This window comes from Nelumbo lutea, chromosome 7, assembly GCF_056320005.1.
Source record: "Nelumbo lutea isolate HS-2025 chromosome 7, American lotus-T2T, whole genome shotgun sequence".
Lineage (NCBI taxonomy): Eukaryota > Viridiplantae > Streptophyta > Magnoliopsida > Proteales > Nelumbonaceae > Nelumbo > Nelumbo lutea.
In genome coordinates, this window is record NC_142690.1 from 13,714,054 (window position 1) to 13,970,960 (window position 256,907).

The 256,907-nt window shown below is 38.4% G+C and overlaps 9 protein-coding genes, 3 long non-coding RNA genes, 1 other non-coding gene and 1 pseudogene across 27 annotated transcripts; 7 read left to right on the forward strand and 7 right to left on the reverse strand.

Moving 5' to 3' along the window:
• Window positions 1–20,822: 20,822 nt before the first annotated feature.
• Window positions 20,823–26,258, forward strand: LOC148845201 (phosphatidylinositol 4-phosphate 5-kinase 6-like). 2 transcript variants are annotated; one of them, XM_088952869.1, is made up of 8 exons: window positions 20,823–22,340; window positions 23,909–24,076; window positions 24,187–24,352; window positions 24,444–24,560; window positions 24,676–24,869; window positions 24,994–25,139; window positions 25,235–25,310; window positions 25,437–26,258. In XM_088952869.1, exons 1-8 carry the CDS (start codon window positions 21,142–21,144, stop codon window positions 25,723–25,725), a joined length of 2,355 nt encoding a protein of 784 aa, XP_088808995.1. In that variant the 5' UTR covers window positions 20,823–21,141; the 3' UTR covers window positions 25,726–26,258. The 2 variants fall into 2 exon arrangements, with proteins under 2 accessions (XP_088808995.1, XP_088808996.1); XM_088952870.1 differs by having other exon boundaries at window positions 24,994–25,109.
• A 14,200-nt stretch (window positions 26,259–40,458) lies between these two features.
• Window positions 40,459–44,132, forward strand: LOC148845202 (uncharacterized). The gene is made up of 2 exons (XM_088952848.1): window positions 40,459–40,802; window positions 43,199–44,132. The coding sequence occupies exon 2, from the start codon at window positions 43,228–43,230 to the stop codon at window positions 44,023–44,025; it is 798 nt and encodes a 265-aa protein (XP_088808974.1). The 5' UTR covers window positions 40,459–40,802; window positions 43,199–43,227; the 3' UTR covers window positions 44,026–44,132.
• Window positions 44,133–45,762: 1,630 nt separating this feature from the next.
• Window positions 45,763–63,075, reverse strand: LOC148845203 (ankyrin repeat family protein). 2 transcript variants are annotated; one of them, XR_016102485.1, is made up of 7 exons: window positions 61,222–63,075; window positions 60,628–60,715; window positions 48,683–48,747; window positions 46,351–46,419; window positions 46,227–46,276; window positions 45,924–46,126; window positions 45,763–45,820 (listed from the first exon to the last, which is right to left on the reverse strand). XR_016102485.1 is itself a non-coding variant. In XM_088955779.1 (6 exons), the coding sequence occupies exons 1-6, from the start codon at window positions 61,300–61,302 to the stop codon at window positions 46,015–46,017; spliced, it is 465 nt and encodes a 154-aa protein (XP_088811905.1). In that variant the 5' UTR covers window positions 61,303–63,075; the 3' UTR covers window positions 45,763–46,014. The 2 variants fall into 2 exon arrangements, 1 of the variants encoding a protein (XP_088811905.1); XM_088955779.1 differs by having other exon boundaries at window positions 45,763–46,126.
• Window positions 49,480–60,615, reverse strand: LOC148845204 (uncharacterized). The gene is made up of 2 exons (XR_016102486.1): window positions 55,134–60,615; window positions 49,480–54,807 (listed from the first exon to the last, which is right to left on the reverse strand). It is a non-coding gene; the product is annotated as an uncharacterized LOC148845204 (long non-coding RNA).
• A 2,496-nt stretch (window positions 63,076–65,571) lies between the features above and the next one.
• LOC148845205 (uncharacterized) lies at window positions 65,572–68,501 on the forward strand. The gene is made up of 3 exons (XM_088955778.1): window positions 65,572–65,735; window positions 67,577–67,699; window positions 67,809–68,501. Exons 1-3 carry the CDS (start codon window positions 65,728–65,730, stop codon window positions 68,254–68,256), a joined length of 579 nt encoding a protein of 192 aa, XP_088811904.1. The 5' UTR covers window positions 65,572–65,727; the 3' UTR covers window positions 68,257–68,501.
• A 1,826-nt stretch (window positions 68,502–70,327) lies between these two features.
• On the reverse strand, window positions 70,328–77,014 carry LOC148845206 (uncharacterized). Its single transcript, XM_088955780.1, has 4 exons — window positions 76,715–77,014; window positions 76,316–76,455; window positions 71,137–71,253; window positions 70,328–71,027 (listed from the first exon to the last, which is right to left on the reverse strand). The coding sequence occupies exons 1-4, from the start codon at window positions 76,763–76,765 to the stop codon at window positions 70,589–70,591; spliced, it is 747 nt and encodes a 248-aa protein (XP_088811906.1). The 5' UTR covers window positions 76,766–77,014; the 3' UTR covers window positions 70,328–70,588.
• A 7,236-nt stretch (window positions 77,015–84,250) lies between these two features.
• LOC148845207 (uncharacterized) lies at window positions 84,251–84,769 on the reverse strand. The gene has a single exon (XM_088955856.1). The coding sequence runs from the start codon at window positions 84,767–84,769 to the stop codon at window positions 84,251–84,253; it is 519 nt and encodes a 172-aa protein (XP_088811982.1).
• Window positions 84,770–89,472: 4,703 nt separating this feature from the next.
• On the reverse strand, window positions 89,473–182,033 carry ALA2 (aminophospholipid ATPase 2). Of its 3 annotated transcripts, XM_088955151.1 has the most exons (25): window positions 181,895–182,033; window positions 181,545–181,778; window positions 179,113–179,326; window positions 176,540–176,656; window positions 168,739–168,831; window positions 168,445–168,619; window positions 152,454–152,620; window positions 147,536–147,640; window positions 141,528–141,625; window positions 141,285–141,427; window positions 130,927–131,023; window positions 130,667–130,776; window positions 130,384–130,548; window positions 112,180–112,334; window positions 112,010–112,090; window positions 111,709–111,829; window positions 111,171–111,277; window positions 104,228–104,359; window positions 102,827–102,980; window positions 96,132–96,249; window positions 95,796–95,969; window positions 95,587–95,638; window positions 90,556–90,683; window positions 90,271–90,421; window positions 89,473–90,137 (listed from the first exon to the last, which is right to left on the reverse strand). In XM_088955151.1, exons 2-25 carry the CDS (start codon window positions 181,667–181,669, stop codon window positions 89,805–89,807), a joined length of 3,315 nt encoding a protein of 1,104 aa, XP_088811277.1. In that variant the 5' UTR covers window positions 181,670–181,778; window positions 181,895–182,033; the 3' UTR covers window positions 89,473–89,804. The 3 variants fall into 3 exon arrangements, with proteins under 3 accessions (XP_088811277.1, XP_088811279.1, XP_088811278.1); XM_088955153.1 differs by lacking the exon at window positions 130,384–130,548; XM_088955152.1 differs by lacking the exon at window positions 181,545–181,778 and having other exon boundaries at window positions 181,895–182,024.
• A 24,864-nt stretch (window positions 182,034–206,897) lies between these two features.
• Window positions 206,898–224,951, reverse strand: LOC148845209 (pentatricopeptide repeat-containing protein At3g09040, mitochondrial-like). Of its 9 annotated transcripts, none has more exons than XM_088956146.1 (6): window positions 222,030–224,951; window positions 221,871–221,920; window positions 221,028–221,098; window positions 215,037–215,225; window positions 214,877–214,976; window positions 206,898–207,272 (listed from the first exon to the last, which is right to left on the reverse strand). In XM_088956146.1, the coding sequence occupies exon 1, from the start codon at window positions 224,713–224,715 to the stop codon at window positions 222,418–222,420; it is 2,298 nt and encodes a 765-aa protein (XP_088812272.1). In that variant the 5' UTR covers window positions 224,716–224,951; the 3' UTR covers window positions 206,898–207,272; window positions 214,877–214,976; window positions 215,037–215,225; window positions 221,028–221,098; window positions 221,871–221,920; window positions 222,030–222,417. The 9 variants fall into 9 exon arrangements, with proteins under 9 accessions (XP_088812272.1, XP_088812273.1, XP_088812271.1 ...); XM_088956147.1 differs by having other exon boundaries at window positions 214,877–214,968; window positions 222,030–224,887; XM_088956145.1 differs by having other exon boundaries at window positions 206,898–209,616; window positions 214,877–214,968; window positions 222,030–224,887.
• On the forward strand, window positions 207,689–209,413 carry LOC148845210 (Calcium-dependent lipid-binding (CaLB domain) family protein). The gene has a single exon (XM_088956152.1). The coding sequence runs from the start codon at window positions 207,689–207,691 to the stop codon at window positions 209,021–209,023; it is 1,335 nt and encodes a 444-aa protein (XP_088812278.1). The 3' UTR covers window positions 209,024–209,413.
• LOC148845211 (uncharacterized) lies at window positions 219,642–221,828 on the forward strand. Its single transcript, XR_016102558.1, has 3 exons — window positions 219,642–220,909; window positions 221,056–221,125; window positions 221,303–221,828. It is a non-coding gene; the product is annotated as an uncharacterized LOC148845211 (long non-coding RNA).
• On the reverse strand, window positions 224,777–224,879 carry LOC148845212 (U6 spliceosomal RNA). Its single transcript, XR_016102691.1, has one exon. It is a non-coding gene; the product is annotated as a U6 spliceosomal RNA (small nuclear RNA).
• Window positions 224,952–233,197: 8,246 nt separating the features above from the next.
• On the forward strand, window positions 233,198–234,203 carry LOC148845213 (uncharacterized). Its single transcript, XR_016102401.1, has 2 exons — window positions 233,198–233,495; window positions 233,581–234,203. It is a non-coding gene; the product is annotated as an uncharacterized LOC148845213 (long non-coding RNA).
• A 4,680-nt stretch (window positions 234,204–238,883) lies between these two features.
• Window positions 238,884–242,445, forward strand: LOC148845214 (AT-hook motif nuclear-localized protein 28 pseudogene; annotated as a pseudogene). 2 transcript variants are annotated; one of them, XR_016102152.1, is made up of 2 exons: window positions 238,884–240,351; window positions 241,873–242,445. The product of XR_016102152.1 is annotated as an AT-hook motif nuclear-localized protein 28 pseudogene, transcript variant X2 (transcript). The 2 variants fall into 2 exon arrangements; XR_016102151.1 differs by lacking the exon at window positions 241,873–242,445 and having other exon boundaries at window positions 238,884–240,666.
• Window positions 242,446–256,907: the final 14,462 nt, after the last annotated feature.

A 256,907-nucleotide genomic window follows, 5' to 3' on the forward strand; every position in this document is an offset into this window, starting at 1 on the left:
CTATGACTAATAAAGGGGAAATCTGCAGCTTCTCCACCATTTTACCCAGCTTAAGCTTTGTGATGTTCTTTGTATTTTATTCTCGCCTGTGAAATTTGCTCCACTATTGGTTAGGGTTGATTGGTGATTCTATTTTTCATTTTTGTTTTTTCTCATATACTTTATTCTTGTCTGGACAAGCCCCCAACAGTCATATTCTCAGCAGTTCAAACTAGTGTTTGATCTATAATGCTCTCTTAATCGACATTGATTTCTTAAAAGAAATCATCTTGGGCTGTATGCTTTATTTTGTTTCATTGTCATCATCAAGAAGTTAACGTGGAGGTTCTCATTACTATGCAGCTTTTGACACTGGCAGGATAGCTGTTGCAATGTCATTGTCATTTATTGTCAAAGCAAATTGAAGCTTTATATTGATGTCCTTTTCTTTCTACTTTATTGTTATCGTTCCTTCAATGCAGGCAACATTGTAATTGCATGCATGAAAACTGTTTAGTTTAGTGTTTTCTGCATCAGCCTTAGCTGTTGCATGTTAGGTTTCTTCTGAGCTCAGGTTACATACTGATTTTGTTGCTGATGTCTTTTGTCTTCTCACCTCTAATCTCTCCCATTATGTTTCTCCTTTGGATGTTCTATTTCATTGTTTCTACCTTCTGGTGATGCCGTATTTGTTTTTAAGTTCATTCTTTATTGTGTGGCCAATTAAACTATGACATGCTTCTTTGATTGTAATGTTTTTCCTAATTATACACATGGTTGGTCCTTCATTTTCGGCCAAGTATGTTTAATTGGAAAAAAAGCTAGATAGTGGCCAGCAACTTCTAGAAAAAGAAAGGCTTAAAATATGTGAGTTTGATCATTTTGGCTTTTGTGGTTCACTTGGTTGATTTGTTCTTCAAAAGCTGCTGATTTGTGCCCAACTGAATTATAGCTGTCTCGGATACTTTTTTTTTATTGTCTTTATAATAGTTTTAAATGTCCTGAGATGCTGCTGAAATTGGGTCTTATCTTTTCGGACAGAAACATTTGTTCATTGTTGACTTAATGTAAATAAAATAAATGGCATTAGCATCTACCATATAATAATAGATCTTTGACTTTGATGAGTTTCTTCCTCGTCTTTTTCTAGCTATTAGTCTTGTTGAACTTGTGTGACAGGCAATTTCTTTAATTGCCTCAAGCTGTGGGCTTCATTCAACTGCCTGTTAAACATGTATTAGTTATGGATGTGGTGTGAGTCATCAGTCGTGCCTTCTATTAGCAAATGATTTGGAAAGTTTTAGTTTTGTTATAGTTGTTTTTTGATATGCGAGGTGAGGTTGGGAACTTGTAAACATAAAAGATTTGTCAGGTATGTAAAATCTGTAATTTACCTTTTATGGTGCCATTTTATTGAACTAAATTGATAATCATTCTTTGGTGTCCCATGACATGAATTGGTTTTTGAGCATCCATTAGATACTGGCTGAAATGGATGAACTGAATGACTCGTTGTTCGTTTTTTAGTGGGTAAAATAATCAAATAATATGAAGTCAAATTTCAGTTTTAGCCGTTAAAGAGTTTAAATCTCCCTTAGGAAAAAAGCAAAACTAATTTACTAAAAGACAATAATGAGCTATTCAGCTATAAGCTAAGTTGTTATCATATGACCCTAAGTTAAATATATTGTTGTGGAGAAGTTGAGATCGAGGGGAGGAAGCAACATATGATGGTTAACATTCCATGTTGTTCATCTTGAATATCAGAGAAGTGGTATATAAGCCATGTGTCTATTCATGCTTATGTTTTCTCTTCTGACTGATACTTTACCAATTGTGCCATAAATTTATTTTCCATTTGGGCTGATTTGTGGTTGTTGACCTTGATGGTGATTTCTAAGTCACTTAGTTATGACCTTACCGGTGAAGAATGAAGAATTTTGCTTTTTAAAATATCTTGCTCCCACAATCTCTTAAATGTACAACCAAGTGAATATGGGGGTGGAAAAGTTTCTTCAGAAGTCTTTCTCATGCTAGCGACTAGGTCCTATATAGAGTTCAAGAATGTATCACAGGAAATTGAAATCAAAATATAGTTCCAGAGTGACCTCTTTATTCTGTTTTGGTACCCTGTCTTTTGGAGCACTAAATGTAAATCTTCTAACCATTCAATTGCATCTATCTGAGTTTTCCTATTCTTTTGAGCTAGTGGTTTGATAACATTTTAACTTGCAATTCGAACTTAAGCATCTATTCTCTTCAATTTATTTATTTATTTTTAGATATTAAACTTCTAAGGTTTTACTTTACCATGGATTAATGATATGGGGCTGCTGAACATCCTTGTTCATTTCAATTATTTGCAGTTAAAGTCATTTTACTCTTTATGCTTTTCTGATAAGAAAATGATCTTCTTTCTGTTTTTTATTTTCTATGCAATTTTCAAGAATGCATAAAGCTATGGTTCATGAAGTAGCTATGAATAAAAAAATGCTGCTGATTTTCTTCTTATCCTAGTTTCCTCTATGAAAGCTCCATTTATTTTCTTTGCATAGGTTTTCTCGATTTAATACTAATTTGATATAGATGGGGCTCCATGGGAAGTAAAAGATGGTTAGGGACACTTTGACATTTGTGAGGATGTACTAAACTGACGTCCCAAGTGTCTAGTGCAGGAAATTATAATAAATTGTCAGTTGGATGTTATGACATTGAAGTACATTAAAAGGATAAAATAGCTTGCGTATTATTCTTCTCTGTTATCATTACAGACAATATATAATATTGCTAGTTGCAGAGTATGAAGGACAAATAAAGAAATAATAAACAAAATAAAATGTTTATGAAATGGCTAGCAACTCGTTCAGTAGTTATATATAATATTTTTTGAGCTGAATTTCTTTACAGCACATCACACATGTTCTATTTATTTATTTATTTTTAATTTGTTCAGTAGTTATATTTTTTGATCTTGTGTTGTTTCTGCTTTCATATTTATTTTTCTCAGTAAAGCAACCTTCCACTTAAAAAGATTTGGGATACATTTCAATGCTTTTCTCATCACATTTTCATTGTTGTCATCAGTCATCATTCTGTAGGGAGACAACAATTTCACCATGGCTAGTATATTCCTTTTCCTTGCACAAAAATTATATTCCTTTTCTTTGAGGTTTGTTTTATATGGACAACCCCCCCCCCCCCCCCCCCCTCTTGAATGTACTTTCTGATCATCTTCTTACCGGTGGTGCTATATGAAGTTTCATCTGTGTTTGCTCATTTAATTTCTAATTTTTAACCCTCATCCAACCCAACATTTCTCCATTGTTGAACATCTTGGTTTTATTCTACGTATTCTTTCATTTTGTACTTGCTGATGAATTCTTATTTGATGACGATGATGATTATAATTATAATTAAGTATTAAATTTGATTTTTAGACTTTGGTATTGGTTGTTTAGTGTTAGAGTTAAATTGCTGTGATGTGCACGTATATTAGGGGGGTTATTTTGCCGCTATTACAGGCTTCAATATGCAGTGTTCTACCTTGCCATATGCTGTTCTTTGTCCTTTGGTGCTGTCCTGTGCTCGAAGTTCGGAATTCAGATTGGTGATGTCTGATGTATCATGCCCCACATTCCCTGTCTATAATTTTTCTGTTGTCTTCATTTCATGTGTCCTGAGATGCTATAGAGTTAAATTACTGAAAACCAGGGATTTTGTCAGGCAACTAAACTCACAAAATCTGATGGTTATGGACTTGTTTGTATTTTTTCTTGCTGTACAAATTTTCCTTTTCATTTTCATGTACCAGGCCTGTTTTGTTTATGCTTGGCCATGTGGATGACATGGGTTGCAGTTGCACCTCTTGTCCTTGGTTTCTATATGTGTGGAATAATTGATTTCTGGTTGTTTTATATCCATTGCAATATGTTTGTTACTGATGCTTGAAACTCCTTCTTTACTTGGATTTTAGATTTTATGTGATTTGATACTTTACCCTTGCCATGTTATGGTGATTTTGGTGACCATGGGTTTTATATCCATGTTATGATGATTTTCTTGCCATGTTATCAAATCGCATGTATGGGTTGGTTGTTTATCAAAGCTTGGTTTAAGCGTTGCATTCAAGCATCTTTTGGGTTCCTCTCTCCCAAAACATTGTATTTCTGGATATTCTGCAACTGGACTGCTATTCTTTTAGTTTGAACATTGAATTACATTCGAAGGGTGCTTGGGTGAGAGACTACCTCAACCACATTGTGATTTTTCTACTTATTTTAGGCTTTAAGCCTTTTTTACCAAACCCGGAGGCTGTTTGTTATCTCAAACCCTTGTTTGTAACCATTGAAAACTATGATCAATTAACCACTAAATTGAAGGAAAATTGAACCATCTGAAACCCTTTTTCAAAATTTTCAATGATAAACTACTCCAGATGTTTGATGAGAATTTGATATTTTCTTCTTTTTTTTTTTTTTTTTTTTGCATCGGCCTTGGAGCCATTACGCAAGCCTCTTCCTCCCTCCCTTCCCCCCTGTATGGCTGTTTCTTTCATTGTCAAGGTGTTTTTAGCGAGCTAGCGAAGTGGGTGTGTTCCAGATTTAGATGTATTGCCACCGAGCATTTAACTGGGAAAGCCCGCAATCCATGCAAGCGTGATAAAAGGGTTGATGCTTGTCACAGCTATTATTCCTGCTTGTCTTTTCTGCCTTCCCAAGGTAGTCGAGCAGTACAGAAAACCCTTGAGTTCTCTTTTGCTCGTAGACGATATACACTCCCAAGTCCCAACCTTCGGTTTGTTCGTTGGTGTATTTGGTGGCGCTCCTTTATTGTCATCAATGGTTGTAACTTGTAGTGGTAGTAGTTGTGCATGGGATGCCCTTCTCCATCTGTGGATCCATCTGATCCTAGTTACCAAAATGCCCCCATTATCAGCTGCTTGGAATTTACCCCTGAATGGGCATCCCTCTCCGTGTAGTAGTACATCCTGGTGGGGTTCCTGTATTCAAGCTGCAGATTGGGGGTCCCACACTTCAGGGTTCCATCCCTCTGCCGACAGCTGAACTCATTGAATGAACCTCAGTTGCTTTTTGATTGGGTTCTGGCCCTTCTGGGGGTGGTTAAAGCGTAAAGAAAGTTATGGGGCCAGATGGGCAGGGATCCCCAGATGACTGATGCCTATTTGCGGAATAATATTTTGGAGTAGGGGGCCTTTGGTGGGCCCGGATCTTGGGTACGGTATACAAGACAAGCAAGATTGCCAGGGCTGTTGTGGGCCGGCCTGATACGTCTCATCTCAGACTCCCGTGGCAGCCCATGATTTGACTCCAGTGTGCTCTGCCACGTGGTTTTGTATTACCTACTTTTGAGGGGTCGGGTCTGCCTTTTAGTTGGGCCGGACCAAGTTGGCCACTGTCTCTACGGAGGGCTCTCAGTTGGTGGTGGGTTGGTGGTGGGCCCAGAATTGCTCCCATTCTATTGCTTGGGTGAAAAGCTCTTTGCTTACAACACCAGACTTGCTCCAAACTTAAAAACTGATTAATGTACGTAATCGGGCCACAGTCAATGCCACCTTAATTTTGGTCTGTGCCTTTTTCAGAGCCGAATCTACTAGAAGAAGTCTTAGAGTCATCAATGAAGGAAGAGATTTTTTTTTTTTCTTTAAATTTTATATACTCTGGCCTTATCATTTTCTGAGCACTGATACTGATCCCCAACTGATTATATCTCCTCAAGGGTGGGACCCCTTGCTGGCCTGTTCTAGTCTCAATAGTCTGAGTCTATGTTTTGGTGTTAATTGGTCGGTTCGGGCAGGGATGGATTGGTAGAGAACATTCCCTGAAGATGTTTATTGGTTTAACGAGGTTGGCAGAAAGAAGATTGAATATCTGGGTCTGGTCTTGTAGGAAGAGGAAACTGGGCCATCGTGTTGATGTGGATTGGCTCTGGAATAATGTCAAAGGGTTGGTCCTTGCTTGACTTCATTCTAAATTGGACGAAGTACTTCAGCCCTGGTTCATACTAGAGAGAGAGAGAGAGAGAGATCTCCAAACCAAACCAAACTATAGAGTGATGTTTGAATGTTGCTGCAGTAGAGGACGTATGGAAGCAGCATATTCTTGATGTCAGGCTGCCACGAGAGTACTAGTTAGGGCTCAGGATTACTTGCACTGCATCTACATGCATGCAACCTGACTGTCTCTAACTTTCTCTTGGACTTGTTTCTGTTGTCAACAGAACTCTGCTTCTTCAAGTTTGTCTATTGTACAAGCATGGTTTATTTGTTGACTGTTAATAACAGGAGTCGGTCTGGCTAAATTCCTTCATGATTACATTGTTTAATTGGAGTCCTTTTCAAGATTTCAGTGGCCACATAGGATGAGGTTTCGATGACGGTGAACAATTCGGATTGGTGCTAATTGGGTGTTCTGGCATTCATGGGCCAACTTATCACAGTCTTGATTTGTCAAGGGCCCTTCGAGTGATTGTTCGCCGAGCATTTGGCGCTCGAAATGGTCTTCCAACACTGCAGAGGTGATCGGATGAGCTTGTATTTGCTTGGTTTGGTAGTGTGAATCCGTTTCATGGGCAGAGGTACTTTGACTGCATGGTGCAAGGCCGCCATGGCAGAAGAACTGAGAAGTAGGACTGTGTACCTGTTGTTGGATCTTTGGAAGTTAGCGTTGCAGATGGGCTATATGTTGGACCTCAGCTGGATGTGGGCCGTAAGTTACGGTGACTAGTAAGTCACAAGCTTGGTCCCCACATAAATGGACTAGCCAGGTTATGTGCGTATGTATTGTTGGTGATAAATGCAGTTGCAGGAGTCTGGAATTCGAGTAACTTGCCACAAGCTGGATTTTCTTGGTGCTTAAGTCTGGGGGTGGTGGGGGAGCAGAAGCCCAGATCAACCAAGGCTAGAATTTGGTGTCCATTGGGCCCACTGAGCCATGATGGGTCCTACTTTAGTAGCAAACTGAACCCTAACTTTATGATGCATGTTTGGGGAGAAAGGGATTGAGTTGGGCACATCTTAGTTCTGACCTCTGCTGAGAAATGGCACTGACAGCTAATGACCGGTCCAGATGTATTCTTTCTAAAAAGACATAGTAGATATGACACCCATCTGATAATACAGGTGATGTTTGGTGGTGGGGCTGATTCTATTTTGAAACGTTGTCGCATCAGCTCCGCCTAAGTGCTTTGAGTTGGAACAGTCAAAATGTTTCCTCATGAAATATAAACCAGGGGGTGTTTGCCTGTTTGGGTCGATGTTTCCTCCATCTGCCATTGGCTGTCCATTTGGAGAAACAGTCCAATGGCTTGGCTCTTGGTTGGTATCCTACATCGCAGTGTACAGATGAGTATACACCATTGAATACCCATAAATCATACCTCCAAGACAGTTTTTTTTTTGGTTCTATGCTTCTAAAACCATTAGATCTGCATTTAAATGTTAATCTATGTGTAATAATGAATTAATCGTAAACAATTTATTTCCAAATTTGACCATTAGATAGAGTCCAAGATAACGGAATGAAAAGGTTCAAAGGATCAACACACTCCATAATAAGAAAATGAATACCAAGTGACTAAAAGCATCGATACTCACAGTCTAGGACATTACAGAAACACATTGGGAATATCTCCCGTATCATTCCTACGAAGATGTTCCTAATACACAGCGGTGGTAGATTGTGCGTAGGCAAGTGAGAAACAATTTGTGAGTAGCAGACTCGGAGTATCTTAGCGGGTCTCAATTAAATGATGGTTTTCACAAGTTAAACAGGCTAACTGCCCGATTACCATTCCAGTTTTGAGTCCGGTGCAAGTCTTACAACATTGCATAATATGAGACGGTACAATACTTGCAATGTTTTGAAACCTTGGATGCAATAATGTATGATGGGTTCAGATTGGGCATAGATCGGGGCCTGCAGCCCAAGAGACCCTGGTGGGTAACCTCACTGAAAGCATCGCTCTTATTAAATAGGGCCCATATCCATTACAGAGGGCCAGTCCATGACGTTTTAATTAATGGTTCATGTGTTGGTTTGTTCATGTAATAAGCTTGTTAGTTTGTATAGGTTGGTCTAAACTGGCTACAGCTAGAACTGAAAATCAGTTCTCTCAGCCAAACTCAAGAACTTAGCTAAGTCCATTAAAACAAGAGAATTCTTGCAAAAAAAAAAAAAGTAAAAGAAAATTTGCAGGTTAAATGTAAAATTAAGGAATGATGGAAAAATAAAAAAGTGGAGAATTGTTTGGGAGGAGTACAAATATAAATATGTAGAGTGAAAAACTTTGTATTTCGTATGTATTTGCGCATATATATATATATATATATATATATATATAAATATATATATATATATATATTTGTAATATTTCCAAAGTGAGCTCTGAACTTTAGACTTGGATCGGATGAAAAACCAGAAAGCTCACTTGGATCAAAATTTTATAGGTTTTGCTACCTGTTAAATAGTTCGGCCCATAGAAAATAACTGTCAAAAAATTGGGACTCAGAAGGCTCGCTGAGTCACCGGTTCACTGGTTCAACCATTGGATCTATTCCAACTTTGACAACATTGGTCTAGAAATCTCATTCTCTTGCTTGTTCGTTTATTTATTCAAATTAACTCTTTTAGGCTGCATTTGACATTCTTATTTTAAGGACTTAGTAGTAGTAACTAGTAAGTAGTAATGCAGTTAAAAATTCAGGATCTGTTTAGTTTGCAGTCAAAATTGGAATGGTCCATTCCCATAGTCTGTTTGGTTTAGACAGGAAAGGGAGTGGGAATTGCAATCAACAGGAATGGGTTTCATTCACATGGGAGGGGCAGGGAATGGCTGTTCCTTCTAGGGGTGTCAATTGGATTGGATTTGCTCCAATCCGATCCAGTCCAATGTGAGTCCATTACAAATGGACTAGGTCCAATCCAATCCAATGAATATTCCGGACCATTTTGGACCAGCCCAATTCAATGTCTGGATCATCCAATTTGTTCAAATTCCTTTTAACTTAGATTATTTCCAACCCAAAACTGGTCCATTGACACCTATATCATAATCTTCTATGATTCTATCAATACACCCGATATTGACTGAATCCAACTCACCATTGACACTCCTAATTCCCTCAAATGGGGGAATGCCATTCCAGAAGGAATGGGAATATGATTCTGGTTCCTCACAACCAAACAGTTGGAATCGAAATAACCCATTCTAATTCTGATTTCCTGCAAACCAAAAGGGGCCTCAGTATTCATAGAGACATTTTAACTGCAAAAAGGAGATGGGTCCTTAAAATAAAAAATGCCAAATGCAGCCTTAGTGAGCTAGATAACGAAGTTTTGCAAAGGAAAAAAGACACATTAGGCTCTGTTTGTTTGTTTGCAGTGCAAATTCGAACCAGATTGGCATATGATATTTACACCCTGTCCAGAGCTACTTAATGCGAAATTTGCTTTTTCTTTTTTTTTTTTTTTTTTGTCAAATTTGTACCCATTGGCATGAAAATTTTGTATCTATTCAAATGATGGAAATTTTGCTCAAACTTCCTGCTACCATAGCTCTCTCTTTCATTTGACATGGAGGGCTTTGTTTCCCTTCCTATTTTACTCCTCCCAAATATAAAACCTTCCTCCTGTCTTCCTTCTCTTTCATATAAAGTAGGAATCACATCATTCCGCTTCCCCTCTTTATTTGGTTAATGCAAACAGACAAAATAAAGGTCTTATTTGGTGGTCTACCTCAAATGTTTTGGGTTGATCAATACCAATTCATGAGATGTATGTATTGTTACATCATTTATGTAAGTCCGTTAAAATGATTAGATTTTACCCAAAAACCCCTTTTGGCAAATAGTCTCTTTTTACACATGCATAAATATACTCAAATAACACTTCTATGTCGATTTGTATTGATTAACCCAAAAGGCCAAAACGTTTCTAGTAGAAACAGTAATGATACCAAAACCAACCAAAACAAAAGTAAATTGCGCTCAGCCCATTTGCACTGCCATGAATTTACAATCAGAAACCCTCCTTTTCAAATTCCATTTTCCAATTATTTTCGAGTGTTACAAAGTTTCAATTTGAAGAGGTGGAAACTGTGTGGTAGGTTGCTAAGTGCTGCCCATATCATTTATTCTACTCTGCTCCACTCATCCAAGGCAACCAATTCCCAGCCCGGCCAAAATATGTAGGTTGGATTTGGGCCTTGGGCCACAATTAGTTGATTTCACTTCGTAGACTTTTAGTCCAGTTAATGTTTTTGGGCACTTCATTACAGGCTGGGCATGTCTGATTCCATCCAACCCGGCCCAAGCATCAACCCTAGCCTCTGCTAAAGAGTCCATTCCCTATTAACCAATGCCAGCTGTTGGGCCCCTTACCCTAGGGAAGTAAATCTTTGACGAACACTAGATTTGCATCCTGTCGAATCTAGAATTCTAACACAACCATCAAATTCGACCCTAAGGCTTTGTTTGCTTGAAGTTGAAATCTGAACTGGATATTAATTTAGCACTCATTTCACCTTTGCATCCATTTGTTTGTAACTATGATTTATGCTCTTACCTGATGCAAAATTTTTACTTTCTTTCTCATTCACACTCGTTGGCAGTGCAAAATTTTTATCTGAAAAAATGGTGCAATATTCGCACTATCTTCCTCCGACTTAATTCTCTATCATATCAAACGGGATCATTTTGCTTCCTACTTTACTCCTCCCAAACAAATATTATTCCTCATGCCTTCTTTCTCTTTCATATACATGGGAACTACATTATCTTACTTCCTACTTAAAAATAACCAAGAAGTCAAATTTTGAAGCAAACATGAACTAAAATTTACAATCAGCCCAATTGCACTCCCATGCATTTACATGATTTAATTTGTATTTGATAACATTGTTGTTTCTACCTGAAACATTTTGGGTTGATCAAATACAAATCGGTGAGGGATATCTATTGTCACATCAGGTGTATTTCAGTTTTGCATCCATTTGATTGTAATTGTAACTATGATGTATGTTCTTATTTGGTGCAAAATTTATACTTTCTATCTCATTTTCACTCATTGGCAAGGTTCAAAATATGAAAACACCCCAATATGGTGGAAGGGATGTATTGGTACTTTGAACTTTACACAACCCCTTTGTTTTTTTTTTTTTTCAAAAATAGGTCAGTGGTGGGACTTAGGCCTGTCTACCCCATGAAATAGGTCCATTATTTCACATATTGTTGACCTTTTAATATGATAGATAGGTATCGGCCAATATGGGATGATACATGAATAAATTTTGAACCTTGATTGACAGTACAAAATTTTCACCTAAGGCTGTGTTTGGTTGCAATGCAAATAAATTTGCACTGATGCAAAATCATGGTAGTGCAAATGATTTGAGTGTAAATTCTGACCTATTTTTGTTACAAATTTTAGCTTATTTTGTTTGATTACAGTACAAATAAAATAAATTAAGTATGTATTTGGTATAACTTCTATTTATTAAATAAACATTTGTACTTGATTTGCCTTCAAAACCGAGAAAAGTGCTTGGTAAATCGTTTATTGACAACTAGGCATTATTAGGCACCACATCAGCAGAACAATGAATAAATGCTCAATTAGGCATTATTAGGTTCCCCCATTGCTTGGTGTGCACATAAATCAAAGCCCATTTTTGGTTTTGCGATAAATCAAAATAAAATAAAGCCCAAAATAAAATTAAACAAGAATTTACATTTTTTTTTCACATTTGCATTCCCATGCATTTGTATTAGTGCAACCAATCACAACCTAAAGAGTTGGTGCAAAATTTACACCACCTTCCCCCACCTTAATTCTCTCTCATATAAAACAGGGGTCACATCATTTTGTTTCATGCCCTACTCCCAAAATACATTTCTCATGGCTTCATTTCTCTTTCATATGCATGGGAACTACATTATTTTACTTCCTATTTATCAGAAATAAAAAAGTCAGTCAGATTTAAATCAAAAGTGAATCAGTCTATAATCAGCTCAGTTGCACTCCCTTGCCTTTATATGACTTTGGTTGTGTTACCATTGTTGTTTTATACGTAAGACATTTGATTGATCAATACAAATTGGTGAGAGAGATGTATTATACTATCACACATGAGAGTCATTTCACTTAGAATAGAATGATTGGACTCCCCACCACCCACCCCAACCCCAAAGCAAAGACATCAATTTGATGTCTCTAGTTTATATAAACAATCCCCACCACATGCATTTTTAAGGTATTGTCACTTTCAATTATAAAGAGTCAGTATATTATATATATATATATATATATATATATATAGATAGATAGATAGATAGATAGATAGATAGATAGAGAGAGAAAACCTCAAATAACAATTATATGTAGAGATGGTAATTGACCTGTATCTGTAGGACTCCAACCCACTTAAACCCTGTCGGGACAGATTTTTTGACAATTGATCAGGGTTCAGAACAGGGTACGCAAAACCCTGTTGGGAGGAACCAGAAGATGTTGTCCAAATATTGTATAAATTACTAATCCAGTACTAAAAATCAAATGAGAAGGAACCAGAAGATGTTGGGAGGAAATATTGGTGGAATATGGACTCAAACCCCCAACCATTTAGCATATGCAATGACGTCAAACTCTGGACCGGATCAAAAACCGGAGAAACCTTCTTGGGTCACGGTTTTGATGATTTAACTGTCGGTCAGGTCATTCAACCTGTAAAATCTGTCAAAAGAACCAGGACCCGGAAAATGCTAATTGGGTCACTCATCTACTAGTTCGAGCGCTGGATCCAATTTGAGTCTGACATTTGTAAAGAGAAAACTTTTCCAACGGCTGGTAGGAGTATAAAATATAAAATATATAATTTTGTATTATATATATATATATATATATATATATATATATTTGTATTTACACTCCTTCCAAATTGAACCATAATTTCATGTACAAATGCATAATAGTGTAAATGAGAAAAATGTAAATATTTCTGTAGCCTTTATTTATTATTTGTCGTTTACACTTTCTCGTTTGCACTTATTGGCAGTGCAATTTTTTCATCTAAAAAACTGGAACAAAATTGAACATAAAACAGGAGCCATATCATGCATTTGCTTCCTGCCTTACTCCTCCCAAAACAAATATCATTCCTCATGCTTTCATTCTCTTTCATATACACGGGAACTACATTATTTTACTTCTTAAAGCGAAATTGAATCAGAATATACAATCAGCCCAATTACATTCCCATGCATCTAGATTTTACATGACTTAAATTTTGTCTTTGGCACTATTGATTTTACATGACTTAAGTTGTCTTTTGCACCATCGTTGTTTCTACATAAAATAAAACATTTTGGGTTAGTTGATTAATACAAATGCGTTGTCACATCACATATTAGAGTCACTTCAACTAGCAATTATTAGAGATAAGGTTTTTAAAATCGAATCAGACACCAAATCATTCAGGGTCCGGTTCCCGGGTCGAATGGTCTAACCGTTTGTATCAAATGGGCAGTCCATTCCAATAAAAGAAATAAAATAATTAAAAAAATAAAAATAGTCAAAAACCGTTTGACGGTTCAAATGGTTTAACTGCTTGGGTCAATGGTTAGTTGACCAAATCAATAGTATTTTGCCCAAAAAAATGGTTCTGGGGTAAACAGAACCGGTCAAGTGATCGGTTCCTGGTTTTTCTAGCCCAATCATCCGGTCTGGTCCGGTTTTGGAAACCATGATTAAAGCTGTAAATTGAATTGTTTTGAACCGGCACGACATGACTTTGTGGTCCGTCCGCAATTGGGCAAGTCATGTCGAGCTTGCTTGCCTCTTTTGGGATACTTCAGAGGTCAAGCCCGACACAGCCCATGGCATGAGCTCATGTGGGCTCGGTTCAGGCCAGGCCATGGGCTGGGCTAGGCCACAAGAGGCACATTTAAAAAAATAATAAAGATTTTAAAATAAATTCACAAAATAGACAAAAAATTGAGAAAAAATCTTAAAATTTTATTTTATATGAATTTTGATGTATACAATTTATATATCATATATGAAATGTGTATTGATCAACCAAAACCATTTTAGGTAGAAACAGCAATAACACCAAACACAAATACAATCTCTCAAAATCATTTTGGCGCTATTTCTTGAGCCCAATTTTTAATCCCAAAATTTGTGCAATTACTGTACAAATAAGTAAGCTCAGGATTAATTAGGCAGAATTAGAAATCAAATGATAGGGAACCGGAAGATGTTGGCAGAAAATATAAACTGGTAAAATATTGATTCAATCCTCCAACCATTTAGCATCTAAAATTGTTGTCAAGCTTGAACTAGATCAAAAATCATATATAACTTACTGGGTCATGGATGGTTTTATTTTTGAAAACAAAAACAACTGCCATAATAACAAAAAAAAAACAATATAATTTTGCTGATATTAGTTATTATTATTTTTTGTTCAAAAGTAAAACTAACCATGTTGTTGAACATCTTCTTAGGACATGTTTTTCAACGTGAATTGTTTTTCTCGCTACTGGTTTCCAAAACAAATTGGTTTGAAAATATATTACTTTTCGAAACAAAAAAACTAAAAAAAATGTTCTTGGATTTTTTTTTTTTATTTCAAAAATATGTTTTCATCTCTTTGTTGAGTATCTAATTCTATAAATCATATAATTTCTGCACTACAAAATTTGTTTTTGTTTTAGAAAACATTATTTTAAGGAGTGTTCGAGAATATGATTGATTTTATTTTTGAAAACAAAAACAACTGCCACATCAGCAAACTTTTATTGTTTTTGTTTTCAAAAACAAAATCAACCATGTAAGTTCAATAATTTTTGTTTTTGGTTCAGATGTAGTGGTTTCAAAAACATTCATGTTGTAGTAGAAACTTTCAAAAAAACCAGGACCCGGAAATGCTCACTGGGCCACCAATCTGAGCCCAGATTTCTTACTCACTCTCTACCCGCAGTGGATTGCAGTCATACATCTCTCAATTCATAATAGAGATATATGGCTCCAATTCACGGTGAGTAAGGAATTGGTAGAGAAAGTGAATAGGAAATCCCAAGTGCATCAATCTACTCATTTGATCTCTGGATCCAATTTGAGTCTGACATTTGGAAGGATAAACTTTTCCAAGGGTCAGTAGCTGTTTGAATTGTTTATGGTTTGTCCTTTATAGTTTATATAGCTTCATTTGTTCAAATGCAATTTTATTTGAAATAGTACAAATGCATGAGAGTGCAAATGAGAAAAATGTAAATTCTGGTTCACTTTGGATTTGGGGTTCACTTTAAAATTGTGTTAGGTTGTAATGTGAATTTATTTGCACTAATACAAAACTAAGGCAATGCAAATGATTTTGGTGCAAGTTATGATTTATTTTTATTTCAAATTTTATCTTATTTTGTTTGGTTGGAGTACAAGTTAAGTAAAGCAAAAGCAAGACTTCAAGCTAAATAAAATAAAACCCAAACCAACATTAAATTAGAATTTACATTCTTTCAGTTTGCACTAGAGCAAATAAATTGCACTGCAACCAAACACAGCCTAAGGGTTTTATTTCCTTTTATTTGCAATGCAATCAAACAAAATAAGTCATTGAAACAAAAAAAAAAAATAATAATAATTTGAATATGCACTCAAAGCATTACACTCCCATACTTTTGCATCATAGCAAATAAAATTGCACCAGAAGCAAACCAAATCCAACTGATGGTGCAATGAAATATCGACGACTAAAGCAGGCAGAGTTCAGATCTGCACCCCACAAGGGAGTGTACTACAATGTCCCACAATACATCTCCACCGTGTATTAGAAACATTTTCCGATAATAACATCATCAATTCTAGTACTATCATCGAGAGATATTCTCAATACACGACAGGGGTGTGTTGTGGGACATTATGGGGCACAGATGTGAACTCAATCAGACACCTCCACAAGCTTCCTAATTATATTCACTCTCTACTTAATTTGCTTATTCACTAAAGACAAACCAACAAGTAATTCAATTGAGCCAGTTCAGTCACGGTAAAACGGCCCAAAACAGCAAAGCTACGCTACTATTTCCATCAAGGGGTGTATAGTGTAACTATTAGTAGTGCACTCACAAATCACAAATCACAAATCACAAATCACATCTCTGGGCAGACTAGGGCCACAATGGCACCTATTGTCTGTGGTCCAGACTCCAAGAGTACAACACTGATTTTCTCTAATGGGAGGTCATGAACCCAAGGATCCATGAACAATTGGGCCACCCTTGTAGTGTGCAAGAATGACAATGTGTCCTTCTCTGCGTTATCAAGCTACAAACCCAACCATGGTGTCTCCCATACACACATGAATTGTAAGGCCCGGCCTGCTCCCCATAATTATCAGAATATGCCACACCCACAATGTATCTGCCGGTCGGCCCAGTAGACCCAATTAAATCTCAACATTTTTGTACTCGTTTGATCAATTTTCAGTAACCCCATTCTGGGCCGACTGTATCAAAATTCAATGAACCATCCCGTATCATATTAACCAAAGAAGCTGGTAAGTATAAATTTATCCCAAATGTGGAGGGAGGTTTTTTCAGAGGTTAAAGTAATTGTCAGAAAATGCAAACATGGAGAGCCTACGTTTATGCGGGGTTGATCCTGCACCTCTATATATGGAGGGGTGCCGAGAGACCGAATCGACTACTGGGTCATCGGTTTTTTGTTTTTTTGAGGGTCCACCCGTGAGGCTAGAAATGATTTCAGGTTGAAAGAAAGAAAAAAGCCTGAGCATATAAAAGCATATATGGATTGAGTATCAAGAAGTCATGAACAACACAAGAAGAAGAAAGCAAGCCGATAGGGAGAAAGTTTGATTGTTTGAATAAACAAAGCAAAGTAAATGCATTGGTAGAGTAATCACAGATATAACGTGGCAACAGAGAGGACAATTGAGTCACGAGAATTGGCCTCTGAAGGCAATTCTTGTGATACACATGAATATGTGCAAACCAAAGACAAAGAAGCCAGTTCCAATTCCATATTCTTTGTTTCATACCTCATGGTCTTTCCAATCCCTCTCTCTCTCTCTCTCTCTCTTTCGTCTTATTATGTCTTGATTACTGTATGATCAGGTGGCTGAGATCAGCCTGGCCTATGAAACTACTGGCCAAGATTAGGTTCAAGTTCTGCCCCACCCACTTGACCTAAACCTAGCCCAAGCAAGAATTTTTGGATAAATAAATAAATGGATAAACAAAAGTTTCCCCATTTCATAGATTTTTTTGATGTAATCATGTGAACCCTCGGCATGCCTAAAACAGAACGAGGGGTATCAATTAGACTGGATTTAGTTCCAATATGAGTCCATTTCAGATGGACCAGGTCCAATCCATTCAAATTGTTTTTAATTTAGATCGGTTACAATTCAAACCTGGTCCATTGACACCTATATTCTTATTTTCTATCAATGGATTAGATATCCATTCAATCCCACCCAATCCAGTATAAATTCATTACGAATGAATCAGGTTCAATCCAATCTAATAAATACTTTGGACAATTAAGTCTAAACTGATCCAATTTAATATATTTTATCAATCTGTCTAATCTATTCAAATTAATTTTCATTTGGACGGGTCTAACCCAAAACTGATACATTGACACCCCTCCAAACAGAAGGTAGACATTGAACAACTAAGAGTCTTGAAGGAGTAGAAAAGATTTTCCTTTGACCCAAACAAGCATTTTTCCCCTTTATTTCTTTTAAATTTTTACAAAAAAACTAGACAGAAGAAACTATGTATATTTTAGCACTCCTTAATTAATCTACATTCCAATCTATGATAACCTCAACATTTAATTAGTTAGTAGGAATTGATTATAGTTCCATAATACTTGCTATAAGGAATGACAGACTGAATTCATTGCAAAAACCACATATTTTATTATATGATTATTTTATCCAGCAAAAGAAAATTAAGGGAACAAATCAATCAGTCCATTTTCTAACCGGCTCAACTAGGGAGCTTCCCTTTATTGCCTAGTTAGTGTATATCTGCCCCCGTGGGTGGATGATGTGGTAGATCAAAGCCATCCATTGAGTGGCAACTCTCTGGATTTGCCACATGTTTAATCATGTAGCCCACATCAGCCCCATATCATTTTTGAACTAGTTTCAAGGTCTTTTAGCCCAAAATTCCCAAAAGTAATGGTGGGAATAGGAACAATAGGGACCCTTTTGGTTTCCAAACTCATTTGCCACTTGGAAACTCTAAGTGGGTATATATTTGGTACATTGTCATTTATAGGAGAAACACCACCATGTAGGTATGTATTTCTTTGTCATAGAGACTGAATTCTTGTTTGATTGAACCGTTTAAAGTGAAGTGGTTGTGTTTATACTTGTCTCAGCCTATATGAAATCACTTTTTGGAGGAAACGTCAAAATATTTCATCCTTTTATCCTATATGACACCTAATAGCATCTAACTTTCTTAAATAACAACAAAAAAATGTGCATCAGTTTTAGTGCATAACACCTCCCACCTTTACTCTTTACAGGACAAATTGAGTAAAGTGTTTCATGAGAAAATGGCAATGGTACCAACCATAACCTAGAAAATCCCTTTCATATATCATTTAATTAGGTGCTGTTTGGTAAGACCATCCAGGTAGTCTTTCGGTTGCTAATTGAGATTTAGAGACTTGATAGATGGCCATTTGATGGGAAACAGGATCTACCACCGACAATGCTTCTAGCAAACTTCTCGACAAGACACTATAACTGCACATTGAGAATATCTCCCCATGAATGATAAAGAAGATGCTCCTGATGTGGGGAAGTAGAGGATTGTTGGGATAAGATTCCAACTCATTTGATGATACTTTAGATCTGCTGTAAACAAAGGCATGTACAATGGGCTATGTAACCAATTAAAAGTGAATACCCAAAACATAGATTGTGGGTGATAAATGTATGCATCACTATTGTGTTGAATCTTGATTGGTTGTGTAGCCAGTTCTGTTTGTAGCATATTCCAATCCATTTGATGGATGTATGGATCCATCACACCATCCTTCAAGTGCCTAAAATACAAAAATTATCTAAAGATTGGAATATTTTTTTGATGGCCCAATTGAGAAATCCTTTTCCATGATACAGAGTTTATAAGAAAGGGACCATCTGTTTTAGCAACTTGGAGTGCTGCTTCATCCATGGCAACCTCATGCCCTACCATACATTGGGTTGTTTCCATGTAGACAACAGCCCTCCAATTTTTATAGAACAAAGAAATCCCTTCTATAGAGTACATCTTGGGTCTGGTTGGGTCGGAAATTTGTCAAATTTTCAATGAGTTCGAGGGCCTAGTCAAAGCTCAATGTAGTTCAACCTTGTGCCATAACATACATTGGGTTGTTTTCATGTGGACAACAGCCCTCCAATTTTGAACAAAGAAAACCCTTTTATAGAGTGTAACTTGGTCCAGTTGGGTTGGGAATTTGTCAAGTTTCCAATGAATTGGAGCCTTAATCAAAGCTCGATGTAGTTGAAGTTCTTCAAATTGGATAACCCAACTTGGAGCACTACTTTCTATAGGATACTTAGTGGGTGAAGAGAGTAGTATCTCCTACCCACACTCACCCTTCCATTCTGTTTAATGTCAAATGTTATATATAATTGACAAAATGAACTAAAGATGACTGTGGTATTGTATACCATGAATAAAAACACAACTTCTATGAGACTTAAACCTATAATTTTTTTAGAAATGCAACTCAGGCAGGCTTGAGTTGGGATTTTGGCAAAATTTGAACATGATACAGTATAAAATCTTCAAATCGGATACCTGGAGCGGGAGATTCAATTAACCGAGATTCAGAAGTTGAAATTTCACCCCTACCATCAATAGGTTTAGCCAGAGCATTTATAACACGACCCAAATAAGCCTCGCTTACAGGTATCTGAGCAATTCTTCCTGTTGCTTTTACAGAACTTCCCTCTTGTATCATCAAACCATCACCCATTAATACAACACCAACATTATTTGATTCCAAATTCAGAGCAATGCCTATTGTACCCTCTTCAAATTCTACTAATTCACCTGCCAGAACCAATTAACTAAGGAACCCTATTGATGAGGGGCTCCTAATTTGAAGAACCATCCATTACATTTCAGGGTCCATTCCCATTTGTATGATATGGAAGTGGGACCCATGAGTAATTTTGAAAGGTTGAGATTCAATTTCCATATCAGATCCGTGTTGTAGGGCTCTGGCCCAATACAATCCACAGATGGGTCTCAAGTGGGTCCCACCTTTTGGTGTTAAGTGGGTCCCACTTCAACAAAAAATATAAAATAAAAAAAAAAAGGTAACAAGACCTCACCTCATGGGGTCATGGGGGACTCTCGTGGAATCGGAAAAAAACCCCTCCACCTAAGCCCGACAAGGTCGACAAAGGTGAAATGTCCTCCCCAATCCAACCAAAAACATCTCCCCCCATTTTCTCAGACAAGGTCAAACTGAACCTCCCTGAACCCATGCCCCCTCCTCCCTTCCATAATAGCCAGAAATGGAGAGAGAGAGAGAGAAGCGAGGATGAAGAGACCGTTTGACGTGGTTCTCAGTTAATTCGGAAGCCAGAAAAAACCAGACCTTCTCATTGATTAACCTCCACAAACATTCAATAACAATAATTTAATCCCTTTAATCTAAAAATAACCACTTACACACCCATGTTCGCTTCTCCTTCCAAATGTTAGGCTTATTAGCACTTATCGGAGCTGAAACCAGTAGAAAATTCAGAAAAAATAAAGAAAAGAAAATACCCAGAAAATTTTGGGGAGGAAAACAAAAACCCAGACATGGGATTGTCCCTTGGTTCGAAAAGAAAAGGCCAGTACTTGGTTGCATTGCGCCTTTTGCTTTCCCGTTAATCAAAAACAAAACAAATCTTAACACAGAGAAAGAATACACAAACGAATGCCCAAGGAAAGCAAAGAAGGAAAGAAAGAAACGTTCTGTGGATTCGGGGATTGATATGTTCAATCTCTGTTTCTGGGTTCTGAAACGAATTTCTTTATTTGGGTTTGTAATGGGTGAGGGTATTCGGTAACTGTGAGGTGGTGGAAGAAGTGAAGTGAGGATGAGCAGAGAGTATAGTGGCGCAAAAGCCTGGGAAGCGACTGTCCGTAAGACACAGGCTGCTGCGAAGAAGCGTGTGAGCGGCATTTTCTCGACAATGTCGGTTGCCCATGTCGATGACGAGGAAGGTGGCGGCAGTGCCTCGGAAATGTACTATGCGGAGCGCATGCTCTCTAATGGCGACTTCTACACGGGGCAGTGGGTCGAAAACCTTCCTACCGGCACCGGGAAGTATCTGTGGACCGACGGTTGCATGTACGTCGGCGAGTGGTTTCGCGGGAAGACCATGGGGAAGGGGAAATTCTTCTGGCCTTCTGGGGCTACCTATGACGGAGAATTCAAAAATGGGTACATGGACGGGAAGGGAGTTTACACTGGTCCTTACGGGGATACCTATCGTGGTTCATGGGTTATGAATCTCAAGCATGGCCAAGGTACTAAGCACTACATTAATGGCGACTGTTATGAAGGGGAGTGGCGTCGTGGTGCGCAAGATGGGCATGGCCGGTATCAATGGAAGAATGGGAATAGCTACATTGGGCAATGGAAGAATGGTGTTATCTGCGGCAATGGGACTCTGATGTGGGCAAATGGGAATCGATACGACGGGATGTGGGAAGATGGGATGCCCAAAGGGAATGGTACTTTCAGGTGGGCCGATGGGAGCTTCTATGTGGGTACTTGGAGTATGGACCCCAAGGAGCAGAATGGGACTTATTATCCGTCCGGCACTTCGCCGGCGGCGAATCTTGATTGGGATCCTCAGGTTGTGTTTTCATCTGATTTGAATGATTGCAAGGTTTGTCCTGGTGAGAAAGTCTCTGTTTTCCCGTCGCAGAAGACCCTTACTTGGCCTGGATTTGAAGGAGATGCGCAGAAGGGTGGGTGGAAGCCGTCGAAGCATTCGGATCCTGGTAAGCCGAGGAGATCATCTGTGGATGGGAAGGGGGGTGCAGATAAGTTTGATAGATTTTGCATTTGGGAGAATGATGGGGATGCTAATTGTGACATTATTGATGGAAATACATTGTTGGGGAGAGATGGAGACGATGGGAGTCTGCAGCTTGAAGATACTGATTCTAAGGGAACCCGGCAGCAGTTGAAACTGAATCAGCCAAGGGAGGCGAAGCGGCAGGGGGAGACAATCTCTAAAGGCCATAAGAACTACGAACTCATGCTCAATCTGCAGCTAGGAATCAGGTACTGATCCAAAAATCTTTTTTGTGCTCCTTTTTGGCCTGCTTTTGTTTGTTTGTTGTTGTTGTTCATGTAATCATTTAGTGGTTTGATTTATAGCTTCTATATATTTTTGATTGTTTCCTTTTACCTCCACTTTTATGAGAAAATCCTTTTGGGTATGTTAGAATTTTAAAGAGAATTTTATATTGTAGAAGGTTGACACTTGATAGAATAGCTAGAAGCCATTTCTGATAAGGATTTTATCCATTAACCATTGGTGAAGACCATTCATAATGTTCCCCTGATATGATCATCTCGACTCTGGAGAGCATTGAAACTTGATACTTCTAGTCGGCTCAAAATTTTGAAGAGTTTATGAAACCTGTGGTTGTGGAGCTATATGAATAATAATCAGAAATTAAAGTACTCTTTCCCTGTAAGTAATTTATACAGAGAATCGCTTTTTGTCAAGTTTACATGTGAATTTATCAATCTGATGCCTTTTTTTTCCTTTGAATAATCTATATGGTCATTGGTAAAAAAAAAATATAATCTACATGGTCAACAAATAAACTGATATAAGTTCGTAATCATGTCCCTTCTGTCTTCTCTTTTCTTTTCACTGAAATGAATCTATTCCCTTGTATGGAGGATTTTCTGCTTACTACAATTCTACAATATCAGCTTGTTGAAATGCTCTATGTTTTTATACATAGTTTTTCAATGGCTTTACATGCAGTTGTAGATGAGGGAGATGCAAGAAAGAAACAGTGACCATCTATTTATATGTATTTTTGCATTGCATGTCTTAATCCATTCCCAATTAAAGGAGGCTTCAAAACTAGGAAAAGGAAAAAAGTACAAATAGGGATAAAATATGATTCTTAAAGCATCTGGTACCATATTTAGAATTTTGTCTCCCAGAATTTACTCATGAAATTTTGGTACTCTCCATTCATATGTATTAGCATGCTTTGGTCTTCAAGGATATGGCTTAAGTTAAATAATTAAATCTGAAATTTGGCATTTTATTCTCTTCAATAAGATATATTTGATCTTCATGGTTTTCTCAGGCCCATCCTTTTCTGAGGTTTGGGAAATCTTAAGCTTCTAAATGATGGAATGAAACAGGACAAGGTTTTAGGTTTTTACCCGTAGTATTCAATTCCTAATTCTTAAGCTCCAGCTGAGATATTAAAGAAATAGCAACATGGATTATTATGACTTGTTCTATCTCAGGCTTCATGACATTGTGCAGAGCATGATGGCCCCTTGTAATACTGTTAGAAGGACGAGACAGTTCTGCAGAGAATGAAGAATGATTTACAAGTCAAATTGTTTATTTTAATCTGTTAATCAGTGAACAACTTTCAATTAGGAAAACTAGAAATGGTCTCTCTCCAAGACTTACATTTTTTTGTGTAGATTCTGAATCCAAGACCTTGTTCCTGCCTTGTCATTGACATATTTCAGTAAAACAGTATATGTGTGTCTTATGTATCTCAATTCTCATAGCCTGTACTGTTCATACTTAGCTCTCTGTGAACACTTTGATCACTACCTTCTTAACATGTTACACATTTGAGCAGGCATTCTGTAGGAAGACCTGCTCCAAATGCATCCCTTGATCTGAAGGCTTCAGCTTTTGATCCAAAGGAAAAGGTATGGACAAAATTCCCTCCTGAAGGAAGCAAGCATACTCCACCACATCAATCCTCTGAATTCAAATGGAAGGATTACTGCCCAGTGGTTTTCAGGTTAGTCCTTGAACAACATGTTTTATTGCCATTGCTAAATCCTGTTTCACATGTTGAGTACTTCGATTCAGTTACCTTTTCCTTATCTTTTTATCATTATTTGTACTCAGGACACTCCGGAAATTGTTCAAGGTGGATCCTGCTGATTACATGATCTCCATATGTGGAAATGATGCACTCCGGGAACTTTCTTCTCCAGGGAAAAGTGGAAGCTTCTTTTACCTGACCAATGATGACCGCTACATGATAAAGACAATGAAGAAATCAGAAGTAAAAGTGAGTTCTGTTTTCTGCTATAATTGCCTTGGTAGAATCAAGATGTTTTTTTCCATGACCTAATTTGATTTCTTTCGGTGTCCTTGCACAGGTGCTTATAAGGATGCTTCCAGCCTACTATAACCATGTCCGTGCCTTTGAGAACACATTAGTTACCAAATTTTTTGGTCTGCATTGTGTCAAGTTAACTGGGGCTGCACAAAAAAAGGTAGGAAAACAGGCATCAGAATATCAGATACTAATTTCAGGCCCCAGAGTTTGTCTGAAATTTTAACAGACGAGGTTCTAATATATTGTAAGCTTATGAATGGCTGATGAACCAGGTTCGCTTTGTTATAATGGGAAATCTGTTTTGTACTGAGTACCCAATTCATAGGCGCTTTGATTTGAAAGGATCTTCCCATGGCCGCACAACAGATAAACCAGAGGAAGAGATTGATGAAAATACAACCCTTAAGGACCTTGACCTTAACTTTATATTTCGACTGCAGAGAACATGGTTTCAAGAGCTTCACAGGTGAATTCAACTTAACAACCTAAGCTATATCTTCCAATGAAAATTTTACTTTGTTCATGAAATTTGGTTGCTTTTTGTTTCAATCTTCTTCTTTGTGTTCCAAGCTAAACCTTTCCTCTCACAGGCAAGTGGATAGAGACTGTGAGTTCCTTGAACAGGAGAGGATTATGGACTACAGTCTTTTGGTGGGCCTTCACTTTAGAGAAGCATCATATAACAAGGACTCGGCTACAAATGAGGGTCATCCATCTGGAGCTCGAACTCCCATCGGTTATTTCTTATTATTTATAAAATCACTAATCCTATTTGTAACTTCAGCTTGATCTTCTGCTCAACAGAGTAAATATTATGACCTTTCCATACAGGTAATGGTGACCAAGAGAATGAAGCAGCTCAACTTTCTAGGGTGGAGATGGATCAACTTCTTTTTGATCCTACACGGTATAACTGATTCATATGAAAGCTTTAGTTAGTCTTGTTATCAATTTTTAACGCTAATGTTCCTTGCCAAATGTGCATATCTTTTAGTTTTCCTCTCAAACAATCCCTTTGTATCGAGTATTGCAGGTGGGCAACCATCAGATTGGGTATAAATATGCCAGCACGGGTTGAGCAGACAGTGAGAAGAAGCGATTGTGATACTCAACTGGTTGGAGAGCCCACAGGAGAGTTCCATGATGTGATCCTGTTCTTTGGTATCATTGACATACTCCAAGATTATGATATCAGCAAGAAGCTAGAACATGCATACAAGTCCATCCAATATGATCCAACGTCAATATCAGCTGTTGATCCGAAGCAATACTCAAGACGTTTCCGTGATTTTATATTCAAAGTTTTCACAGAAGACACTTGAATCCCAGCTGAAAGCCACTGCAACCGTTGCATATGGATTTAACAGCATTTGTTGACTTGTGTTGCCAGCTGATATTGGATAATTGTTGCAATTGTTGCTGGCAGCCATCCATGTATAGTGTCAGTCTTAGTTGAAATACGTTCTACTTGCTGCCAAACAGGTAACCAATGTGGCCATAGACATGCCTTTGGAGGATCAGTTGTGGCTGCCAGAATTGCATGTTTGATAAGCATTGCTCTTCTTTCCCTCTATATATTAATTATAGATTATATAATATGGTTGTCAAAGGTATAGATGAAAGCTTTGACCTGGAAATATGCAAAGCTCATTCAAATTGTAAATGAATTTACCTGAGGGTAAACTGTACCAGAAATTATTCTTTATGTACCCAATTTTTTTTTTTTTTTTGTCTCAGAAGATGAAGATGAATCTCTGGGATTTTGGGATTTGAATAAAAGTGTACAGAGAGTAAGGGAACTGAACCAAATTTTGTCATTCCATCTATACTAAAATGCTTTTGATATTCTAGAGTCTACTGATTCTCTAGTGTGTAAAAAATACTCTGTAATGGCATGCTTTTGTATGACGCTCATATCTGAAGGAGTGACGAGGAAGGAAAAGAGGATTAGAAACAGAGGATGAGAATAAGGCTGGAAAGGTTATTACAGGTTGTTATTTCAAGTAATTTGCTGATGCAATTTAGTATACAAACATGCAATCTCATGGGGTAAGAAATTATTTGCTAAATTGGTGTAGCAAGGAATTTATTCTTTCGCAGATTGGCAATTACTTGCAAGGACTTGATGCAATAAAATGGGGTGGGTGGACTGTTTTGAAAAAAAAAAAGGTGCAAGCAAAGATCATGTCAGATAATTAGAGACTTGACTTTATTGACTGTTTATATTCAATTTGTTTTTATCTACTTCAATCTCCTATCAAATTTCATTCATGCAAGTATTCCTGTTTGGAGGCTGGGAGCCTCATGCATTGGGCTACCCTTTAGGTATTCTTGTACATAGAGGCCATTGTGAGAATGTGAAGTGAAAGGGAGTCCAATATATTCAGTTATCACCAATCATATTGAGTTTGATAATGGCTGAAGTAGTTGAATTGAATGACTTATTGCTTTGTCTTTTTCTGGGTAAAATAATTAAATAAAAATAATTTGGTCTACAATAATCAATCCAAATTCAGTTTCTGCCATTAAGGAGCTGATATATTTTCTTATAATCCAAACAGTGGGAGTTATTCTAGGCAGGGAATACGAGTTGAACCCATTGTCAAACGTGGATCCAGTCAGTAACTGATGGGAAAACTATGTAGATCCAGTCCCATTGTCCCAACCAAACCCTACAGGGTCTATAATACTAGACTCAGAACCGAACCAATTCTTAATCAGGCTAATTGGGTCTCACCTTGGAATCTGTAATTACCTACAATATAATAATTTTAAACTCATTTTTAATCTAATCTTAATAAAATGATAGTAAACAGTAAACCTGCTATTTATACATAATCATTTTGAAACAGTATAATTGGTTCTGTCAGGTAAACCTGATCCATTGACAGGGCTAAATTAAACCAATCAAATTTCATTAGCAATGACTACTACTACATAGCATGTGTTTGGATTCTTTGGAACCGTGGGAATTTTTAGCATTTTTCCCATTATGTGAATCTGTATTTATAGGATTTATAAAAGTAGATTTTGGTTTATATACACTACCGTTGGGGAAGCTTTATTTTGGCACTTCTCTAACAAGTAGACATTTATTTACTGTTTTGTAGATATAACACCTAATAACGCCAAAGTGTCAATAAATAGATTCATTATTACTTTCTCAAATTTTCAAATAAATCAAATATAAAATATTTATTTAATAAATGTCCACGGTTTCAAACACATACATAATCTATTTTATAAGGATTCAATCCTATTCCCGGTTCATCTTTTCCATCAACAAATGGGTTGGCGACTTTATTCGTTCCCGGTTCATCCACCACGGGTTCTTTAATTCGTTTTACCCGGGAATCCCACTCGAGCTCGATGGAGATTCCGGTATTCCACCAACGGTATTAACAGATGGATAGTCGCCTCGATTACTGTATACTTTTGCACCAAAACCAAAGTCATTCAAAGGGTTGCTTCGAAGAAATTTTCAGAGAGAAACAACTCCAAGTACGAAAGTTCGGCCGTCGGCGAGCAGAAGATAGAATTTAACCAAAAAAAAAAGCTTACAGCGTTGTAAATGAAGATGCATGAAAAGTAGAGAGAGGAGAGAGAGAGCACGCGGGGTTGAATACTTGGATTACTGCAGAAAAAAAGCTATGATTAAGGGGGGAGTAATGAGATTGAAAGGGAAGTTTGCTTGGAAGAGAAAGTGAGTTGAGACTGACAAGTTAAGCAGAAAGGAGGGAGTTTCCTTCTTTTTTTTTTGTTTTTCTTTATCTTATACTCTTTTGGGATTCAACAGAAGCTACAGAACAGCAGTAATGGTTCAGCGCTGTATAAAGATAAGAGATTTCTAGGGCTCAAAAAGGATCGGAACGATGGTGACTCCCATTCTATGTTTAGCATGTACAATACAGTGCAGTGAGAAAGGAGAGAGAGAGAGGGAGAGTAGTACGTGGCTACGTGCAGGTGCAGCAGCCCTGGCCTTTTTACGTAATAACTTCTTCTGGATTTGGGGTTTAGCTTTTAAAGGCTGAGAGAGAGACGCCTTTACTAGAAGTAGAGGCGTGGAGCTGGAGTTGACTTGAAACAAATAAACATGCACCGCTTCATGCGCTCATTCATCAGAATTTAGGCGGCGGTGTTGCTGCTACTGTCTGCTGCTGCTATCTCGCCGGCCTCCTCTCTCTCTCTCTCTTTCTCTCTCAGTCTCAGAGTTGGATTCCATGTATGTTTACATTAAATTCAAGAAACCCATATGGGTTTGGGGCTTTGGGCCTTCGGAGTGAATGAAACAGGGCAAGCAAAGGAAAAAGAAAAATCAGAAAAAAAAAAAACACCAAAAGGAAGAGAAAAACAAATTAGTCCGAGCCCGATCAATCCGGCTCCACCGCCTGCGCTAGATATCTGGGAAGAGAGCATCGGAGAAAGGGAGAGAAGGCCGGCCAGAATGTCTTCTTTTACAAAGTTTGCCCAACGAGGGCGCCACTGAAAAGTCAGGTTTTTCCCAATACAAAGGGACAGAATGTCTTCTTTCACAAAGAGCAGCTCCGACAAACAGAAATCATCTCCTCTGGTAAAAACAATCGATGAGCCGAGAACAGTCAGATTCCAGACACCAGTTTGGAGCTTCTCAAGAGTTCACAAAAAGGATGGCTTCATACAGAGCTTTGGCTTCAGCAACCAGCGCTGAGGAAGCATTTGTGGGACCTCCTTCAATCATGCAACAAACACCCTCTGAGTCCCTCTCCAAATAACCAAAAGAAGCTTTATTTGGGGATATAAAACCACCATCCACATTGATTTTTAAAGTACCAGCACTAGGTGGTTGCCAAAAAGAGGTTGAGCCAGATTTGCAGTTACCCAGCGAACAGTTTTCCAATCTCGGCAGCAAGATCTGAGATGTCTCCATTATAGAGGATTAGTATTTTCATGATCAAACATAAAAGAATTCTTGTCCTTCCATATTTCCCACACACAAATAGCCACCTTTGCTGCTGCATCCCTGTGACTTTTAACCCAAATCCTTTAGAAGGCTGAAAAACCATTTGGAGAAGGGAGCCAGGGATTCCACAGGTTTGAAGCCTATGTTTGTGGCCATCCAAATACACCTGGCCTTCTCACAGAGACGAAGGGCATGGGCGATGGATTCCGATGCAATTTCACATCTGCCACAAGTGGAAGAACTAGTAAGGTCCCTACCGAAGAGGTTTTCTTTAACAGTCACCCCATTTTTACAGCATTTCCAGAGGAAAGTCTTTATTTTTTGCTCGATTGAGAGTTTCCATAGGAGGGAGAGGGACCAGCACTTGGATTCATCTTCCACGTTGGAGGGCATAGAGGTTTCATTTTCTAGATGCTTTAGGGCAAGGAAATAAGCAGACTTTGCTGAAAATTTCCCATTGCTATGAAGAGCCTTGATAATCTCATCCTCCCATCCATTACTGGCAAGATCAATTTCCAAAATCTTCTCAGATGGAAACGTTTCTAGAGAAACATATTTGACACTTTTTGAACATTCCATCTCCTACACTGCTGGTCAATTCGACCAGCTACAGAAGAATCCTCCACTGGTCTAGGTCTTGGTCCCTGAGGTTTCAAACCTTCAACCTTGGGTATCCAAGGATCATCCCGTAGATATCTATCTATGTTGTTTCCAACATTTGCCTTTCAGAAAATACCCTTGTTTAGGATAAAGTGACAATTCGGGTAATATTTTTTTTTTTTATCATGGATCTTGCCCAAAGGCTGCAAGTGTCTTTACACAATCTCTAGGTTTAAGGATGGACCGGTTTTGGACTGGACCCCGTTCAGTCCAAAATCAATTTGGACGGATTGGACGTGTGAACAAGACATATTGGATTGGACCAATTCAATTCAAAATATTTAGGGAGAATTACTGATCAGTTCAGTTCAGAATTTTGTACTTGACCCAAATATTTATTAGATTTCCATAATAAATTTATACTGGGTTGGGTTGGATTAAGTCAATATATGGTCCATTGATATAAGATAAGATTATAGGTGTCAATGGACCAGACTTGGGTTGAAACCAATCTAAATTAAAATGAATTTGAACAGATTGAACGATCCATACATTGAATTGGACTGATACAAACTGGTTTAAAATATTCATTGGATTGGACTGAACCTGATCCATTTGTAATAGAATCACATTGGACTGAATTGGACCAAATCCAGTCCAATTGACACCCCTACTCTAGCTTTTGCTTTGCCAACAAAGCAAGATTAAAAGAACGGGGTTCCTAATCCCGATCCCACCATTTGACTTATTTTTGCATATTTGGTTCCATCCAATTCATCAAACCCTGTTTTTATCCTAATTGTCACCCCACCAGAACTTTCTCTCGGATTTGGTGAGATTGTTAGAACCCTCGATGAATAATAAGTTAAAACCCTCTTTACACTTTCGTTTTGTTTGATGATAATTGAATCAAATTGGATTTCATATTCAATAATTTGATTGAATCGAAGTGGAATATAAAAATTTGTAGATCCATCGGATTCAGATTGAATTCGAATTTCTTAAATTTCCTAACGATCCATTTGCATCCCTAAACCCTAGCTCAAACGGCATATTTACTTTGCCACTTCAACCCACTTCAGTTCAGTTGCCTGAGAATTGCTACTTAGTGACTTAATGTAATGGCAAAATCAGAGGTTGATAAGCATGAGAATGTGGATTGAGTCATGGAGCATTTAATCTTGAGAGAGAGAGGTATGCCAAAAAGTACGTATTAGCCTTTTGCTTTGCAAGGTAGGCTCCACAAAGACAGCCTATAAACTATGTTTTGTGAGAAACTCAGAAATCCCAACTACACTGTCATACAACCAAAAAAATTGGCTTTTATGGTGAAGCTTGTTTGCCACTCAATCAAAACTTCAGCCCTTCCAAATGGGCTTAGGCCAAGCCCAGACCCGTCCGCACCCAAGATTTTGCCTCTGACCCACATTTCTTTTTATGTCAACTAGAGGTGGATTTGAGCTGAGCCGAATAGTATGAGGCTTGAGCTTGAGCTTGAGCTCCATTCTAGCTAGAATATTGAGATTGAGCTCGGTTTGAGTAAAAAATTCATAAGCTCGAGCTCGATTTGAGGAAAAATATTTTATAAAAATAAAAATTATATATAAAAAATATTTTTTATTTGATATTTAAAAAAAATAAGAATTATAATATTTTTATTATATATATATATATATATATATATATATATATATATATATATATATATATATATATATATATATATATATTCGAGTCCGGCTCGTTTATTAATCAAGCCTATAAATTAGGCTCGAACTTGGCTCAAAGCTCAATTAAAACCGAACTGAACCGAACTTTTCACAAGCCGAGCTCGAGCAACTCGTTAAAAACTCGACTCATTGCCACCCCTACTGCCAAGCACACTGTCTATTCCAATAGAATTCCATATTCTTTTCCAATTTCGCACGAATTCCTTCCTACCTGTGAATTCATGCACATTAATCACGTTTTTTTCAACATAAATATTGATGCCCATGACTTTTTTTTTTATAAGCTAAAAAAAAATTCGAAAAGTGAACTAAATTTGGGTTGGGTTGTGGATTGAGGCCTCAAATAGCCCTAACCAACCAGCAGGCACATGTGGTTGTGCAAAAATAAAATGATTTTACTTTAAAATTGGGCTGTGAATTCCAAAACAAGATGATTGTGCAAAAACATATTCATAAATTCTTTTAAGCTGAAGCAGCTCAAATTGTCTTTGGGTTAAGCTCGGGTTGGGCTATAGTTGACCCAACCCACCTGAATTGCACCCTTATTAATGCATTTGTAGCTTATATCTAACATGTTTTTGGTTTTATGTTTTGAAAACAATACACACAAAAGCAAAAAAGCAAGTGCAAGTAAATTGTAAGTAAGTATTAAAGCTATCAAATTATTCTGGTTTCACTTACAAGTATCAGTATCATCATGGACAACAATAGAATTAAAAAAAAATGGTGCACAAATTATATGGCTGAAAGTTATCTCGTCTTTTTTGAATTTTCAGACAAGTGATCTTTTAGGTGAAACTCATTTGTTGGTGGATTCAGATCGTCTATGCATGGGAGACATGCCAATTGAAGGGGGACAAATGATAATGCATTTATTATGAGGGTGTTCTGTTATACACACAATACATGGTTTTTGAACTGTTGTTGATTTAGAGGATTGAATTATTTGCCCCATAAACAATTCAGACCACCCTCCTAAATTATTCATTTGTCAAAAATTATTGACTTGGTCAGCAACCCACTAAGCCGGGCAGTTGAGTATTGATTCGTTCGGCTCATATAACAAATTTTTGCCTTTTAAATTTTAATTGTGTTTTTTTTTTTAATTGCAATGGACCATTCATTTGGATTGGACAGTCAAACAACTCAAACCTCTGACCTAAAAACCGATGGCCAAAGTAGTTCTAATCCTAGCTAGGCCAGTTTTTAAAACATATTTGGTTATACATAACCTGGTTTAAATCTGTGGAGGGTTGTTAACTAAAAGAAAAAAAAAAAAAAAACCATTACCCAAAATGGAACCCTTAAGACAAATTGGTAAATAATTCGGTTTAGTCAATTTGGCCATTATTATTAAATGGTGGTCCTATTGTCTTAAATAAACTTTTAATATTTATTTTAAGAAAAAATTTCAATTAATATCTTATACTTTGGGTTTAATGTCATTTTGGTCTTTGAACTTTAAAATGCGATAATTCAATATTTAACTTTTAAAATATGTCAATCCAATACCTATCATTAATCAATTATTAAACGACTTATAAAAAAGATAAAAATGCCATTCAAGTATCATCTAAAGTTACCAATCCTGATAAAGGCAGGATTTCAATCCAAATTCTCCAACATTCTTCAAGAAATTTTAAAATAAATAAAAAACGAAAGAAAGAAGGTTAGTTGACATCTCTGGTCAAATTTCCACCTCCAGACGGAGAAATTTAAAATCTCAATCCTGGGTTGGATTCGGAATTCTTTCCCTCTTGGCTTCTTACCAAGGTGAGAGAGTGAGGAAAACGAAAATTCAGCCAATTGGTGCAAGCCGGGTTGCCCCATTTGAAAAAATTCAGCCACATCGTACTCGGGTAGAATCCAAGCTCATGAGTCATGCAAAATTCAATAAATGCTAAACCCAACCTGACCCAAATTATTTGGAGCTCTGATCCACATATACATCAAAGTATTTATAAATCCAATTACCTCCTCATGTGTAAACCCAACAACCGGTCTGATTTCATTTTAAGAAAATTTTAGATCAAACCAGTAAATTATAATGTGAAAATCCTCATACCAAATCTGTTTAATATGGAAACTAAAATCTGTTTCTAATACAGATTAAATCATTCTATTAGACGTCATTCATTGATTATTTATCTAGTCCTGTTCGGGCCGAGCCAGCTTTCGACGGGACAGACCTCTCAGAGGCCACGGTTCGTATGCTTATGGACCGGTTTATGCCTTGTTGAAGTCTTGATTTGTTTTCATGGCTTCTTTCCTCTGTTGGGCACCGGCCGGAACATGAGCCCGCAGAGTAGCTCGGAGGAGTTCAAGTGCTTGATGGGATGCCCAGTGAGCCTCAACCTCAGCCACGGTCACGGCCAGCCTTCTCAACACTACCAACTATCAGAAGGGAAAAGAAATCTATTCCCATAGCTAGCTAGTATAAAGTATAATCATGGTGAATATAATTTTTCTTCTTGTTCATAAAGGTTGATATATTGAACACATATGTAGTTCGGATTTTTATTGATTGAATTTGAACCTAAATTTTGCTTCAACTCAGTTAGTTCTCTGTTTCCAATTTATTGGATTTGATTAAGCAGCACCAGAAAAAACATAGAATATATCAGAAATTTTGGCTTGGTTACAATATTGCAATTTCATTTATATTAGAGAATGCGATTATGCAAATGTGGGTGTTCTTTTTTTACTTTGGATTTTACTTTTTTTTTTACCTCATTCATAATGCAAATAAGCAAAAGCTGAAACAAGAATATATCAGAAATTTTGTAATTAAATCATTTGCACTCCCAGAATTTACACTGGTGCAAATAAGATTGCACTACAAACAAATCAGGACTAATAAGTAATAGCTCATATTGATCAATGTTTGGCAGGACTTAGCAAGTGCAAGGCCATAATCACTCATCAAAGGGTTGGAGTGGTGCTTGCTTGGCGCCAAGACCTACCCTAATCGCCCACAGTTTGGCAACAATAGTGATTTTTATACAAGCGGCGGCCAACCATAACTGATTATACAATTTTTGAAACTGACGAAAGTCTTTGACACCGGAATTTGAGTAAAGAAAATTCCAAATACAAGACAATTTAACTGAACCCGGTTTTGCTTTTGATCCTAACCGGTGTATACCCAGCTTCTCAGACCCATCGGGTTGACCGGTTGGGGATGGAGATCATGTCCAATCGGGGACAAGGACAAGGATGAGAGTGAATTCCCCACCCTAATCTTTTTTTTTTTTTTCGAAAGTAAATTCAATTTAAAAATTTTAGAAATTTGAGTCCCCACCAATAAACCTATTTTCGATGAAAAGTCATTTTTATCATCGACGGGGATTGGTATCAAGAATGGAGAGTATGATCCCCACCCATTGCCATTCCTAGTGAACTATGAATAGACCTACCAACCTAGCTAAAAAGATGTATTGATCCATCTGGCCTTTGATTTGAGGAGATGAAATTTCTTGAGAACAAAATCTGTGCAATACTCAAAGAGCACAACATTCATCTGCATATCAGGAACATCACCTCATAAATTTAACATACATGTATAGGAATATTATATACAATTAGATGCCTATTTGTGTGGAATTTGATTTGAGAATCCCATTTTAGAGAGATGATGATTATATGGTTGAGATGATAGAACTGTCAACTAAAACTAAAGAAAGTGGGCAACACACAATCATTGTAGCAGATGCTGGATAGTGTATGCCCTTAGCTCCAATCAACTTGATATATATTATGACATCTATTGTAAACGAATAAAGTGCATATTTGATTCATGTTATATTGATGTGTTTCTGTGTAATATCCTCAAACTGGATACTAATGAGACTCGTGTTAGTTTAGAATCTTCACAGCCATTGAATAGATTTGGGGAGATTTATCCTGTTAAGACTGGCATTGATGCCAAGTTGGTTGGGGTGGTTTGTCTGAACTGCTAGGGTGAGACCTGAGGTACATGCAGTGTGGGTTTGCTTGAAACCCTGAATTGGAGCAAATTCCATTATTACCTTAGACCTTGGAGATAGATGGGCAAAACTGGAATGTTACACCTAACCCCTAGACTCGATTATGGTATTGCACTAGGTGTTGGATTGGGTTGTTTTTAACATGCCAATCAGTGAGATCCTTAGTGGGGGTCAAAATCTATGTATGTTGGAACAATTTAAGAATTCACCTGAGTGGGTGATCATAGTGACAGGATCAGCCCATTTGTTAGACAAAGTGAATGTTCGGGGAATGCACTCTCTCTGATGAAAACCTAAACTATCGGCAATTGATTTCAAACTTGTTGAAATGTGTTTTGCAAAATATATTTATATAGAGATATACATATATATTATGGTTTCATAAAATGTTTGTAAAATGTTTTAATTCCCGGGATCCACGTGAGTAGAGAGTGCAACACTGTACTTTACAACCAAGGAAGAGGTCCTCTTTTATCGGGCAGTGTATGATCATTAAGGGCCGAGAGGTTTAAGTGTAAGACCATTTAGGGATAATAAACCTGATGGGCTAGTCTCACATCTGCCCACAGTCCTTGGGCCTTCATAAGATGGTTGGACCCAATGACCATTTAGTGTAAATGTTGGGCCCATTAAGAGCCCATATTGATGGACTCAGGGGTTCACTGTATTCAACAGTGAATTCGGCTATGCCTTGTAACAGAGGCTGGGCTGAACTCATGTGGCTTATGTGCAGATCAATGATAGGGTTTCACGCCATACAAAGAGAGCCAACCTATCCAACATTTAAAGGACGTGAGCCTGAAAGCCTAATGGGCCTAAAGCCCATTTCGAACTGTGTTAATTAGATTAATTAAATAGGGAGCGAATCTGGGTATGGATCAACATATAAGAATAAGAGAATAACTCTTATCCATTTAAAGAGTCCAGATCCAAATAGAGATTTGGATCAGGAAACTTCTAAGTTGATTAGGAGTAGCTGATCTTGATCTGTAGATAAGATAAGAGATTATCTTTATCACTTAAAGAGTTCATATCCAAATAAAGATTTGGATAAAAAAACTCCTAACCAAATTAGGAGATTGACTCTTTAAGGTCTATATAAAGGAAGAGGGCGAACTTGAATACATATACACAATTTGACTACTTTCTACTTCTAGTTTTCTCTCTCTGCTCTTGCCACCCTACCCTATTCGATCTCCACCTCTTGGAGTGATCAAGATTCGACCTTGATATTGTTTCTTGGTGGAAGGAACAATTTTGAAGTTGTACTCACTACCTTGTTCGATTATTGTTGAAGAACCACTTGTTGATCCTGCCTCACCCTAAGCTGTGTCATTTTCAGTGGAGGAAGGATTTGGTGTTCTCTTTAGGCGTGAACACCTATGTTGGGAGGAACTTTTTGCGTGGATACTGTATCAGGTATTCCTCTCCTTAATCTTGGTTTCAGATTTGGTCAAATTTGCTTCAAGAATGAACATTAAAAATGCAATTTTCTAAATTATGGAATATGATTCTCAAATGGGAGAAAAAATTTTTGAAATTTCACCCAACCACCCTGCATGGTTTGGCCATCCGTATGATGGATTTTCCATCCCTTCAATAGAGACATCAAGGCAGAAGCTCTCGACATGGCAAAGAACATAGGAGCCCACAAAGTTTAGTTGGAGAGAAACTCACAACTGATCATTTGTAGTCTAAAAATTTTGGGTCTAAACATAGGTTTTGTGCTCACGCTCAACCCAAACTTATTAGGCTCACATCAAATCTGAAGTTTTATGGGCCAGACTTTGGTCCAATATTTTATAGGCTCAGAAGCCACGGCCCATGATTATCCATATTGTCCACTCAAAATTAAATTGAAAATATTCCTGGACATGGTGTATGGCATGGAGCTAGTTAGTCCGAAAACTAGTCCTACTATGCATTCTATTTAATGGATTAAGATGCTCTTAAAGATCCATATTTAAAAATGGGTTCAATTTGAATCCAACAATAGGGTGAGAAATTTAGGCCATGTTTGGTTTAATTCTCATTCTTTTTCATTCTTACCTCAGATGAAATTTTAAAATGGACAAGAATGGATAAAAAATGCTTTTATAAAAGTACATTCACAAAGTGCTTTTATAAATGTATTTTCCTAAAAGTTCTTTTATAAAAGCACTTCCATAAAAGAGCATTCGTAAAAGTACTTCCATAAAAGTTCTTTTGTAAAAGTGCTTTCATAGAAATCCTTTTATAAAAGTATTTTCATAAAAGAACTTTTGTAAAAGTACTTTCCTAAGTGTGTTCGTAAAAGTGCTTTTGCAAAAGTACTATAAAAGTACACAAAAGTGCTTTTGTAAAAGTACTTTCATAGAAGTCAGTTTATAAAAGTATTTTCATAAAAGTACTTTTCTAAAAATACTTTCATAAAAGTGTTTTTGTGAAAGTACTTTTAGTACTTTCATAAAAGTACTTTTGTAAAAGTGCTTTCATTTAGAAGTGTTTTTGCAAAAGTACTTTTGTAAAGGTGTTTTTGCAAAAGTAAACATCTATTGCAATAGTTTTGTAGGAAGAGTTTCTTCAAAGAATAAAATGAGCAAGATGGGACATGATTATTTTTAATGTTGCAAGCTATTCAATTTTTATGTTATAAAGCAAATTTTTCATTCTAAACAGAATGTAGCCCTTGGCAAGAATTTTGTAACCAAATACTCTAATGTTATTCATTCATGTCCATCCATTCTTGCCTAAAATGAGCAAGAATTAAGAGAATAATGCCTAGAGTAGTAAACCAAACATGGCCTTAGTGTATTCGGTTGTTTAGATGAGAAAGGAGAATAAGCCATAAAAAGGAACAATAATGAAAGATATAACAAATAAACATTAAAAAGACAAAAATTAAAAATAAAAAAAAAATTGATATAGAATAAAAAATGTGAAATAAAAAATAGAATAAATAATTGTACTACTTCAATAAAATGAAATAGTATTTGATAAGAAAATAACACAAATAATTGATGAAGTTAAACTCAAAAAATATGAAATATGAAAGTATAAAACAAAATAAAAAATGTAGTTATGGAAGATTCTTGTGTTGGTTTATTCATGATTTGTTTAGCTTTATTGTTTGCTCTTAGTTAATCAAAAAACATTTTATTTATGCTTGTTTGGAATATCATGTTGGTCCCACCTATTGAATCCTTATCTTACCTTGACCAGCGCCTTGGGTTTTGGGGTTATTATTAAAACAAAAGTGTTTTTGAGAATTATTTTCTGAGGTCTCAACACCTCAATCACATAATTTTTCAGAACACAGGCACACAAGAAAGAAAGAAATTCATAGCACCATACAACGAAATCACCAGAATCTGCAATAATTGTTTTAGCCCAGCTTGGGATTTTAGCCTCAAAATCTTCATAAGAGACCTGACCTCTAACAGCGGAACCATGTCTTACCAAAAAAAAAAATAAAATGACAGCAAAACCATGGGCCACTCTGTTTGCGCTCCTAGGGATGAGGGAGATTCACAGATTTAGCTTCTTTAACCATTCCTTTGAATCCTTGATTAGAAAAAGCACCACTGGTGGACAACTTTTCTCCATACCTAGAATGGCATTCACCTACAATCACTTTCAAAAATTATTCCATTGTTTTCAGTTCTATTCTTTAGGCTGCATTTGGCTGCGTTTGGAAACGATGCAAATAGAGTGTAAATTCTTGTTTAGGGTAAATTTGCACTCTGGTTCACTTTTGTCTATATTTAGTAACATTATATTTATGCATCGACAAATAACAAAAAAAATACATTTTCAAATGTATATTTACATTGATAATAAGATGTAAAAGTATATCAATAAAAAAGAAGTAAATTTGCATTCAAGTGGGATAAAAAAAAAAAAAAAAACATATGCTTTATTAGAATTCATGTTTGCATCCATTATAGCTAAAAGTTTGTTTGGTAAGAAGGTATATTTGTCCGTGCAACACTAACCCAATTTTACAATTTATATGAACCGTTTTACACTCTACATATTTGCATCGTTTTCAAACGCAACCTTAGGCTTAATTTGAAAGGAGTACAAATACAAATATATACAATACAAATGCATATAAAATAATATAAAATATAAGAATTTGTATTATATTTATCAAGTTATAAATAAACTAACCCAATGACAAGAGAAACCTATCAAGTTAAATAATACCTTGTGCACATAATTTATCAAGTTATAAATAATCTAACCCAATAACAAGAGAAACCTATCAAGTTATAAAACCCTAAAGGCCCAACAAAGGTTTCAAAGTGTCTTGCGACCTGGATGTAGGTCCACGGGAGTGTCCTCCATCTACCTCGCCATATGTGCAGTGAGTGGTCAATAGTATACCTGTTCATGGGTTGGGTAGCCCGATGGGCCGACCCAACCCGAGCTGATCTAAGTCGGGCTTGAATAAGATTTCAGGCTTGCGGACTCGGGCTTGGACCTAAAATATCGAGCCCAACTTTTTTTGGGCTAGGCTCTAGCTTTATCAAACAAGCCCGGCCCGAGCCCGACTTGATAATGTATTATATTAATAAAAATATATTTTATATAATAAAAAAGTATATATAATATATTTTTCTTTTCTTTTTTCTTTTTTCAAGTAATAATGAGACTTTTCATTATTTTTTTTAGGTTTTGAGGTCTTTTAGTATGAATAAAACAACTTTTAATTGAATTAAAAACGGAAAAAATATTTTTTTCCAAATTTTTTGTCTGACTTAAACTCGGGCTCAGACTTCAGGCTTTATAATTGGGCCAAGCTTGAGCTCTAGACCTAAACCCAATGGTCGAACTGGCCTCGGGCTCGGGCCTAAACATTTTTTTGTTAATGTAACGACACAGGGGATTCCTTTATTAAAAGAACTTGCCACGTGTACATGAGGTCCTTGCACTCAGAACTCAGAATACGCCTCTGGACTGGCCAAAGCCATTCCGCCACGTGGAGATGCCAGGTGCTCGATTCTACATTTCTACTTGTTGAAGTTTGCAATTTAGAAGTTGCGATCGTTCTTTCCCTCTCCTGCTTCACGGGGTGTTGGCTCTTCTTCCCTTCAATATCTGCTGCTTTCTTAGCGTCGAAGAGTTCATCCTCAGTTTTATTCTATCTGTTCCTCGCTCAGGTATTTGTTCTTTGGATTCTAGGTATCTGTTCCTGACTTGGGTTCTGCTATTTTTTTATTATTTTTTTGTTGCTTATTTGTTTAGAGGGTTGAATTGAGGAGCCTTAGCTCTGGGATTTTTTGAAGTTTGAATGACAAGGTCTTGATGTTGGGATCAAATTTTTGTCTTCTTTTGTTTTATTTATCAGCAATTATGGACAATCATTCTGCTCCTTTTTTATATAAACCCCACTTGTTCTAATGCGCCGATTTTGTTTGTTTACTTGTTGCCCCCTAGTTATTTGATCGATTGCTTGTTAAAGATTTATGCCATTAGAACCCTAATTTATGATGTCTAGAATGAATTTCGAGGTATCAAATTTTCTAGGGGAACTGGTTTTGGGCTACAATTTGCGAAGCTGAATAATGATAAAGTAGGATTTAAGCGTCCAGAAGGCGTAAGACTACAACATTTGTATTTATGTCCTTGAAGAGCTTGATGTCCTCACTCTCAAACTTACTTATGTTCTCGTTAAGTTTGATAGTTGGTTCTCGCATAGAACCTGATGAGGATGAATGAATAAACCAGAATTTAGATTTAAAACGATTTGCTGCCTAATACACGATTTTTTTTTTTTCTGGAGAGACCTAAAAAAAAAATATAACAACAAAGTATAAGGCTTGGATTTCGATGTCATTTTTTTGTTGAAAAAGAAGCATCTTTTTTGTGGGCTGTTCTCTCTTTTGATTAAGTGGCCGTTGTTTCTTTAAATCTATACAAGGTTGAAATAGTGAAGCAGTTCTATGCTGTATTGGATATCTGAGAGTCTTAATATGCTATTTATTCAACAAATAAAGTGTTTCTGCTGCACTTAATAAGTGGACAATCTTTGTGCCTATTTTATATTTGTTTTACGGACACAATAGCTCAGTAGGTACTAAATGTTTCTAGGGTTTCATATGGGTGACATACTAGTCTCTTTAATTTTCTGCAAAATCCTAAGGGCTTTACCCATGTTTGTATTCTACTGAAAATAGTTGACTTTTCCCTTTTTGAGAAAAAAAAAAACAAGAATCTAATTCCATTGATGATTTAGACATTCAATAAATACACAAATGTACATGCTTTTTTATTTTTATTTTTAATGGGATACATGAATATGCATGTTAGGCTTAAGGCTTCTTTATTTTCTGAATTTGTTTGCTTTAAAACTTGAGAGACTAAATAAGCGATGGGAGATCGTTTAGGCTATGTTTGGTTTGAAGGAAAATGTAGGGAAAGGAAGGGAAAGGTAGGGAAACCTTTACAAACCTTGTATTGGTTTCCCTGTCTTTCCCTTCCTTTCCCTACCTTTTCCTTCAAACCAAACATAGCCTTAGGGTCTAAGTTGAGAGAAGATCATGGTTTAGTAACTTCAGTTCTTTCATATAGAGGTGTTAAGAGTTATGAATTTAAGATTTTGAAAATGCTTTTGTATGGTGGTTTCTTTCTAGATGGACATGGGGTTTTAGTAGCAAACTTAAGGTGTAACAAAAATAGATGATGGTTGAAGAAATAAACAAATATAAAAGAAATGAAAGGAGCCTAGGAAAAGCCCAAGGTAAATCCACATCTCTTGGATGTTGTCAACTTTTAACATCCTGCAGGATGGTAGGTAATAAATGAATAAAATGTGAGGCAAATGAGTGGAGTTTATTTGTACATTTGTTTGGTTATTGTAAGTGGTGGGGGTGATATCTTGTCACTGCTTAGTTGTGGAGTTCTCTCTTCCTTTTTTTCCAATAAAAATTTTTTTTTTTTAAATAAAGCAGCAGCAGTCATGGAAACGAAAAGTAAGCTACAATTTTCTCAGAATATTTAAATAATGGGGCAAAAGTGCATTCTTAGACGTAACGAGATGGTCTACCAGAAACACAAAAATAAAAATATAAAAGAGCAAGTTACCTGCTTTCCCAGGATAAAAGCTACTAACAACTATTTCAACAGTTCTTGCTTATTGTTCTTATGTTAATTGAGCTTTCCCCTTGTTAAAAATCAATGTTCATGTGCAAATTATTGCTACCAATATTGTTGCAGTCCAGAAAATGATTCTAGAAGAAATTGACATTGAGCATCACTTGAACTACAGTCTTTAGTATATGTTTTGTAACTTATCATGATTTTCTGTAATTTTAGAAGTGCATTTTTATAAATAGTTTCCTTTCAATGACCTGATGATTTTCCCTGTTTTTTAAATGGATTTATACTAGGCATGCTTTGCATGTTCTGCCTGATTATTAGGTGATTCCCATCTATAGAAGGGGCAAATTCTTCTTTCCATTGCCACTTTTGACATAAGCCTTTCTCATTGTTTTCAGTTTGGCAGACTTTTTAACCATTTGGTTGCTTGCTTATTAGTTATTATTGTTTCCAACAGCCATTGTCACTTCCAAGAGTACTGTAGAAATGGCAGTAGAAGGTGATGTTTGGCAAGATTTTGCTTCTTCAATCACTTCCAACTCCAAGGAGCCTAGCCAGACAGGGGATGCGCCATCTCCAGAAGATGTGGCATGGGCAGATTCTTGCCTGATCAAAGATCCTGAACTGTCAGATAGTAATTGGGATTCTCTAAAAGATGCCTTACTTGATATTCTTAGTTCTCAAGCTCACTCATATCATGACAGTTCAGCTAACGAAAGTGATGGGTATCCACAAGAAAATGATTCTGAGATGCTCCCGGTGATTGAGGAGGCAGAATCTGAAAATTCTCCAAGAGAAACTGATAATGATGACCTTTTCCTCATTGGTGAAGAGGCCGAAAGAGAACAAGTTCTGCTTGGCGCTAAAAATGACTTTCTTCCTGACAGTGAAAGGGCTGAAGCTGCATATCGGGACTACTGGCTAAATGAAGTTTTATTTCCCAAAGAAAATGGAGACGGTGGTATTGGGGTTAACGTGAGTTCCTCTGATGATATAGATTCAACACCTAATGACATCTTCAGGGTCTGGAATCTGGATACACAAGTTGAAGAAGATGAGCTTGTCAAAGAATTGAATAAGGCCCTAGCAGAGAATTCGATCCGATCTATGCCACTGAATCTGGATGATGTTGGAACAGGCCCCCTCGGAGACACACCAATCTCCCTGGATGGTACAAGAAGAGATACAACTCTATACGATTTGGGCACTGAAACAAATGAGGAAGCAATTGATAATCTAATTGCTGGCATTGCTGATCTGTCTTTTCATGATTCTTCTACTTGAACTCTAGTTGAACATTACGTTTACAGTTCACTCTGGCACCTTGAATCTGTATATATTTCGTGCTTCTTATATGACGTTTTTATTTATCAAAGTATCAATTTCTCCAATTCTTTTACGTTTGGTAAAGGGCGTTGGCCACATTACAATTTACATGCAGATGCACTGGGTGCATTATAATAGCTGGGCCCAAGAAATCGTCCGGTCTATCGTTTGGACTTGGGATGCCCTTTACAGAGTCCTCGTTTAATTCTGGATTCAAGCAAGAAACAAGAGTACTTGATACCAAATCCTGCCCGAATAAAATCTGCTTGCAAGTTGCAACTTGATTATGGGAATTTGGATAGTGGTCCTAGTGGATTTTGACATACGGATCAATTTATAAAAACCAAATTATATGTGGTTTTAGGGCGATATGTACAGGCAAAAGAGCATTAGTGTTACAGAGCAGAAAGGTACATTAGAAATGGTTAACCTGCTGTAGGCAAGGTTCAAAATATCGTATTGGCAAATCGGTTTTTAGGGTCATGCAATGTTTAGAAGACCATACTAAATTGGCTGATCGGACCAGTTGAACCATGACCCGGGTCCTGACTGGTTTGGTCATCTCCAAAAACTAGAACTAAAAAACTAACTGAAACCAGCTGACTGGCTGGTTTAACCAGAGAACCAGATAACCGGTCCTGGTTTCATAAAATTGGCCGTGTCAGTAAATGCAAGGAAATTTCAAAATGCTAATATCATTGTTAACGTTTGGTAGCTATAGGGCATAATTGAACTGAGCCAAGCCAAACCTGACATGTTTTGGCTTGATTCCACTAAAATATTGCCATGTTCGAGTTCAGGTTTGAGCCATGTTTTTGGTTTCAAGCTCAATTTATTAAATAGTTGATAAGTTCTGAGATCAACTCGAAAGCTCAAACTAATATATTTTTATGTTTTATATATGTTTTATAAATATATGAGCAAGACTGGTGAGCTTTCAAGCTGAACTTTTTAATGAGGTGAACTCAAATTCAAATAGCCAATCACTTACTTGAGATTCAAACTCGAGCCCAAACCATTTGATTAAAACTTGATTCGTTGCACTCATATTTGGCTGTGCTTTTTCACCAAGTTTCATGGACAGTAGAGGTTGTTTAGGAAGGATACAGATTACAGTCAATAAAGTAGTAAAATGGTAAAAGAGTACAATCAGTTAAAGATAAATAGGCTGATTGTCCGAAAATCCAATGACCTACTATATGTTTGACATCAACGCTGATTGTCCGAAAAAACAGCGTCACTTTTTTTATTTGGAAACATTACTGCTAGGTAGAAGTGCTTCATGTCTGTTTTCAACATTAGTACCCATTATCTCTAAACTATAATCTAAAAAAATGCTAAATTCGATATTAGCTCTAAACCCCACCTTTTTTTTTTCCAAGGCGTGATTTGATGCACCATTTTTTTATGGAAAAATGATTCCAAACAAACAAGCTTCCTGGAGCACCGTTTTTTCTGACGCCTAATGCAGCTGGTTAATGTCTAATGACCATGATGGAAAGAGCCGAACTCAAAGTTTTATTCACAGGCCAGTCTAACTATTTCAAACCCCGCTGAACCTCCGACTCGTATCTTTTAACAAATGAAAGACGGCAATGAGTTAACACAGGCTCGATCTATTTCATGATTGCATCCATGAGGATTTTGATTCATTTACCATGCCCTTATGCAAGGTGTCTTAAAATTGCACTAAAATTGAGAAGAGAACCCACAAAGTACCTTTTCTGGCCTTGTAATAGCTCAAAAGTCAAATCTGCAAAAAGAAAGAGAGAGAGAGAGAGAGAGCTCATATCATGCTTTCACTGCATCATGACCTTTAAAACACCATTCAGAACCATAGTTCTCAATGTACTTACATAAGAGTTAGCAATGTCTAGGACTCATCCTAAGATATTCCCAACAATTGCTAACGAGTAGGATATGATAGGAAGGGTACACACGGGATAACTATGAAACTGTAACACCATTAAGTTCAACATGAGCAACTGCTGTATTGATTGCATCAATTATGTCCATCTTCCCCCTGCTAACTGCTTCATCCATCGGTGTCCTCTCGTAACTAGACAATACCAAAACACAAGCATTCATTACAAGGATGGCAGCTTTACATCTCTATTCTACCAAAAGAGAAACTTGTTAACCAAGTACAAAAAACAAACCTATTTAAAGTAGTCACGTCTGCTCCTGCCAGAATCAAACTCTTGACCACCTGATGAAAGAAAACAATTATCACTTGACTTGCAAGATGCATATGATTCCACAAGTTAGAAGCATCATTATTACCTCAATATGCCCATTAAGGCAAGCCCAATGGAGAGGGGTATTCTTCTCCAAATTGGATGCATTGAGATCCTGCATCACATAAAATCTCCAAAATTTATGATAATCGCTTGATGAAAGCAATTAGATAAAGAAAAAAAAGAGAAAATTCATGGACAATCACATCAGCTAACATTATTTATTTTTGGTAATAGGTTAAGTAACTTTTAATAAAAAACACAGATAAGTACAACAAGCCCCCCAAGGAGAACACCTTGGATGAGTACTACCAACAATAGAACTACAAACTACAGCTCCCACAGACTCCTATACCTCAACAGCACCCCCAGTTATACTGCTGAAACCCAAAAACCAGCTTCCCAAAAGAGAAAGAAACTAATTCTTCCACATTCTTGGAGGCCTTCTGGAAAAGTCTGCTATTTCCTCTAGTCCAGATAGTACTAATCACATCAGATAACATTATCTTTGACAAAGGGTTTTAGATAAGTAATTTTTGCGTTATAACTTGGTTACAACAACCAAACAGGTCTCCATGGAGGCATTTGCATCTCCAGACAAGTGGATTATCTGGAAACCCAAAAACTAGCTTCCCAAAAGAGAAAGAAACTAATTCTTCCACATTCTTGGAGGTCTTCTGGAAAAGTCTGCTAATTTCCTCTAGTCCAGATAGTACTAATCACACACAGATAACATTATCTTTGACAAAGGGTTTTAGATAAGTAATTTTTGCGTTATAATTTGGTTACAACAAACAAACAGATCTCGATGGAGGCATTTGCATCTCCAGACAAGTGGATTATCTGGACAGAGCCCCAACTTGCTGTTACGTAGCCTGCTTGCTAATATACCATTAGTTTATTTCCTATGTAATTTAGACCCAGTGAATGGAAAATTCAGCTCAACAGCTCTTGCATTACCTCAATTAGTAAAACATGTTCTTCTAAAGAGGCATAGAGAACATAGAATTTCAATAACAGTGATAAGACACTCACCCACCCTTCTCACCCAAACCAAAATAGAACATTGAGCTCAACTTTGATTGGTCATTGGTGCACCTTGGGAACCATGGTTCAGCAAAGATTTGACTTTTCCACAAAATTAGGGGTGATCTATTATTTCCAGATATGGATATAGATGATATGGACATGCATACAGGAAATGGAGATACAACTCTCCATCCTACCCAGACTTGGATATGGATATGGGTATCCCATATAATATGCAAATATCTTGCTTTTATATCGAGATTTTGAAAATCAGCATCACATCTCAAGACTTGGGCTTGTAGTTAGTCAGTATATGCACTCTTCTAGAACTATTCACCTCCTTGCAGTTGAAAGGATATTAGCATATTTGAAGAGGTCCCCAGGCAGAGAGGCATTTTGTTCAAGAAAAATAACTATATGAAGATAGAAGTCTACACAGATACTGATTGGGCTGGGTGTGTTGATGACCGAAGATCTACCTCTGGATATTGTGCCTTTGTTGGAGGTAATCTGGTCTCCTGGAAGAGTAAGAAACAAAGTGTTGTTTCTCAGTCAAGTGCTGAAGCTGAATATAGGTCCATGGCAAATGGTGTGGCTGAGATTCTATAGTTGAGGTCATTACTAGAGGAATTGGGTATTGTTTATGAGAAACCCCTAATGTTGTACTGTGATAATCAAGCTACCATCAATATAGCCCATAATCCAGTACAGCACGACAGAACTAAGCATATCAAACTGGACCAGCATTTTATCAGGGAAAGGGTTACATCTAAAGAAGTATGCCTTTCCTACATCACCTCTGACATGCAACTTGCAAACCTTGTCACCAAGGCTGTTTCAAGAAAGATGTTAGAAGAAGATCTATGCAAGTTGAGAATGACAAATATCTACTACCCAACTTGAGGGGGAGTGTAGGAAACTATGGACCCCACATTGAGAGTATTCGTGTGACACCCTGAGATGTACTTAGATTTAATTGATTAGGATCAGCTTTCCTAGTAGGATAAGGATAAGTTTTATTTTAATCTTCTTTTATTGCCATGTAAGCATTAAAGTTCTTTTACAATTAGGAAACCATGTATATAAATTAAGGAGTGGGGCGGCTGTTTTAAGCACTCCAGCCATTCTCTTCTTTCAAAGCTTCTCCCACGAGTGCTTCTTCTCTCTCTCTTCTTCTCTTCTTCTCTTCTTTTCCTTTTCTCCTTCTCTTTTATTTTCTGTTCAAAACCTAAAGAGTCTCTGTAGTCTTGTACGACTACTAATGCAAAACTACAAGTTTAAGGAAAGGAGCACATCATAGACAATATTTGAAGGAAATAAGATGAAATTCTCATAAATGGCTTCCTTACCACCCCATTTCTGATAAGGTACTGCACAATGTCAAGATGTCCATTAGCAGCAGCCATATGTAGTGCTGAAATGCAATTACCAGTGAACCAAGTCAAACATAGACCAAATGACAGTCAATTAGCATTGACCAGCATATACATCAAACGAATTCACAGAGTACATGCCAGTACTGAAACACAGATAACATGTCAGACAAATGAAGCTCATTACTAAAAGAACAATAGAATTGGCACCAATATGCATCTAGAGGCAACATTCATGTAATATAACAAGGCAAGTTAAACTCAAAAAAGGAAAAAACTATAGAGACCACTCACCCCCTCCCATGTATTAGGGAAGACAGCCTGGAAAAATGGTGAGGGCCAACCCTGTTGTGTTGTTCTATATTTATTTATTTATGTTTATACAGAACCATGGAAGCAAATGAAGCATTGTGCTACTCCCCAAGTCCCTATCACCTCAATATGCCAAAGACAGAAAGCCCCCTAATCAGTAGAAACTTCAATGAGGTAATAATATCCAAATGTGATTGATTATTTAAGGAAAGCATGACATTTACCATCTAGAATGCACTAGCAAATATTTCTAGATGTTCTAATCATTTTGTTCGATGAATAAAGATGATGATGTTCTAGTCATTATCAGTAATAGAACAGAAACTTCTATACGATGCCTTATAGAAGTGAACTTTAGCTCTTAACTATATATCTAATGTCATATGCAGGTTTCATATTCCATGGAACTTGAATTACTGTTGAATAAAAAGCCACAGTTGTATTTTTTTTGTCTCCATCAACATATTTTTTTTTTTTTTTTTTTTTTGTATAAGGAGATTTCTTGTCTATAACAAAAGTCTTCAATCTTTTGAACTCCAATAATGATTAATTGTTTAACCATAGTTACTTTTTCACCACCCCATAAATTATTTTTTTGATCAATATATAAACAATATTATAAATACCAACTGGCAAATCCTTTTGACCCTTCAACCAGTGTTTTTAAAAGGCATGCCTCATTGAACCCAAGTGTAGGTCCTTTGAGAAGGCATATATCCATGTACCTAGGTATGCACCTTGTGCCTCAGCTCAGGAGTATGCCTTTTGTGTGTGTGTGTGTGTGACTGTTTTTTTTTTTTTTTTTTTTTTTTTTTTGTGGATTCGCATCTTTGTAATGGTTTATGAACTTCGAGATTACCTTTTATTGCTGTCTAGACTAGTAATGGATTATTGACTTAAAATAAACAAAAACTATTCAAATACCAAAAACCTTAGTCCTTGCAAATAGAATTCAAATAATAAAATTTCTACTGAAGTAACAATAATACAGAGAGCACGGATTGGTAGGGAGCTGAACTTTGGGAATTTGCCAAGTAAAGGTGATTCAAAACTGGTAGTTGGGTGGCTAAAGGAGTCAGAGACTGTACCTTGGTCCTTTAGGGGGGCAATGAGAAGATTCAAGTGGCTAAATTCCAACATATTAGTGAGAGTTGGGAGAGGAGATCAGCTAATGGGCCAGCAGACTTTTTAGTAGCAAGGGGTGCATAGGGATCATTTATTTGGGCTCAATTGTAATCTTGTTTTGTTTTTGAGGCTGCAGATAACACCTCTTTATGAAACCATCCTTTGATAGTTCTTTATTTGATCTTTAATAAAATGCTTCTTATTACTTTAATAATGCAGAGGGAGACAAATTTTGCATAGCGTCTAGGTCAGAGATCCTCCCTCAGACCCCAGCCAAGCCCCCAAGATCTTTCTTGATGTGAACCAAGCTGAATTTCATGTGCAAGGGGTTCTGTCTGAGTGGAGGCAAGTGAGTGAATACTAGACATTCATCATCAAATAATATATGATTCTTAATCTTAAAATAGAATGAACTATGACTAAAATCACAAAACCAACCTCTTTATATATACAAGCCAAAAGTTTAGGTTGGGGACACTGCCCTAAACCCTTGCATGGAATTGTTTGGGCTTGTCTCGAAGGAGTTCGGATGGGCTACACATTTTATTGTTGCAATGTGGGCTGAACTTCCATCTACGTTGTAACACATCTCTTTTGGGGAAATGTGTAAAAGTAACAGGAGGTGGGTTAATACTCCCGTTACTCAATTTTTTCCTTTTTTTTCAAACAAAAAAAAAAAACTGAAAAAAGCATTTTTCGGCAAGTCCTCTCTCTATTCTTCGTTCTCTCTGTGTGTATTTCAGGGAGGAAGACCTCGAACAATGAAGAGAGCATCTCAATGGGTAGAGAACTAAATGGAATTTGGAGTGAGCAGTGGAAAAAAACTTGAACAGTGGTAGAAAAGAAGGTTTTCGGCAAGTCCTGTATCCTCTATTTTTTCATATGGAAGACATACACTGATTGTTCTCTCTCTCTTTCTCTCTAGGTTCTTGGATGAAAGGATTTGAACAGGGTGAAACTTATTTTTTGAATGGGTTTTAGACTTTTAGGGTGGAAGGTTTTGAACAGGGGTAAATAGTTGCTTGACCAACTGTTATAGCCCTCTTGCCCGGTTGCCCCTATGGCAATGATATCGAACCCTTGAACATCTTCCTCTCCCCCATCAAGTCCTCTCTCTAGTGTCTCATTCTTTTAAACACTTGATGCATCATATTGGACAGCTAGTTGAAATCTCTCCACTGTGCAACATACCTAACAAAGTATGAAGATTTTTAATAAAAGCTAATACGGTTTGATTAATATCATATAAAAAATCTATGCGATTTCAGAGACCTTCAAAGACAATAAAAGCCTTCATGTATAATTTATTAGAGTATAGGGGCTTGTTTTGAGCAAGAAAGACAATAAACTATCATTGATTATAGTAGATGTTCAAGACTGTTATCAGCCTTGAACCCTAATAGATTTTAGGTTCGAAAATAGGAGAAAAGGTATAGAAGAGAGAGGAGAAAGAGTAGAGAGAGAGCAGTAGAACACAAGAATTGAAAGGAATGACAGAATCTGAATGTTCTGCCGCCACCACTTCTATTTAGTATTTATAGATTATGCTAATTACATGGAAAGGACAGATCTTCCCTTAGTATTTACATAACAAATAGAACAAAATAAAGCTGAAATAAATAACTGAAATAACAGATTGACCACCAGCTAACCCTAGGATGACTAGAAGACATTCTACCCTACGAACACAGTGGGACCATAGCTGTGGGGCCCACATCAGTGTTCTCTACACTCCCCCTCAAGTTGGGAATAAATGTTTATCATTCCCAACTTGGATAGGTCCGTCGCTAACTTCTTCCTTGGTACAGCTTTGGTGAGAATATTTGCGAGCTACATGTTGGATGTGATGTACGGAAGACACTTCTTGTGATGAGACCCTCTTTCATACAAAATGTCGATCAACTTCAATATGTTTAGTTTTGTCATGCTACACCGGGTTGTGTGCTATATTAATAGCCACTTGATTATCACAATACAGCACCAGGGGCTTCTCATACTCAATACCCAACTCCTCAAGTAGTGATCTTAGCCACTCCGTTAGCCATTGACCTGTATTCAGCTTCAGCACTGGATCGGGAGACAACACTCTGTTTTTTACTCCTCCAAGAGACAAGGTTACCTCCCATAAGGGCACAATATCCAAAGGTAGACCTTCTGTCATCAACACTCCCAGCCCAATCTGCATCTGTATAGACCTCCACCTTCATGTGATTATTGTTCTTGAACAGTATACCTCCACCCGGGCATCTCTTCAAGTATGCTAATATTCTTTCTGCTGCAAGAAGGTGTGGTCCTAGGAGAATGCATGTACCACTGGCTGACAACACTAACTGCATAACTGATATCTAGCCGAGTGAGGCAGAGATATAGCAGCTTTCCCACTAATCGTTGGAACATAACCTTGTCTTCAAGAGGCTCCCCACTCTCTGCACTAATCTTGTGGTTCTGTTCAATGGGTGTATCCGTAGGCTTGACTCCTAAATTTCCAGTTTCCGCCAACAGATCTAGGACATATTTCCTCTGAGAGACAAATATCCCTTGTTTAGATCTAGCAACATCAATACCCAAAAAATACCGAAGTGCACCAAGATCTTTCACCTCAAACTCTTGATGAAGGAACTATTTGAGGGACTCGATCTCATGGCTATCATTTCCTGTCACCACAATATCATCAACGTATACTGCAAGTAGTGTCAAAGAAAACTCCACCCTCTTGATGAATAGGGTATGATCTAATTGGGCCTGTACATAACCGAACTTTCCAAGGGCTAGTCTGAATCTATCGAACCAAGCTCTAGGTGACTACTTCAAACCATACAATCCTTATTGAGCCAGCAGACCTTCTTACCTGTCTCTGTATCATAGAATCCAGGAGGCAACCGCATGTTAACCTCTTCCTACAGATCTCCATTCAAAAAAGCATTTTTAACGTCCATTTGGTACAAAGGCCAAGTGTGGCTTGCTGCAAGAGATAATAGAACTCGAATGGTGGTCATCTTGGCTACCAGGGCAAAGGTCTCCAAGTAATCTATACCATAAGTCTGGGTGAACCCTTTTGCAACTAGCCAAGCTTTATACCTCTCAATGGAGCCGTTCGCATTGTGCTTCACAGTAAATACCCATATGCAACCAACTGGTTTCTTTCCTTTGGGCAGATCAACTAGCTCCCATGTGTTATTTTTTTAACAGGGCATCCATTTCAACTTGCATTGCATCTTTCCACTCCGGGATGGATAGGGCTTCATGCACTGTTCTTGGAGTAGGCGATCATAGGATAAAAACTGGGAAATACAGTGGGCTGTAGATGTGGTACAATGTCGTTTCCCCTTACGGACGGTAATGGGAAGGTCAAGGTCATCTGGAGGAGGTGAAGTGGCAATAGTGGAAGAAGCCTCTATGGGCCCTGGGACTATAATACCCGGACTTGGAGCCGCATAAGAGATTGGAGTTGGCCTGGACTGTTGATGACCGGGATCAACCTGCCTGCATCGCATGTGATAGACCCTCAACTCCTGATCCCTCTGACCACCCTCACTATGGTAGCCCTCATCATCCAATGGAATAGGTAAGGGAACAGCCCCAAAAGTATGAACCCTACCCTCACTGCGCTCCCCCTGAAGAAAGTGACCCAAATCCCAACTCGCACTGCTCTCCCCCTGAGGAGAAACCCAAGAATAATAGGGTGTCTCCTCAAAGAAAGTGACATCCATGGAGACAAATCTTTTCCCTGAGACTGGACCATAGCAGCAATAACCCTTTTGAGTTTGTGCATAACCAAGAAAAATGCATTTGGAGACTTTTGGTTTGAACTTGGAGTGATGGGGTCTGAGAAGCTAAACAAAACAGGTACAACCAAATGTTTTAAGGGGAACAGTGAACAACTCCTCATCTAGGTATAGAAGGGAAAAAGGAGATGACATATCAAGAACCCGGGAAGGAACCCGATTAATAAGATATACTGCCGTGAGAATAGCATCACCCCAAAAGCGAATAGGGGCATTGGAGGTAAACATAATACTTCTAGCCACCTCTAAGATGTGCTTGTTCTTCCTTTCTGCAACCCCATTCTGCTGAGGCGTATGAGGGCAAGTGCTCTGGTGGATAACCCCATGATTAAGAAGGTAAGATGCCAATGGCTTAGCAAAGTATTCATTTGCATTATCAGATCTAAGAACTTTGATCTTGGCATCAAACTAGGTTAGGATCATTTGGTGAAAGGTTTGGGTCAGGGCAGGAACCTCATCTCGTGCATAAGATAAATCCAAGAAAACCGAGTATGGTCATTAACAAATAACAAAAAAATATCTGTACCCACCCATAGAAGGGATGTAATATGGCCCCCAAACATCCGTATGCACAAGATCAAAAGGACGATAACTCCTTTTATTCCTCAATGAATAAGAGTTTCTACAATGTTTAGCAAACTCACAGCTTTCACATTGCAACTATGACAACTCAACAGACTCAAACAAATTAGGAAACAGACTCTTTAAGGATCGAAAAGACAAATGACCCAATCGGTTATGCCAAAGCATAACCGAACTCACACTCTGGGAAACAAGTGACTTCTTATCCACTGACTCTTCCCGACAAGAACTCTCCCCGAGCAAATAGATCCCATTCGTCTCACGGCCAGTCCCAATCACCTTCTTCGTCTTCAGGTCCTGAAAAACACACCGGTCAGGGAAGAAAGTTACTGAGCAGTTCATGTGTTTGGTAATACTACTGACTGAAAGAAGGTTAGTATCAAACTTAGGAACATGTAGAACAGAAGACAAGGAGATGGTATCCGATAGCTTGATGTCACCCTTGCCAGAAATGGGGACAAGAGAGCCATCAGCAATAGATACTTTATCCCTACCAGAAGATAAATGATAAGTGGTAAACAATGAAGGCAAGCTAGTCATATGGTCGAATGCACCTGAATCTATTACCCAACAGGGTTCAATAGTACCTAGAGCTGAGGCATGGTAGGCTGAGGCTCGAGTACCTGAATGTGCGAAAGCAGATGTGGCAGGGGCTAATGGTGACTGCGGTGGCTGAGCTGAGTTCCCAACTTCCTTTTCCAATTCTATAAGGGCAGCCCGAACTGCAACTAAGGTCTCTAAGAATGTGCCTCTTGTGCCAGACGAGGATGCTGAATCAGTATTCACGGCCACATGAGCATTACCCTTCTTGCTTCTCAACTTTGTCGGGACCAAATGAGGATGCAGCTTCCAACATGTTTCTTTTGTGTGTATGGGTTTCTTACAATGCTCACATACCACATAACTGTTGTTCCCAAAACTGCCTTCGGCCTGATTTTTAAACTCCATTTCGATCAAAAACCAGTAGTCTCAAAATTAAGGTTACTACAGTCAAAGAACAGCACTTGGACTATCAATCACAACCAAAAATCAGTATAGAACCAATCTGTATTCACGGTATATGTGTATGAAACAGGTATAGCTGATGATCTAAAACCAACTAGCAAGCACAACAACAACAGTCCGTACAGTTCTCACCCCTTAAGAGAGTTCGAAAACCCCCCAAAAAAATATGAAAATAGCTTGGAAGTAGGTTTGATATGCTTAGCAGAATTAGGGTTTTGATCAATCCTTAAAGAAAACATTTCAGTTGCACATTCCAATCAGTACCGTACAAATAGACTTGCAGTAGGGTTAATATGAAACCCTAAAAGCTGATCAATGCTGAAAAAAAAAACTTAAGGAGAGCTCCAGGTAAATCGCAATGTTCAGCCTAACATTAGGGCTTGCCGCAAGGTTATTAGGGTTTGCCTCAAGATCACTTTCAAACCCTAGAGTAGGAGAAAAAAACCCTAAGGCGGTTCGGCCCAATAGTAGGGTTTGCTGTAAAACCCTAGAGAATAGAAGGGAGAAAACCCTAGAATGGTTCGGCCGCCTTTTCCAGATAGGTCCAACCTATCCTCTCTGATAGTACTTCTCTTAGAAAATAAAAAAACTTACAAGAAAAAGTTGTTCGCTGCCTTCCAAGGTTACCCAAACCCTAACCTTCTCTGATTCTTCCTGATCACCAACACTCTGCAACCGTGACAAGTCTTCAACAGCTGCTAAACCCTCTAGCGATCTCCAAGAATCAGTCCACGAACTCCACTTTCTCAGCTTCCAGCCCTAGGAGATTCTCATGTGAGTGTGGTCGGCTGGACTAGACTCATATGAGAAACCCTAACCTTGCTCTGATACCAAGTAGATGTTCAAGACTGCTATCAGCCTTGAACCCTAATAGATTTCAGGTTCGAAAATAAGAGAAAAGGTATAGAAGAGAGAGGAGAAAGAGTAGAGAGAGAGCAGTAGAACACAAGAATTGAAAGGAAGGACAGAATCTGAATGTTCTGCCGCCACCACTTCTATTTAGTATTTATAGATTATGCTAACTACATGGAAAGGACAGATCTGCCCTTAGTATTTACATAACAAATAGAACAAAATAAAGCTGAAATAAATAACTGAAATAACAGATTGACCACCAGCTAACCCTAGGATGACTAGAACACATTCTACCCTATGAACACAGTGGGACCATAGCTGTGGGGCCCACATCAGTGTTCTCTACAATTATGAAATTGGCGTGATATTGTTTAATATGGTCTGGTGAATACTGTATAAGAAATTTGAAGCTTCTATGTGATTTTAGAGATCTTCAAAGACATTTGAAGCCTTTATGCTAAATTATTAAGGCATAAGGGCTTGTTTTAAGAAAGAAGCGTAATAAAAAGATTTATAAAGTTGGTGTCATATTGTTTAATATGGTCTGATTAATACCATATAAGAAATCTATGTGATTTTAGAGACGTCAAAGGCATCCAAAGCCTCCATGCTCAATTATTAAGGTATATGAGTAAGCCATAATAACCATTGTTTGTGGGAACTAGGAATACTCTTTATTTGTCTTTTTTTGTTCGTGTTGCAGGGAGGAAGATTTTGAACAAGAGAGAGGGACCGACTTCTCAATGGGTAGACAAATAATTGGAGAAACAAATACCTGAGCAGTAGAGGACTTCAAGAATGTTGGAAGAGAAGTGTTTCAATAGGTTCTATGTTCTCTCTGTTCATTGAATGGAAGACATGAACCAGTTGTTTTCTCTCTTTGAGCTTTTGGGCATGGGCGGAAGGTTTTGGACAAGGTAAAATTTCATAGATTTATAGGATGGGGGTGAAAGATAAATGCTTTTTTTTCATTTTTATTTGAGAAAAAAAAAAGAAATAACGAGAGTGTTAACCCACCTCCCATTACTTTTACACGTCTTCCCAAAAGAGCAACGTGTTACAACACAGGTGTAAGTTCAGCCCACGTTGTAACGACAAAATGTGTAGCCCATCCGCTCTCATCTCAAAGGGCCTTTAAAGGTAGAGGGCCAATCTCCTGCAAGATGTTTAACATCACAATAGCTACTTGAAGTGATGCAACCAGGAGATAAATAAAATAGATGCAAAGTTTCACATGCTTGAATTGTTGAGTACTTGAATGACTTCAATACAATCCACATCTTTTTTTATCAGTGAAAGAAAAATTCACTAATATGAGGAAAATTATGATTACAGATTCTGAGTAGCCTCGGCTACCCAACTAAACTTGATATATCAATTTTCAAATTTGGTTTTTCACCTTTACAACTGAGCCCACGAACAATGATCCCTATTAGCCCCTTGTTTTGCTAGCTGGTCTGCAAAACCATTAGCCGCTCTTGGATAGATTCTTAAGTTTCTTGATTTCATTTCTGAAGTGCCAGGGTATTCTTTCAACTTGCTTTAACCAGCTTATCACCACTTTGGAATCACCTTCCACAACAAGCTTTCTCACCCCCAGTTCCTTGGCTTTTTTGTAACCCAAAAACCACTGCCTTTAGTTCAGCTGTAGTCTCCTAATCCAATAAGGCCTGAGTACAGTCCCAGAACATACCCCTTATCATTTCTTAATACTCCTCCAATTCCAGCTCTACCCAGATTACCAAAACTGCTTCCATCAAAGTTGTGACCTTTTTCTTTACAACCAAGGAAGAAGCAACTGCTCTCCAATTCCTGATTATATCATCCACAGTGAAGTCTGAGAATAACTTCAGAGATTTTACCCAGGATGTCACCTTCATCATAATCTATTCTATTAATTCTTCCTTGCATCTTTTCTTCTCTTAAAAAATTCTCAGATTTTTCTCCTCCCATAATACCCATAATACTGCTGCCATTGTGCATCTCCACAATTTTCTCCCTCTTCTTTTTGGCCATCTGAATGTAGAAGAGTCAAACAGCCTTTCCAATCTATCTGGAGTATCCCACCTGCACCCAAAAAGATAGAAGAACCAAGCCCAGATAGCACTAGCAACAGGACAAGAGACAAGAATATGAAAAGCAGTCTCACCATTCGACTTGCAAAAATAATTTACACACTGCTACTTGCAAAGAAAAATGGTGGAATCCTAACTGGAGTGCAGCTGATCAACTGTATCCCCCTGGAAATGGTGGGTCACTCTTTCCCAAGAGGTCAAGTACTACTCAGTCCTTTGGATCACCACCTAACACCGCTTGCTCTCTGTTGAGCCATCTGGAAGAAGCATAATGGCTATAGCCCACAACTCTCCAAGCTAAAAGCAATCCATTCGTCTTAAGAAATCATCCATTGTCTCCAAAAGAATTGCAGAAATGAGACCACACTGGACTGCAAAACTGCAGTGAATGAAGATGTGGCTAGGGGACTCCCCTAGTGTCCCACAAAAGCAACGGATATTATTCAGTACTAGCCCTCGGAATAAAAGATTATATGTTGTGAGAATTTTGTTCCAGGATGTAGACCACATGAGAAACATCACTTTAGGTAGGGCTGGTGCTTTACAAATCCAACACCAGCTTACAAAAGAGTTGCCTGATCTATTGCCACACCAAAGTCTAGAATCAGGCAATGATGGCTGAATGTGTGTGCCACTGAGACATCCCAGTAGACTGGTAAAGGACTCCACTTTCCAATCATTTGAAATTCGCCTGAACTGGGGAATCCAAGAGATGCTGACCTTGTTTCCTCGTAAAACTCTTTGACTGTGGCTCCTTATTGGTAGCAATGGAGAAAAGAATTGGAAATGTGTTGCATAAAGTCTACTAAACTCCTTTATGTTCATGATTCCCTTCCAGATAGATCCATAGGTGCTGTGGGGGTAAGGTCTCCCAGTTCAAAACTGTTCTTCCATGTGAACAATCACCTTCCACTACAAATGATCTTTTTTCCTTACAGTGTTTCCATAGCCATTTACAAAGAAGGGACTTGTTCAAGGTTCTAAACCTCCTCAAACCCAGACCACCTGCAGCCTTAGGTTGACAGACAACACCCCATGCCAAGAGAATCTTATTCTCCCTGTTCAGACATCACCACAAGAAATCCCTTTCAAGCTTCTCTAAGATGTTGACAACTGAAGCCAGCATAAAGAATAAGGACAAATAATAGGTGGGTAGGTTTACAACACACAATATAAAAGTGTGAGTTTTCCACCTTATGATAAACAGATCTTCTTCCAACCTGCCAGCATCCACTGGAACCTCTTCACCACTGCACTGGATCCCAGATGGCTTTCAACCTATAATTTATCCACAGTGGATGGCCAAAGAACTTGCTCGGAAATCTGTCCACTCTACTGCCCAAAGTAGCTGCAAGATTATACCTGATCCATTGACATCCCTAGGGACTTTAAGGCCCATAGGTCTTAGGCCTGGGCCTTCTTTTTAGCCCATTTCATCTCTCTATCACCAAGCATCTTTAGAAGGGTGAGAAAAGATAATCCGAGCATATTTCTATGATACCTTGTCACCTGAGATTGTATCTCTCTTCTATTTTCTTCTTACAAATTTTCTATTTAACATACAAAAAAAAAAAAAGAAGTCCTCTTATCCTCTATATTTCCTACAGTAATCCTCTTAAAGCTTAATATAATATACATCTCAAGAGAGAAACACCATTAACTGAATGATTTCTTACTCCAATTGTGCAATTTTCAAAGGCATCATAATTATATATCTTTTTTCAACACTTTTTTAGAGCCAAATCCTTGTCCTAAAAACATTACAATCTTGAAGGAAATAGCGCCATGGCAGAACATCTTGCTATTACTATTATGATGTACCTTAAATTGCCATTAATAATAATCTCAAGTTTATTGTTTCAAAGACAGATTTAAGGTTCTGCATAACTTTCACATTTTGCAGCTCTGTGTAATTATGAACCCTGTAAATTTTTATGTAAGACCACAAAAAAAAAACGGACATGCCTTACCTTTCTAAAATGGGCTTAGAGACAAAGAATACTGACCTACCATTTTAGAGGCATGGATTATAGAAATGTAGACCACAAGAAAAGAATAGAAAATAAATCAGAAAGTCAGCTAAAACACAATGATAACAAGAAAAATAACATGTACATATGACTCTTGAGTTACACCCACAATAATAACAGCCAATTTGATAAATAAATAAATAAGCAACAACCTGTTCGGCCTTGAGAATCCTTAGAATTAAGAGGAACACCAGCAGATGATAAACTTATGATGTCATCAATGTCGTCGTATCTAGCAGCCTGTTAAACAAATAATTACAAGTCCAATAAGAAAAGTAACAACACAATTAATCTGAGCAAGGAAGTGTTGCAGCATGAATCCAAGAAAATAAGAAATGAACAACATACTAACATCTATACTCTGTTCATTCATGTATCATAGGACACAGTTAAATACAATATAATATCGTATACACACCATATGATAAGGTGCTTGCCTTGCCCTTTTCCTTGGCTAAGAAAGTGCCGAAAACAATATACAACAAATTGTTCTTTACCCTTTTCACAAAAGAGGGGAAAAACCCTAACATAAAAACTCCTATGAAACGCTCAAGACTTTGCAAGAAAACAGATTAGGTTTATTCTTGATTTTGCGATCACTTTTCTTACTTTCTACCATTTGAACGCCTGTTCAATATTCTGAAGATGTTCCATCGAATCACATAAATAAATAAAAAAAAACAGAACGAAAGAAGATCTAAGAAGGATGAAATAAGGGCTAAGGAGTGTTTACACATTTGTGGTACCTCAAGCAACGCCTCCACATCTTCTGGTGCCTCCTCGTTAGCAGGTTGTTGCTGCGCTGAGTTGGTCTCCTCCGTTCCCATCTGTTACTACTATTATTGCTGCTGGTCACTACTGACAGAATCCCAATTTCATATAAACGAGGGAGAGACAAGAAATCCAAGGCCTTCACTGAAGCAGCCGGAGATGCGAAGAGTTGCAGGGGGAGAACGAGAAATAGAAGAAAGCAATGTTTTTTAAAAGGGCAAATTTCTTAAACTACCCTTATTAACTCGCCCTTACTGTTTACTACCATTGCCGTTTCTGACAATTAGTTTTCGTTGCACTCCGTCTGTAATATCACGTAATTGATATATTTTTTTAAATTCTTAAAATACCCCTCCTGTAAACTGTTCATCGCCCTCAACCTTGAAACTAAGAGCAAAGTGTAGGGCAATGTGTACCCGACAGGAACGTGAAATAGTAAAACCCACATACAGCCCGGAAACACAAGTGGGAACAGTTCAGATCCGTGGATGCTTTTTATTTCAAATGGAGTGCAACGAGGAAAATTAATATTTTATTAATATAATAAAAAGATTTAATTAATAAAAGGGATAAGATAAATTAAAAACTAATATGAATTTAAAATTAATATAAAACTAATATAGAGTTGTCTAACAATTATTAGTTTTATAATTAATTTGTACTATTTAAAAACCAACTTAAGTTCTACTAAAAAATAAAAATTTAATATACTTAATTAAATTTAACTTTTATTAATTTAAAAAATTAGTATAAAACATTAATCTTAAATATAGTTTAATTATTTTAAAGCCAATTTAAATTCCATTAAAATAAGGAAAATTATAAACCTCCTTAGGTTTTCTAACAATCCTATAAAACTTTCAGGTATTTTGACCTAAACAAAAACCTTTTTTATTGTTTTGAAAAAAAAAAGTGCAAATACCTTTCTTTCATTATCATTTCAAATAAAAAATGTTCATTTAATGCATTAATTTTACTTCACTTCATCCTTTTTTCCTTACTTTGTCTAAAAAGAGTAAGGACAATTGTTCTTGGAAAGTTGTTTAGCAAAATAAATTACTGAAGGGTAAAAGTTGAGATTTTAAATTGTGTATGATAATGCATTAACAAGGGTAAAGTTGAAATTTTATAAAATTTTGGTAACTTATAAATGTCAAAAGCCAAGGGAAATGAGGTATTTGCAATTTTTTTTCAAAACTATAGGGAGGCCATTGTTAGGGTCAAACACACAAAAATGGTTTATAGATTTGTTATTTAGATGCTTTTTATAATTTTAACTAAAAATAATAATAATAAACCAATAAAAATTATTTTTCAAAAAAGCTAATAAAAATTAACATTAAAACACAAAATAATAATAATAATAATAATAATACAACTTTATTTAGCAAATAGGAAATTGGCCACTCTTATTAAAGTGCCACTTAGATTGTGATTGGATAAAGTAGGCATCCAAAAAATAATACTCGAATCAAATTTAGATGGGCACCACTTAATTGGAAATGTCATAAAATTTCATCCTCAATTTTACTTAGGGTTGTTCATAAGAATGCCCAACTCGACTAAACCGACCAACCTAGATCGATCCAACTCGAGTTGGTCGGGTTTTCATCAGTACCGATTGATTTCGGGTTGGGCAAATATATAAATCGATATATCAGGTCGGTTTCGATTTTCTTGTGTGAAAACCGAAACCAACCCGACCTTTCCTAGTTTGATTAGTTTCTTACTTAATTATAGCTAGTCTTCTATTAGAACTAGAAGGCCCATTAGGCAATTACAATTAGAATAGGCAATCTATCATAGTTTCTAACTTTTTATAATCTTTTACACCAAATAGGCAACCCATTAGTCAATTACAATTAGAATTCAATTAGGTGTCCTTTTGTACAGGAGCAAAACCGAAACCGACCCAATCCGACCATGTCGATTTAGCCTATCAATGGGTCGGTTTCAATTTCCACCTTAGGTAACTCGACCAAGTCGGGTCGGTTGGAAAAATCTCAATAAACCGACCCAATCTGACCCGTGAACACCCCTAATTTTACTTGTAAATAAAGTCTGCACAGGTAGTGATTATACATACACACATACATACATATATAAATATCCAAAAAATTATATAAAATTATAAAATTTCATTATTTCATATTATGATTTACTAATTTATATTCAAATATTACATTTCACATTTCACATTTCAGATATTCAAATAAAATAAAAATGATGATTTACCGATTTACCTCTTCAAAAGTATTGCCAAATGCAATTTGAAACTCCATACTCAAATTCGGGCTTCCAACTTTCAGCCTTTCAGGTTGCACGTAGCAGCTTAGGAATCACAGAAAAATTTTTGTCAATTTTTTTTTAAATAAATAACATTGGCCCGATGCATGGCCCAACCTGACCCAAGACTTGATTCACAGGGCCTGGGCTGTGCCAACAGACCTCCAAAATTTTCACCGAAAGGGCAACACGGCCCACTTTACACCTCTAAATATGTCCTAAAGTCGGACTTGGACAAAATTTTAAACCTATAGGCTCCGCTTAGGCTCTAAAACTCTCGGGTGAGAGGAAAACCTCCTTGCCAAAGGTTCGTAGTAGAAAGGTGGTGAACTCTCAGAACCTTGCTCCCTTCTCTTGCCTCCCCTGACTTAGCCAAAGCCCCTGCCATAACTGAAACTTCCGCATCCCTCTGCATCAAATCCCCGTCCGAAGACACCAACATTTCTGTATCTGGGCTGAGAGGAACACCTCCTTGTCCGCTCACCCCCACATTGAGAGCCTCTGTCATTTTTGGGCCCCTGAAGTCCTAAGCTGAGGAAGAAGGGACGGGTTGAGGAGTCGAAGAGCTCAGTTCCATTCGTGCCTCCTGCCTCCGGGTCCCACTTTTGGACCAGCTCTCTAGGTAGGTTGAAACAGAACTATCGCCTTCCTGCGAGAAACGTTCCTCCGAATCGGACTCTTCTGAAGAAGTCGGCGCCACCACCTCTTTCCCCTTCCTTGACCCTTGAACCAAAGGCTTTCCCCTAAATATCGTTCTGAAGGGCTTTTAAAACGAACTGGGCCAGGCCCACTAGGATGGCTGGCCTGACACGGTTCGGCCGAATAATTCTGATCTAGTGATCTGAATCTCACCCCCTTCGACTTGATTTGATCCAATCCAAAACCGCACCTTCCACGCGGTCTATGAAGGACTCTTCGTTCAACCCCTTTCTCAAGTCAGTCCAACCCGCCATTTTTCCTTGACCATTCGATCCAAAGTCCATCGTACGGTTCTGGTGTTTCTTCCTCCTCCTTCCCCTGACTGTCTGCCACCTATCCTCTTCTCCAATTCCGGCACCGTCTTGAGCCCTAAAAACTTCCTAAGTGACCGGACGTTCCTCCGCCTGCTGACCAAACCCTCCAGAATTTTCCAACCGGACGTTCATCGGGAATGGAGAAACCTGCCAGTGCTTTCTGAATTAGATTTTGGTCGACTTGTACCACTTCAGAAAAATCCGTCGGCACAGATATCTGGACAAGGAAGGGGACCCCTGAGTCCTGACCCAGTTCGTTTCCTTGCACTGATTGAAGTACCCACCACTACATTAATTGCCAGTGGAGGGACCCCAGACCAACACGCTTTAACCCAAAAGAATTCCACGTTTCCTTTGCCAGCCTCGGAGTTGTCGGCTTCCAAAAAACCTCCACAGAGGTCCCCTATGCCTCTGGCAAGGTTTGTTCTCCAAAGGTGTAGCGGCAAGCCATAGATCCTTACCCACACAAAACCAGGTAGGTCCTTGGAGGATTGCCAAGTTCTTGACGAATCCGACCATTGTTCAAGGTGCAACAGAGAAGCTTTGAAGCACCTGGAGCCAAAACTCACCACTTTTTTGGTGTCTTCCTAATAAGGGAGGAGGAAAAGCCAATACTCATCACCAAGCCTGGGCAACTCAACTCCTCCCCAGGCTTTAGACACTCACTGAGCTACCTCCTCCACCCTTAAATCTCTCCGGTCAAAACAGCCGACCAGGCATGCCTGAAGAAAATCCTTCCGCCTTTCCACCCCTCCGGCCTCTACTTCCAGGAAAAGGTGCCGATGGTTGGCTTTAATGTTCACCTTGCCTTCCGAGTTCCGACCGCCAAACCCAAAGGAAATCATTCCTTTCAACCTGTCCCCTTTCTCTCTTGGGGAAAACCGTTTCCGCCTCTGATCGAAATACCCTGGTCCCATCTTTTGACCCTGGTGAAAGCCATTCCTTCCAGTAGGCTGCTGCCGGCGAAATCCATTCAAAACATCACGTATATGTAAGCCCAAGTGAACCATGTTTTTCTGTTAGACATGAAAAATTGGCATCTTCAAAAAAGGCAGGACTTCCTGGTTCTGGTCTGGGACAATGGATTGCTGTTCCAGAACCATGAACAATATAGCTGAATGCATGAAATAGGATTTATCATCCTGGAACCAGCTGGAACATGAAAGCAACCACAAAACAAGCATGCTCTGGTACTGCATTCTTTTTGAGTTGCTGTTTCCTGTTTTACCTAACTAATTGTTTATGATATCACCATAAAGGAATGTTACCTTTGAGGAGTTCTATGATCAACCAAATTCAAAGATCCTTCATTCCCCTAATCCCTCTCGCATTTTTTAGGATGCAAGGTTGGTTTTTTATTGTATTTGCATGTTGATTGTGTCATTTCCGTATATAAGAAAAGTGGTTTTGCCGGTCTATGTTCTTACACCCTGACCGTATCCACCATCCCGTCATTATTTTCTTCAACAGTTCTGAGCAATAATTACTACTTCACACAAAGTCACAGAGAAGACACAAATACATAGCTTAGGCCGCAGGGATCATCACTAAACATCGAACCAAGGTTGGTGAATTACGCAAATTTCACAACAATTTCATGATTCATTTTGATTGAGAAGAAAAATATTATGTGAACAATCAACAAGTAGAGCGAAATTTAAATATAAATGACCCAACAAAGGATCAATTCACTTGAATTCCCCAGCTACAGCTTGAAATCAAGGTCCTAAAACAATCTACAATGTCAATTATTTGAAGAAACTATCCTGTACAATGAGATGTTGAATTACTGGGAAGGTTGCTCGCATAGCATCATCTTATTTACAGGGAATTGATCACTTGCGACCCAACCTCACCAAGTGCTGTTGATGTTTAGTGGCAGCAGATTTATCTGCTGCTTCGGGTTTTAGTGCTCTTTTGGCACGTCTACCTGTTGTATCTTTCACAGACTCTTTCTTCTTAGAACCATGTGATGGACCAGTGCCATTGTCCTGGAAATTTTCTCGGTTCACTGGTCTTGCTTCTTTACGCCCTGCCCTAACATAGCAATTATCTCCCCACCTACGATTACCTATACAAATACATGATGAGCTACTAAAGTGAACTTCATCCAAATCATCATCTTCTTCTCATATTCATACTGATACTCGTAAAGGTTATCAAATTCATCATAAACCTCTTCCTGAGCCTCCACTGCCAGAGGTGTAAACCAGCTGGCTCTAAGAAGTAGGCAAACACTCTCCTCAAATATGTAGTCATGGATGCTGTCAAGAACAGGGACATTTTGGTCATCAGGACATAATCGGCCTGAGATCCATTGAATTTGCTGGTCTGAGATTTTCATTTCCTTATGCATGACAGTTGCTTTATTCCCTGTATAAATGAAATCAAGCTTTGCATATATGCGGTATGACTTTGTTTCCTCAAATGCAGGAAGCCTATAGTTGTGTGGAGATTAATTTTCTTAGAGCAAATCTAATATGATACATTAGCCAGCCTTAGTTTTCCTGATGTCTGTGTCATTTCCAGATATAAGAAAACGATTTGCAAATTTTATCAGAATACACAGTGATACAAATAAAGAAATTGCTAGAGTTTACAAAATAATTGTTGACAATGTAACAGGCTGCATATATGTTTAGAAGTACTTGTGTAGTGACAGACATAAAATATGTGTTTCAGAATTATCCATGCAGTATCAAGTACTACTAAGGTATTGCATCACATTTATTTGGTAATAAAAAAAATGTATGGAAATTCAAAAGGTAACTTGTTTACTTAAATAAGTGTAAAACACAAGTGTATGGTTAACCTAAAGATTCCCCTATTGGAAGGTTGGTTTGGACCTCTGAAGCAGGCCAGCCTAGCCCTAAGGGAAGGAGATCTTCGGAATCAACAGAATGGAACAAAAGAATTTTATTTCCTGCAGTTTGTATGCTTAATTATGCTGTTCAATATTTTGTGAATCATGTTCATGTTGTGAAATGACACGAGGATTCACTAATTTTTCATCATTTCCTGGTTTGTATAGTGTGACTTGCATTCTTAGATGGGCAACATACAATCAGAAACCCACATGCCCATGCCCGCCCTCATGCCCTCAATGTAAACATCCATTCGAGTCTCTCAACGTTCACCGGTCACTTGATGGCAGGTATAACCGTAATAAGAACATTTCTTGCTTTTGTTGGTAGGGAATAAGACAGGGAGTTAGAGCAGAGCTAATTATGTCCCGATGACCAAAATGTCCCTGTTCTTGACAGCATCCATGACTACATGTTTGAGGAGAGTGTTTGCCTACTTCTTAGAGCCAGTTGGTTTACACCGCTGGCTGTGGAGGTTCAGGAAGAGGTTTATGATGACGTTTACGAGTATCAGTATGAATATGAGTACGAGGACGAAGAAGATGATGATTTAGATGAAGTTTACTTTATTAGTTCATCAAGTATTCGAATAGGTAACCGTAGGTGGGGAGATAATGGCTATGTTAGGGCAGGGCGTAAAGAAGCAAGGCCAGTGAACCGAGAAAATTTCCAGGACAATGGCGCTGGTCCATCACATGGTTCTAAGAAGAAAGAGGCTGTGAAAGATACAACAGGTAGACGTGCCAAAAGGTCGCTAAAACGGGAGGCAGCAGATAAAGCAGCTTCCGCTAAACATCAGCAGCACTTGGTGAGGTTGGGTCGCAAGTTATCACTTCCCTGTAAATAAGATGATGGATGCTATGCGAGCAACATTCCCAGTAATTCAACATCTCATTGTATAGGATAGTTTCTTCAAATAATTGACATTGTAGGTGGTTTTATGACCTTGATTTCAATCTGTAGCTGGGGAATTCAAGTGAATTGATCCTTTGTTGGGTCATTTATACGTTTAAGTTTTGTTGTACTTGTTGCTCTGTTCACATAATCTTTTTCTTTTCAATCAAAATGAGTCGTCATGAATTTGTTGTGAAATTTGCGTAATTCATTTACCTTGGTGATCCCTAAACAAGCCCATTTCCAAGTGTTCGTTTGAAGCTTGGCTTCTTAAAGCTGCGAGCCCATCTCTAGCGCCTGAAACTTAACAAAGGTTGAGCTCATGCCCAATAATTTGGGCTTTTTTATTTTTCTTGCTAGGCCCGGGCGTAGTTGTTAGATAGTCCGAACTAGACTCGTTCATGGGCCGAGGAACACAACGGGCTGGCCCTGCCCAGTATCTCCTAAGTCGGGCATGAACAAAATTTTAAGCCCATAGTCTCCGCTTAGGCTCTAAGAATTGGGCCCGACTATATTTCAGTCTAGGCTCAGGCTTTCCCAAATAGGCACGGCCTGAGCCCGAGCCCGATCCAATAATATTAAATATGTAATATAAAAAAAAAATATATATATATATATATATATATATATATATATATATAAGCATTATACATATTAAATATATAAAATATTATTCAATAATATATAATTAATACATTTTAACATGTCAAAGTCAGGCTTCGAGCTTCATATAGGTATGGGATTGGGCTTCTATTTATAAGGAGATAAAGCCTTGCTCATCTTGGACATGAGTGGAACCCAAGTGCATCAATAGAATTGGCAACGGGTAGGGATCATAGAAATTAATCCTTGATCCCGATCCTTAACGTGGATGGATTCTTCGCAGGGACCCAAGCCCTCAAATTTTTTTAGTTAACAATAATTTTTGAAAAATAATATTCTAAATATGTTTTTGATATATATAAATAATATAAACAATATCATATATATATATATATATATATATATGTATGTTTTTTAATGGTGCGTATATTTATATATGTATGTGTATAAAAAATTATGATGAACCAAGTGGTGCGATGCAGTGCTATTTCTAAAAATAAAAATGAAACACAAAAACCTCATCCGCTCATTTCATTTAATGGGAGCTGACACGGTGTCATAAAGCGCCAAGCAAGCCAATACTCGATGCTGGAAGAATGTGCATAAAGATTGCAGAGGGCTTAGTTTTTTCACACACCAACCTCAATAGAGAAGGAAATCAGGTGACCGATTGGCTTACTGACGGTCACTGTGCCGACCTATTAAATTATATATCTCTTGGGCATATGATTTTCACATAGTAGCATTCCATCATTTCATCAACTGGTTCTATTATCAACTGAATCAAGTAAAGGCCTAAAGGATTTGACAATGAACTCTTCTTACTCATTTTCATATGGGTCAAATAACCTCTGGTGTGGTGTGCCGATGAAAGAAAACGGATGGCATCCATGGTCGAGACTGGATTCTGGAAGATGTTTGCAATGCAAGATTGCAAGTGTTGCAAGGAATGTGAAGATAAATTTTGCAAGGACTCAATACAGATTTTCATTGCTCATCTTTCACATGAGTAGAGATTGATGCTATCTGTCATTTGTATCACGGTGAACTTCAAGTAATAAACATCAAGTGTTGAATTCGTGGAGGGATGACATCAAGGCTTCAGATGGACCCTCAAATCCAAGGTTACAAAAAATCGAGAGGGAGATCGATATCCCCCAATAGGTGGAAGAGAGAGGATCCCAATCTCCTCCCCATATCCTTATTTATATTCTTTCTCCTTTCATTAATATTCTAGAATGTTCATGATGCCAAAGTCAGATCAACCCAGGTACAAATTTAATGCTTTGTGAGTCTATATTCTTACACCCTGACCATATCCACCATCCCGTCTTTATTTTCTTCAACAGTTCTGAACAATAATTACTGCTTCACAAAGTCACAGAGAAGACACAAATACAAAGGTAAGTGAATAAAGCAAATTTCACAACAAATTCATGATCAAATTTTGATTGAAAAGAAAAAGATTATGTGAACAGAGCAACAAGTACAACGAAATTTAAACATATAAATGACCCAACAATGGATCAATTCACTTGAATTCCCCAGCTACAGCTTGAAATCAAGGTCCTAAAACCATCTACTATGTCAATTATTTGAAGAAACTATCCTGTACAATGAGATGTTGAATTACTGGGAACGTTGCTCGCATAGCATCCATCATCTTATTTACAGGGAAGTGATCACTTGCGACCCAACCTCACCAAGTGCTGCTGATGTTTAGCAGCAGCTGCTTTATCTGCTGCTTCCCGTTTTAGCGCCCTTTTGGCACGTCTACCTGTTGTATCTTTCACAGCCTCTTTCTTCTTAGAACCATGTGATGGACCAGCGCCATTGTCCTGTAAATTTTCTCGGTTCACTGGCCTTGCTTCTTTACGCCCTGCCCTAACATAGCCATTATCTCCCCACCTACGGTTGCCTATTCGAATACTTGATGAACTAATAAAGTAACCTTCATCTAAATCATCATCTTCTTCGTCCTCGTACTCATATTCATACTGATACTCGTAAACGTCATCAAATTCATCATAAACCTCTTCTTGAACCTCCACTGCCAGAGGTGTAAACCAGCTGGCTCTAAGAAGTAGGCAAACACTCTCCTCAAACATGTAGTCATGGATGCTGTCAAGAACAGGGACATTTTGGTCATCGGGACATAATTAGCTCTGCTCTAACTCCCTGTCTTATTCCCTACCAACAAAAGCAAGAAATGTTCTTATTACGGTTATACCTGCCATCAAGTGACCGGTGAACGTTGAGAGACTCGAATGGATGTTTACATTGAGGGCATGAGGGCGGGCATGTGGGTTTCTGATTGTATGTTGCCCATCTAAGAATGCAAGTCACACTATACAAACCAGGAAATGATGAAGAATTAGTGAATCCTCGTGTCATTTCACAACATGAACATGATTCACAAAATATTGAACAGCATAATTAGACATACAAACTGCAGGAAATAAAATGTGTGTTCATTCTACAGCACACAACATCAATTTATAATAATAACTAGCCACATATGGCATGCATGTTGAACATGAGAGGCTATAAGGTCGAAGGAAAAAGTTTTAGATGGAATTAATCTCCTCCCTTTATTTTTATTCAGAGTAATAGAAAATCCTTTTGTTCCATTCTGTTGATTCTGAAGATCTCCTTCCCTTAGGGCTAGGCTGGCCTGCTTCAGAGGTCCAAACCAACCTTCCAATAGGGGAATCTTTAGGTTAACCATACACTTGTGTTTTACACTTATTTAAGTAAACAAGTTACCTTTTGAATTTCCATACATTTTTTTTTTATTACCAAATAAATGTGATGCAATACCTTAGTAGTAATTGATACTGCATGGATAATTCTGAAACACATATTTTATGTCTGTCACTACACAAATACTTCTAAACATATATGCAGCCTGTTACATTGTCAACAATTATTTTGTAAGCTGTAGCAATTTCTCTATTTGTATCACTGTGTATTCTGATAAAATTTGCAAATCATTTTCTTATATATGGAAATGACACAGACATCAGGAAAATAACTCATCCTAGAAAACTAAGGCTGGCTAATGTATCACATTAGATTTGCTCTAAGAGAATTAATCTCCACACAACTATAGGCTTCCTGCATTTGAGGAAACAAAGTCAACTCATAAATGCAAAGCTTGATTTTATTTATACAGGGAATAAAGCAACTGTCAGGCATAAGGAAATGAAAACCTCAACCAGCAAGTTCAATGGATCTCAGGCCGACTGTCCTGATGACCAAAATGTCCCTGTTCTTGACAGCGTCCATGACTACATGTTTGAGGAGAGCGTTTGCCTATTTCTTAGAGCCACCTGGTTTACACTGCTGGCAGTGGAGGTTCAGGAAGAGGTTTATGATGAATTTGATGACCTTTACGAGTATCAGTATGAACATGAGTACGAGGACGAAGAAGATGATGATTTAGATGAAGTTCACTTTAGTAGTTCATCAAGTATTCGTATAGGTAACTGTAGGTGGGGAGATAATGGCTATGTTAGGGCAGGGCGTAAAGAAGCAAGACCAGTGAACCGAGAAAAATTCCAGGACAATGGTGCTGGTCCATCACATGGTTCTAAGAAGAAAGAGCTGTGCAAGATACAACAGGTAGATGTGCTGAAAGGGTGCTAGAACGCGAAGCAGCAGATAAAGCAGCTGCTGCTAAACATCAGCAGCACTTGGTGAGGTTGGGTCGCAAGTGATCACTTCGCTGCAAATAAGATGATGCTATGCGAGCAACCTTCCCAGTAATTCAATATCTCATTGTACAGGACAGTTTCTTGAAATAATTGACATTGTAGGTGGTTTTAGGACCTTGATTTCAAGCTGTAGCTGGGGTATTCAAGTGAATTGATCCTTTGTTGGGTCATTTATATTTAAATTTCACTGTACTTGTTGCTCTGTTCACATAATATTTTTCTTCTCAATCAAAATGAATCATGAAATTGTTGTGAAACTTGCGTAATTCACCTACCTTGGTTTGATGTTTAGTGGTGATACCTGTGGCCTAAGCTATGTATTTGTGTCTTCTCTGTGATTTTGTGAAGTAGTAATTATTGCTCAGAACTGTTGAAGAAATTAATGGGTGTCTCAATAAGAGGCTTGGAGGATGAGCTAAAGCTTTGTTGGTTGAATCGAGAATAGACACTTAATGGAGAAGGGCAAGAAGAACCGAAGGCAATCTAAAGAGTTGTTGCATCTGGCCTGGGGTCTTAATGGTGGAGGGACTGGGAACCAAAATTCTAGATCTGTATGCAAATAAGATATGGAGAATCTGAAATTAATTTGGTAGAATGTACAAGGACTTGGTTCTGGTAGGAGACTGGTGATTGGAAATTTTTTGAAGGAAAAGAAACCCGATATCTTTTTGTTGTAGGAAACAAAACTACAAAGTTTCAGATCCAGGACAGTGAAAAGTGTGTGGGGTTTTGGCCCATGTGATTGATTGTCACTACCGGAACTGGTAGCTGTCAGTGTAGCTTTAATTTGGAACACAAGCAGCTTTGAGCAGCTAGATAAAGAGATCTGCAGATTTTCTGTCTCAGCCAGACTACACTGGATCCCATATGATGTTTCTTTGGTGATGGCAGGAGTTTATGGTTCCATAGAGTCCAACCTTAAAGATGCTTTTTGGGTGGAGTTAGAGGTCATGGCTCATGAGAAGTGGAGTGGACCCTGGACAACCGGACGTGATTTTAATGCCATCCTAAGGGTGGAAGACAAAAAGGACTGTACTAGATCAGATAGAGGTATGTGGTTATTTTCAGATATCATGCAGAAATGGGAGTTGATTGATCTGCCTCTAGCCAGGGCGTCCTATACCTGGACCAACAACCAAGAGCAGCCTTCTCTGGTCAGATTGGATAGGTTTGTAATCTCCAATGAATGGGAGGAACTCTTTCCAATTCTGTTCAAGAAGCACTTCCGAGATCAGTCTCAGATCATGTGGCCTTGCAGCTTAACATAAATGGAATTAGAAGACAGGGACAACCATTCAGGTTGGATCGTTGTTGGGTGGGAGAGGAAGAGTTTGATTCTAATGTCAAGAAGTGGTAGGCTGAAGCTTCCTCAGAAGGCACTGCTAGTCATGTCTTGAGCAAGAAGCTTCAATGGCTTAAAAGCAAAATTAAGGTGTGCAAAAGGATAAGCTGAAAGCTGATGAAATCAAGAAAGCTGAATGTCTGAAGACCATTAAAGATCTGGACCTTTTGGAGGAAGCAGGCCCCTTGGGGGAGGTCCAAAGGAGGAAAAGGTTGTGTACCTTTTGCTGTGCTGGCTTTTCAAGAGGAGGTCAAGTGGAGGCAAAGGTCAAGAATCAAGTGGTTGAAAGCAGGCCCCTTGGTTAAAAGTGTACTTGCTAATTTGCCGACCTACCTTATGTCTCTTTTATTGATGCCCACAGAGGTGGCTATGAAGATTGAGAAAGACTCCTTGAAATATCATCTATCAAAAAAAAGACTCCTCGAAATACCACTTGGTAAAGTGAGAAGGAATCTGCAAGCCCATTTCCCAAGGTGGGCTTGGGATTAGGAAGGTGAAATTGTTCAACCTTGCTCTCTTGGGAAGCTGGTTCTGGAGATTATCCACTGAAAGACAAGAGCTATGGAGGATGTTAATAGCTGAAAAATATGGTTTAAGTAAAAATGGATGGGATTCTGGAAGGTCACAGCAATCTTCTGGGTGCAGCATTTGGAAAGGTGTTTATAAAGCCTATACTCTTTTCATCAGAGGTATTTCTTATAAAGTGGGAAATGGTAGGAGTCTGAAATTCTGGTTGGATCCTTGGTGTGGCAACCTCCCTCTAAAAGAAAGGTTTCCTGTTTTGTATGAGGCAACCAAAGATAAGTTGGTATCAGTTGCAGACTGTTTTGCGCAGGTGGGAGGTGCTCTAGTCTGGTCCCCTGCTTTCAGGAGGAATTTCAACGATTGGGAGCTGACTCAGGTGGCTGAACTGCTCTCTGTGATTCAAGAGCAACATCCAGATCTGCAGGCTGAGGATACTAGATGTTGGTTGTAGACCAAGTCTGGTTGTTTTATGGTCAAGTCTTTTTATCTAGGCTTGTTGGGGAGGAACAGCCAGCCCCTCCCATCAAAAGCCTTATGGGAAACTTCAGCTCGTCCGAAAGTCAAAATTTTCTTGTGGGTGGCTGTAAAAGGAAAATGTGTCACCAAAGGAATGCTGAGAAGGAAGGGTTTCAACTTATCAGATTTAAACTGTCCTTTGTGCAATTTGGCTCCAGAAAAAGCAAACCATCTTTTCTTTCACTGGTTTCACAGCAGTGGCGTGGCAGCATTTCCTTAGAGCTATAAACTTGAGTTTGTGCTGGCCTGAATCAGTCTTTGATTTGTTGCAAGGGTGGAAAGTTCATGGAATGTCCAAGGAAGGAGAGCTGGTATGGTCTGCCATTCCAGCTGCTGTTTTATGGGCTATCTGGATAGAAAGGAATGATAAGATTTTTTAACAGAAAGCCAGGTCTGAGGCCGGAGTGATTAACCATGTAGTGGAAGAACTGAGAAGCTGGTTGCCTAGCTCTGATTTGTTTAAAGATGTCTTTTGTTCCGGATCTTTTTTGAGGGTGAGCTCTTTTGGGGGGGGGGGGGGGGGGCTTTAAGGTTGTTTGTATAGCCTCTTGTACAGACTTTTTACAGTTTCATACTGAATACAATACATTACACGTTGTCTTTTCAAAAAAAAAAAAAAAAAAGTACCATGGGTACTCATCGATGCACAAAAGGGCACAAAAATGAATTCATCTTAGAAATCAGCCTCTTGATGGGATGTGTAAGCAACAAGGCATTGAATACAGATTTAATATACTAATATCATACACCAAAGATGTTTTTGCAACAAATGTCCTCTCTCGAGAAAGAATCAAATCTCACTGCTGAGTTCCTATTAAGTGGACACCATAAGTGGATTCTGCTGTGACACTTGAATAGAGACGGGTTTCTCCAAATGAGGAAAACATAACAAAATGTCCTTATCTTGGATTGGAAAATCGTGGTTTTGAGCTATTTCCTAGAATTGTTAACAATCAAATGGGCTTCCTCTTTCCATTTTATTCCCGGCGTTCTTCAAAGCATCCAACAGTTCCTCCGTAAAAGAATTATTTTGACTGGGCCTTATTTATTTAATCCATTTAGACCTGAAAGGCTGTGCGACAGGCCTAAGAATTCGCCACATCTATCTACAGTAGATTGACTTACAGGATTGCAGCCAAAATTTATCAGAAGCCATTATTAAAGAGATCTCTAATATGAATTTGGTAATTTCATACATATTCAATGATTTATAGCCAAAATTGGAAACCAAAAATGAATGCCAAATGAATCGCAATAAAGTGTGAAACCAGCTATTCTCGGCGAAAATTGGATAGAGATGTTAGACAAACCAGTAGGCATGCTCGCAACCTTTTACAAGTGCAGTCTCCTGAAGCTCGATCTTCTCCAAGCAGATCGCACAAAACCCACGATTATCCGACAATGTAATGGTCGATGCCGCGCCCTCGATCCCCTTCTGACTCTGAAAAACCTACAATAACCCAATCAGATGATGTCAAAACAACCCAGAGACAAACCTAACAAAATCACCACAAATAGAAACAGATTCAATCAATAAAGAAAATAAAGAAAACCAAATCTGGTTTCTTGAACAGGGCAACAAATATCTAGTTTAATAAATCAAAGAAAACCACAAGAATTTCGAGAGAGAGAGAGAGAGAGAGAGAGAGAGAGAGAGAGAGAGAGAGAGAGAGAGAGAGAGAGAAAGAGAGAGAGGAGAGGGAGATTACTTGGTCTTGGATGGAGAGGTTGCAAATACCGTTTACTTGCTCATCGGCCATGGAGACAAAGTCCAGGTTAGGGCAAGGACGAGAAGCTCAGAAGAAAGGGAGAAAAGAAGACAACGAACAACAGCAGCAGCGAAAGAAGAGCTCGTTCCGCTCGCTCATGGACCGAAGAGGATTTAGAGAGAGAGCGAGAGAGAGAGATTCTGGGAATTATTCCCGCGAGAGAGAGGGGAACCCTCTGGCTATTCTGGTCATATATAAACCTCACCAGATGTGGAGGACGTGAAGCGAACACTTCACACCGCCTAACAAAATGAACGCACTAAAATTTTCAACCACTAAAAATTATTGACCATCGATTGAGAATACTCACGCCCACAGAACCTGATTAGATGCGGATCAGACGGTTCTCATCGAAGAAATGGTAGAAAACTTTGACTTGGATTTCAGCCGTGTTTGGTATCTATTCAAGGACAAAATGATTTTTTGTTATCGGTGGAAAGTTGGAAACATGGGCGGTGGGCCCCACTTGGGTAGGTTTTGACGGTTGATCCATGCTGGATATAATTGACACGTGGTTCACAACTAGGGGAAATCCTAGATAAAGTAGATTTTTTCCACGGGCTCATCGGATTGGAGGAACAATATGTGGGTCCCTGGAATTCCTTTTAGATGGTAATGGTAGTGCCTCTGTGATTGATTAGATGGGTAGGAGGGCCCCACCTATTGAGTGGCCAATGTCCATGGAATCGAATTCCACCATGAGATAGATGCTCTGATGCTCATTCTATTTTTGATACAATTGTCTCATGGGCTCATTTGATGTGGATCTGAAACAGGAACGGCCCATTGGATCGCCTAATTACGTATTCAAAAATTTTTAACTATTTTTAATTTTGGTTGCACCCCTATTTTTAGAACGAAAGAAAACAATTTATTTACTATAATTTGTGAGTATTGATCGTAGAGAAAAGTTATTATTATTATTATTATTATTATTATTATTATTATTTATTTATTTATTTATTTATTTAATTTTTATTGAATTAGGTTGTGTTTAAATAAGCTTGGATTTGTACTTTCAAAACCCAAAATCCCCAGTGAGTTTATTTTGTACTTCGTGCTAAAAGTGTTTTTGCTTTGTATTAATATGTTTTTCAAAATATTTTTTATAACACTTTTTGGTTCCTTTTTAGGAATGTGATTCATTTTCTAATTGATTATCAATTTTCAATCATCAATTATCAATATAATTTTACATGCAACCTAATATACAAGCTGTAGGTTGTGTTTGGTATCATAACGTTTTAGGTTGATTAATACAAACTGACATGCAATTGTTATTGGATTTTTACAAAATGAGCGACCAAGTTTGGCCATTTGACAAAACCAATTATGTTTTTAAAATAATGAACAGGACAAAATTAACCTAAACTAAAAGACTCGTTACAGGACTTTTTTCCCTTTTCGTTCTTTACTTTCTTGACATTTCTCTTCTAACAAGCCAAAGAATCATCCAATCACTATTCATCTTCTTCTACCTTTTGACACTAAACCAGGCACGACAACGGCCATCTTCTCTCTCTCTCCCCTTGGGAAACGATAGATTGAAATTTATTCTCCCATATCATTGCTTCTGCAACTTTCCCCATTTTTTTTTTGTGAGAAGAGATCAATTCTATGTCTAAGTGTTGGGAGGAGGAAGACAATGAACAGTAACTTCGGCCATCTCAGATTTAAAGGGGCAATTTGGTCAAAGAAAATAATTCCCTTGTCCTGATCACTGTTTTTGTCATTATTTTAAAAACATAACTTATTTTTTCAAATGATGAAACTCGGTAATTTGTTTTGTAAAAAGTGAGGATTTTTGTAATGGATTTGTGTCCACATAACTGATGAATCTATACCATTGGTAATGAATTTGTGCATTTATTCCATACTATATAAAAGAGATAATTGCCTTAGATTCCGTGCAAGTCATAAAAGTTAAATCTAAATATCATATATGTTAAATGCTCTTGCACTACTTTCTCAGAGTTCAATTGACATTTTTTTTTTTTTTGTTCTCTGCTCTTAAGGATTATTTTTCTCTTGGCCAAGTCAAAATTTCAGATGGACTCCCCACAGGGCATGCCCCACAACACATCCCCTCTCTGCATTAGGAATATCTTCCCATGACAAGTACTAGATATGTTCTCATGGAGGAGATGTGCTGTGGGGTGTGCCTTGTGGGAACCCCTCTGAATTCCCATTATAGGGGAATCAGGGATTTTGATCCTACACTTCTATTTTGTAGGGATGCCAAATAACCATCTCAACTATTGGTCATCTGCCTGAATAGTCAGGGGATTGGTGTTTATCATATATAAGATGTCTAAATAAGTTGCTAGTTCTGTTATTTCCTATTTTCTCTATACATTTATGCTAAATCTATGCTGCTAGAAAGACATGATACCTGAAGGGCTTTGATCAATCAACTCCACCCTTGGGAATTTGATGGTCATCACTTTTATGATACCGATTGTGGTTACAAGTTTTTCTGGCATCATAGTCAAATCGATATGTTTATATTGTATGTGATCAAATAACAAAATCAAGTTTTGATTTACTCCTTTAAGAAGGCAATCTTTGGAGGATTGTACCTTTTGAAGTGGATTCTCTTCCCTTGTTCTAGTTTCTTTTTTTTTTTTTTTTTTGTATACAATTTTCGAAGATGCACAAATTACATGGTATCAGAGCTTTCAATCAATGGTTCATGTTCAATTCAACCTAATTTTTTAGAGAACTGTTGTGATTTAATCATCATTAATGGATAGACTAGAAAACCCAATCTATGGTTCATGTGCTGATCATCATTCTATACCAACCAGGACAAGAAGGGCGGAATGCTATGTGTCTATTGGCTAATTTCCTAATTTGATTATCTTTACTAATTTGTAGTTTGTTGATTAGTGAGTTAGCTGATGACCCAGTAGCTGCGATGGTCATTTGGAATCCCTCCTTATATGGATGTGTAATTGTGTAGGGTCAAATCCCTCTCTGTGGTAAGGTTAGTGGACTTTACGTGCAGCTGCTCCGTCCCTACCTAAAAAGAAAAATCTAGTGAACTATTACATGTAAGAGTTTTAGAGTAAGCATTTGGTCTATATAATTCATCATATATCAATTATCACAATGAACTTGAGACCTGACAGTAGTGGTGAAGGTTCACAAGCCAATCAGCTGCAAAGTTTGCCTCTCTGAAAACATGCACATAAAATAAGGTGAGGCTACTCAAGCGACAAACTTCAGAACATTCTTCAAAAAAAAATCATAATTTTCCAAGGTGGTTCTTTTCTTTCAAGAAGACTATTAACTACAATGTTAGTCACCCTGGGTAATAATCTTGAATGGGTGGAATTTCTTCACTATCTGTTGTAAGTTCGGAAGCTGCCCAAACTTTGTCTCCATTGATTGTATAGAATCCGATGAAGTTGTGACCATTTCAAAACATATAAGAAGCAGAAATGACACCACCAGTCCATCTTAGTAAATATTTACCAATATAGCATCATCATAGAAATTTTATCTTAGTACGCTTTTATCAAGTTGGCGCCATCTCAGAGTTTCCATCTTAGCTCATTTTTACTATGATAGTATTATTTTGAATTTATAGCCAATTAGGACTTTCCTTTTGAAAGATGTTAGTAAATTCTATTTTGGAGTGTTTTATTAGATTATGATTTTGGAGTATTTTTATATTAGGATTAGGAGACATAAGGGTGTATACCTATATAAAGAATAGCTAGGGGAAGGCTAAGACAGTTCTCTTGCTATAATTTTTTCTTAATTGTTTTGGTGAAAAATTCTTCTTCCTAAAATTCAACTTCTGCTCTTTTCTTTGATGCTTTTCTCATGTGTTTCGTTTTCATCCTGCATCAAAACCTTACCAAAAGAATCCCTAGCAATGGCATCGATAATGCAGCAACCATAGGCTCTTCTAGTGCATCAAAATTGATTTTTAGTATTGATTTGTGAACAACTGTTCTAAATAAGCATCGATCTGTTGTTTGCACTTTTGTGTGTTACTTGCTAAGTAACCAATCACAAGTGAACATACTCTTGGCATATAGACCCATGTAGGAAGTGATACACAGTGGTTTGAGCAGCAGATTTGTTTGGTTCTAAGGCGCTTTGCCCTCTCCAAGAGGCGATCATAGAGGGGTGTCCCCCTCCGACTAGAGGTACATATCAGATTACTAGCATTTGTTATAGATGATCAAATTTGTCAATCTTGTTAGGGACAATAGAAGATAGCAGATTTCTTTGGCTATATTATTAAGAGTGCTTTTTGGTCTAAACAGATTTTTGAAAAATCCACTTTTTGAAACAGCCTTTCTGAAAAAAGCACTTTTTCACTGTTTAGCTGATCACCAGTTTTTTTTTTTTTTATTCAAAATAGTTTCTTAGGTTTTATTGGAAACTTGTCGGGTCAAAACTAGTTATCCGGGTTGGCCGGGTAAAGTGTTCCACATGGAAACTTTGATGCCTTGATCAACCGGAAAACATTAATTGAAATAGATATATGGGTCATCCCCTCCCAGATTATCTAGTGTTTAAGAACATATTTGCATAGATTTAATGATTTGGTCACATTAGATTGGGTTAGGCCAGCTTTGGGTTGGACCAAAGGAATTGGGATCTGCTCTTCACAGCCACATACCATTATATGTTGGAGACATCTCCCATGAATAATAAGATACAATAGGGGAGATGTCAGACGTTCCAGATGTACGGCTGGTACATACTGTCAGGTCGGTGTGAGGAGTAGATCCAGACTCAGACTAAAGTTTAGAAGGTAGGTTGAAACTCTATTGACACCAATCAGTCCAATGGCTACCCTAGACTGAGTTTACATCTCCGCCACACAAATGCCCCACAGTACATCCCCACTATGTACTGAAAACACCTCTGGATGATAGTACCACTCCCGATGATATTATCACCGGAAAATGTTTCCAATACACGGCAGGGATGTGCTGTGGGCCGGCCCCTTGTGGGGCGGAAATGTGATCTCCCCTAGACTTGGGTGTAGCGGGAGCGCACTGAACCATTGATTCCAACGGAGCAAAGGCTCCAAAATGAACTAATAATGCAACGATTGATTCTATACATGCTATATTAACCATTTTCTCTATTTTATCAGCTCAAACTCTATTAATATAAATGATTCATGGTCGTGGGGTTTTCCACATGAATTTTAAGATGTATTACTTTTGAAAACCAAATTTAAGATGTATTTGACTATGATACCCAAAAAAATCAGGTGATATTCTTCAAAATTCACCCCGGGGTGGGGGGGGGGGTGTCTTCCAATACCATGAGGCAACATAAATATACCAGAGTATAGCCGCGTGGATTGGCTGGGGGTAACGAAGTAAATTCATTCTTCAGGTTCCAAGTGTTGGCCGAGGACCCTGGGGCCTCGGAAAAGATTGACCGAAGCCGAGGACCGCAAGCTGAGGCGAAGTATTCCTTCCGAGGACTATGGTAGCTGAGGACTGCAAGTCAAGGCTAAGTCCCTGGTGACCAAAGATACTGCAAAACAAGGAGTGTCAGAGGCCTCGGGGTGGATACCTGAGGCAGAGGCTCCGACGCTTAAGTTAGTACGAGGCATAGAGTAGGGAAGGGTTCAGGAGAGCCCTTGGAGAGAGTCGATCTGAACCGTTGCTTTGGGCGTCATTTCGTCTTCCGATGCCGAGCGTCGGGTGGCGCATTACAGTTGGATGGTGGGAGCAAATTAGTTTTAGTCGTCAGATTTGGAGAAATCCAGGCCATTCATTTTCTTTTAAATAGGGGCCATGGCAGTGATTTTCTTCTTCATTTGAGCTTAGACACCCTTGCTCTCGAGTGAACGTAGCTCCCCAACTCTCAACTCTCTAGAGTTGTTCTATTTCTTTCCTTCTTCTGACTCATCTTTGTGGGGCCGACCAAGGAGCCTGCTGAAAGTGCTTTCTGCTACTAAGTCAGCCAAGGCTTGCGCTTTGATCACGGGCCTCGACTGGTATTGTATGCCAAACTTTAACAATTCTATCGCCCACTTAATCAAGCGTCCTAAAGTCTATGGTTTGGCAAAGACGACCCTAAACGACTGATTTGTCAGGACCACTATGGTGTGGGCATGGAAATACAGCCTGAGCTTTCTGGCTGAGGTGACGAAGGCATAAGCTAGCTTTTCCACTTTGAGGTACCTGGTTTCAGCGTTGCAGAGGACCTTGCTAACATAGTATACAGGTCTCTGGACTCCGCCATCTTTCACCAGGATTGAGCTGACGGCCTCGTCCTCAGCTGATAATTACAAATATAGAGTTTCCCTTGATACTGGCCGAGCGAGGAGTGGGAGTGAGGCGAGGTATAGCTTGAGCTCGTCGAAGGCACGCTGGCACTCCTCCGTCCACTGAAAATTTTTCAGCTTCTTGATGGCACGGAAGAAGGGAAGGCAGCGGTTTGCCAACTTCGACATGAAACGGTTAAGGGCGGCTATCCTGCCGGTGAGTCTCTAAGTCTCCTTTACTGACCGAGGGGGTGCCATGTCTAGTCTGACTTGTACATTGCTTGGGTTAGCTTCAATACCTCTTTGAGTGACGACGAAGCCTAAGAATTTTTCCGAGGTAATCCCGAAGGCACACTTGCTCGGGTTGAGCTTCATGTTGAATTTACGCAGAGTATCAAAGGTCTCGGCTAGGTCCAAGGTGTGTGCTTCGGCCCTCAGGCTCTTCGCCACCATGTCATTCACGTAGACTTCAACGTTCCTCCCCATCTGATTCTTAAAAACCTTGTTGACAAGGCACTGGTAAGTTGCCCCTGCATTCTTAAGGCCAAACTGCATTACCTTGTAGCAGTACGTTTCGTGCTCAGTAATGAAAGATGTATTTTCCTCGTCGTCGGGGTGCATCTGAATCTGGTTGTACCCGGAGAAGGCATCTATGAAGCTGAGTAGTTCATACCATGTGGTGGCATTGACGAGGTGGTCTATCATCGACAAAGGAAAATTGTCCTTCGGACAGGCTCGGTTAAGTTTTGTGAAGTCAATACAGATCCGCCATTTCCCATTAGTTTTCCTTACCAAAACCACGTTAGACAACTAGTTGGGGTAATGTGTCTCACGGATGAAGCCGACGTCAAGTAGCTTGTCAACTTCCTCTTTTATAGCCTTCCATTGTTCCGGTGCAAAGTTCTTCTTCTTTTGCCGGACTGGCCTAAATCTCGGGTCCACACTCAGCCTGTGAGTAATGACCGAAGATCAATTTCGGGCATGTCAACGACAGACCAAGCAAAGACATTGTCATTGGTTCTAAGGAAACTTACCAGCTCAGATAGGCATTCATGGGGGCCGGTGCAAACCTTTTCTGGGGCTGATTCATCCAGGGGCACCGAGACGAGGTCCTTGGCTGGCTAGCCTCATCTCGCTATCTCTTCTTGGGGGTCGAGGCCTTCAAGTGACAATGCCTCCTTATTCTTTCCTTTTAGCGCCACCATGTAGCATTGGCGAGCGATCTTCTAGTTCCCACAAACGACTCTGACGCTGTGCTTGGTGGGAAACTTAAGGGTTAGGTGGTAAGAGGACATGGTTGCCCCTAGTGCATGAAGGGTTGGTCTTCCCATTATCACATTGTAGGGAAAGGCAACCTTCACCACTAGGAACTCATGCATCCAAGTCACCTGGTGTGGAACTGTCCCTACCGTGATGGGTAGGGTAATTTTTCCTTCCGGCCTGATGACACTGCCAGAGAAATCGACGAGGGGAGCATCGGCGGGTTGGAGCCGCTCTGGCACGAGCTTCATTCTCTCATAAGTGTCGTAAAAAAGGATATCGACTGACAAGCCACTATCCACTAAGATTTTCTTCACCATAAATTTGGAGATGATGGTTGCGACCATGAGGGCATCGTTGTGGGGGATAGCAACCCCCTCTAAGTCCTCGTTGGTGAAGACGAGAGCATGTGGACAATTTGGTCTTTGCGGAGTGTCTGGGTACTTCTGCTTCTTTGGGGCAGGCTCCTGGATGTTAAGCTGCATAGCGTAGGCTTTTCAAGCTGAGGCCGAGGCCCCACCTGAGGCCATGCCCCCGGCGGTGACGTCGATGATGCCTTCCACTTGCTAGTGCTACTGTTGTTGCTGCTGCTATTGGGATGACGAAGCACCAACCTCTCCTCCAACAAATTGCTTGAGGTGCCCGTAGTGGATGAGGGACTCTATTTCATTCTTTAGATCGTAAAAGTCATTAGTGTCATGCCTGGTGCCACGGTGGTACTTGTAGTACTTTGTAGGGTTCCCCCTCTTGGAGTACTGCTTCAGATTCATTGGCCACTTCACAAACTTTTCTTCCCTGATTTGCATAAGTATTTGGGTGTAGGTGGAATTGATTGGCATGTAGTCCTTGTAGGCCGAGGACGGAGCCGGTGGCTTCTTGTTGTCTTTGCTGCCATGGTTGCCGGGGTGGCGTTGGTCCCCGCATTTCCTCTTCTTCTCCAGGGGCCCGTTGTGGTGCTTGGCTACCCTTTCTTGGTTGTCCCTTGCCGAAGATTCTTCGGCCGCAATGTATTTGTGGGCCTTTTTTAGGAACTCGAGTTTAGTATTCAGCGGGGTCTTATCGACCGACCACTTGAGAGTCGAGTCGGGGCAGAGTTCGTTGATGTCTGCGCGCATGGAGACCATAGGGTCGAGGTCTCAAACTTTAAGCTCTTCTCTCTTAAAGCGGTCGATGTGAGACCGTTGGCTTTCACCCGGCTCCTGTTTGAGCGGCATCAGAGAAACTACGTTCTTCTAGCATCGTCTGCTACTGATGAAGCAGGCGAGGAACAAGGTTGTAAATTGCTCACATGAGCTGATTGATCAAGGAGGAAGGCTAGAGAACCAGCAGTGAGCGGTCCCCCTGAAGGTAGCTTGGAAAGTTCAGCATGTTAAGGCGTTGGAGTAGCCATATAGTATCATGAGCGCCTAGAAACCCTCCAGGTGGTCATCGGGGTTAGTGCTCCCATTGTACATTTCCAGTGTGGGAGCCTTGAAGGGTGGGGGAAGAGGCTCCGAGATGATTTATGGGGTGAATGCATCCATGCGGCCAACAGAGTTGCTGTGACTGGTTGAGGCATCGGCTCGACTCTCCTTAACCTGGCGGAGCTCGTCCTTGACGACCCTAATCTCAGCTCGCAACTCGACGAGCCCTAGGTCAGCACGGGCATTCGACTCGGACTCCCAAATACTCGGAGACAGGATCGTGCGCTCCTCTACGGGTGTGATGATCATTCAAAACGTCCCTGAGATCTGAGACGGGAGGTGGGGTGGGGTGGCGTCGACTCTCGCTTCGGGAGCGAACTCTAGGGCGACCGAGGTGTCCACTGTCGTCCCGGGGGGCCTCCTTATGGCGGTGGTGGTGCTGCTCCGAAGATTGATGACTGTCTTCAGATTGAGCGGGCACACTCTCCCTTCAGCTAGGAGGATAAATATTCCTTCGAGGTGAGTCCGGGAGGTGGTTATTGCCCAATTCTGACGGTTTGGCCAGCGGATTACCGTGGCCGAGGGCCGATGGCTCAACATTCTCGTGTCGGCCCTGATCTTCTGACACCCTAGCGGGGCGATCACCTTGAGAGGGACCTCCTGCTCGGGGGAAAATTTCCTCCATTCCTTGGGTGAGGTGGTCCAAACGATTGAGGACACATATAATTGCTCGTAGGTGACCAGTTTCTGGTTGTTCCTGGCTCTCCTCACCATGACTTTCGAGCTAAAGGGGGGTTTGGATTTTGAGTATTATTACTTTTTATCCTAAAGTGGGTGTCGTCTTAGCAAACGTTCCCATAGACAACATCAATTGTTACTGCACGGATTGGCCGGGGCAACGGAGTAAATTCACTCTTCAGGTTCCAAGTGTTGGCCAAGGACCCTGGGGACTGCAAGTCGAGGTGAAGTATTCCTTCCAAGGACTATGGTAGCTGAGGACTGCAAGTCGAGGCGAAGTCCTTGGTGACCAAAGATACTGCAAAACAAGGTGTTGGAGGCCTCGGGGTGGATACCTGAGGCAAAGGCTCCGACGCTCAAGTTAGTATGAGGTGTAGAGTAGGGAAGGGTGTAGGAGAGCCCTTGGAGAGAGGCCTCAGATGCACTAGACCTCCTCGAATTAATGCTAAGAAGACAAGGTTGGTACTAAGAGTAAATGAATGAGTGATGTTGGAGTTTCTCTGTTCCAGCCCCCTTTAAGGGGCAGTTACCTCTTATTTATACTTGAGCATGCTAGGGGTAGGTGAAGATGAACGCTCCGAATGAGAGCTGTATGAGGTCAGGCTACAGGCCCTAGTTGGTGCATCTAATGATTATGTGGTTGGCTCCGTACGAAGGAAGCATGGCTCTCTCCTACTGTGGCTGACGCTGTTAGGTGTTAGTGGGCTAGGCCTCCCAGCCCGATGTGGACTGGACCAAGCTAACATCAAGGATCACTTGAAGTCCCTTGACATCAAAATCTGGCAGCACCAGTAGGAGTGCCATACCGTCAAGTTAGGACAACGAGACATACTCCACCAATGCATCCAGGTAGTCTGAAGACTTCTTGTACACCTCCACCGCCTCGGTCACTGCCTTCTTTGACTCTTCTGCCGAAGCCTTAGCTTCGATAGCTTTCACCTCCGCCTCGACAACCTTCTTTTTGGCCTCGATAGCTCGCCTCTCTGCCTCTGTTGCGATGCTTTCCAACTGCACCCTCTCCATTTGCTCTTTGTAGAGCCCATGCCGCACCTCCTTCAGTTGAGCCTCGAGGCGATCCCGAACCGATTGCTCATCCAGAAGCGTCTTTCGGAATTTCTAGTACTTGTCCTCGACGACATTCTTTTCCTTCTCAGCCTTGTCAACACGACCCATGGCTAGTCTTGTTCGGTTCCCCAAACCAAATGGAGTCCCTTGTCGCTAACCAGCTCTTGGCTGACCCCCTTGTCACGAATGGAGTCCCCCTCTCGGAGCTACCATTGTGGGCGGAAGGTCTTCCTAGCCCCTTCGGTTCTCTCGGGGACCCCCTGTTCTGATGGAGGGGTTGATGAGGGACTAGATGGGCGCTCCCCAGGCGTGGATCTCCGCACCACTTCCTCGACCTGCTTGTTAGTGTTGGCAAGCTTCCGCGGGGGCTCCTACCTCGGCAGTGTCTATAGCAGGCCTCTTCCTACTCGCCTCGGGCCCATCCATGGGCCTCTTCGGCGCCTCTACCCCAGTGGTTGGCTTTTTCGGTGCCTCAACCGTCTTCTTTGGTGCCACCACCGATTACTTCCCCTTGGTGGGAACCTGTGGATCTCCCCCCTTCACCAGGGCAGGGGGTAGCTTCATCGCCGGGCCTCTTCGGCGTTTACCCTCCAACTTTCTTCTCGACCTGCTTCACCCGGGCCTTCTCCAGTAAACGTTGCTTGGCGTCTATTGGCACTTCTGAGAAACAACAAAAGAAAACAGTCAATGCATTAGCGAAAAAGAAAAGAACGTGGAAGATACACTAACCACAGAACCTCTCCTACCAAGGGGGGCTGGACTAATCCCAACGAAAACTAGGGGGACCTCCTCCTCCACTAACGGTTTCACCTAGAATGTCCCCATCACAAGCAAGTGAGCTACAACTGCAGCCTCTTCGTCTTGGAGCGATGGGGGATATCTCTCAACGATGACACAGGCCTCCCCCCAGTCGGACTTGAAACACCAGCCCTTGGGGCAGGAGACGTAGAAGAACTTATCCTTTCACCTGTGAACGGACGAGGGGTTATGCACAGGCTTCCCCCTCCTTGGATGAAAGTAATACATTTTGGCCTTGGAAGCATGCTTCCTCGACGCGAACATGGCACAATATGGCCTCAACGTCAACTCCACGCCCCTAAGCTGAGCCCACTGACACCTGATAGCGTCAACCACAATAGGAGAGAGCCTTGCTACCTTTGTACAAACCCAACCACATAACCGTCAGACGTACCTACCATGGCCTGTAGTCTGATCTCGTACGATTCTCATCCGGGGCGTTCATCTTCACCTACCCCCAGCATGCTCAAGTATAAATAAGAGATAACTACCACTTAAAGGGGGTTGAAACAGAGAAACTCCAACATCACTCATTCATTTACTCCTGGTACCAACCTTGTCTTCTTAGCATTAATTCGGGGAGAACTAGTGCATCCGAGGACTCTCTCCAAGGGCTCTCCTACACCCTCTCCTACTCTTCACCTCGGACTAACTTGAGAGTCGGAGCCTTTGCCTCAGGTATCCACCCCAAGGCGGCCTTAACTTCTAGTCCTCGACTACCATAGTCCTCAAAAGGAATACTTCACCTCGGCTTGTGATCACAACTTTGGTCAATCTTTTCCGAGGCCCCGGGGTCCTCAACCAACACATGGAACCTGTAGAGTGAATTTACTCCGTTGCCCTCGACCAATCCACGCGGCAACAGGTTCTATTAAAAGCTCCATATTCAATAATTGAGCATGTGTGCATAGTATGATTGACACTCCTTGGGTACAATACATCACTTTTTTCAGCAACAATCTGACAATTCTTCTCAAAGGTATGATGGTTAGAGCCAATCGCTGAATAGCGGGCTTGAAACTGCATCGCTTCTGGGACTACCCATACGAGCACCAACTGTGCCCTAGAAATATGATATACACCGATACATTACAAGATTTTGAACCTCATTTGAAATGACTCATTAACTCATAAAAACACATTTAATAGTTTATGTAAATTATGACCCACAAAGATACCTTGTGAAACATTGGAAAATGGTAATGATTTAAATATTAAGTACCCTAACTAATAGGAGTTAAATACAAAACTGAATAGGAGTTGACAATTTTGTAGGAGATACAGGAGTATGTGTGATTTAGGACATAAGTTAAAGGAAGGAAAAATCATTTACATATACATGTTATCATTTGTACATGATCTAGTTGTAGCTGCCGAATAGCTTCTGAGTTCTGACTCAATTGTTACAAATTTTCTCATCTATTTATGTATGTCTTCAAATTGTGTATACTATATTTTGTTTAGTTGTAGCTGCAAAATAACTTGGATGTTGTCGCTGCTAAATATTTTGTAATACTCAATTGTTCTTATTTCTTGTATAGCTTGAAGAAGACAATCTGGATTGGCTGGATTGAAAGAAATCAAATGGTGTTGCTCCCAAAGACCTTCTGGTGGAGGCTGAATCAGATAGCAAAGGTTCATATACAGGACTCCGACTTTTGGATTGAGTTATAGACAATGGTGCTACATCTTTCTCTATAGTCCTTGACTGTGACTCCACATTTCCCAATGATAAGATTGGCCCACCCAAACGTTCTGCTTGCTGAAGTTTATTGATTGCACTAGATCTGTAAGTGTACCGGAAATACTTCAGAGCGAACACCGGACCCATCCCAGCCACCACTATAAGCTGAAGCAATATCAGAATAACCATTAGCACAGTTGAAGTTTCAGGTTTTTGTGCAATTGAAAACTACTTGACTACCCAAATATTTCGAGAGAAAAACAAAAGAATAAGATAGTGCATCAAAAGTGATACTCACAAACATAGTTATCCAATAAGATGGCTGTCTACAAAGTCGGAACATGATTGTGTACATTCCGGATGATGGCAGGGTACTGACCATAAAATTGATAATGTAGAAGGCAGCCAAATTTCCCCATATGGCAAGATGTTGCAATATTGTGAAGGAGCTGCATTAATGAAACATAAGCTCAGCAGTGGGTATCAAATGGAACAGTTCCACTGAACTTTCTCATTAAGGAAATGATATTATATATCAAACTCTTTGATATATAACTGATCATTATAATGGATTGAATCATACTTTGTCTCTAATGCTACAACAAAAGCCTGTAACCAAATGCATCCAGAGAGTGCAACCATTGCCACCTCTTCCATCTCACTTTTCTCATAGGCATAGGCATGTATACTGACTATGAAGACAACAATTGCCTGTTAAGTTACTCATTTGTTAGTTCTTCAAAAGTAATAACAAGAAAAGCATCCTCAAAGAAACCAAGCAAACCATAAATTATATTTGGATTCCTCCTTGTGCACCTCCATGTCTATGATAATTAATGAAGGGACAATAGCAAATCAACCTTGACAAATGCTCTTGAAATTGGAAATATAGATATAATCATGTAATTGCTATCAAAATTTGTTTTGGAGTTGCTTCTGGTGGCATGCCTTACAAGAGTGCCTGAAAACAAAACTTGACTGTATAAATTAGTAATAATTACTCAAATTATAAAACCTCGTAATGTTTCATCAATTATTTATTATTGCAAAATACTTATTCTGTTATAAAATTAGTGTTGAAAATTCTGTATTGTTTATATTTAGTGTCGCAATGGCACTTTTGTAATTTCTCTCTTTTTATTCTTGGTCGCCCTAGTATATAATCTAATGCTGGCACTGCCAGCACAACTTTTTTTTTTTTGGCTCTCATTTTCTTCTCTTCTTTTCTTCTCTCTTCTCTTCTCTTCCTTCTTTTTTTCTCTTTTTCTACTATTCTTTGCACCATAATATGGTACCAAAGCAGGTTTGTTAGCCAAAAAGAACAGAATAGATTGAGTACTACTTTCCTTTTTTGTTGTCTCTCTCTCAAAGAACTTGAGAATACAGATTGGACAGGTCTGAGAGTCTTCTTCGATCTTTTTCTTTTTTGTTCTTGAAAATCTAGTTTAGCAAATATGGATTCTCAGGAGTTATATGGTAGGGAAATTTGTCAAATGGATAATTTTGCCCCTACCCCCCTCGACTTCCTTTGTGTCTACATCAGGTAATTCTGCCACAACTTTCAATGTGACTTCTAATTTCCCTAAATCTCCTTGGATAATTGATTCAGGGGCCTCGAGTCATATGACTGATAAGTCAAATTGCTTTCAGTCCTATCATATCCTCTCTAGTAGGAACAAGGTGAGACTAGCTTATGGTTCTTTTTCCACCATAGTTGGTCAAGGAACCATCTCCCTCCCTTTTGGACTTCATATTTCTAATGTTTTGCATGTTCCATAAATGCCTATTAACCTGTTTTCTATTAGTAGTATTACTAATTTATTAAACTGTTCAGTAATCTTCTTCCCTTCTTCTTGTATTATATACGATTTGGCTTGAGGGAAGACAATTGGTAGGGGTTGTATGATAGACGGGCTCTACATGCTGGAGAATATGGTTGGTCTTGCAGTCACGGAATCTAATCATTTATCTTTTGAGTCATTAAAAGTTTTGTTTCCTAAGCCATTTAAGTTAATTTCAATGTCTGAATTTATGTGTCAAACTTGCCAGTTAAGCAAACAATATAGAACTCATTTTCCTTTGAGAAATAATAGATATGAGTTTCCTTTTCATATTGTTTATTCTAATGTTTGGGGCCTTCTTACTTTGCCTTTTGAGACTGGTTATAAGTGCTTTATTACACTCATTGATGACTACTCCAGATATACATGGGTGTATCCAATGCGGTCTAGGGATGAAGTACCCAAAATAGTAAAAGAATTCTAGCGAATGGTTTTTATTTAGTTCTAAGCCGAAATCCAAATCTTCCAATCTGAAAATGCCGGAGAGTATTTCCATAGTGACCTCAAGGAAATTTATGCTTCACGTGGATCCCTTCACCATAGCTCTTGTGCTTGAACACCTCAACGAAATGGTGTTGCGTAAAGAAAAAACCGCCATCTTCTTGAAGTTGCTTATGGGTTACTTATACATATGAATGTCCCAAAACGTTTTTGACTAGAAGCTATTTTATGCACATGTATTGCATATCTTATCAACCATATGCCTTCTCGGTGGTTGGAGTATAAGGCCTCACATCAGCTCCTATTTCCCAAGGTTCCCCTATTCCCTATTCCTTTACGTGTGTTCGGATGTCATTGTTTCACCCAAGATCTATTCCCCATTCGTGGTAAACTTGACCCTCGTACTGTTCTATGTGTTTTCCTAGGGTATCCCTCTTCTCAAAAGGGTTATTGGTGCTTTGATCGTGTCTCCCAAAAATACTATGTTTCTATGGATGTGTCCTTTATTGGGAGCGGCTCTTCTCAGTTTCTCTTTAGGGGGAGTGTAGTAGAGTTAAGGAGAAACATGCTCACTTCACCTCCCTCCTATTCCTAATCCTTCTTTGTTTCGTGTTTTCTTTCTTCGACACAAGGGCCATCTGAATTCAAGAGATGTGAAGCATCCAGATGCTATACCACCAGTGCCATTGGATTCCCAAGGGACAGATTCTATCTAGCGAAGTATTCTTATTCCCATTGATATGTCTGATCCCATTGACATTGATACTTTTACTTTTGATGACCTAAACCTTCCTATTGCTCAAAGGAAATGTTTAGGTCTTATACTACTAAACACCCTATTTCCCATTTTGTTTCTTATGAGTACACCTCACATTCTTTTCATGCTTTCCTCTCTTCCATTGGATAGATGCAATGAAAGAGTCAATGCTTTACAAAAAAATGGCACATGGGAATTGGTAGACCTTCCTAAAGGAAAAGAACTAGTAGGATGTAAGTGGATTTTCAAAGTGACGCATAGAGCTAATGGTACAATAGAAAGATATAAAGCTCGATTAGTAGCAAAAAGATTTACTTAGGTGTATGGAGTGGATTATGCAAAAACATTTGCTCTGGTGGTGAAGATGAACTCTATCAAAGTCATTTTCTCCCTTGCTACTAACCTTGATTGGGAGCTTTACTAGGTGGATATAAAAAATGCCTTTCTCAATGGTGATCTTGAAGAAGAGGTATAGGTGGTACAACATCCTGGTTTTCATGCTCAAGGCAGTGAACAAAAAGTATGCATGTTGAAAAATTCCTCATATGGCCTAAAGCAGTCATAGAAAGCCTGGTTCAAGAGGTTTCATTTAGTTGTACAATAGGCTATAAGCAATGTCAGTCTGATCATATCCTGTTTGTGAAGAGAGGGGAAGGAAATATTGCAGCTTTAATAGTATATGTTGACGACATAGTGATCATTGGTGATTGGAAAACTAAAATTCAGAAGCTGAAGGAGTTTCTTTCTACTAAGTTTGAGGTGAAAGATTTAGGCCCCTTTGTGTTTTCTTGGAATTGAAGTTATTTGTTCACAAAAGGGATATTCATTTCTCAAAGGAAATACATCCTACATTTGCTACAATATTCTAGTAAGCTAGGGGTGAAACCAACTGACTCTCCTATTGATCCAAACCATAAGGTAGGTGACTGTTAAGGTTAAATCATCAAAGACGTGAATCAATTCCAGAGACTTGTGGGAAGACTTTTATATCTATCCATGTCGCTCCCAATTATTGCTTATGTTGTAGGGGTTCTTAGCTAGTTCATGCATGCTCCCAGGGATGCTTACTTGGAAGCAGTTGAGAGGATCCTTAGATATCTCAAGAAATTTCCAAGTGTTGGTTTGTTGTTCCAGATACATGGGCATTTGAAGGCTAAGGTACATACATATGTTGATTGGGTTGAATCTTTTGACGACAAAATCCACTAGTGGCTATTATACCTTTGTGGGAGGGAACATAGAAAAACAAGAAACAAAGTGTTGTGGCTAGGTCTAGTGCTGAAATTGAATACCGGGCAATGTCTCATGGAGTGGCTGAGATCATGTAGATTAAGATCTTGTTGAGTGAACTAGGATTTATTGTGGATAATCCCATGTCCATATATTGTGATAACAAGGCAGCTATCAACATTGCAACCAATCCTGTGCTTCATGATAGGGCCAAGCGTATTGAGGTGGATAAGCACTTTATTAGGGAGAAGCTTGTTAGCGGGAAGTATGTTCACCCTATGTTAGCTCTGAAGAGCAGTTTACAAGCATTTTCACTAGGGTTTACATCACTTGTGGCATAATGGTTTGTGTGACAATTTGGATATGATTAATATCTATGCCCCAACTTGTTAGCGGAGAAGTATGTACACCCCTCAAGTTGGGACATAGATATCAATCATGCCCAACTTGAGGGGGAGTGTTGGAAAATGCTTTAATGTTTATATTTAGTGCCATAAGGGCACCGTTGTAATTTCTCTCTGTTTATTCTTGGTTACCATAGTATATAATCTAATGTTGGCACTGCCATCACAACTTTTTTTGCCTCTTATTTTTTCTCTTCTTTTCTTCTCTCTTCTCTTCTCTCCTTTTCTACTATTTTTTGTAGCATAATAAGTAGGTTTAGCAGCTTACAAAAAAGCCTAATGAAAATACCACATGATTTGGTGCAAGTTGAAGACTGTAAAAGGATAAGGAAAATGCTAAGAGAACATGCATTGTGAAGTGGGGAATGATTTAAAGACTACTTTTACCAAACATAAATCTCCAAATGGGTGGACAAGGCTTCAACAACCAGGGTTCAAATCTTGGAAACAGCCTCTTTGTATGTGCAGGGGTAAGGCTGCGTACATCTGTCTCTCTCCAGACCCCACATTGGATGGAGCCTCGTGGACTGGGCTGCCCTTTTTTTATTACAATTTGTGTATCCTACAAAATTAGGTCTTTGGAACTGCAATGACAGGCTCACATTTGTTCCTTCATTGTAAATAAGAAAAGTTCTTGTACAGAGTGATGTCAACATGCATATCAATTTCATAAAGACAAAGTAATGTAAGTCATGGAAGCCAAGTCAACAAAAGTAAGAACCAGTATTATCAAAGTGATAAAGCTTTCAAACAAACTTCAATCCAAAATTCAAAATCTATTGACTGCATCTATTATATTCAATAAAATTCTTAGGAGAATCTATTTATTTATGTCTTCTGACCACAATTAATAGCTTTAGAGAGAAATATCATAAATTGATCTGCTGTGTTGCATCAATTATGAGAAGAAAAATAAATTACTTTTCCAATATGCTACTTACATGAAATAAAGAACGCCCAAACCATCCAGCAAATGTGCTCGGATTGAGAAGTCTGGTTAAAAAAAGAATTGACACTAGTTCAATGGTAAGGCACAAACTTACAGACCTGAAGCATGATTAACCTAGTTCCATGGCCAACAAATATAATATTTCAAAGTTGAAGGAAAAGAAAAAAAATGCAATAGTTAGGACAATGGAGAAAAGCTAACCTTCCTGCTTGGCAATAAAAGAGAATTTGTGGGTGTTGCACCACAGTTCTTTCATTGAGATCTTTGTCAAGCACACTAACTAGGACGGGGATGCTAGTGTAGAAAACATTATAAGCCATCAAACTGACAGAATTGAAAAGGCTGGTTCCAGAGACACCTGAAATAAAAGAGAACCTGAATGTATTCTTGCATTAGTACAAAATCAAAGATGCAAACACAAAGTCAGGTTAAATTTCTAAGGCATATGTGATATTATCGTTTGCAATATAATTAATTTGGTAAAAAAGAGAAGTGAGTAGCCATGAGAAAGGAAAGATTTATTCCATGAAAACTTACAGGATTTGGATAAAGCATATCACTAGAGATTTGTAAAAAGAATATTGGGAAAGAAATGCTGTCCGGTTGTAAGAGTACCGTCCATGGACAAGTATCAATCTTTTAAGAAACTTGAACTCTGCAATGATAAGCATATTAATATGTTAGTTACTTCCTTTATTTACATTAGAAAAACAAATTTATTGGATAAAATGAAAGAACATCCATGTTTGTGGCAGAAAATAAACAACATAGAAATAACATGAAAGATTTCTAGGCAAGCTTTTAAATCCCATACTAATGCATGCACTGTTTTATTAATACATACAGTGCTCAGTCTGCAATCCTACAGCCCACAGTTAGGCACTTGTCCTGTAATGACAACATCCAGAGTTAAATGTGGAGATGTCCGGTTGGGAGGAGTATGTGGAGATGTTTCAGAGAAGCCACACTATGGACAATTTGGGAAGAAAGAAACGCTAGAATTTTCCAAGATAACGAAAGGTCCTTTACAGAAGTGAAGGAATGTATCTTAACCAGGGCTATCCATTGGCTGAAATCCTTGGCTTCTTTCAGCGCTTTTTCATTTGATGACATCTGGAGGAATTGGGCCACAGTTAAACACACCTCGGTTAGAAAAACCAGAGCCACTACAGTTTGGGTAACTCCCCCAGAAGAATTTTTTAAACTGAATTTTGATGGAAGCAGCGAGGGTAACCCAGGACCGTCTGGCACTAGAAGAGTATTGATGAATGAGAATGGCAACATCATATCATTATTCTCAGGCCCGGTAGGGATAGGGGGACTCTACAAGAGCTGAGATATTGGATGCAGTACAGGGAATTCAGATTTCTAATCAACCAGGAGTGGAGAACCTATTGATTGAAGGGGATTCTAATGTGATTGTGGGCTGGCTGTCAAATCCAGACTCAGTTGTTTGGAGTTATAGGGATCTCATCAAAAAAGTTAAATGTTTAACAAGGCACATAACATGTAGATATCAGTGGGTGGGTGGGTAGGGAGGCAAATGCCTTGGCTGATCATCTTGCTAAACAGGGGTCTACTAGGGACCATTTATTCTGGGCAGCATTGCAATTTTATTTATGATCTTTTGTAATGTTTAGGGGAAGCTGCATCTCATGCCTCTCCAAGGGATTCTTGTAAAATCTTTTTTCTCTTGTTTAATGAAATCATTTTCAATTATCAAAACAAAAATGACAACATCCAGAGTTTGAACTTCAAGTCAGTGTTCTTGGAGCAATGAGCATTGCCTAGGTATGCCTAGCTAGGAGCCTAGGACACCTGGCAGATACAATAAGGTATAGACAATCACTTTACTAATCTTAAGCATATAATATGTACATGAAAACAAATTTAATTACTTTTAAGAAGTATTGAACTTTTAATAATTTTAGTAAGAAAAATATTACAAAAAACCACATGCTCAAGATGGGCATCAGATGAAAAGATATTAGCCCATGGGCCGTTGTAAGTAATACTATACCTAGAATGCATCTTTATGGATCCATGGCCTTCCCTTAAGAATAACCTCCTTGACTGTCCCCAAAACCTCTAACGTTCTGGCTCTGCTTGTTTGCACTTTTACAGTGCAATTTCATTTGCATTAGTACAAATGCATGGGAGTGCAAGAACACCTATGGAGAACTAAGGACTTACGTGGTGCTGATATGAGGTGTTCAGATAGTGGTAATGCTGGTTTTCTGGTGCAGTGTTGCTGCTTGTGAGGGAATCTGACGTAAGAAAACAGGGGGCTCGTTCATCCCTGCATAAGATAGTTCTTTGAAGCTGGAAACTTCTGATCAAGTAGATAATGACTTCATGCTGAATGTGGAACCTAGATGTTTATAACAGGTCAGTGGGTTATATTTTATGACTTGTATGGGCTGTTCTAGTGTCTGGAAGTATGTTTTTATGGTTTTTGTGGAGCATTCTTCTGCCAGGAAGCATGTGACAGACCTGTGACAAATTTCGTTCATGTGAACCAAGATTTCTTCGGCTAGCAGCAGTGTAACTACTCAGAGTAGTGGACAGAAACCCTTTGTCTTGTCTGTTTGTGTCTGTCTGATTGGTAGGAACAATAATAGTATATACAGCAAGGCTATTTGCTGGGTGTGAGTGCATTTCATTTGTTTCTTCCCATTGGTTCTGGTTATAGACCTGTATAGGATGGCAACTGATGATATGACAATGTCTGGAACATCAGGCATTCATTGCCTGCCTAATGGAAATGATGATTACTTTGATCTAGCTAAAAGTTCTTTTTGGATATAACATTAAATCTTACCTTTCATTCATGTCATAGGTTATTTGGTTGATCTGTTAGAAACATGTGCTTTTGATTCTTTATTTCTGTTCTTTTAATTGTGTCTGTTAGGTGATCTCTCACACCACATGATGAATCTGATGTACTTTCTTCTGATTTTAATAAATTTTCTTTTTATTTACTACCAGGAAAAATCTATAAGACAAAATTGCAGTGTATTATTTTGTCTGTTAACCTGAGTCTCTTCACTTTGTTTAATGGTTTAAATCAAAATAATAACCTAAAAAGTTGTATTTAGGCTTCCTTCATCATTTCATAAAACATCATTGCGGGAGTTAACAATGTTTTCACCATTTCTATAAATTTTGTAACATTTCAATACTCTCTGACATATCTGACATGTTTCCAATATTTGAATGACTGGTATTTCCACCTGCGTTAGCATATTAAACCTTGTACATGAGGATCCTAGATTACAAATGCTACACCCATAAAATTCAACTTTATGTGGTGAGCACTAGGATGGCTCCATTGGACATCTCTCAGGCACCTAGTTGTTGAGAAGTCAGCCACCCATTTCCAGCCTCTATGTATTTGGTCCATAGATGAGATAATAGAGCCAAGATTGCTCTCTTTCTTAAAAAACAAAAAGGCTGTAACTCCCTATCCTACCATATCCAGCCTTACAATATGTTTGTGAAACAAGACTCTAATTTTATCACATATTTATGTCTTAGGAGATGTGCAATATCTTAAAACATCTTTTTTTTTTGCTTTACTAGTTGATGCCTAGGCACCAGCTGGCAGCTAGCCATCACATCAACTACGGGCAACCATGTTTTAAAATGGTATATACATTACATTTGTGCCTACTATGTTAGGACTTTGCTACTGACAACAAAGCGGAACATGTTGAGAATAGAGAGAAGAAAATAATGAAGATGAGAGGAGAGGATGAGGAAAAGAAGATCAACAGGCTTATCATATATATATATATATATTCATTTCTCTCTCATGATGCATATTCTTCAAGGTTCAAGCATATTTGATGCTTACATTTCTACACTTCATGCACACTTCAACTAATGAAGCATACTCTTCAGTGCATCAAGGCATTTTAGGATGTCTTGTACTGAGGCACAGCTCAAGGCTTATGCTTTGAATGCCTCTGAAAGCATTGATTGTAGCTCTGACAGAAAGTTCTAAATTATCCCATGAGGAAAAATATCCAAATAATGTTTGAGGAAAGAATCTTCCTGAATGGTAACCAGAACATCTGAATACAAAGGAGATTAAGAATTTACATTATAGAGATCTTCCATGAATGTGACATAATTTTTATTAATAAAAAAATAGGAGTGTGACATAAAATATGGCTGTTAAGATGGTTTGAAGTATCTGTGGGATTTGGTGAAAGTTTCCCCGAAATCTCCTATTTAACCATTTTACTGGAGTGATATGAACATTTCCAAGAATCTATTTTGTCCTAATATCTCTGATATATTGCTGATATGTCAACAATATTTCAAATTTCACTAATAGACTGTACATTTAAGGTTTAAAATTGAAAAATATCATAAAATAATTTCTGATAATTCATTAAAATCATCCTAATTTAAAGAAAAAAAAACTTGTATTAAAAGAAAAAATGGGGATTCAGTAATTGGATGATTGGCTTACTGAGTCACTATAATTCAAAGGAAAAATGAAAAAAAGGCACACAACCAAAAATAATCTAATCAAAATGTACAATAACAAAAACAAATGGAAAATTAGAGATAAGTACCCCATACACCAAACTGCCCATTGTAAATTTCTTTTACACAGTCCTGATAATGATTTTTTTACCAAAAAAGTCCTGATAATTAATTTATTGAACTGGTTTGGGAGAATGGTCAGATTCTAATGCAAGGTCAATCTAATAAAACTCAAAGAAGCCCCTCATGAAACTGTCTTATAAAATATGTGAAGGGTTGTTTTGGGAGTTTTAAATGTTTCAAGGCACACATGACATCACACGCTGCAGATAATTGATGAAAAGCTAATGAGTGGACATGAGTGTGTTATGGATGCATTCGTGGGAAAGACTTACCGCCGCCAGCAAAAGCAATAAGGACCACATGACAGCTCATCAGGGGCCCACACTTATCTTGCCACGACAGCTCTACCTGTAACTGCGGCCTGATTTCCATCGGTAACTCTAACTGACAGGCAGCCTGTTCATTGACGAAGTTGTGGGTGCTTCTGAAGTCCACGAGAATGCGAACTGGTTGCCCTGCTACCAGCACCCTTAGTTGCATGGTTTGTGATGTTTTGATCCCCGTGATGGCGTGGAGGGAGATCTCTGGTTCGGATGCTGCAGGTTCATCCTCGCCTTCTTCGGGTTCATCTACCAGCAGACAAAATAGTTTCTTGCACCTGTGCCCAGAGGAATACAGATCGTCGCAGTTGAAGCACTGCCCTCTTGCGCGCCGCTCTGCCATCTCGGCTCGGGACAGCCGTCTAATGGGGGGTGTTGTCCTGCTACTCCCTATACTTGATGCCGATCTGGAAGGGTTACCAGCAGGAGGCCTCTGTTCCCTGCTGGCGGTCGAAGAATGAGACACTCCTGCTGTCTTCGAAGGTGTCCAGGTCGTTGCCGGCTGACCTGTACTGAGGTTTCCGTGGGAGAGCTGCATCTTCCATTCGAAGGCGCGGGCGAGGTTCATTGTTGTGACAAGGTTAGGAGGGTGTTGCATCTCTACGTCCATTCGTAGGGGTTCTACTAACCCTGCTGTAAACATATTGACTTGCTGGTCTAGGCGTACCGAGGCTACCCTGGCGAGAAGGGTATGGAACTGGCGTTGATATTCTGCCACGGTTCCGGTTTGCTTGAGGTTAATTAACTCGCCCAGCAGGTTTCTTGTCAGCGGGGGCCCGAACCTGAGGAGGCAATAGGATTTAAATTGTTCCCAACTGAGCCCGGGTTCTTCCTGTTCCAGATGGTAGAACCAGAGTTGTGCTTCTTCTGTTAGGTGGAAGGCGGCTAGACTGACTTGTCTCTGTCATCAGTGCGCTGGTTACGGAAGAATTGTTCGCAGCGATATAACCATCCCAATGGGTCTCCAGTCCCGTTGTAGGACAAGAATTCTAGCTCACTGTACTTGGGAATAACTGCGGCTGTTGGGGCGGCGATCTGATGTTCGCCGGTCGTCTCTGCCCAGTCCGGCCGATGACTGTTGGTGGTGGCGGTTCCCTTGGAGTTCCTTTCCTTGTTTGATAAAAACGTCTCCAGCAAGCGTCGTAGCTCCTGAAAATCGTCTTTGACCTCACGAACCTCCATGCTGGTCTCTGCGAGCCTATGCTCTAGTTCGTGGACCCTGGATGATAGCGGTTCCAGATCTCCCATGACGGTAGGCTCTGATACCAAGATATTATGGGCCCGGGCATAGGATCTCGTCACGGGTCGGTCCACGGGGAGAACCTCTAGCTTCCCCTTGCCCTTCCCTCTACGTGCAGACCCTATTGTGGTAACCTAATGGGTGATTTGTCTAAGAGATCACCCGAACTCTCCTCACTCTTTCCTAGACTGAAAACTGAATGCCTTTATTCCAATTCACAGCTCCTTAAATAGGAGATTATAAGAGGGGTGTCCTTATTGTATTCGACTAGGCTGGAATAATCCAACTTTAAATCAAACTCCTACTTCTAATGGTAAACAAAACTCCTACTAAGAACAGAAGATAAGATAAGGATAGATGGGATAAGGGATAGGGTAGAGCTGTCGTGACAAGATAAGTGTGGGCCCCTGATGAGCTGTCGTGTGGGCCCTTCCTTATTGCTGCTGCCGGCGGCGGTAAGTCTTTCCCACGAATGCATCCATAACAGAGTGTTGGTTTTTAAAAGTTCAGGTACTTGGTTGAAGTACTTGAAAGTTGAGGTCCTTATGTGTCCCTACCCCAAAGTACAAGGTACCTATCTATAATTTCCCAAAAAGACAAAAGTCAAAATGGCAGGAAAATGATGTACATAATGAAGGGACGATGGATAAAAAGACTAAAAGGGAGATAGAGAGAAAGATATCCATTTAAGTCTCTTAATTTTCTCTTATTTGATTATAGTTATTTGCTTTGGTTCTTTAGTCATAAATGTACATCTCCTAACAATTCCATGAAAGTTTATATACCATGTTTTTTAGAAAATTTTCCTATTTTTTAGATTTTCCAAATATCTTAGTGAATTTAGCAAATTATCCCCGAAATTTCCACATCATTACATGGTGAAATGTCTGCTGAGAATGAAATTACAAACCATAGTCATTATCAACTTCTTGTGTTTTACAGCCTTTGTGATATACTTCATCCATATAAGAAATAGAATAAAAAACTTGCAGGTTGCAACATGAACATCATACAACAAAGAACATAACAGAAATATTGGTAGAGTAACTTACTGCCAATGCTATAGTCAGCTGCCCTTGCTGCCTGCATACCTTCTCTCCCACTAATACCCACGCCAATGTCAGCCTGCTGTATCATTCTGACATCATTTCCACCATCACCAATAGCTAATGTTCTGTAGTCACATGACTTCAAGATTTCTACAAGCTGCACAAACATAAAAATATAAATAAAACGGTTATTCTTTCTCTCATTTCATACTACCAGTAGAAAAATTTAAGCTCCATTAGGTTGCAATGCATGTAGAACATTGGAAAAAGAACATTCTTCAGAGGCAATATTTTATGGTGTTTGGCTGCAAAGTAGTTGGCTGTGAAAAACAAACAGTTTCCAAAAAAAAAAAAAAAGAATCAGCAGTAGCTCTAGGAAAATGACATTTTCTTTAATCTACCTTAAAGAGAGCTGGATCTCTCAATTCAGATCCTATACCCTTATCTGCGTTAACCATCTAGGTTTATTTTCCAAGGTTACAGCCAAACACCAAGAAAATTAGGAATATGATTCATTTTCCTATTGAATGTAATTTCTTAAGCAGCTCATTTATTTTCCTTCATTTTATGTGCAAAAATGCACCCTTAGTGAAGATAACTGTGAATTGAGATATATCACTACACTATATTAAAATGACAGGTTTTATTGTTGGTAATTGGAGATAAATGATTAAAAAAAATCACCTAATTGCTATTCATTGCACCCAAACAATTTAGCCAAGCTCAGATAAAGAACCCACAGGTAGAGAATGGATTATTCAAAGATTGAAAATTAAACCTTCTCTTAATAGAATGTAGGTAAGATGCATATAAAATTATGTTCCAGACTGCCGTTAGGACCATAATACTCATGACTATTGATGAACTGCCCAGATTAAGAAAAACATGATTGGGCCGAGCAAGTTGTGGACCCAGTCAAATAACAAGAGGGGGCAGAGGAGTGGACCCAAGATATGTTTCAAAGTGAAAGCGTTGGGGCAAGGCTAGAAAATAAAGTTGTTAGGACTTCAAATAAAGAAGAATTTGTTTGGTGTATAACGGGATATGTTTATATTGGCAGGTTCGAAGAGAAGCAACAAGAGATCAATATGGAGACAGATAATGAAAGGAAAGGTGAAGGGAGGTAGATCCAAAAGGCAAAGAAGTTCAAGCAGTTTCAAGTGTAAACCACAATTTGAAGGTAGGAATATATTTGCAATATGAAACAAAATAAATGAAATCACTTGTTACCTACAGACATGCTAGGAATATATTACCAGCAAAATTAATGATATATTTGCAGTATGAAACAAAATTAATGATACTACATTCAAAAAGATATCAATTTAATGGCAGATAATATTGATATTCTACAAGCTAAAACAGGAAGTAACAAGGTTACAAAATAAGATATGACAAAAACACCTGGGCCTTTTGGGATGGTGTCACACGACAACAGATAGCTGTCCTCGACAATATTGCCAAATCAGTAAAAGCTTTCCTATGGTGCTTAATTGCAATTTCTAGCGCCCAACCATCAACAACAAATGCCACATCCTGCATATAAAGAAAAGACCAAGATAACATACAGATCTTCAAGGAAAAGTAAGCAACCAATGGGAAAGAACTGTGGTCATTAAGTTTGAAGCTAGAAAATAATGAAGATCAAAGAAGATCAGCAGAAAAGTATATGTTAATACCCTATGGACAAACAAGACATTACAACATAACCTAAAGCAAGATGCATGCATACTTGTAACCATGGCTTCTTGTTAGCTGTTTTTCAACATACAAATATTTCCTCCTCATTTGGGAATATTTGGCTTCTATCCTCCATTGAAGCTAGCTTGTAGAGAGAGTCCAGAAGGGAGGAGGAAGAGAAGGTAGAGGAAGACTACCTAGGTGGCAATCATCGATTGGCCAATTTCAAATTGGCTAAGACTTACTCATTTTTGGAAGGTCAAAAAGAAAAGAATACAAAAGGTTTGCAAGCTTGGAAAAATATTGAGCGTGCAAGACAAGGCAAAGGAGGAGGGAGTAGGACCTATGCCCAAGCCCTGGTAGATGGAGTAATTGCACAACCAGATGTTCAAAATTATTTGACTAATGTCGGGCCACCAATTGAGCCTTCCAAGCTGTTGAGGAATGATATGGGATCAACACATGGAGTGGGAGCTTCTTGAGACATAGTGAGGTGGTAGAGCCATTAAGTCTAAAGGCCTCTATAAATGAGCAAATAGGTGGGCCCAATTCAATAAATGGGCTTAAGGTGGGGAATGCGATAAACCAAGTTGGGCTGGCCTTAAGCGAACTAACTAAATTAAAGGGCCTTGCAAATGGGCCCAAATCTGATAAAAAACCAAGGGGGGGGGGGGGAGATCTTGTTTGCAAGTTGGGTCGATTTTAAGTGAAGAACCACGTGCACCTTTAAGTGGTCATGTGATAGAGGTGGGGGTATAGACGACATACCATCCTCAAGGTCTATCATTGTCCAGCTCAAGCTATAACTCAAAGAAGTCTGACTCAAAACAGTTGACAACAAAGAACCTTGTTGGAGGCCAAGGCTGGTCTCATACTCTATAACGCTTGAGCACACCAACCCAAAGTTCGATTGATAGAAGGAATATGAAGAGTTTTTTTATTCAAACTGGGTAAAATGTGATGAAGAAAAGGCCAAAGATGAGGTTTCCTCCAGAGAGTCCGGTCTAGGCATTATAAAGAGCATATCGAAGCTCTCGACGGTAGAGTTAGACCTTGGAAGAAAACTTCTCTTTAGGGATATTTTACTGCTAAAATCCAAAATTTCTTTGGAACCTAGTAGGAGCAAGAATTTGGAGGGTCGCTCCACAAGTGAGGTTAATCGTCTGATTAAAGGTGGAGAACCTATTTTGGGTCCAGAGCAAGGCCATGGAATCTATAGTCCGAGCATAACTTCTTCCAACTTGGATGGCAAAGAAACAATTTCTCCTTACTCCCCTAATAGTGCGACACAAGTTGACTTGGAGAAGATCACCCCTAGAAAAAGCCCTTTCCTTCACAAGTCTAGTGGGCTTGGAAATCTCTAGGGTCTTGGTGCCTCTGGTATGTTGTGTCAATTCCCTGATTTTCATAGAATTATTTGTACTAATTCCCCCCTTCCCTTGTTGTTGCTCGTCTAGCCTGCAAGCAATACCTTATCTAGTCCAAATGCTACTTGTCCTAACGAAATGGAAGTAACAGAAGTATTAGGAGAGGTGGAAGGTGCAAAACTATTTGAGGAAGGGGAAAGGAATTGGGGCTTAGTAATGTAGACCTTTCAAATTTTGGTAGGGGAGGAATTAGGTGCTGACCTAGAAAAGGATGAGGAGGGTAACACTCCAAATCTTGTAGCTAGGGTGAAACACAAGGAGTGCTCTAAGATGGATGAGGAATGTTTGGGCAACTAGAGGACTAAGTTGGGCTTTTGCACAATCTTGGGAGGCCTCAAGCGGAATTCTAACAATATGGAAAAATGAAGAGATGGACTGCTCTGAAGAATTAATTGGTAACTTCACGGTTACAACAAAATTTAGGAGAGGATGGGTTGGAATGGCCATTAACAAATATTTATGGTCCAAATTCTTACAAGGGAAAGGAGGAGCTATGGCAAGAGCTAGTAGCTATAAGGGGACTGTGGAAGGGTCCTTGGGTTTTGGGTGGTGATTTTAATGTGACTAGACTTGTCACTGAAACAAACAACCTCAACCATAGGATCATCTTAAGTATGAGGAAGTTCAACCATTTTGTGGACTCTATTGAGTTAAGAAAGTTTGCTAATACTACAAGATAATTTGATATGGTCTAACTTTCAAGAAGAGCCCCTCTACTATAAATTAGATTCTTTCTCTTAAGACTAAGATGAGATTGGAGAGGGTTGGTTGTTAAAGATCTACCTAGACCTACTTTGGATCATTGCCCAATTATATTGTCACAAGAAAGATTGGGAGGATTGTGCCCGTTTAGATGAAAACATGTGGCTGCTTCACCCGGAATTTAAAAGGAAAGTAAAAGATTGGTGGGATGAGGACCAAGTAGATTTTAGATGGAAAGGCTACAAATTCTATAAGAAGCTACAAAAGTTGAAAGCCAGGATCAAAGAATGGAATAAAGAGGAATTTGGTAGAGTTGAAGAAAAAAGGAGACCATCATCAAAAGGATTCAAGATTTAGGCCTAAATGAAGCTAGTGGATTGAGGGCAGCAGAAAGGGAAGAGATGGAGATTGAAACATGAATTGGAGGAAATCAAGATGCAAATGGTTGAAGGAAGGAAATGGTAATACAAGTTTTTTCCTAACCAAGCAAAACAAAGGAAGAGGAAGAAAAATATAGTAAGTTTGGATTGGAAAGGAAAAGTGTTGACTGGAGAGTAGGATATTGAAAGAGCCCTAGTGGAGCACTTTAAATCCATCTTTGACAAGTAGATTTGAGAGAGTCTCTAGGTGATTTTGAGTGGTTGATTGGTGATAGAGAGTTGATGGAGCCCTTGGAGAGACCTTTTGAGATTTAATATATAAAAATGGCCATCTTCTCTATGGATAGAGAAGAGATTGGAGAGAAATGAAAAGGTAGTTGAACAGAAAGGTGTACAATATGTGGGTTCTAAAAAGCAAGAGATTGGAAATTGAAACACATTGGTAGACGGAGGAGGTTTTAACATTGGGACCTATGGGTCCCAAGAGGTGGGAGAGTTTGATTCTCATGGGAAAGTAAAAGGATTTTTGGGGTTAGGTATCTTGAAGCCAGGTCAGACTGATGAGAATGGGGTATAATTCATTAAAATGTTAGACAGGTTGAGCAAAGCAAGAGGGGTGGGAATGTGGGATGACACACGTGCTCACTTAAATATGCATGTGTCGTTGAGTTTTAATAAAGAAAGATCAGATGGACATAGGAAGATAAGGTCCCTTTGAAACATAGCAAAGGGAAAGAGGGGCAAATGAGGAAATTTAATGAAAGGTAATTTCAAAAGAGCTAGATCAAGAAGGGTTTTAAGGGGCTTTTCAAGTGGAACTTCAAAGGAAAAAGAGAAGTGGCTGGAAACAGAGAGATGGGAGTAGGTGATAATCAGACTTGTTCCAGAAACTAAAAAGAATCGGTGGCCAGACAACATGACAAAGTGAATAGAGGAGAAAGAGATTGCTTTAGCTTTGGATGGAGAAGGTACAGCAGGGGGAGATCTTAGGGAAAGTGGACCCAAAGACATTAGAGACAAATCTTTTATTATGCTTTCCTGGATCTTCAAATGGTGGTAACTCCAGTTTCTGTTTGTGAAGATTCTCTTCAGACCAGCATCAATGAGAGGCAGTAAATTTTTGTGGGACATCTGAGTGGGGAGGCCTTTTTGAATGTAGAGAAGGGTGCCAATGGAATTCTTGATTTAGAAGACAGGCTTTCGGTTGAGCCCACAAAGAAGCTGAGAGATGGTCTCGGAAGAAGAAGTGCTGATTTTGAGGTGACGGAGAGGGTAGATATTGGGGTCATTGGAGGTTGTGGAAATGGAAAATTTGGAAACATGTTTGGAGGTGGTTGTCAATGGGGTGGAAGTGGATTGGGTTGTACAAGAATGTGTGCTAATCATCTCCAGGAAAGGTAACAGGATTATTCAAGACTTATCAATTAAAGGAGGAGAAGATAAGGACAAAGTTATAGAGGGAGAGAGTAAGTTGACAGGGGTTAAAACGGAGAGAAGAGATTCAAATAAGTCAGTTGCACAGGTTTATAATAGAAAGAAATAAAGGACATTACCACCAGGAGGAAAAAAACAAATTGAAGATATAGGATGGAGGATGATTTTTTTTAAGGGCAGTAAAAAGTATTGATCAGGATGAAGATGTAATGATTAATGAAATTCATGTTTTCAAAAAAAAAAAAAAGAATGAATTTAGAAGTGGTGGTGAATACTGAAGTTGAAATTAGTAAAATTATGGGTTTATTCTTTTTGGGAGGGGAGGAGTTTGAAATAATGACTTTTAGAGAGTTGGAAAAAGAGAATTTGGTAATGGTGTCCCTGGAAATAATTTTGTGATTGAGGGTGAAAAAATTCTCAAAAATCAATTGCTTTTGTTAAAAAGGCTAGCTGGCCGGGCAAGGGGGTGAAGATGAAGTTGCATCAGTTGAGAAGAGGGCTGTCAAATTTGAAGCTAGAGACAAGGATAAAAACGTGGTAGAGCCCAGTTCTTGAGTGCTGGGATGATGCATTTTCCTTCTTGATGAGTCACCTTTAGGGGTGAGAAAATGGGTCAGTTCTGCCTAGAACCAAATGAACCAACCTCAAACCAACCCTACCCAATTTGTTACCAGGTAGAGTCCAGTTCCAAATTCTTGGAACTGACCGCTACCCAGGCTGGTACCAGGGTTTGGGGGTTTACCCTACCTGAACCGACCTAGAGAACCAGCCTTGGTTGGCCTGGATGGAACTAGCCTTGATTGGCCTTGGAACCAGACTTACCTTAAAACATCTCCCAAAATACTTTTGAGGATGTAAAGATTTGATCTCAAGCACTCATGGTTACAAAGACCATGGTCTCACTTGACCACTGAGCCACTTAAGTGAATTGATAATTTTTCTTCAATTTAACATTTGAATGTGTATAATAAGTAATATAAAACATAATATTTACAAAATTTAAACTATAATATAAGCTTGGAACTATATTATCATTATTATTGAAAAAGTTAATATTTTATGATTTTGATTTCTTTCAATCAAATATATTGATAGTAACCTCATCAATGATAAAATTTGTGATTATGTAATTATGTCACTTTTAAATAATTCTTAATGTTAAAAAACATAACATATAGTACTATATTAAACTCGACAACATAACATATAGTACTATCTACTGATTTTTAATGTAATGGAATGCTTTTTTTTTTAAAGAAAAGGTTCCTTTGTTTTTTTTTTTTTTTTTTGGTAAAGAACAGTTTCCATGAGTAGACCCTGGAACCACAAAGGCCAGAACCGATCCTGAAAAAAAAAAAACTCTGTTTCTTCACCAGGGGGATCATGTAATAACAATTCTTCTAAAATTTGATGACATCTTTTTTAGATACAGATGAAAAGGGTATTAATGAGTTGAAAATACTATTAGGCCAATCCTTAAAGATGAGATGGGAACCACTCATTGCCCTTTTATTCCCTTGCTCTGTTGTTTCCAGCAATTTGGTTTGTCTGCTTTCTCTTTTTGGCTGCAGATGGAATCCTCTAGGAGATGTGGGAAACCTATTTAAGCAAGCTTCAAGTTGGTTGGCTTGGGCAGGGCACTAGAATTTGGAGGTGGGATGGGTCAAGAATTTTCTCAATTCCAAGCAATAAGACTTGGGTCTTTCATATTCCTATGAAAGTTTCACTTCTAATGTTGTCCTTTGTGTTAGGTAAATGCCATACAAGGGACAGCCTTATCAGAAGTGGTATGATCATTGACTGAGAAGTGAATTTTTCACTTCTAATGTTGTCTTAATGCACTATAGAGTAGCCAGAACAATGTGGGTAAGCTTTACTAACCTTTTCAAGGCTGTGGGTTATTTTCCAGAGAGCCTGATGTCACTGTTGTTGTGCTGAAGTGACATGGAACATTTGGAAGAAAGTAACTCCTAGATTTTCCAAACTCAGTCCTGTGATGAAGAGGAACTACTATCGAGCATAGTAGGAACTACAATACCCTGGAACCAGGCACATAGGATTAGAGGACTACCTGTATATACCATTATACTAAATCTTTTATACATGGTTTTGTTAATAGTCAGTTCATATACTTTACCTTCTTCAAAAGAAAAATTGTTAGAGATTAATATGAAGTTACCATTTCAATCAAAAAAAAAAACAAATAATTTCTCACAGGCAACATTACTCTTCCTCAAAAATCTTCTTCTCTACAGTTGAACTTTTCACACAGGCTATGACATGTGCTAGACACAACTTCTCAGCTTGAGGAGTGTAGAGAAGCAGCAGATTGTGTATGTTGTATTAGTGTTCATCTGATGTAACATATCATCTGTATTTTATTTTGCATTCAGGTATTTGTTATTCAGTCCCTCAGAGACCTCTTTGTAATTGGAAATAATATTTGTCAGTAACATATTAGACTCTTTAGGAGTGGAGGTCAACCAATTCCTTTTAACAACGCTGTATACTGTTCTTTGGTTTTCCCTCTCACTCCTCAACTAATTGACTGAACCTAGGGTAGATATTTCTTCCTAGGTTACACTTAAGTACACAGAAAGATATTTTATTCAACGAACAGGGATCAGAAAAAGTTCTTTTACATAAAATTTCATATACTGGTACTGGGATGTAGACACTCTCTCATACTGACTCCCGGTTTGAGACTTTGAGTAGTGATTTTACCTTGGGTTCTGATGTAGTTATCCTCATTGTAAGTAACACTCTCTCCAAGCTTCTAGAAACTTCATCTTCAGTTTTCCCGGTAATCAACAGAAGTTGGCCTTTTGGTTCTGTCAACAGATCAAATTACAAATTATTAAGAGATAATCGATGCATAATATATAAATATATAAAATGTAACCCCAATCACATCACAGCCCACCCAGTATACTGCTGTATGTCCCAAATAGCATCAGCTACAAAGTTTAGAAATAAATCAAGAAAGGGTCCATGTGAAAATTTGGGTTAATTCTCCAGATACAGATTTAGGTTACGCTATTGTGACCTATGATCAGCTTTTTAATATATTTTTATTTTTCTGTTTTCCTCCTTTTATGCTCTCTAGCCTTCCTCAAATATAATCTTCTGAGGATCAAGGAAGGAAACTGCTGGCTTTATCCTTTCAAAAGTATGCTTTATGTGCGAGGCTGCAAGCTAGAGGAAGACTTATTAAACCCTTAGCAACAGTCAAATTTTTCTTCAGAATGGGCAAACAATTTACCTGGAGAAATGAAATTGCATGAAAGTGCAATCTGGATTGCTGTACTTTGCTTATCTCCAGTCAGCATCCAAAAGTTAATTCCTGCCTTCCTAAGTGTTTCAATTGTTTCTGGAACTCCATCCTTTATATATAAAAATAAAAAAATGAATAAAATTTCAGTAAAATGTTTTATTAGTAACAACATAGTATAAAAATTCAACCTTTCTGTAATATTTTTTAGACAAAAACATCACTTCTATAAAACTATGCTACATCTGTGATATTAGCAAGTATTAAATGGTCTAATAGCAACAACATTCACCTGTAGATGGTCCTCTATTGCAGTGACACCAAGTATTTCTAAGTCATGCTCTAACCTTTGGCAGACCTCAGCTAGTCTCCACTAATAAATAAATAAATAAATAGTGATTAGGCAAGGCAATAATGGTGTATGTCATTGAAAACAAGGTAGGAAGATAATGCGTCCTTTACCTCTCTATCAACCAATGTACTATTTGCTTCTTTAAACAACAAAGACCACTCTTGATATTCATCTTCCTTCAATTCACGCCAAGCCAAACATAAAGTGCGTAATCCTAATTGAGCATAATGTTCCACAGCTTCAATGAAAGTCCTTATTTGTTGTCCTGAGATTTAATCATCACATGAACACTTTAGCATTTAAAATACCATACGTGAATTTTGTCACAACAAAAAATGCAGACATAAATTGTGGATGGTAAACATCAAAGAACTTAGTAACCACTTTATACCTATGCAGCACAGATATGGATACAGAAACAGACACATACAGGAAACAGTGAATTGACTCCAGATTTACAGGATACTGGAACAAGAAGATGGAGACAAGTATAATATCAATCTTCTAGATTTCAACCTTCCCCTTTCTTAACGGTATATATCTTAAAAATAAGTTTTATTCTATGGATTTTGTGAATTAATTGCTATCCATGTTCTCATTTTCTTTTCATCAACAGCAAAAACTTCTATTAATGATAAAGAAGGGATTTAACATTATTTTAAATAGAATTAATTGCTATCCATTATTATATGCTTTGGAATTTAACAGTGGATATGGCTTTAAATAGAAAGGATTGGTGAAACAGGATTAATGTAGCCAACCCCATACAGTTGGGATAAGGCATGGATGATGATGATGTCATGATGATATTCTTTGGACTTTGCATTTTTATTGTTCTACTAATAAAAGCTGATAGTGTAATAGATGGATTAGAGCTCCTTTCCACTCTTTTAGTACTATTTTAATTTGAAAAGGGAAAAACATTGAAAACATATCCATGGCTTACAATACCTGCATCATACTGATACATGTATCCAGAACATATTCTGTCAGCACTAAGCCCCTAGCCCAATGTTTTGGGAAATCATAATTGTACAGTAAATAACAGTTGAAGGTTGAATTGAACTAAAACAAATCTTATCAAATATCAAAATATACTTGGCCCCTTGGAAAGTCAATTATCTCCCTTGATAGATGTTTTATTAAAAAGTGTGCTGTCTCCCATCCCCTTGTATAGAACATCTCATTGAAAATAAAATGCGAGATTTCCTTTGGAGAAGGTGGAAGGAAGAGAAGAAATATAACTTGGTTAGTTGGAATAAGGTGTGTAAGCCAAGACACCAAAGAGGGTTGGATGAAGAATTATGGCTAAAAATGGAGGGTGGTTTTGGAGATTTGGTGAGAATGGAGAATTATGGAGGGTGGTAGTGGCTTAATAAGGGTCTAGAAACTTGCAATGGGACCCAGGGGTATCAAACAAATCCCATGGATGTTCTGGTTTAAAGGGTATTGGGAAAGCTTACAACCTATTCTCAAAGGGTGTAAGATTCAAGTTTGGAGATGGACTTTAGGTAAAATTCTGGAGGGATGTGTGATGCGTGTGAATAAACCCTAGTTGATTCTGGGTCAAAGTAGAGAAGAAGAAAGAAGAAAGAAGAAAGAAAAGAGAAAGACGAAGGAGAGGAGAAGAGTGTTCGGCCAAACTAGAAGAGAGGATGTTCAAAAATCACTCTCCTAGCCGACCCACTTGACTTTTATTCATAAAACTTGAGTTACAAGAAAGACAATTTTGTCCCTCATAGAAGATGGGACACATAACTTAAACTTAGATACAATAGACCTTTCACTTTCAATAAGATACACCAGAATGACCAAAATACCCCTGACTCGAGCATTCTAACACTCCCCCTAAGGCTGGAGAGTATATATCATATAGTCCTAGCTTGTTACAAATGTAATCTATTCTTCCCCAAGACAATCCTTTTGTGAAGAGATCTGCCCACTGATTTCCTAAGCTCACATGAGATGTAGTTATTACCCCACCTATCACTTTCTCTCTCACAAAGTGACAATCCACCTCAATATGTTTAGTTCTTTCATGGAAGACAGGACTGGATGAGATGTGAATAGCAGCTTGGTTATCATAGTATAGTTTCATGAGTTTGTCAATTGAGAAACCCATCTCCTGTAGTAGGTTCTTCAGCCATATTAGTTCACATGTGGTATGGGTCATAGCCCTGTACTCTGCTTCCGCACTACTTCTTGCCACCACTGTTTGCTTCTTGCTCTTCCAAGTTACAAGATTGCCACCTAGGAAGGTACAATACCCTGTGGTTGACCTCCTGTCTGATATAGAGCCAGCCCAATCAACATCTGTATACCCTACTATCTCAAGAGTTGCTCCCTTTTGGTATAACAAACCACGACCTGGAGCACCCTTTAGGTACCTAACAATTCTCAGAACAGCTTCCCAGTGAGGAACCCGGGGATGTTGCATAAACTGACTCACCACACTCACAGCAAATGATATATCTGGTCGGGTAATGGTCAGGTAGTTCAACTTTCCCACCAACCTTCTGTATCTTCCAGGATCATTAAACTCTTCACCTACATCCACACTTAACATGGCATTGAGTTCCATAGGAGTCTCTGCTGGTTTAGCACCTAACAACCCTGTTTCTTTAAGTAGATCAAGAACATATTTCCTCTGACATAGGTTGATCCCCTGTTTTGACCTCGCAACTTCTATTCCTAAGAAATACTTTAGCTTCCCCAGATCTTTCGTATTGAAGTGGTCCTGTAAGAATTTTTTCAGCCTGTCAATTCCATTGCTGTCACTTCCAGTTATGACAATATCATCCACATACACAACTAGCAAGATTTTTCCATCTTTTGAGTTATAGCTGAACACAGACTGATCAACCTGACATTGTTTCATCCCAAAGGCCTTCACCACTTCACTGAACCTGCCGAACCATGCACGAGGAGATTGTTTCAGTCCATAGATTGCCTTTTAGAGCCTGCACACCTTACCAGCCTCCCCCTGAGCAACAAACCCTGGTGGTTGCTCCATATACACCTCCTCAACAAGATCACCATCTAGGAAGGCATTTTTTATGTCAACTTGTAGGAGAGGCCAATCACACATAGTAGCCAATGAGATCAACACCTGAACTGAACCAATTTTAGCCACAGGAGAGAATGTCTCCATATAGTCTACACCATATAACTGAGAATAGCTCTTGGCCACTAACCATGCCTTCAATCGTTCCACACTACCATCAGGGAGATGCTTCACTGTATAGACCCATTTACACCCAACGGTGTGCTTACCAGGAGGAAGGGTGGTGAGTTCCCACGTATGATTATGTTGTAGAGCAGAGAGTTCTTTTTCCATGGCTTGCCGCCACCCTGGGGAGGTAAGGGCTTCCTGTACAGTCTTGGGAATGGGAATCGATGAGAGTAATGATATAAACTTGCAATGAGAAGCAGAAAGGTGAGCAGTGGAAACATAGTCTGAAATGGGATGAGAAGTACAAGTACGTTTACCTTTCCGCAAAGCAATAGGGAGATGAAGATCTGAGGGAGGAGCAGTAGCAGGATTTGTCGACAGGTACTGAAGTGGAGGAGCCGAAGCACTTCTGCGAGTATACACTTGAGTAATTGGCGGCCTCTCTGTAGTAACAGGCATATGATGTGCATCTGTAGAAGGAATGGGAGCTACGGGAAGGGGGTCCACAACCGGAACAGGAAGAGGAACCACAGAGGGAGAAGAAGAGACCCCGACATCTGAGAAAAAAGGAACTGATTCAAAGAAGGTGACATCAGGGCACACAAATGATTTATGAAACTTGGGGTTATAACACTTGTACCCTTTCTGAGTCCTTGAGTAGCCAAGAAAAATACACTTCATAGCTCGAACATCTAGCTTGTCTACTCCAGGCCCCAAGTGTTGAACAAAACAAACACAGCCAAAACACAGCCAAAGACTCTTGGGGTGAGAGGAAAGGGAGACAAAGTGGGGAACAACACGGAGAAAGGGGATTGACTTCCAAGGATTGACATGGGCATCCGATTTATCAGAAAACAGGATGTAAGAACAACATCACTCCAAAAATGCTTTGGGACATGCATATTGATCATCAAGGACCGAGCAGTTTCAAGAAGATGTCTATTTTTCTGTTCAACTACACCGTTTTATTGCGGGGTGTAGGCACAAGAAGTTTGATGAATTATTCCATGATGTTCTAGGTATTGCTGAAATGGTGAGGAAATGTATTCTTTGGCATTATCGAAGCGAAGTATTTTCACATGAACACCAAATTGAGTGCGTATTTCAGCATGAAATTTCTTAAAAATAGAGAACAATTCACCACGGTCTTTCATAAGATAGATCCATGTCATCATTGAAAAATCATCAACAAAGATTACAAAATACTTAAACCCATTGTATGACACCACTTTAACTGGACCCCATACATCAGAATGAACTAAAGCAAAAGGACTTGAGACACGACTATCAATTCTTGGACTAAATGAGACTCGATGATGTTTTCCCAATTGACATGATTCACAATCTAATGATGAAAGATGATTCAAGAAAGGGACTAGCAGCTTCAAAGCCTTGAGAGAGGGATGACCAAGTCTGCAGTGCCATTGGAGAGGAGTAAGAGACGAGTGAAGAGCCACTGGGGGGCCACCACCATCAAGGTAATACAAACCACCTGCTTCATGCCCTCCACCAATCTTCGTCCCCGTCTTGGGATCCTAAAACACACAAGAAGAAGGATAGAAGGTTACAGAACAATTAAGAGACTTGGTTAATCTGCTAACAGACATAAGGTTAAAAGGGAACTTAGGAACATATAAAACAGATGTTTAAGAAAATGAGGAGAGATCAACATCACCAACACCACAAATAGGATATGTAGAACCATTAGCAAGTGTAACTGTCTGAGATGTGGAGGTGCGAGAAAATGAAGAAAATACATCAAGAGTCCCAGACATATGGTCCGAGGCTCCAAAATCAATGATCCAGGGTGAGGCTTTGGAAGCTAAACAAGTCATACCTGAATGGGCAAGTGTAGCTGTGTTCTGCTGAGATGTTTGAAGGAACTGCTCATATATTGCCCGTGGTACACTCACAATTTCCTGCCCGGAAACACAAGTGGGTGTGGAGGGGGTTGGGGCAGTTTGCTAGCTTTCAGTAATTGTGTTACTACTCTTAGATGTAACATGGTTAGCCCAAGTGTTGGGTGGACCACGCAAATCATAGCAGAAATTAACTGTGTGCCCCTCTAAGCCACAATGTGTACATTTTCTCTGAGCATTACCCCTTCCTTTAGTCACTACCAAACCAGATCTATCAGAGAAGGAAGAATGTTCCACCAGCTCAATGGCTGTCCTCTTAAGACGAGCAAAAACTTCTTCAAGTGAGGAGAGAGCTGATCCCCCCAATATCTGTGCTCTGATAGGCTCATACTCAGCCTTCAAGCCCACAAGAAACCTAGTCACATCAAGCTGTTCACGTTGCTGTTGTTGGATCTAGACATCTGATGTTAGAGGGCGATACACATTTAGCTCATTGCGGATGTTCCTCAAACTTGCATAATACTCTTCTAAGCTTTGACTTCCTTGCTTCAAATTGAAGTACTCTTGGTATAACTGATATACCCTAGTTGTGTTGTTTTGTCCAGAGTACAACTTTCTAGCATGATCCCAGATCTCTTTGGCTGTATCTAGGAACATGAAGTTCACACTAATCTTTGGTTCCATGATGTTCCAAAGCCATGTCATTATCTGTGCATCATCTTGTTCCCAATCACTAAACCCAAGAGAATTGGAGGAAGGTTTCTCCTCTCTCACATGTTTTACTTTCCTCTTGGCCTTCAAGAACACCTCCACAGATTTTGCCCATGGTACATAGTTCTCACCATTCAACTTGATGGATGTCATTTGAACACTTAGATAATCTGAAGAGAGCATGATGCCTGTTTTGTTGTCATTCCCAACTACAGTTGAAGCCATCTCAATTATTTCACCTTTGAATATACACCACAATCTCACACTCGTCACAAGACTTATCTCACTTATGATACCACCAACCCACTTTCTTCAACTGCACATTACACACTACACTCTAAAGCTGAAATCATTCAGTCAACACATCAAACACTTGGACTGCACACTGCAGGACCATTTACCATCAACACACCACTACTGAAATTACTCAGTCATTTCATCGAATACTTGTTCTTCATACTGCAGAACTGATTACACACAAGGTCCAGGGGTTCACTTTTAAGTATTTAGAATCATAGATATGTCAGCCACCACAATACAATCAACACCACACCACTGCTGTCGTGGACATCAGCAGTCTACTACTCTTCTTTCAGCACACATGCGAGCAAGAAAACAAAAAAAAAAAAAAAAACATGACTGATATGTGTATCAGTTTCACCCAGCACCATAACAACTAACTTTTGAAGCACAAAAAAAAAAAAAAAAAAATCAGCATTCACAGTCCATTTCTGAACACACGACAGCAGTGTCCATACCTGTATACGTCCAGCCCTTTTCGTACACTGAATAGAGGGTCTAATATACCACTTCAACAACCACCACAACACTGGCCAGAGGCATTCTCACCTCCACGCCCTCAAAACGACAACTCCTTTTCAGCTTTTTATCGAGTCTTCAATCAGGTCAGCTGTAGGATGATGAAACCTACTGTGAAGTTGGCAGCGAACCCAGGAAGAAGACAGCAACAAGAAAAACACGAGACCTTAATGCTCTGATACCATGTGAATAAACCCTAGTTGATTCTAGGTCAAAGTAGAGAAGAACAAAGAAGAAAGAAAAGAGAAAGAAGAAGGAGAGGAGAAGAGTGTTCGGGCAGACTAGAAGAGAGGATGTTCAAAAATCACTCTCCTAGTCGACCCACTTGACTTTTATTCATAAAACTTGAGTTACAAGAAAGACAATTTTGTCCCTCATAGAAGATGGGACACATAACTTAAACTCAGATACAATAGACCTTTCACTTTCAATAAGATACACCATAATGATCAAAATACCCCTGACTCAAGCATTCTAACAATGCGAAATTAGGTCACTGATAGATAGATTTCCTGTTCTTTTCAAGCTGGATACTGATAAAGAAGCTCAAGTGGAAGATTGTATGCAGATGCTGAAGGAAAATGTGGTTTGGGTCCCTCAATTTAGAAGAAATTTCAATGATTGGGAAGTAGATTGCATGGTTGAAATGCTACAAAAACTATATAGCACTCAAGTGGACATAGGAGAACTGATAGAGAACTTGGGAATGGGAGAAATCTGAAAATTTTACAGTCCAATCATTTTGCAAAACTATCACCAAGTCTGAGGACCAGTCAATCCTTGCCCAGATCATTAGGTGCAAGAGTGTTCCTACAAAGGTAACCTTTTCTTGCATGGACCACCTATTTGAACAACGTTTTAACAATGTACAATCTGCTAAGGAAGGGTATGATGCTGGATGATGCAAATTGTGTTCCCTGTGATGAGCATCTAAAATCAGTAAACCATTTATTGCTGCATTGCAAATTTTCATTCAAGATTTGGTCTAAAATCTGAAATCTGTTTGAGGTGAAAAGTTGCTGCCCAGAATCAGTGGTTGAGTTTGTATTACGCTGGTAGGTTAGTAGTTTAACTACGCAGGGAAAATTGGCTTGGAATATTACTCCTGCAGTGGTTTTTTGGTGCATTTTGCGAGAGAGAAATACAAATATTTTTCAAGAACAAAAGTAGTTCTATAGACTCAGTGTTTCAGAAGATTTTGGGAAAAAAGTTTTCTTGGCTCGGTACAAAACAAAATGCTTAAAGACAGAATTTCATCTCCTTTTTTTGTACATAAAAATGATTTTGTAAAGCAGGATTTGGAGGTACAGTGCCGTATGGGCAGTTTTTGTATAATCCCTGTGTAGAGTAACCTGTTGTACATTTTTAAAATAAAGTTTCTGAAAATGCAAGAAGTATAAAAGCATGCTCTTGTACAATTTGTTGCTATGTAAATGAAGCCCAAAAGGAAAATTCTTTCAATTTGTGCACCCATATTTTTCTTCTGATGTTTTTTTTTTTCCTTTTTTTTGTGGGAGATCTATGAGACCATAACTTCCCTTAATTCTCTTGTAAATGTTTGTACTTCCTTAATTATGCACTTCTTAGCTAGAGAGTGTGCACTTACCTCTGCAGTGGCTTCCATTGTCATTTCATAATTGGTTGGACTTGGCATCACCTCTTGCATAAGCTCTACCCAAACTGCAACAATTTACTTAACACTATCTTCTACCATGTTTACCAACACCTATGGAGCACCCTCTCATTGCACCTTGATTTTGATCCATCTCTTGGTTAATCTCTACTCTAGTGAGTTGTACACACCCATGTATCCACCACACAAGTCACCTATTTCCTGAGCCATTGTTTCACTCTGGAGATGCAATGGTAAACCAAATATAAAAATCCAGGTTTCCCATAGGGGTGATGGTATTCTATTCCAACACCAAATATCCAGGGACCACCAATCCAAGTTTAACAACAAACCACTCAGTCATCTATTCCCTGTTTAGGATTTGGATCATCTCCTCTGCTAATGGGAGGATGAATAACATTCTCTAGCCTTGGAAGTGGCATACCCTCAAACCAAAAGGCACCCCCAGTCGCCTACCAACTCCGCACCTCTTGCACCGATATGCCATCTCTGTCAAAATAATACACCGGAATTATTTAAAGAACAATTTGCACTTTACTTTCTTCTCCCTATCAGCTCCAAATAAAAGTGCTTCTGCCCAGACTTCACATACAACTACCTTCTGTTGGTTATGTCACAAATGAAACCACTGTGCTGAAGCATCCACAACCCTCGTTTCTTCCCATCCCATCCCCCAACTTTGCACCTCCACCAATATACCTTCTCTACATAGTTCAAAGTATTGATACACCTCTGTGTATCGACAAAGGTGTATCAGTACTTTGAACAATACTCCCCCTATCTTTTTAGTTGTTTTGAAGTTTCAGTTTTAAACATACTTATATATTTAAAAAAAAATGGGCTCCCAAAAACACCTTCAACAGGTCATAGGTGTATTGGGTGTTAGAGTCAAGTCAAAAAGACAAAGATAGAAGAGAGAAAAGAACAAACAGTTTGGTGGGTGTGTCACCTTATGACTATCGACACCCTAAAAGAGATATTTATATTAAAGAAAGTAAAAGGACAAATCTGCCCTTAGCATACAAAAGAAAGAGTACAGAAAATAGATGTGCAACAAAAGAAGTAAAAGTACAAAAATAGTCTGCGGCTAGATCTTCTCATCGTCTCTACACTCCCCCTCAAACTTGAAGGGATAGGAAATCCATCACATGGACGCCCAAGATTGCGGAATAAAGGGGGCGAATTTCAAAATTTTTTCTTTCCCTTCAACTGGGAATCGAATTCCCTATTTAGAAAATCATATTTTCAAGGATCATTCTTGAACCATAAACTGAACCAGATCTGAACCAAAAAGGAGGAGAGAGAGATAATACCTGATACAGAGAAACAATATCTCTCAATGGAGGTGTTCACGCCCAAGGTAGGATCCAAAATCTGCTCCCACTGAAGATGGCGCAGTGCAGGGTGGAGCAGAATCAGCAGTGTCCTTCCTAAGAACCTGATTCTTCCCAAGAATCACCTGGACGGCTTGTGAATACAACTCCTACCAATCTTTTCTCCAAAAGATTGGAATCAAGATCCAATCTTGATTTCTCCCAAGAATGGAGATCGAACTGATGTAGGCGGCGGTTGCAGGAAGGAGGCGGCTAAAGAGAATTTGCAGGGTGCAGAATTCTCTCTTCTATGATCTCAGCTCTGAAGACAAGACTTGAGTCTGTTGAATGTTGTGTCTAAAGGCTGCCGCCCCTTCTTCCTTTTATAGACTTAAAGGGATAAGCTCCTAATCCCATTAGGAGTTGCTAACCCAAATCATATCTGGATTAGAAGTCCCTTTAAGATAAGGGATAATCCTTATCTTATCTACAGATTAGATCAGCCAGTTCCTAATCTAATTAGAAAGTTTCCAAATCTAAATCTCATTTACATCTTGGACTCTCTGAGTGGATAGGGTGTGGGCCCAATCCTATCGGCTGATCTTATTTCAGAATTCGCCCCCTTAAAGACAAATCAAATTAGCCCAGTTCGAAATGGGCTTAAGGCCCATTTAGGGTTATGTATTCATTAAGCCTTCCAAACTGCTGCCTAGTTGGGCTTCCTTGTATGGCGTGGGACCCAAACATTGATCTACACATCAGCCACATGGCTCCAGCCCAGCCTTTGTTACAAGGCCTGGCCGTGGACAGTGCACCCCCTGAAACCCATCAGATGGGCTCTATGGGCCCAACACTTACCCTAAGTGGTCCCTGGGCCAAGCCACCTTGTAACACCCAGGGACTGTGGGCAGATGCAAGATTAGCCCATCAGGTATTATCCTCAATGGTCTTACACTCAACCTCTCAGCCCATAATGATCATACACTGCCCGACAAGAGAGGACCTCTCCCTCGACTGCAAGGAACAGTGTTGCACTCTCTCAAATATGGATCCCGGGAATTAAAACCTTTTGCAAACATTTCGAAACCATAATATATATACTTTTATATCTCATATAAAATATATTTTGCAAAACAAATCTCAACGATTGAAATCGGCTGCCGGCAGTCTTGGTTTCCATTAGTGAGAGTGCATCCCCGATCATTACCTTTGTCCGACAAAGGGGTTGATCCTGTCACTATGATCACCCACTCAGATGAATTCTTAGATTGTCCCAACATACCCAGGTTTTGATCCCCGCTAAGGATCTCACTGATTGGTACATCAAAGACAGCCCAATCTGACACCTAGTGCAGTATCATAATCGAGTCTAGGGGTCGGGTGTAACTTTCCAGTTTTGCCCATCAATCTCCAAGGTCCAGGGCAATACTGGAAACCTGGTCCACTTCAAAGATTCAATTAATCCCACACTGTATGTGCCTAGGGTCTCACCCTGGCAGTTGAGACAATCCACCCCAACCTACTTGGTGGCACCATAGTGTCAGCCTTGTCAGGATAGGTCTCCCCAGACCGACCCACTGGCTGTGAACATTCTAAACTAACACGAGTCTCATTAAGTGTCCAGTTTAAGGGTATTACACAGAAACATACCAAGGGAACATGAATCAAATATGCACTTTTATTCATTTACAATAAATTCATAAAGTACATCATTTTGACTGAAGCTAAGGGCATACAAAACTGTCTAAAAGAGATATTTATATTAAAGAAAGTAAAAGGACAAATCTGCCCTTAGCATACAAAAGAAAGAGTACAGAAAATAGATGTGCAACAAAAGAAGTAAAAGTACAAAAAAAGCCTGCGACTAGATCTTCTCACCGTCTCTACACTCCCCCTCAAACTGATGCCTAGGAATAAGCATCAGTTTGTCCATGAGAAAAAGATGTCGAGCCCGAGTCATTGCTTATGTCAATAGGTCTGCCAATTGGAGCCCGGAGGAGACATGAGGAAGAGATAAAACACCCTCAAGAAGGAGATTGCGGATGAAGTGGCAATCAACTTCTATGTGTTCAATGCGCTCATGGAAGATAGGGTTGGAGGCAATTTTGATTGCACTGACATTATTTGCATATAGAGGAACAAACGGTGATGGTTCATTAAGTATTTCAAGTAGAATAGCCCAAAGCCATATGATTTCACTACACACGGAAGACATAGCTCTGTACCCAACTTTGATGGAAGATTTGGATACAATAGGTTGTTTCTTGCACTTCCACGGGATAAGGGAGTTGCCTAAGAATACACATCGGCCGGTAGTGGACCGTTGGGTGTCAAGGCATGCAACCCAATCAGCACCCACATAAGCCTTAAGGTTAATGGGAGATGAAGAGTAGAAAAGTATCCCATGTGATAAAGTGCCCCGTACATATCTAATGATCCGATGAACTGCGGATAAATGAGGTTGTCTTGGAGAAGACAAGAATTGGCTCACTAGTTGAATTGCATATGATATATCCGGCCAAGTCATGGTGAGATAGATTAAACTCCCCACTAGTTGACGATAAAGAGTAAAATCTTCCAGAAGAGAACCATCATCTTTGCTGAGTTTCAAATTCAGTTCTAGTGGAGTATCCACAATCTTGGAGTCACTGAGATTGGCCGGTTTAACTAGATTAGACGCATATTTTTGTTGGTTAACAAAATAGACGTAAGAATTTCGGCTCACTTCAAGCCCCAAGAAATATATCAGAGGCCCCAAGTCCTTCATCTTAAAGGATTTATTGAGTAACTGTTGCAGCTCAAAAATTCCTTCTACATCATCCCCTGTAATGAGTATATCATCAACATAAAGTAAGATTGTCACTCCCTGCTTACGCCTTAAAATGAATAAAGAATAATCTGAAGAACTTTGGATAAAGCCTGCATCAGTGATAACAGATCTGAACTTCTCAAAACAGGCTCTAGGAGCTTGTTTTAATCCATAGAGTGACTTCTTCAAACAACAAACAAGTTGTGGGTCTGTACAATATCCAAGAGGGGACTTCATATAGACTATCTCCTTCAACTCCCCATGGAGGAAAGCATTCTTTATGTCCATCTGATGGATTGTCCATTGTTTGGCTGTAGATATAGCCATTAGAAGTCGTATAGTGGTCATTTTTGCTATTGGAGCAAATGTCTCATCATAGTCTATCCCATATTCCTCGTTATAGCCTTATGCAACCAACCTAACCTTATATCTATCTAGGCTACCATCAGATTTTAGTTTCACAGAGTAGACCCATTGACTCCCTATGAGAGATGTCTTAGGTGGAGATTTGACCAAGTCCCAGGTGTCATTCTCAAGAAGGACTCGGATCTCAGAATCCATGGCATCTTTCTAGTGTGGTTCTACTATAGCCTGTTGGTAAGATCTGGGAATGTCTGTGGTAGATAAAATAGTAGAAGAACTATGGTTCAGTGAAAAGCCATAGCGGTTAGGTGGGCGAGAAATGCTAGAAGAACGACGTAAAGTGGGTACAATGGGTTCAACTGGAGGATCAAGTGCACTTATTGGGGCAATTGGAGTGATTGGATCAGCAGTTGGTGGTGGAGCAAAGGGGAGCATTGAGACTGAAGAAGATCGTTGCTTCTTTAAGTAGGTCTAAAGTTGTTACGAATGTGATATTGGTATGCTTGAGGTACCTACAAAGTCAAAACTGTGCAACAAGGAATTGGAAGGAACTGGAAATTTTACAATATGTTAAAAAAAAACACTCTCAAGGAAAACTACATTACGAGAGATTCGAATATGACAGACTGAAGGATCATACCAAAGGAATCCTTTATGTTTAGAACTGTAGCCCATAAAGGCACACAAAGCCACTTGTGTAGCTTTGTGTGTTCATAAGGTGGAAGGTGAACAAAACAAGCACAACTAGAAACCCTGAGCATAGATAGATCTAGAGGTTTGTGGAAGAGAAATTGAAAAGGGAAAGAATTATTTAAAACAGATGAAGGAAGATGATTTATGAGATATACAACAGTGCTGGCCACCTCCACCAAAAACCAAGAGGATATATGGAAATCTTGTAAAAGTGTTCTGACTACACTCAAAATATGCCCATTCTTTCTTCTATCAAAGTGTTCTTTCATATACTTCATGCAACAGTCTGACGAATCCTTTCCCATGTGTACTAACTCGTACTCCATCCAGAGGTTAATAAACCTTGCATAGTATTCCTAGACTTTCCTTTCTCCATGATAATATGAGAAGATGTCAACCTCTATCTGGTACTGCCTAGAGGTGTTCGATTGCTGATAAACTTTCTCAAGGTACTTGTACATCTCATAGGCAGTCCTGTACCCTCTCATAGGAATTGCAATGTCGGTTTCAACTGATCCTAAGATCCATGATGCAATTTTTGCATTGTCGATCTTCTACTAATTAAGACCCTTAATATCTGAATCATCAGGTTTAGCTACATAACCATCCAAATATCCCCAAAGATTCATGGCTTCAACATGGAATTGAAAGTTAAACTTCCATAAAGCATAGTTCGTGCCATTGAATTTAATAGGAAGAACCCCCATCCTTTCTGATGCCATTGAAGGGCAAAAGACAGCAATGCACACTTCTAGGAAATCAATAAAATTCAGTCAAGGTCCAAAAAAGGTAACTGTAGTGTTCTGCTGAACTGAAAAGTGGATTGAAACAAAATCAAAATGATGCAAACCAAACCAAAAGGATTCAGTAGATCTGCTCTGGGCGACACCAAATCTAAGATTTCAGGCTGATCCGGTGTCTCTACAAGGAGATCCAAGAAGGACAAATCTGATGGCGCAACAGTCTAGAGAAATGATCTGTAAAGTTCAGATCTGAAGCATCTCTAGGGAGAAGATTCAAAGACACTCAAGAGCCTCCCAAATACTGTTAAAGAGTTCTTGAGACAGCAGCAACAGAGATGATTGAAAAGATACTAATATAATATATGCAGATCAGATCATGACCTGCTCTAATACCATGTTAGAGTCAAGTGGAAAAGACAGAGATAGAAGAGAGAAAAGAACAAACAGTTTGGTGGGTGTGTCACCTTATGACTGTAGACACCCTAAAAGAGATATTTATATTAAAGAAAGTAAAAGGACAAATCTGCCCTTAGTGTACAAAAGAAAGAGTACAGAAAATAGATGTACAACAAAAGAAGTAAAAGTACAAAAATAGCCCTATGGCTAGATCTTCTCACTATCTCTACATTGGGAACCAAAATATACGATACAATACGCCTGATACGATGCGTACCGTATTGAAAATTTGATACTTGCTTCTCTGTCAAAAGTAACCCACTAGACATTCTTGTGATTTTTTTTTCATAAAACTAATAAAACATATTCTATCTCTCAAAAAAGTGTTTAGTTTAATGAAAACATTTCTTTGCTGAAAAAAAAGTGTTTCAGTATGCTTTAAACAACCCAAGGAAGTCCTGTTCTAGTAGGGGTTTAAAAGAGAAATGACGAAGTACAGTCAATTGTTAGCATGAAATAAATAGATCGTATGATTTATAATCAAATTCTAAGATTCAAACAATAGTAATAGGGTTTTCTTTTCAGAAAACAGATTCAATTATAATATTTGAAGCAGAGTTCTTAGGATTAACAATTGAATAATGAACTATCTCATAAGATTTTGACAACATTATTCTAGCATTGTATGGTTATCCAGGTAAGACAGTTTTGCATACGTAAGCAAATTTGCAAGAAAAGCAAATAAACCAAATGAGATTGTTTGGAATATGTAAAGACTTCTTGGATATCTAACCTAATTTAATACTTTTTTGACGATAATAAAAAAAAATTACGAATAGAAAAGCAGGATACAACAGCAGGTGATGAGCAATCACCCCAAAGAAAATGACAAACTACAAAATAATCCTCTATCTCCCAGCCAAAAAAATAAAAAAACCAACCCAAACAAGGGAACCTTACCAATTGAATCAAGAATGGGAAAACCCAAATCAACAACCTTGCATCCCAAAAACCACCCAAAACCAACCTCCAGAACCCAAAAAACAACCAAAATCTTAACACCACCTTTCAGCAGAATCAGCACCCCTGCCTTCCCAACTATCTCCATACCTTTATCAGACACATCCCCTCTCCCTTCCCCAAAAAATCCAATTAACTTTCCTCATCTTTTCCCAATCCATAAAAGCTTTCCTGCACTTCTGTGTTGACCACTTCATCCAGATCCTTTTTTTCAACTGGTCTTGTTTGATCCAAAATCTATTCATCCTCACTCTCCACTACCTCTGAATCTTCACCATTCTTATCTGTTCTATCATCATCATGAAATAAATCTATTAACTATGACTGCACCCTTAGTCTGCACAAAATCTTGATCTATGACTTGTGGGGAATCTTCCAATACATAATGCTTTGATCACATGTTCCAACTAGCCAGCACTTGAACCCCTTATTTGTTTTTCAAATTCAAAGAAGTTCCACTGATGTCTCCATTTTCTTTTACCAAAGTTTATCTACTTAAACCTTCTTTCTTCCCAAATCTTTCCCTAGCTTCCCTACCACAATTTCAACACAACTTCCTTCCTCAACTAGACTCTCACCTGAAGCTGGTTCAATGAATTGCCTATCAAACACCATCTCTGACAGTTCCAATTCAAATGGGCACTGTTCAACATCTCTTGACTGTGCAGTTGTGTTTCACTCAACTTCCTTTTCAACTGAACTAATGGTCTGAACCCTTCTTGTTTTTGCACATCCTTTCCTTGTTGTTGCTGTGCTCAACTTGGTCCCCCTCCTTACCCACAACTGTAACACTATCATCTGTAACATGATGCACCAGAAGATCTGATTCAAGCGCAAGACAAGCCTTGCGGCCTTTGTCAAGCTTCTCACATGGTGTCGGCTGTAAAGCTGCTTTTTCCTTCAAATTAATTTGATCCTCACAAACCATCAAAGAATTCAAACCCTCTTATCAAACAAATTTAGTAATTACCCATTCCCACTCTTTTTCCTTTTTTTTTCTAGGCTAAGGCTATTTCCCGAATGATGTTTCTTGAAAAGCACTCTTTTCCTCCTGAACATCTTTGCCTTAATCCAAGCCAAATTGCTGTTCTACCTACTGTCCCACCTTCTTCCTTAAAAGAAGAAATTTTTTCAAGTCCTCTCCCTGAAGAGGAAACTAGATTGAAGTTTTTCTCTATCAATGCCTGGATGTATCCAACCCTCATGTGGTCATTAAGTTCACCACATGACCTCAACTTAATAGCCTTGTTACCACGTGCGGTCGAAAGAGACATTGTCCCTTTATGTTTTGATATTCTCCTTTAACTTCAGCAACATGTCACCCTCAGCCTCATTAGAAGACTCCAGAAACTCTCCGGACCTTTCTTGTTCTACATGGTGGGGGTCTGACTCTATACCCTTCAACTTCCTTGCCAGTCCAGTTTCCTTAGGAAGTTTTCAGAGATTTTGAAATGCTCCACTGGTGAGTTTCCACATGGGAAAGCAATGGCCAGGTCATCATCTTCTACCTTGAGATGCTCCTTCCGTAGTTGTAACTCCAGGGACGATAGGATCCAGACTTTGTAGCAAATTATATCGTGCAAGACCTTAATCACTCTTGGAATCTTCTCAGGTCTATCTCCCACTACAATGGTTGCAACTTACAAGCCTAAGATTGCACAACTTCAAAGTTTCCTGGCTTAATGAGATGAAACTACCACACATCTCCCCAATCATCCTCAAGACACTCTTGGTCCAAAGATTAAAAGGTAAGGAAGCTGGAAGATGTTCACCACTGGGCACCACCATGTCAAAAAGAAGGTACCCAACTCTGTTTTAACTGATAGGCTTCCTCCATTATCAGGGGTGAGTTGAAAACCACTGTTTTCTCATCTTCAAACGGCTTTAGTCTTATTTCTTTGTTCATCTCTCTTGAGAGGGCTTCTTCAAGTTCCTTCCTGCCAACAGGGACCTTTTCTTTTGTGACCACCATTGTTGTACTCCATTCCTCAAAACGATGATCAACCACTCCTTTCGCCTTGGGTTTACTTGCAACAATAATCACACCTTCTCAGCTAACTCATCTGTGAACCCAATACATCCATCTTCTTAACATCATTCTTCTTTAAATCCAAAAACCGTTGAATCATTTCTGAAAACCTAATCCAACCAGATGCCCTCCACCCCTCTGTAATGCAGATCCATCTAGGCTTGAGTCATGTTCTTCTTCAGCACTATCAGATAGGTTCCCCTACATACATATGCATGCATCATACAAAAATACATACATATGTATGTATGCTTTAATAGTTTTAGAGCAAATATGTTTCAGTGTAATACAAGTATGGGTACTCCTAAAGCACCATAGCTTTATCCCCATGTATAGTTAACTTAAATGGCCAAACCTAAGTCTAAGAAAATTTAAGAAGTGAGAACATTTTCTAAAAGCTAAAAAGAAGTGAAGAAATTGAATTAACCCAAATCCAGACCAACCCAAAGTCATTGGATTGGTTAGGCTATGCTTGGGTATTGAACAACTCAGGTTGGGTTAGGGTTGACCACAACCTGATCTAATCCAGCCCGATTTTCACCCCCTAACTTTACACAAAGGGATAGAACATATATATCCAAAATGAAAAATCTAACATAATAAGATATCTTGCGACTTTATAAATGTGAAAGAAGATTAGTGCAACAAGAAAAAAATATAAGCATCAACTAGAAATAAGAATATTTGTAGAAAATTCGTGAGGCATTGAAATCTTCCATTCAAGTGACTGAAATTCATCAAAGAATAGAGTTACCAGAACATGCATATGGAAGAATTGCTTCATCAGCTCCTTTGGACAATAAAACAATTTTTCCATTCTGACAATCTTTTACCACCACTGACATTCTTTTCCTATCAGAAGTGAACTCAAGGGTATCCAATAGCTCATAATGAATGATTGAGCCATTTAAATTGATTTCTGCAAAATATTTAATCTGAAATAACTAACAACACCACAACAAATACAGATACAATCTGTACAGTATATTATAAATGTCAGGAAACAAGATATGGATCTCAAGAAGGTTAGCTAATACCAAGAATAGTTGCATTCTTGTTGAAAAAAGTCATATGCAAGTGAGATGCAGCACGAACAAGAGCATCTTCATCCTGAGATTGTGCTTTATAAGAGATAGCTCCACTTTTGCTGCAGACCATAAAAAGAGGGTCAATGGATGTAATTTCAGAAGATTCACCTCAGGTCCAAGTGCTGCAATGCAATCTCAGCTCACTTCCCAAAAACCACAATGTTGATATGAAGAAACTACAGAAAGCCTTGTAAAGTTACTAAAACTACCTTTTAGTAGGTACAACTGTATTGCATATTGCCATTACTGTAAGGAATCTGATAACATCAGGAGAGTTATTGGACACGGCATTGAGCAGCTCCACATCTACAGGTCAAAGGAAAAGGTGCAATTAGTAAGATAAAATGAAAGGTGTTGTATACATCTATAATTATATATAAGATCCTCATTACATGCAAAATCTTAAAGATATGCAGATAATTATACAAGAAGCTGGGGGGGCAGAAATCAATAATGATACATGACAGAAAGGAACAACTGCGGATGGTATAGTTGTCAAGGCAACAATTAGGTGACAAGGTATCCGTGAAGGGTTACTTCACTTAAGTTCCTAGCTGTTTTGTATGTGGCATTATGAAATATTTTATATATATATATTTTTTTTATTTTTGAGATTATAATAATAAAATAGACATTATTAAATTAAATTATTCATTTTGTTGGGTTATATACTTGTTTCTTTTTATTATTTTCTTATTTGTTAGGGTTCAATCAACACACATGTTGGTGTATGCTGTCCTGAACCCTTGAAAACTTCAAACCTGAACGAATAAGCAAGGAAGAACTTAAAATTTTGTCCAATCAATACATTCTTCTTTTTCTTCTTCTTTCGTTCTTACATTTCTTCTTTTTTCTAGGACAAAAATAGAGGCTCAGCCTCTAATTACAAGTGAAACTGTGAAAGATGGTTATTGGCTGCTATGGAACCCAGGGAATTACCTCAGGATTCATCATCCAGGCCTTATCCCAATTTCATGGGGTTGGCAGTTGGCTACATGAGTCCTGTTTCTCCATTCCATTATGTTTAAAGACACATGCATTGTTAAATTATTCTATCGAAGTCCTTTTTAGTTTACCCTTAGCCCTTTTAGCCCCTTCAACTTGCAACAGATCACTTCTTGCAGGTGCTGTTGATGGTCTTCTATGCACATGACCCCAGGATTAATGATTTTTGTTTAAAAAATCCATTGCCTATGCAACAAGGAACACCCCCAGCCCTCCAAATCGCCTAGCCTCACCTTGGTTCCATGGAGGATAGAAATAAATGCAAGATGTTACAGCAGCACAAATCTCAGAGCCCTCTAATAGTAGAACAGGTTTTTCTGTTCTTTTTTTGGTAAAAATAGGATTTTCTCATTGGTTATTATTTTTTATGCTCTTTTCAGTTGGTATAGGAAAGAGATTTTACTTACAGTGAGAAGTTGCATGGAAGAAAACTAGAGAAGCATTAAATAGTAAGGGTCCATTTGGTTAACAGTGGAATCAGAATCAAAATCCCTCAGAATCGGAATTGGAATAGTCTATTCCCATAGTCTGTTTGGTTCAGACAGGAATCAGAATGGGAATTGGAATCGGAATCAGCTGGATTCCCAAGTGAGGAGGGAATAGCCATTCCTCAAATAGGGGATTGCAACTCCACCAGGAATGGGAATGGGATTCCCATTACATCCAACCAAACAGTTGAAATCGGAATGGCCCATTCCAATTCTGATTCCAGACCCATTCCACGAACCAAATGGGCCCTAAGACACCTATATTCTAATCCCCTTAAAATGCTCTGTCCATCCATCAAAAACCAACTTTGTTTATCTGATTGAACACTTATGGAACTAAAGCTTAACCTAGTAACAAACTAACAAAACCATACAGCACATAGGAAGTTCACTAGCCTCACCATCAAAGATACTTCCCTCTCTTCTGAAGGGTGTGACTTCAACATCTGCAACTAAAGAGAATTCTCCGACAATCATATGTCATAGATAATTTCTGCCTTCTTTTGACAATAATAATATGATGGTTATGACAGTCATTTTTATTTTTCTTTCCCAATATGAATTAAACAGATCGATTTAGTGTTTATCCACAGGAAAAGAATCAATACCTGCGACTTAATCCAAAGGAAAAAGAACTAATTGGTGTTTATCCCCTCATTGGTGTGTTATGTGCAAGGATAATGGAGAATCTTGCTTTCACTTATTAATCACTTGCCTGTTTGCATCTTTTATTTGGGAATGGTTTTTCTCATTGTTCAGGAGTAGGTGGTCTCCTCTGACGAATGTGCAGATCTTGTTTGCTTCTAACTTCTTTAGGTGGTCAGTGAAAAGAGGAAGAGTGTTATGGAGATGTGTGAGGGTGGCAGTTAGCTGGACCATTTGGGAAGAAAGGAACACAAGACTGTTTTCAGGTAAGCAAAAATATAGAGAGGCTGTCAAAGAAACAATCATAGTGAGAGTGATACATTGGGTAAAATCTATGGAGATGTTTGATGCCTGCTCAACTAGTGATCTCCTGAATAGTTGGAAGGAAGTGACCAATTCCATGTGACACAAGCCCACTACAAGTCGTATTTGGTCTCCAAGTTGAATGACTATATAAAGTTAAATTTTGATGGAAGTAGTTCAGGTCATCCAGGCTCCTCTGGTATTGGAGGCGTGTTTAGAGACTGGGAAGGCAGATTGGCCTCTTTTTGGGTCCAATTGGAGGAGGTGATTCTTTAAGGGCTTAGATGTTGGCTGTCATGGAGGGACTGCAAAAGCCAAAGGATATGAATATAAGAAAGCTGGTTATAGAAGGTCTTTCCGAGCTGGTAGTGGAGTGGCTGTAGAAGGAAGGACAAGGGTTTTGGGTTTTTTAATAATGAAAAGAAAAGGTTTAAGTGGTTGACACAAAATATGGATGTGAAGTTTAATTGGGTAAAAAGAACTGCAAATGGGATCATAGTTTTCAAGGTGCCAAGATGAGGCTAGGCGACAGGGGGCGCCTTGTCGCCTAGGCAATGGATTTTTTTTTAAGTAAAAAGCACATATCCTAGGGTAGTTCCCTAGGTTCCATAACCATCTTTCTTTAATAACTATCCATAATTTTCATAAGAAAATTATAAACTTCATGTTTAAGTTTAGAAAATCAACATATTTATGAGAAGAAAAAGAAGAAAAGAAAATTCAAAAAATATAGGGGCTGAACCCCTATTTTTGTTATGGGAAAAGAAGAAAACAAAAGGTGCTTGAGGGTTCAATACAGCAGTTAGCAATGTTTGTGTTGATTAAATTCTAACAAATAAGAAAATAATAAAAAATAAATTAGTTTATGAACACAAAAAATGAATACTTTGTTTTATAATGTCTATTTTATAATTTTAATCTCAAAAAATAACAATATAAAAGTATTTTATTACACAGTATAAAAAACTGCTTGGTGACTGGACGAGGCGAGCCTCCAAGGGCGCTTTGTCGCCTAGGCGTCGCCTTGACAACCATGAATGGGATTGCTGATGCATTAGCAAAGCAAGGGGTGGGAAAGAGTCATTTGTTTTGGGCTCAATTGTAATAGCTAAGTTCTGTTATGGATAGCTAAGAAAGTTTACTTCTCCTGTTTTTGTAATTGTTCTATATTAATTTTAATGAAATTCTGTTATTGATAAAAAACAGGTCAATTTAGTAAAAGAGAAAAGTGAAGATAAAGAAAAAGGTTTCCAGCCCAAAGACGATGGTCGAAGACAAATAGAGAACCAGCCACAAATCAAACCCAAAGAAAATTATACCAGTAAATAGCATCTGAAAATAGATGTGGCAGAAGGCTACTACGGATGGGACCCAGGTTATGTCTTTACCCGCAAGGGAGGCCAGCTCGGTAGCCCAGGACATACAGGTTTTTGGTTTGGAAGGGAAAGACTATCAAAATAGACTGTAATGTATTGCCTGAAGCCAGACAGCAGTGGAAGCCCAACTCAATTGCGGAAAGTGGCAAGGTGCTGATTTCCTATGAAGTTTCTCCTATGCAGTTCAGACCACAGGAAACAAGGTTAGACTTGCTTTCCTATGCCGGTCTCACTCCCTTGGAAGAAGCTCATCTGGTCCCCAACAATGCAGGTATTTTTGTTCTTTCGGATTTAGTTACTGATACTCTTCCTGTGGTTGAAACAGATACTCTAGCATCCCGAGAGGATTTATTAGGCAGAAAGGAAAGCAGAGAGATGATTATGGGTGAAGGTGAGAGGAGTGAGGGAGTGTTGGATGTTAAGAGAAAGCGGGAGGAAGAGTTAGAAAGAATATGGGAGCAGATCTATGCATTATTGGAGGATTATAAAGCAAAGGAGGAGGGGTTAGAAGGCGGGGAACATGAAGCAAACCCTCAGATTATGGAGTGCTATAGAAGCCCTAGGTTGGGGGGGGGGGGAGGTGGCCCAAGTGGATGGAATTAGTGGGCCAGCTAAAAAGATAGAAAGGATTGTCTTGTCCAAAGGAAAAAGAAAAAGAGATCAGAAGTGGAGATATTAATCTCAGATATTGAGGGTGGATATCGAGTTTAGTGGAAGGGGAGAGAGAAGAAAGGGCTCCGTGTGAGACAGAACCAGGTTAGATAGGGGTGTCAGAAAGGAGTTTTATAATGAGAATCATTAGTTGGAATGTGAGAGGGTTGGGGAGTGCAAGAAAAAGAAGGGCAATTAAAGACCTGCTTAGAAGAGAGAAACCTGACATTGTCATGTTACAGGAAACCAAGTTGGCAGATTTGGATAGAAGATGGGTCAGAAGTGTGTGGAAATCAAGAGGAGTCTGCTGGACTTTAGCTCCTTCTTGGGGAGCCTCGGGAGGGATAGCTACATTGTGGAGGGAGGATGTTGTAGAATCAGTGGAAGAACTTATAAGCAGATTCTCCGTGTCTTTAAAATTCAAAAATGTGGAAGATGGATTCACTTGGGTGTTAACAAATGTTTATGGGCCAAATAGTTATAGAGAAAGGAAAGAAAAGTGGGAGGAGTTGTATGGAATGCAAGGCTTGTGGAACGATCCATGGTGCCTGGGGCTGGGGGGGGGGGATCTCCATGTAATTAGGTTTTGTAATGAATCAAATAATCCCCAAAGAACGATTACTACAAGCATGAGAAATTTTAATGAGTTAATTAACACATGTGGTTTAAAGAAATTACCCCTCCTACAAGCTAATTTTACATGGTCTAATTTCCAAGAAAACCCCTTGTGCTCCAAACTTGATAGGTTCCTTTTTAATGTAGAGTGGGAGGTTCACTGGGGAATTTGGTGGCTAGATCTCTTCCTAGAGTTACGTTTGATCACTGCCCTATCCTATTATGTCAAGAAACTCTAGGCTTTGGACCTCGACCCTTTACATTCGAGAATATGTGGCTGACTCATCTGGATTTTGTACGGCTGGTGGGTGACTGGTGGAATGAAGAGTTGGGAGGGGTAAAGGGGAAAGGTGTAAGGTGTAAGGTTCCACAAAAAGTTGAAGAGATTGAGAGCCAGGATTAAAGAGTGGAATCGGGAGCAGTTTGGAAGGATAGAGGATCAAAAGAATAACCTGTTGTCTAGGATTGAGGATCTAGACTCCAAAGAATCTCAACGAATCATGAATGAGCAAGAAAGGAATTTGAGAAGAAGCTTAAAAAAGGAATTGGAAGAAGTTCTTCTTAGGGAGGAGATTTCCTGGAGGCAAAAGTCAAGGCATAAATGGATCAAAGAAGGGGATGGCAATACAAAATTTTTCCATGCGTTGGCTAATGGGAGGAGAAGAAAAAACTGTCACCAAATTAGAAGTGGATGGAGAGGAAGTAACAAACCAAGATGAGATAGCCAAAGTGTTGGTGGATCACTTTAAATCAATTGTAGGAAAGCCATTGAATAATAGACCTAGGTTGGAAGGACTAGATTGGCCTAGATTGTCTGAAGAGCAAGCAATCTGGTTGGAGAGGAGCTTTGAAGAAGAGGAAATTAGGCAAGCAGTTTTTTCTATGGACAGATCCAAAGCTCCTGGGCCAGATGGATTCACCATGGCTTTTTATCAAGACTGTTGGAATGTGGTAAGAGAAGATCTTTGTGCTGTGTTTAAGGAATTTGAGGACAACAACAAAGTAAGCCCGGGGTCAATGCTACTTTCATAGCTCTAATCCCTAAGAAGAAAGAAGCAACAAATCCTAAAGATTTTAGGCCGATCAGCTTGCTGACAAGCATTTACAAAATCCTGGCTAAAGTGTTATCTTTGAGGATTAAAGTAGTGCTACCCTCCTTCATTAATCAAGCCCAAGGAGCATTCGTGCAAGGAAGACAAATAACAGATCAGATCCTAATAGCTAATGACTGTGTGGAGGATATGAGAAAGTCTGGAAATCAAGGTTTTGTTTGTAAGTTGGATTTAGAAAAGGCCTATGATTTAGTGGACTGTTGTTTTTTATTAGTGGTCCTAGGGTGTTGTGGGTTTGGGGCTAGATGGTGTAATTGGATAAAGGGTTGCATAAGTTCTTGCTATTTTTAGGTATTGGTTAATGGGGTAGTGAAGGATTGCTTCCCAGCTGTTAGAGGATTAAGGCAAGGTGACCCCCTTTCCCCTTTCCTTTTCACCCTAGTTGCAGATGTGTTCAGCGGGTTGATTTCTTAGGCAGACTTGGAAGAAGTAGTGAGAGGTTGGAAGATAGAAAGAAATGGAATCAAGGTGACCCACTTACAATTTGCTGATGACCTAATAATTTTTTTGTGAAGGGGGCGATAGGGGAACAGCCAGAAATCTAAAGTCTCTAATAAAACACTTTGAGAGAGTTTCAAATCTGAAAATAAACTTGGATAAGAGTTGTGTGGTGGGTGTGAATTTGGATGAGAGGGCTATTGAGTCTGTGGCTGAGTGTCTAGGTTGTCCCATCTCCTCCTGGACCTTATAGTATTTAGGTCTTCCACTAGGAGCAAACCCTAAGGAGAGCAACTTTAGGGCCCCGGTTCTAGAAAAGTTTGAGAAAAGGTTAGACTCGTGGAAAAAGAACTATATTTCATTAGGGGGTAGAGTAACATTACTGAAAGCTTCTTTAGCAAACCTGTCGGTATACTACTTCTCTGTGTTTAGGATTCCCATTAGGGAGGCCAAAAAGTTGGAGAGATTAATGAGAAATTTTCTTTGGGAGCCATGGGAGGATAAAAAGGATCATTTAATAAATTGGGGAATAGTATGGAGGAGGAAATAGGAGGGTGGCTATGTTTAGGAAATTTAGTTTTGAAGAATAAAGCTCTTTTAGGTAAATGGTTGTGGAGGTGGCCCTTAGAACAAGAGAGACTGTGGCATGAGGTGATAGAGAGTATACATGGCAGTTCGAGAAATGGATGGGATGCTGGTGTATCGCGTCGAGCCACGTTGGCAAATCCTTGGAAAGCAATTCAGAGTATCCTTCCTTTTTTCCTGAACTTTATCAGGTATGATGTCAATTCTGGTTCTTCTGTTTTACTTTGGGAAGACATTTCGGTGGGCAATTTTTCCCTTAAGGACAGTTTCCCTTCTCTTTATTCCCTATCTTGTCACAAGAATAAAGCAATCTCACACTTTCTTCAAACCTCTGCTTCTCCATCCTCTCTAAATTGGGACTTTGGGTTTCGTTGGGGCCTGAGGGATCATGAGCTTGCTTGTGTTTCGGACCTCTTGTCACTACTTGGAAGTGTCTGTATGGACCCTCTTAGATCTGATATAAGAATTTGGTCCCCTAATCCAAAAGGTTACTTCACGTGTGCCTCCATTTTTAAGTCCCTTTGCTCTTCCTTGGGACAGTTGGGTTATCCGACTAAGGAAATTTGGTAGACCTGTACCTCCTAAAATAATAATTTTCTGCTGGGAGGTGTTCTATAGGAGAATCAACACTTCAGACCTACTACAGAAGAGAAGGCCTTCCATGTGCTTGTCTCCTAACCGGTGTGTACTTTACAGGGCTAATGGTGAGGATTGCTCTCACTTACTTTTAAAATGTTCCTTTTCTGTTGCTATTTGGAGCTGGATCTTTGCCTTGTTTGGGTGCAGGTGGAACTTGGCTACATCTGTAGATCAGCTTTTTGACCCCTCCTTTGTGTGGCCCACAAAGATTGGTAAAACAATGTGGAGATGCATTAGAGCTGCAACTCTTTGGACAATTTGGGAAGAAAGAAATGCGAGGATTTTCCAAGAGAATGAGAGAAATATTCAGAATGTAAAGGACTGCATTTTGACCAGGACAATCCATTGGCTCAGATCCTTGGAATCCTTTAAAATATTCTCATTTGATGACATATGGAGGAATTGGAGAGTTGTGGCTAGTAGTAGTACAAGGAAGAGCAGGGTACCAGCAGTATGGGTGCCTCCTCCTGAAGGCTGGACTAAGCTGAATTTTGATGGTAGCAGTCAAGGAAATCCAGGCCCTTCAGGAATAGAAGGGGTGCTGAGAGATAAAGGCAGCAATATCTTAGCTTTATTCTCTGGCTCCGTGGGTATAGGAGACTCTATTAGAGCTAAGCTTCTAGCAGCGGTACAAGGTATTCAGATTGCAGATCAGTTAGGAGTTCAGAATTTGCTTATTGAAGGAGATTCCAAAGTTGTTTTGGGTTGGTTAAATAATCCAGATTCAGTTATTTGATGCTACAGGGACATTATGAGAAAAGTTAAGTGGTATTCAAAGAACATGATTGTCAATTCTCAGTGGGTGGGTAGAACAGCTAATGCCATAGCAGATGGGTTAACTAAGCAAGGGGTATCAAGGGAACTTCTATTCTGGGCAGCTCTGTGATCTTTTTTTCTGAGCTCAATGCAATACTTTGTTGTTGGTAAGGAGAGGTACCAGCTCGTGCCTCTCCTCAGGCAGTCTGTTTTTGTATCATCATCTTATTATGTCTGAATAAATTACCATTCATTTATCAAAAAAAAAAAAAAATGCGGTTTTTTCAAGGTCATCGGTGATGGCACTGGAAAACCCAATATGGGTATAAATTTAGCCTCAAAATAGGAAACTTCACAGGACATGTCAAAATGGAGCAAAAGTATTTCTACTTGAGAAAAGACTAAAGAAAGTGAGAAAGACAAAGGTTAAATTAAAAGATTACTTTGAAGCTTCAATAATTTCTAAAAGAGACAATGCCTATTATTTAAGGCAATTGTGCTATGGTAGAATCATGGCAATTTAGTGAGGAAAACCACTCACTATTTGCCAAACAAGTTGGTATTCAAGATAACATACAAGGATGATATTTTAACAATCAAAACCTAAGCAATCCACAAGCATAACATCAAATAGTTATATACCAGTATTGTATTTTATTTATTTATTTTTGAGAAAAGGTAAGTATATTGTATTGATTGTATAGAAAAGTAAGACTCATTACAAGGAGTGCCTATACAAGAAGAATGAATACACAAAATCAGTGTATGTCCTTAAGTAATTCAACAAGTAAAAAATATCTTTACCAGGGAACAAAAGATTTTAGAGGTTTGGGGCGCGGTGACCAGTATTTACAGATGCATTGGTGGTGTTTTAAGATTCTTATGTGACAAAATGGAATTAGTTAGTGGGATGTGAGCATAGGCTACACAATAAGAACGGAAGAAAATGAGCATCATCTATAGTTATACATATCAAAAAATTAAAATAAAAAAAAAGAAAAGAAAATGAACATCAACCCCAGAGAACTGAACTTCTTAGCTGATAGACTGGTAGTCTAGCTAAATCAGGGACTCAAAGGGAATGTCTAATCAGTGGTAGAACTGTGCCTGTGTAAACTCTTTAGTGTCCCTCTTTGCTTTACTTGTTTTTTCCTGTTGTCTGTTTCTACTGTACACCCTCTCATGTACACTTTGTCTTTTTTAATGAATTTTGGTTACTTTCTCTGAAAAAAAAAATGAAAATCATCTATTTGTGCAGTGCAAAGTCTCAAAAAGAATACATTGGCCTTCTTTCTCTTTGTATTTATTCCACATTGATTGGTGAGATTCAAAATTGGTGCATCAATTCTTACAATTATTTTGCAGCCAAAAGAACTCTTACAGTTATGGTCTTCCATTTCCTTTGAATCTAAAGGTACAAAGTTATGGATGTTGCAATTTTCTAAACCATATGGAAAGAAACAAAAGCATTTTTTAAAACAAATCAAGACTACTACACAGAATTTGTAAGGACATCCATTACTGATAGTGGTTTTAGCCTTGGTGCATAAGGAATTAAATATATAATCGGCGTAGATATTGATGTCAAATTGGAAGATCTTGCAAGACACTCCTTTTGCAATACTCATATAACGGGTGGCTTTTTAAGAAATAGGAAAAAGAAAAGGACTCCTGAACTCTTATTTTACATTCTATGACCATAATAAATGTTATTGATGAAACATATGGATAATTTTGTATAAACATTTGTCATTTTGTACAAATGCCAGTCTGCTATATCTTTTTATCTAGAGAATTTTACTAAACATCTTATAATGTTTTTTCTATATTTTCTTACCTTTTCATTTTTTTAATAAAATTTTTAAGTTTTTTGTAACAACAAAAAATAGTAAATATAACACTCAAATTAATAAATAATAGAACAAGGAATTTGATACAAGAAATCAGGGCAGACCTTTCAATGCATCCCCACTCTCACTTCCATAGAAGATACCATTAATACAACATCTTCTTAAGATCATCCTATTTTCGGTAAGTGTCCCAGTTTTATCAGTCAATATGTACTCAACTTGTCCAAGATCCTCACTTATTGCAGTGCTGCAAGGAACAAGAAACACATCTGACAACAAGAACATGCAAGAGAAGACAACAAAATATAACATTCTCAAACCCATCAGTTGCAACTTGATTTTCATACTTTGCTGCATGAGATGGGGTGCTGGTTTCTTGGTCATACATCTCCACATCCCAGTCGATAAACTTTGCATATAAACTCTTGACAAGATCAAGAGATACCTGCCACATAAACATATCACATTTTATTTATTATTAACTCTTTTCTTGATAGGTAATGACATTTCATTAGAAGGAAAGAGAAGTATTAAAGAGGTACAGATCAAAAAGAGTATTAGGGGATTTCCTAGCATTGTTGTACAGTTTGCACTATTTCTATTCTTAAAATTAATGAAATTTTCTGTTTCGGTTAAAAAAAGATAAAGAGAAAAATATAAGAAAAAAGGTAAATCAAAGGCTCTTAACAAAAAAAGGGACCTTAGCACATCCATGAATCCGAAGAGATCCTATGGAGCCCAAAAAAATATACATACCATATCAAAACTATTGGAATGCCTATAAAATATAAAACATGCAACAAGCCATGGTGCAGTCAGTAGTCCTTAATGGAGAAAGGATCACTAAAGAAAGCCAATGACAACAAGACATTGAGCAGCCGGAGCTGACATAGTGTCAACACCTACCTTCTGGTTTTGCAGCACACAAAGGAGATGACCTTGGACCTCTGATCGAGGTCTTGTCAAGGAATGATGGAGGAAATCCCGTTCCTTCAAGCATGGTTTAAAATGTCCTTAATTTCCCTAATATTTCCATGGGTAGCGACACAAAATTTTATGGGAATCAACATTTCCCCAATGAACACTACCAACACTATGTGGAGTATAAGAGATAGTTATAGTTTCCACAACATATTTCCATTTCCACTTCCATGGGTAGCAAATCATTCTACAAGGCCTTGTCAAGGAATGATGGAGGAAGTTCTAGGCTAATGAGGATTTGAGGAAATCCCGTTCCTCCAAGCATGGTTTAAAATGTCCTTAATTTCCCTAGTATTTCCATGGGTAGCGACACAAAATTTTACAGGAATCAACATTTCCCCAATGAACACTACCAACACTATGTGGAGTATAAGAGATAGTTATAGTTTCCACAACATATTTCCATTTCCATTTCCACTTCCATGGGTAGCAACGTGAAATTTACTAGAATTGACATATTCCCCAGTGAAAGTACCTTGTGGAGTCCAAGAGATAGTATTATAACATAAATTGGTGACAATATTTAGATATGTGAAGTAACAAAGTTATTGTCCCCTTAACTTACATGATTACCACTTTAAGCTAGCTCAATATTTATTTCAAACATGAAGTTAAATATTAGTTATTTTGTTGGCTGAAAGGTTAAATATTTATTTCAAACATGAAGTTAAATATTTATTTCAAGCAACACATCACATGATACCCGCAACGAAGCAGATTCTTCATTCATGAGGTGGAGGAGAGAGTTGGAGGTCGAAGCAAAAATGTCTGTTCTTCAGGAAACATCAATCAGTGGAACATCAGCATTGAAGATACAGGAAGAAAAAAGAGCTTTTATTCTGCTAATAGAAGAAGCAATTGGTTGGCTGAAAGGTTTTGTTGATGGAACGGTGTACTCGGATAAAAGACAAGGTTGGAAACTTTCGATCTATGGGGGAAGAGATATGAAGTGGAGATGAGAAGAAACGTGAAAGGATGGTTTATCGCTATTACAGAGTTCATTGGGGATCTCAGAAAATTTTTTATTTAAGTTCCAGAGGGCAGGGAGAGAAGAGGTTGGAAGGTTTTTGCTGATGGCTTACAGGAGATGCTGACAAGACAAGAGGAAAAGTTGCAGAAGATAAAAAAGGTTTATTGTGATGTTATGAAAGATGCAACTGAATCGCACCAATCTAGAAAGGTTTCAAAGGGAGAAGACTCGGTGAATTTGTGCTCGAAGATGATTTTAGCCAGCTCAAATGGCAAACAAAAATTGTTTTTAAGCAAGGAAACAGAAGAATGGAGACAGAGAATGGTCCTTTTTGCAGCTACAGAGGTTACAGATTGGGGAATACTTGAGAGCATCACAGAAAAGTTTGTGCCCGAGTGTCCAGTGTCTGTTTTTCCGTTTGAGGGGCGAAAAGCTATCCTCGAAGTCGGGGATGAGTGGTGTAAAGTCTCAAATGTTGAATCGGTGGAGACCCCGGATGGTCCGTTAGTAATTGAACATTGGCACTTAGCTTGCAATCAGCTGAAGTTCGTTCATGAGAGATTCATTATAAGTTTTTTAGGACTTCCATTTAATCTCTGGGACGACCCTTGACAGAATAGTCAAGACTTTGGGAGGAAATCTTATGAAGCACAATATTTCAGATCTGAAGGCGGTGAAGGTTCAAGTTGCGGGGTTGAAGCTGAGTGATGTTCCTCGAGTCATTGATCTCTTTTCCGACGGCTTATGGTTGAAGGTCTGGTGTTTGATGAAATTTGAAACGTCTTTGTGGAGGAAGAGTTCGAAGGTTGAAGACGATGGGCTTTTGGTGGGATGGGTGACACGTGGAGAAGGAAGGTTGGGGGAGGTGGAAAGGTCGCAGGGGCAAGCATTTTTGGTATCTGAAAGGTCACATCTCAAGGATTGTTTAAGGTCTATACTTGATAGTGAAAAATTTTCAAATGGTTTTGATACTCGAGAAAGGGAGAGGGGTACTAATTCAATTGTTGATGAATCCCATGGAGGGTCCACATCAGACTCGAGTATGGGCCCAATTAATCACAAAAACATAAAGGGGCATGTCCAGTCTCGGAGTTCTAATGCTAGAAGAAACAACCATTTCTTTGAACCAGGCCGGGTTGACGCTTTAAAATAAGAGGGGACCACGTGAGGCTTTTTACTGATAGCAGGGAATTGAGGATGGAGTTGGAGATTCAGAATGCTAGGGACAAAGTTGGAGTAGAGGTCGAAGAGGAGATGGAAGGTGAGGACTTTTTAGGCGTTCATGAGGAGACCAGAATCCAGATTGATCGCCACAAAGAGGATGTTCAACAATATGAGGAGGTGAAGATCAGAAAGTTGGGTAGAAAGAGCAACCGTGAAGAGGAGGGGGATCAAACCAATGAAATAACAAAAAAGCGTGCAGTTCGAGAAATCATAATGTTGTGCATGTGACCAAGATATTCACTGGGCTAAAATTGGGCCTGACAGGAGCAGGCCCTACAAAACATTTCAAATGGGTATACAGGAGAAAAAGATTGAGAAACAATGAGACACATGGTATTGATCATAGGGGGACACTGAGACAGTCTCAGTCTTCAGCCTCCCTGGAGCCGAAGGAGCATCTGGAAATCACTTCAAATGGAGATGATTCCGATTCTGAGGTGACAGACGATGCAAAAGAATAACAGGAATGATGGGGAATCAGGTGAAAGGGACCTCCAAAAAATAGTCGACAGACAGGTTGAAACTAGGAAGAGCCTAGGTCTGTTTTATTGGGGTGGCGAGGAGTTTGCCAGAAGGCTTTTGAGGAATTTGAAAGGAGAAGAAAGGAAGAGAAGTTGAATAAAGATGATCATCCGAAAAAAGACAAGATATGGGATGAAGTTGTAATCAGAGAGGACATGTCCACAGAGGTTCTTTGAAGTCATAGTGTGCCAAGGAGGGTTTTTTGTTTTCTGTTTTATTGATGGGCTGTTGGGTTATGTTTCTTGGGGTTGGTGGGGCTTGTTCTTTGGTTTGGGTGTTCTTGTTATCATCTATTCTTTGTGGATTTGGGGTCTCAATGGGTTTTTGAGACTTGTTTTTCTTCTCACAGTGATATCTTATCACCTCCCTGATGTTTCTCGTTCTGCTGTTAATAAAATTTTTATCTTTATTCTTCAAAAAAAAAATCCATTTCCTATGAGTTTAAATTTTGCTTTTAACTCATTCTATCATGAAGCACTGAATCTTAAGGTTTACATGGCAACTTCAAAACGTATCCTTTTGTCTATAACCTTAGTTTATTAACTTTGTTTAATGGTTTGGAACAAGATAATAATTTTAAAAGGCGTACCCGTGCTTCTTTTATCATTTCATAAATATCATTCTATATTTTGCATATTTTACAATGTTTCCACCATGTCTATAATTTTTACAATATTTCTGACATGATTCTTATATTTGGATGACCGACATTTTAAACCTTGCCTCCAATGGAGGAAGCTTTTGCTTGGCTTAGTGACATTGGATAGCATTTTGACCTTAAACCATATTCAGAGTAGAAAGTTTCACTTGGATAGCAGGTGTTATTTATGTGAGAATGCAGAGGAGAATGTCTCACTTATTTATTGGCTGCCCCCTACTCTAAATTCATCTGGGGTTTCTGTTTTGGGCTCTTTAAAGCTAGTTGGATGGAGCCTAGTTCGGCAGAAGAGTTACTCTCTAGGTGGCCAGCTATGAAAGGAAATATCAAGGAAAATATTGCTTGGAGTTGCATTCCTTTTTATGTTTGCTGGGAAGTATGAAAAGAAAGAAATAGGAGAATCTTTGAAAACAATTCCCGTTCAAGAGACCATATCACTCTTCTTTGTGGAAAAAGGATCATGGATTGGGTTCTCATTCTTCCAGAGTTTGAAGGGGGTTACAAAAGAAGATCTTGGTGCTGGTTTTCGGAATCTACTTGAGTTGGTCTAGAGTTAAAAGCCTTTCTTGTTATTGTATTTCTATCTTCTTGTACCTTTCTATCCTTCACGGTGATCTCTCATCACCCTCAGTTGTACCTTTTTCCATTATTAATAAAATTCTTTTTTATTTATTACCAAAAAAAAGTTTCAAACTTGATCTTCAAATGAAACACTTCATATAGGTTCTAGTGGGATTAGGAGTTCTAATAATGTTGGCCTTGGATTAGTCTCTACTCAATACAGCTTGGCTAGAAGAAAGGTGTGGAGTTGTCATATGCACAGTAAGTATATAGCTAACCAATAAGAACCATGAAGAAGCACACCATTATGTACTTGCTAAACATCAGAAGAATAGAAAAGTATTTCCTCCCATTGATGGATGAAATGATTATTACTTAATCCCTCAAAATCCATAAAAATCAACAATTAACATATCATTTAACTATTCTCGTCTTCAGTCATCTGTTTGTGTGCACGATCTTGATCAGCAAACAAAACTGTCTATTAATATAAATCTTGTAAGATATTATTAAGTACCAATGGCAGCTCTAGCCCATCAATAAATCCATCTCTCAACTCCCCTTGACTAGGCTGCCAGCTGTCAAAGTGGAAGATCCCATATTTCATCTATTCTTATGAACAATCAAAAGTTTTAATATAATGATGTGCAAAAATACAAGAGTATTATATGATATCTTTGATCAAGTCTGTAAGTACCATAGCAAATCGCCTCTAGATCCAAGTGAAAAAGAAGACTAAGACAAGATGATATCTTTGATCAAGTCGGTGGTTAACAAGATCTACAATCAGGGATTTCAAGGGGAAACAAGAGAACAATAGTTGATTGATTCTTCCTCACTTTTGTATACATGTCACTTCTGTTCAGAAACAGAGGGCCCCTATAATTCAAGTGGTAAAAGTTGAGAACTTATCAAGGAAGACAAGCCACATAAAGGATTTTCTATCTTGGGAGGAACAAACCATCCCCAAATCCAGCCAGCTTCAGTTGCGCTAGTCAGGTTTCTAGCAAGAGAAACATAGAGGATTTCACCAAGAACTTCTCTCCAGAATCTTTTTCCTAGCTGATTTCTAATATTTATTTATTTATCTATTTAGTTAGGCAAGAAAGAAAGGGGTGAATTCCAATTTTTGCACCAGAAGCATAGATTCATCAATATAGAACCCATCTAAAAATGTTGTCCCCTCTGGAACTTCAAGATTAGACCTCTTTGATCTGATAGCTCAATCTTCAAAGCCCTTGTTCAATTGCCTACTAAAATAAGTATTGGATATATGAAAGAAAAATGACTTTTTTGAGATCAACTATATCAATCAAATAGAAAGGTTCATTTCTAGCCTCACAAAAGTGAAGAGGGGTGACATAAAGAGATGGCTAAGAGATTTGGTCTGTCAAAATAACTATTGGAACTCAGAAGACAAATATAGAACACACAATTACCTTTATTGATATAGGGATCATAATGGAACATAGAAGCTCAAACCGCAAAGGAATGACCAATAGTTCATACCATGGACCTTCATCTGGATATTGAACATACCATTGCTACAGTAAAACAGAAGACAGGTGTCAATAACTAATGATGAAGAGCAAACTTAACATAGCTGTATGAACTTAAATCATAATAAAAAACAATTACTAAAATACAATAACCGCATAAGATTATAGTAATAGAAAGCAATGTGATCAACACATTCATCTATCAAAAAAAAAAATGTGATCACCACATTCCAGCAGTAAATAGCTAGTGCAAGATATTTATTTTATTTTTGGATAAATAAAAGAGATTTCATTAATTGATTAAGAGATAAAGAACATTCAACAGGAGCTAAAGTAACTTAACTCCCTACAAATGCCACTAAATCCAAAAAACAGAAAAAAAGAAAATTACAGTTGAGCCCCAAAAAACAGAGCTCTTATTCACCCCTTGTCTAGCTAATCCATCTGCAAAGGAGTTTGCACTTCTCTTATCCAAGTGCATCGAACTTCCATATCTTTTGTCAGCCAGTTGTATTTCCTCTTTTCATTGCTGTAGCTCCAAAGTCATGAGTTTTCTCCTTTTAACCAATTCACTACAGTTTCCGAGTCTCCTAAGATCAGCTTATTTATGTTCAAGTCCTTAGCCCTTTGAATCCCTTCCAGAGCTGCTAAAATCTCAAACCTCAATGAGTCCCCTATTCCAATTGGGCCAGAAAACATAGCCATCACAATCCCTCTTTCGTCCCTCAAGACTCCCCCTATTCCGGAGGGCCCAGGATTGCCCATGCTGCTGCCATCAAAGTTTAGCTTGGTAAAGCCAATAGGTGGAGGGGTCCAAACAGAACTTGAGACCCTCTTGGCTGGGGCTGAATCTGCAATTTCCTTCCAATTCTTAGACAAATCATCAACTGAGAAGTCCATAAAGAAGTCCAATGTTTTCAGCCAATGAACTACCCTTGCATGAATCATTTCTATCACTGCTTCCACACTTCTTTCTTTTTCTGCGAAGATTCTCAAGTTTCTTTCTTCCCAAATAGACCAACACACTGCGGCCCTAACACATCCCCACATAATCTTTCTTCTTTTAGTTGACCAGCTAGAAGGAGAGGAAGTAAACAAGCTTTGCACATCCGGTGCAAGACATTTAATTGGGCAATCTTCAATACAGTATTATTGTGAAATAGATAGGATACTAAGAAGGCAGAAAGAAGCTTATTTTCAGAATTTTAATACCATTTCAGCAGACATGAGACAAAATAATTAAGTTCCAAAAGCTATTGCAAAGATGAATAGTTGACCACATTGAATTCAATACTAACTGAGAAAACTAATTTGGGGCTGTGGCCTGTGGGTATTCCCAGACTATTGGACTTGAACATAAAGGAACATATATTTATGGTTCAAGTGGTTGTGAAAGGAAAAGCTCCCTTTCCTCTAGACCCGATTCACTTGGCAGTTTCTACCCCCTCTTTTTTTTTTGATAAAATAACTGATTTACTTCATTAAAGATTAATAGAAAGAAGATACAATACAATCAGAAAAGGGACAGATAAACTCTCTTAGTTCTTCTTGTAAAAAGAAAAATTACAACAAAGCCCAAAACAAATGATCTCTTCCCACCCCTTGTTTGACCAATGCATCATCAAAAAATGTGGCATCTCTTTTCATCCATTGGAATCTAATTTCCATCCCAACTGTCATCCACTTGAATTTCCTTTTTTCATTTACATAATTCCACCAACCCACATCCTCCTTTTGCAGCCAGCTTATCACCAACTTTGACTCTCATTCAATAATCATTTTCTACCTCCTCTCAAAGCTCTGGTGCTTGTTCTAATGGGGTGTCTCAGTCAGAGGAAAGATTTCACAGACTGCAACCCAATCCATCAACTAGGCTTGTGATATAGCAAAAACAGAAATGTTGAGAAAGTTGAAGACAACATATATCTGTATCTTGTGAGATTGATGGTGCACTTTTCTGATATTCTTATCTAAGGAACTATAAAATCCAGAAGTTAACTCCCTTCAAGTTCTAAGGTGGTGGAACTCAATGGTTTTCAAATTAAATTCAGCTTTAAACACCAACACCAGTAAGAGGAGAATGCAGGAAGCCGTGTAAAATCAGGGTCTAAGTATTGTGTTTTGGAGAATCCTATCAGTATGAAGCACCGGACAGGCCTCATGATATTCATAGAAACAAAACAATGTTTGGTTCACCCTAAGAGAGTGATTTACAAATCAGACCCTCACCTGGACAAATGAATGATGGACTTAACCCAGGGTTTTAGGGGATGAACTGGCCTTAGAGGTTGTTAATAACTTCTGATGGATGAACTGAATTGCATATTAGTTTGTATTTTAGTGGGTAAAATAATCATATAGAGAAATATTTAGGGTAAAGTAGTTAAGCCAACATGCTATTAGAAGGGATTGCATGCCCTAGTTAATTGCTTATTCACCAAAAAAAAGGGCCAATAAGCAATTGATCTCAGCAAACCAACTGTTACCAAATGGTCCCTTTGGTAGCTTTAGTCCCACTAGCAAGGACTTTTAAAGATATCATGTTGTCTTGAGGGTTGCAGGCTGGCATGTTGGGAGGTCTAGCCAGTTCAACTGTATCTAAAATCCATGTAACAAGGTCATTCTCTTCTAGAGAAGCAAACATGCCAAGTAAACAACAGTGATACAGAGAGGTGCAGCAAGGTGCTTCCATCTTCTTATGACAAAGAAACTATAAGTGAAAAGCTAACAGAGAATGATGAGGTACAGATAATGGATGAATAATCATCAAATAGAAACAGAGGGGAGGGACAACTTATTTTAATATTTACATAAAACATTTACATTTCCATCGGCACCAGCATAAAATATTACCGGAATCAACATAACTCCAGTGAAAACTACCTATGCTTCAGCGAGAAACCAGACAAAATCTGATGTCATTGGGATTTGGGGAAATCCTGTTCCTTCTAGAGTGGAAGCATTCATGTGGCTGCTGATCTTAGACAGCATTCCTACTCAAGATCATATTAAAGGAAAAGGAATTCAGTGGGCAGGAAATCCTGTTTCTGTAGCATTTGTTTATTGATTTCCATTATTCAAAATATGTCTGGAGGTATTACTTCAGCCTATTCAACCTTGACTCATGGAGACCAAGGTCGCCCCAAGAAATTTTTGTTGGTAGATGGCCTGTGTGAGGGGAAGTAGAAAGGAAAAGATAGATTGGTGTTACATACCTCTCACTATTTGTTGGGAGATTTGGAAGGAAAGAAACAGAAGAATTTCCAATGACCAGTCAAAACAAAGAGATCCAAGTTTTCTTCTTATGTGGAAAGAGGTTCAAGGAGTGGGTTTTGCTTCTACCAGAGCTTGAGGGAATCACAGATGAATATTTTGATTGTAACTTTTGGTTTGTTTTAGATCTTGATCTTGGTGTACTTTTTCTTGTCCCAGGGTGATCCCTCATCACCAACTTTGGGTGTAATCTTTTTTGGATTAATAAATTTTCTTTTTTATTTATTACCAAAAAAACTACAAGTGCTACATAGTTCTTTGGACAGAAGCCAGAAGAGAGGAAGACTTAGGGGTTGAAGACGATTGGCTACGTACAGGATTGGATCATTTCAAATTTTCTGAAGAGTTTCAATTAAAGGAGAAGGCAAGGCGCCAAAAATGAGTGAAACAAGGAGCCTTACCTAGGAAGGGTTGCAGAGGTAACATGCAGCAGTTCTCTTCCTCAGACTTCAGCAAAGGATTGAAAGGCAGATGGGGAGAAGTTTTCGAATCCTGGTTTGGATGTGGAGCTGACTCAGTCTATTATTAATGAGCAAGAGTCTGTTGAACCGGGAAGGGAAGCTTTAAGAAATCACATGATGGATGCAAGAGTGGGCCAGCTCAATTTGGGCACCACACCATTGAGCCTTTGAATTCAAATATATTCTATGGATCATGTGACAACTTAAGTGAGCACTTACTAAGACTGTGAACAGCTTGCCAAAGTCCAGTCAAATGTTTCATAATGGACCCCACATCTTGGACCACTCCACCATAAGGAGCTTAGGGCTCAAGTTTCATGTCAATTGGGTCAGTAGTTAGTCATAGTTAGTCTTTTGATTATGGGAAAGTAAGGTCAGTTTTGTCTTTTTATTCCTTTGTTTTTTTTCAAACTAAGAATATTCTTGGGAAGTACAATTGGTAGAATACAATGTCTTTTAGTAGTTCCCAACCACCAGGAATAAAGTTTTCTTTTTCTTTTTTTTGTCTTATCAGCAATAAAGAATAACCAGGATAAGTTTTTCTAGCTAATATTAATGTTTTACAGGATTTAAGGATTTAAGGATGCTATAAAGGGTCGTAATTCTGTTCATGCTATAATTCATCTTTTTTTTTTTTATCAGCAATAGTTCATCTTATTCTATTATGCTGTTTTCTGGTTTTGCACAATTGAAATTATTTAATTATTTTGCGTAGCCAACTGTTATAGAGTTGTTCCTGTGCTCTTCATGTTGTTGCAATGATTGCTGGTGAGTCATTTCACTTTTCTATTAGATCTCTGTTTAGAGAAGTTTTGTTGCATTTTATAGTTTCATCCTTGTTCATTTATTACAAATAACAAAGTGTGGGACAATGTGATGGAGGGGTCCTTCCTCAGTTGTTTTTCTTCTTCCCCCTTAACCCAATATCAACACCATTACAGTGCCTCACCACAAACACAAATAAAAAGGTTAAAATAAACAAGAATGCTATAATGGAATGCTTTTTGTTGCTTTTTCCTCACAAATAAGGATGAGCTATGCATATATGATATATGTAGAAAACACAACTCCAAAACAACACCTTGCAAAGAACTAAATAATAAGAACACAATACTGCTGCTCACCTTTCGTGCTTCAGTATTCTTCCAGACATTACCAGCTATGCCTAGTACAAAAACAACCACTATTTGAAACAAAAATATTGCTCCAGTCAATTTGTCAATCATTGCATCCACTGCTGTAAGTTTTGGCTCTGGTATACCTCTACTCATACCCAATTTGGTTTCATTTCCTGAAAAAATAAACCAGGAAAAAAATCATATCTAGCATGTAAATCACATGGAAAGGGTTTTGCAATGATAAAGAAAATGAATTGTTTCAGGTCAATAATGATAACAATGGCTATAACTAAAACCATGTTTCAACAAAAGACAGACTACAAATACTTGAGAACTTCTGAATATTTTGTCTAACCAACAGACCCACTGTCCTCATTAGCTCCAATAACCCTATCTTCTCTCCCTTCTGTGCATTAAGAACTGCCCACTTTGAATTGATCCATTTTTCCCCTTTGTGCACTTCACTTCTTTTGCAAATTCTTCCTCACTCCAAAAGAACATCCATCTTCAACTTCTTTGTCAACCACCATCTTAAAATCCATCTTCTTTCTTACTTAAAAAGCTTCATCCACTAGTTTGCTGACTACAAGTCTACAACGTCTTGTTCCTTTGCTTCTCAGTCCCTTCTGCTGTATGACCTCCAATTTCAACCTCAACATATATAAACCCTTATCTTTGCTTGTCTCTCTCTCCTATCTCCATGAACATTCTCTTGTAAATTCCTCCCCCTAACAGTGTTGAGTTGGGCCTAGTTGTTTTTATTCTTATTTTAAGCTATTTAGTTAGGAAGTTGTTGGGCTTTAGGCCCATTAGTTTATGTTTTTAAGTTGTGACTGTTCAGCTACATTAGTAGCCGCCCTACTAAGGGCATCCTTGTAATATCTCATCCTTTGAGTTAAGTATAAATATAATGAGGGGTTGGCGGCTAGGGTTAATTCAAGCATCCTGGTTGACTTCCTACTCTTTTCTCCCACTCTTTTCTTCTCTACTACTGAAATCTCTATCTTTCTCCCCTTTTCCTTTCACAGGAAATTCAACTAAATCTACAATCAGTGATTTCTACTTGGTATCAGAGCAGGTCGAAGGTTCCCTGAGTTGTTTCCTCATGCAGCCATAGATCAGCCAACTGCATGGTGATTTAAGAGGCTGATCGAAGCTCTCAGGTAAGCCCAGTTTTTGGATTTTTTGGTGGATCTGTGTGCCCTGTAACTGGTCTAGGGTTTCTCATCAAAATCAGGAAAAACTAGAGAAAGAAGAAGAGTCCTGTTTCTGTTGGACTCTTCAATTTTGACCTAGGAAGTGGTGCCCTAATTTTTTAGGGTTCCTTGGAGTTTTCTGTAAGGGGCGGTTCAAATCCTGCCTGATTTGGAGGATTCTAGAGAAGCGGCTGCCTCTTCTCTCTCTTCTCCCATCCCACAAAAAATGAATCTTTTGTGGGAAGACAGTCTAGGACACCAGAAAGGTGTTGTTGGTTCCAGAAGTGTTTCGATTGATCTTGGTACATATTTCAGTTATTTTCTTTACATTTTTTGAGAAGCATGGAGGGCCACGGAGTTGAAAATAAGCCCTGGAGTGAAATGGGACTAATGGGAGGAGGTGTTGGAGACCTTTTCGGGATTGGGACCATTACTTCAGTTATGTTGGATGGTGCAAATTACTTAGAATGGTCACAATCTGCAAAGATGGCCATTGGTGCTCATGGGAAATTAGGGTATATCACTAGTGAGGAAGTGAAACCCGAAACTAGCAACTCCCAATGGGTACAGGAGAATTATATGGTGATGACTTGGTTGTGTAATTCCATGTTGCCCCATATAGGTAAAAGTTTTTTATGAGCAAATACAGCTAAGGAAATATGGGATGGGGTTGCAGAAACCTATTCACAGAGGGAGAATGTTGCTAGGGCTTATCAGTTGAGAAATCAGATTATTTCTACAAGGCAGGGAGATAGATCTATTGCAGCCTATTTTTCAGACCTTAAAACCCTATGGCAGGAGATTCACCATTTAGAGACATTTTCTTGGGAAACCACTAAGGATGCAGCTACCTATCAGGAAACATCTAGAGAAGTATAGGGTGTTTGAATTTCTTGCTGGCCTTAATCCTGAGTGTGATATTGCAAGACAGCATCTTCTTTCCAGGGACAGTGTTACCCTCTCCCAGGCATATGCCTTTGTGTCATGGGAGGAGAGTAGGAGAGATGTGATGATGAAAAATCCTGTTTTTGATCAGTCTGCTATGGTGAGTACTATGAAACCTAAACAAAGTGGAGATCGGGGTGGCAGTGAAATCAAAAAGGAAGATAAAAGAGATTTGATTTGTGACTACTATAAGAAGCCTAAACACACAAGAGATACTTGTTGGAAGCTTCACCCACATCTTGTGCCGACTAGACTGAAAAATAAGAAGGGAAATGCACACATGGCAGTTACTGGTGAGATTTCAGCCCCTCCTACTACAATTGCTCTAGAGTCTGTTGCAACTACTGCAATAAGGGCTGAACTTGAGAGGTATAGGCAACTTTTGAACCAGCGGGATACAGCCAGTACCAGTTCAGCAGCAAGCAGACAACAAGGTACAGGTGGCACTGGTGGAGTCCACTCTATTGCCTTTGCTCACACAGGTAGTTCACACGTCACTACAAATTATGTTTCTACTTCAGGTAAGGAGGGACCTCCTTGGATTATAGATTCTGGAGCCTCATAGCACATGACCCATAGCTCTACTATTTTTTCTTCTTACCAGCTCTGTTCTGGAAGAGATAGGGTATCCACAACTGATGGATCCCATGTTCCTATTGCTGGGAAGGGATCTGTCAAGATTAGTGATTCTATTTCTCTACCCTCAGTCCTTCATGTTCCTAGATTGAGCACTAATTTGTTATATGTTAGTAGTTTGATTAAGAACTTGAACTGTTCAATAATTTTTTCTCCTAGTCATTGTATTTTGTAGGATCTGGATTCAAAGAGGACGATTGGAAGTGGTCGTGAAGTGAATGATATCTACATCTTGGATGTTCTTCCTCCTCATCAGAGTCATCATGTCAGCAGGGATAGTGAGTCAGGGTCTGTGGGTCAAATTATGCTTTGGCATAATCGTTTGGGCCATTTACCTTTTTCTTCTTTAAGTCTTTTGTTTCCAAAACTTTTTGAGTCTGTTAGTTTGTCAAGTTTGGAGTGTGAAGGTTGTCAACTTGGAAAGCATTGTAGACATTCATTTAAACCTAGTAATAAAAGGTGTTCTTCTTTTGATGTTATTCATTCAGATGTGTGGGGACCTTACCATGTTCCTTCTATGGGAGGCTATCGATATTTTCTCTTATTTGTGGATGATTTCTCACGATACTCTTAGGTTTACCTGATTAGATCCCACGATGAAGTACCGTCCTTGGTGAGGCAATTTCATCAGATAGTGCTAACACAGTTTGGAACAAGAATAAAGGTGTTCAAATCAGACAATGCCAGGGAATATTTTGAAAAGCACATTGCTTCATACTATTAGAATATGGTGTTGTCCATCAGAGCAGTTGTCCCTACAGTCCACAGCAGAATAGTGTTGCAAAAAGGAAGAATAGACACATTATTGAGATTGCAAGAAGCATGATGAGCACATCTATAGTTCCAAATCGGTTTTGGAGTGATGCAATTCTCAAAGCAGTATATCTGATTAACAGGGTGCCCTCTCGTATACTTGGATTCAACACCCCATTCAGTCTCATTTTTCCTAAGGGGGAAATGTTTCATATTCCTCTCAGGGTGTTTGGGTGTGTCTACTTTGCACATGTCCTTGGTCCTCACCGCTCAAAGCTTGATCCCAAGGCAAAGAAGTGTGTCTTCCTTGGATATGCAGAAAATAAAAAAGGGTATTGTTGTAATAATCCAGTCTCTGGAAGCCGGTATGTTACCATGGATGTCACCATTTTTGAATCCACATACTTCTTTTCAAGAATCCTTCTCAGGGGGAGTGTTTTGGGGAAGTAAGTCAGTAGTCTATTCCTCTCCCAGTTCCAGTCCCTGTGTCTACTCCTGTGCTTGACCATCCTGTGTCACCTACCTTACCATCACCTTTGCGTCCTACTTCTCAGCATTACTTACGACAGAGATTTCACAAGGAGGTTGATTCCACTACAGCAGAACTCACATCACTTCTTGTCGATTCCTTGGAGACTCCAGATTCGGTTGACATGGATTCAGGTATTCCTCTTGGTCCTGCTACTGTTTTAGTTCCCATTGATTCTACTAACCCTGTTACAGATAACTTTGATCTTCCTATTGCTCTCAGAAAAGGGAAGAGAAAGTGTATTGCTCATTGTATTTCACAGTGCTTATCCGACAGTGGACTTTCTCCTTCCTACCGTGTTTTTCTTTCCTCCCTTGACTCAGTGTCTATACCCAAGGGTGTTAGTGAGGCTCTCTCCAAACTTGAGTGGAAGATAGCTATGCAGGAAGAGATGGCAGCTTTGATTAAGAATCAGACATGGGACATTGTGGATCTACCAGAAGGCAAGGAGACAGTTGGATGCAGATGGGTTTACACGGTAAAACATAAGGTACATAGAAGTATAGAAAGGTACAAGGCAAGACTTGTTGCAAAAGGATACACACAGACCTATGGTGTTGATTACTTAGAGACCTTTGCACCGGTTGCAAAGATGACCTCTGTTCGGATACTTCTTTCTCTTGCTGCCTCATACTCTTGGCCCTCTCGTTTCAACTTGATGTGAAGAATGCTTTCCTAAATGAGGATCTGGAAGAGGAAGTGTATATGAATCTTCCTGTTGGCTTTTACAGTGATACTGAAAAGGGAAAGGTATGCAGGCTTAAGAAGTCACTTTATGGCTTGAAACAATCTCCCAAAGCATGGTTTGACAGATTCAGAAAGGCCTTAATTGCTTTTGGATACACTCAGACTCAATCCGATCATACCTTGTTTGTGAAGAGAAGGGGATCTTTGGTGTCAGTCCTAATTGTTTATGTGGATGATATTGTTGTCACGAGGAATGACCTAAGTGAGATTGATTGTTTGAAAAGGAATCTACATAAAGAATTTGAAATTAAGGATCTTGGAGAATTGAGATGCTTCCTAGGCATTGAAGTTGCAAGATCAAAACATGGAATTTTTCTCTCTCAAATGAAGTATGTCTTGGATCTTCTTCAAGAGACAGTGAAGCTTGGAACGAAGGCAATCAGTACCCCTATTGATCAGAACCATAGAATCAATGCATCAGAAGGTGAACCAGTAAAGGACATTGAGAGATATCAGACTTGTGGATCGGCTGCTATACTTGTGTATGACAAGACCAGACCTTTTCTATGTAGTAAGTGTGGTAAGTCAATACATGCATGCTCCACGAGTCCAGCATTGGGAAGCAGTTGACAGGATTCTTGCTTATCTGAAGGGACACCCGGGCAGAGGCATATTGTTTACTGATCATGGACAGTTGAAACTAGAGGCTTATACAGATGTAGATTGGGCAGGATGCCTTGATGACAGGAGATCATTTCAGGAGTGTGCACCCTTGTTGGGGGTAACCTTGTCTCGTGGAAGAGTAAGAAACAAACAGTGGTGGAAAGATCAAGTGCTGAAGCTAAATACAGGGCCATGGCACATGGAGTTTCACAACTTCTCTGGATCCGTTCCCTATTAGAAGAAATTGGTGTACAGGCAGAAGAACCTATGATGTTATACTGTGATAACCAGGCAACAATTAACATTGCCCATAGCCCAGTCCAGCATGACCGAACTAAGAACATTGAAGTGGATAGACATTTTATCAAAGAAAGAGTAACTTCTGGAGAAGTTTGCCTTCCATACATTGCTTCTGATCTGCAACTCGCGGATGTTCTCACAAAAGGTGTTGCAAAGAACAAGTTGGAGCATGATCTACGCAAGTTGGGAATGTGTGACATTTACTCCCAACTTGAGGGGGAGTGTTGAGTTGGGCCTAGTTGTTCTTATTCTTATTTTAAGCTATTTAGTTAGAAAGTTGTTGGGATTTAAGCCCATTAGTTTATGTTTTCAAGTTGTGACTGTTCAACTACATTAGTAGCCGCCCTACTAAGGGCATCCTTATAATATATCATCCTTTGAGTTTAGTATAAATATAATGAGAGGTTGGCGGATAGGGTTAATTCAAGCATCCTGGTTGACTTCCTACTCTTTTCTCCCTCTCTTTTCTTCTCTACTACTGAAATCTTTATCTTCCTCCCCTTTTCCTTTCACAAGAAATTCAACTAAATCTACAATCAGTGATTTCTACTAACAGAATATCCAACTTCTTTTTTCATGGATAACAAGAATTTCATTTTATGGTGAGAAGAATGGATTAATTACATATACATGTAGTGTTGTTCAACTTTCCATGAGGCTGGCATTTTCCCCTTCCCTATACCCTACTTTTGTTTTCTTGTTAAAAGACTCCCCAATATAGATGTGCCCTATTTACCCCTTGTTTGACCAAAGCATCAGGCAGCCCATTTTCTGATTTATAGGTCCAAGAAAAACATGCCTCCAACTTCATTGCAATATCTCTCATGTCTCTCAAGTAACTCAGAGTTTGAAACAGTGTTTTACAAGGCGTACGCCACATACGTTTTTTTCATGAGGCATGCAAGAGGCATATGTGTCATGTGCCTCATGCACACCTTATGTAAAAAGATAGAAAAAATAAAAGGAAAGAAAAAAGGGAAAAAAAAAGGAAAGGAAAGGGAAGGAAAAGAAAAGAAAGGGAAGGGAAAGAAAAAGAAAGAAAGAGAAGAAGAAAAAGAGAAAAAGAAAGAAAAGAAAAGGGAAGGGAAGGAAAGAAAAGATGAGGGGAAAGAAAGTTGGCTGGGGGATAAGCCCTTAGACCCCTTCAGCTGGGGGGCTTTGCCCCCTAAACCCCCCAGCCCCCCTTTTAACTAGTGCTATGCATCTTGATTTTTCTTAATATAAAAGGTTTTTATTAAAAATAAAGATCCTTCCTCTTCTCCCTCCTTCCTCCTAATCCCCCCTCCTCTTAAGTAGGCTTACGCATATGCCTCCTTGTGTTAGGAAAGCTTACGCCTCTTACGTTCTTAACTACGCCTCACACCTCTAGGTAATGGAACGCCTCTGTCACGCCTTCGCATTTTAAAACATTAGTTTGAAATTAAGGATTTAGGGAAATTGAGATATTTCCTAGGAATTGAAGTTTCTAAATCTAAAGACGGCATTTTTCATCTCCCAATGGAAGTATGTGTTAGATCTTGTCACAAAGACTGGGAAACTTGGTGCCAAACCTGCTTCTACATCTATTGATGCTAACCATAAACCCTCAACTAACGATGGTGACCTTTTGGCAGACAAGGGAGTGTTCTAAAGACTTTTGGTAAAGTTGTTATACCTTTGCATGACACGACCAGATATCTCATATGTTGTCAATGTGATCAATCAGTTTATGCCATGCCCCTAGAGACACACATATGGCTGCTACAAAATGAGTCTTGTGTTACTTGAAGGAAACTTTGGAAAAGGGTATCCTCTTCTCTAGGCATGAAGCCATGAACACAATAAGCTAGAGGCTTACACAGGTGCCGATTGGTTGCAGGGAACATTGGTTGATGTGCCTTGGTTGCAGGGAAAATTGTCTCCTAGAGGAGTAAGAAACAAACAATAGTAGACCTCTTCATGGGTCGGGCCGAGCCAGGCTTTGCCTATGTATCAACGGAATACATTCAAGCCCAAGCCCGAGACCGACCTAACAAATGCCGATTGGGCTGGTAGTATTGATGATAGGAGATCTATATCGGGTTAATGTGCCTTGGTTGTAGGGAACATTGTCTCCTAGAGGAGTAAGAAACAAACAGTAGTAGACCTCTTCATGGGTCGGGCCGGTCCGAGCTTTGCCTATGTGTCAACAAAATACATTCAGGCCCAACCTGACCATTGGGCCTAGGTCTTGAGCCTAAGCCCAAGCCCAAGCCCAAGCCCGAGTCCGAGTCCGACAAAAAATTTGAAAACAATTTTTTTTCTTTTTTATTCAATAAAAAAAGTGTTTTATTTATATTAAAAGCCCTTGTTAGCATAGGGGTATTTCTGTCTTTTTACCTAGATTAATGTTGCTGATCTGTAATGTTGTGTTGAAACCAGTGCTCCTAACTTGAATAAGGGCACATATGTCTTTTCAATTAGTTTTAATAATATAAGTTTTGTTTGGTCGACTGGGAGGAGGTTATGTTGACACTTCTAGTTCGAACCAGAATTCCCCCTTCTCTCTTTTTCTCTTTCTTCCACCTTTCTACCTCTTTCTACCTAACCGATCTCCGACAGATAGAATTCTAAGGCAGGCCGAATCATAACATGGTATCAAAGCTGGTTGAATCTGCCTAGATTTCTGTCTGCCTAGATTTCTATTCTCTATGCACCCTATCTAGGGTTTCTTCTTTTTTTTCTGCATTCGACTGGAGATAAGGGAAAGGGCTGAAAAGGCGTGATCGCCCTCTTCCCTTGGAGGTTTCTATGCCTCTAGTCAGGTCGTGTGTGGTCGGTTGCTGTGGTTTCTAAGATCGCCCTCCCCTAATCGATGAAGAATAGAGGGCCGATCTGTGTGGTGCAGTGGTTGTCGTGTGTGGACTGATTTCCTGCTCGTGTGGTTGTTAATTCAGTGATAAGGTAAGAGATCTCAGTGCATGATATCTGTTATTGATCAAATAGGAAGTGTGTTTCAAACCATATGCTAGGGTTTCAGACAGTAATGTGCTAAGGTTTATGCTGATTTTTGTGTATTTCGAAAGAAGAGCTATAAGCATATAGTGGTGAGATTTCGGGTAGTCGTAGGAGTAGGGTTTGTGGTGTAATGAGCACACTTTTCAGCAACAACAAGTGCTGAAACCAGTGTGATAGGTGTGATCTAGTTGTGTGCAGTGTGCAGAATTCAGTGGTAATAGAATTCAGCAAGTGTGCAGAATCAGTGATAACATAATGGGAGATAACAGTGATTGTAAACCTAGTGTGGTGGGGACTACAGACTACCTGAATGTTCAAATGACCTCCATTAAACTAAATGGAGAGAATTATGTGCCTTGGGCTAAATCCGTCGAAGTCTTTCTGAAGGCAAAGAAGAAGTAAAACACATAAGAGAGGAGAAACCCTCAACTGACTCTCACGAGTATGAAGACTGGGAGCAAGTGGATGCTCAGATCATCACATGGTTGTGGAATAGTATGGAACCCAGGATTAGTGTAAACTTCATGTTTCTTGACACTGCCAAAGATGTGTGGAACCATGCGAAGAAATTGTATTCGGGTCAGGACAATACAACCAGAGTGTATCAGTTGTATCAAGAGTACTTTAACCTGCAACAGGGCAATCTGAGTCTTGAGGAGTACTATGCCAACATGAGAAACATACGTAATGAGTTGAATGTCTATCACCCTCTCACTTCTGATGTCAAGATTCAGCAGCAACAGAGAGAACAGCTTGATGTGACTAGATTTTTTGTGGGACTGAAGTCTGAATATGAACCAGTACGGGCTTAGATATTAGGAGGATCAGCTCTTCCCTCCTTGGAAGAGGTATTTGCTCGACTCCGAAGGATTTCTGTCGGATCTACTGAGAACTCTAATATCTCAGATAGATCTGCCTTGGCTGTATTGAGAGGTCGTGGTACTCGAGGTGGAGCTAGGGGAGCTCAATCTGGCCATGGTGGTGGTAGTGGCTCTGTGTATGGCCAAAGTGGTAATGGTGGGCCTACTTATAATCGTGGTGGTGGCCGTACTGGGGGCAGAGATTCAAGGGGAGCCCGTGGTAGAAGGCGTGGCTTAGGCCCAAGGAAGTGCACTCATTGTGGTATGGATGGACATACCATTAACTATTGTTATGATCTACATGGTCCACCCTCAACCTGGGCCAATCATGCCGCGACCAGTGACTTAAGCTCCAGCTTTAGACAGGAGAATCATTCATTTGATCAGATACCTTCTACACCCACAGATAGTCCCGTGAAGGAGATGGTGAGTGTTCCCCGTGATGTAGAACACGGCGACCTTTTCTCACTCAGGTATGGCTTGTCTGGCATCCACACCTAATCCCTGGATCATTGACTCTGGAGCCTCCAATCACATGACTGGAACTCCATGTGTGTTTTCATCCTTATCTCATTGCTCAACATCACAATCTGTCACCCTTGCTAATGGTTCCACATCCTCAATCTGTGGTGTTGGTAATGTTGACCTAGATCCTATATCCCTCTCCTCAGTTTTGTATGTTCCTAAATTGCCTTTTAATCTTATGTATGTCAGTAAGCTGACCAAATCACTTAACTGCTCCATTACCTTTTATCCTTCTATGTGTGTTTTTCAGGATCTCAAGACGGAGATGAAGATTGGTGGAGAGCATGAAGCTGGTGGACTGTATTATCTTGACAGTGGTGGTGGTAGAACTTCAATAGCTCTCCAGTCATCTCTTTCTCCTCTCTAGTGGCACTGCCGATTTGGTCATCTGTCGCTAAAAGTCTTGAAGTCTTTGGTTCCGTCCTTGAGTCAGCTTTCTGTTTTGGATTGTGAGTCGTGTCAGTTTGGAAAACACCGTTGTGTTCCCTTTAGTTCTAGGGTTGATAACCGTGTGTCGAGTCCTTTTTCTTTAATTCATTCAGATGTTTGGGGTCCTTATAAAGTGATGTCATATAATGGATACAGATATTTCGTCATTTTTGTAGATGACTTTTCAAGGATGACGTGGCTCTATCTAATGAAAGAAAAAAGTGAATTGTTTACCATTTTTCAGAAATTTTATGCTGAGATTCGTAACCAATTTGGTACCCACATCAAAGTTTTCCGTTCTGATAATGGCCGCGAATATTTATTCTCATCATTTCAGGAATACCTGGAACAACACAGCATTATACATCAGACGTCATGTACCTACACCCCACAACAAAACGGGGTGGCTGAGAGAAAGAATCGCCATCTCCTAGAAACAGCAAGATCCCTCATGCATCACATGCATGTTCCCAAACCCTTTTGGAGTGATGCAATGCTTACCTCGTGCTTTCTGATTAATCGGATGCCCACGTTCATCCTTGATGGTCATTCTCCGTTTCAAGTCTTGTTTCCCGCTTTGTCTACGTTTCCTCTTACGCCGAGGGTATTTGGGTGTGTCTGCTTCGTCCATAATCTGGGTCCCGGGAATGACAAGTTCGATGCCCGTTCTCTTAAGTGCATCTTCCTTGGCTATTCTCAAACCCAGAAAGGGTATCGGTGTTACCATCCTAGTTCTCGACGGTCCTTTGTGTGTGTTGATGTCACCTTCTTTGAGTCTACTCCATTCTTTTTGGGGTCCGGTGATGCTTCTTCCTCCTCATCACCTCCTCTTCCACTTCCTGTTGTTGACCCTCTTCCCTTAGTTCCAGTCGTGACCAAACCCTTGCCTCCAGTGCTACCACCTGTTGAACGCCCACCTATCCATCATGTGTATACACATCGCCCACGCATACCAGCTACTACTCCTCCGGCTACATCTCCGTCGACGGATCCGGCACCAGACCCGCACTCAGCATTTGAGCTTGACTTTCCCATTGCTTTGTGGAAAGGTAAACGCACTTGCACCCTTCATCCTATTTCTAATTATGTTTCACTTACTCACCTTTCCGCTTCCCATCGCCAGTTTTTCACCTTGTTATCATCAGTTGTTGTCCCTAAAGATGTCCAAGAAGCCCTTGCCTCTCCAAGGTGGTGCCGAGCCATAGAAGAAGAACTCTCTACCCTTCATCATAATCATACTTGGGACCTCACTGCTCTTCCTCTTGGAAAGCAAGTTGTTGGTTGTAAATGGGTTTATACGGTTAAGCATCTGCCTGATGGTAGTGTTCAACGCCTGAAAGCGTGATTGGTTGCAAAAGGGTACTCCCAAACCTATGCTATTGACTACACAGAGACCTTCTCACCGGTTGCTAAGATAGGGTCAGTTCGTGTTGTGATCTCTCTTGCAGCCATGTATGAGTGGCCACTATATCAGCTTGATATCAAGAATGCCTTTTTGCATGGTGACTTACTCGAGGAGGTCTACATGGAGCAACCTCCAGGGTTTGTTGCTCAGGGGGAGGATGGTAAGGTGTGCAGACTAAGGAAGGCTATATATGGGCTTAAACAATCTCCTCGAACGTGGTTTGGTAGGTTCAATGAGGTGGTAAAGAAGTTTGGTATGAAACAGTGCAAAGTTGACCATTCTGTATTTAGTCATGACTCTCCGGGAGGAAAAATATTGTTGGTGTATGTAGATGATATTGTTATTACTGGAAATGATAACACCGGTATTGACAGGCTAAAGACTTATCTGCATGATCACTTTCAGACAAAGGATCTTGGTAAGCTGAAATACTTCTTGGGGATAGAGGTAGCAAGATCCAAGTATGGTATTAACCTGTGCCAGAGAAAATATGTGCTTGATTTGCTGGAAGATACAGGCTTGTTGGGTGTCAAACCAGCTGAAACACCCATGGACACAAATACCAAGCTAAGCAGTGATATGGGTGAAGTGTTTGAAGACCCTGGCAGATACCGACGACTTGTGGGCAAACTAAACTACCTAACCATTACTAGACCAGACATCTCATTTGCGGTTAGTGTGGTAAGTCAGTTCATGCAAAAAACTCTGATTCCTCATTGGAATGCAGTTCAGAGAATTGTGAAGTATCTAATAGGGGCTTCAGGTCGCGGTCTGATATACAAAAGTGGCGGAAAACTTGAAATAAAAGGGTATTCTGATGCTGACTGGGCCGGTTCTATGTCTGATAGGCGGTCTACTACAGGCTATTGCACTTTCTTGGGAGGTAACCCGGTGACATGGAAAAGTAAGAAGCAGACGGTTGTGGTAAGAAGCAGTGCAAAAGCATAATATAGGGCTATGGCACACACCGCTTGTGAATTAGTGTGGCTAAGGAACCTTCTACTAGAAATAGGGTACAACATCAACACTCCAATGAAGCTCTATTGTGATAATCAGGCTGCAGTTCATATTTCCTCTAATCCGGTGTTTCATGAAAGAACCAAGCACATTGAAGTTGACTGCCACTTTGTAAGGGAGAAGGTGTTGAATGGAGAACTAGTCACTACACATGTTAATACAAGAAATCAGTGGGCTAACTTATCTACAAAAGGCTTGAGCCGGGGAAGAGTGGACTACATATGTAACAAGCTGGGAGTATATGATATATAGTCACCAACTTGAGGGGGAGTGTTAGCATAGGGGTATTTCTGTCTTTTACCTAGATTAATGTTGTTGGTCTGTAATGTTGTGTTGGAACCAGTGCTCCTAACTTGAATAAGGGCACATATATCTTTTCAATTAGTTTTAATAATATAAGTTTTGTCTGGCCGACTGGGAGGAGGTTATGTTGACACTTTCAGTTCGAACCAGAATTTCCCCTTCTCTCTTTTTCTCTTTCTTCCACCTTTCTACCTCTTTCTACCTAACCGATCTCAGACAAATAGAATTCTAAGGCAAGTCAAATCATAACAGCCCTCAAAACTCAAAAATAATAGGAGATTTCACTATTACTTGAAAAAAGTGAGAAAATTATTGTATATATATATATATATATATATATATATATATATTATTAAATAAATATGTTTTTATTATATAATAAATATTATCAAGTCGAGCCCAGGCTTGGGCAGGCTTTTCTGAGAAAGCCGGAGCCCAGCCTAGAAAAAGGTTGGGACTGGTGTTTTAGGCCCGAGACTGAGCTCAATACCACGGGCCTAAAATAATGTCCAAGCCCGACTTAGAACAGTTCGGCCCATCAAGCTACCCAACCCATGAATAGGTCTAGTCAATAGTAACCAGGTCTTCGACTGAGGCAGAGTACAGGGCAATAGCACATGGAATTTTTAGAGTTGTTATAGCTTAAGTCACTTATAGAGGAGATGGATATTACACATGATAAGCCCTTAATGCTTTATTGTGATATCAAGTTGCGATCAACATAGCTCACAACCCAATTTAGCATGACAGGACAAAACATATTGAAGTTGGTTGGCATTTTTATAAGAGAAAGGATAGCTTCTGGAGAAGTTTGTCGTCCTTTTATTGCTTTAGAGCAACAATTAGCAGATGTTTTGACCAAGGTTGTCCCCAAGGCAAAGTTACAACATTGTGTAAGCAAGCCAGGCATGATTGATATCTATGCATAGCTTGAGAGGTGTAGAGATGATGGGCCAAATGGGCCTTAGTTTCTTTGTTTTTCTTTATGTTAGCTTATGACTTGTATTAGTAGGTAGTGCACCTTAGTTATGGGTATGTTTTCTCTTTTTTTTATTGTTTTTCACTGTTGTCTTCAGTGATGGATGCCTTGCTAAGGGCACTCATGTAATTGCCCTTATTTTTTACAACAAAAGAATAAAAGAGATCATTGGGGCTGAAAAGAGGTTTAGAACTCTCTCTTCTTCCTTCCCTTTCTTCCATCTTCTTCCTCCTTTACTTTTCTCTCTCCCATCTTCTTTAATCTTCTTCTTCTCTTCTGTCTTTTTCTTTTCTTTATTTTAGATTATTGCAGGTAGGATCTACAACTCTTACATATCTATACTCATAGAGAAATGAGAAATGGGAAATCTACTTGACACTTGATAGTATGATGTATCTTATACCCAAATGAATGTAAAAGAAACATAGATGCTTGGCAATATACACTATAACAGATAGAAGTGGATGGTGATTCTAAGCTAGTGATGGGGTGAATGCAAACAAGAAATTTCGGGGGTGTGGACCCACAATCTGGTCATGAGGGAGATATTTCTTTTATCAAGGGAAATTGGTGTCAGCTTCAAGTGAGTAGATCAGCCAATGGGATGGCCAAAAATTTAGCTAAACAAGGGACAAATAGGGGGAAGCTCTTTTGGGCTCCTTTCTAATTGATTTCAGCACTCTTGTCCTGGGTGTTTTGACTGTTGTAACATCTATATTTATTAATTGAATGTTACTGTTTCCAATAAAAAAACTCAGTTGCCATTGATTATAGAAACTCGACATGGGAAGAGATGCTAGAATTATTACAAGGTCTAAGGTTAGAAAGATCATTAAATGTTAGGAAAGTCACGTTGAGGAGGGACTCTGGTGTAGTAGTGGGTTGGTTGAAGAACAACAAGCAAGATTCCTGAAAGTACCAAAACACTATGAACAAGCAAGATTTCATTGAATAAATAGATTAATAAATGCTTTGACTGATGCTATGGCCAAACAAGGGGTTAACAGGGCAAAGTTCTTTTAGGGGGATTTTGGGTTAGTGTAGTCTAAGTTCTGAAAAAAGGGATAGGTAGCTTGAGCTAGACTATACAGTGGGGATGTATAGCAATTAGCATACTTTGTATTTAATTAATTCTATTATTATCTAATAAAATTCTGTTGTTACCAATCAAAAAGAAAATTAAAAAGAAAAAACAAATGCTCAGGATCTTCAAGCCCTACCAGTGAATTTAACCACCCCAAAACTACACAGATTATCAACTATACCCTTCACACCCATTGTAAACAACAGTTTACCAGTAGAATTTCCTTTCCAGGTTTATAGGCCTGGATGAATTGATGGCTTTGATGGCCTCCTGTTAATGTACCACCATATCAAAAGAAGCTAGGACCTTGGCCTCAAGAAAGTAACAGCTCATCCAGATGGCTTTTATAGTGAACTTATAGCCTTCGCAGAAATGTGCTTAGGATTTATTTGTCTAAGGTTCAGTGATCCCAGGCTAGATGTTTTGTTCTCGTATTTGCACTTATATTTTGTTTAGGGCACTTGGTAGTTTGGCTGAAGACCATCCTTATAGGGGTTGTTATCTCATGATGTTTTCTGCTTTTGTTTTCATTACCATATCTGTTCTGTTATTGATTAAAGGTGTCCCATTATACACCAAGATGTACTCTGAGATAGTGCATTTGGGGTACAATTGAGTAGTGATTTTGTCATCTCAAGACAACATAAAATTAACTGTATGGATGCATCAGTGATATGATACGTTCTCAAATCATTACTTTGACATATTACCTGTGTAAACAGCTACACCACATGCCCATTCCGTATTTCGTAAGTAGCATGATTGAAGTAAAGTGTTGTTGATGGTTAAGGGGCAAAAATCATTATCAATAAATGGAGGAAACAATCTCAAATTTGCATCAAATCTTCTAATGTCTTTATCTGGATTCGGACACTCAATGACACCCTAACAATGAGAGAAACAATATAAAGATCAAAAACAGTAATATGAAAAACGAAATATCAACTAATATCTCAGATTCTCAATCATAAAGGAACAAAATTACTCTAACAGGTCTAATATACCTTGATTTTGTGTAACAATTCAGAAGCTATTCCCATACAAGCAGCTGGTATAGTCCGGGTTTTCAGATCAGTTTCACCATCAAGAGCCGCAGTCTGCAATTATGATCAACTCTTTTAAGTATCAAGAAACTAACAGCCCATTCGGATTTCAAACAATTTCTTAGAGTGCCAAGCATTGGAATACATGATGTGAAGTGGGCATCAAGATGTTCCTGGAATCAACCTAGGAGTATTCTGGTTTCTTTTATTTTTAAGTAATTTTCAATTTTAAGTGTATTTTGGTAAATTTAACTAACATAATGGGCTCTAGTCTGGTAGTTATGTTATTTGGTAAATTTACTTCTGATTTTCTATTACAGGTTTAATTAAGATCTTCGGGTTAGCATCTCATTTAGCTCTCAAAGAGGAATCACTCCTTGGGACCCTCCACACAACCCAAGTCCCCCCCCCCTGCTTTTTATTCCCAATTTCCTTTGTTTTTTTAGGGTAAAAGCATAAAAATATATTTACACAAACTTACAGAGAATTAGGCTAGCAACATTGCTGCTTCACCTTTTCTATTTTAGTAACTGTCAAGAATTTCCTTAGATTTAACATTTTCTGATCCTTTTCTCCTTGAAAAACCACTTGTCAGTTTGTGCAAGATCAATTCAAATCTCTCTCAATTTGAGTCCTCACGGTATTTTAAAAGCAAGAGGCCCAAGAAAAGTGCAAGGACCTTCTAGCACCCAGAGCACAAAGCAAGGCTCTCCTGAAGAAAGCAAGAAAAATAAATTGAAAAATAAATCAATAGATAAATAAATAACATTAATACATAAAAATATGGAAAACTAAACTTTACAATAAATTAAATGTTTTAAAAAGCATACTAGTTCATATTAAAATAAGTGTAACATATAAAAAAATTCAAAGTGAAAGTGGAAGCAAGCAAACATGAATCATATCGAAGTGTTTTGTGCGTTCAAGAATGTTAAACTCTCAACATGTTTGTCTATCTCGTAGTTGCATTACTTCAAATAGCTAGTATGATGTTAGATGTCTTGCATTCCTATCATAGAAGGTTGGGGCCTTTATTTATTTATTTGATGAATAACAGAAATTGATTTATTTTAATAATAAAGAAAGTGTACAAAGGGGATAAGGGGAGAGAGAAACTCTCTTAACTCTCCCAAATACAAACAACAAAATTACAGTACAGCTCAAAATAAATGATCCATTCCCACCCCCTGCTTTGCTAATGTATCAGTGAATGAATCAGCATTCCTTTTCACCCATTATACATAGATTTCCATTCCCCAAAACAACCAAGTACTCCTTTTTTCGTTAATATAGCACCACCATCCAGCCTCCTCTTCCTTCTTCAACCACTCGATAATTTTGAGTCCCCGTCAATTACTAGCTTTAGAATGTTCATCTCTCTATCCCTTTGAAGACCTTTCAGCACAACCATTATTTCAGTTCTCAAAAAATCTCCAACACCAATCAATCCCGAGTAGACAGCAATGATTCTTCCTTCGAAAACCACTTTCTAATCAACAACAACATCCTTCGAAAACCACAAAGAGAAACTATAAGAGTGGAGGGGAAACCACCAGGGACAAATAAACTGAATCTAAACTTCGATGGGGGTTCCTTTGGCAACCCAGGAAGAGCAGGAGTAGGGGGAGTCTTTCAAGACCATCATGGAGTGGTGTTGTCCTTGTTCTCAGGACTAATCGAGTTTGCAGACTCGACCCAAGCTGAACCAAAGGCTCTATGGCAAGGACTGAAGCTTGCAGAACAGCTGGGGGCAAGAGAGCTGGAAATTGAAGGAGACTCACTTCTGATTATAACATGGGCAAAGCAAATTGAGTCAGCACCTTGGAAGCTAAGATCTATATATATATATTAAAACGGGAAGGGTTGGGGTCTAGGCAACGTGGTCCTTTTTACGTGTAGGAAATGGTATCTGCATGTAAATTTATTTGAAGCATGCCAATTTTGCTCAAATGAAGGCCTATAGCGGGAGGTTGCATATGCTTTTTGTCGTTTTGTAACAGTAGTGATGCATTCATGCCGGCAGCACCCATCTGCTCTGCTTTCTGAAGCACGTGGTGGCAGACATTGCCGGTTGCAGAGGCGGAGTAAATTGCCAACGCTCTGCCTCAACTGGAGCAAAGAGCAAGGTAGACGAGAGACAAAGTGATGTTGGTTCCGCAGCAGAATCGGCAGAGAGAGTGGTCGGACGCTCCAAGTGTGCCATGGCATAAATTAAATCTGAGAAGCAAGAAGTCTGTGGCTGCAAGCTTCCTGCAACAGCTGAGGAAGCGAATAGGCTTGCAAATACACTGCTGCTGCTGCCGCCATTGATGCTAGAGTTGTTGCTGCTGCTGCTTCCGTCTAAGCAGGTGGCTGATGGGGCATGATTTAAATAATGCTGGAATTTTCCTGCACCTCCAGCAACTCTAAAACATGACACTAAAAAGTAAAGAAAAGAAACTGAGTTGCCGCTTATCCTAGAGGAAGGAAGAAAGGGAGATAAAAGAAAGCAAGCTTTTCTTTCACTTCTTTTCCTTTATTTTTTTTTTTTTTTAAGAAAAAGGGTCGAACAAAAAGGAGAGCCAATCATAGCCTCCTTTCTTTCAATCCCCATTCCTTATGTGTTGCAATCTTTGGAATTTCTTTATCAATTGCAGAGATTGAATCACCCGTCCGGAACTCGAAATCCCCCGGAAAGTTTTATCAGAACTTTACCAGAAAGCCCCTCCACTCCCTTCTCTCTCTATATCTCGAATTTGATGATCTAATCTTTTTTTTTCAGGTTAGCTGTTCTAATCTAATCTCCAGATCTCTGAAAGAAAACAAGACCAGTATAAGACAAAATATGCAAAAATCCAAAAACCAAACTCAAGAAGCAAGAGGGGATTTTTTATCTTTTTCATATTTTGAAGGGTAAACTATAGAAACCTCCCCTTGGCTTTCTGAGAATCATATGAACCTTCCCTATATTTTGACTGTAACAAAAACATCCCTTAATTTTGAAGAAAGGTGCAAATATCTCCCTTTGTTTGACTTGTCGATAACTGAGATGTTAAAATTACTTAAATGCCCTTATTACCATTAAGCATTGTCCTATCCAATTTAAAATTTCAACAACAAAAAGAAATGAAAGGGTAACTTGGGTTGAGCAACCTCATTGCCATGTTTGCAAATCCATTCCCATCTCCCTTATCCCTAATCCCCATCCCCATCGCTCCCAAGAATCTTACACCAACCTAATTGAAACGAGGATCTGAAACAACAATATCTCTAAAGCACTCACCGCCGAGCTTTAAGAGGTGTGGAAGAAGAGCACTTGCCCCTTGCTAAGACCAGATGGAAAGACCCAAGTCACTGTTGTGTACCACAATGACAATGGTAATATGGTTCCTGTCCGTGTCAACATTATCAGCAGGGAGTATAACTCCCATGCTCAGCACGGGTTACTCCGCTAGTTCACCTTTAAACAGATTGACCAACTTGCAAAGAGATTCAACTCTTCTTTCAATTAGGTTAAAAGGAAAGATAATGGGTTGGCAGATGTATTAGCCAAACAGAGAGCTAATAGACCATCCTTATTTTGGGCAGTATTGTAAACTACTTTGATATTGAAAAGTATTGTATCTTAACTTCAGACTTAAATCAATAAATGATTTTCTTTTCTGATCAAAAAATTTAAAAAAAAAAAGCAATTTTCCAATTCCTCACCAAATAATCTGCAAGGATTCCTTCAAAAAGATCAAGATACTTCACCTAGTGGATCACCTTAATTTTAATGATTTCAATTAGGGAATCCCTACTTCTCTCCTTACCAAGAAAGATCCTCTGATTCTTTTCTTCCCATGTTGTCCAACAAACAGCCGCCCTTGTACATCTCCATAAATATCTTCCCCTCTTCTTCGGCCAACTAACAAAGATAGAGGAAAACAAGCACCTACACCCAAACAAAGAGAGAAACCATTCCCATATTGACAAAATAAAAGGGCAGGAAATTAATAAGTGGTAGCAAGACTCACCAGCAACCTTACAAAGAAAACACTAGTTAGGGGATAAGAACCAATTTGGTCTTTTTCTTTGAAGCAAATTGGAAGTGTTAATTCTCTCCAAATAGGCTTCCCAACAAAAAGCACCCACACGAGATGAGATAGGCCTGCTCCAAACCTTCCTAATAGGAAAAGATGTCCCAAGATTATCCCCTAGATGAACTAAGTCTGAAAAGAAAGAGGCACAAGAGAATGACCCAAAAGAAGTAATAGTCCAAATTCAGCTGTCCCTTTTAATGGAATCCAAAAAAAAACTCCAGCCAACCTTTGGTGAATAGATACAACAACACTCATTTCCAACTCATGAAGCCCTCTCCTGAATCCCAAGACCCAGCCAAACCCAAACGATGAATTAAAAGGCACAATTAAAGAAGAAATTGGCTCACCCTTATGATTAAAAATGGCATGAAGAGAGGGAAATTGCTCCTTCAAAAGAGAATTATCCAACCACACATGATCCCAAAATTTGACTAAATTTCTAGAACAAGGATTATACCTAACAAATGGCAAGAAGGATGGTAAAATTGCACAAATGGACTTCTAGGGAGAAGCTCTAGATGCCCTAACCGTAACCCGGGAATCCTAGCCATCAGCTACAAGCCCATGAATACTGATGATAACTTTTGCCTACAGCTTGTCTCTATCCTTAGCTAATCTCTACAACCATTTCCCTAACAAGCAACATTCCTCTCACCTATATGTTCCCTAACCCTAACCCACCAAGCTTCGTCTTCCCTTACAAATTCCCCTTCCTCTTGTAAATCCTTACTAACCTGCTCATTTCTTCTGGGCCCAAAAGGAAATTCGCATTGTTACATGGCTAACCTGGAGGAAAAGAGATGAATTGAGGAGTCTCCTGAATTGTTTCTCTTTCTTGTTCTGGAGTGTTGCTAAAATCGCCCCCATTAATAGCCTAAAATTCATAGAAAGAATCCAAGGAAACATCATTATTCACAATTTGATCAACTACCAATCTTTCCACCCTTGCCAAAACCTCAATACATTTATCTTGGCACAACCCTTCTTCCACCCTGCCACTGTCCCTGATCTGTTAGCAATTCTCCATCTTCTGAACGCTTGTGTTTTCCCTGCTTCACTTGGGACAAATTATTGCCATCCACTTCCTCTCTGTGTGGTTTTTCCTGTTCTCCCTCTCATTTCCGCCTGTTTCTCTTTCAGCCACCTAGCCTTCTTCGCTAAAGAGCTCAGCCAAGTAAAATTTTTCATCTTGCTCGACACTAATACAAATCATCACATCCATGCCTTCGGTACTAGATTCATCATCTGAGCTGCTATCCTCTTCCTCTTCTTCTAAATGAATCCAACCCAAATCACTTGTCTCCTCGTTGTAGTCCTCCTCTTCCTCTTCAACAGCAATACAAATCATCACTTGTCTCCAATATAACCCCTATGGATCCTCTTTTTCCCCCCTTCCTGGTTAACCCAGAGGAGGACAATGATACATCTATCATCTCCCGCTGGTCAAACATAAGGCCCAATGACATGCTTACTTAAACTCTCATGTAACCCAAAAATAAAGCCCAGTACGACCTCATTTCCTTCCTTTGATTCAATTCTTTCTTTTTTCCATCAGTCCAATTGCGTGTTGTGATCTCACCTTCCAATTCCACCCATTTTGCCCTTTCACCACTTCAACAAAACAAGCCATCCCATCCATGCAATTAATTTAAAAAAAAAAATTCAAATTCTTTTCCTCTTTTGTAAGATTAGCAACTTTTAATTCTCCTTGTGCCCGTTCGTCTACCTCCTTTAATCCTTTCCCCTTTTCACCATCTCAACCAACTCCTTTTGTGCCACATGGCTTCCACAAGGCCATGTCAACTTTGTCTTCAACCTTCCTCCTCCCTAACCACAAAGGCGCTTCAACTTCTAAAGCCACCCAAAGATTCCTCCATCTTCCTTCTGCTAAAAGATTAAGAGCCCGAGGGACTCTCTTAGGGTTAGCACCTACAATTTTATTTCTCACTGGATGCAGGTCAAGGGTTACCTCCACACACAACAGCAATTTTGTCAAGAACATGCTCCACCTACAAGTTGAAAGGAAGTCCAAAAACCTTCAGGATCATACTCCCCTCAAGGGATTTCACTGTTACTAGTCCCTCTTTGTTTCCAAAGTAATGAAATCCACTTCAAACTCCCCTAAATCGAGAACAGCTTTGTTGCCTTCAAAAGGAATTAGTACAGCTGTCTCCGTGGTTTGTATGTCGTTCATGATATCATCTAAAACCACTTTCTAGTCACTCCCTCTGTTCTTAGAAGGCACAACCATCTTTTCACTCCAGTTCTCTTTACTACATACAAACCCAGGTTCAAGGAGTTCCTAACACAAGCTTTGAAACAGTTGCAAAGCCACCTAATGATACGTCCGGCATTTCTTTCTTCTGCTTATCCTGCTCTTGCAGAACCTGGGTGTTCTTTTATTCCAGCATCTGTCTTCATACTCCTCCCAAAACCTCAGCAACTGCCACCCACCTATCTCTCCCTTCCTTCTGGCATGGACAACCCACTTCCTTCCGTTTCCAAATGTCTCTATTAGCATCAAGAAAAAAAGCTTTGTCATTTACCGTTTTTCTCTATTATGTATCACTTTCCATCTCTTCTCAACCCGCTTCTCCATCCCAGGGTTTTTACCACTTGGACAGCAACATCAACAAATCCTTTAAACCAACTAGCAGCATCTTGAACCAAGAAAATTGTGGATTTCATATCTTCTCTTAACTTTTTTTATCAGTAGAGAAGAAGATATAATTCAACAAGTGAATTTTAGTACATTTGGTTCAGATATTACAACCACCCAAATGCATAAGATTTACATCAGTGGCCAAAATAGCTGATGTCTATTAACCCCTTGTTTTGCTACTGAATCTGCCATCCCATTTGCAGTTCTTCTGGGCCTGCCCATAAGAAAATTGTGGATTTCATATCTTCTCTTAACTTTTTTTTATCAGTAGAGAAGAAGATATAATTCAACGAGTGAATTTTAGTACATTTGGTTCAGATATTACAACCATCCAAATGCATAAGATTTACATCAGTGGCCAAAATAACTGATGTTTATTAACCCCTTGTTTTGCTACTGAATCCGCCATCCCATTTGCAGTTCTTCTGGGCCTGCCCATAAGAAGGAAGTGTTTAACTCCCTTGATAAACAATCAATCTCTCTGAAGACATGCCTGTAAATCCAAGGGACTTGGTATAGACCTTTTTCCCAAGTGGTGATGATCAACTTTGAGTCCCCCTCTACTTCCAAATTTCAAATGTCTAATCGCTTTGCTAGTCTTGGGCCTTGCAGTAAGGCCATCAGGAACTTCTTAACTTCAAAGCTGCTCCTCCCTCGCTTTCTTCGAACAGGAACTTCTTTTTTTTCTACCATTACTTCCTTGATTCATTCTTCCATTTTGTTGCATACTCAAATCCTTCATCCATGACTCTCTCATTTCTCCCCTTTCGTACAAATCCCATTGCTCCTATTTTACAATTTTTTGAGTGCAAGAATCAAATCACTCAACTAATTATGTCGTTTCATTTGAAAAACCAAGATTTTTAACTTTTTATCATACTAAAGTTGTTTATCTCTAATCCCATCAAATCTTTAGAAAGTGGTGTTTCTACAGGCCCTTTATTTTTCAATAAGGAAACTTATAGTGTGTAGGTTCTATGATAAACAAAAGCATACACCTAATAAATAGAATTGAAAAAAAAAAGTATCTCATAATTACCTCAATATAGCAAACACCTTGTTGTTCAGAAGTACCAAGTAAAACAAGATCACACGGTACTTCATCATTCTCACGAAGCCACACTATGTTACCAACATGAATGTCTTGAGCTTTAATCTAAAATAAGAAAACATCATCAGTGCAGGTAAATTCCATGTCAAATGTTTTAGTAGAATAAATTAGTAAGTCAAAGCAATTCCCATGATAAGTTAAAGCAAACCACAAAGATAAGAAGAAAAAAAATAAATAAGTTCAAAAATTTTTAACTGCAACAAGTCGATAAACTCAAGATGAAAAAATTGAAACTTGGTGATCAATATATAATTTTTTTAGCTTGCATCTTTGGAGACTGAGTTCTTAGACCAAAATTCACCTGATGTTAGGGTTTGGACACCCTCCCCTGATGGCTTTTTCTCTTGTGCTTCTTTAAGCTCTTAATTAACTCCTCTTCTGGGGGATTGGCCTTCCCAATGAAAGAAATCCGGTCTAAACCCATCCCACCCAAAGTTCGAGCTCTTTGTTAGGAAGTATTTCTTGGCAAGGTTAACACCAGTGACATGCTACATAAAAGGAGGCCAAATACTTGCCTATCTCCTCACATGTGCACGCTCTGTAAGGCCTGTGGAGAATCCATTTCCCACTTATTAATCTCCTGTCTTTTGGTGTCCTGTATTGGGAATATTTTTGTTTCCTATTTGGTTGCAGATGGGCCCCTCCACAAGAAGTGGTAAGCTTATTCAACCCCAATTTCCCAAGGCTCAAGGAAAAAAGAGGAAAGATCGTGTGGAGGACTGTGAGAGCTGCTGTGGTGTGGACAATTTGAGAAGAAAGAAACAATAGAATTTTTAATGAAAAGAGAAGATTAAAGGAGGAACTGTTGGAAGCTATCATGCTCCGAGCTGCACACTAGGTAAAAACTTTGGAGACTTTCAGAATCTTTTCAACCATTGATATTATCAGAGCCTGCCCTAAAGTTGCACAAACTGGAACCCACCCTAAAGAGGTAAGATAAGATTGGAGACCACCAACTGAAAGTAGGCTAAACTGAACTTCGATGGTAGCTCCCTGGGTAACCCGGGAAGAGCAGATATTGGGGGAGTGATTAGAAACCACCAAGGCCTGGTGGTTGTGTCATATTCAGGTCCAGCAGGTATAGGAGATTCAATCATGGCAGAAACCATGGCACTGCTACAAGGGTTGAGATTAGCACAACAACATGGCCTCAGAAATGTGGATGTTGAAGGTGATTCACAGTTAGTAATACATTGGGCAAAGCACCTCAAAGAAGCACCAAGGAAATACAGACATGCGTTTAGAGAGATTGATATGATTGCTAAGAACTTGAATACAAGCTTCAGCTGGGTGAGAAGAACTGTAAACAGGGTAGCAGATACATTAGCTAAACAGGGATGGACAGAGTATTTTCTGGGCATACTTGTATTGGTACTGAGGGGTTTTGGATTTTTCCAACAGATGTATTAAGTTTAAATCTTTAATTATGAATGAAATAGTTGGGATTAAGGCTCAGTTGAGTGACCAAAATAAAGCCAAAGTGTCAAGTAAGAACAGAATTTGCATACTTGTACAACCATAACAAATTACATCATAATGACCCCGGACTGACTAGTTCAGTTTACAGCACTCATAACACTGTCACTAAACTTTTAGAAAAAAATGGATGAAAAGAGAGTAGTATAGGAATTTGTTGTCAAGAAGCCAATTAATAATTCCAAGTTTCCAACTAGGAATTGCCAAAGCCAATCAGGCCTTTAAGGTGCATTCTGTGGATGATATAACAAGAGCAATGGTGAGAAGTGGCAGACTCCTCTTTGTTTAAAGACAATATCACAAAAGTAGTAATAGAGTAGAATTGTTCAGTAAATAATAAAGTGAAGCTGAATTTTGATGGAAGCTCAGTTGGCATTCCAGGTCCTTTAGAGATTGTGGGTGTGTTAGGGATGTGCAAAAGGTAAGGTGGTGGCACTATCTTCAGGCCTGATTGACTTTGGAGATTCCTTAAAGGCTGAAGAAATGGAGCCACTACAAGGCCTGAGGCTAGCTAAACAATTCAGATTGCAAAATGTAGATGTAGAAGGGGATTCAAATTGGTTATCTCTTGGATGACCAGCAATAACTCAGGAGCATGGATATACAGGAAACATTAAGGCAAATTGAGAAGCTAGTGGTGGAAATAGGAGCCACTTTCAGATGGGTTAAGAGAACTGCTAATGGGATGGTTGGTTCTTTAGCCAAACAAGGGGTCTATAGGGAACAACTTTTTTGGGGCAGAGCTGTAAAAGGAATGCAAAACAAAATATAAGGGTGGTTGGGTATCAATTCTCATCTATGATTGTAATCCTTAAATTAGTAGTTTTAATAAAATTTCTTGTTACTGGTAAAAAAAAATAATATTTTTCATATACAGATATTGGCCATACAGGTATGAGATTAGATAAAAAAAGAAATTGCATGTATACCAACTTCATAAATCCAATTTAAGTAGCAACTTCTTTCTATCAAAATTATTGAGAAAGAAAAACCATGCAAGAGAAAATAATAGAATGCTTTCATACATGTCTTTTGATGCCTTGCTTAACAACCCATACTTCTCTCTCATTTGCTTTCTTGTCTGATAGATATCTATTGTAGTCATCCCAAGCCTCTTTTGATGCTGAGACTGCAAAGATAAAGATAAGCGGACCCCAAGTACTAGCAGGATTTACTGGAGTAATAAGGGGCCATAGTTGAAGGCATGCAATCAGCAAAAAATATTGGTTCATGAACCGACTGGAACATGAAACAAATTTGGTTAGAGAAAACCCAAGCAAACATTAGAACAATATTTGGAATAACGGAATAATAACTCATTGAAGAAGCAAATAAAAATACTTGATGACACTTAAATCAGGAAAAACTAGGATATCAAATTCCATATGAAATATATTTGGTAAGTAAAAGAAAGAAAATTACATGTTAAAAGTATAAATGGGAACAAGTCAGCAAATTGCAAAAGAGAAATTAGCTTCCAAGTTCCAAATGTTTCATAATCAAGCTAGGTAGGCCAGTTCTCCCTTCTTCCACGTCAAATTATATTTGAAGTTTCAATTCCCCTAAATAAGTACAAGTTTTTATAACTCCAGTGAAAGATACCAAAGGTGCCCTCTCTAATGTCCCAAGCTGACTCAAAATGTGCAGGTCAACAGGTATAGACATTAGCATAAATGGATGGCTCAAAACAACATCTTACACGTTCAAGTCATGTGCTGGCCTCAACAGGGAATTTGGGCTGCCTTGTAAATTGGAACCAGGGTTATAAATAAGAGTTAGGTGGTTGTTTTAAAAAGGCATGTGATTAATATCGTGCAAGATGCTGCAGGAACTCCCAGGTGGTCATTTCCTGGACAAGATGCAATAATCAAATACCTTGGATCTACATGCATAACTTTAGGGAAATTGAAAGCCCATCACGAGAGCTAATTATTGTTTTTAAGTGGGTGAGAAGAACTGCAATTTGGATGGGGGATGCTCTGGCAAAACAAGGGGTTAATAGGCAACAAATGTTTTGGGCAAAACGTAACTCATTTTATATTATGGGATGGCTGAATTTTCCTAGCTTGTTGTAGTCTTTTAATTTGCATAATTAATAAATCTTCTTTACTGATAAAAAAAATAACATTGATAAAGAGTGCCTTGTCTAATCTTCCAGTGAACTATCTTCCATTGCTTAAAATTCCAGAATTGGTGGCAAAGGCAATAGAAAAAATGGAAAGAGGAGAAGAAATACCATTTAGTACAATGGTAATGGTTGGGTAGGGATAAGAAAGATTATGGACTTGGGATAAGAAGGATAAGACTTTTTAACAAGACTCTCTTGGGGATGTGGCTATGGAGGTTTGGAAAGGAAAGAAACTCTCTATGGAGGAAGGTGGTGGCTTCCAACTTCCAAGTATGGGGTGATGGAATTTGGGTGCCGGGTGGGATAGAAAGGAAATTAAGACATCATATGGGATTTGTGTGTAGATAGAAGGAACCATGAGCTTCCAATTGGCATTTCTGAACTTTGTTTCATTCAAGGTGGGAGATGGAAGGAACATTAGATTCTAGGAGGATGATTGATCAGGTGTTGGGTACATGTCCTGTCTGGGTATATGCTCTTGGGATCAAACCTGGTGCAATGGATAGCTACAATGATCTAATGGTTGTCAATAAAAAAGGCCATTACCAACAGTTGCCAATAGATGAAACTAAAAACATGGTATGGATTTTTAAGTATTCTTGCTGTTGGATTAGTCCAACTTATCTTTGTTATTGATAATAAATAGCTTGGTGTTAATAAAGATAATAAAGGATTCAGGGACACTATACAATATTGGGGATCTTTTTTTTAGAAAAGATGAAGTAAAGTTTTCATTAATAAAGAGAAAATCCCTGTACAACTAGAGGCTATACACCAGGAACTTACAACCCAAAAAAAGGCAACATTGGGGATCTTATTTTGGAATGGTTCAACCAGAATTTGAAGATGGGGAGACAATGTTATTTGGTAGGGGGTTTTGGCCTGTGATTTGGTGCAGGTTGAATGCTGTAGAAAGTCAGAAGGGAAGCCAAAAGAGACATGGTTTAACATAGTACGAAAAGATATGGCAAATTATGGCCTTAAAAAATGTTTGCATTGGGGATAAAAGCTTTTGATGGATCATTAGCTATCGCAGTGTAAACAGGGAGTTTCTGTAGACAAAAATTCTTATGTGATTATATTTTTTTGTTGTTCACTCTAGCAATATAGTAGTCAATGAAGGCATACAATCTAAAATGCCCAAATAAAATTACCGAAGGAAAAGAGAATACTAACACAATGAACGTGAAAAGTATCTCTACGCATGTTGTGATGAATTTTAGGTAAAACATTACTGCTCTAGAGACTACAACTGTATTTCATCCAACTCCTTCAATAGAAAAATAATAATAATAATAAGACAGAGAAAACCATCAATTCAACAATCACCTGAACTGTTCCCATAGATTTTTCGGAAGGAAATTCAGTACAGTATATTTTCTGTTTGATATGCGGTTGTCACAGTAAAGGTCTTCAGATAAATCATTGTCGTTGATGTAAACACAACGTTTCATTTTTTTTATTCAGACGATTTGATCAAATGTCCCTTTCAAGTTTACAACCGCATCCAGAAAAAAAGGAGATGGCGTCGACCAAACGCATCATCGTAGAATGTGTCCTACCCTGAAATCTTCTTGATATCAGAATTCCAGGTTCTCATTTCATCCATGAAAAACGCAACCTGACATCAACTTACGAGCTTTACTGATTGAGTATTGCTAAAATCTCAGAATTCTTACCTTTCAGGGCTCCTTCGTTCCGCCAAAGTGTTGTAACAATGGAACCTTTCACCGTCCGGCGAACAGATCTGGCGATCAGGGACCGTCGCTGGGTTCCGCCGTGGTTGTGGAGGTCAGGTAGCGAGAGGTTGAAGAAGACCACTCGCTGACCCTCTCCCTTATATGTGCCTCTCACGTGACTTCGTCAATGAGACAGGGATGAATCGGCAATCCCGAGCTGATGCATGGTCGGACCTGAACCAAAATATTCGCCCCGAAATTGGGCCACTCTGACCCGTTCCTTCCTTTACGGCTTTACCTACCCCACCTTTTCATTCAAACCAAACACAGCCAAAACTCAAAAGGTACTGTGCGGTTTGCGCCCGTTTGCGTTTTGAAGGGCCAGGTGGGCCCCACACGGACAGCCCATGAGACCATGAGCCATGTTTGGTGAAGAAACTGGAGGGCCCAAGGGCACGGCCCATGTGCTTCAACCTTGTTTGAATAGCTTAACCGAAATGCTTCAAATCAGCCGAGTACACTGTACACGTTTGGGATAGCTAAAGCATAGTGACTTCTGAGTTCTGGCTTTCTAAGGTGGGCCTAGTTCATCACACGGACAGCCTCTAAGCTATGAAAAATTTAGAGAGCCCAAATCAACTTAATCGATCATTTGAGATGTTTTCCGCTTTGCTATAGCACTTCAAAACAGTTGAACCATCTGAAACTTCCATCCTGTTTGAGGGGTTTCAGGCTTCGGCGTTGATTGAGCCATTTCTAAGAAGCTACCAAAAATAGTTTCATTGGAAAATGGATTTCACAGCTCGCGAATGGGGGATTTTTTCTTCATGACTTTCTGTGTAGAGTCTACCTACAACCCTATAAGCCGCTAAGTGAAAGTCTGCCAAAAAATGGGCACTTCAGCTCAGCCTCCCAAACAGGATGTGGCATTGACCCTCAAAGGAGCACCAGTCTAAATATGCTACCAATACAACTTCAACATAATTTATAATCCTTTTACAAAAAAATAATAATAAAAATAATTATGTTGTCATTGATGGGATTGGTCATACTTTTGAGGAGTTCAAATTAGCCCCATATATCATCGGGAGATATTCCGTTTGAAATGTGTTATAAGACAGTTGTGGGGCGTCCCATTATGGGGGGCTGATTTTAACTCACTTTTGAGAGGGCAATACCGTTTGAAATGTGCCGTCATAGATCATGAGGGTGTTTGGTTCCGTGGGTGATTATTCAATAAATGTTGTCACATAGACGCCACTTCAACAGTTCCCCTCTCTTACTCTACCGTATGCATCAAGAATGATAAAAGTGGATTTCGGTTTTTGTGCACGAATACCATTTTGAGGAAGTTATTTTTTTAAGTTTAAACAAATAGTTGTTGGGCGTTTTCACTGTTATGCTGATGTGGTGCTTAGTGGTGCCTAGTTGTTAAAAATGATTGTAATTATTACTTTTCTCGATTTTGCAAACAAATAAGGTACAAGCGTTTAATGAAAAAAGTAAACAGAACCAAAACATACCATGTTGAATGTTGTATTGATAGCATATTTAGGATCCATAAAGGCAAGGTGATGAACAATAGGCAACATGAAAAGCCTGCCATTTCACGGTGTAAAGGATTCGGACGACTCCCCACAAAGTGCGCCTCAAAGCACATCCACTCCGTACAATGGAAACATTATCCCATGACAAATACGAGTGATGTATTGTGAGGCACGTGTGGGGTGCACTCAATGGGGAATCCATCCGAATTATGTTTTAAACTCGCATGGCCACATGTGTGAGAAATGATGTCCTATGACCAACTCAACATGGTGCACATGAGACCCATTACATATATCATTAGGCTGCATTTGGAAATGATACAAATGGAAATGGAGTGTAAACCCTAGTTCATGGTAAATTTCCACTATGGTTATCTTTTGCCTGTGTTTGGCAGCATTACATTTATGCATTGACAAATGGCAAATCAGTGCATATTTACATTAATAATAAGATGTAAAAGTACATCAATAAAAAAGAAGTAAATTTGCATTTAAGTGGGCTTTTGATAAAAAAAAAAAAAGCATATGCTTTATTGTAATTCATATTTCCATCCATTATAACTAAAAATCTGTTTGGTAAGAAGGTAAATTTGTCGGTGCAAAACTAACCCAATTTTGCAATTTATATGAACCGTTTTACCCTCTACATATTTGCATTCACACTTATTTGCATCGTTTCCAAACGCAGCCTTAGTTGCAAAGTAAAAGAAAAGAAATAAAAAGAATGAAAGTGACTTTGGCCAAAGGAGAAAATATAAATGAAAGTAAAGCTAAAACAACATAGGAACATTATATTTTCTCTTTCATCTCTTTTATTTTTTGTCTCTAATAGTAGAAAACAACATTAGAGAATGGAAAAACAAATTTGGCTCCACCTCCACTCTTGCTAAAAGGGAATCATTTATCTTCATTTTCTCTTTTTCATTATTTTTGTTATAGGGATGCAAGTTGGATAGGCTAAGTGGGGTTTGGGCTAAACTTATGCCCAATCTTGAGAATAAGCCCAAGTCAAGTTTCAATCCTGATTCACCCAGTACCCAAAATAAATGTATATATGTATAGGGATGCAAATGTGTACCTATATATGTATATTTTATATTGTCAAGCTAGATTCAAACTACTAAAGATTAGGTTTAATTTCTGGGCCAACATCCAATTCGAGGACCAAAATTCAAGCCCAACCTATGTAAAATTGCAAGTTGCACCTACCTATGTTGTAAGGTTCAAAATATCGATACGCCCGATACACCGGTATGGGCATATCAAGGCGTATCGGGTGAAATGATACAGTGTTTCAGGCCCTTTTTTTATTTTTTTCGCAACCGGTTCAGGGGGCCAATTTAGGTCTCCTCTACCCCTTGAACCGGTTAGACCTGTGTGGGTGTATCAAAAGGGTCTTGGAACGATATGTATCAGTCGATACTTTAAACCCTACTATGTTGCACCGCTACCTTATTGTATCCACAATCAACACAACCAAAGAATTTCACTGGTGACTAGACTGGACCTGAGAGCAATTTTGTTCCCTTAGGTATGCATTCAAAAAATTTTGCCCTCCTTATAACGGTTTAGGTGTTGGGTCCTGGATGCATAGCTGAGTTAACTAATCTGCCATGCAAAGGGGGAACACTTTGTTATATAAATTAAGGAGTCTACATTTTGTGCATTCGTGGGTTCATTGGACATGTGAACCCACCAACTAGAATTTGCCACAATGACAGAGCGTGAATTCCAAAACGTTAACATCATTTTGGCCGTCAGCTAATGGTATCCAGTTCAGCTGGACACAAAAAGGTAAAAATCCCAATTTTTATACTCATTACAAACTCCCTCCCGATTTTCACCTGAACAAAGGGAACTCCCGAACCCCTTCTTTTTCTTCTTCTAATGTTATTTATGTTAGATATAATGATGACTATAGAAGCATTCTTTGCTCTAAAAATGGACTGAAATAAGTAAAACTAACCTTGAGCTGTTGATGTGAAGTTGGAATCCATGGCTCTATTTTGACATTAGAGACCTTCAGAAACACCTCTTGCAGTTTTGTTATTTTCTCTCTTTCTCTTCTCTGTAAGAAAACTAACCGGAGAACACTTTGCTCCTTACTAAACTGCAAAATCTAAAAAATAGAGTATAATGGGGACTCTTCTCTCTAATCATGGTTGCTCTCAACCAATGGATGGCTAGTGCTGTGTGTATGGGGTTCTATTTGTAGAGACCGAACCGCCTAGAGAGGGGCCTTCCTTCATGGTTAAGGAACTATAAAACCAGAGGGTCCATCAACCTCTGTTTTACAAACCATTGGATATAAAAATGTACTCCCTCTCTCAGTGGGAGCCTTAGGTGGGCTTCTAGAATAGCTTGCCATTTCAGCAGCTAGTTCCAGACACTATTGGGTCCCAATTGCTGATTCATCTCTAGCTATAAGTTTTAACAATCTCCCACTTAGCTGAGATGAATCTTTCTATTTACTTTATAGGGCCATTAATGACCCAGTATGATAAACCTAAGGGTATCTGTTCTATTCAGTTGAAATGACTATCCCAAATCATCAAAGTCACTTGAGTTCTATTAATTTGACTCAAGACCATCGATGGTTATAAAGTTAGCAACTTCAACCAATATGAACAAACTGCATACAATGCTTAGACAACCTAAGCATGGCCCATATATCTCTGTCTCATGTTATGTGTAAACATTTAAATTAAGAGGAAGATTAGAGATATGTTTATCAGAATTAGAAACTTTATTGTGATCACACGCAGTGGTGTCAATAAGAATCATCACACTCAATACATATCCAATTTATCAAAACTGTCCACCAACCCTATGCACGCTACATGCTCCAAAAAGAGCTTGGGTGGGAGTCCCTTTGTTAATGGATCAGCTAGCATGAGTGTAGTATTAATATGTTCTATTGACACAATCTGATCCTGAACCCTTTCCCTCACAACGAGGTACTTGATGTCAATGTGCTTTGACCCTGTTCTTGTCTTGTTATTTTTTGAGAAAAACACGATAGCAACGTTATCACAATAAATCCTCATCGGCTCTGAATCGAGTCCACTACTCGAAAACCTGAGATAAAATTACACAACCATATGGCACGACTAGTTGCTTCATAACAAGCTATGAATTCTGCTTCCATATTAGATGAAGCAATTCTTGTAGTTTGTTTTGCACTTCTCCATGAAATAAGCCATTTCACCATCATGAAGATATAAATAGAGGTAGATGCACAAGTATCCTGACATTTAGCAAAGTCGGAATCAGTATATCCTATTACCTCCAAATTTTCTAAGTGCTTATAAGTGAGCATATAATTCTTAGTTTCTTGTAAATAGCGCATGACTTTCTTGGCTGCCTTCCAATGGTCGATACCATGATTCTTTTGGTATCTTCCAAGCATACCAACAATAGAGGCTATATCAAGACCGGTATACACATCTGCGTACACAAGACTTCCCACGGCTGATAAATAGGGAATGCCGTTCATCTGCTCTTGCTCTAACTGATTCCTAGGGCATTGAAGTAAACTGAATTTATCTCCTTTTACCACAGGGGCAGCAATGCTAGCACAATTTTGCATGTTAAATATTTTAAGCACCTTTTCTACATATGCTTTCTGGGTTAATCCCAGGATACTACGAGACTTCTCAGAAAATCTGAATGCCTAAAACATAAGAGGCTTCACCGAGATCCTTCATATTAAAATTGTTTGATAAAAACCTTTTGGTCTCGTGTAACATTGCAAGACTGTTACTAGCAATCAGGATATCATCAACATATAAGGTTAAGATGATGTATCTGCTCCCACTAACATTTAGGTATATACATTGGTCAACAATATTTTTCTTAAATCCATGATTACATAAAATATTATGGAATTTTAGGTACCATTGACGAGATGCTTGCTTTAGACCATAAATGGATTTCTTTAATTTGCAAACTAAAATTTTCTTGCAATCTACTTTAAAACCTTCCGGTTGTTACTTGTAGATTTCTTCACGCAGATCTCCATTTAGAAATGTTGTCTTAACATCCATCTGATGCAGTTCTAGATCAAAATGAGCAACCAGGGCCATGACTATCCTAAATGAGTCATCTTTTTACATTGGAGAGAATGTCTCTATATAGTATATTCCTTCTTTTTGAGTGTATCCTTTTGCAACGAGTTGGGCTTTATATCTGTCAATGTTCCCCTTAGAGTCTTGTTTGGTTTTAGAAACCAAATTACAACCTATTGGCTTAACTCCTTCAGGTAGAACAACGAGATCCCAAACATCATTGTTTTTCATGGATTCAAGCTCATCCTTCATGGCTTCCAACCAATGAGTTGATTCCCTTGAGTTGATGGCCTCAATAAATGATAAAGGATCATTTTCTAAATTCAATTCATGCTCACACTCATCTAAATAGACTTCATAATCATTTGATATTGTTGATCTCCAAACTCTTTGAGATCTTCTAAGTGAGATTTGTTCTTCTCGCATTGTATTTTCAGTAATTTCATTATTCTAGACACCTTGTGTATTAGCCTCAAGAATTTCAATTGGTATAACTCTTTCCTGTATGACTGGTACAAGTATGACCATTGGATTTTCCAAAAATGTGATCTGCCTAGATCTAGAGTTCTCACTAGAATTCCCAAATTCCAGAAATTCGGCTTGCTTAGATTCCATAATTCTAGTATTTAAGTAGGGCAAAAGAATTTTTAACCCTTAGATCTTTCAGGGTAACCAACAAAATAATCACTAATTGTCTTGGGATCCAGTTTACCTGGTTACGGGTTATGTACTTTTACCTCAACTGGACAACCCCAAATACATAAATACCCTAATTCGGGTATCCTACCAGTCCATAATTCATATGGGGTATTAGGGATTATTTTAGTAGGAACTCTATTGAGAATATGTACAGTTGTCTTTAAGGCTTTTCCCCATAAATTCTCAAGTAGACTTGAATTACTCAGCATACTTCTTACCATGTCCATGAGAGTACGGTTTTGGCGCTTTGCTACACCATTCTGCTCAGGTGTACCTAGCATGGTGTAGTTTGCAACGATCCCATGTTCTTGTAAAAATAAGACAAAAGTACTTGGATTTTGGACTGTTTCGGTGTATCTACCACAATATTCACCTCCTCTATCAAATTGTACACTTTTGATCTTCTTATTGAGTTGATTTTCAACTTTTGTCTTGAAGAAATTGAAAACATCAAGTGCTTCTGATTTCTCATGAATCAGATACACATAATTGTATCTGGAGAAATCATCTATAAAGGTAATGAAGTATCTATGTCCTCCCATAGTAGGAGTAGGGAATGGTCCACAAATATCTATATGTATTATTTCTAGTAACTCTACACATCTTGTGGCTCCCCTTTTAGTGGTTTTGGTGAATTTTCCCTTTATGCAATCCACACATATGTCGAAATCAGAATAATCTAGCAAACTGAGGATTCCATCTTTTGTGAGACATTCCATTCTTTTTTTAGAAATGTGGCCTAATCTTTTATGCCATAGAATGGATGAATTCTCATCCACTCAATTTTTTTTTTTTTATTTCTGACCATATAGTTCTCATGCAAGATATATAGGCCATGAGCAAAGATAGGGGTGCAAATTAATCTTGTAAGGATCTTGGCATAACACACCATTCCCAACTGTAGTGGAATTATGGAGTAGAGTAAAACTTTTGTTCTTAAACTTAAATTCAAAGCCATAGGAATCAAGTTTAGGAATGAAATAAGATTTCTCTTAAGTGTAGGTACATATAGTGTATCTACTAAGTCTAGATGAAATCCGGTATCCAAAATGAGATGATATGTCCCTATGGTTTCAACATCTATCTCTATTCCATTTCCAATGACTATGGTGCATTCTCTCTTATATAGCTGTCGATTTGTTAGAAAACCTGAGAAACCATGACATGAGTTGTAGCGCCCGTATCCACCCACCTAGTTTTAGAAGGTGTGCTAACCAAATAGGATTCAGGAAACATAAAGGCATAGTTCTTACATTTCTTGTTGAGCTATTCTGCATATTTGGGACATTCTTTCTTTACATGTCCCTTCTTTTTACAGAAGAAGCAATGGGCTTTATGATCCCCATTTTCCGCAGTAGCAATGACCTTCTCTTTGCCCTTTCTCTGAGTTTTTTTCCTGAAATGTCTTTTATGTGGTCCAGTGGTTAGGTGAGCACTTTTAGGCATTTCACTCTTAAGCCTTTCTTCTTCTTGAACACACATGGCAATTAGCTCACTCATTTTCCATTTCTCTTTCTACGTATTATAGTAGATCTTAAATGGACCAAATTGCACAAGAAGAGAAGTCATAATGAAGTGCTCAAGGAAACCTTCGAATATTTCCATATCCATTCCTTTTAGAAGGTTCGCCATGTCATCATTTTCATAATGTGCTCACATACCCCATTGCGACCATCATATTTCATGGTGATCATTTTGATCATGAGGGTACTTGCCAATGTTTTGTAGAGCTAACAAAGTGTTCTTCTACTACCTTTAAATAATCCATTGCACTTTCCTTTTTAGGAATTGCACCACAGATTGTAGTAGAAATGGTGCTCCTTATGATCATGAGACTCATGCGATTAGAACGTTCCCATTTTTTATAAAGTGCCTTTTGCTCACCAGTACTGGTACCAATGATTTCAATGGGTTTGTTTATTCTAATTCAAGATCCAAATCCATGCACCCTAGAACAATCATAATCTAGTCTTTCCACTTATTAAAGTTTATATCAATTAATATTTCAATGCCTGATAGATAATCAATAACCATTGCTAGATTAAACAATTGCAAGTTTCATACAAAATGTCATGCCACATAGAATACACACACATATCAATAATCTAACTTAAAAATGGGGTAATCATTAGTTAGATCTCATCAAGACCATTGCAAAATCCTGATCAGGTCTTGACCCAAGATCGATGTAGGATATCATTCCTTTGTTGGGTTGAATGACAATTCTAAAAATGATATTGATGATCCAGATTAAGTAAGTGATTTTGTCAGTTGGGTAAGCTCATCACCGTTGGGTTACAAGTTTCCCCAAGCAGAACCCCTTATTAGTCTTTCCATCCCACTCTAACTATTCAAGGTAGCATTCTTCCGTTGGGTCGATCTACTACCTATCGTAGTTAAGTGCAAATATGTGACTTATTTATTGAGGAGAACCTCACAGTCACGTACAAATAAAGACAATATATATACATATATAGGTTCATTTTGAATGAAATTTTGAACAAAATTACACAATAGGGTCATCTATGATCCTTCCAAATTTCAACTCAATCCGATGGAAACCCCCTGAATCGGCCTCAAGAAGTCATCAATATGATAGTGAATCGGAAGATCAGTCATTGAACCGGTCCAATATCTCCTTATCCAAAGGGTGTTTTTATCTGAAATTTCATACATAATTGGGTCATAGGGTTTAGTGGGGCCCATAAAATTTCATCTAAATCAGAGTTCAAAATCCCCTTGAACCAGCCACATAGCTATGATGTTGTCATAGTCCATTGGGTTAAGCCAAACCAGACCTTATCCAGATCGAACCGGTTCTGACAACTCTGATCCAACCCACGCGAAATCAAACCGGTTCAAGATAAAACTTAAACCGAACCAGTTGGGCTAGTTAGAACGGATCAAACTGGAATCATGCACCATAAGTTTTCCAGGTCAGGCATCCGGGCACTCGACCCTCGAGCATCATCTTCTTCACCCGAATCTGGTGCTACAGTGTTCACTCAACCAAGTGAACATGGCAGCACCGAACGGGTGTTGTGTTAGATAGTGTATGCCCTTAGCTCCAATCAGATTGATGTACATTATGACATTTATTGTAAATGAATAAAGTACATATTTGATTCATGTTATTGTGGTGTGTTTCTTTGTAATACCCTTAAACTAGACACTTATGAGACTCGTGTTAGTTTAGAATGTTCACAACCGTTGGATAAGTCTAGGGAGATTTATCCTGTTAAGGTTGACACTGATGTGTCGCCAAGTGTTAGGGTGGCCTGTCTCAGCTGCCAGGGTGAGACCCGAGGTACACGCAGTGTAGGTTTATTTGAAACCCTGAACATGACCAGATTTCCAGTATTGCCCTGGACCTTGGTGATTAGTGGGCAAAATTGGAAAGTTACACATGACCCCTAGACTCGATTATGATACTGCACTAGGTGTCGGATTGGGCTGCCTTTGATATGCCAATCGGTGAGATCCTTAGCGGGAGTCAAAACCTGGGTATGTTGGGACAGTCCGAGAATTCATTTGAGTGGGTGATCATAGTGACAGGATCAACCCCTTTGTCAGACAAAGGTAATGATCGGGGATGCACTCTCTCTGATGGAAACCAAGACTGCTGGCAGCCAATTTCAATCGTTGAAATTTGTTTTGCAAAATATACTTTATATACGGATATAAATAAATAAATAAATAAATAAATATATATATATATGTATATATATATATATATATATATATATATATATATATATATTACAGTTTCAAAGTATTTACAAAAGGTTTTAATTCTTGGGATCCATTTGAGCAAAGAGTGCAACATTGTTCCTTGTAGCCGAGGGAGAGGTCCTCTTTTGTCGGGTAGTGTATGATCATTATGGGTTGAGAGGTTAAGTGTAAGATCATTGAGGGTAATACCTGATGGGCTAGTCTTGCATCTGCCCACAGTCCCTGGGTTTTTATAAGGTGGCTTGGCCCAGGGACCACTTAGTGTAAGTGTTAGGCCCACTAGGAGTCTATGTGATGGGCTTCGGGGGGTTCACTGTCTTTTCAGTGAATTCGGCCAGACTTTGTAACAGAGGCTGGGCTGAACCCATGTAGCTGATGTATAGATCAATGTTTGGGTCCCACGCCATACAAAGAAGCCCAACTGGGCAGCAGTTTGGAAGCAGTTCGAGCATTTAGATTTCATGGGCCTAAAAGCCCATTTTCGAGCTGGGCTGATATGATCAGTTAAATAAAGGGGCGGATCTGGGATTAAATCAGCAGATAGGATAGGTCTTATCCTATCCACTCAAAGAGTCTAGATCTGAATACGGATTCAGATCTGAAACCTCCTAATGAGATTAGGAGAGAGCTTATCTAATATGCAGATAAGATAAGGGCTTATCCTTATCTCTTAAAGAGGACTCCTAATCCAAATACAGATTAGGAATAGGAAACTCCTAATGAGATTAGAAGATCCCTTTAAGGCTATAAAAGGAGGAGGGGGTGAATCATTCGACCCATCCCAGAAATCTCAGAGATACAAGATCTCAGAGCACAGAGTGAAGTCGAATATAGTGTGATTACGCCTTCTCCCTGCGTCCTCCTCCTGCTGCTGTCGCCATACTGCCAGTTCGTTCTCCAGTTTTAGGAGTGATCAAGATCAGTTCTTGATATCAATGTTTGGAGAAAGACTGATTTGAAGTTGTGCTCAGTGCTTCCATCGAATTCTTGTGAAGGGTTCGGTTTTTGGGAAGAACACCGTTGATTCTACTCCACCCTACACTATGTTATCTTCAGTGGGAGCAGTCTTTGGAGACTTTCTTTGGGCGTGAACACCTTCATTGGGAGATACTATTTCTTCATATTAGGTATATCCCTCTCATTCCTTTTGGTTCATATCTGGTTTGATTCTTGGTTCAAAATTGATCATTGAAAAATGCAGTTTTTCTAAAACAGTGAATGCGATTCCCACATGAGAGAGAGAGAAAGAATTTTTTAAAATTTCGCCCTACCTTCCTGTAGGGTTTAGCCATCCATATGATGGATCTCTCATCCCTTCATGTTGAAGGGCGACTGGTAGACGGCGAACTGATCGAAATGTCACCGCCGACCACCTATAAGGTCTTTTCCGACAATAAACGACCAGAATCTGGTGTTTTTCAGGTTAGAGGTTCCTTGAGAAACAGAGAAGAAAAGAGCAAAGCTTCATCCATTTCAGAGCATAGAGTAGCTCTGATACCAATTGTTAGATATAATGATAACTATAGAATCATTCTTTGCTCTAGAAATGGACTAAAATAAGTAAAATCGACCTTGAGTTGTTGATGTGAAGTTGGCATCCATGGCTCTATTCTGACATTAGAGACCTTTAGAAACACCTCTTGCAGTTTTGTTATTTTCTTTCTTTCTCTTCTCTGTAAGAAAACTAACCGGAGAACACTTTGCTTGCTGAACTACAAAATCTGAAAAATAGAGTATAATGGGGACTCTTCTCTCTAGTCACGATTGTTCTCAACCGATGGATGGTTAGTGTGTGTGTGTATGGGGTTCTATTTGTAGAGACTGAACCACCTAGAGAGGGGCCTTCCTTCATGGTTAAGGAACTTTAAAACCAGAAGTTCCATAAACCTCTGTTTTACAAACCATTGGATATATTACAATGTACTCCCTCTCTCAGTGGGAACCTTAGGTGGGCTTCTAGAATAGCTTGCCATTTTAGCAGCTAGTTCTAGACACTTCTGGTCTCAGTTGTTGATTCATCTAAATCTATAAGTTCTAACAATTTATACTCTTCTCTTCTCGACAGATCAAAGAGTAGAAGCGCAATGGACTCAACTTTGCAACAAGGGACGAAACTGTGGCTAACCTTCTAGCTACCCATAGCAATACCAACATCATTCTAATTCATTGGCCACCAAGAACCTCAACACCATTGACACTGTCGCACTCTCCGATGGCCACACACCATTTGTATTGGCCACTGCACATTGTTCACCGATCGCTTGTATCCCAGCCATGACTCCACCATGGGCAATTTCTTCGCCAATCAACTCAAGCTCATTTGTCCCACAGCCACGACCGGTTTGGACATCCAAATTCTGAATGTGTTTGACAACAAGTACTGCATAGATCTCATGATCCAGTAGGTGTTGCTCACCTCTGGCTAGGACTTGTACACCAACTCAAGGACTCGACCCATCGTTACTAGCTTTGCACTAAACTAGACCCCGTTCTTCGAGAAGTTTGTGTATGTCGTGCTTAAAATGGGTCAACTGAGTGTGTTGATAGGGACCCAAGGAGAGATCTATGCCAATTGTTTGGCTTGCAACTCCACTAGCATATATCTGTGGTCTATCACCGATGAGGTATTGGCATGAGCTGTCAAACTAGGAGGATATTCCTTAATTCAAGAGACAATTCCTATCCAGAGTTAGTGAAAACTTAAGCCAAGGGATAATAATCCTTATCATAGGAGTAGTTTGTATAGGACAAGGAAAGATGGAATAAGGCTGTATCTATATATCTATCTATCTATCTATATATATATATATATATATATATATATATATATATATATATATATATATATATATATATATTCATTCCCTGTAAAGGAAAAGACATACGGGAAAGAAAGAACAATATCTTTCATTCTACACGAGTTGTCATGGTATCAGAGCATCGATCCTACAATGAGGGCATTCGAGCGGTGATCCTATAGTGATTGGCCACCCGTGCCGAGCCCAAAACAGTCGGAAAGCCTAACCTTACCTCCTCCTCTGTTAGTGGTAGCAGCATCGATCTTGGCGGCGATCTCCTTGGCCGCATGCTTCTTAGCTTTATCCTTCCAGTCATGGTTGGCTCTCTCTCCGCCTGATGATCAACGACAAATCACCCAAAAACCAGGAGAGATAAATAGAAGTTCGGAGTAGCGATAAAGTCCTGTCGTCGTCTATCTCTGACGTCGAAAGTCGGACGCAGCCGGATAGGCGATCACCTCTTCCTCCGCCCTGCGGACACAGCCGGATAGGCGATCTCCAAAGGACCTCTGCACGTTCAATCTGTTGGGCAAATTTATCGGTTTTGTGGAGCATCTACGGAGATCAGCATCAAGATCACGTTCTTGAGGTAATTCGTCACCGTACTAGAATATTACTGTTTTTTAGAACTTTGGTTTTTGATCTCGGAGATCTGCGAAGTGCAAACGGTTTTTTCGACCAACAAGAGGAACTCATATTCCTTCGTCGAGATTGCAAACTCGGTGTTTGATTCCCGAGATTTTTCACCTCTTCCTCCACCCTGTCGCACTAAGCTCTTCTACTCCGACACGCCATTAGCAGGGACACCCTTTGGTGGATACAACCATGTCAGTTGGGGAACAACGATCCGATCCTACCCTCGCCGAATTGACCACTAGAATGGCGGGAATCCTGCATAGACCAACCTCAACTACAGAGACTCCTGTCGCCAGATTGGCATCAAGTTGGATGGCACCAACTATGCTCTTTGGTCCCAAGTTGTTGAGATGTATATCTTCGGCAAAGACAAATTGGGATATATATTAATGGCGAGCTTCCCCAACCTCCTCAGATTGACCCAACCTTTCGAAGGTGGTGCATGGACAACGCTATCGTCAAGGGCTGGTTAATTAACTCCATGGACGTATCCTTGATCGGTAACTTTATTCGATTCCCTACGACAAAGATGGTGTGGGATTTTGTTGCTACTACCTACTTTGATGGCAGTGATATCTCGCAAGTATATGATCTTCGACATCGTGTGACCCGCTTGTGCCAGTCTGGAGGATCTCTTGAAAAATATTATAATGATCTCCAAGGTTTGTGGTGTGAAATTGATTTTCGCCATCCAAATCCAATGGAGTGTGCTACATATATTTAACGATATAATAATCTTCTTCAAGAAAAGAGAGTGTATATTTTCTTAGATGGCCTTGATGACAAACTTGACAAGATTCGAGCATATGTACTCCAAATGCACCCATTTCCCACTATTGAACAGGCATACACACATGTTCGTAGGGAAGCTATCTGGCAAAAGGTCATGATCACTGATAACAATATTGAAACTCCAGAAGCTGTTTTGGCCTCCAAAAGTGTTAAAACGGGACAACCTACTTCATCCTCAATTGGTTCTCTTTCTTTGAGCAATGGAAAAGCTGGTATGTCCTCTAAATCTCGAACATCTTCTGATAAAACTAAGTGTTCTCATTGTGGTAACTCGAAGCATACCCGGGAGAATTGCTTCAAACTACATGGCTACCCCGACTGGTGGCATGAACTCCAAGCCTGGAAACGTCAAGACAAGGCTGAAACTAGTGGTAAGGCTGTGATGGTTACAACAGAACCCCAACTGTCATTCACACCACCTGTTGAACTACCACAACGAGACATACACCTCTTGGATTCAGGTAAGAATCTTCCCCACAACATTGTTGATAGCAATGCATGGATACTTGACTCGGGGGCTACCGATGACATGACCTATGATGCCACTGATTTTCCAAAAACTTCACCACCAAGACGGACTACAATTGCTAATGCCAATGGGGCTATATCTCCAGTCACAGGAGCGGGCACTGTGACCTTGTCACCTATAATATCCTTAAAGAAAACTTTGTTTGTTCCCTCTCTCTCCCATGAATTACTATCTGTTAGCCAAATTTCCACTGATCTAAATTGTGTTGTGCTCATCTATCCTACTTTTTGTCTTCTTCAGGATATTCTCACCAAGGAGATAATTGGGCGTGGTACTAGGAGGGGGGGTTCTACTACATGGATAATCTTAGTATGGGTCGAGTACATCATGCACATCATCAAAAGTAATACCAAAGAACAACAGATTTGGATCTGGCATCGCCGGCTGGGACATCCATCATTTGGTTACATGAAGCATTTATTTACGGATATGCAGCCTCGTGATTTTCAATGTGAAACTTGCATCTTAGCTAAGAGTCATAGAACTATCTATCCTTTAACTGTGAATAAAAGTAAAGTTCCATTTGCTTTAATTCACTCTAATGTGTGGGGGCCATCACCGGTAACTACAGTGTCTGGGTTTCGCTGGTTTGTAATCTTTGTTGATGACTGCACTCGCATGACATGGTTATATCTGATGAAACATAAAGATGAAGTGTTGATTGTATTTCAATCTTTCCATATGATGGTGAAGACTCAGTTCTTAGCTAAAATTCAGGTTCTTAGGTCTGATAATGGCGGAGAATACATAAATCAATGGTTCCAAGATTATTTTCGGATTCATGGACTACTTCATGAGACTTCATGTCCACAGACTCCACAGCAAAATGGCATTGCTAAGAGAAAGAACTAGCACATACTCGAAACTGCTCGTGCTTTGCTACTTTGAGCACATGTACCTAACCGACATTGGACTGATGTTGTTGCTACTGCTATGCACCTCCTTAATCGAATGCCATCACGCGTCTTACATTTTAAGACACCATTACAAGCTCTTTCATCACATGTCTCTCTGCCATCCGTGTTGATGATTCCACCTCGAGTTTTTGGCTGTGTGACATTCGTACATATGCATAAAAATCAACACACAAAACTTGATCCACGAGCAACGTAGTGCTTATTTTTGGGGTATGTGTTACATCAGAAGGGATACCGATATTATGATCCAACCACCCAACGGACCTATGTTACCATGGATGTTACTTTTTTGGAATTTGAAACATTCTACTCTCCTTCCAAAACCAATTCTTCTCTTCAGGGGGAGAGTCAAAGTGCAGAACAGAACTGGTTTCTATCCGATTGGATGAATAATATTGATTCAATAGAAAAGGTGGTCAATGAAGAACTTTCTACAACTGGTGTAGTTTCAAGAGAGACATCTACAACACCGGAAACGTCTACATCGTCATCGCCACTTCTAGCAGAAGAAATATAGACCCCAACCTCCATAGTACCTGAAGACTCATCTCCTGAGAATATTTCTGAAGCGAATGACCCTGAGGTAAACTCTCCTATTATGCCTTTAAGCTCTAATGATATGAATACTTCTGTTGGTTACACTTTACCTTTCATGCATAATCGTGGCAAATCGCCAAATAGATATTCTCCAGATATTGAGGACTGGAGGTCAAAGTATCCAATTGCCAATTATGTATCAACAAAGAGACTCTCCAAACCTCTCAAAACATTTGTGCAAGAATTGTCCTCACATCATATTCCCACCAGTGTTCAAGAAGCTTTGACAAACCCGAAATGGACATAGGCCATACGGGAAGAAATTGAGACACTATTGAAGAACAAAACATGAACTCTTGTTACCTTGCCCGAAGGGAAGAAACCTATAGGGTGTAAGTGGGTATTTTCCATTAAATACAAAGCAGATGGGTCAATCGAGAGATACAAAGTGAGGCTGGTCGCGAAAGGTTATACTCAGACACATGGCGTAGATTATCAAGAGACCTTCTCACTAGTGGCCAAATTGAATACGGTTAGAGTTTTATTATCTCTTGTAGCAAACCTTGATTGATCGCTACACCATTTCAATGTAAAGAATGCTTTCCTCCATGGTGACCTTGAAGATGAGGTGTACATGGACATCCCACCTGGTTATACAACAAATTCCAAGACCAAAGTTATGTGTAAACTACAACGAACACTATATGGACTGAAACAATCACCGCGGGCATGGTTTGGATGGTTTAGTCTTGCAATGAAGAAAAATGGCTTTCAACAAAGCAATTTAGACCATACACTATTTCTAAAGCACCAATGAGGGAATGTAACAACCTTATTAATATATGTAGATGACATGATTATCACCGGAAATGATTCAGGAGAAATAGCAACACTTCAAAAGCAATTGGCGATTGAGTTCGAAATGAAGAACTTGGGGGGGCTCAAATATTTTCTAGGAATTGAAGTTGCTAGATCAAGGAGAGTTATATTTCTGTTTCAACGGAAATACACTTTAAATTTACTATCCGAAGTAGGACAGTTGGAGTGCAAGCCGACAGACACACCAATTATTCAAAACTATAAACTTGGAGAATACCCAGACCAAGTACCTACCAATAAAGAGAGATATCAAAGGTTGGTTGGTAAACTTATTTACCTCTCACATACTCGTCCAGACATCACTTACGCTGTCAACGTGGTAAGTTAATTCATGCATTGTCCAAGCGAAGATCACATGAACGCTGTAATGTGAATTCTTCGATACTTGAAGTCCTCACCCGGAAGAGGACTTATGTTCTCAAAGAATAATCATCTAAAGATTAAAGGCTATACAGACATAGATTGGACTGAAAATATCTTGGACAGAAGATCCACCTCGGGGTACTTTACATTTGTCGGTGGAAATCTTGTCACATGGAGGAATAAAAAACAAAAGGTGGTGGCCTTATCAAGTGTTGAAGCTAAGTTTCGGGGAATGGCTAAAGGGCTTTTTGTAATGAACTTTCACTTGTAGTTTGTAGATTATGGTTCAAGTTTTAATGAATTTAAGCAATAATGGAAATTAACAGAGTATAGACTATGGACTCTTCAACCTCCAACCACCCACTTCAGAGTAAGTATGGCTTTTCTAGCTGAGTTCTATAATTGGAGCAAATTAATTACATGACCCGAGTTAATGAGCTTGGGTTCCACTAGAGTCTTGATTGATCAAATGATCGGCCCAAGTGAATTTTCACTTTCCAGCTTCTGGTTCAGTGTGACCTTGGAAAAAAACGGTACAGAAAGCCCGTGTAAATTGCAAGTATCCAGGTCCAGTTTGATCAATGATGGTGTGGATCTATTGATAAGAACAACAAAAAGATGAGGATCTGTTGATTAGAACAACAAAAATATGAGGATACGAGAGAAGAAGAAGAAGAAGAAGAAGAAGAAGAAGAAGAAGAAGAAGAAGAAGAAGAAGAAGAGGAGAACGCACTAAGTTGATTTTGCGCCGCTGCTGGTGGCTTGGCGGAGGAGAGTATGGGAGGGAGATTCAAAAATTTGATGGAGATTAAAAATGACATGTAAGTTCCGTTTTAAGAAGCACCGTTAAGTTAGTGACACTGTTTCTGATTGGTGGGTTCATGCGTCCAGTGAACCTACCGGTGCACAGAATGCGGGTTGTCAATGAGTGGGGACTGGGGGTGTACCTGATAGAATTGAACCGACTGGCCAATTATGTTTGTTTTGGTTCTATGTTTTCTTCCAATTATAATTGGATCAGGACCGGTTTTTTTGTTTTAAACCAATTCAGACCCAAACCGGTTGTTTATTTAATAATATATAAACAAACTCCTGTTTTTTATAATGTTTGTTATATTTTATGTATAACTCATAAAAAAGTATATAAAATAATTATAGTTAAAAGCATATTTTATCAACAACTTAGTATTTTATTTTCAGTTCTATTAAGGACATATTATCTAAATGAGGTTTTAAGTGGTCATTAGAATTGATAGTTATAGATGACAAGTATAATCAGATTTAATCAGGTCAGACCAAATTGTCTTAATAAATAATTGGTTCGGTTATGGATATCGATTTTGTCGTAATTGTTAATTACAATGGGACTTGCATGCCCCGTCCCAAATCAGACCCGGCTCACTGACAGTCCTATCTAAATTCAACAGCCTGGGCAACTGGGATTGAATTTGTTAAAGAGAATATTAGAATTTAGGGATAAATGTGCTATCAGCGAAAAAAGTGAGAAAGGAAATAAATGAAGCTGTATCATTTTGTATCATATATTTTTTTAAATATTCAGAAAGATAATTGAATCCAAATATGTAAATTGAACTACCAAAGAGGTATCATATCTAGGGCTCATAATTAAATTGGTTGTAAAATGGGTATTTGATAGTTTTTATCTTAGATCGGGTTGGTTTGAAGATTTTGGTTAGGGTTGAAATATACCAACTTGATATAAAATTGATTAGGACCTAATCAATCACAACATACAAACATGAAACATGTTTGAGATGTGTGGGGGTTGGGGTCATACCTTGGAGACAGCGGTCATGTTTAAGATGTATGATTATAGATCACGTTGGGAGCTGTGTCGGTGGCACCATGTTGGAAAAATGGTACTCTTTTGGACAAGCCAACCCTATCCCAACTTGACCTATCAAACTTGTAATCATGTATATTCTTATATATTTCTAGTATTTGTGTACTTCCCTTCAATGACAAATTTTGTGATAAAGATAATATATAATATATTTCTAAAATATTTTGTAACTTTTTATATAATGATGAATATGTTCAAATAAAATTCTTGCAAAAGTAACGGGAATAAATAAACTTTTTATTATTCTTATCTATATCTATACTACTAACAAAAGAGTGAATAGCCCTATTTTCGGGACTTCATTAAACATTTTTATCCCTTATCTAAGCAACATACAACGGGCATAAAAAATGGCACATATATCATTTACTCTGGCTCCAAAACTGTCCACTTATAACTGTTTAAAAACTATCCATTAATTGTAAATAGTTTCGTCTTGGAGATACTGTCACGTGCAAATGCATGTACATGTTTACTAGTTTATTATAGTTTATCAATAAAATTAATAATTTTTACCAGTTATCTTCGTTAGAATTTTATTTGAATACTATATGATAAATCCAACTTCAACTCCTTCAACCCTTAAAAACCTTACAATGAACTGCTATAAAAAACATCAATTACTTTTGCAGATATCTTGCCATCCAATGATGTGGCCTTTAAGGTAACGAAAATAAAAAATTAACCCACCATATGGTGAGAATAAATAAGAGAAAACTATTTTCTACCTTAATGATCACGAACTGAACCCAAGGTTCAAAGTATCAACACAATATTAGTGCTTTTTTTTTTTTTTTCAAAACCGATTTAGAGGGGTCAGTTTAAGTCTTAGCTACCCTCTAAACCATGGTCTGCCCCAATACACCACTGCAAGGGTCGTATCGGGAAGCCACTGGCACGATACATATTGGTCGATATGGGCCGGTTTACAGACCTGCTTCAGCTAGACTGGAATAACAGTTTAAGGTTTTACATAGCGTTGGGCTAGGGCTGATCTAAACCCAAAACAACCCAGCCCCAAGTTATTAAAACCCATCAATGCCTTGAAATATAAGTCATCAGTTCACTAGTTCAACCATCCAATCTAATATAGGTTTGAGTTGGCAATGCTATATCATAATCTTAATCCTGGGGAATAAACTAAACCAGCTCAAAATTGAAAGAAAATTTATTAGGGCCCCTTTGGTTGGTGGGAATAGGGGTCTGAAATTGGAATGGGTCATTCCGGTTCCAACTGTTTGGTTGGGAAGAATTGGAATCACATTCCCATTTCTAGTGGAATGGCATTCCCTCCTGTTCCCTTGGGAATAAAATCCCATTCTAGTGTATTCATATTCCCATTCTGATTCCTGTTTGAACCAAACAAACTATGAGAATAGATCATTTCGATTTTGATTAAAAAGGATTTTGATTTCGACTCCAACTGCAAACCTAACAAACCCTTAATTTTGTTTTTGGTTCCATGGGGTTACATAACCAAGGCATAGCCCATCCCCGAAACCCATGACCTCCCAACTAGGGGTGAGCATAGGTCAGTTCTAGCCTTGGTGGTTTCGGTGTCAGTTCCAAGGTATACCCATGGAACTTGTTCTTTCTTTACTACCTCCTTAAAAAAGAAAAAAAAGAAAAAAGAAGCATGCTCTTTAAAAACTTGATTTTTTAATAAATATAATATATAGTTTAAAACTTATATTATCTTTATTGATTAAATTGAGTAGCTTAATATGTAGATTATCATTATATGGTTCAAAGCTTATAATTTAAATTTAAATTTGTAAATATTACCTTTTACATTACTTATTGTACATATTCAAATATTAAAATGAAAATAAATGATCAAATAACTTAAGTCATTGGTTAAATGAGACCATGGCCTTTATAACCATGAGTGCTTGGGTTCAAATCTTTGCATCCCTAAAAGTAGGGTTTATTTCAATGTAAGCTCGGTTTCATGGCAGGTTCCACCAAGGCCATCCAAGGTCAGTTCATCAAGTTGGTTTGGGTAAGGTAAACCCTTAGACCTTGGAACTGACCTGGGTGGGGGTCGGTTCCAATAATTTGGAACCAGACCCTACCCTATAACAGATTGGATAGGGTCAGTTCAAGGTCGATTCGAGGTCGGTTCCATTCGGTTCCGGGTAGAACCTACCCATTTGCTCATCCTACTCTCAACTATGGTGAATTTGATCCGAAGCCTCCGCAACAACTAGCCAGAGAGGCCCATCATACAATTGGCACCTTCCCAAAGTGCAATTAAAACCTTGCTGACACCTTGTATTCACTAATAGCTAAATCATCTTAGAATCGTAGAAGATAGCTGCCCATCATACAATTGGCTCTACAAAGGGAGGGGTTGGGTTAGGAACGTTTTGCTTGCAAACTAGGTTTAACCTAGCCTTTTACAAAATACATACACTAGTATGTGTATGTGTGCTTTGCATGTGACAAATTTTGTGATGATGATATTATATAATATGTTAACAAAATTTTCTACATTTTTTTTATATTTCTATGTCTATAAAAATTGTTCTTATTTGTTACACTTATTATATTTCATTAATATAGAAATATGCCTAAATGCTTTCTACATAATATATATATATATATATATATATATATATATATATTGTAAAATTTTGTGTTTTTATCTTTTTAAAAATTCATTATTTAATTATAACTTCACAAGTTGACACATGTAACCTCAAATGTTGAATTGGTCTACCACCAAACAGGAAAGTAATTTCACTTTTGTGTTAGTTTTGAATTTTGTATTTTATTTATATCATCAATCGAAAGTTAAAATATTAGAGATGCATCCAAAAGTATGGATGTTGATCTAATTGATAGAATTTACTTGTTTTTATTTTGTGAAAATAATATCTTAAATATATGATTCAATAAAAGAATGGGAATTAATACCCTAAGATAAAACTTAATGACAAGGAATTAAATGAGGAGAAATGCAATAGTTCAAATTACATTTTGTGCCCTCACAATTAGAGAATGACCAAATTCAAAAATGGGGGTATTCTAATAAAAAAAATGATTCTATGAATGTTAATGAGAGTTAATACTTTAAATATGAGACTTAATTAGAGGGATTGAATGAGGAGAAAAGTGATTTTTTAAATTGCATTTCCATCCTTAAAATTAGATAAGGATCAAATTAAAAAATTGGGATAATTTAGTCAAACAAAAGTTCCACATAAATAAGCATTAAATGAGAATATAAAATGACATTTTTACTATGTCTTGTTTTCCAATTATTGAACAAAAGTACTTTTGTGTCTTTTTATCAAATAAGCAGTACTAAATGAATATGCAAAATAATAAATTTGCCTTTACTTATTTTCCAATTCAAACTTTACAGAGGGAGCATTTGTTGTCCAATGAAAATTCCAAAGCCAAGGACACCTATTCGTATTTTTATAAATAGTATATATATACATTTGCACCTGGAAATTTCCTTTACTTAGTTGTAGGGGTGATCTCAGCCCAGCCCAGTCGTACAACACGTTATTGTGTCACCTCCATCCAAAGTAGCAAAAGATCTAAAGAAACTTGTAGAGTTAGGGTTTTATTTTCTTTTCCTTTTTTTTGGAGGAGAGGGGGAGTGGCAAAAAATAATAAACATGGATGGAGGGCTAAATTGGTCTATTATATTGATATTATAAGTGAGAATTGTGGATAATTTGAGGCATGAGGGGTACCGAGGCTTCATTCATGCCCATACCACCACTAAGAGTGCAACTCAAATTGGCCCAACTTAACATTTTACACTGCTTTGGGCTCGGATTTAAGGTTGGGCCTACTCAAATTTTGACAAAAACCTAACCTGAGCCCGCTCAAGTTGCACCGCTAGGCTCCACCCTGCTCTAACTTCACCTGTAGAGGGTTTTTGTCCATGCGGTCACACTTTATGTACACAGCAATAAAGAACGTCTCTTTTAATTGAATCTTACCAGTAACTGATCAGCCTATTCTAACTACAAACTACTGTAAGTATTTACGTTCAGGTTTGGGTTCCAAATTAATGGATCTAAATCGTATGGGCCGTCTGATAACAGGTGAAGTGGTAGAACTGAAAAGGCTTATTATAGAGAATAAACTTTTAAGGATGTTGAAGTTGGGTGGTTTATTAAATGCTTGAAGATTTTATTATTTAAGGATCTTGTAAAGGTTTTTCTACCTTTCCCTTCCTTTCCCTATTTTTTCCTTCAAACCAATCACAGCCTTAATGTTTTATATTATATATATTTAATATTGTGAAACTTATTAGAGCCTCTCCTGTATTTTAATCTTCATAGAAACCTCCCTTCATTTTTAAAATAAATATATGTAATGAATTTTCTCTATAATATGGCATGCAATATGTATAAAATAACACATAACATATCTAGATGTATTATTACATAAAATCCCCTGGCTGTGTTTGGCTTGATAGAAATTAAGGGGGATTCCTTAAGAGCTTTTGCTCAACTTCTTGTTTCTCTTATTTTCTATAAACCTAAACATAGCCTTATGTTTACAAAACCAGTTTTACAACATTCTACCTCTGCATTATAGTTGTGTTTGACAAGATTGTTGTTTCTACTTGAAATGTTTTGGGCTGATCAATATAAATTATTGTTTTTACCTAAAACAATAAATTGACATTAAATGACAACAATGGCTAGTCATTTTTCACCAATTTGCATTTATCTATCCAAACATACATTTCAGGTAGAAATAGGGGGTGGAGCTAGGTGGCACCCAGGGGAGCCATGATCCCTCCATGCCCCAAAATCTCCATGTATGGTTGGCCTCATCTATGTTTGTTTGCTCTTCTTCCTCCTCCATGATTGCCTCATGGCCCCATCCACATTTATTCCCCCCTTCCCCTAAAAAAAAGAAATTCCTGGTTCCACACCTAAATAACCAAACAGAACCTAAAATTGCTCATGGAGCAGTATGTCATGTACTACCCAACGAAAGTGTTTGGATGCCATAAAATTTCTCTTTGTTCATTTAATTCTGTTATATTTAAAGTGGAAAAAATCCGTCATGTTGTATTTGGTAAGAATACAAAAGTAAAAATGTTTAATCCAAATACAAGTATGTACAGTTCATAAGAAATGCAAACTGGGGGGTGGGTTGGTTTTGCATTGTATTCTTATATTGACTTAGATTTGGGTACAAAATTCGTTTTCATTTACAAATTTGCCAAAAAAAAAAAAACAAATTTATTGGCTTCTTAAGTATAAAAATGTATCATGTCTAAAAACTAAGCCATAGTAAAAATTTGCTTGAATTCATTCAACATTTGCACTCTTACCAAATATAAGAAAAATTTTAAAAGGAATATACTTATTTTCTGGTGCATTTATCTCAAACTTTTTTGGGAGAAGTATCGATCAGCTCAGTTCAGAATTTATTAGCCATAAAATCGTAGGGGGTGGCTGAAATTCAGAATTTTGCATCGTGTGTATTCGTACTTTTTCCAACTTTTTTTTTTCTTTTACGAAACTTTCAAAGAAGCCGTGATGACCACCACTTGGCTAAAAGACAGCAATAACCGACTTCGGAAGACCACATTGTTGGAATGGAATGGATGCTTCCACGATCATGGTGGGGACTGATAGAATTCACTACAACACAGAAAAGTATTCAACTCTTTTGCATTAAGATACCTTAGGATAGAAGACTACAATCCAACGGTGATCTTAGAAGGGCTACAGTTGTGTCCTTGTATCAGAATGTAATTTATCAATCTCCCAAAAGTTATCTGCAACAGGTGGACAACATCATGGCTGTCCAAGGATTCAACACTACGAGCAATGGTGAAAAGGACAAAAAAGAAAAGCCAGACAGTCTTCTCCCAGGGCATCTATTGGGGTGGAGATTGAGGGAAGAAAGCAATTGGGGTTTGAAGACTAAAAGGACCAAGTGGGTCCTCCATTTTCTTCAGTGGAGCAGTGACTCTTCACTGCAATCTGAGATCTTAAGCAAAGAAAACCCAACAATGTCAAGTCCACCCACCTACAAAAACAAAAGAGGAAAAGAAAGTAAAACACAGTGTTGAAAAAAGAGAAGCAAACAACTTCAACAACATCATCAGCATCAATTTTCTTCTTTCTTTCTTCTTCAGATATTCAAGTTCACCTACTCTAATACCGACCACTCTCCACCCCAACTTGCAATTTGCAAAAGCTCCATTCTTCGATCAATAGTAAGTCTCCCTGCAACTCTTTAGCCTTTTGATCAGTTTTGTTCAGCTTCCAGTTGTAAGTGAGAAGAAGAGAGAAAATTGGGTTTTCTTTTCTCAAACAACTCTGGTCTTGTTCTGGGTTTTTCTTTCCTCAATTCTGTAGGCGGTTGCTAACCCATCTCTTGGAGCAGAAAACAGTTAGAAGAATCTAACGAAGAAGTTATATTGCAAAATTTTTTTGGTTGGGATGGATTCGTTTCGTGAGGCAGCTGGGTTCTGTTACAATCCAAGTACAGAGGCTATGGGAGAGGCAGATGGAGATAGAGAGTTCTCAGGGATTCTAGAAATTTATGTTCATCATGCCAGGAACATCCATAACATCTGTATCTATGACAACCAAGATGTGTATGCGAAATTCTCCCTCACTTGCAGCCCAGATGAGACCCTTTCAACTAGAATTATCAATGGTGGTGGCAAGAACCCAGAATTCAATGAGAGCCTGAGAATGAAAATAACCCAGATTGATGCAGTCCTCAAATGTGAGATTTGGATGCTTAGCAGAGTCAGAAATTACTTAGAAGACCAATTGCTAGGATTTGCTTTGGTTCCCACATCGTTAGTTGCAGGAAAAGGCAAGGTAACCCAGGATTTCACCCTTTCATCAACTGATCTTTTCCATTCCCCCGCCGGAACTGTCAAACTCACTTTGTTTCTCAACACATCCCTGCCTATTACTCCCTCTGAAACCAATTCGTCCATCACCTCAGAAGTTGTGTTGCTTGATCGCAAATCCTCGGAGGCTGTATTGGATCCAGATGAATATGGGAGGATAGAGTTCCCTGACATCAATGTGGCGAAGGAGAATCAGCAAATGGTCTCACAGTATTTCAACATGGCAGAGCACAACTTTGCTTCAAGGACTAGATTAATAGGACCCACTCCTTTCCTTCATCTTGGTGCACGTCTGCAGCCCGTGGATGACTACGACATGACAGTAAACTCCTCGGAGGAGATCTGTGGTGGATCTGTTTCTCCAAATGGAAGCATCCACAATTCTGGGTTCTTCAGTTCTACTACAACTAGCTTAAGTGATGACAGGAACTCGGGTGACTCAATGGAGAAAAAGAGTAATATGGCTGGTGATTCATCCAGTTCTCAGGTGGCCTCAGTCTCCACAGAGGCTCATCAGAGCTCTGGAGCTTCTCCAGACACACCCACTTCAAAGAAAGGGAATGATGATACAGATGAAAAAGAGCTCAGTTTTACAAGAAAGAAAGAGGAGAGTTCCAAAGAAAGCAACCCCTCTTCTTCTGACTTGGGTCCAGTGTTTACAGCTCCTCTGGGGAACATCAACCTTGAGGCTGAGCAGACAGCCATGCAGCAGCAGATAGTTGATATGTATATGAGGAGTATGCAGCAGTTTACAGAATCACTGGCGAAGATGAAGCTTCCAATGGATCTTGGTAAACCAGAATCTGATGACCATGGTGATGTTATACAGAATCGTAGTGGCAAATTGGAAACTGATAAAAAGAAGAAAGATGGGTCAAGGGTATTCTATGGTAGCCGTGCTTTCTTCTGATGGACTTATGCTATTTAATTGCAGTGAATAGCTTAATTTACATTAACTTGGTCTTCCTTGTCTTCCTTGGTAAGTGCTATTTATGACATAGGGTTTCGAATTCAAGGCTGTTAACCTAGATGACCATATATATATCTTTTATGTACTGTTTTTGTCATAAAGAAGCCTTCTGTTTATGTCCTAAGGCCTGGTTTGTTTACAGTGTAATTTCATTTGCACTGGTGCAAGTGTATTGGAGTGCAAATGATTTGAGTGTGAATTTTGATTTTTTCTTGTCTTAACTTTCACCCTATCTTGTTTGCTTATATCACAGATGTGGTAAAGTAAAACCTGAAGCAAAATAAAATAAAATCTGAAGCAAAAGTGGACTAGAGTTTGCATTTTTGCCATTTGTACTCGTGCATTTGCATTAACAACAATGAAATTGCACTGCAAACAAATCTGAGGTGTGACAAGTTGGCCATCCAGATCTGTCTTTAACTTTCTCAGTTATTTCTCTTGTCCTGTGATAGCAACAATGTATCCTTGTGATTGTTCATCATTGCCTTGTGCTTTGAAATCAGACATTTTTTGGCTGGTAAAGTTCAAGTTCCCTGTCAAAGAAGTACCCACCAATGTTGATAACTTGTGCATGTGGAATGAATCACACAAAAACCGGTGTAAATGTCCTGAACTGGTGATTCATAATATATTGTCTTCCTTTATCTGTTATTGCTGGCTTACTTCCAATTGGATTTTGGGACATCCTTTTGGATCCATATAATGGCTCAGCAGTTGTGTAAATGGCTTCTGTCCGTGATGCTTGAGTAATTATAATGCCTGCATATTTGTCGCTTTCATCTGTATGAATGGTTCTAGAGACATGAAATCTGGTTCAGAGTTTGTCTATAGCATTCTCTTGGTAGCATTGAGGTTGGACCTCATGACTGACCATGCTGGAAACTTTTTGGTTTCTCTTTTGCATGAGTATATAGTTTTTGTTTTCATCCTCATTTTTTTTCCTTTTTCGTTTTCTTTTGCTTCACTCCTTTTGGGAAAACCTCCACCAAATATATGACAGAATGGAAGTCTGGAGGTAGATTGCTGTTACTTAAAAAAAGGCCATCACCTAATATTGGTTCCAGCTATCTGTCTTGGGAGAGGTGGAATGGAGTGGCATTCTTTTCTGTACAAAAGTGGCTTTTATCATACTGGAGCTTAGTGTTTTCACACTTTTCAGCCCAAGATTGCTTTTACTTCTTTCTGGTGTTGGACTATACACCTCTACCAGTTTTGTGATCCTCACTCTGACAAGGTAAAGATGAATCAACTGAGGCACATTGTATTTTCAATAAAAGTACTCAATAACAACCTTGAGGCCAATGTGGATGGATGTTAAATCTTTGTTTAGTGTGCATCTAATTATCGCTCCACTTGTTTGTAGCGCGAACTTCATTTGCACTAGTATAAATGAATAAGAGTGCAAATGGGTGTGTAAATCCTAATTTACTTATGTTTTAGATTAGGCTTTGTTCTATTTGTTTGCAAGAAGATGATGTAGTCACCACTTTATATAAAAGAGAATGGAGGTTTGAGTAAGGTTATTTATTTGAAAGGGCAAGGTGGGAAGAAAATTGATGCGGTCCCCACTTTATACGAAAGATAACGGAGGTTTGACCGTGTAGGGAAGGTTATTTGTTCTTGCTAAGGTAGGAAGCAAATTGATGTGGTTCCTGCCAAGGTTAAAGATTTCGATAGATACAGGCTTTTTATTTTTGATACGCCATTTTTAAGAAATTCGTTTTTCAATAATTGAATAATATAAAAATGGCTCACTTTTGATATTTAAAAAAAAATACTAAAAAATGTAAAAAGGTGGAAGGTTCAAACTACCACCAATACACACCATCCACCATATCGGGGTGTATTGATATTTCGAACCTTGGCTCCCCACTTCATATGAGAGAGAATTAAGTTAGGTGGAAAATGGTCCAATGAGACAAAAAGCACACATTTTTCATAAAGTAATGGTGCAAAATCATAGTTGCAAACAAATGGATGCAAAAGCGAATCAGGTGTAAGATTTGTATCTAGTTCAGATTTGCATTGCAATCAAACAGAGCCTTGAAGGCAAGCCTAGAGAAATAGAGAATTTTGCAATAACATAATAATCCATGGTTTTCAAAACCGGACTGGATCAGATGGTTGGATTGGAAAAACTGGGAACTGATCACTTGACCAGTTTTGTTTTACCCCAGAGCTGTCCTTTTGGCCAAAAACTGTTGATTTGGTCAGGAAACCATTGACCCAGGTGGTCGAACTGTTCAAACCTATTAGGATTCGACCTGCCCTTGAATCCCGTTAGACTGATAACAGTCAAAGTAAAAGAAAGAGAGAAAGAGAGAGAAGAAGAACAAGAAAAGAGAAGGGAGAGAAAGATCTAGTTCGAACAAGAGAGAAAAGTCACCTCTCCCATTCGGCCAGATTTGTTTTTATATTACTAATACTTTGGAAATTACACATGTGCCCCTACTTAAGTGAGGGACATAAGATCTAACATAACCTTACACATCAGCAACTTAAACATAAGCATAAATATAAAAATACCCCTACATAGTCGACATTAACACTCTCCCTCAAGCTGGTGAGTATATATCATATAATCCTAACGTGTTACATATGTAATCCACTCTTCCCCAACCCTTTAGTAAACAAGTCTACCCACAGGTTTCTTGTATTAACATATGTAGTATCTATCACTCCACTCAGCACCTTCTCTCTCACAAAGTGACAGTTAGACCTGTTCATGGGCCGGGCCGGGATTTTACTCTTCATGAATAGAAATTTGTTAGGTCCGAGCCCGAGCCCGAGCCTGAGCCTAGCCCAACCAATGGGCCTACAACTTGGGCTCGAGCCTGGCCCTAATAAAAAGCTTGAAGCCTGAGCCCGAAGCCCGACGGTGATTGTGTTAGCCGGAGCTGAGTTCGTAGTGATTGTGAGCTGCGATTTTAAGAGTGAAAAGTGTCAGTTCGCGTCTGAGAGAGAGAGAGAACTCACCGTCGCCGCCGGTGCCTATATTCGCCGCCTCGTCGGTGCCTGAGATTTGAAAGAGAAGTGAGAAGAAAAACGAGAGAGAGAGAGAGAGAGAGAGAGAGAGAGAGAGAGAGAGAGAGAGAGAGAGAGAAGGACAGGACTCGTCGCCGGAGTTGTTGCGTCGGTGAATATTCGCCGCCTCGCCGATTGTGTGGTTGCCTGAGAGTGTGAGGACTGAGGAGGATGTGAAGACTGAAGAGAAGAGAGGTTCGACTAAGGGGAAATAGGTGAAAGATAAGAGAGGTTTGGCTTATGGAGTTAGGGTTTTTTAAGTTTAGTCCATAGGTCAGGCTAGGACGAGCTATTTTGGCAAATCCCGAGCCCGGCTCGAATTTATTGCGGGCCGGGATTTTTGGCCCAGGATTAAGCCCACGGTCTCATTTGCGTGTTCAAGCCCGTGTTAGGCCACCCGGCCCATGAACAGGTCTAGTGACAGTCAACCTTTATATGCTTGGTTCTCTCATGAAACACTAGATTAGAGGAGATATGGACTGCATCTTGATTGTCACAATAGAACATTATTGGAGTGTCAACAGTGTATCCCATCTCCTATAGAAGGTTCCTTAGCCACACTAATTCACAAGTAGTATGTGGCATAGCTCTATATTCTGCCTCTGCACTACTTCTTGCCAATAACTGTCTGCTTCTTATTTTTCCATGTCACCAGATTACCCCCAAGAAAAGTGCAATAACCTGTAGTAGATTTCCTATCAGATATAGAATTGGCCCAATCAACATCAGTATATCCTTCTATTTCAAGTTTTCCACCACTTATGTATATCAAACCATGACTTGGAGCCCCTTTAAATACCTCACAATCCTTAGAATTGCATCCTAATGTGAAACCAGGGGTTTTTGCATGAACTGGTTTACCACACTAACCGCAAATGAAATGTTTGGCCGAGTTGGTTAGGTAGTTCAGTTTACCTAGAAGCCGCCGGTATCTGCCAAGGCCTTTAAACTCTTTACCCATATCACCACTCAGCTTAGTGTTTGTTTCCTTAGGTGTTTTAGTTGGTTTAGCACCTAACAAATCTGTTTCTTCTAGCAAATCAATGACATATTTCCTTTGACATAAGTTAATACCATGCTTAGACATTGCTATTTCTATCCCCCAAAAATATTTTAGTTTACCAAGGTCATTTTTCTGAAAATGTTCTTGTAGAAAAGTTTTCAACTTATCAATTCCAACTTTATCATTTCCGGTAATAACAATATCATCTACATACATCGCCGATAGGATCTTTCTTGCCTGAGAGTCATGACTGAAGACTGAATGGTTAACTTGGCACTGTTTCATACCAAACTTCTTTACCACCTCACTGAACCTACCAAACCATGCTCGAGGAGACTGTTTAAGCCCAATGGCCTTTTTTAGTTGACACACCTTACCATCATCCCCTTGAGCAACAAATCCCAGTGGTTGCTCCATATAGACCTCATCGAGCAGATAACCATGCAAGAAAGCATTCTTGATATCAAGCTGATAAAGGGGTCAATAATACATAGCAGCAAGAGAAATCACAGCACGAATTGAACCAATCTTAACAACTGGGGAGAAGGTCTCTGTGTAGTCAATACCATAGGTTTGGAAGTACCCTTTGGCAACTAGTTTAGCTTTCAGCCGCTCTACACTACCATCAGATAAGTACTTAACAATATAAACCCACTTACAATCGACAGCCTGCTTATCTGAAGGAAGAGTGCTGAGGTCCCATGTATGATTATGAGTTAGAGTTGAGAGTTCTTCTTCCATTCCACGATGCCATTCTGGAGAGGCAAGGGCTTCTTGGACATCCTTATGAACAACAACAAAGGATAACAAGGAGATAAACTGGCGATGGGAAGCAGAAAAGTGAGAGAGAAATATAATTAGAAATAGGATGAAAGGTACAATTGCGTTTATCTTTCCACAAAGCAATGGGAAGATCAAGATCAGATACTAGGGTTGGGGCTGGTGTAGGGACAACTATCGGATCTGTCGACGATGATGGAGTTGGAGGAGGAGTCGATACATGTTGGCGATGTGTATACACTTGACGAATAGGTGGTGGCACTAGAGGCAAGGACTTGGTCACAACTAGAACAAGAGGAACAAAATCCGCAACTAGAAGAGGAAGGGGAGGAGGTGATGAGAAGGAAGAAACGTCACCGGACCCCAAGAAAAGCAGAGTAGACTCGAAGAAAGTAACATCAACATACACAAAGGAACGCCGAGAGCTAAGATGATAATACTTATACCCTTTTTTAGTCCGAGAATAGTCATGGAAGATGCACTTAATGGATCGGGCATCTAACTTGTCCCTTCTTGGCCCTAGATTATGAACGAAGCAAACACATAAAAAAACTCAAAGAGAAAGAGGAAATGGAGACAAGGTAAGAAATAAAGTGGTGAATGGAGAATGACCATCAATGATAGAAGTGGGCATTCGGTTAATCAAGAAGTAAGAAGTAAGCACCGCATCACTCCAAAAAGCCTATTGATCCTACATAGAATCAACGTACACTGGGTTTCCTAATAAAATAGCTCTTGAGTCCTGAATTAATCTCCACACTGCAACTTACAGAGAACATGAATTCTTAAAGCTCTGCAAATGCAATTGTTTTACTTGAATTAAATGAAACATGATAGAATGGTTAGTCTAACTTAGTTGAGGGAAATGAAAGAGATACTTTCTTCAGTGAGAAAAAAAAGGGTGAATAAAAAGATCTCAAAGTATATATGGTGTCAAACCTACTTAAAGAATGAAACAATGAGTAAATTACATGTCTTGAACTTACCCAAAGTTGTTTGAGGTGAATCTGTAGTGACTTGAAGTTTTAGGGAGTCTTTTCCTTTTGTTTATGTCTCCTCTTTTGTTCCTCTGGAATAGCTACAAGCCTACAACAAAGTCAGGAAGGGTTTTTATTCAGATTTCGAAGTCATGAGTGGCTTCCTTACCCTCTACATAGGTCTGGTCATGTAACATCTCCTTTGAGTTCTGAAGCATGGCCTATTTCTGATCATATTGTTTAGATGGGTTGTGAGCATTCCAGCCTTATCTGTCACAAGGTTGATGTGCCTACTGAATTTGTAAGCAACCAAACCCTTATATTGTGGTCCATTTGCCTCTGGTAAGCACAATTCACCCTACAGGATAATTTGATTCAGTGAACACATCATGCTCTCATAAATAGCAACAACTGCTTGGTGCAATGGTAAAATCTTTGGTTGACAAGCATGAAAAGGGTTGAATCTGATTATTCATTTTTTTTCAACTTTATGGGGCTGATAAGCATGAGAAGAATGGTGATATTTTCCTTTTGATTACCAAAAAAAAATACTTTCTATATGCTAGATAGTTTTTCCTGCTCTTATTCATATTTACACAATTTCTAATAATATTGTCAAGCATTTAAGTTGTTTAGATTTCCAAGGTTGTGCTTGGTTACAGTACAATTTTATCTGCAATAGTACAAATGCATGGGAATACAAATGAAAAGAATGAAAATTTTGGTTTAGTTTTGTTTGGGTTTTACTTTATTCTGCTTCAGGTATGATTTTACTTCATTTGTAGTGCAATCAAACAAAATAAGGTAAAATTTGAAACAAAAATAAATCAGAATTTGCACTACCATGGTTTTTTTTTGGATCAATAACACAATTCATTATATAATCTCAATAAAAATTACAAAGAGGAAGACACACTTTCTTATCTTCCAAATACAGATTGAGCCCCAAGAAAGGAAAAAAGAGAAAAAAGAGAAAGAGAAGGGGAAAAGAAAAATAAAATTACAATTGTGCCCAAAACATTGACTCACTCTCCACCCCTTGTTTAGCTAACCCATCAGCAAAAGAAATAGCTGATCTTTATACCCAAACGATTTTAACTTCCATTCCTCGAACCAGCCATCTAAATTTCCTCCTCACATTACTGTAATGCCATAAACCACTATTATCTTTATTCAGCCATCCAACCACCATCTCTGAATCCCCCTCAATTATGAGTTTGTTGATATTCATCTCCCTAGCTTTCTGTATTCCTTCTATAACTGCATGGATCTCGGCTCTGAGAGAGTCACTCACTCCAAATGGGCTTGAAAACATGGCTGAAACAACCCCATTCTCATCTCTGAAAACACCCTCAATCCCTAATTGTCTAGTATTCCCTCTGCAACTCTCATCAAAGTTTCGTTTTATGAAACCTGTAGGTAAGGGGGTCCAAGACACACTCATCATTGTTTTGGTCTGGGAACAGTTAGCAATCTCACTCCACTTCCTTAACATGTCCATTGTATAATCTGTGAATAGCTCTAGGGATTTCATCCACTGTACGATCCTTATAAGGATCAGAGCCCTCAGTTCTTCAACGCCTCTCTCTACTTCAGAGAATATCTTGGAGTTTCTTTCTTCCCATAAGGACCAACATACCGCAACCCTTAGTCCTCTCCTCATAGTCTTTCCCCTTTTCATACGCCACTTGAAAAAAGAAGGGGAAAACAGATTTTGCAAATCTGATGGAGGGTTCCAACTACACCCAAAGAGGGAGAAAGCCCACTCCCAAATGGACTTCGCAAATCAGCAAGACACCAGTAGATGAAAACCAGTCTCCTCATCAACTTTACAAACAACACACCAGTGATGAGACAAACAAGTATTGGGTCTTTTCTTTTAGAGTAGATCACTAGTGTTGAATCTTTCCAAAAAGGCTTCCCAGCAAAAACTACCAACTCTAAGAGGAATTAGTTTGCACCAAACCTCATTAACAGGAAAAGGGAGGGTATAGGATTGGTGGATTGGTTCAAAACTTCGAAGAAAAAGGCACAGGAGAAAGAACTAGTGGGGCTGGGGGTTCATATTTTAGAGTCCACCTTAGCAAGGTCTAAGAAAATATTGTCAAGAAGCTGAAGGAGATTCGAAATACTATCAAGGTCTGAGTCTCTCACAGCCCTTCTTAAGCCCAAATTCCACCAAAACCCAAAGATGGAGGAGGAAGGGGTGATGAAAGATGAAACTGTTTCATTTTTAAAGCAGATATGGCATGCAAAGAAGGAAACCAGTCCTTTAGGAGGGCATCCCCCACTCAAGTATGTTATAAGAATTTAATGGAGTTACCTAAATTCAAATCATACTTGATAAGAGGGGAAAAAACTGATAACAACTCATGGATGGATTTCTAAGGTGAAGCACTTATAGTCCTAGCTCAGATTCCCACATCCCATTCATTCAACTTCAGCCCATGTATACTTGCCACTATCTTGGCCTATAATTTCTCATTCTCTAGTGGGAATCTCCACAGCCATTTCCCTAAAAGAGCCAAATTCATTTTTCTAATGTTCCCGAGCCCCAAACCACCTTTGTCCTTGTTCCTGGTCACCACCTCCCAGTTTACTCTATGGTCCCTCTTCTCTTCTCTTCTCCCGACTCCCAAAGGAAGCCTCTCATCATCTTTTCCAATTTGTTAGAAACCTTTACTAGGATTTTGAACATTGAAAGGAAATAAATAGGTAAATTTGCAAGTGTAGCTTTAATCAGTGTTATCCTCCATCCCAGAGAAAGGTAACTCCTTTTTCAAGAAACAAGTCTCTTTTCAAATCTTTCCACCATTGGATTCCAGAAACTCACTCTCTTTGGATTGTCACCCAATGACAATCCCAAATAATTCAAGGCCCACTTTGAGACTTCACATCCTAGCACTTCTGCATTCTCCCTGATCTTTCCCTCCTCCAAATTCACACCCACTACACAATTTTTCTTAAAATTCACTTTCAAGTTTGACATTTGTTCAAAGAGTTGTATCACCGGTTTCATGTTCCTTATATACCCCATATTTCCTCATTCACAGAACATAATCGTATCATCTACATACTATAGATGGGTGAGGGGGGTTTCCTCCCTTCCGACTCTCCAGCCTCTAATAAGACCCCTAGAATTTGCTTTGTGAATCAATCTCCCTAAAACACCAGCAATTAGTGCGAACAAGAAGAGAGACAGAGGTGCTTCCTTGTCTTACACACCTAATGGCTAGAAAGAAATCAACCACTGTCCCGTTCACTAGTACAGAATAATGACAATTCTGAACACACCCCATAATCCATTTGCACCATCTAGTCCCAAGCTCCAAAAAATCCCAGTCCACCAAGTTATAAGTCTTTTCCATATCCAACTTACATACAACTCCCTTCTTTTTATCTTTCTTGAAATTCTCCACACTCTCATTAACAATTAGAATTTGATCTGTAATTTGTCTTCCACTCACAGAGGCTCTTTGATTTGGTGTAATGATAACTGGCAATACTTCCTTCGGTCTCAGAGACAACACCTTTGCAAGGATCTTATACAAGCTATTTACCAGACTGATTGGCATGAAGTCCTTTGGATTCAATGCATATTTCTTTTTTGGAACCAAAGGTAAAAAGGTGGAATTTACACCCGGATTAACCACTCATCTCCTATGAAATTCCTCAAACACTAACAGAAGGTCACCTTTCACCATATCCCAGCAGTCTTGGTAGAAAGCCACTATGAAACCATCCGGACTTGGAGCTTTTGTTCTATCCATAGAGGACATAGCCTCCTTAATCTCTTCCAACTCAAACATTCTTCCCAACCTTCTCCTGTTATCAAACCCTATTTCTGTTCAGTCCAATCCTTCTAACCACACTCCCTTACTTATAGGCCTTCTTAGAATGGATTTTAAGTGTCTCACAAATGCTCTTGCCATCTCATCTTGTTGTGTTAACTGAACTCCATCTACTTCTAGTTTGGAGATAAAATTTCTCATTTTCCTCCCATTTGCCAAAGAGCGAAAGAAGTTGGTATTCCTATCTCCCTCTTGCAGCCATTTACATTGAGATTTTTGCCTCCAGTTAATTTCCTCCTTATGTAGGCAGTCCTCAAGCTGACTTCTCAAACATCTTCTTTGTTCCTTGTCTGCCTCTCCAAAATCTCCCATTTCTTCTTTCAAGTCAAGGCTCTCAATTTGGTCCATTAATGTTCTCTTTCTTTCTTCTAACCTTCCAAACTCCAATTGATTCCATTCCTTGATCCTTGCTTTCATAAATTGTAGCTTCTTATGGAGCCTCATCCCTTCCCATTCTACCACTAGGTTACATTCATTCCACCACTCTCTTACTCTTTTAGTGAACCTAGGGTGGAGCAACCACATATTTTCAAACTAAAGGGGGCAGGTCCACCACTCCTTTCCTCCTTGCAAATCACTATAGGCCAATGGTCAGAGGTCAATCTAGGAAGAGCCCTAGATTCTAAATTTCCCCAATGTTCTTCACAATCCAAAGAGTACAGAAACCTATCCAACTTGGAGCATATGTGACTCGGTTGGAGATTTGACTAAGTGAATGTCTTATGGGCTAAAGGTAACTCTTTGAGTTCAAAGGCATCCACAAACCGGTTAAACTTTCGCATAATAGTTGTCACCCTTTGATTAGCATTGTTGGTCTCCTCTGTGAATCTAATCACATTGAAATCCCCACCTATGCACCAAGGCCCATCCCATAGCCCTCTAACATCTGTCAGTTCCTCCCACAAATCCTTTCCTTCTCTTTAATCATTTGGTCCACAAACATTTGTGAGCACCTACACAAAATTATCCTCTTATTGCTTAAACTTCATTGAGATTGAGTATTTTCCAATCAGTTCCTCCAAACCTTCTAATACATTGTCACTATCCCCCTTGAAGCACCCCAAGAGCAACCACCCAGCTAATCCCCCTGGCTTTCCAAATACTCCTTGCCCATCTATTATTAAACTCCATTCTCTTGGACTCCTGCATTAGTAAATGTCTGGGCCATACCTCTTTATTACCTTTTTGATCATTGCTCTTTTCCCCGCACTTCCTATACTCTTTTGCATCAGTGCAAAGAAATTTGCACTGCAACCAAACACATACAAAATAATAAGCCACATAAAAATCAATCAACATAAAGCATATAATTGTAAGTAATTGGACAACATGATTATGACTTAAATCAAGTGGTGCCATGATGTGATTGGTTAATTAATATGATTACATTTTAGGACAATGCTTTTTCAGATAACTTTCTAGTTATGGACCTAGTCCATCTGAATCTGGATTCCACTGACCATCTGTTCTACTAACAGATTCACTGATTTAATTATTAGCCAGCATAAAGATATAATTCATTGAGTTCTTAATGACACTTCACTCTACAAAATCATACACATGACAAGTCCATTATATTTTTACTAATTTTTATCCAGAATACTACATTAAGAATATTTGCAATACTAGTAGCATTGTCCTTGTGCCATTTTCCAAAAGTTAAGGGCATCAGCAGAACAACTAATGCATTTGACCACAATGGTGATAACTTAGGTGCTTTTTGGTACCATTGCCATTTCAGGTTGAAACATTGAGAGAGCCAATGACATTTTATGTCAAGACGCCAACATGGGTCATTTCAATAACTAAATCACAGCCACAGACGTTGTACAAATGGGTTGATAAACTACAACTGTCTTTAGCAGTATTCCTTGCTCCTTATGAGACAAAACCTAGATCTGCTTACAGAAAGAACGGGATTCCTTTCTCCTTATCACTACCAGACAAGCACTTATTCACAACCACATGTGGAGCTAAAGCAAAGTGTAGATTCAAGACATAATATTTATTAGGGAAAATTCTGTTGTCTCCCCATATTACAGCAGCTAGATAGTGCACGGGACAGCTAGAAAGATTTCTCTTCCAGTAGCATCTCTGCAAACATGATTTTCCTAGTGCCTAACGTTATTAGATATGTTGGGATCACATTCTTCCGAGGCTACATAAATTGGGAAAATCATTTGAAAACAAGGTACTATGAACTTTAAAAGATCATAAAACAGTCATAGAGTTAGTAGCAGCACAAGTGTCTGCATTTCTTTCTCTTTTCATTTGTCAAGTCAAGACTAGAGTTACAAACATAATCATACACGTTTTCTGCTTTTTTGCTCTCTTCAGAAGCCTCTCTTCCTCTACATGGCAGCTATATTCAACATTGTGCCTGCATTTGGTTGCAAATAGAATGAAGGTAAACATATTATCACCTTGAAAATTGGATAAGCAATCAGTTTCTTATTTTCCTGGCATTTAGCTTAATTTGGAAAAGAAATTTTGAATGGTTGGAAAATATGATATGGTTTTACTTTACATGATTTCACAGCAATCTTATGTGCAACTTAACGCCATAAAATTGCATTTTATGCAGAAATTGTTCATTTTCCCTTCATCTTGGGCCCATGTGAAAATTATTCTTCATGCATTTCCTTTGAATGATAGACATGATGTGATTCAAGTGCAGCAACCATAGAACAGAGGAGGAAAACACAGACATGGCAACATCACATAGAAAAAGCCTATTGGATTCCAGTCTCTAGAAAAAAGCTTAGCTGGCTTGACGTGTAATAAATGCCATTTGTCAAAACTTTCTGTAAGAATTATCAGAACATTCTGTGTGTGAGCGTGTATGCATATATGTATATTGATAGTCATCTTCCATGTAAAACTTCAAACTAACAATCAAATCAAATCATATGTATTCAAACCAACAAATGGATACCATATTAACAAAATTTTAAATATATTTTTTGATCAATCATTTTAAATATATTTTCAATCCAATAAGATCATATTCCAACATTTTAAATATAATGCTAACAGATACAACATTCAAACAAACAATCGGTATCATTTCCAGCCCTAATGTTCTGTATATTTGAATACTAACTGCAAATCGAAACGTACTCAAACAACAATAGATACCATGAAGAATTTACCTTCGGAAGTGACTGAAAACCAAAACCCTTGGTACAGGTTACCTGGATTCCTGGAACCAAAACAAAAGATGAAAAATATGAGTTCACAGATTTCTAACCACAAGCACCAAATAGAAGATGAAAAACAGAGAGAAGATTGAAAGAGAGAAGAGAGGTTACTGTTGTTCTTCAGCTTTGTGGAAAATTTGTTAGCTTTGAGAGGAAGAAGGTAAAAGGAGGTGAACTATGATGTGATGCACCATATCAGTTCTTCATCATGCCTCATCAGATGTCAAATCAGCACCACATCAGCCAAGTCGTTGTGAGTAGCAATGGCTGTTGGGGACAACACCCCCTGGTGAGCATTTGTAGAGAAAACGTTTTGCTGACATGGCAGAAATTGCCATTGAAACTCAAAACACCTAAGTGGTGCTGACATGGCAGTGTTTTAAATAGAAACGGTAATGGTACCAAACACTCGGTTCATCTTTACATCCATTTACAAGTCAATTTGGGAAATTGAGCACTGTGCATTCTTCCCTTATTGGCTGTGCCCAGCATTTCCGTCTTATGCTGCAAAGAAAATATGGGTCATTCTATTTACTCCTAACGAACTGAGACCTGGTCTTTTCTTTATTCCTTGATCCTCCATCAATTTCCTAACCTTATCTACATTCTCCCATCTTCTAGCTGCAGCATACATATTTGAGAGAGCAACATATGTCCCAGGATCTTTTGGATTCAATTGCAGCAGACGTTCAGCTGCATGTTCACCCAACTCAATGTTTCCATGAGTAGCACTAGCTGCTAGCAGTGATGACCATATAAATTCGTTTGGGTGAAAAGGCATTTTCTTTACAAGATCCATGGCTTCTTTTAAATGTCCTGCTCTTGCAAGAAGATTGACCAGACAGGCATAGTGATCAATTGTAGGTTCCTTGATTAACTTGAAATAGTGATACCCCTTCTGCAATAGACCACTGTGGCTACAAGCAGAGAGAACTCCTATAAATGTTATATGGTTGGGTTGTATATCTGACAGGTGTTTTAATTTTTCAAAAGTTCCTATTGCTTCTTCAGCATATCCATGCTGTGCTAGTCCTGTAATCATGGCATTCCATGAAGCTAGGTCTCGCACCTGCATCTTATCAAATATCATTCTTGCTTCAGTAATGTATCCACATTTGGCATACATGTCCACCAAGCTACTAGCTATGAATGGGTCAGCTCCAATTTTGTAATTTGACTTGATAATCTGAGCATGAATCTGTTTCCCTTCTTCAACAGCAGCAAGATTTGCACATGAACACAAGACACTGGAATATGTATAGTTGTTTGGGATTTCTGCTAATTCTTCCTCCAACATAAGGGTGTAAAGTTTCAGAGCATCTTCACTTTCCCCACTTCGAGAAAAGCCAGAGATGATAGTTGTCCACAAAACCAGATCACGGGAATGGACTTTGTTGAATACTCGGACTGCATCATCTAAATGATGGAAATTTGTATACATCACAATGAGTGAACTAGCAATGGAAGCACACCAAGCAGCAGAAAACCCAAGCTTAACAACAAGGCCATGAAGTTGTTTTCCTAGATTCAAACCTTTTACTTTGCTCATGAGTGAAACTAATGTCGCTTCATTTGGTTCCATTCCCATCTGGAATGCTTCATAAAATAAATCAATTGCTTCTGCTTTATGACCATTAAGCATATACCCTTGAATTGCTAAATTAAAAGCCAAAATATCTTTGCTATGAATGCACTCAAAGGCCTTGCCAGCATCTGTTACATAACCCTGACTCACATATATCTCGAAAAGAACACCACCTACGAAAACATCGACTATGGTTCCAATCATCTTCACGGCTAGCCCATGTATTTGGCGAACTGAAGACAAGCCAACACCTTTACAAGCTCGAAGAACAGAAGCAAAGGTCACATGATCGGGATTTAAACCAGATTCCCGCATCATTGACAGGAAATGTAGGACCTCTTCACCGTCAAAATTCCCAGCCATCAGCGCATTCCATGAAGCTACCATTGGCGCAGAAATTCCAAATAAAGCCATTTTTGCACACTCCATTCTATTGCATTTGGCGTATAGATTAACCAACGCAGTCCCCACGAACACATTGGACTGAAGGGATGTTTTTAGAATATAAGCATGCATTTGTTTTCCTTCAAGCAAAGACGAATTCCCAGCACAAGCACTTAAAATGGAAGTTAATGTAAATTCATTAGGCACCAATCTCTCTACCTCTATCATGTTTCTGAACAAATTCAATGCTTCCTCATAATCGCCTGCATCAGTATAACCCACCATCATGGCAGTGTAAGCAACAACATCTGGCTGCGGCATTCTGTCAAAGACTTCACGTGCGATATCAATTGGTCCCAATTCACAAAATAGCTTTACCAAACAAGTATCAACAATCGGGTCCAATTGCAGGCCCTGTAGCTTCAACAAAAAAGCATGTATTTGCAATGCAAGCGGGTAGTTTTCTGCTTCGGCACAGGCCTTGAGAACGAATCTGAATGTGAGATTGTCTGGTGGTTGGGATGAACGAATCATATCCACAAACAGCTGGAGAGCAGCCATGTAACAGCCTTGCCGAGAACACGCAGCTATGACTGTGTTCCATGTCACTGTGTCACGGTCGGGGAGGAGACGAAAAAGCTTGAGGGTCTGATCCAAGGTCTTCGTTTTGGAGTAAGATGACAGGAGGATGTTGCTCCGGGTAGTGATGGATCTCAGATTACAGTGGCCGGGTTGGGTTGAAGCAGGTGGGAGTTTGCTCGTTGGATGGTGAGACAGCAGCGGGATTTTGGCTGAAGGTGAAGAGGAAGAACAAATCAGCATATCCATTACTAACCAGCAAAAAGTTTCAGATTCATCGAAGAGGCAATTTTCACCAAAATTTGCGAAAAAAAATTTGGACCATTTCTCGATTTGTGCGTGTCATCCTTGCGCAGGGGCCATGCTAATCTTCTCTGTATCGTTCCAATTTTATCGGATGTCTCCGAAGAGACAACAATAGAGAAGAGACTTAAATATTTCAACCCTTTTATGGTTTAGTAAACAAGCAATGTGGGACGGAGGCCACTTTCAACAACTTAGTTTGCTTTCATATTATATTGTCTATAATTAAGAACCCGTTTGGTTCACAACCGAAATCAAAATCAAAATACTTTCAAATTAGAATTGAAACGGTCTGTTTCCATAACCTATTTGGTTCATATGGGAGTCAATATAAGAATTGAAATCAGTTAGAATGAGATCTCATTCTCAAGAGAAGGAGAGTGAATGGCCATTCCCTCAAATGGGGGAATGCCATTTCACCAAGAATGGGAATGAGATTTTGATTCCACCCAACGAACCTATTTAAATTCCCACTCCAAACCTCTATTCCCATAAACCAAACAGGCCCTAAGATTATTCATTTTTAGAAAAAGAAAAATGTTTGTTTTAATGGTGAAAAAGTATAGAAAAAGACCACTGAACGGTGGATAGCAATTGGATGCTCTTAATTTTATACGATTGTGGATAAGTGTGTAAGACAAAATGATAGTTTTGTTTTTGAAAAGCTACTTAAGCAATGCTTTCTATCTCTGATCAAATTGGCGGCTATTGACTAAAAAAATTATGTTCTTTTTTTAGATTTATGTAGTGCTTAGGGAAAGTTTGGTACAAAAATGTCCCTTTTAATAATGACTTTTTATGACTATGGGAAATAAAAGAACATGGACAATTGCACTTACCTGGATAAGTGCATTTACCGGGATAAATAACTTATTGAAAAGCAAACAGGGTCTTATTGGTATTAGAAAAAAAAATTATTGATTTGGTTAATGACCTGTAATATGACTAGTGGAAATGTTGAATTGTTTGATCTAGTTAATGGGTCATGGGTTAGAAATTGGATTTCATTTTTTTCTGCAATTTTAGTCATTTCTGTCATTAATAATTACAATAAAAATAATTATAATTTATCATACTTATTTTTGTTGAATATATAATATTAAAGATCTACTTTTTCTTTTTTTTTTTTTACTTTTTTTTAGAATTTTAATTAACTTTATCTACTTTTTATATTTTTATTATTTTATTTAGGATATCATAGGTTGACCCATTTAACTAGGACTGTAAATGGATCAGATTCGCCAAAATCTGAATCCTATACGAGTAGTAGAAACCAAAATCTGGTTGGGCTTGAATCCTATCGAACTCAAATCAGTTTTGGATTTAATCTGACTTTGCTTCATCTTTAAAAATAGAGAAAAAGTAAAAAGTTAATTACTTGACGTATATATAAATTCTATCCATTAAAATCAATATACATTAAAATACAGGGGGGTTCGGGTTTTAATTAGGTGGGATGGAGTTAAATCCGCATATGATCCAATTATTAATTGGATGAAGATCGTAAAATCTGCCATTCTAATCAGATCATCGTAAAATCTGAATTCAATCTAATTATGTAAATATGCCATTCTAATCAGATCATCGAATTTTGGACTTTAAAAGTGCTTTTACAACTCTACATTTGATTTAGAATAAACCTGCCAATCAAACACTTTGAGTCTAAAGTGTTTTGATACAAATTTTCCATCCTTTTACCCTCCTTTTAAAATCGCATAATAAAACAAAATAAACCTGCAAATCAAACACCCCTTTGGCAGTTCCACTGCCATTGATAGATGAAGAAAGGTGACCATCATGATAGAAGCAATGGATTCTTGTTACTCTATAAATATTAGGTTTATTAGTGGGATTTTATTTGTTAAAGGACTCTACTTTGGCATCTTGCCCTAACAGGTTAAAGAACATGATTAGTAGGTGGAGTTTTGTGGTATGGACACATGGCATGGATGGAATCTAATACACCCCAAGTAGGGTTGCAACTTGAGTGGGCTTGGATTTAGCATTTATCAAAAAATTGATTGGATCAGGCCCAATATTGTGTAAATTCTTTAAGTTGGGTACCTGACTTGCAGTCCTACCTTTGGGAATGAGATTTGAGGAAATGACCATTCTGACATTCCCTTTGAGAATGAGATGAGAATCTCATTTCATTCAGCCCCCCCCCCCCTCCAAAAAAAAAAAAAAAGAGACAAGTGATTCAAAAACCCCACAAGCCCTATTTCTCTTTATTTGGATTCTGATTTTATTGATTTTGGGTTCTGATTTTGCTGCCCACATGATAAGCAAAGAAACTCACCATTACATTACTTGAACAATAAAACATACAAAGATTTTTAATTATAAAGCCGAACATTATGAAAAATTTCCACCATTTCCCAATGGTTTGTAAGTTATTCTAGTTGTTCACATTTCAATAGGCTATTAAACTATATGGTTTTTATGTTTTGCTATCTTTACTTAAGCTATGCTTTTAGTATTATTAATATATTTGTGGTATTTATATGACTTCCCCTATCATATCCATGTATATCCTAATCATTTCACTATATCCGCATATTTCTAACTTTATCTCAATACATACCCTAAAGTTGACTCCTTAATACTCCCTACAAGTTACAATATCTCCTAACTAACAAAGTAGATATTGATGAATGCCTTGATCAATTCTAAGTGTCATGACTCTTTTGGTTTTTAAGTGGATCTTTCTCTCTTTCTCTCTCTCTCTGCCTATCTCTTTAGTGTTATGGGAGTTAATGTCTTAAATATAAAGATTTAATGAGAGGGAATTGAATGAGGTAAAAAGGTATGTAGTAGTTTAAATTATATTTTTTCTCTTATAATTTGAGAGAGATCAAATTAAAAATAAATAGATGTATAATTTAAATATAATACTTAATGAGAGGGAATTGAATGAAAAGAAAGGTATTTGTGCAAATTACATTTTTTTGCCCTTAATTACAAATGATCCAAATATAAAAATAGTGGTATTTTAGTCAAACAAAAATTGAATACTCTCATTTATACTTTTTATAATATATAGATATTGATATAGATTTATAGTGATAGACAATTGATTCTCCATTACAAAATCTTGATTTATAGCGACGAGAAATTGAATGTTTGTTGCAGAATTACAATATATGGATTTATAAGTAATAAAATATTGAACATCTGTGACACAATCTTGATTATAGTAATGGACAATTGAACCCTTGTCACAATAACTTGATTTATAGTGATGGACAATAATAAAACGTTTGTCACAAAATCACGATGGGGGCACTTATACTTTCAAAGGGTTTATATTATGGCTCCTAAGCTTTTATTTGGATGTCAAACGTAGAGGTGTAAATCGGGCGGTGCTAGGCCCGATATGATCATGTGGGTCGTGCTAGGCCTGGGGTTTTAGGTCCCCGGGCTAGCCGGCATGGCACAACCAAACGGGCCGTGCATGGTCCAACACAACCCACATATTATTTATATTATTTATATTTATATATTTTATATATAATATTTATATAATAATATACAGTATATAAAATATTAATAAAATAGATACTTTTTTTAAGTTTATTATATTAATTTATTTAATTATTGTATATATAAGCAATTGTATACATCAAAATTCATATAAAATTAAAATTTCAAGTTTTTTTTTCTAATTTTTAAATAAATAGCTTTAACCCAATCCACGACTTGGCCCACGGATCAGCCTTGCCCGTGGCAGGGCATGGGCCTGCACAGGCTTGGGCCGCCGGTCATGCTGGGCCGACCCCCCAAGTCTTCCCAGGGGAGGGTGGCAAGGCTTGGCATGTCCTGATTTACACCTCTATCCAAATGGTTGAGCGACCTCATATTTGTAGGTTTTAAAGTAGGGGCATTTTGGGACTTTAGAAAAATGTTAAGGAAATTTAGAAATGTCTAAGTTGGTATTCTTTGAAGGGAAGTTTGCATGGGAGTGTTTTGGTCTTCTTGTCTCATGTGTCTAGGGGTAGGGTTGAAAAGTAGTTGGAACAATCTTGTCCATTTGTAAAGATACGTAGAAAAAATAGGGGTATTTTAGGGATTAAGATAGAGATTTTTGGATCATTTTGAATATTTTGTGTGAAAGATGGTAGGTACGAGATTCTCTCTCAATGGTATATTCTGCTTTGGTGACATTAATATTTAATAATAAACTTAAATTGCTTGCTTCTCAAGTTCTCATATATTCTTCTTCTAAAACAAAGTTATAACAGGATGAACAAATAAAAATCTTTTGGATTAGGAAGAAAAACATTCTAAAACAACAGGAAAGTTTCTAGAGGCAAAGGTATAGGCACTTTGATTAAAAAGAGATCAGAATCCTAATTTTTTTCACCTAAGTATTGTTAATAAAAGGATAAATAAAATTAACTGGCCGAAGAAAATAGATAGGGTGTGGCTAGAACTCATAATGAAAATGCTCACTTGAACATTTCTTCTCTTATATTTCTCATATATGTGGTTGATTTATTTAAAGAATATAAAATATCATAATGAAAACTTTTAAGTATTATTAATTCCATCTTATAAAATCCATCATATATAACTCTCTCTCTCTCTCTCTACCTCCCCCCTCCCATTCTACTTTTTCCTTAAACTCTTTTGAATCCCTCTCAACTCTAATAAAAACTATGGGTATAAATTAGAATGGATTGGGGCCAACCCTAGTCCAACCTTAGGCTTGAACTCAAACCGATTTCAAAACCCAAGTTTTCCACCTAAACCCCACCTAAGCTAAACTCAACTCAATTTTGGGATAGGATAGGGTGAATTTGGTGAGTCTTGGGTGGGTTGTTCAAGCTTGAAATTATTTTCATTCATGTTTTGCATTTTATCTTCTATTATGATTGCATAGTAAAATTAAATACTAGTACAATTGTAAAACTAAAGTAAACTATCCATCAATATAGATGCTTTTTTTTTTTTTCATTGCCTCATCTTTATTTTAATATAATATTAGTTACCTATCACTATTTGTTTTACTTCTTATATCTCATAATTACTTAAACACTATTAAATAATCATTCAACGATATTGCATGAGTTTTTCTTAAACTATTCTACAGTCCTAAAACCTTCTTTATTAGTCGTATGTACATAACATTTTATTAGTTTAATATTTGTCCATTTGCTCAACAAAAGAAAGAAAAAAAAAAGTGAAAACCATAACAATTGATCCATATATGAAAATCTTTCTTTAATGACGTCTCCTAAGATATAAAAGGCTTGCATTAAAATCATTAGGGGTGTCCATGGTTTGGTTAACCGAATCATAGCCCGTTTTTGTAAATCGAACCAGTGGTACTGGTTTTTTCATTTCGCCAAACTGAAATCAAGCTGGTTAACTGGTCTGTCGGTTTCGGTTCTTAAGTTTTTCAGTTTTTATATTTATAATGTATATTATATAAGTATATGTATAATATTATATTATAAATATTTTAAAAATATATAATATATTTATAAATAGATCATTATAAATATAATATAAGTATATATTTATATATAATGAATATATATTTTTACATAATACATAGAAAATATGTGACATATATTAAAAATACATATAAATATATATACCAGTCGGTTCGATTAACCGTCGATTTTTTATAGATTAACCGAAAACCGAACCGATTGATTCGATTAACCACATTTTGTGGTTCGGTTTTCTCGCTTCAATTTGGTTTTCAATTTTTGATTTTTCATGGACAACCCTAAAAATCATGACTGTTTTCATATATAAAATTTTGTTTTAATTAAGTCTCCTGAGAAAAGCCTGTATAACTCGAAGTAGGAAAAAAAAAGGAAAAGATTATATTGTGTTAGAGTAAGGTAGTAAATGCATTTATGACATGCATGCTATGTTAAATGCACATTTATAATTTTTTCTCCAAAATGAACTAAAAATGTAACTGAAACAAATACATGTATATTACATGAATACTTACTTTCAGATAAATAGTATTTAATATTCTTGAAACTAAACCATAGATTAATTATTTTATTAGTATATTGTTTTTATATTCATTGAATGCCACTCCTTCAAACCTTTAAAAAAAAGTTATTAGGAATCTTAATTTAGGGATTGCGAACATATTGAATCGAATTCAAATAGGGGTATATCCAAGTCTGATCTGATAATAAGCTTGATATCTGATGAATATGTAAAATAAAGATAGTAATTTGTTTATCTCTTTGGCACAGTTTGGAAGGAGTACAAATACAAATAGTAGAGTGCAAAACTTTATATATTTTTTTATTATTTTGTATGAATCTATACTATACATATTTGTATTTGTATCTTTTGTACCATCCAAATATTTGACTAGATCGAAATATCAATAAATCATTTTAAAATTATCAAAAATTTATAAAATAAAATAAAAAACAAAAAATATATATATAAATGAAAAATAGTTGATCTAAATCACAAACCTTGTAAAGATTTTTAATACTAGAACATAATATTTTTATATATGGATATGTAATCAAATCATATTAGATATCCTAGTGGATCAAATCAAGCAATACTTGAATTCAATCTAATTAACAAAAAAAAAAAAAAAACAAAAAGAATTCGATCTAATCAATAAATTGATCATAATTTCAGATCTGATTATAACTAAACAAATATTCGAATTGGGTTGCCCTTGCTCATACCCTTTTGCTGATAATTGAATCCCTCATATATTGGGAATGAGAGATGGCAATAGCAAAAGGGTGATGCTCCTACATTTAAAAGATGAATTTGGAATATTAGAATCGCTATTTGAAAATGTGATATCTTATATCTTGTCATATATCTCTACTAACAATAATGAACACCAAATAATGGTTAGGTGATTGTTTGAACGGTTCAATCAGTCGGGTCAATGATGATTGCTTAATAATCAGATTGGATGTGTTTACATAAAATCAGATCAAATCGGTTGAAGTTGACTCCATCCGACGATTGCTTAATTATCTATATATTATAAATAAATATATATTGGATTGGATTTGAAATTGATTCCATCCGATCCGATTAAAATTCGAATTTGAATATATTATTAATATTTATTGATTTTAATATATAAAATTTATATAATTACATTTAAAATTATAAAAAATTCTTATATATTATATTATATATAAATAAATAAATAAATATATATATATATAATAAATTTTAGTATATTATATTTATATTAATTTATTATATATAATATTTGAAAAATAATTATTTTTTTAATTTTTTTGTATTTTATAAAATTAAAGTGGGGTTGGATTGTATTTTGCTCAACGAAGCAAATCTTTATGGTTTTGGGTTTGCCGTTGCAAAGCAAGGGCCCTCTCCTAGTAATTAGTGAAAAAGGATTATACTTCTCATAGTCTTGATTGAGCTTCCACATCAAAGTATTACTCCTTGATTCAATGGAAGCAACTAGGTAAAGAAGATGGTGCAAGAAGGGAAAACCTAAATTTAGGGGGCATTTTGTCATTGGGTTCATTATCTTGGGGTTATTTCAAAGACATCCAACCACAAAGATTCATTGTGTAAATATCTTGTAGGTTTTGTATTTCATTGTGTAAATATCTTGTATGTTTTGTATAGTATAACAAATATTTATAAGTTTTGTAAGAAAAAATTTGCCTTATCAAAATATCCAATCTTTCAAGATGTCCCTATTTGAAGAGCTTGGACCTCCTGCAAGTAAAATCTCTGCACACGTGGTAATCAGCTACACGTTAGGAATACCTCGCATTCTTGTATACTAAATTCAAAAGTAGATGTTCCCATAGTGTAATTGGAAGCCCCTGCTTTTTAGAGTGTGTATAGGGTTTTTGCATGTGGGAGATCCCGTTACCTATCTAAGTGTGGAATGATAAATAAGAATGTAATGGTGGAAAACTTATTTTGAAAACCAGAGAGAAATTAAGAAAGAATCTATTTAAAAAGAAGAAAATAAAATGAGAATTGAATAAAAGAAGCGTATTTATATCATTTTTTATGTCTTCCAATTGTAGAAAGTTTACAGCCCATTCATCATCGAAAACTTCTCACTTTTTTTCATTTAAAATATTTACTCTTCTTTCTTCACAAATACTTTTACCATCTAAAATGCTTACAACTTTGAAAGACTTAACCAATGTTCACTAAATGAAGTATGATGATTTGTGTTTACTATAGGGATGTTGGGTTCCTTGGTGATCTCATTTTCCAATTGTTGGGATGTGCCACATTAAACACAAAATATCATGAGTTTTTTTTTTTTTTTTTTTTTGTGTTCTTGATAATACATCGAGTTCGCATCAGTGCCCCACACAATGAAAGGGGGACACCTGCCCTCCCGCATGAGCTCCATCTTTCCGCTCGCAGAGATAACGCGTTATAGTTAATGGGGATCCCATTGAGTTCAAACAGCCCCCCACAAGATTGTCCTTCACAAAGTCTCATTGCACATTCTCACCCTGTATTGAAATATCTTCCAATGATGACATCATCATTTTTAAGATTATCAACGAGAGCAGGGATGTGCTGTGAGACTTTGAAAGGGGGGCAATCTTGTAGGGGATTTGATTTGGTTCCATCCCATTCGAGCTTAACCTCTTTTTTGACTCGAATTAGGAGGAGAACCCCTGTTTACCGTCATTCTGTCTCTGATAAAAAATCTACTGATTTTTCTGACGTCGGCATTCATTCCGGTGGTCCACCGTCGGGAGGTAGTCACTCTTGTATTCTTTTTTTTTTTTTTTTTCTTTTACTGCAAAGCATATAAAGGAGGGTTTTTTTTTCACCACTGGCAAGGTGGAATGAACTCAACCCCTGTGCTGAAGCACCGCTTGCCGCTGTTCGAATGACGGAAGCTGTAATTGAGAAAAGTAAGGAGAAACTAAAGAGCTCAACCCCTGTATCCAGCTGTGGCAAAGCTACGAATTGTTCGGATCCACGTGATTGCAATTGCGAAATTCAATGTCAAGATCTTTAAGTCAACTGCGTTCTTGGATTATTAGACACCGGTTAACGGGTCAAAGCCTAACGAGTGTGACATGGCTTGGAGGTTCCGGAACAAGGAGGAGAAATTTTGGCACAAGTACAGGAACGAGGTTTAGAATTGGCGTTAAAGAGGTATGTGGTTGCCGGCACAGGCCGGTGGCATTCGGGGATCAATGCAACGCTACAAAGGCCTAAGTTGAATTTGACACTGAGCATGGGAGGTCCTAAGAATCCGAATCCTCCATCGATTCGCGACGATGAGATTAATGACACGATCCCAATGGTCTGAAGGTGAAAAATGTAGCTGGTGGTCGCCAGTGATGGTTGGTGGTGAAAAAAACCCTCCCTCATTTGTTTTGCAGTCAAGGTTCAGATTGGAGGGATAAATATGTAGAGTGCAAAATCTTATATTTTGTATATATTTATATAATAAGTATTTGTATTTGTATTCCTTTCAAATAGAGTCCAAAGAAAAAAGTAATAAGAATACAAGAGTTGAAAGTGTGACAAAGATGAGAGAAACGGAGAATTGATTACCTTTCGACGGTGTGACTACCCGGAACGAACGCCGACGTTGAAAAAAAAAACAGAAGATTTCGATCGGAGACGAAAGGACGGTAAACAAGGGTTCTCCTCCGAAGTCGAATAGAAAGAGGGTCGAGAGGGAAAGGGATCCCCTTTAACTAGTAGCCTAGCACTTGTGAGCTCCGCACACATAAAGATGGAGTTCGTGTGGAAGGACAGGCATCTTCGTTTCATTGTGTGGGGAACCTGTGGGGCGCTGATGCGAACCCTAATACATCACACATTACATTTCACCTAATAACCAGTACATTTCAAATCCCAATATTTTGGACCGCACCACACCACCAAGGTACAAAATAGACTACCCCATAATGCACTATTTTAAATACAACATTGTAAGGCCCAATAGTCTATAACTCACCATACTTGGTTGAGACTATGACTCAGTTTGGGAAGAGTACAAATACAAATATGTATAAATCAAACCTTTGTTTATTGTACTTCTAAACATTGTTTTGCACTGTACATTTTTTTGTATTTGTACTCTTCCCAAACTGAGCACATGGTACAAACACACTTTAACTAAGCATATATGAAAAGTGCACACACCTCTAGTCGTTCACTAGGAGTAAATATTGGCTCCTATCCGGTCGGAGGATATGTATCCAACCAAATGCATTTTAAACTTAAATCTTAGGGTTTAAGAGTTCAAATGTTTAAAGTTTATGTTTACGGTTTAAGGTTCAAGGTTATATAGTTAAATTTTAGGGTTTAAGAGTTCAAATGTTTAAAGTTTATATTGTAGGGTTTAAGGTTCAAGGTTATATAGTTAGATTTTAGGGTTAGGGTTTAAGATGTTTGAGGTCTAAAATTTAGCATTTAGATAGAAAAATCAATAGGTGGTGGACGAAAGCGTCCGACCATGGTAGGAATGAACTAAGGCTATCTTTGGGTTGAAAGAAAAATTAGGAAACCTATACAATGTTTGTACAGGTTTTCCTACCTTTTCCTTCCTTTTCCTATTTTTTATTTCAAACCAAACACAGCTTAAAGCCCACTCCCTAAAAGGACAAGAGTACCCTTATATATAAAATTATTATCATTTAATATAGGGATTAATATCCAAATTACTACCACAATAGTATTCAATGGATTGGCTCTCTTTAGCATCTTTACATATTAGTCTTCATCATTTGATATCTATAATTTTACCTTTTCACTAAAGTTAATGATTCAAGCTTGAAAACTCAAAAGAATTTGGTAATGACTAATGTATCTTACTGAATGAGTTATTGCTTTGTCTATTAGCAAATAAATCATCAAATAAGTTGTGAACTCCTTAATGGATGAATTCAATGTTATTACCACTGAATACTTTTATAGATAATTATTTATAGGGTAAATTGCATAATAGTACCCTGTACTTTCTGCTTAGTCTCAATTTGATACCTGAATTTCAAAATGTGCCAATCCTGAACTCCTAAATCGTCTCAGTTTAGTCCAAAATTGTTAACCACTGTTAAGTGTAGGAATGGCAATGGGGCGGGTTCGAGGCGGGGATTACATTCCCCATTCCCAACCTCGACCCCCAAATCACCCCCCATCCCCGCCCCCAATCCCTGGCGGGGAAAGGAATCCCCCCTCCATCCCCGACCCCAATAGGGAGTTCATCCCCATTAGACCCAAATCCCCGACGAATTGGAGACAGAGAGTCTGAGTCTTAGAGAGACTGAGAATGAGAGTTAGAGAGAGAGAGAGAGAGATAGATAGATAGATAGATAGATAGATAGAGAGAGAGAGAGAGAGAGAGAGAGAGAGAGAGAGAGAAAGAGAGAGAGAGAGAGAGGACTGTTGCGACTTGCGAGAGCTGAGGTCGGCGATGAGAAAGAATTCGAAGGGTGAGGCGATGACAAAGGCAGTCGGTGATGATCGATGAACTGGCGACGAAGACAAACTGACGAAGGAAGACGAAACTAGGGTTCTATCGAAGACTCGAAGTCGAAGGGTTTTACTATTGAGTCATTGAATGTTCTACTTTTTTTTTTAAGTTTTAATCTTTTAAAAAATGAATAATGATTATTATAATATATAATATATAAATATATTATATAATATATAATATAATTATATATATTAATCGGGGATAGGTCGGGGCGGGGATTGCATTTCTCGTCCCCGTCTCCGATCAAGGATTCAGGGGTAGCCCCATCCCTAACCCCGACCCCGCCAAGGTACCCCCCATCCCTGACCCCGTCGGGTCGGGGTGCCGGGTACCCATCGGGGATGGGGAAAATTGCCACCCCTAATTAAGTGGCATGTGAAAGGATGCAAATGCCCTTTGGGTGTCACCTAATTTTCTTTATTAACCATCCAAATGCCCAAATCCAAATGTCCTTTGAGTTGTTTACCATTGCTTTGGTTTAACCTTAATTCTTAAGAAAGAAAATGATGAACAATGTCTTATTTTGAAGGATAATTTTGATATTTTCAAAAGTTTTAAGTCACACATGTCATCACATGATACAAATAACTGATAGACTGCTAACAATAGGGACAAACCATAACATTTTGTGAGTTCAGGTACTAGATTGGCACATTTTGAAATTTAGTTACCAAAGTGAGACTAAGCCCAGAGTATGAGGTACTAATCTTCAATTTACCCTTATTTATATATCTATCAAAGGACAAATTTAGTTACCTAAGTTGAAATTTTTGAACCCAACAACTTAGGTTGAGTTTGGAAAGAGTACAAATGCAAATATGTACAGTGCAAATACATACAAAATAATGCAAAATATAAGGTTTTGCACTCTTCATATTTGCATTTGTACTCCTTCCAAATTGAGCAGTGGTTAGGATTGAGGTCTTGGGCTTTCTTGTCCACAACCTGAATGTGTCTTCATATATAGCTTTATGTATAAATACTGTACAAACATTTTTGTATATATGAAACTATGCATCAAGAATGTATACATGTACATATATGTATTAATAGCTTCAAGCTTAAAGGCAAACAATTTTTAGTATAACATGAGTATAATGATGTCTGATCACATGCCAATAAAATAGAATCCAACAGTCTACTGACACCACATATCTCATACATAGAAGGTCCCACTTTATGGTGGGTTCCAATTCCCTGATGAGATGTTCGGTATTAGATCAAGTTGGTAGAGGGTTGGAACGTGGTTTGTTGGCAGGAGATCCCATCTCTAGTATAATATTCACAAAGCACCATATTTATGTGTTTCTAGGTATAATACTGCTAATGTGGATTAACCTTAATGCATTTAATCTCAATTCAAAGAAACAGAAATATTTAGAAAAAAAAAAAAGTGAAGAAGTCAGGCCATGAACCCATCCCTATTCCAACCCAACACCTATGGGAAAAATACCAAAATTTCCAATTACAATGGGGGCTTTTCCTAATAGGCTTTTATTTATAGTAGTCATTAATGAATTACCTAAACATCTTTCTAAGGAGGTGCCTAGGAGGTCCTAGGCATGACGCATATCTTTGTTGATGACACAGTATTAATAGATGAAAGTATAGAAGAATAAAATATAAGATCAAATTTAAGTAGGACAAAAAAGCTGTGTTCTAAGTTTAATAATAATAGGAGTAGAATTTAAGCTAAGCGTAGGATTAGAGACCAAGAAACGTCTCACATTGACCTTTTCTATTAGCTTGATTCAGTAATCCATAACAAAGGGGAAGAGGAGCAAGAGATGGGCAAAATCAAGAAGTGCATTTGGAGTCTTATGTGATAGAAGAATATCATTTAAGGTAAAACAAAAATTTTATATATAAAACATTTATATGACCACCAATATCATATTCATATGGAGTAGAGTGTTAGATGGTCAAGAGATATACAAAAACTGAATGTGGTAAAAATCTTTAATTTTGAGATGAATGGATGAATGAGAAAATCATAAAAGAATAGGACTCGAGATAAATTTATCCTCAATAGGCGATAAAATGAGAGAAAGTAGCGTAAGATGGTTTAGTCACATATAAACAAGATCATTTAAAGCAACAATATAAGAAATGATCTCTGTTCAAGTTGAAGGTTAGATGATGATCATGATTATTTCGAGTCATTTGGATTGTTAAACTCATTTGATGTAGGAGGTTTTAGCAAGTGGAATTGATTAATTAACTTGGATTTCATAAATTACCGGTTCACCCAAATCGGTAATTTTTTAAGTTCAACCGAACCCAATTTTAGATGGTCTGGGCTAGGGTCGGTTGATGCCTGGAACAACCTGACCCAATGGATTAGGGTTGAGAATCAAGCAACCCTTTACCCGGACTTCACATGGTTTGACTTCGACCCGACCCGAATTCCACCACTACAATACTTCATGGAGACTGGAGAGAACTGAGAAGAATTGAAATAGGAAATAAGCTCGTAGTAGAAATAGAATCTAATGAAGAGAGTTCGGGATGTGACTGAAGCAGTAGTGGGGGCCATGCATTGGCGCGGGACCCAGTTAAGTGGTAGTAGACGTTCATCAACCCCGGTCGGTGACCAAGCCAGGGTTCTCACTTCTCAGGCATCAGACAGATCAGCTTATAAAAGCAGAGGCCTTACTCTCATTTTTCTGATTTTAGACCTGGAAAAAAAAAACTCCATTTTTATTTCGCAGAGTTTAGATAGATAACCAGGGCATCCTGTGAGAGATGGCAGAATATGGAGGCGCGATCTCCCTCTCACAAGCTCGGGACTGTCACACCTCCGACGACGAAGACGACGAGCACGGCGCCAGAAGCGGCGGCCCGTTCATGGTCGGTGGTGGTGTTGGAGGTAGTAGTGGTGGAGTCACCAAGACCAAGATCAACCACGGCAGCAGCAACAAGACCGGGGGAGATGCTGGGTCGACGGTGGAAGTCGTTCGGAAACCGAGAGGCCGACCACCTGGGTCGAAGAACAAACCCAAGCCACCAATCGTTATTACCAGAGACAGCGACTGCGCCATGCGACCAGTCGTCCTCGAAGTCTCCGCCGGGTCCGACGTCGTCGAGATGGTCTCACAGTTTGCTCGTCGCCGACACGTGGGTCTCTCCGTCCTCAGCGGTTCAGGCACTGTGGCGAACGTTACCCTCCGGTATCCCACTGCACACGCATCAACGCTCACTCTAAATGGCCCTTTCCACATTCTCTCACTCTCAGGCACCTTTCTTGGGTCCTCGTCCTCATCTTCCTCTGCGAAATCGTCTCCATTTACTATCTCTCTTGCAGGAGGTCACGGGCAGGTGTTCGGAGGGACTGTTGCAGGGTCACTTGTCGCTGGGAGCACCGTAGTTCTAGTTGCGGCATCTTTTGTAAACCCTACTTTTCACCGTCTTCCTGGTGAAGACGAAGAAAGCGAGGACGTTAAAGCTGGTAACATGGTGGGTGGAAGCGATTCTTGCACGAGTAGCATGTCCATGTCTGTTTACAGTGTTGCTGCTCCGAGCCCTTTGAATTGCCAGATCCCCCCTGAAGTCTTGCCGTGGCCTCCCACCTCACGTCCTCCATACTGAAATCTGATATACATCATAGAAGAGAAGAAATCTGAGACACCCATCTCCAGATTTCCTCAGTTTTGCTTTGAATCTATGATTGATTGCAGTTATTTCTATTCTAACTCTCCCTCAGAAACTATTCCCTCTTAGTTGTTGGTTTGGTCGTGTCAGTGTTTCAACCACCTTCCATTCCTCTTTTTTCTGCTATATTTTCCTTTCTGGTATTCACAGTTCTCATGGCTATTTCTTGTGGGTTTCCAAGTGTTCCTTGTCTTTTCTCTTTGTCTTTCGATTAGCCCACTCGCAAGGTTTTCAGGGTCTCCTTTCGGCTTCCATTTCGTTCTCGAGAAGTTGGGTTTTGCTCCTATTGGTGCAGCTTCTGATCTGATGATACTGTCAGTTCTTCAGATATTCTATGTCAGGACTCAGACTCAGTGTTGAGCCCCCTCGGGAAGTGCCGATTCTCCATCCCCGAAGCAAGCAGCAGATTAGCACAAACTACAGAGAAAGAGAGAAAGATAAACATCCAAACTTCAGGTTTATGGGTAATGATCTTGTCCTTTGTAAAAGAGAAATTAAAGGAGCAGAGAAAACAACACTTACAGGAACTAACTGGTGGACTGAACAGAAGATTGATAGGATTGTAGCTGAATGTTTCCTTCTGAAGCTGCTTTCAATGTTCTGTATCATTATCCAACTAGATTGTTAGGAGTTCGTGTGCTTGCTCTACTCTTCTCTAATATATATATATTTTATATTACTGATCTGTTATGCGGGTTTTGGTACTTCTGAATCATCTGATATCTCCTGTCTGCTATCTTATATAAAAATATAATAAATCCTTTATATTTATATACAAACATGTCCCTACCAACCCAACAATGGCAATCTCCAACCTGCTTCCATGGTGGCTTTTGTGGGGTCTGTCTGCTTGTTTGTTGGTTGTTTGCTTCACGACCTTATCCGCCACCATTGTTGAATATAGATAGAATAGAGCAGAAAGCTTACAAAAGATACGCACACAGAAACTAATATATATTTTTTTCACGAAGAAGATTGGAGACATGAACCCGTTAGTCCTATTCAAGTCACTTTCCGTTTACTAGCTCACCCTTATTCTAAATCTTTGTGGGAAGACTGCTCAGACTCAGAGCAAGATTATTTGCTTAAAACCTCAGACTCAGAACACTGATTTGAATTTTGAAAGCTGAAAGACGAGTCAAGAGTATGATACAGTGTGACTGCATCAAGTCAAGAGTGCTAAGCATGTAATTAGCACCTAGCCAACAGCTTAAAGATATCATATACCTGGGTGAGGTCTCTTTCGCCGAATAACTTCGATCTTTTGGAGAAGTGCTCTATCTCTTTTTTCTTTTGAAAATTTTTTTCATTGAAGGAATCATGATGAGAATTTAGAGAGAGGGAGAGATTTTCGTTGTGGGTTTTCATGATAGTGAATAATGATGGAAAATTTCCATCAAAAAAAGGAAGAATAATGATGGTCAAAACTCACTGTGTTGAAGAAAAGTTGAGAGGATGAACTGTGATGAAGGTGGCTGTGGCTTGTGAGGGTGGTCATGGTACTACCGACTACGGGAGTGCCGCAGTTGCTCGTCAAAATGTGACTGACCTGCAGGGGGGGGGGGGGGGGAGGGGGGACTGAGGGGGGTTCGTCCAAGTGGGCGCACGCGTGGTCTGTTGCTGCAGCAGGAATGCAGGAGGCTTTCTACACGTATCCATTTCTAATTGGCTATCTCTATTTTCAGTTTCTCACACAGAGAGAAGGGAAGAGAGAGGGAGAGAAAGAGAGAAAGAGAGGAGGGGAAAAGCTGCTAAGCTTGGCTGAATTTTACATTGTTATCTGACCGGGGCAACGCTCGACCCTCTGAGGCTTTCCTTTCCATCTTTCAAATGAAAACAAAGTTCAAAGTTTCAAAGTAGTTTCCAATTACAAAAGAGATACATGCTTTATGTTTTTGATTCTGGAATCTGGACCGTTTGTTTTACGAAAGTACGATGACGGTCTTACGGTTTTGAGTTGGTAACATTCTCCAATGCATTTGCAGGCAGCAGCCGCAGGAGTACTTGTGGTGAGTCTCTCGGACAGAGAGAGAGAGAGCGAATTTATAGTACGAAGAAGGCATTAATATCGAAATAAGTCCGGACAGTCTGGACGTTCATCCAAGTTTGAACTGGGGGAAGCATTTAATGTGGGTGACTGAGCGTTGAAAATGATTCTGGTACATTGGTTTGAAGAAAAGGAAGCAGGCTCAGACTCAGAATTCAACTGAGTTTCCATTGTTCCAATGCTAATGCTTCCCCACCCAGTAATGAAACGAAAGGAGATCCGTCGATCGACCATCGTCCGATCCATTCCTGCTGTTGACTGCAGAAGTTGCGGGCATTTTGGATGCATACAGCCATGTCCGGCAGCCGGCAGCAGGAGGTGCACATGGGGTGAGTCGACGTCCCTAGCATCTAGCCCATCTAATAATGCTGTAAAGATGCCTAGTAGTGGTAGTAGGTATTTGGGGGGCTCTCAGCACATGCCGCATGTTGATTCACCGTCGCAAATTGAATCAGAATGATTAGATGACCATACGACTCCCTTTGCTCTTGATTTTGTGCAACTTTTTGAATTTAATAACCCATTTCATGACCAAAATTAATGCTATGAAGTATATACAGGTCATATTTTAACCGAGTTTTCATAGAAATTCTCACTTTTGGAAGGAGTACAAATGCATACAAAATACAAAGGTCTTGCACTTTACATATTTATATTTCTTCCTAAACCAAAAGTGCAAATGTGCAATAAGGTATTGATTATTAATTATATGAAAAACAGAAGGAAGTTCTAAGTGTTCTTTGGAATCTTACAGTTCCAAATTTCAATTCATGTAATTAGGAATGTCAATCTTCTCCATTTCACTGGTGAGAATGGGAATGATTTTCTACAAGTATATTCCTTAGTGGGGAAGAGAAGAATACTCTCCCCGCCTTAATTATTTTCTTAGGCTGTATTTGAATGCGGTGTAAAAGTAAAATTACATCGATGGAGTATTACACCTATCGACTTAATTAAAGTCATGGACCGTTGTAAACTAGAAAGAGTGATTATCGATGTAAATACTTACATCATTTTTATTGAAGTTGTATTTACATCTATTATCCATGCAAGACTTGATGTATGTGAAGTTCATCGATTTGTTATGTTTAACTACACTCCATCCAAATGTCGATTGCACCTGCCCGTATTTACACCATAAACAAACATAGCCTTATGGATTAATTGCTGATTATATTTGTTACATAGTATTTTTGTTAAGCATTTTTCATTTTCTTATGACTTGTAACTATTTCACTTTAGTATCTTTAAAAATATGGTTGAATATAAAAAAAAAAAAAAAACTTAGAATGAAGTAAAAGTAAATTTCATATCATAAAAAATGACGAGGAATGGGGCCCGGCGAGCAGCTCTTCTCTGCCCTGCTACGTTGTCATTTCTATCAGCTAGCTAATCAGCCATTCTAATTGGGTTTTTATTTTTTTAATACAAAAGTAACGGATACAAGAAGGGTTTATATTCACATGATTTTTTTTTTCTTTATTTAATAAATTAATCCATACGTAGGATCTCTGACAGCTATAAATGAATGATGTAATATTTTAAAAAGTATGAACTCAATATGACCCCAGAATTGAAGATCAAATCAACCCCCACAAGATTGCCCACAATAACGTTTCACGGCACATTTCCTCCATGCAGTGGGAACATCTCCTGATGATGACATTATCATTTCTGGTATTCGTAATACATGTCGGAAATGTTCTGTTGGATGTTGTGGGGGGCTGATTTGAACTCCCAAAATTGATATGTATGATACAGTATGACATGTTTTGATATTTTAAAATTTGGTATAGAAATGCTTACTTTATAAGTAATAACCCAACTAGCAAAATTACACTCATAAAACATTTTAAGCAAATCAGGGGTTGTAGATTCGTAAATCTCAACCCTGTAAAATAAACCCTCTTTTATGGTTGACTTATATAAAAAAAAAAAAAAATTTAAAAGTATAGGTGGCATTGTAGATTAAGCAAAAGAAATACAAGGTTAAATATAGGGTTGATATAGGCTGTGGGTTTGAATACTTGGCTAATTCAGTGGGTTTTCTATCTGATGGAAAGTTCATTTTGGATTGGCCACTAGAATCCTTTTAAAAGGCATCACCCCAAAATGAAAGAAAATAAAGCTAGTCTATCCATATCAATTGATTCAAAAAACAAAAAAAACGGAAAAAAATTCCATCAATACATACGGATAACAAGTGACTGAACTGAATGGCTTATTGTTTTGTTTTCTAGTGGATAAGTTATTAAGGAGGTTGCGAGTTGATGGCAGAATCTGAAGTTGGACTCATTACTTTACCCTAGAACTAGAGTTCTTTCAGTTTTCCAACTCTAGCCGTTACAAACAACTCCTGATCTCTTTCAATTTACTTATATCCTACTTCAGGAGTTGCACGTACGAAATCTTACTAATTTTTTTTTTTGCAAGGCCCCAAACTTTACTCCAGGTGAAGGTGATAATGAAACAAGAATTCATTATCAACTTATTAAAATTATAGAATTTATCTCATAAACTCCGTTCTGCCAAATTGTATGGCAGCCTATTATATTTGGCACATTAATAAATCTAATTACTATATTTGTTCATAATATTCCTTTTTTGTTCAGACCTATTTATGGATTGGGAAATCTGATGGGGCAGGACCAGCCCAACCCGTTCTTTGTCAGGCTTGGACATTAGTTCTGGGCCATGGATTTGGGCTTGGGTCCAAAACACTAGGCCTTTTGGGCCGGGCTCGAGCCTTTTCAAAAATCCCAGCTTGAGCCCAGGCCCGGGCCCAAGCCCAGGCCTGAGCCTGAGCATAAGCCTCATAATATTTTATATAATAAAAAATATTATATGATCAATATTCCTCTTGTGCCTGAGTGTGAACCCAATATTCCCATTGGAATCGGGCTTTTTCAAAATAAATAAATAAATAAATAAATTGGCCACATGTGTATGTGATGGTTCTATAACTAATTAAAGGATTTTATTTTATTTTTTATTTTTTATAAGATGACTACAGTTAGGAGTGATCATGGGCCGGGCCGGGGTTTGCGCTTATGATAAGGGCTATAGCTTAGGCTCGGCCTGGCCCAGTCCGAGGTTCCAGGCCTGAAGCATAAGTCTTAGCCTAGGTTTACACAGGTCCAAGCCGGGCAGGGCCTGATTTTGGGCCAATATCTTTCATATATAAAACATTATATATCTATAAAAAATATAAAATAAATTAATGGGTGTTAATATATTACCATTTTAACCTTCATAGAAAAAATATAAAAATATATACAAAATAAATTAACGGGTGTTAATATATTACCATTTTAATATTTAGACATGAAAAAAAGGAAAAAGTTCAAAAAATATTTTCAAATATAAAATATATAAAAACATAGAAATTACAAAAAATATAAAAAAATAGAAATTGCAAACAAAATAAAAAAAATTATTTTCAAATTATAGAAACTATAAAAATTGAAAAGAAAAATCAGAAAATAAAAATTGTAGAGAAAACACCAAAAATTATAGAAAAACACAGAAATTACAAATAAATAACAAGAAATACAAGAAAATTTATAGATTGTAGAAAATAGAAAATGTAAAAAAACAGAAATTATAAAAAACATTGGAAATTATAACAAAACAATAAAAATGCAAAAAAAAAACAAGAAAATTGACATTTTGAAAAGTTGTGGTGAGTTTTGGAAAATAAAAACTTAATGATATGGTGAGTTTTAGACATTTTGAAAAGTTGTGGTGAATTTAAGAGAAATATTACAAATTCATGGTGAGTTTTAGACAATTCCCCTAATATAAAATATAAGATTTTGTACTCTACAAATTTACATTCGTATTCCTTCCAAATTGAGCCAAAGGAATAAGAGGAAGACCATGGGAAATTTTTTATTTCTAAGGGTGGCATATTTGCATTTCATTGGGGGTCTGTATTGTTCTGCAACTACAGTAGATAATGTTTATTTATTTTTTCTCTCTCTAACAAATGATATAAAGATTTGCAAATTTGACAGAAACATTTCTCTTGATAGTATAATGGTGGGACGAATTTATATAGCAAATCGAAAATAATTGCACTTAAAGTCTAGTTTGCAAGGTGCCAACTGGTTGGTTGGTAACTAGTTGGAGGTTATGGGTTTGCGGGTTGGACCCGTCACCTCCCAACACCTGTTGTGTAGCCCCATGGAGCTAAAAAAGTGTAAATTTATATAGCAAATCCAAGTAACATCTTGCCATCTGTCATGAGCTTAATGCACTTTTACATGGTACATTAGTATCATTTCAACCCATAATTCTTGCTATATGTGGGTTCATGGAATGCCTCCTTAAGGAGGGTGGGCCGTGGTGCAATGGTTGAGTTGCTCCATTATGTACAACTTAGGCGACCAGGGTTCAAATCTTAAAAATAGTTTTCTTATGTATCTGAATAAGGTTGTGTATATTTGTCACTCTCTAGACTCCATAGAGATGGCAATTTCCCCTTTAAAACCGGGCCCCGCTCCACCCGGACCTGAATGGGGTAGGTTTTCCCCAAACCTAAACAGGGATGGGGAAAATATTTTTTCCCCAAACTGGAGACAGGGTAGAGACAGGTTTTGTATATAATTTCCCGAACCCGCCCCAAGCCTGAAGATAAAATTAGTAAAATATTTCTATGTTTAATATTGATATTTAAAATATCTCTAAGTTTTCCTTAAATTCTTGAAATCTTAGAATTCCATAATTCCATTTTGCTACAGGGCAGGGATGGGGAGGGAGTGCCCCGCCCCGTTGCATCCCAAAGACCCCACATAGGTGGGAACCTCGTGTATTGGGCTTCCATGTTTATATTTTCCATCACAATATCTGTTATTGGGTTACATAAAACTCATATGGTTCACATAATTAACTTTATTCCGTACGGGCTTTCATGGACCATCTTTGCCTTCTTTCATCGGTTAAGGAGACAAGTATTGCATTGACTTTTTTTTGTTTGTTTATATGGATGACATTATATAAATATTCCAGCATTTTTATTGACATTTGCAGTGGTTTTTATTAAGAATCTTGCTTGATTTTGGTGTAAAAGATTTGTCAAAAGCAATGTCCAATTTGGACTAACTGTTTGACATGAAATCTAATCATCAATAGAGTTTAAATCAGGCCCCCACAAGACTGCCCCTCCCCCTTTTCCCTAATGTTCCACAGCACATTCTTGTTGTGTATTAAAAACATCTCCCGATGATAATATCTAGAAAGATGATATCATCATTGAAAGATGTTTTCAATACACGGTGGGGATGTGCTGTGGGACATTGTGGGAGGCTGTTTCAGTCTCTCATCAATATACCTATTCGCATGCCAACCTATCTGAGTTGCTCCATTATAACTTAGGTGATTAGGGTTCAAATCTTGAAAATAATCTCTTTCTGTATGTATCTTAATGAGTAGTGCTGCCGTTTTTATATTTCCCATCTCAACAAAATTTATTATATGGTTACATAATAAAATTCAAATGGTTCACATATTTAACTTTATTCCCTAAGGGCATTCATGGACCACCCTTTGACTTCTTTTTTCAGTTTAAGGATGCAAGTGTTGTATTGACTTTTTTTTTTTTGTTTATATGGATGACATTGTCATCAGCAGTAATAAATATTCCAGAATTTTATTGACATTCGCAGTGATTTTTCACTAAGAATCTTGCTAACTGTTATGGTTGAAAAGATTTGTCAAAAGCAATGTTGGAATACAACACTTTAGCAAAAGCCAAGTCCGAGCTCAACCCATGAGCTAAGTCTAATCACCAAAATGATTCTATCTTTGATTTGAGACTTTGAGTATAACATGGCTCAAAATTCTTAGCTCTAACTCTTTAGACAGTGCCACAACATTTTTTTCTTTACTAAAAAGAAAACATCTTCCAGGAAAGTTCTAATTGATCTTTCATAGGGAGAACCACGAAAATGGTTCTATCCCTAATATTTATTGGCAATGTCAAAATCACAAAATATTGTTTCAAAAGTGTTGAAAAGGTTATAGAAGTATATGGACCAGGGTGCAGTAATATGTGTATAAAAGCCAAAATGGATCCAATTGCAGATTGGTGGCTGTATGGTCTTGGCCTTATTATACAGCCTTTTTTTTTGGGATTTTTAGACTGCACTCCCCTCAAAATTGTGATTTGAATTGCAGATCTACAACAATTTAAATTTATAAGCAGTTCCACGTATAACCTTATACCCATCCATGAATTGATATCAATTCCGACCTGACATCTATCCTAAACTGTATGGTTGAGCTAGGATTTTTGGGGTGAATTGAATGGTAAAACCCCCCCCCCCCCCTTTCTTTTCTACACTAGCATTTTCCATGTTAAAGATATCTGAAATGTTAAGACAAGACAACTTATCAGATAGGCTTGTGACTGAAGCGAGTTTGAGGTGCAATATCCTGAATGCTCATCCCACCCTCGAGGATGTCATTTGAGTTAGGGGTGAGCAAATGGGTAGGTTCAAATACAATGGAATCAACCTTGAACTAGCATTGAACTGACCTTACCTAATCTGTTACAAGATAGGGTCTGGCTCCAAATTCTTGGAATCGACACCCACTTAAGCAGCCTGTTCCAGGGTCTAAGGGTTTACCCTACCCAAATAAACCTAGTGAATCAACTTTAGTTGGCCTTGGTGAAACCTGCCTTGGACCTGAACTTGCCTTGAAATAAACCCTAAAGTACTTTTAAGGATGTGAAGATTTATATTCAATCACTCTTGGTTATAAAGGCCATGGTCTCACTTGATCATTGAGTTTAAGTGATTTGATCATTTGTTTTCATTTTAATATTTGAATGTACCCAATAAGCATTGTAAAAGGTAACATTTGCAAAATTTATATTTAAATTATAAGTTTTGAACCATATAATGAATCTATATATTAAGTTACTCTATTTAATGAATAAAAGATAATATAAGTTTCAAACTATACATTATATTTATTGAAAATCCAATTTTTAAAGAACATATTTCTTCTTTTTTTCTTTAAAGGGAGGAGTAAAAGAAGAATAGATACCATGGGTAGACACTGGAGCTGACCTTCATAGGGTAGGTTCTACTTCAAAAAACCTAGAACCCATGCTTTTGCCATGAAACCAAACCAAATCGGTCCATGTTCACCCCTAATTTGTGCTGAATCGAGTTGAAAAATTAGTTAAAATTAAAAGGACCCGGCCAATGATAATTAACTGTAATCATGAACCAGGCTGGGTTTTGGGTTTATGACTAATTATAAAATATTAAATATATCTAAAGTTTATATTATACTTCAATAACATAAAATATTATATATATATATATATATAAAATTCACAGGAGGTTTTAATTGGTCAAGCTTTTTCCGGTATCAAGTTTTTCTGATGCAATATAAATTCTTGAAATCGGGTATTCGTCTTGTAACTCTATTTAATCCTATCCTTTTTAGCTAGGGGTGCAGCTTGATTCGGATTGGGTTGAAAATTTATTAAATTTTCAATGGGCACGAATCCTAACCTGAGCCCATGTAGTTGAAATTCAAGGTTTTTTTTTTTTTTTTTTTTAGACTATACAATACATTAGCCCATCTCCAATCTCCCCATACAATTAATTCTCCAAATCTTAGTGACAACAGGATTTGATCTCAAATCTCTGCTGCAAATACCCGGAGATCCCACTAACTGAGCAACCTGACTTGCATCTAAGGGTGTCAATTGAACTGGATTTGGTCCAATCCGATCTAATTCAATGTAAGTCCATCATAAATGGACCAGATTCAATCCAATCTAATGAATATTTTGGACTAGTCCAATTCAATATCTGGACTGTCTAAATTTGTTCAAATTCATTTTGATTTAGATTGTTTTCAATTCAAATCTGATTCATTAGCATCTATATTCTTATCTTATATCAATGGACCAGATATTGGCTTAATCCAACCCAATCCAATATAAATTTATTACGGATAAACCGAGTCCAATCCAATCTAATAAATAATTTGGACTGCATTGGTCCAATCCAATATCTCTTGTTGGTCTGTCTAATTCATTCAAAATGATTTTTGACTGAACCGCAGGGTCCAATCCAAAACTGGTCCATTGACACTTTTACTTGCATCCCTATTTCTGATTTTTTTTCCTTATTTTTTTTACCGGACATCTTTCCAGAAATCAAAATTGATTTAGCAGTCTCAGTAATGTTGTATAGATGCATCCTAGATCTTTGTAAGAGCAAATATATATGAAAGGGAAAGCCATATCTTAACAACAATAAATGAGAAAGCATTTCTCTCTGCTATAATTAGAGAAATAAAACGAGCTAAAAGAGGTGAAGGAAAAAAAGATAGATTAAAATAAATTATTGAATGAATAAGTTAAAAAAAAAAAAGCATTAGGCATACTCATGCAAACATGCCTCCAATTTGACACGGCTTGCATGCGTGTAAAAAGCTCCTTAAACCCAACCCAAACTCGTTTTCCAGTTTTGGGTCCAGCTTTATTACATACAATCATGATGGTTCTTCTGTTTGAGACTTTAGATTGTTCAAATTTGCATGCAAAACTGAGTTTCTTTTGCAGAGTGGAGTTTCATGGGCCTGTATGTATGCGGAATTCTAAAGAGTAAAGATTTCTTCTGAAAGGCACGAGGGTTTGCTTTTTGGCATTTTTTGTTTTTCACTGCTTAAGATTGATTTCTCACTTTGCTCTCAGAGTTGGAATGAATCATGAGAGAGAGAAAGAAATATGGTTTATTCATCTGCCTTTCCCTTAAGTCTTGATATTTCTCTTTTTTAGGGGTGATTTGAGTTCAATCCATCTTGATGTTTACAGGCCTGAGAATAAATATATTTAGAGAATTAATTTATAAATCCTTTAATTTGTTAGATTAAAGGGATATTATCTTTTATTCCAAAATTTAAAATTTTAAAACTCCCATGTATTAGTGTATATGAATGTATTATATGTCGATATTTTAATCCTTAGTAATGGAAAACTCAAACTAAATTTGACAGTTGATTTGACTGCAATACCCCAAATCCAATGGCCTATTCAGGACTCGGTTAAACGGCTTTTTGTGGCTTGAATGGAAGTTTCAAAATCGATGATGCAGTGAGAAATCTGGTCGATTGGTTATAAGTTTTTTCGATATCATTGTACCTTTCCGGCATCATAGACGAACCTTCAAAATATTTAGCTATTGGGCAATATGTATGGCTTTGCTTCTTCAAACCAAAAGCAACTGCCATTTCGCAGTTCAATAGAATAAAGAGATGAATATGTGAGGAAAAAATAGAAGAAAGTAATTAGTATTAATTGCTTCTCAATTTCAAGCTTTTGATAATATAATAAAAATTCTATTAAAATGTTAGAATAATAACAAAATTGAGCACTTAAGGGCCGTTTGATAACTCTTCTTCACCATGGATTTGGAATAAAAACTGTACGAAGCATCACAATTAGAACAGGACCCACTCATGATTTTTAACTTTAGAACACCCATACGGCCATACCCACACTGTGTCTTTTCAGTGGAACCCATCTATCACCGTTCAAGCTGACACTCTAAGCAGATCAGACGGTCAAGATCACTCCAAATAAATGACTTCTTTTGTGCGAGTGTTCCTTATTTTGCAACATTTCTTACAAATTAAAAAGGAGGGTTTTATTAAAAAAGAAAAAAAGAAAAAAAAACAGTGTTGGGCACATCCCAATTTTGATAAGGTATCCGAGCCTTAATCATTAGTCAAAAGTACATTCGGCTGCAGGGTGAGGGAGGAAAGTGAACTTTAAAAGACCTCATCAATGATGAGTGATGAGTCGATCCCATGAAAGGAAAGCCTAAGCCTATCGTTGTTTTCCATCTTTGCCCTTGAGTGACAGCTGAAATGGCTCAGCTTAGTGACTTATTACCGGGTATTTTAGTGGATGAAATAGTCATATAGTAAACCATATCATTTCAACATACTATTCAGTCTTCAAGTACTGACTCATATATATTCACTAGAAGAGAAAGTAACAAAGCATGCAGTGACTTTTCTGTTCTCTTTAATAATGGCTGAAGTGGCTGAATTTTATGACTTATTTGCTTTTTGTCTTTAGTGTGTATAGTAATCAAATAAATTAGTAAATATTTGAAGGTATCAATTAATCCAACTTAACCAGTAAGGAACTTACTACCACCTTAACAGCATATTAAAAGACAAAACAAGTTAAGTCATTGAGTTCAGCTGTTACCATTACCAAATATCCTCTTAGCCTTCTTGATGAGAAGATGCTTAATGTGGTGGTGCGAGGATAGAAAAGTTTCTCTGAAGTCCAACCCAGATCATTGAAAGAAGATTTGTTAATCTAAGAGTTTGTATATGGCTCAGTTTGGAGAGTGCAAATATAAATACGTACAGTATAAAGCCTTTATATTTTAAAAATCTGTATTTGTATTTATTCTATTTCCCAAACTGAGCTAATGCAAGTGCAGTGAACTTAGGCTCAAAAGTATGAACCTGTTTAGTAACAAATGCCCTAGATTCATATAGGAACTAGAGATGATTCATTATACCCTTTTGCATAGTCTTTGGCCAAAGCAACTTGGGTAGGAACTTGGCGATAGGGAAAGCTGGAGGAGGTAAGGGCTCTGGATTAATTCTATGGGGGAGTGTTTGACATCATTGTTGGTTTTGTTTTTGTATGTACTGTGATGAGAGATTTGGAAGGTTGTAAATAATCCATTTCTCAAAAAGAAAGAACCCACTCCATTTGAAATCCTAACGCTCTGTTTGTTTGCCGCGCAAATCTGAATTGGATAAAAAATTTGTATGCAGCCTCAATTTTACATCAATTTGTTTGTAACTATAATTTTCACTTTTACCTGATACGAAATTTGTAATTTTTGTTTTATTTACATTTAGTGATAGTGAAAATTTTGCATCCTAAGAACTGATGCAAAATTTGTACCACCTTAATTTTCTCTCAAAAATGCAAAATTTTGCATCTCAAGAACAGACGTGAAGTGGGACCACATCAACAATGCATCAAAGTCCATAACTTCACACTTTTAAGCCAAAGTGGGGGACCATGTCATTTTTACTTCCTACCATACTCTCAAACAAAATAACCCTCCCATTTCCGTTATTTTATATATAAAGTGGGGACCACTTCATTTTGCATTCTATTTCACTTGTCAAACAAAGAAAAAATAAAAATAAAAAACAAGATCAATCTAAAGCAGACAGTAACACTCACAAACTCACACCAAAAACGAACTAAGCCTAAGGAAAGCTTATGGAAAAATGATGTATTTCATAAAAGTTTGGAGGAAGCTTCAAATCTTCCTCCCATATTCTGGGCTAAATGTGCACAAGTGCATTGATTGTCTCATGTGTTGAGGGCGTGCCCAACATAAATGGCAGATCTAGAATCCATGTAGAATAGGGATGTGATGGCAATTTTCCTACCCAACCTCTCCGATTCAATGTTACCATTATATTAAATAAATTTAGTTATCAAAAATACTGTTAATTAAGAAATTTCAATAATTTGGGTCCCTGCAGGGGATTTATCTCTATCAGGGATTGGGAGTGGAAGACAATTTTTATCGCCAACAGGGATTGAGGTTGGGGACAGGGAATATGAATCCCACTCTGAATTCACCCTGTTGCCATTCCTAATGAAGAAGGAACCAATGTTTTGAATCCATTGAGGTGAAAAACCATTTCCAGGCCTTCTGTTGATTGACATCTAATTTCATAACGATCAAAATACTGGTTTTTAAAACAAAACAAATTTTATAATATAAATATTATATGATTTATAGAATTGATATTAAATAAATAATCATGAAAATATATTTTTTAAACCTTAAATTAAGGACATATTTTTTTGTTTTAATTTTGGAAAAAAAATAACCTGATCAATTCCTATGATGGTGCAGCAAAAGATTTTTTTTTTTGCCACATGTTGGTTGGTCTATATGGTACGTTTTGTCTTTATCATATAACCAAGTATATGTTTGGCATCGATGCTGCATATATAACACAGAAAACGGTGCTGCTAGTGTGTGGGGTTAGAAGCAAATGGTGTATTTTTTTTCCTGTTTGGAAACGTTGCAGCCAGGTAGGATGTTTCCTGGAGCAACAACAACACTTTTTGTATGGGACTAGTGCTCAATGTCTGTTTTTAGCACATGTACCCATTATAGGAAGTCTATGTCACTACAACATCACATCCTTGTTGGCATTAATGAGCTATAACCTGAGAAAATGCCAAATTCGACGTTGCTCCAAACCACACCTTCTCGATTTCTAAGGTGTGGCTTGGAACACCGTTTTTTATGAAAAAACGGTTCCAAACAAACAATCTTTTCCTAGAACACCATTCTTTTCGACATGGCGCTGATGTGTCACTGTTTTCTGGAGTAACGACAACGATTCCAAACAGACGCCAAGGTGGTGTTCAACACAGTGTCCATCTTGTGCACGGGATGAACACCTGTTCATCTAGTTGTGGACAAGATCAGTCCACGCTATATCGTGGACCATTCCCGTCCACACTCCAATTTAGCGTCAACGAGAAAAACTCGTGGATAGGGCCCATCCACAGTCTATTTTTTATCCCTTGCTTCACATTCTCCCTAAAAGGCTGAAACCCTATAATGTTTGTTTCACATTTTACCGTTGGAGGTCTCCGCTGCTTGCCTACTGAAGCTCTACACTGTTGTAATTCTCCACCACCGGTCCACCTGTCGATATTAATTATTTTGTCAATAAAATATTAATTAATTTACTTGCTTTTTTAATTTTTATAAATTTTAAATGTTTTTATCAATAAAATAATATTTTTAAATATTTAATTTATTTTAACTTTTAATTGTTTTACTATTGTTTTTATAAAAATTTAATATTTATTGGTTAGTATTAATTCATTGATGCATTTTTCAACATATTTATCATATAAAATGTAAAAATTAGATATTTATGATTAAATATGTAAGTCGTTCATGAAATGTATATCAGATAAATGGAATAAAAAAGTGTGGTATGAACAGGTCCATACCATGCCTACAGAACGCCATTGTAAGTGTAGACTAGTATAATCCACAGTTTTTTCAACAGTTGTGGATTGTGGTGTGGTGTGGTGTGGATTGATCCCTGACACAGGGTGTGGTGTGAATCTGTTCACACACCAATTTCTCATTTACACTAAAGAATACCCCCAAGTTTTAGTGAAGAAAGACCAAGGCAAAATCTATGGTCAATTAGTGATAAATGAGATGTTATGTCATAAGTGACAATTTTTAACGTTGTTAAAGAGTTTAATGTGATTGAAAATTTTACCTCGAAAAACACGAACCAATAAAAACTAATATACCTCTTGACCTCTTTAATGTGATTAATTAGTTTTTTTTTTTTTTCATTTATTGTGGAACAAACTGAAGGAGTATACCAACATTTATTGGGTGCAAGTAGTAATATAGGAACGGGAAAATCTTGTATTTATTTATTTTTGGTAACTGAAAGGAGAATTGCAGATGTTAATTGGCTGGGGTAGCCCTGACCCAAGAGTCATTGCAATTGAAAGAAAATTAGTCTGACCCAAGAAGCTAGATTTGGTATGTAATAATTAGCAAGTTGATTTGCTTCAGGAGGCTTTCGTGCAGTGGTTTCGGGTGTTACAACTTACAAGGTAAACTTCACATGAAAAGATGTGAAGTCATGTGGATGAAAAACCCATAAAGCCAAAATATGTTTTCTGTTTGCATGAGTTGAGAATAGCTTCTTCGAAGTGGCTCAATCAATGTAGTTCAATCGACGCTGGTCCTCCCATTCAAATCTAGCTTCATTTGTGATATTCTGGCCATTTTTCTATGACTGTCAAAAATGAAATCCACTGCTACCTTGAAATAAACTTCATTGTTCATTCTCAATAAATTTAGATTTTTACACGTAGGCATATGTTAAAAAATTATGGTTGCAAGGTTTCAAAGTATTAATAAATCCCTCTCCTCTTTTTCTCTCTCTCTGATACTTACAAGGAAACAAACAAATATTGTACGAAGGATAGGCATTGCCAATCCCCTCAATCCCTTCATAGTTGCCTTGGTCTTAGGGCATCTTTAGGCACATGTTCCAACTGAAACTAGGTAGGCTTTCCCTATTGTGCCAATGGGTCCTGTATGCACCTAATAATTATCATGAACTGCCAATAACCCATTAATTAGACCTAATTCACAGTACTTTGCCCTCGGATCTATCCACACTTCACACTACAGCCGTACACTGGGTACATCTACCATACTTGTATGTTATCATTCATGCATGGAGAGATGCTTTTAATGTACAGCTGTGTTGTCTTGCGGGTAGGAGATCTAGACGGACCCTTACGGGGGCCAAAGTTTCATAAAAAACCCAACATAAAATTAAGATACACATGGATACAATAGAGAGATTTATTCAAATTCCACAAATGTATTACAATAACATCAAATCCGAAGCTCAAATACCATAAATTAATGTATCAATGGTCTAAATGATAAGGTGCCAACTTGTTGGTTGGTAAGATCTCCCACTTGTTGTAGTGGAGACAGAAAAAATGAAGTGCATAAATTAATTTATCATTGGTCTAAATGTATTACACCTTCCCACTTGTTGTAGGGGGGAAGGTGTTATGGGTTTGGGGATGGACTACCCCTTCTTATGTAGGTAGCCCTATGGAGACAAAAAAAAAGGTCTAAATGGAGTGCATACTATCATATATAGTACACGGGAAACCTCTTAAAATGGTAGAAGAATTAAGAAATGCACAAATACATATAGAAAACTAATATGAATTTCATTAAGTAAAATATTTTGATATTTGGAAATGGTGGAATGACACAGAAACTAGGTCATTCACCTATTCACCTAACAATGGGATTCCTTGCAAGCAAAAACTTTGTATACATTGTGAAAGCATAGAATATCTCTCCA

Bases quoted from the DNA above. Each gene is read 5' to 3' on its own strand.
- LOC148845201 (XM_088952869.1), top strand. From the start codon at position 21,142: ATGAGCAGAGAGTATAGTGGCGCAAAAGCCTGGGAAGCGACTGTCCGT. The intron at 24,870-24,993 runs GTGAATTCAACT...TTCCTCTCACAG, and splicing joins TGGTTTCAAGAGCTTCACAG to GCAAGTGGATAGAGACTGTG. The intron at 25,311-25,436 runs GTATAACTGATT...CGAGTATTGCAG, and splicing joins CTTCTTTTTGATCCTACACG to GTGGGCAACCATCAGATTGG.
- LOC148845202 (XM_088952848.1), top strand. From the start codon at position 43,228: ATGGCAGTAGAAGGTGATGTTTGGCAAGATTTTGCTTCTTCAATCACT.
- LOC148845203 (XM_088955779.1), bottom strand. From the start codon at position 61,302: ATGGGAACGGAGGAGACCAACTCAGCGCAGCAACAACCTGCTAACGAG. The intron at 60,716-61,221 runs GTACCACAAATG...TTTGTTTAACAG, and splicing joins ATGTGGAGGCGTTGCTTGAG to GCTGCTAGATACGACGACAT. The intron at 48,748-60,627 runs GTTGTTGCTTAT...ATTGCATTTCAG, and splicing joins GGATTCTCAAGGCCGAACAG to CACTACATATGGCTGCTGCT.
- LOC148845205 (XM_088955778.1), top strand. The intron at 67,700-67,808 runs GTATAACCGTAA...TGTTCTTGACAG, and splicing joins CACCGGTCACTTGATGGCAG to CATCCATGACTACATGTTTG.
- LOC148845206 (XM_088955780.1), bottom strand. From the start codon at position 76,765: ATGGCCGATGAGCAAGTAAACGGTATTTGCAACCTCTCCATCCAAGAC. The intron at 76,456-76,714 runs GTAATCTCCCTC...GGGTTATTGTAG, and splicing joins ACCTCTCCATCCAAGACCAA to GTTTTTCAGAGTCAGAAGGG. The intron at 71,028-71,136 runs GTATAACCGTAA...TGTTCTTGACAG, and splicing joins CACCGGTCACTTGATGGCAG to CATCCATGACTACATGTTTG.
- LOC148845207 (XM_088955856.1), bottom strand. From the start codon at position 84,769: ATGCAGCTTAACATCCAGGAGCCTGCCCCAAAGAAGCAGAAGTACCCA.
- ALA2 (XM_088955151.1), bottom strand. From the start codon at position 181,669: ATGAAACGTTGTGTTTACATCAACGACAATGATTTATCTGAAGACCTT. The intron at 176,657-179,112 runs GTATGAAAGCAT...TTCTTATTTTAG, and splicing joins AGCAAGGCATCAAAAGACAT to ATTAAAGCTCAAGACATTCA. The intron at 90,138-90,270 runs GTGAGTATCACT...ATATTGCTTCAG, and splicing joins CTTATTGGATAACTATGTTT to CTTATAGTGGTGGCTGGGAT.
- LOC148845210 (XM_088956152.1), top strand. From the start codon at position 207,689: ATGGATTCGTTTCGTGAGGCAGCTGGGTTCTGTTACAATCCAAGTACA.
- LOC148845209 (XM_088956146.1), bottom strand. From the start codon at position 224,715: ATGGATATGCTGATTTGTTCTTCCTCTTCACCTTCAGCCAAAATCCCG.